The 288,358-nt window shown below is 37.7% G+C and overlaps 2 protein-coding genes across 5 annotated transcripts; one reads left to right on the top strand and one right to left on the bottom strand.

The window, feature by feature from the left end:
- The first annotated feature begins 59,286 nt into the window (after positions 1-59,286).
- Positions 59,287-61,317, top strand: insm1b (insulinoma-associated 1b). The gene has a single exon (XM_067368018.1). The coding sequence runs from the start codon at positions 59,309-59,311 to the stop codon at positions 60,659-60,661; it is 1,353 nt and encodes a 450-aa protein (XP_067224119.1). The 5' UTR covers positions 59,287-59,308; the 3' UTR covers positions 60,662-61,317.
- Positions 61,318-67,438: 6,121 nt separating this feature from the next.
- Positions 67,439-280,377, bottom strand: ralgapa2 (Ral GTPase activating protein catalytic subunit alpha 2). 4 transcript variants are annotated; one of them, XM_067368382.1, is made up of 41 exons: positions 280,180-280,377; positions 250,775-250,885; positions 243,754-243,803; positions 216,523-216,580; positions 213,885-213,928; positions 213,604-213,784; positions 208,554-208,669; positions 208,307-208,445; positions 206,350-206,552; positions 204,287-204,517; positions 200,952-201,125; positions 200,727-200,861; positions 195,396-195,544; positions 195,160-195,271; positions 193,026-193,263; positions 191,276-191,449; positions 183,079-183,189; positions 182,254-182,342; positions 182,082-182,172; positions 179,755-179,937; positions 176,247-176,366; positions 165,317-165,510; positions 165,112-165,210; positions 163,377-163,532; positions 152,461-152,589; positions 152,238-152,366; positions 146,413-146,471; positions 146,180-146,288; positions 140,731-140,841; positions 140,574-140,642; positions 140,207-140,344; positions 136,350-136,533; positions 132,883-133,687; positions 131,071-131,142; positions 129,272-129,395; positions 129,031-129,186; positions 119,886-120,044; positions 119,062-119,189; positions 79,455-79,579; positions 70,770-70,806; positions 68,033-68,134 (listed from the first exon to the last, which is right to left on the bottom strand). In XM_067368382.1, the coding sequence occupies exons 1-40, from the start codon at positions 280,283-280,285 to the stop codon at positions 70,802-70,804; spliced, it is 5,766 nt and encodes a 1,921-aa protein (XP_067224483.1). In that variant the 5' UTR covers positions 280,286-280,377; the 3' UTR covers positions 68,033-68,134; positions 70,770-70,801. The 4 variants fall into 4 exon arrangements, with proteins under 4 accessions (XP_067224481.1, XP_067224484.1, XP_067224483.1 ...); XM_067368380.1 differs by lacking the exon at positions 70,770-70,806 and having other exon boundaries at positions 67,439-68,134; XM_067368383.1 differs by lacking the exons at positions 70,770-70,806; positions 243,754-243,803; positions 250,775-250,885; positions 280,180-280,377 and adding an exon at positions 218,628-218,652 and having other exon boundaries at positions 67,439-68,134.
- Between the last annotated feature and the right edge of the window lie 7,981 nt (positions 280,378-288,358).

The following is a 288,358-nucleotide window of genomic DNA, read 5'->3' as shown; positions in this document are numbered from 1 at the left end:
CGTCATGACTTCATAATACATGCAATAGAAGTTGATTGTGCCTGTAAAAGGACTGAGGCCATATTCACAAAACATTTTATCTTACCACTCTTACCACCAGAGACTGCAGAATTCAAGCTACAAATTATGTTTTATAAACAAAGTTTGGGAGGAGCGAACGGTCAATCTAATCAACTCCAGAGGAGGCCTATACACGGACGAGAGCTGACACCATATATACATACAGTGCTCAGTGTAAATGAGTACACCTCCTTTGAAAAGTAACATTTTTAAACTATCTCAATGAACACAAAAACAATTTCCAAAATGTTGACAAGACCAAGTTTTATATAACATCTGTTTAACTTATAACATGAAAGTAAGGTTACTGATAAAACTTGGAGAACAAAATTTTCAGTTTTACTCAAATTAGGGTGATACAAAAATGAGTACACCCCACTCAAAGTCTCTGGAGCAAAGCTAAATTTTAGACTACAAATGTCTAATTTAACAAGAATTCAACCACAGGTGAGTCTAATTATTCATTACACAGGTGTCCAGCAGACAGTTGACTATAAAAGGGTGTTAAAACCCCATTTCATGCTGTCAGCAATGGCACCACATGGAAGAGAAATGACACAAGAAATTAATTTCTTTACACCAGAAAGGTGAAGGCTAAAAGAAAATCAGCAAAGCTTTACTTATCTGTCAGAATATTGTAGCAAAAGTGGTACAAAAATTTAATAAAGATGTAACTGCAACCATCTCACAGAGACGGCCAGGTCATCCACGGAAGTTAACACCTCGACAGGAGCGTTTTCTCCATACTGAAAGATGCTACCATCACTCCGTGCCCTTGGTCGTCGTGCACTTCTCCAACATGACAATGATCCTAAACACACATCTAAGGCCACTGTTGGATTTCTGAAGAAGAACAGGGTGAAAGTGATTCAGTGGCTCCTGATCTGAACCCAATCGAACACCTATGGGGAATTCTGAAGAGACAAGTTGAGCATCACTCTCCATCCAGCATCCAGTCTCTAAAAGAGCTCATTCTTGAAGAATGGAAAAAGATAGATGTTGCAAAATGTCCCAACTTGTTCATTCCATGCCTAGAAGACTTGGTGCTGTCATTAAAAATCATGGAGGCCATACAAAGTACTAGATGTAGTAGTTTTTGTTGTGAGGTGTACTCATTTTTGCATCACTCTAATTTGAGTAAAACTGAAAAATGTGTAATCTAAGTTATATTATTAACCTTACTTTCATGTTATAAGTTAAACAGATGTTATATTAAATTTAGAATTTTTTTTCTTTTACTCTATTCGATCATTTGTAACTTTGAACTCGTGAAAACAACTGCTACAGGTAATTGGACATTATTTATTTATTCATTAATTTATTTTTGCCGTTTTAGCGTACATTCAAGTCTATAAATCAAAATATTTTTTGCATTTATGAAGAAAAGGTTTAGCACCCAACGCTATTGCCTCAGTGGTGTACAGTGTCTTTGGGCGGATTGCTGAGGCGGCCATTAGGATTGTTTGTGATTTGCTCTTAGTGAATTAAGAGTCCTCTTGACTACTCCTAACGCTTCACAGATTTAGGAGCTAGTTTTAGTGCTAAAATGCTTTGTGAAATACTCTTAGAGCGAAAATTTAGGAGTCCTAAAATTAGGACTGACACATCCTATTTTTTGAAGAGTTTCTCCTAAATCTACAAGTTAGGAGCTACTTTTAGCCTTCAGGGGCCGTATTCACAAAACATTTTATCTTACCACTAAGAGTTCTCTTAAATAGCATTAAAAGTTCTTAGCTAAAAGTTTTCTCTTAAAACCTATTCACAAAGCTGCTGAGACAAACTTTTACTAAGGAATAGACTGAAGTCTTAAGCTAAGAGTAAGGGCGGGGTTGACCTCGTTGCTATGGACACAGTGATTGACTGATGGGGAGGAGTCAGCGATTTAATCATAGAAATATTGTAGAATGAGGTGTCATGTTTCCATATTAAAATAAAGGTTTAAAAATACAAATGTTGCCCTATTCAAATAAATGTTTTTTTTTTTTTTATATAAAAATGTTCCCACAGTCAAAATAAAATGTTGACATATTGTTGACATATTGTACACTGGTTACTCCACTACACACCTCAGACCACTTTCTCATTACTTTCACACTCAACCTGACCCCCAACTCATCACACACCCCACCACACGTCACTTTTCGGCGAAACCTACGCTCCCTCTCACCATCTCATCTATCCTCTTCGGTCTCATCCACACTTCCTCCCGCTAACCAATTCTCATCAATGGACACTAACACTGCTACTGACACTCTCTGCACCACTCTATCATCCTGCTTAGATGATTTCTGCCCCCTCTTAACCAGACCAGCCCGCGCCACCCCCTCTGCCCCCTGGCTCTCTGATGTTCTCCGTGAGCATCGGTCTAGACTCAGGGCTGCAGAGAGGAAGTGGCGCAAATCTAAAAATCCTACTGACCTTAGCTTATATCAGTCACTCCTTTCTTCTTTCTCTACTAATGTCACCAATGCTAAAACCTCCTACTATCACACTAAAATTAACAACTCAAATGACTCCCGAACACTTTTCAAAACCTTCTCTTCTCTTCTTTGCCCTCCTCCCCTCCCTCCCACATCAGTTCTTACAGCTGATGACTTTGCCACTTTCTTCACACATAAAATAACAACCATCAGCGGCCAATTCTCCACACCACACACTGACAAGAACATCTTAATTGAAAACACACAAATTCTCCCCTCCTTCTCCATGCTTTCTGAGGCAGATGTTTCCAAACTCATTCTTTCCAATCACCCTACTACCTGTCCGCTAGACCCTATCCCCACTCCTCTTCTTCAGGCCATCTCCTCCTCAATTCTACCTGCACTCACTCACATTATCAATTCCTCCCTTCACACTGGAACATTTCCCACAGCTTTTAAGCAGGCTAGGATTACCCCACTGCTTAAGAAACCCACTCTGAATCCAGCTCTTTTAGAAAACTACAGACCAGTATCCCTTCTTCCTTTCATTGCTAAGACACTTGAGAGAGTTGTATTCAACCAACTGTCTACTTATCTCTCACAGAACAACCTCCTTGACAACCACCAGTCTGGTTTCAAGAGTGGCCACTCTACTGAGACTGCCCTGCTCTCAGTCACTGAAGCCCTGAGACTGGCACGAGCATCTTCAAAATCATCAGTACTCATCTTGCTGGACCTGTCTGCTGCCTTTGACACAGTGAACCACCAGATCCTCCTGTCTACACTCATGTCGAAGGGCATCACGGGAACCGCGCTCCAGTGGTTCGAGTCTTACCTCTCAGGTAGGTCCTTCAGGGTATCTTGGAGAGGTGAGGTGTCCAAGTCACATCATCTTGCTACTGGGGTACCTCAGGGCTCTGTGCTTGGTCCACTTCTCTTCTCCATCTACACGTCATCACTAGGATCGGTCATTCAGGATCATGGTTTCTCCCATCACTGTTATGCTGATGACACACAACTCTACCTCTCATTCCAACCAGATGATCCGACGGTTGCTGGTCGCATCACAGCCTGCCTGACAGCCATTTCTGCCTGGATGAAGGACCACCACCTCCAACTCAACCTTGCAAAAACGGAACTGCTGGTGGTCGGTGCCAACCCAACACTTCGTCATAACCTTTCAATTCAACTTGGGTCTTCAACCATCACTCCTTCCAGGACAGCCAGAAACCTTGGAGTGGTGATGGATGCTGGTCTAACCTTCACAGATCATGTTGCAGCAACGACCCGGTCCTGCAGATTTGCCTTGTACAACATCAGGAAGATTAGACCCTTCCTATCGGAACATTCCACACAAATTCTTGTCCAAGCTCTTGTTCTATCCAGACTGGACTACTGTAATGCTCTCTTGGCTGGCCTTCCAGCATGCACTATCAAGCCTCTACAACTGATCCAAAATGCTGCAGCAAGACTGGTCTTCAACGAACCGAAGAGAGCGCACGTCACTCCTCTCTTCATCAGTCTGCACTGGCTGCCAGTAGCTGCTCGCATCCAATTCAAGGCTCTGATGTTTGCTTACAGAACGACAGCTGGCTCTGCACCGCTATACCTTAACTCACTACTTCAGACTTACACGCCCTCCAGAAACCTGCGTTCTGCAAGTGAACGGCGCCTTGTGGTGCCATCACATAGGGGCACAAAATCACTCTCACGGACCTTCTCCGGGACTGTTCCTGGCTGGTGGAATGACCTACCACGCTCTATCCGAGCAGCCGAGTCTCTAGCCATTTTCAAAAAAATGCTAAAGACGTATCTTTTTCGGCAGCACTTGACCCAGTAGTAGTAGCACTTACCTTGACTAATATTCTTCTCCTATCTGTGTATTTATTTATTTAATAAAAAAAAAAAAAAAAATTCGCTATGAGCACTTTACTGACATAACTGTGACTTCACTCAGCACTTACATACTGTTGTTCTCATGTTGATTTAATTGATTCTACTACTCTCATTTGTAAGTCGCTTTGGATAAAAGCGTCTGCTAAATGACTAAATGTAAATGTAAATGTAAATGTTGCCATAAAAGTTTTAAAATGTAGGCTAAATGTCACTAATTAAACTATACAGTTAATTGTCCACCTCTTGGATGCAGAAATCAAGCGACAAATTATGTTTTATAAACAAAGTTTGGGACGATATATATATATCGTCTGTGTATTTATTCCTCTTCTCGTGCTGATTAGAAAGACCGTTTGAATGTGTTTCTCCCAAACTTTGTTCATAAAACATAATTTGTCGCTTGATTTTATATATATATATATATATATATATATATATTTTTTTATTATTTATTTTTTTTTTTTTTACACTGTTAAATTATTTGTTAGTGTGAACCCATGAAAACCACTGCCACAGGTAATCAGACAATATTTATTTATTTGTTAAAGATTAATTTTTGGCATCTCATCATAGATTCAAATCTATAAATCAAATTTTCTTTATTGCATTGCATTTTATTGCATTTATGAAGAAAAGGTTCAGCAGCTAAGGCTCTGTCGCTATTGTCTCAGTGGTGTTCAGTCTTTGGGTGGATTAGGACTGTTTGTGATTTGGTCTTAGTGACTTAGGAGTCCTCTTGACTACTCCTAACGTTTCACAGATTTAGGAGCCAGTTTTAGCACTAAAATGCTTTGTGAAATACTCTAAGACCAAAAATTTAGGACTCCTAAAATTAGGACTGACACGCCCATTATTTTTAAGAGTTTCTCCTAAATCAGCAATTTAGGAGCTACGTTTAGCCTTAAGATGTTTTGTGAATACGGCCCCAGATGTTTTGTGAATACGGCCATAGATCTAGGAGAAATCCACTTCAACAAATTAAAGATTGGAATTCAGAATTCTCTAAACAGTTTATGTGGTATTATAAATATAACAACATTTACTTTGGCATCCTTTAGGTCAGGTTATTATAGTTACCTGAAACTACAGCCACTTAAAGAAAAAAAGAAAAGAAAAAGTTTTTGTTACTTGAAATAAAATAAGCATTAACAAAAATAAAATAAAATATATTATGAAAGTTTAACTTGTTTTATTTCAGCTAATTGCCAAGGCAGCATTTCTCATTTAGTTTAACTTATGTATTAAAATAAGACAAATTAAAACTGAAATAAAAATAATTAAAAAAATAAATTATATAGACATTAAAAAATAAAAAAACTTGAAATTAAAAACAACAAAAACTTTGAAATTAAAAACAACAAAAACTTTGAAATTCAAATGGAAACCAAAAATATGAAAAAATATATCTTATACTCAAATAACACTGCTCTACACTCTTTACACGGTTTAAAAATGACTGTATTGCTTGCTTAAAATGAACCCAAAATATGTTGGAAATTAATATTTATTAACACGTTTAATAAATGAACATTTAAAATTTGCCTAAAACGCCTAAAAAAGGCATACCCAAGGTAAATTGCATACTGTTCTTGAACAGCTTAATAAGTTTAATGAATAACACAAACAATAAACATTTCTTAAATTGCTTATAAGTAAATGTTGACCATAAGGGACACAGTACAGTCACACCACTTATTAAACGGCATTTCACCACATAAATAATTATGGGGATAAGAGATATTGATCTGAGATGAAACTGTTTTAAAATTGTACCCGTTTATCTTATAATCCAACTAGTGTACAAAACAATAGTCACAAAATGGCTGCAGCTGCATTTGTATGAAATGAGAGATGACATAATTAAATAACTGTACACAAAATATTGATTTGACTGAGTTTTAATGTTTCATTAGCTCACCAAACGCAAAACTTCGATGAAGAAAAACCATTCCTAGTATGCGTATAGCGCTGCTGACTTCAGTAACCCGGATGAGCCCGTGTTAGCTGTTTTCAGTGGTTGTTATCGGGGAATAACATACCGCTGGATGGTGCGATTGACCAATCAGAATCAAGTATTCCACAGAGCCTTGTAATAATAATTTTTAAACAATAGTCGGGTTAAATAAAACTGCCCAGCACGTTGGGCAAACATTTAACACAGCCGCTGGGTTAAAACAATCCAATCACTGGGTTTGTCCATTTTCAACCCAACTTGGGTTCTTTTTAACCCAGCATTTTTTAGTGTGTAGGTTTAGATTCTTTTCTGTTTTTTTCATAATAACCTATACTGTTTAAACAAAATTTAAACAACAGTCTTAAAGACTTTTGTTTTACTTTCTCAGAAATGTACGTTTATATATGTCTTATTTTAAACATTTTTTAGCACAAGAAAATGATCCAAAAGGTTTGCACAGGTCATTTTTATGAATGCATAGTGAGAATGATTATGTAAATGCTGCAGCATTCATCTGAGAGCCTCAGCCTCTTCTGTGTTGGCAGACTTCACGTCTCCTGCACTGTCTCTTTCCTCTCCAAACACAGTCTTATCACAGAGCACAAGCTGCTTTCTATTAGCCGTGGGACTGCTGTGATCTGATACCATTTCATAAAACACAAACATTTCCATTAGTCCTTGAGAACTGCAAGGATGCTGAATACAAAATCCTTGAGATAAATAAAAACTACAGGGGCAGTTTGGTCAAAACACATGGAAAAAATCTGAAAAGGTAGTCATCTCTGGGAAAAAAAGCACATAATGGATCTTCAACATGATTCTTATATGTTGTTATTTTAATCTGCTTCTGTATATTTTATACCTACAGTATATACTTTACAGTATAAAATATCTGCTGCTTAATCTGCTTCTGTACATACTGTGGCAGGGCTCGACATATAGCGTTGTCACGTGTTCACTTGTCATTCACTTGTTTGAGTAAAAAAGTTGCTTGTCCGGAAAAAAAAAAAAAAAAAAAAAAATTGTGTAGTAAATATCTGAAGCAATATTTTCATCAGTGTTCTTTGACATATTTAAATCTGCATATTTGTGAAATTTACCCCAAGGTTTTTTTTTTTTTTTTTTTTTTTTTTTTTATACACCTTTATAAAAGGCTTTTTTCCCCTAATCTTATTAATGTATGCTTCGTCTTTCATTTTAAATTCTTAAATTTAAAGCTGAAGTCCGCAACTTTTTTTGGTTAAAAATGATCCAAAATCAATTTTTGAGCAAGTACATAACCAGCCAGTGCTCAAAACTATCTAATTATCTTGTCTCGATTCACAACGGTACACTTGTAATAATGTTTTATAATAAGAGCGACATGGCGGATTTCCGCTGGAAATATGAAGCAGTTCGTCTGTGCGTCATTATGTCACGCCCGTAAACAGAAAGGAAGGAGTCCCGTCGAGAGGCTAGTCGTTTTATCACGTGAGGATGCTGCTGGTAGCGGATCATTTATAGCCTTTTCTCAAAGCAGCTGAAATAATTAAACTTATCATTTTGATGGCGGATTGTAACCCAGAAAGATCTAAATGACAATCATCAGTGACAACTGGAGATTCACCCGTAGTCAAAAAGCAAAAGACTTGGACTGTGGAGTGGATACAGAAATTGAAATCTACAGGTAATGCAAATACACACTAAATACACAGAGTCACGCAGTGCTGATGTTGTTAACATTAACAATTGGAGAACAATTTAACATAATAATAATTTGCACGGTTTGGCATGATCCGAGCGAAGCGATCGTTAGATTTAATCACTATTGGCAGTGTGATTTATTGTAGGCCTAATGCTTTTTTCCTCAGTTGGTCAGAACAAAAGTGGCAGACATGTTAGTTACTTGTTCAAATGATATTTTCCTGTGAAAATTTTTATATTGGTCATACTTTCAAGACGTAGAATCTGTGATTCTGAAGTTCAGTATCCACACCGGTGCGGTGACTGACAGCAAGCATTAGATTCATCCGCGATGACGAGCTGTGCCGAGGCACAACGCACTTACAAATAACTGTTCCGCATATGACTGCAATTGCAGGTTTCAAACAGAGATGGCGACAAAGAGGAAAAATCACGGACTGCAGCTTTAATAAATAAATTCAGTTAGAATAATAACACACTATATGCTGTGACCTATCCAATTAAATCATTTAGACTGAAAAATTAGACTACAACTGCAATAAGTAATGTTGTGAGATTTTTAAATATTTTTGGAAAATACAAATAAGTAATGTTGAAAAAAAAATTTAAAAAAGAAACTAAACCACCAGTTAGTCGCGGCAGGGTCATTGAGTCATTCATTTAAATGGCTGATTCATTCAAGTATGAGGCAGTTGTTTATGAATGGGTCATTGAATCTTTGACTCAACCAATTTGTTCAAAACGCTGAATCATTCCGTAATGAGAACAGCACACTTGCTCAGTGTGATGTTGCTTAACTGTAGCCTGTCATATGTTCTAAATATAAAAAATCCACATTTTGAATTTTTATGAGTTTCTTTGGCTGCGTCCGAAAACTGGAAAATGCTGCCTTCTGAGGACACATTTCAAGGTATACAAAGCACGTCCGAATCCAATGTTACCTTCACTTCCTGTCTCATGAGATACCTTGATCTGATCGATTTTTGAAGGAAGCATAGATGTATCCTTAGCTGCCTTTGAAATCCCACAATCCTGTGCTTTCCATTCTGTGACAGTTGAGCTAGAAAAATAAAGATGGCGTCTGAAAGTTGCGTTTGCTGCTCAGTTTGTGTATAAATGTACGATTTTGACCAACATATTTCAATTTTGATATCATTTCTATCGAGAAATTACTACTGTAATAATTAAATATTTGTTTAGTTCTCACCAAAGCTCACGCTATATTGCTGTAGATCATTAAACTGTTACGCTGCTTCTCTTATAAGGCGGCGAGGCAGCAAGACAGCTACCTAGGTTTTCGGACGCAGCCTTTGTTTGTTCTGCACTCATTTATTTTGGAACGATCAGAACGATTCTTGGGTTTTGTGATTCCCTAGTTATTATTATTATTATTTTATTTATTATTGACATTTAAATCAGGCTAATTGTCCAGTCAAGCCAAATTCTCCTTCACTTGCTGCTTAAAAAAAAAAAAAATCAGTTGTTACACATGACAGTTATGTGCTGGACTGTTTGCCATTAGGCAAGATTTTTAGTTCCATAATAAACTTAATCTTGGCCTTGTTATACAAAGAGAAAGTATAAATCCCATGAAAAAAGATAAAGAACAAGAACATTAAAGACTTTTTGTATTATTTTTATTGCTTATTATCATCATTTGCTGAAGATAAATAACATCTTACAAATATGTAGCAGTTCTTCATTGGCTCAAAAATATTTATGCAAGGCCTCTTAAATGCCATTTGTGCTCATCTGCACGCAGCATCCAGATGTGAGGTAAGTGCTCTGTATATCATGGTAAAATCAAGCTCTGTGTCAAGCTCAATACTACAATAATGCCTCCAAATTCCACTGACTATTAAAGTTCAATTTGTCTTGTGTGGCTTATGTTTAACGAGGAGAACAAACCATTTGAGCTTGTAATTTTATAGAATAAAATACATAGTGGCCAGTTACAGTTTGACTGGCTGTTTAAAGGTAGGGTAGCGTATATAGGGTATATAGACCACATCTATTATTGATTGCTATCAGGATGTGAAGAGAGTTTCAACCAGTATAACAAAAAGTGTTTATGAAAAAACACTGTCTACACACTGCAGCTGAGACTGAATGCTGATGGGAAATGCATCATTCCTGGTCTTTTTTTGATCTGTGATCTGAATTCTGATATACAGATCAATTCCTGAGTCATTTTAATTTCACTGTACATGATTTATAAGCATGAAATGAACTATTTTTATGCTGATAAGACACAATTATACACCTCTGAACCCAATAACACTTATTTTATTTCAGTCAAGGTATTCTGTGTATTGTATATTGTGTACATTATCTAAATGTTAGGACTAGAAGATGCTAGGGGATGATGATAATAATGATAATAATAATAATAATAATAATAATAATAATAATAAGATTTTTTCATTCTCTTATGTTGGCTCTTGTTGCTTGTTAATTTCTTTGTTTTTTTTACTTCATTTTGTGCTAAGCCTTTTTTTTTTTTTTGTATAAAATTTGTTTATACTGACCTGTAGAAAACTTTGCATTTTATGTATGAAAGGTGTTACACAAATAAATGTGTTGTTGCTGTTTGCTTAGATAATGTTTTATATACAGCTACTTATAAATACAGTAACCTAACTCTTAATGAGAACTTTCTGCATTTTTACAATAATAATAAAAATAAATAAATAAATAAAAACTTAATTTACTTATATATACCATTTTTACCAATGTAGACATCCCCAAAAGGACGTTTTATCAGGTTTAGCTCACTTCTGGGTACAAATTTGTCACCAAAACATGGTTAAGTATGTTCACAAACACACACATACTAACTGTAATAAATGAAGAAGAAAAAAAAAGAAGAAAAAAAACTGAATTGCTCTCAGACATTGGCATTAAAAAAGAGAAACAATGTGAACAAAGGAAGAGCTAAGACTTTAGCCAAGCTGAAGATAATATGTTCCATGAGGTGAGAAATCAAACACAGGGTTTTAGAGTCAGTAGCCTAAAATGCTCTTTAAAAAAGAAACAATATTCCAAGAGTATGAGGAAAATTTCATTATATAACTGATATTTCAATTCAAATGTGTGTGAAACATGATTAACATATGATAGTATGAACTCAATAAAAACACTGCCTTGGAAAAGTATTCAGCCTCTTGACCAATTCTCTCATATTGCTGCAAATGGTTTATTGAAATTTAATTCTGATTGATATTTTATTTTATAAGCCTGAAACTCAAAATCAATTTTTGGGCAAATATTTTAATGAAAAATGAAATATCTTGCTTGCATAAGTATTTGTGCTGTGGAAGCTGCAGGTTGCACCAGTGAAAGAACTGCCCTAACAAGGACACAATTACTATGCCACTGGCATCCACCTGTGAATCATTAAAGTAGCTATCACATTTTCTGGATAAAAAGCCCATTGTTAAAGGATCATTGGTCAAGCTGTGAATCTGAAGGAGTGGTGTAATAGTGCCCCAGTCAACCACATCAAGAGCACTGCATAAAGCTGGTTTGTATGGGAGGGTGGCAAGAAGGAAACCGTTACTCAAAGTACCGTACTTTTACTGAATACTTTTGCATGGCACTGTATATGACATTTGACATAGTTCCATGTAACATCTACAGTCGTGCTCAAAAGTTTACATACCCCTTGCAGAATCTGCAAAATGTTAATTATTTTAACAAAATAAGAGGGCTCATGCAAAATGTGTATGTGCATATTTGAACCCTTTCCAGCAGTGACTGTGTGATTTTGAGATTCATCTTTTCACACTGAGGACAATTGAGGGACTCAAACACAACTATTAAAAAAGGTTCGAACATTCACTGATGCTCCAGAAGGAATCATGGTGCATTTAGAGCCAGGGGGAACTAAATGAAAAAATTAGTTCCCTTTCAGTCGGTCACGTTCGACGTACGTCAGTAGTGACCGACGAATTGGGATATCGCTTAGAGAGCCCTATCATCTTCGTGTAAACTAAAACAAGCCAATGGAATTGGCGTGCGATATTTGCATAATGCGCACCGCCCCCGTCAGGTGTATATAAATAGGAAGCAGATGCAATCGCACTCTGTCTTTCGCTTCGGAGCCATTCACTGGTGTCCTGTTTTAGAAGACTCCTTTCTTCGTTTGTTTTATTCTAAAACATTGCCTAAGAAGAGGGTTTACAGCGAGCTTTCAGTGCTGGTGAAAGGGCACGTTCAGTGAGCTATAAGCTCGAAAACTGCTGTTTTCACAGCAACACAAAGAGTGTGTGCGTGTGTAGCGATTTGGGCCGGTTCCTCTGTGTGTCAGGGAGTGGTGTACCTGACACATCGCGTCGCTCCCTGGGTGCTTCAGCACGAGTGAGTTGACTTCCCCTTCTAAAAGAGCTTTACAGACGAACCCTGACAGTATGTCATTTCGTCTGTGCGTTAATGGGTGCGGTCGTTCCCTGGTCCCTGCTGATGGGCATAATCGTTGCATCTCGTGTTTGGGCATTCTGCACGCTGAAGCAGCTTTTGTGGATGGTTCATGTTCCCATTGCGGGAACATGACTATCGCGATGCTGAGGTCGAGACTCTCCTTCCTGAAGTCTCAGGAAGCGGGGGTCCCCTCTCCTATGCCGCGTACGACCGTTTTTTTCCGGCCCCGGGAACCGGAATGACGGTACGGCGCTGTATAGGAAGGGTGACCTGAGGATTACGGTCAGGGTTTCCCCGCCGAGTGGAAACGCTCCTCGGGCCCCTGCCGCCTCATCAGCACCGCAACCCATCGTGCCACCGTTGGTTTCCGCTGGGCCCTCTACGGACTGTCCAGCCGTTACCTTTGGTGTGCCGGCGGCGGATCGGATGTCGATCGCTGCATCGGAAGGTGAGCCTGAGTCCTCGGGGGAGGATTTGGACGCGCTGCCGCCCGGGACGGTAGCGTTGCCCGAGTCGGATCCCGAGCTCACGGCTGTGCTCTCCCGGGCCGCCTTGTGCGTCGGGCTTGAGTGGAACCCTCCACCCCGTCCCGGCCCATCTCGGTTGGACGATTGGTACTTGGGGGGGGGTCGCGCTGGTCAAATCCAGCGTCCCGCCCCAATGCCTTTCTTCCCGGAGGTACACGATGAGGTGACCAGGTCTTGGCAAGCCCCGCATGGGGCTCGTACAGGGCCTGGTCCCTTGTCCGCCTTCACCTCCCTGGACGGCGGGCTAGCCAGGGGGTACGCGAGGATCCCGCCAGTCGAGCGTTCTGTTGCGACGCAGTTGTGTCCCAGGCCTGTGAATTCTCAGCCGGTCTGACTGAGAAAGCTTACAGTGCCTGTGGGCAGGCTGCCTCTGCCCTGCACGCGATGGCCCTTTTGCTGGTCTATCAGGCAAAAGCGCTGTCGCAGATGCCCCAGGAAGGTCCTGACCAACAGCTGCTTGGGGAGCTGCGCGCTGCCACTGACCTTGCCCTCCGGGCAACGAAGGTGACAGCGCGTTCTGTTGGCCAGGCGATGTCTACTCTGGTAGCCCAGCAACGCCACCTCTGGCTGACCTTGGCAGACATGAGGGAGACCGGCAAACGTCGGTTCCTGGATTCCCCCGTGTCTCCGGTCGGCCTTTTCGGCGACGCGGTGGAGAGCTGTGCCCAACAGTTCTCCGCTGCACAGAAGCAGGTTGAGGCTATCAGACATGTCATGCCACGGCGGTCCGCTGCTGCCTCCACCCAGCCGCCCGTGGCTCAGCCTCAGCCCGCTCGTCGCCGAGGGCACCCGCCTGCGTCTTCCTCCGCCCCTGCTAAGTTGGCAAAGCAGCAGCCTACACCAGCCAAACAGCAGGGTGCCGGTCGCAGACGTGGTGCCCAGCCCGTCTCTGCCAACCAGGTGGCAAAACTAAAACAAAACTAAAACAAGGAGCGGAAGGTTCCTAAACAAGCCAATGGAACTAAAACAAGCCAATGGAATTGGCGTGCGATATTTGCATAATGCGCACCGCCCCCGTCAGGTGTATATAAATAGGAAGCAGATGCAATCGCACTCTGTTTTTCGCTGAGGAGACAACTGGTGTCCGCGCTACAGCGAGGGTACAGAAACTGTGGCGACGGGACGTACGTCTCCGTTCCCTCCTTCAGGGAACGAGGGTTACATACGTAACCGAGACGTTCCCTTTCAGTCGGTCACGTTCGACGTACGTCAGTAGTGACCGACGAATTGGGATCCCAACTAAAGCGCCACAGTTACGATACCCCTTCCAGTGCCCAGCGCAAGCTCAGCCGCCCATAGCACCGGCTGGCGGTGAAGGGGGCGAGCTTACACCGAGAGAGTCTACTGCTGTCTAACCACTACCCACTAAGTAAACTAGACACACTGGGGAAGCGAACCCGTAAGGGACGCTGCGGAGACCACTACCTACCCAATGGGGGAGGAGTTTACGTGGGAAATACACACATGGACTGGCCCGGGGGGGCAGTACGCATATGGAGTCCCTGGGATGGCTCCACCTGGTTAGGGGGAGACTCATCTGACAGGTGACAGCAGAGCTGGCTCTGCTAAGGGAAAGACACGGACTCGGCCCGTAGGGAGTTTTAAACCGTGGAAAATACACATATGGGACCGCTCACGTAGAGGGGTCACGACATATGGGCCCCAGCCAACAGACAGCGTCAGCGACGGATGTAGGCCTGGCATCAGACACTCCGCAATGTCCGAGCCGAAGGGGGAGGCGGAGGAACTCGACAGGGTTCGCCAAGCGGGGAACACGACTGGAGAGAAAGTATGCACGTATCCGGCCAGTGGCGGGAATGGCATTGCAAGCCGACACTTAGAGTGGGTACAACACGTCTACCGACTAGTGGATGCGAGTACACGTGAGGATACCGGCTCTACACGTAGGCTATAAAACCTAGCGAACGTGTTAGGTGTCGCCCAGCCCGCAGCGGAAGGTTCCTGCCCTTTGGGAGAGTATTTCATCTGCTCTCCCACCCACGGAGGAGGGCCGAGGGGATTTTGTGGCGGCTGTCCATCTACCGCCGCTGGCTCTCCGGAGTCCAGCGGTACCCACTTTGCCACAAAAAGAGCAGTTTCCTCAAACTCCAGGTCACAAGAGGGCGCGTTCGCCAGTGTGCCAGGCCCCGCCTCGCCACTCGCAACCCCCTCCCATTCCGCCAGTAGGCGGCAGTGTGATGGCGCAGACCGCGTCCCGTGCGCCGTCTCCCATTCGCACTGCTGCCTCGCAGAGTCCGACCTCACTCCGGGCCGCTTCCATGCCGTCCGAGTCGGGTCCCTCTCTGCCTTGCTGCCCCACCCCCGGTGCGTCTGTGGTGCCTTTGGTCCCGCTGGCTCGGAGTCTGGAGGCGTGGATCACGCTTCCCAGCCCGTCCCGCTGGCTCATTCGCACTGTCAGACTCGGCTATGCGATTCAGTTCGCCTGGCGTCCCCCGGTTTTCAGGGGTGTCCACTTCACTCAGGTGTCGTTGGACAGTGCACCTGTTCTCCGGGCGGAGATTGCTGTCCTGCTGGCGAAGGATGCAATCGAGCCGGTCCCTCCAGCCGATATGAAGTCGGGGTTCTACAGCCCCTACTTCATTGTGCCGAAAAAGGGCGGTGGGCTACGGCCAATCCTGGATCTGCGCGTCCTGAACCGGTACCTTCACAAGATGCCGTTCAAGATGCTCACGCAGAAGCGCATTTTCGAATGCGTCCGTCCCCGGGATTGGTTTGCAGCAATAGACCTGAAGGACGCGTACTTTCATGTCTCGATTCTGCCTCGACACAGACCCTTCCTCCGGTTTGTGTTCGAGGGTCGGGCATATCAGTACAAAGTCCTACCCTTCGGGCTGGCCCTGTCACCCCGCGTCTTTACGAAGGTTGCGGAGGCGGCCATTGTTCCCCTCAAGGAACAGGGCATTCGTATTCTCAACTATCTCGACGACTGGCTGATCCTGGCCAGCTCGCGAGAGCAGTTGTGCGAACACAGGGACATGGTTTTAGCTCACCTCAGCCGGTTGGGTCTTCGGGTCAACTGGGATAAGAGCAAACTCGCCCCCGGGCAGAGGATCTCTTATCTCGGTCTCGAGCTAGACTCGGTTGCACGGACTGCGCGTCTCACCGAGGCGCGCGTCCAGTCGGTGTTGAACTGCCTGAGTTCGCTCAAGCGCAGGACAGCGGCTCCACTGAAAGATTTTCAGAGGCTCCTGGGGCATATGGCATCTGCAGCCGCGGTCACGCCGCTCGGATTGCTTCATATGAGACCGCTTCAACACTGGCTCCGCGACCGGGTCCCGAGATGGGCGTGGCAGTGCGGCACGCTCCGTGTCCCCGTGACACCGAGCTGCCGTCGCACCCTTGTCCGGTGGTCGGACCCTTCGTTCCTGCGGGCCGGAGTACCCCTCGAACAAGTGTCCAGGCATGCTGTGGTCTCCACAGATGCCTCTGCCACGGGATGGGGGGCCACGTACAACGGGCATGCAGTGGCAGGTCTTTGGACGGGGCCTCAGCTGCATTGGCATATCAATTGCCTCGAGTTGCTAGCGGTACGTCTTGCGTTGGCCCGCTTCAAGAAGCTGTTGTCAGGCAAGCACGTTCTAGTCCGCTCAGACAGCACTGCGGCCTTTGCGTACATCAACCGTCAGGGTGGTCTACGCTCCCGTCGCATGTCGCAACTCGCCCGCCATCTCTTGTTGTGGAGTCAGAAGTATCTGAGGTCCCTTCGGGCCACTCATGTCCCAGGTGTGCTCAACCGTGCAGCCGACGAGCTGTCACGGCAGCCTCCACTTGCGGGCGAGTGGCGGCTCCACCCCCAGGCGGTTCAGCTGATTTGGCAGCATTTCGGCGAGGCTCAGGTAGACCTGTTTGCCTCCCCAGAAACTGCCCACTGCCAGTGGTTTTATTCCCTGACCGGCGGCACGCTCGGCACGGATGCCCTGGCACACAGCTGGCCCCCGGGTCTGCGCAAATATGCGTTTCCCCCAGTGAGCCTTCTCGCACAACTCCTGTGCAAGGTCAGGGAGGACGGGGAGCAGGTTCTGTTAGTGGCTCCGTACTGGCCCACTCGGACCTGGTTCTCAGACCTCATCCTCCTCGCGACAGCCCCTCCCTGGCCGATTCCTCTGAGGAAGGACCTCCTGACTCAGAGACGGGGCACCCTGTGGCACCCGCGTCCCGATCTATGGAACCTCCACGTGTGGTCCCTGGACGGGATGCGGAGGTTCTGAGTGATCTCCCGCAAGCGGTTGTAGACACCTTCACTTCCGCTAGAGCTCCTTCCACTAGGAATCTCTATCCGTTGAAGTGGAACCTGTTCGTCGAATGGTGCGCCTCTCGCCGAGAGGACCCCCGATCATGTTCGGTCGGATCCGTGCTTTCCTTTCTGCAAGATGGGTTGGAGCGAAGGCTGTCTCCCTCCACCCTCTAGGTGTATGTTGCCGCTATTGCCGCACATCACCATGCAGTTGTGGGTAAGTCCCTGGGGAAACACGATCTGATAATGCATGCATTTTCGGTCGACGGAACGTGCCTAGAATTCGGGCCCGGTGATTCTCACGTCATCCTGAGACCCCGGCCTGGATACGTGCCCAAGGTTCCTACCACTCCCTTCAGAGATCAGGTAGTGAACCTGCAAGCGCTGCTCTCGGAGGAGGCAGACCCAGCCCTAGCTTTGCTCTGTCCCGTCCGCGCTCTGCGCGTTTACGTGGACAGAACGCGAAGCTTCAGGACCTCAGATCAGCTCTTCATCTGTTACGGAGGCCAGCAGAAGGGAAAGGCTGTCTCCAAGCAGAGGATGGCCCACTGGATAGTGGATGCCATCGCCTTGGCGTACGAATCCCAGGGCGTGCCTTGCCCGCTCGGGTTGAGAGCCCACTCCACCAGAGGGGTGGCCTCTTCCTGGGCGCTGGCTCATGGCGCCTCGCTGACAGATATCTGTAGAGCTGCGGGCTGGGCGACACCTAACACGTTCGCTAGGTTTTATAGCCTACGTGTAGAGCCGGTATCCTCACGTGTACTCGCATCCACTAGTCGGTAGACGTGTTGTACCCACTCTAAGTGTCGGCTTGCAATGCCATTCCCGCCACTGGCCGGATACGTGCATACTTTCTCTCCAGTCGTGTTCCCCGCTTGGCGAACCCTGTCGAGTTCCTCCGCCTCCCCCTTCGGCTCGGACATTGCGGAGTGTCTGATGCCAGGCCTACATCCGTCGCTGACGCTGTCTGTTGGCTGGGGCCCATATGTCGTGACCCCTCTACGTGAGCGGTCCCATATGTGTATTTTCCACGGTTTAAAACTCCCTACGGGCCGAGTCCGTGTCTTTCCCTTAGCAGAGCCAGCTCTGCTGTCACCTGTCAGATGAGTCTCCCCCTAACCAGGTGGAGCCATCCCAGGGACTCCATATGCGTACTGCCCCCCCGGGCCAGTCCATGTGTGTATTTCCCACGTAAACTCCTCCCCCATTGGGTAGGTAGTGGTCTCCGCAGCGTCCCTTACGGGTTCGCTTCCCCAGTGTGTCTAGTTTACTTAGTGGGTAGTGGTTAGACAGCAGTAGACTCTCTCGGTGTAAGCTCGCCCCCTTCACCGCCAGCCGGTGCTATGGGCGGCTGAGCTTGCGCTGGGCACTGGAAGGGGTATCGTAACTGTGGCGCTTTAGTTGGGATCCCAATTCGTCGGTCACTACTGACGTACGTCGAACGTGACCGACTGAAAGGGAACGTCTCGGTTACGTATGTAACCCTCGTTCCCTGAAGGAGGGAACGGAGACGTACGTCCCGTCGCCACAGTTTCTGTACCCTCGCTGTAGCGCGGACACCAGTTGTCTCCTCAGCGAAAAACAGAGTGCGATTGCATCTGCTTCCTATTTATATACACCTGACGGGGGCGGTGCGCATTATGCAAATATCGCACGCCAATTCCATTGGCTTGTTTTAGTTTACACGAAGATGATAGGGCTCTCTAAGCGATATCCCAATTCGTCGGTCACTACTGACGTACGTCTCCGTTCCCTCCTTCAGGGAACGAGGGTTACATACGTAACCGAGACGATTTAAACAAAGTAAGACAGTCGTCCTCAGTGTGAAAAGATGAATCTCAAAAGATGGATCTCAGTGCTAAATAAAAAATAACACACATTTTGCATGAGCCCTCTTATTTTGTTAAAATAATTAACATTTTGCAGATTCTGCAAGGGGTATGTAAACTTTTGAGCACGACTGTACATATAAATAATAGTATAGAATTATGCATTTGCTCTGATTGATTTGGTGGCATAGATCTTGTAGCAGCCTGGGTTTCCTGGATTTTTTTTTCACCTGTCACCTTTACTAGACAGAAGGACAGTGGGAGGAGAAACAGGAAACAGTAAGAGAGGAGAGGGGAACAAGAACAAAGTGATAGCTGTGCCATATGTCGAAACTCTGCCATAGAATTTTTAGACAACCGCATACTGTTCACAACATCAATCACTCTCAGTGCTCCTCCGCTTTTTCTCATCAACTCACCGACTGCTACAATCTGCTTACCTGGAGATCAGTGGGTCTAAAAGGCATGTGGCATGCTTGAGTGACCTCACCAAAAACAACGTGAACCTTTAAAAAGAAACATGTAACAGTACAAAGAGCTGTTTCTATTCTTTTCAGACGAGATGTGGAAATTTATTGAGCTCAGCTGAGATTTCATCAATGTACCAAATACTTCCAGATGGATCCTTTGCACCCAAAGTACAAACCCCATTTCCAGAAAAGCTGGGACATTTTGTAAAATTCAATAAAATCAAAAAAATATGTGATTTGATAATTCTCTTTAACCTTTATTTAGCTGACAAAAGCACAAAGAAAATATTTCTGATGTTTTCACTGACCAACTTAAATGTGTTTTGTAAATATAAACAGATTTTGATTTTGATGGCTCCAAAATAGTTGGGACAGAAGCAAAATAAAAGTGAAAAGTTTATTGAATATCCAAGTTAAACTGTTTTGTAACAGTCCTCAATAAGCAGGTGGATTGGTAATTGGTCAGACTATCGTGATTGGGTTTAAAAGGAGCATCTCAGTCTTTGCCAGCAAAAGATGAGTTGTGGCTTATCACTTATACAAATTTCATGAGATAATTGTCAGACAAATCATAAATCACATTTGTCAATGCAAAATTAGGACTTTCACCATCTACCATGCATGAAAACACTTCAGGGAATCCAGAGAAATCTCAGTACACTTAGGTCAAGACAGGAGACTTGTAGAATGTGCTTGACCTTTGAGCCCTCAGACGGCACTGCATGAGAAACTGTCATGCTGCTGTGTTATAGGTGCCCTAGAATTAAACATTGAATTTATATTGGCATTGTTGAATAACAAAAGTTCAGTACATGGAAAAGACATACACTGAGTTTCAAACTCCATTGTTTCCTCCTTCTTATATAAATCTCATTTGTTTAAAAGACCTCAGAAGAACAGGCAAATCTCAACATAACACAGACTGTTACGTAACAGTTGGGGTGTACGCCTCCAATATTTGCATATGCCAGCCCATGATCAAGGCATTACACAAGGGCAGAACATCTGGATGTGCACAGCTGAATCAACAGACTAGGTAAGCAAGCAAGAACAACAGCGAAAAATGGCAGATGGAGCGATAATAACTGACATGATCCATGATATCATGATATTTTTAGTGATATTTGTAAATTGTCTTTCTAAATGTTTCGTTAGCATGTTGCTAATGTACTGTTAAATGTGGTTAAAGTTACCATCGTTTCTTACTGTATTCACGGAGACAAGACTGTCATTATTTTCATTTTTAAACACTTGCAGTCTGTATAATTCATAAACACAACTTCATTCTTTATAAATCTCTCCAACAGTGTGTAATGTTAGCTTTAGCCACGCAGCATAGCCTCAAATTCTTTCAGAATCAAATGTAATACATCCAAATAAATACTATACTTACATGATCCGATGTATGCAAGCAGCATGCATGACGAACACTTTGTAAAGATCCATTTTGAGGGTTATATTAGCTGTGTAAACTGTGTTTATGCTGTTCAAGGCAAGCACAATGAAAGTGATCATCCAGACGTTCATCATCTGTCATGTGGCCATCAGTACAAACGGCTAAGGTGACTCGCATGTGTGTGAAGATACCATTGACGTGGAGGCATTACAGAGTTGTACAGAGACATACTGCCATCAAGATGACATCTTTCATGGGAAGTCCATGGTTATTAGACCAATACAATGTTAGGTCTCATTCTGCATGTGATACAACAGCATGATTTCGTAGACATATGTGGATGTGACTGACTGACCATCAGATCTGACTCCTACTGAAAATGTATGGCCCGTCATGAAAAGGGGAATCAGACAAAGATGACCACAGAGTGTTGAGCAGCTTAAAGGAACACTCCACTTTTTTTGAAAATAGGCTAATTTTCCAACTCCCCTAGAGTTAAACAGTTGAGTTTTATCGTTTTCGAATCCATTCAGCTGATCTCCGGTTCTAGCGGTACAACTTTTAGCATAGTTCATTGAATCTGATTAGACCGTTAGCATCGTGCTTAAAAATGACCAAAGAGTTTTGATATTTTTCCTATTTAAAACGTGACTCTTCTGTAGTTAAATCGTGTACTAAGACTGACGGAAAATGAAAAGTTGTGATTTTCTAGGCTGATATGGCTAGGAACTATACTCTCATTCAGGCGTAATGCAGCAGTGCAATGATATGACGCAGCGCCTGTGAGCCCCTGCTTGCACAGGGAATGTGCCTTGCAACCATGGAGAAGTTTGTGAGAGGCACTGTGTAATATCATTGCGCCTACTGCACCCATGGTACAGCAGCAAAGTTCCTTGATTATTACGCCTGAATGAGAGTATAGTTCCTAGCCATATCAGCCTAGAAAATCACAACTTTTCATTTTCCGCCAGTCTTAGTACACGATTTAACTACAGAAGAGTCAAGTTTTAAATAGGAAAAATATCAAAACTCTTTGGTCATTTTTAAGCGCAATGCTAACGGTCTAATCAGATTCAATGATCTATGCTAAGCTATGCTAAAAGTGGTATCGCCAGAACCGGAGATTGGCTGAATGGATTCGAAAACGGTAAAACTCAACTGTTTAACTCTAGGGGAGTTGGAAAATGAGCCTATTTTTGTATCAAGCGAGACTGGACAAACATTTTGCTTGCAAAACTTCACCAATTAGTATCCTCAATTCCCAAATGATTAAAAAGTGTAAAGGGAAATGAAAAGTGACACAGTGATAAATGTGCCTCGGTCCCAACTTTTTTGGAGTGTGTTACAGACATCAAAAACAAAATTAGTTTATATTTACAAAATACAATTAATTTGGCCAGTAAAAACACTGGAAATATTTTCTTTGTACTATTGTCAATTAAATAAAGGTTAAAGAGAATTAACAAATCACACATTCTTGATTTTATTGCATTTCAGAAAATGTCTCCACTTTTCTAGAAATGGGGTTTGTATTTGAACCATTCTCTTTTCATGGTCTCAAGCATCATCTTAAGTGCTCTTAACAACAGAATCTTTATGACACCTTTCAAGGAGGAAGAGAAATTGTTGTTTTAAAGGCAAAGAGCAAACCATGTGCAAGCATACTAACATCCTGAGGGCTATCATTCAGAGATGTGTTAACATCAACACAACTGCATTAACACTTAATGCAATGCCATGCAAAATTTCCTGAACAGATGTGACATTTACCCATGCCACGAGGAAGCCAGTCCTCTGGTGGAGTGGGCTCGAACCCCTATAGGACATTCCACACCATTAGAGCCATAAGCCAAAGCAATTGCATCAACAATTCAGTGTGACAGTCTTTGCTTAGATACAGGCAGGCCTTTCGTGCTCCCTTCAAAGCATACAAATAGCTGCTCTGAGAGCCTGAACTGTCTACAGTGCTCAATATAAACGCGTACATGGCACAGCAACAGTGTATTAAGCGCCTCCGCCCCGGCCTGTGTTTTAGGATGAAAAGAAGATAGTGTTATTAAAAATCTGGATATTTCTAACTTTAATTCAACCCTCAAAAATATTATTCTTTTCTATAAAAAATACCAGAACAAGGATTCCCACTTTCTAGAAAAACCTGGATAAGTCTAGATGTGGAAAAGTCATGTAAATTAATCTTAATCTTAATAAATCATATAACTCGGTGGCAAGCAGTGTGGGGCCGAGAGCTGTGGGAATGGAGCAAGTGCTAATGAGCGAATCACCAGCCTCAAGTTTCTCACGGAGGAGCTCCGGGAGGATAGGAGGAGGAGTAACGACAGTAAAGGACAAGAGAAAACCAGGCCTGGACTTTACATTGTTGTTTTTTTAGGTTTATAGGCGGCAGTCATCCGTGAGGGGTTGCTGCTTTACTTTTGATTTGTTGTTTGTTTATTTTGATGATTAAAGTTATGTTGAATGTTTGCTGGTTCCTGCTTCCTTCTTCCCTGAACCTTTAACATCATTACAAACTCCACAGGGCATTTTTCATTGAACAAAAAAATTCAATTGTCAAGCTTTAAAATAATTTATCTGGTCGAATTGAATAAAAAGTATTTAAAAAAAAATCTTTGTCGTGAATCCATATCCAATAAATCATGAACGACTGGAAAGGTCATGGGGCCTTCGAGTTGTTGTGGACAAAAGGGGTCAGACAATGACAGGCCTCCATATACAACATGTAAATGCAGAAATATTCAGCTTTCAAATTAAATTAAATGTGTCTGGCTGTGTCGCCCCTTCCAGTTATTTTTTAACTGTACAAAAAAGTTTTGTTGTTATGCTTGTTTGGCTGCTTGAAACTCCAAACTGGTATATCTTACAATATCATTTTAATGTATTGACGTAATAAATTTTTTTGTTAGCACAATTAGATTTACTGCACTTTCCCTATAGTGGCGGAAGTCTCGCACATTAACAGGAAATTTCAAACTTCCGCGTTGCAAAAAGGTATTGAGGGTATGCACGTGACGTCACCGTCGACCGTTACGACTGCGGCCACGCCCACTGAGTGGCACAAAGACTAAGCGGCAGCATTAGTTTTCAGCGTGAATGCCGCGAAAAACACACAAAACACATCCAAAACCGGAAAGAGCTTTGTGATTGACTGTACAAATAGCTTTGACACAAAACCTGAGGTATTTATTTTAAAACTGCCGAAAGCTACAGAAAAAAAAGAAGCAAATGGATCGGTGCAATTCACAGAAACAGCTGGACTCCAGCAGAGAAACATGGATTTTTCAGTTATCATTTTGTGTCAAATTGTTGGATTTTGAGGTAAAATCATACCGTATATTGTATTGTTATATATTATGTTGACAACTCATCAATTAAATATTTTCCATCTTATATTCTGCATAATTGGGTGTTTTTAAATAAACACTGACTATACTATAAAACTATACAAGTTTTAGGGCTGGACATTATGACGATATAACATTGATATAAGTGATTATGTGGATTTAAATCTACCTATATTGGAGTTATATAAAATATTCACAGGCAGATTTGCTTTATGTACGTTATTTCCCCGCCATCGAAATCAGGCACATGTCAGGAAACACGACTCCTGGCTGCATGTCAATATCCATGGATTAGGTTTATTTGACAAGTTGTAAGAAACACTTTCGAGCCCAACCTTTAGTGTAACTCGTTAGTTTTACTCGCGTTTTCGCAGTTTCCACTATTAAATCCAGTCATGCAGCAGTTCTTTTGCCACTCAGTCTAGCTGAGGGAGCGTGTTCCGGCGGGAAAGTTACGTCGATGCATACCCTCAATACCGAAGGCAAGATGGTGCATTGTCATCTGTTGACTTAGGTAAGCACGATTGTATATCTTAGTTTTATGTAAACATAACTGGAGTTTACATCATAACAATCAATTCACTTACCTGTCCAATGAAAAAGAAGCTACTTGGGCATCACTGCTCAAATTTTTCTCCGTCATCAAATCTGTCCTCCTTGTGAATGCTGTACCCATGTGCTCGGCTTTCTTTCCTGAACTGGTTAAATGCAAATGTAAAAGTTATTTATCGTCACAAAATTATTGTTCACTCACTTTGTACAACAACCGAAAAATGCTTAAATTGATTATCTGAAGCTTTTTGACCTTTTTCTAGTGTAAAATGTGTAATACACCACAGCCACCATTGGAGGGCTCCCTCACCACAGATTTGATGAATGGTTAACACAGTAATTAGTGCCTTTTTACAGTGCGCTTTGGTTAAGAAAATTAGTGTACTGGCCAGGTTTGTGGCATCCAATCTTTGCATCAAAATTTTACTTGAGAAGTAAATGATATATCTATGAGCATAACTGTTTAGTCTGCTTTTCTGGAAATGTAACAGTATGGCCCATATATGATATAGTGAGAATATGGAGCGCATACTTGAGGAGGAAAAAACACCATTTTATTCAGAGGCCCAACTTATGATGATTGAGCGATGAACAAATAAACTTTCCTCAAAAGCCTCATGGATCATATTTGATACTCACATTTTAACATGATTTAAAAATGATGAATGCATAATCAAGTAAACAATTAGTAAAGTTATTATTAAAAGTAAAGTGCTTTAGTCAAGATGAACACTTGTGTTCATCTTGAAATATTACTAAAAATATGAAGATTTATTCTTTCGTTTACTTTATAAAAATCATAAAGATTTCACAGCAAATAGACATGAATCACAAGCATTTTTACTAAAAGGTCTTTTATTTGTTTAAAGTCTAAACTATTAATCAGACAACAGAAGGCATGTAGTACAGCAGGTTTTCAGCAAAGTTTTGATCATGTTGATAATTTACAAGCCCTAAAAATTGGAGTATCAAAAATGTGATAAAATAGGGTTAATCTGCACAAATTACCTGATGCATTTCGGTTGAGCTGGGTTTAGTGCAAATTATGGTATAACAGTGTAATTTTGGATTCAGTATAATTATTTAATCACCAAAAATTTGATTTCGCAACATTAAACTGGTCTTGCAGTTGCCATAAAATCCCAATGTTTCCAACAGAGCTCAATTAGTCAGAGAGAGTGGGATTCAGAGATGTGTGAAGTGTGTCAGATGTGTATAAAGACATCTCCAGGGATGATGTAATTCTCAAATGAGAGTCCTTCCAGAGTGCCTGCTAATTCTCCTCATCTTCAGCACACCGGCACCATATCAATATCTCACTCATATTTACTACGGTTCAGTCTGAGCTGCTCAGCACTGATGAAAGATTACCCTGACCTCACAAGGCTTTCTGCTTCCTTACCGATCAGCAGGACTGCAAGCGCTCTGAACGAAAGACTTCTCCTCTCCTCATGCCGCTGTGATGAAATACACCATAACCTCACAGCAGTGTAGAGAGACTTCCTCCCTTGTTTAATTATCTTGAGCATATTTGAAGCAGATAAAGTGATTATGTGGCTGGAATAGAATTACAGCGAGACACTGAGTGGGAGAGGTAGAGAGCGAGAGATATGTCAGCATGTGCTGTAACAGAACGAGACTCAAACTCGTCATCAGCTCTCTGAAGGGTGAATGTCTGGGAATAATCAAGTTGCTTCGGTCCTGTAAGTGGAAAAAAAAACGTTCTTAACAAAGTTATTCTTGCATTTAATTGATAAAAATCAGTAAAGATTTCACAGCAAAAAGACACGTGAATCAGGAGCTGAAGCGGGATGTTTTTACAATCATACTAAAAGACTTGCTAAAAATGCCTAAACTATCCATCGGATGACAGAAGGACTGTAGTAGATTGTGTACAAAAGGCTTTTCAGCAAAGTTTTGATCATTTAGAGGCCTGAAAGGGTGAATCTGTGAATATGCCTTCTGAGTAGTCTTGCCATTTTAATAACAAAATTTCCCAATATAATTTCATACCAATGCAAGTTAGGATAGTTCTTTGGTGCCACCTCATGAGAGGTTAGCAAAATGGTTTTGGAGGGCTTCGGTATTTATTTCATGTTTTGTTTTGTTTTTTCCAGGCAATCAAAACCAGCGACTGCTTTCACTTCCCATTCCCAGAGACGCTAATGTCATCATGTTTCTAATTAGCCTCGTTTGCGTTGGCATCTGTAGACGGCTCATAGCTGCAGAAAGCACAACCTTCACCCTCAAACTCCTGTTCAATTATCCTGTAGATTTCCCGTATGTTCCTTTACTAGCCAGCAGATGTGAACGCAGTTTGCCTCTGGCTCACACCCATATGAATCCAAGCTGTATGGATAGGTGGATTGATCTTTTTCTCCCAAGGATCAAATCTCACATAACATTAACCCATAAAGTCTACTGTAGCATGTTTGATAAGCAAATTTCTAAGGACTCTAAATGATCAACATGATCAAAACTTTGTTGAAATCCTGTTGCACACAATCTACTACAGTTAGACTTTTTTAAGAAAGTAAAAGCTCTTTTAGTATCATTGAAAATACATCCCCCTTCAATGTCTTTTTGCTGTGAAATCTTTACAGATTTTTATAAAAATAAATGTAAGAATAATTTTCATATTGCAGATGAACACTTATTGGACTGAAACAAATTATTTTTATTTGATTATCCATAATTTTTTTTTTTTTTTTTTAAGAGGAAAAATCAGCACCAAATGTAGAATTTTTATATCGTTTTTGCTCAGTTTGGGCCTCTTAGGTGTTTTTTCTCCTTCAGTATGAGCTCCATATTCTCACTATATCAGACTGTAATGGAACATAAAATTCAGATATATCTAAAATGATAATCAACAGAAAACCTAATGTATGGAAGCTTGTTTAAAAATATTACAGATAATTGCACCTTTATAGCTTACGATTATGACATTATATCACACAATTCTGAGAAAAAAGTCAGAACTGCGAGATAAAGTCGCAATTACCTTTTTTATTGTTTTATTCAGTGGCAGAAGTCAGTGATTGGTAAAACATCTAGAATATATTTTTAATCTAGTTATGGGTACTCTTTTCAATGCCTGACTAAAATGATAAACAAAAGTATTTATTCTTTATCATGAAATGTTAATGTATTTTAAATTATATATCAATTATTCTAAGAAAGCTAACAAATGTAACATTTACCTTTCTTTGTTTAAATAATATTTAGTTATTGCAAGCTAGTTTAATCTACTTGCTTAGCATAGCACTAACTGGTCAATAAAAGCATATAGCATACTATAAAGTAGTCTGAAAAAATAATTGCACGTTTACCGTGCAGAAATGCTGAAACACAAACAGGAAGTGCTCACAGTACAAATTCAAAACTCAGAGCAGTGTTTGTCAGTGGTTATTTCACTTTCACTGTTTTCACACTTTTTGTGTGTTGTTTGTTGTAACTGTTTAAATTATTAGTTGTTAAATCATTTATTCATCCTTGTAGACAGTAAATGATAAACAGATTTGCATTTTGTTTAATTAGGGGTCCAAGCACTGTAAAATATCTGATAAAATTTACAGTAAAAACAAACAAACAAAAAAAACCTGGCAGCTGGGGTTGCCAGAAATCCATTATAAAATACTGTGGCAGTGTTTACGGTAATGGCATATTGGTGGCTGTAGATTTTAAAACTTTTATATTTTACAATATATTATATATTTAACTTTCATATTTTGCATTCGGGTCCATTTTGACCCAGAAGTAGTACATAAAATAGTTTTTAGTATGAAAACTTTTCATATGTGTTAAGACTGTCAAAGTACACACTGTTACACCTTTTGTGTTCGGGGTTCATTTTGAACCGGAAGTGAACTGTGGATTTACACATTATGTTGAATTATTTATTTTTTATCTTTTTGTTAGATTGGTGACACTTTACAATAAGTTCTGGGTTGTGTGCAATATTAGCCGTTAGAAGCTGTGTCCCAGTTCAGAGGCCACGAAGGTCAGACCAAGCGTTGTTAAATAGGATGGCATATTGAGGATTGCTCTTGTCGCCTATAGCAACTACGACAGCTGCCATTGGCGAGTGGCAGTAATGTTTGTATTGGACTTTTTTGAAGGTTATTTTCAACTGTCTAAAAACAAAACAGGGTTCATAACCTGTCTAAATAGAGCAATCTACAGTCCGCCATTTTGGCATGCCACCAGGAGGGCGCTAGAGTGGCTGTAGCATTGGTATCGATAGTGGTCGAACAATAATTTAAAACCAGACATGTTTAGGCCTTACAAACCTTACTATTTCAACATGCTGGAAAGCTGCTGTGCACCAGGATGCCAGAACAGGCGGGGGAAAGCAAATGAGAAATCATTTGATCATATTCCTAAGGATCCCCATAGACCACTGAAATGGTTCACTGCAATAAAATGTGCTATTTGCATTTTTTTATTTTTGTCTTTTATCTCAGTATTCCAATAAGTGATGTATAAGGGTTTTTATGTTTAATAGTAAATAGTAACCCTAAAATATATGATATGAAAATGATATGATAGAGTTTAAAATGTGTTAAATAACTGGGCTGATAGGCTAGATAAGAATTTTCAGTATAATGTACACATTATTCCACTGGTCATAATTGTGGTCAAACATAAAACACTTTTTCACACACATTTCCAAAAAAAATTCAAAAAATAATTATTATTTCAAGGGGCAACTAATGACACCTCATTTGGATATTTTCATGTCAGGGAAAAAATTGGGATTAAACGGGTTAAGGTGTTATGATATTTATGATGTCTACTGTACTCATGGTGATATAGCTATGCTGGCAACCTACGAACAAGGACAGCTAGGGCCGATTACGTTACCTAAAAACACAGACTTGCCTTTCCAATGATGACGAAGCAGGTTTTAGCCGACAGACTCCAAAGTTGAATATTAATCACAAAATTAGATTGTATCCATTTGTACACCTTCAGGTTTTCGTGGGCTTTCAAAGAGTCTCCAGAGTAGGATGAGGGAAAGTCGGGTAGTTGTACATATCAAGATACTGCAGGTCAGAAAAGCTATTCGTTCCTTTAACGATACATGTTAAAAGCACCCTGGGGGCATTATAGGGATCTGTTATGTTTAATCTATTTTGCTATGTACATGTCTATATTTTTTAAATTAAAGTGCACACTGAACTCTGTTGCCCTGAAACTGAAGCTGGCACCATTTATTTCATATTCGCTCCCGGCTCTCAAAGCTGCCAGCATGGTGGTGTAAACAGAATTTGTCACGTGACTACCGGAGCTCTATATGTTCACCATGGTCCATTTCTGTACATAATCGAGAGTATAAACTGTATGAAATTGCATCTTAGTAAGAAGTCAACATTTGGACTGCTTTAAAGTTTCAAGTTCACTTGTATATCATTAGATATTTGAGTAAGTTGAAACGCAATACTTACATTTAAAAGTGTAATCCAGCAATTTCTCTCAAAACAAATCCTGATGTAACCTTTACTTTTACAACATTTCTTTACTTCTACAATAATCTGTGAAGTGTTCCCTTTAAAAAGATACCAAAATTAAGTCTGCGCTCTGAAGTATTCAAGATTTTTAACAATTGAAGTTGGAAAAGTTTTCAAATCTATGCTCAAAAAGTGGGACAGACAGGTAACAGGTAAAACAAATTTTTATTTTCACAAACTTTGAAAATAAAAAGCTGTTAAACTCAGTAAGACACTGGCACTTCAGGACTGGAGTTGAGGAATTCTGACATACAACACAGAAGTGTTTTGTATTTTGGGTCTGTACAGTTGCTTTTGATTGGCTGTCTATATGGGTCAAATTGACCCATGAATAGTATGAACGTATAAAATTTCTGTATGCACATTTCACAACACATCAGCATGTTGAAAATTTGTATACATGTTCATGACCCTAAATGAGAAAAAAGTCACAAAATTTCAAGAAAAAAAAATGTAGGTTAGATAGTATTTCAGATAGATTGAAAAAAGAAATGATAGCTCATTTTTACCATATGTGGCTGACAAAATTTTTTTCTGTATTGAAATAAGTGAGGAAAAACTTTTTTAGCTTCATAGGGTAGTAAAAAACTGAAGTAACAAAATAAAACTAAGACATGTTATTATTTTGGGTCTGTACAGTTGCCTTAGAACATTAAAATATGCGAACATCACCAAAGTAACCAAAATATTGTGTATATACCCAGGTGAAAAAAAGTACACTTCAATAATGAACTTAAAGTGCTCTAAAGTACTTAATATACTAAAAATTCTTCTTTAGTACCACTTAAAAAATGTACTTAAAAAAATGTACTTAGTTACCATTTGTAGTACACTATGGGTTCAAGTGTACTATAAGTGGTAACTAAATGCATTTTGTGGTCACTATCATCTGCATTTTTTAAATACAGAGATACGATATTAAAAGCACATTTTAATTCATATTTTATCTTAAGTACTACTAAAGAAGAATTTTTAGAATATTAAGTACAAAATTAGTGTGTGAAAATAGAACACTAAGTATTATAGAAATGTACTTTTTTCACCCATATGTCAAAACACATCAGCATGTTGAAACTTTGCATACATGTTCATGACCCTAAATGAGAAAAAGTCACAACATTTCAAAAAAAAAAGAAAAAAAAAAGAAAAGGTGATGGGCAATTTCAAAACACTGCTTCGAATCTTTTGTTTCAGCAGTTTGACACATGATCCACACCACTGATTCGAAAAAAAGATTCAAAGCAGTGTTTTGAAATCGCCCATCACAATATATTGTTGAAAAGTAATTTTTTTTTTTTTTGGTGCACGAAAAGTATTTTCGTCACTTTATAATATTAAGGTTGAATCACTGTAGTCACATGAACTATTTTAAATATGTCTTTAGTAGCTTTCTGGCCATTTGAAAGTGTAAATTAACTTGCTGGCATTAGAGGCCTCACTAAGCCATTGGATTTCATCAAAAATATCTTAATTTGTGTTCCAAAGATGAACGAAGGTCTCACGGGTGTAGAACGACATGAGGGTGAGTAATAAATTATTTAAATAAACATTATTTTTGGGTGAACTAACCCTTTAATGCATAGGTGGCGATTTTTTCCGGTGGGTGCCCATAACAACAAAACATTGCACATTAGAGCTTAAACACAGCAGTTCACATACAAATACATCTTCTCTGTCAGTCTAACAGTACGAGAGAGTGATTCCCTTTGGGAGTGTCATTGGATTGTATCATTCATCATTGGTGCTTGGACCCTGATAACTGCAGCTTGCGGCTACAGTATATTGTTTAATGTATATTGAAGTTCAATGGCTTTGATTACCCATGTTTGTTTTCATGTTATTTTCTCTTGTCTAATTGTTCAAGGTTTGACTGGTTAGCATGACCAGGGGGAAAAAAGTATCTTTCGTCATTGACAGTCATTCCAAAGTAGACGTGTATTCTGACTAAATATTAGTATTGCAAGCGACATAAATTTTAAATATCTAATTTAATGTTTGTAGATGTTTTTCCACTGTCTTATTTTAATCTTATGTATTTTGCAATGTATTATTATTATACGCCTCATTGGTATTGATGTTTTTTACCACTAGGTGGCACCATTCCCAAAAGACCGATGTGACTCTGCCTGCACTTTATTTTCCAACACCATCTCTTCAATGTAAATCTCATCCTCAAGGATTTTGGCAATAAACCATACTACATTTTTTCCATGAATCTGAAAGCAGGTTGGCATTTGTTGTACAGTTCATGCTGATTTTATTGTAAATCCATATGCAAATAACTATTTTGTGCAAGTGTTATATATTCTTCCACTGATAAATAATGTAATGTTAATAAGAAAGGGTGTATCTGAGGTGTATCTCCTGAGATTGCTTTTTTTTATAGGCAGTAAGCAGAGACAGTGGGCAACCGGTGAAAAGGCCGATCCAAGCCAGTGCGAGGAGGTAAATGTCATGCACTGCTTGTTTTTATTGGAGGTTCTGGCGCAATCTGCCCTTTTCCGTTCCAGAGACCTATTGTTTAAATAGGAGCTTTTAATGCAGGGCACCAGATGGGCCCTCAAACAAGTGTGGATAGAGGCATGTTTACCGGTCAGCGGTGTGTGCAGAGCAGGTGAAATTATTGAATACACCGCACCAATGGCTGTGAGGCAGACGTGATACTTTTGCTTGTAAAGCTTTATTAGGTATATGCAATTGTTGAGAGGATATTAGCATAAAGAAGGGAGGATATGAGAGAGGTGTGCAGCGATTTGAAAACACATTTAAAGGGAGGTGAAGTTGTTCCTGCACTAGGCGGGATGCATGATTACTGTATTATATGAATAAGAGCCTGTTTTATGACAGACTGACAAATTAGCATAAATGGCTGATGGGGAAGGTTTTATCCACCTTATTTTGTAACATGGAAGTGAGCTATTTTCTGTTCATTTGCAAGACTTCTGATTCAATAGCCGCTATAGGTAAATAACTAGAAGAATATCAAAGTACAGTAAACACTATTTGTTATTAACCATTTCATAATAAATACCAGTTTGCAGTATCAAGCAGCATAATGGACTGTTTTTGTACTGCTAAAATAACACATTCAAGTTACGAATGGCCACATCCGGTCTTAAAAGGGTCATGGGATCCTTTTTAATGTTTTCCTTTTCCTTTAGTGTGTAATGTATCTGTTGTGCAGGTATAGAAGATCTGCAAAGATACAAAGCTCATAGTCCAGATATTACTTCTGCAAACATCTATGTCACAATGTGAAATATTAGCATAATGCCACCCAAAAACATATGCAAAGAAAAAGGCGAGGCTTCAGTGAATTGTAGCGTTGTTGGCATGATGTGTGTTTGGATGCGAAAGCAAAACCTTTTTTTTAGGAATCAGTGGTTGAGATTTATTAATATCACCTTCCTGAGCAGTATAACCCAAATGTTTGCGTAGCACAAGGCATTTTACAGAGGACAGTTTCCTGAATCTGGGAGAGCACAACGTTGGCTACACACTTAAATAAATTACAATATACACTTCAGTATGTTATTTTAACTGTATTTTGTGTTGTCACTTCAGAACATAAAGTTGTTAGAGTGAAGAAGACAAGTTAAACCATTACAACATTGTAAGGTGAGTTACATATAATAACTTACCACTGCGAAATGTTTTGCTCAAGTCAGCTTGCAACATTTGTTCCACCGGTCAATCTGCTTGATCATCCGCATTTTCAAAATCCTACTTTGGCTCGAACTGATATGTTAATTCTGACAACATTATTAACTATAAATCTCAAACTATACTTCACTTTTAACACATACATGAGTGTCACCGTGTAGTGCATGTGACACGAATTTCGTCATCAGAAGAGTATGCGCGTACTGTATGCACACCGCCTGATTTTTGTAACCACGCCAGACGTGAGATGAGATGGTCTGTTCATTGGAGAAAGCTTAAAGGGTTAGTTCACCCAAAAATGAAAATTCTGTCATTTATTAATTACCCTCATGCCGTTCCACACCCATAAGACCTTGGTTCTACTTCGGAACACAAATTAAGATATTTTAGTTGAAATCCGATGGCTCCGTGAGGCCTGCATAGCCAGCAATGACATTTCCTCTCTCAAGATCCATAAAGGTAAACATATTTAAATCAGTTCATGTGAGTACAGTGGTTCAATATTAATATTATAATAATTTGAATTTAATAATAATTTTTGGTGCGCCAAAAAACCCCAAAATAACGACTTATTTAGTGATGGCCGATTTCAAAACACTGCTTCATGAAGCTTCGGAGCGTTATGAATCAGTGTATGCAGTGAATGCAGCTGTTCGGAGCACCAAAGTCACGTGATTTCAGAAGTTTGGCGGTTTGACACACGATACGAATCATGATTCAACAACACACTGATTCATAACGCTCCGAATCTTCCTGAAGCAGTGTTATCGGTCATCACTAAATAAGTCGTTATTTTGTGGCTCATCAAAAATATTCTCGTCACTTTTTTAATATTAATATTGAACCACTGTACTCACATGAACTGATTTAAATATGTTTTTAGTACATTAATGGATCTTGAGAGAAGAAATGTCATTGCTGGCTATGCAGGCCTCATGGAGCCACTGAAATTTAACAAAAATATCTTAATTTTGTGTTCCGACGAAAAACGAAGGTCTTATGGTGTGGAACGACATGAGGGTGAGTAATAAATGACATTATTTTCAGTTTTGTGTGAATTAACTCTTTAACGGCTAACTTAATCACGTGCGGCTCCTCTCAGCCTATCGTGTAATGGCCTCTAGTCTCCTTTCCTGCATACCGCCACAGCTGGCGCGTTAGCATTATCCGTTACACTTTTTTGGCTAAAGGTTGCAGCCTTGCCTTCCAGCAGTAGCTTTGACCACGCGTACTTTGTAAGCGCAGGTTGCACATGCGCATTTATTTTTTTGCAGTAATTAGTTTATCCACAAGGTGGCAACCATGTCCTGGGGGCGTCGATTCACAAGGTAGTCAAAGAAAACCTGCATAAACAGAACAGACTGGAGCTCATGCAAGCTACAGTGACAATGGAGGCCTACATAGAGAAGAGATTGTGTGAAGAGGTTAGAAAGTACCCTGAAAAACTCTAGCATGAAAAAACACAAATATATTTACATGGGTTGTAACTAGTGGCGAGAGATTGCTCAAAATTGCACATACATCGAATACCTGTGTACACGTACAAGTCAAGTGAAGTATACTTTGCAAGGCTCTGCGTTCAAATGTAAAAAAAACAAAAAAAACAAAGCATAGAGACAGCACAACGCGTTGTAATCTGAAAACCATGTAATCAATCCAACCGTCTCGATTGACTTTGTATTGCTTGAGGCTGCCTCCTTGTCATTTTTGACTTATAACAAAAAACAGAACATGGTTTAAAAGCTGCTGTGTGACAAGGTGTACAGCAAACAAGCTAAAAAGCCCAGAAGTTTTTATAAGCTGTCGACCCAAAAAACAAGCATTTAAGGACACAGGCTACAGGCGTTTGAGACAGAGCGTGACATGTCGTATTACTATGAGAACTACACCCACTGGAGGAGAACGTAGTCAGTGACAGAAAATATAGTATATAAAACTGACATTTGGATATTTGACTTGATTAGTGAGTAAATGTTTACTGCACACCTAGGCTTACTGAGGCATTCTGAATTACAGGATCCCAAAATGTACCCATTCTTCCTGATGATGCTTCACATCTTATTGCCTGTATCCACTTTTTTCTCCTTAAAGGCTGGCTTTTATGGTTTGGTAGCTTATAAAATCTTAGTTCTGTTTTTTTTTTTAAATCTTGTTTTCTGTACACCTTGTCACATACCACATTGTTCTGTTTAGACACCTGCTTCCATTTATTTATGATCACAAGAATGCACAAAACAACTCCATTAAGGCTTTAAGTCCAAAGGCTTTCACATTTAGAAATAGATTGATAAAATACCTTATGTTTATGTCACTTTTCTGAGCATTTCTATTAATTTTCCTCTGAATTATGCGATGATTGCAATCCGAGGATGTTTGCGCGATCTCTCCCATCTATCTATCCTGATCCTTTCAGCCAGAGCGACAGAGGGAGCTCATGAGAAGAAAACAGGAGTTATGAGTCATACGAGTTAATATATATAACGAGTAATATATAACGAGTATGCTACTTCCACCACCTCACCAGAAGTTGTACCCACGTTCTTTTTTACAGTAGTGCCCCGCGGAAACAGGTGGATACCCAGGGCTTAAGCTGAAGCTCGCGATTATGGTAAGGGCCGTTACATTTCCAACACATGCTTAAAGGGATAGTTCACCCAAAAATGAAAATTTGATGTTTATCTGCTTACCCCTAGTACATCCAAGATGTAGGTGAATTTGTTTCTTCAGTCGAACGCAAATTATGATTTATAACTGCAACCGCTGCCGTCTGTCAGTCAAATAATAGCAGTAGATGGGAACTTCAACTATAACAGTAAATAAAACTTGCTTAGACAAATCCAAATGAAACCCTGCGGCTCGTGACGACACATTGATGTCTTAAGACACGAATCGATCGGTTTGTGCGAGAAACCGAACATTATTTATATAATTTTTACCTCTAATACACCACTATGTCCAACTTCGTTCAGCTTCCTGTTAGTGAGGTCAAAAAACGCGTTGTGATGACGGAAGTGATGTCTCGCCCATATACTTCAATGAGCGCGAGACATCACTTCCGTTGTCAGAGCGCGATCAGACCTCACGAACCGGAAGCTGAATGAAGTTGGACATAGTGGTGTATTAGAGGTAAAAAATGATATAAATACTGTTCGGTTTCTCACACAAACTGATCGTTTCGTGTCTTAAGACATTAATGTGTCGTCACGAGCAGCAGGTTCTAATTTGGATTTGTCTATGGAAGTTTTTTCGACTCTTATAGTTGAAGTTCCCATCTACTGCTATTATTTGACTGACAGACTGCAGCGGTTGCAGTTAAAAATCATAATTTGCGTTCGACTGAAGAAAAAAAGTCCCCTACATCTTGGATGCGCTGGGGGTAAGCAGATAAACATCAAATTTTCATTTTTGGGTGAACTATCCCTTTAAGGTGTTTGGCTCATCACAACGCACTAGGTCATCTGGCCAGTCAGATCACTCTGGACTTTGTAGAAATCAGCATGTTTCAGACAGACTGAAAATAGAGGTACTGCATAACGTACAGTATGTGAAAAATGTTTCTTGAGCATTAATGCATGTTAACCTATTTTATTACACCCAAGAAAATAATGAACTTTTAAAAAAGCATTATATGACCCCTTTAATGTTAAAAATAAGGTGAATATAATGCACATGTTTTTGTTTGATGTTTGAGATTAGCAGTATTTATTTAACAGTGATGCATATCCCCGGAACAGACACATCACATTTTTGAAAATGCTCATAAATAACACTATTATCTTTCTCTGTGAAGAATGCATTTCATATTACTGTGACATTTCATATAATCAGCGTGGCTCTGAAAAATGGGTGGAATGCCCCAATTACTGTCCTGTGTTATATGGACGTGTGTCGTGGATTGCGTGTGTTTGAGCACCTGGCTCTCTGTCAACACAGGATCAGGTCACTGTGTACATTACGCTGCTCCGAACGACAAAGGCTGCTCGGTTTCCTGTGATTAAAACCGAAGGCCAGTACTGACCACACTGGGCCTTTGATTAACTGCCTCGATTTTCTTTCTTCTGTGGATCTTTTGAGAGTTTGTTTGGATCCCATGATGACAAAATTAACAGTAAATGATGACAGAATGAACTATCCCTTTAATGATGAAGCTATGCTATAAACATATAGGCAATGATGTACATGCTCTAACAAACCCTTTAAGATCCAGACCAAGACAAGAAGCAAAGTCTGTTTCATGCAAAGTCTGTTCTAAATCTTATCCGCAAATAGCATTAATAAAGCTTATATTTCAGGCTGGACCAGTCAGTGCACATGTGTAGTCCTGAGCTTGAGTCTCAAGACACTACTGACTGTTTCTCTGGCAACCGGAGGGCAGCTGCAGTGATGCAGAGACTTTACCAATTGGTGATTGGCTCCTTTATTTAGAAGGTGGGACTTATTCAGCCACTTCCACACGTTCTCCCATTTATAGTAATATGAGTCTTGGTATATCTTGTTAAGTCTTTGGCAATATGACAATTTAAAACAAAGATATAAGTGATTGTCCAAATTTAGATCTAGCTATATTGTATTTATAGTGTTATCTAGCATATATGTGTGATACAGTGCATTCAAAAAGTCAGAATTGCCAGAAAAAAGTCAGAATTGTGAGATATAAACACGCAATTGCAAGAAAAATGTCAGATTTGTGAGAAAAAAGTCAGAACTGCAAGATATAAACTCACAATTGCAAGAAAAATTCTGAATTGCCAGAAAAAAGTCAGAATTGCAAGAAAAAAACTAGGAATTGTAAGAAAAAAGTCAGAATTGCGAGAGATAAACTTGCAATTGCGAAAAAATGTCAGAATTGAGTAAAAAGTCAGAATTGAGAAAAAAGAACTGCAAGATATAAACTCACAATTGCGAGAAAAAAAGTCAGAATTGTGAGAAAAAAACTACGAATTGTAAGAAAAAAGTCAGAATTGCGAGAGATAAACTCGCAATTGCGAGAAAAATGTCAGAATTGAGTAAAAAGTCAGAATTGAGAAAAAAGTCAGAACTGCAAGATATAAACTCACAATTGCGAGAAAAAAAGTCAGAATTGTGAGATATAAACTCACAATTGCGAGAAAAAAGTCAGAATTGCAAGAAAAAAACTAGGAATTGTAAGAAAAAAGTCAGAATTGCGAGAGATAAACTCGCAATTGCGAGAAAAATGTCAAAATTGAGTAAAAAGTCAGAATTGAGAAAAAAGTCAGAACTGCAAGATATAAACTCACAATTGCGAGAAAAAAAGTCAGAATTGTGAGATATAAACTCACAATTGCGAGAAAAAAGTCAGAATTTCAAGAAAAAAGTCAGAATTGCGAGATATAAACTTGCTATTGCGAGAAAAATGTCAGAATTGAGTAAAAAGTCAGAATTGAGAAAAAAGTCAGAACTGCAAGATATAAACTCACAATTGCGAGAAAAAAAGTCAGAATTGTGAGATATAAACTCACAATTGCGAGAAAAAAGTCAGAATTGCAAGAAAAAAGTCAGAATTGCGAGATATAAACTTGCAATTGCGGAGAAAGATGTCAGAATTGTGAGTAAAAAGTCAGAATTGCGAGAGATAAACTCGCAATTGCGAGAAAAATGTCAGAATTGAGTAAAAAGTCAGGATTGAGAAAGTCAGAACTGCAAGATATAAACTCACAATTGCGAGAAAAAAAAGTCAGAAATGTGAGATATAAACTCACAATTGCGAGAAAAAAGTCAGAATTGCAAGAAAAAAGTCAGAATTGCGAGATATAAACTTACAATTGCGAGAAAAATGTCAGAATTGTGAGTAAAAAGTCAGAATTGCGAGAAAAGTCAGAATTGCCAGAGAAAAAAGTCAGAATTGCAAGATATAAACTCAGAATTGTGAGTAAAAAGTCAGAATTGCGAGAGATAAACTCGCAATTGCGAGAAAAATGTCAGAATTGAGTAAAAAGTCAGGATTGAAAAAGTCAGAACTGCAAGATATAAACTCACAATTGTGAGAAAAAAGTCAGAATTGTGAGTAAAAAGTCAGAATTGCGAGAAAAGTCAGAATTGCCAGAGAAAAAAGTCAGAATTGCAAGATATAAACTCAGAATTGTGAGAAAAAAGTCAGAATTGCAAGAAAAAAGTCAAAATTACGAGATATAAACTTGCAATTGCGGAGAAAAATGTCCGAATTGTGAGTAAAAAGTCAGAATTGCGAGAGATAAACTCGCAATTGCGAGAAAAATGTCAGAATTGAGTACCAAGTCAGGATTGAGAAAAAAGTCCGAACTGCAAGATATAAACTCACAATTGCGAGAAAAACTCAGAATTGCAAGAAAAAAGTCAGAATTGCGAGATATAAACTTACAATTGCGAGAAAAATGTCAGAATTGTGAGTAAAAAGTCAGAATTGCCAGAGAAAAAAGTCAGAATTGCAAGATGTAAACTCAGAATTGTGAGAAAAAAGTCAGAATTGCAAGAAAAAAGTCAGAATTGTAAGAAAAAAGTTAGAATTACGAGATATAAACTTGCAATTGCGGAGAAAAATGTCAGAATTGTGAGTAAAAAGTCAGAATTGCGAGAGATAAACTCGCAATTGCGAGAAAAATGTCAGAATTGTGACTAAAAAGTCAGAATTGCAAGATATAAACTCACAATTGCGAGAAAAAAGTCAGAATTGTGAGTAAAAAGTCAGAATTGAGAGAAAGTCAGAACTGTGAGAAATATACTCACAATTGCGAGAAAAAAGTCAGAATTGCAAGATATGAACTCACAATTATGAGAAAAATGGTAGAATTGTGAGAAAAAGAGTCATAATTGAGAAAAAAAGTAAAAATTGCAAAATATGAGCTTGCAATTGCGGAAAAAAGTCAGAATTGCCAGAGAAAAAAGTCAGAATTGCAAGATATAAACACAGAATTGCGAGAAAAATGTCAGAATTGCCAGGGATAAACTTGCAATTGCAAGAAAAAAGTCAGAATTGCAAGAAAAATGTCAGAATTGTGAGTAAAAAGTCAGAATTGAGAAAAAAAGCCAGAATTGTGAGATATAAACTTGCAATTGCGAGAAAAAAGTCAGAATTGCAAGAAAAAAGTCAGAATTGCGAGATATAAACTTGCAATTGTGGAGAAAAATGTCAGAATTGTGAGTAAAAAGTCAGGATTGAGAAAGTCAGAACTGCAAGATATAAACTCACAATTGCGAGAAAAATGTCAGAATTGAGTAAAAAGTCTGAATTGAGAAAAAAGTCAGAACTGCAAGATATAAACTCACAATTGCGAAAAAAAGTCAGAATTGCAAGATATGAACTCACAATTATGAGAAAAATGGTAGAATTGTGAGAAAAAGAGTCGTAATTGAGAAAAAAAGTAAAAATTGCAAAATATGAGCTTGCAATTGCGGAAAAAAGTCAGAATTGCCAGAGAAAAAAGTCAGAATTGCAAGATATAAACTCAGAATTGCGAGAAAAATGTCAGAAATGCCAGGGATAAACTTGCAATTGCGAGAAAAAAAGTCAGAATTGCAAGAAAAGTGTCAGAATTGCGAGATATAAACATGCAATTGCAAGAAAAATGTCATAATTGTGAGTAAAAAGTCAGAATTGAGAAAAAAGCCAGAATTGTGAGATATAAACTTGCAATTGCGAGAAAAAAGTCAGAATTGCAAGAAAAAAGTCAGAATTGTGAGTAAAAAGTCATAATTGAGAGAAAGTCAGAACTGTGAGAAATAAACTCACAATTGCGAGAAAAAAGTCAGAATTGCAAGATATGAACTCATAATTATGAGAAAAATGGTAGAATTGTGAGAAAAAGAGTCATAATTGAGAAAAAAAAGTAAAAATTGCAAAATATGAGCTTACAATTGCGGAAAAATTCAGAATTGCCAGAGAAAAAAGCCAGAATTGCAAGATAAAAACTCAGAATTGCGAAAAAAATTTCAGAATTGCCAGGGATAAACTTGCAATTGCGAGAAAAAAGTCAGAATTGCAAGAAAAATGTCAGAATTGCAAGAAAAATGTTAGAATTGTGAGTAAAAAGTCAGAATTGAGAAAAAAAGCCAGAATTGTGAGATATAAACTTGCAATTGCGAGAAAAAAGTCAGAATTGCAAGAAAAAAGTCAGAATTGCGAGATATAAACTTGCAATTGTGGAGAAAAATGTCAGAATTGTGAGTAAAAAGTCAGGATTGAGAAAGTCAAAACTGCAAGATATAAACTCACAATTGCGAGAAAAATGTCAGAATTGTGAGTAAAAAGTCAGAATTGAGAAAAAAGCCTGAATTGTGAGATATAAACTTGCAATTGCGAGAAAAAAGTCAGAATTGCAAGAAAAAAGTCAGAATTGTGAGTAAAAAGTCAGAATTGAGAGAAAGTCAGAACTGAAAGAAAGTAAAAATTGCAAAATATGAGCTTACAATTGCGGAAAAATTCAGAATTGCCAGAGAAAAAAGTCAGAATTGCAAGATAAAAACTCAGAATTGCGAAAAAAATGTCAGAATTGCCAGGGATAAACTTGCAATTGCGAGAAAAAAGTCGGAATTGCAAGAAAAATGTTAGAATTGTGAGTAAAAAGTCAGAATTGAGAAAAAAGCCAGAATTGTGAGATATAAACTTGCAATTGCGAGAAAAATGGCGGAATTGTGAGTAAAAGGTCAGAATTGTGAAATATGAACTCGCAAATGTGAAAAAAAAGTTAGAATTGTGAGATTGTAAATTGTTTTATTCTATGGCTTCAATTTTCCATAGTTGTGAGATATAAATATTGGTAAAAATCTTTGAATCTGTTTGAAAATTACTTCTATTGTGGACAAGATTTTAGGCATATCGCCAACCTGTATTTAATTTTAACAGAGAGCTGCTAGAAAGTCAACATATAATGCTATAGTTGCCTATTGAGCAAGCCAGAGGTGACAAGGAATGAAAAAATTTTGGTGGAAACAACAATCTCTGATATACTGATCGTACATTCACAGGTAAAAATTCTCTCAGGATGTGTGTTCCCTGGAACACAGGATCAAAACCACAAGATCGGCTTATTTCTCATGCAAGTTCAGTATAGATCATTTTGAGCATTAATCAGGATGCTCATCCTAACACAACACACACAAAGCCACCACCTTCTCCTCTGGCCTTACCAGCTGCCCTTTGACCGATGGCCTTTTCATACTGGCCATGTGCTGCAAGACAGAAGGGTCTCCTCACATTACTCACAGGGACAGCCAAAGAATCAGTGCAGGACACCCTCCCTTAAACCCTTCGGACAGAGACGGATGATGACCAGGAACCTTCTCCCTTCAGTGGCTGTCAGCATGGGCGTCCGTCACCAGCTAATAATGGCGGGAGTCAGTGGAGCGGTGTTCGGGTCAAGTTTGGAGCCATCAACCTGGGACTGTCATCAAGCAATCAAATCTATCATATTCAGCGTCAGGAGCCGAGATGGGGGAAGCTCTAATGGACTGCGGAGATGGGATGGACACTATAGTACATTTGATGGCCACTTTTATAGATAGTTTGTAAAAAGACAATGGGTGAGTACAGACAAAAAGATTTACAACACAACAACAGGGGTCAATAAGAAAAGACACAATGACCATCAAAACATGCAACGCCTTCTTGCCATCACACAATAGAAAAAATATTCACACAGGAAAACATTTTATTGATCAGAGGTTGCTCTTTGCACATTTATCATCCATGTAAATAAAAGTAGGTAATGGGACTTCTTACATAAAATGTGAAAAAATTTGCATTGTGTGAAATCATATTGAAACTTGCACTTGCTCTTCATTTATATTCATGGCTATCTAGAAGGACCAAGTGAGATATTTAAATGATTTTTCTCACATCTGGACTTTTTTCCCCCTGTTGATTTCATGTTATAAACTCAAAAAAATCAAGGTTTACACAGCGATGCCACACTATAAATGATGTTTTTTTTTTCAAAGTTGTAAAAAAAAAAAACAAAGATTACTGGAGTATTTACAGGAAATATTATGAAATACTATTTCATATTTGTCTTTATACTTCAAAAATGTCATGTTTAATTCAGTGTTTCTAATTATTTTTCGTAACAAAGACACCCGCCCCCTCTCTCTTTTTCTCATTCATTCTTTTTCTCATGTCACAGAACATCTTCCACCTCTGCTGGCGATGCTGAAGGAATGCGGCCTCAGATTAGAGCCACCTGTCACGTAAAATACCAGAGCCACACTTCCCCATTGACATTTCAACATGACATTTGAGATCCACTCTATCTCACTGAGGGAGACTATGAAATACACCTTCCTTTTGCATTGCCCTATTATGTGCAAAAGAACATTTACAGGATAAAAGAATTGGCCATTGTGTCGATCACATTAATGGTAGCCTGGCTTAAAGGTCCAGTGAAGTGTCTTGGAATACGCAGCATTATTCAACATGTTGACGTAATTTCCACTGAAACAGGAAGACAGGGCGGGACATATCGAACAGTTCCGCTCCTATTTTAAAATAGCCAATAGCATTTTGTATATCACATATCACAGCTCGGTCAGAGCCATTGAGCTTGGTAAAGCCTCAGTTTCCTCCTAATCTCCTCCATATCACTTTAAAATACAGCATTATGTGCAGAATTCAAATGGGCCTGATACATTTTGTCGTCTGCGCCGACTTGCGCATGTAAAATCCGCTCTGTGCTATTGTGTCTCTGGACCGGAGCAGGCTCTGCTCGAGGCGGTTCTAGTGACACTAACACGAAAACTTAATTCGCCTCAAAGGAAAGCACATTTACACTGTCTGAATCACTCCCTATCCTCTATATAGAGCACTAGGTGTGAACAAATGACCGATTTCAGTCTTCAGCAGCTTCAGTCTGTTATAGTGTTAGGAGGGGGCGGGACTTCAGATTCTAGAGAACATTTGATTGGACAGAAGTTTTAATGAGAAGCTGAAGTGTGCGTTGATGTCATGAAAATCCGTGATCCATTTTAGCGGAAGTAAGACAGTAAGTTTTGAATGCTTATATCTCCTAAATGTGAATTTTGTCATTGTTTTGGAACACACCAGCTTATTCATAACCTTAAAGGTGCCATCGAATGAAAAATTGAATTTATTTTGGCATAGTCAAATAACAAGAGTTCAATACATGGAAATGACATACAGTGAGTCTGAAACTCCATTGCTTTCTTCCTTCTAATATAAATCTCATTTGTTTAAAAGACCTCAGAAGAACAGGCGAATCTCAACATAACACCGGCTTTTACGCAACAGTCGGTGTGTACGCCCCCAATATTTGCATATGCCAGCCCATGTTTCCAACATTATGAAAGGCATTAGACAAGGGCAGCCAGTATAAACATCTGGATCTGCACAGCTGAATCATCAGACTAGGTAAGCAAGCAAAAACAATAGTGAAAAATGGCAGATGGAGCAATAATAACTGACATGATCCATGATTACATGATATTTTTAGTGATATTTGTAAATTGTTTTTCTAAATGTTTTGTTAGCATGTTGCTAATGTACTGTTAAATGTGGTTAAAGTTACCATCGTTTCTTACTGTATTCATGGAGACAAGAGAGCCGTCGCTATTTTCATTTTTTAAACACTTGCAGTCTGTATAATTCATAAACACAACTTCATTCTTTATAAATCTCTCCAACAGTGTAGCATTAGCCGTTAGCCACGGAGCACAGCCTCAAATTCATTCAGAATCAAATGTAAACAATATAACAGTACAATACTCACATAATCCGACGCATGTATGCCGCATACATAACGAACACTTTGTAAAGATCCATTTGAGGGTTATATTAGCTGTGTGAACTTTGTTTATGCACTGTTCAAGGCAAGCGTGAGCTCCGTGGGCGTGGAGCACAAGAATTAAAGGGCCGGAAGCCCTGAATCGGCTCATTTATAATGACGCCCCAAAATAGGCAGTTAAAAAGTTTGGTTAATAGTAAGATTACTACAGCGAAAAACTACATTTCATGTAATTTTACAGTAAAATACTGGTAAATGTAGTTTTTGGAAGAAAAATTCATCTTATAATTTACAGTAAAGAACCCAGAAATTCTCTGAATTTTCTGTGTGACACAATCAATGGTTTTTCATTGAAATGTTGAACTGTTTCTTCTTAGTTTTTTCTTCTTAGTTATTCAATTCGGGTTTTATGTTCCATCTAGTGCTGTCAGGCGATTAAAAAATTAACTAATTAATCACACAGTTTTTCAGTAATTAATCACCTAACATTAAAGTTTTTATTCTATTTTTGTACTGTAATACTTTCAATCTTCAAAATAATGCATAATCCACATAAAGACTATATATTTTAAATATTTGTTTAAAGGCATTTTAAGTAAGCATGAATGAAGGCCAGAATCACTGATAACAGTACTGATACAGATGTCTCTATTACATGGATTTTTCCCCTCAATTTTAGGCATTAATTATAGACATTTAACATTACAGTATAATTGAAAGTGATCAATTTTTAACATTTAATAAGCTTTAAAAATATAACAACTTTTAAAACAATCTTCACATAAACCTATTGTAATAAATATCACATTTAAGTCCTGGGTATACTTTTTTTAGCGTACGCGGTACGCGCACAGTTGAAGTACATGTTTCGAAAAGCTGGTGGTGCACGTATATAATTCACGTCACGTGCATTGAACGCTGACCCTCGTGTATGCGTAAAAAGTGAAGTATACTTTGGGCTTTAGCGGATATATCAGTGCTCAACACTAAGGGATTTTTCTGACCCAGTCAGGCCAGTTCAGTTTTTACTTGCCCTGATAAAATGCAAAAAAAAGTTATTGTTTTCATTGTTTTTGACCCATGTAACTTTGTAAACAATGCTTTAAGATTTTTAAGGAGGTCTAACAGGTATATATAAGAAATTGAATAATAATTTTTGTATCTGTGTAGTTGATAAACACAGCCCAGTCTTCACTGCATGAATATAGATTAATCCTTAATAAAGTTACAAAATTACAGTCAAGTCAAGAGCAGTGAGTGATTTTCTCTTTATCTTTTGTTCTTTGATTAACATTAATGACAGACGACTGCAGGTTTATTAGGCTGCTGTCACTTTAAGACTTGATGCACATGACGCAGATCTGACACGCATCCTAATTTCTCACAACTCTACATTCATTTAACACATTTTAACTAGTTTAAGACTGTGCTTACGAGGATACTTGATAAAACGGAAATTTTGAAATAATTTTGCATGTTTTTGTTCATTTAAGCGTGAAAGAGAACTGGTGTGTGGTCTGAAGTGGTATTCTGGGCACGCGTTTCAGGTGTTTGTTCACAGAGATCCGCTTCGCAGACAGCGCTCCAGTACAGATTTGAGTTCCTTTTTTGCATTTTATGGTGCTTGGATGATTTAATAGCATTGGAATGAGTGATAGCGTCATCATATAATGTGACGCTAGTCAAAGGATAATCATATACATTAATTTTGACAGCCCTAGTTCCATCTTATGTTGTTAAATGAATGTTTATTGCCTAATTTTAGTATCATGTGTTACTATGATGGTGTTTTGTGTTTGTGTCCGCTACTGGCAACTCTGGTTTGTGAGTATATTTGTACTGTGAACTTATTTCACTTGATAAAATAAAATAACACTTCCATTTTTTTTATTATAATATTTGAGTGAAATTAACTTGTATAGTTTAGTAAATTTTACTGTTAGGTTGCTTGTAATTTGCTGTTAATTTACAGGACAATTTTTTACAGTTACTTGTGTGGCTTTCTCTACCACCTGTTTTGTTGTTGTTGTTGTTTTGTTTGTTGGTTGCCAGTACAACAGATATTAGTACTTCAGTAGGTATATTAACATGTAATATACTGTAAGATTGAAACTGAAACATTAAGTTTGATAAAACCTAAAAAGTTGCTTTTTTTATAGTAAAGCTCTGGCAACCACAACTACTGTTTTTTTGTTTGTTTGTTTTTGTTATCTGTGAATTTCCTTTTTTTTTACAGTGTTGAAAGCATTTGTCTTTAGTAACTCTTTTGGAAAGAAGCAACAACACTAAAAGTGTTGCACTTTACACTTTGTTTTGCCATTTTGAAGTTTATAAGGCCTCTGATGATAAGAGATATGAATCTGTAGAAGCAATGGCTCATGTTTTTGGCAGTGTTAGTTGGCACACCATAGACCCACTGAGTCAGAGTTTGGGGGTGGGCTTCTCTGACCTTTTAACCTTTTGACCAGTAAGCCTTGCTAACCAACTAGAACACTCTAGCAATGCTCTAGCAACCACCCAGAACGTCATAGTGTTGACTTATAATCACAGAATATTAGAAATCTGCTTTATTCTGTCATTTAAGTTTTGCAAAAAGCAAAATGACTTCTCAGTTACTAGTTTCTTCTGTCCTTGTTGGTTGTTCTTCATCATAAAGCAGTGATTTTGAAACTTACAATAAGATAAAGTATGACATAATTCAAAAAAAAGATTATGAACCCCAACAAACAAAATCAGCCAAATGACAGTGGGTTTTCGATTTGATTATCTAATCACATTCCTTGTAATCTCCATCAGTCCTCTCAGACCCTTCCAAACCGGCTCATCACGGCTGATCATGTGATTGACGGAAGCACGGCAGCAGAAATCAGAGAATGAGAATCTAGAGCACCGCATAGAGAATGCTGGTGATTAATGTGCTCATCATGTGATGGAGAATTGATTTCTACATAATTAGCATATCACAGATTGTCTCAGATCACAGCCTGTTCAGCCCTCAAGGGTCATGGTACTGTGGTCATAGGCAAATCAGTTCTGTAAAAGAATAAAAATGTTCTGAACTGGACAGACAGACAGACAGACAAACAGATAGAGAGGTAGATTCAAAATGTCATACTTCCCTACTATATAGTAGGTGAAAAACAGTATGTGATAAAAGAAATATATCTGAATTCACAGAACTCATAAAAGAGTAGGAGGATTTGGAGAGGAGGAGAGGATTTGTGAATGGCAATGAAGTGATGTAACTGATGCTGGTAGGTCACGTGATAAGGGCGACATGGCAAATGTATGTCCAGATTACATTATTACTACACATATTCATACTATATAGAACTATTTAATATATACTTGACCCTATACCCTCATTCACTATTCCCTACATTAGTCCACTAATATATTTAATTTGTGGGAGGGAATGAAAATGAGTGTGTGAATTCGGACATTGAGTGTGCCGGAAGGGCTGCCGCTTTTGCATAGTTTGAACATTTGCTGTTTAATAATCATTTGAAACTTAGCAAACTGGCAGCTCCAGTAGTAATTAAAATATTTATTTTGAACTCTGTCATGGAAACTAGCATGTATAAACGAGACCGTTCTCCTCCAAAAAAAACCTCCTATAGGTCATTTTTTCAAGCACCTTATTACGACCTATATTTACGTTTTAAAGTCATGCGCCCTCTAGCTGGCGTTAAAATAATGACAGTGTTGTGTTACGTCTGTCGTCATGAAATGATGTATGACCGTCGTTACCAATCAAAATGTGTGTTCATTTAAATGCAATGTGTGGACTTTTTACACGGTCCCTTACCTACCAATTGTCATATTTCCATTTACGCAAAACTCTTTTTTTTATTATTAAGGACTACACTTTCACCTACCCCAACCCTAAACCTACCCTTAGTGATTTATAGTGCATATACACTTTATAAGCATATGCGTTCCCTGGGATCGAACCTGCAATCGCATGATCACATGAACGCATATTGTTATATATTGCAGTGCTCTACCAATTGAGCAATGCAAAACCCAAAATATAACCCAGATAATAGGGTAAAATGCATTAAAATGAAAGTGTCCTGTTGTCGACAGGGGTGCAACTTTAGTAAACGCTCCTATGGGTCGTATTTCAGGGAAGTGGCAAACGACCTATGTGGGCGTATTAGGCTACAAATGGCAGTCCCCTCAAACAGTGCCCTATTTAAAGGGTATAGGGTTCGATTTCAGACAGCCCAGGAGGAGTGCATAAAGCAAAAATATTTATTTTTTGTTTAAAAGCAGAGGCTCTGTTCTTTCTTTTGATATATTTATTTATATCTATTATTCATTTTGAATATATCTATATAAAAAAAAAGGTTTTCTCACATGATTGTGTTGAAATTACCGCCCTGACTTTATATTAGAACAGTCCTGATTCCAGCTTGACTCATTTTTTTTTTTTTATTGAGATGGAAATGAGCTTGAATACAACTACTCAACGGATGTCGTCATCATCCACAGCACGGCCTATGGTGTCAAGCGACCTGCGCTTAATCGTGGGTCAAACTCTATGTCACGTCTAGTTTAAGCAAGATGTAAAGGCATTGCCATAAGCTAAGCGTCTGGTCTCATTTGCAGGGTCTTATTATGCAAACCACTCCCTGACGCCCACAGTCTAATTAGGCCTAAATTAATTTGAGTCCAATCTTTTATGTCTCTGGCCCAGGCTGTACCACTTCCCTCCATTTGCAGAATCATATTAATGTTCGTGTGGGAGCACTACTCCTGCAGATGAAAAGACTGATACAATTAATTAAGTCCTGCCTCTGTTCTTGCCTCCTCTCGGCAGAGAAACGATAAGTGCAATGAGCTGCCTCTTATTAACCCCATTATATGGGCTAATAAGGAAGATCATATACAAATCAAGGATGATGCACAATTATACGGGAATGCAAATTATGGCAGCTAACGAGCTGTGTGTCAATGTTGGAAATGCTTTGTTTGGGAAACGTGACATTCAGCATTCTTAACACAGGCTCGTTTATTTTTGCGCCTGTGCGAACGTGATTTCACAAAATACAACATGTTTCTGGAACAACATCTTTGATGATCCTGGAACAAAAGCTCAACCAATCAGATTTGAGGGACGAGTTTACGGTTTATGTCAAGTTTTGGCATACAAACAGGGTTAGGTGCTTCTACATCTGTTCCCCAACCTTTTTCTTCCCACGACACAATTTTGATAAGTAAAAAAATCCCACAGCACACACTTTGCACTAAAACAACAAAATTGCACAAACATGCATTGCTTCAAAAGGCATATTATGACTGGATATTATATTAAAAGTAGTACTCACATTTAATGTGAAACTTGAGCTTGAAGGGTTAGTTCACCCAAAAATGAAATTTCTGTCATTAAGTATTCACCCTCATGTCGCTCCAAACCCATAAGACCTTTGATCATCTTCGGAAGACAAATTAAAATGTTTTTGATGAAATCCAAGAGTTTTTTATTTTTTATTTTTTTTATCTCCCATAGAAAGCAATGTAATTATCCCTATTCAAGATCCAGAAAAACAGTTAAAATAGTCAACATGACTGGTGGTTCAACCTTAATGTTATGAAGTGACGAGAATATGTTTTGTGCGCAAAAACAAAACAAAAATAACGACTTTACTCAATATCTTCTCTCCCATGTCTTTCTGCTACGCTGTTTACATCCAGCGCTTCCAGCTTCTATGTCAGAACGCTGACTCAGTGTTGGTGGAATCTGAACACGTGAGCAGCACGACACATGTGTGTTGCAGGAGCCAGAAAATACAAGCTGCATTTCATTGAGTACCTCAGGGATGACGTGTTTTTGTAGGCAAAACCCGGAAGCGAGTTAGCATTTTTGGACTTCCGGTTCCATCGCCCCGAAATCAATGGGTTTTTTGAATGGGTTTTCGCTAAATCATCTGAAATAAGGTCTGTGGTTAACAAAGCCTCTAAATATGTTTTATTATTTTGATCTCTGACATAAAAAACACCAGTTATAACCCGCTTGTGATTTTTTAAACCTTTATTGTGTCTTAAAAACGTCGCTAAAAGGGACTACTTCCTTTGGCGGGGACTTTAGACGTCATCATGATAAACATGACATTTGGACAGCATTTCTCATGAAAAAGTAGATAAGTATTAATAACAGCGCAGATCATAATCAGCGAACATGTTTTTAAATAAAGTTGTTTTCTAAATAAAGTTTGCTGGTGGTGACGTTGATCCGCGACCATGGTGTGCTGTAGTCCGTTTATAGCCTACTGTTAGCTTTTTATATCTGACGACTTTATTTAGGCTTCAAAATCTATAAAATGTTGTGTTAAAGGTGCCCTAGAATTGAAAATTGAATTTACCTCGGCATAGTTAAATAATTACAGTTCAGTACATGGAAATGACATACAGTGAGTCTCAAACACCATTGTTTCCTCCTCCTTTTGTTAATTTGATTTGTGCAAAAGACCTCTGAAACGAATCTCAAAATAACACTGACTGTGATGCAACAGTCGGGATCATTAATATGTACGCCCCCAACATCTGCATATGCCAGCCCATGTTCAAGGCATTAGACAAGCCAATATTAACGTCTGGAGCAGCACAGCCGATTCAACAGACTTTCTGCAGGTAAGCAAGCAAGGACAATAGCGAAAAAATTCATGATATTTTTAGTGATATTTGTAAATTGTCTTTCTTAATGTTTCGTTAGCATGTTGCTAATGTACTGTTAAATGTGGTTAAAGTTACCATCGTTTCTTACTGTATTCACGGAGACAAGAGCCGTCGCTATTTTAATTTTTAAACACTTGCAGTCTGTATAATTCATAAACACAACTTCATTCTTTATAAATCTCTCCAACAGTGTGTAATGTTAGCTTTAGCCGTTAGCCACGGAACATAGCCTCAAACTCATTCAGAATCAAATGTAAACATCCAAATAAATACTATACTAACATGATCCGATAGGCTGCATGATGAACACTTTGTAAAGATCCATTTTGAGGGTTATATTAGCTGTGTGAACTTTGTTTATGCAATGTATTATAGAGTTGCAAGCTTGGGGGTGGGGAGCGCGAGCATTTAAAGGGGACAAGCACAGAATCGGCGCATTTTTAATTATGCCCCAAAATAGTTAAAAAATTTAATAATAAAAAATCTATGGGGTATTTTGCGCTGAAACTTCACAGACACATTCAGGGGACACCTTAGACTTATATTACATCTTGTGAAAAAGGGTTCTAGGGCACCTTTAACTTGTAAATATTATCTTGATAGACAAAACGTGTAAGTGTAACTCTTTCTTAAACAGAGCTTATTTTTTGTGATTTTCCAAAAGTCTAAGGGAAAAATGCATAGGCTTTCCATCGAGGGAACCCGTGCGCCGCTAACTTATGGGTTGGCCTACAAAAACACGTCATCTCTGAGGTACTCTATTTTGGAGGAGGCTGCATCCTCCAGTGAGGTCGCATTTGAAGGCTGCATACGTCATTAATGATGTCTTATTTTTTTTATTTTTTTTAACTAACCATAATAAAATTAACTGTTAATTCCTCATGAGATGTAAAATAGTGAAGTTTCTTTCTTACGGGATATTTAAAACAGTAGCATATTGTCTACAACTAGACGAGATATGCAAGTCTCCTCTCCGCTCTTCAAATAAAACATTAGCCTTTATATACACTATTTCTTGAGCAAAGAAAACACTGTACTTATTTCCTCAAACATCAGTTCATTTACCTTTGCATTGCAAATAAGCAGAGATATCCAAACTGCGTGCGGCACTTCATTCAGGATAGAGGCAGCGGAGTTAAGAAGTTTGACTGACAGTTTAAGGATCCAATTGAGTTATGCGGTTGTCACAAGCTCTTTAAAATCTTTTTTTTTTTAGTATTATTATTATTATTGGTTAAATATTTGTAAAACCCACACACTGGCATAGAGAATGACCAATAGCATTGATTTTTAAAAATAAAATAAAACAAAAAATGACGAAATATACTAGGTTTCCTCCTGACAGCGATGATATTCTTAACTATATAGCATTTATTTTATTTTATTTATGTTTTAGCATTTGGTAACTGTCCACGGCACACCTGTCAACCTGTCACGGCACAGAGGTTGTGAAACGCTGTTCTACATCAATGTTATTCACCTCTGATTTTAGGGATAAGTTATGGCTGGGGTTAGGTTTAGGAGTATGGATAGGGTTAGGACTCAATTTTCAGACAGAAATGTTGTTCCAGTATCAACAAAATATTTTAAATCTTGCATATGCTTTATTTAGTGTCAGTGCACTAGAGAAATGGGAGAGAATAGAGTAAAAAGGAGGTGATGATACACGTGGCAACTTTTTGAGCAATGTTGCTGGCCAATGTTGCCATCAACGGGCAGCCTGATGAGACACAGGGAAACTATATCCGCTTGTTAAGTCGTGACTTAAGGAACGCCGTTTCTGGATCCAAGCCTTGACTCGTTTCACTTGAGAATGGCATCTCCATGGCCGTTTATGAGCGCTATTTATTCATATTAAACATTTAACATTTTAAAGTTAAACATTTTAAATACTTACAGTCTACACAACAGTCTCTGTGCTCACAGTGTTACAGACATTAATATTTTAACATTTATAAAAGATGAATCACTGTCTGGCCATCTGGGAGTTTGGTATGGAGATAAAAGTTATGATTATAATTTTTTGGAAGTATTAAACCTCATTTTCTTGTGGTATAGATAGAGCGTTTGGACCCGGAAGCGCTGCAGCGTGACGTCAAACTTAAAGTGTTAGTTCACCCAAAAATGAAAATAATGTAATTTATTACTCACCCTCATGCCGTTCCACACCCGTAAGACCTTCATTCATCTTCAGAACACAAATTAAGATATTTTAGTTGAAATCCGATGGCTCTGTGAGGCCTGCATAGCCAGCAATGACATTTCCTCTCTCAAGATCCATAAAGGTACTAAAAACATATTTAAATCAGTCCATGTGTGTACAGTGGTTCAATATTAATATTATAAAGCGACGAGAATATTTTTGGTGCGCCAAAAAAAACAAAATAACGACTTATTTAGTGATGGCCGATTTCAAAACACTGATTCAGGAAGCTTCGGAGCATAAATGAATCAGCGTGTCGAAAAATGATTCGGATTGCGCGTCAAACCGCCAAGCTGCTGAAATCATGTGACTTTGGCGCTCCGAACTGCGGATTCGACACACTGATTCATAAAGCTCTGATGCTTCCTGAAGCAGTGTTTTGAAATCGGCCATCACTATATAAGTCGTTATTTAGTTTTTTTGGCGCACCAAAAATATTCTAGTCGCTTTATAATATTAATATTGAACCACTGAACTCACATGAACTGATTTAAATATGTTTTTAGTACCTTTATGGATCTTGAGAGAGGAAATGTCATTGCTCCCTATGAAGGCTTCACGGAGCCATCAGATTTCAACTAAAATATCTTAATTTGTGTTCCAAAGATGAACAAAGGTCTTACGGGTGTGGAACGGCATGAGGGTGAGTCATTAATGACTGAATTTTAATTTTTGGGTGAACTAACACTTTAACAACCGAATAGGGAAACGGACAGTTGGCAGCAACTAATCAGAGAGGAGCAAATCTATTGCCAACCCAATAAATACCTTATTATAAACACTTGTTAGGCACTTTATTTCAAATATTTTCTTTATTTTTATTAACTATAATTGCCTTTCTGATCTGATTTGTGATAAAAAAAAGGGAGAAGAGCGAGTTTGGCAAAAGGCGGATTCGAACCAGCGTCGATCGCGTCAAAACCTACTTTCACGCTCCATCCGCCCTACACCAATACAGACATTAAACACAATGCATCTTTTTAGCATTTAACTGAAAACATTCAATGGCTAAATTACAGCCAACGCACATTAAATTGGACACCTGTTGGTATTTTAAGTATTAAATGAGGTAAATTCCCTGTTTTGGGTTGGGACACATGACAACTTACCAGCGTAAAAAGGTATAAGTTCACGCTCCTTTTCTTCGCTCCACTGCCGCTGAGAGGCCGCCATCTTGTTTGAATTTTTTTCTGAAATCTCCAAGCCGGTCACGTGATCGGCTGCTAGCATTCTGATTGGAGGATCTCCAAAAAATGCCGACGACCGATTTAAAGTATCCAGATATAAATGTGTTGCTCATTCTCAATGAGAAAGTGCCCAAGCAACATCGCTCAAAAAGTTGTCCCGTGTATCACCACCTTGAGAAGCAAAAGGCTGCTTTCAGAACCATGGACAGCAGCCATCGAGTCTCGGTGTTTTCAGGCTGTGTGCAGCACTCCAATGCTTTAGCTTTGCTTCAGAAAGAGTTTCAATATGGCTATCATATTCTTACACCAACACAAATGTTTGCACTGTATGCACAATTTATCATAACATATTGCTTTGCTTATCCTTGTGACTGAAGATCTGAAATGTCTTTACATAAGCCCTAAACGAACCGTTTTTCTTTTCTGATTTAAAGAGAGCTTCACAAACATGGGAAGTTTTAGTGTAAACAAAATGCTCACGTAGTGTTTTGATTGGTTGGTGCGATAGCGTGTGCCAGTCTGTAGGTGGAGCAGTGCAAATGATCCTTACCACACCTTACTAAACCATTAAACATTTAGGTTTGATTATTTATTCGGTGTGAATTAACAACTGTTTTATGTTCCTTTTAAAGTCAACAATAGTATGCTCACACGTACAGATGTAATAAAGCCTTTTTGTAGTCTGCTTTCGGCTTTGAGCTCGTAAACAACGAGGCATTCGTTAAAGGCCCACATTTGTCATGTTCTGGGTTTTAGAGTAATATGTTTATAAGTCTTTACTGTGTTCATCGTATTGAGAGGGGGGCGCGCGGCCAGTAGGGGAGGGGCGCGCGCCGGCCGAGCAGCTGTATGCAAATGAGACGCGACAAGCACGCGCCACACAGCAAACACGCGCACATGAGGCCAGTGCGCACGCACACAATCTCATTAAAATGCCATCGAAGTGCATTGTGCTGGATAAGACCTAGACAAACAAACTTCACAGAATGTTAACACAGAGGAAAACATGCTCTGATGAAGAGAAAACGAGTGAAGAATCAGAACTTAAGATGAAGCTTTAGATGAGCGCAAATCCAGTTGCAAAACTTTAGATGCTTTTGGGAACGTTGTCGTGTGTTATATAATTAAAGAACATCTCAGTCTTGCGTGTCGTGTTGTAATATTTCTCAAACTGCAGGGGAGAATGGTGGCAGGCGCTTGAGCAATTATTTGACTCGGTCATACAGCAGCTTTATGCTAATGAGGGGAACAATGGATGAATGCAAACCCGTGCAACACGTCTGTCCAATTATGCGCGCAAAACAGAATCTAAAGCAACTGTTTCACAGAGTAAAAATACGATCCTTTGCTGCTGGAAACCTTTAAAGCTTTCCTTTTGCTGACAGTAAACTGATGAAAACGAGCGCAGTTTAATCATTTGCAATTCAGTATATTTCATTCCCTTTCCTCCGCGCGTACGGCTCAAAATATACCACAGATGATTGCGTTTCAAATTAAACGAACACATCATGTAGAGCACAACCAACAAGAGTTTTGTCGGTTGTAGTTCATTATATTTACAGAAATAGCTCGTGCTGCGATGGAAAGCGTTACACAATACAACACTCTAGCAAAAGCTCAATGCCTCAAGTTGTCAGCGGTCATGGTGGTTTGGAGAAATGCAATGATGGCTGACCCCTGGCTTGACCTCGGGGTCAGCGCTCATCTTTGATTGCGTCCAGCACGCGTCTCTCTTTTGGCCAGATTGCTCGTGTATCCCTGTAGAGGTCAATTTGCTTTTCAAAGGCAAAAAAGCCTGTGACGGCTGGCCAGACGCGGCCATTGTGTTCAGAGATGAGGGCTTCTTCTGATGACTTATGCATGCGTTAGCCAGCTGATTTATACTGCCCTCAGACAGACGCGTGGCATTACAAATCTCCTCTAATGTCCAGATTTGCAAACACAGGAAGCGCTTTGGATGTACATGTTCGGGTTTCACAAGCAGCTACTAAATAATAGCATGTGATGTGTAATTACTTTGTGGAGCTTCTTGTAAATGCTCCAGTTCGTTTTTAGGATTCGATTCACACTTAAAGGATTAGTTCACTTTTAAATTAAAGTTTCCTGATAATTTACTCACCCCCATGTCATCCAAGATGTTCGTGTCTTTCTTTCTTCAGTCGAAAAGAAATGAAGGTTTTTGATGAAAACGTTCCAGGATTATTCTCCATATAGTGGACTTCAATGGACAAAAAAAAAAAAAAAATACAACTGTATGTCTTTGTACACAAATTAATGCCTTGTACGTGCTTCCGCTTTCCGCATTCTTTAAAATGCTTACGCTGTTTGTCCTATGCCTTCCCAATTCTACTTACGGAACAAACGCTGCGCCAGTTCCATTTTTTAGAATTGGGAAGGCGTAGAACATACAGCGTAAGCATTTTGAAGAATGCGGAAAGCGGAAGCACGTACAAGGCATTAATTTGTGTTTATAAAGCATATATAATTGTATTTTTTTTAAATAACCAATCGTTTCACTAGATAAGTCCCTTATTCCTCGTCTGGTATTGTTTAAAGTCCTTTGAAGCTGCACTGAAACTAATTTTGACCTTCAACCATTTGGAGGCCATTGAAGTCCACTATAAGGACAATAATCCTGGAATGTTTTCATCAAAAACCTTCATTTCTTTTCGACTTGGATGACATGGGGCGAGTAAATTATCAGGAAAAATTTTATTTAAAAGTGAACTAATCCCTTAATAGGCTACACATCAAAACAGTTCCCCATTCAAATTGTATATATTTGTATATTTGACATAATATTACATATTTTACAAAATAACGTCTACATTCACTTGTGTGAGAACTTCTACAATTACTGGCTCTTCTGACAAATTACTGCATAAATGCAACTGTAATGTAATCACTTATATATTTAAAGTATTTCAAAATATAACTAAATGTTGGTCATATAGCCAGTTAAATGCGCAGTCCGCAACAGTTAGCAGTCCCGCAGTTATTTGTGAATACGATTTTAAACATAAAACACATTAGACCGAGATTGAATGCATCCAGATTTGAGTTAAGACATTCTCCACCATCACAGGTCTAAAGACTGAGAAAGCTCTTCTTCTTTGTTGTCGGTCATTTGAAATTCTGATGATGAGGACGATGATGGCCGTGAGTGACATTTCCTTCTGTCCCCTACAGCCGCGGCACGCGCTCCTCTCCATACATCTCCATCAGACCGTGAATAGAGAGCAGCGCGCATTACTACAATAAAGGCCAGGTACATCTGCTCTGTAGCGCCCGGTCCGACTCTCTCAGCCCTCCCACGGGCAATTCCACAGAGATCCTCGCTCGCCCCTGATTGGATGAGGATGGAGAGACGAGGGGCGAGAACAATAACATCATTCCAGCTTAAAAAGAGTGCAGCTATGCGTTGAGAAGCAAAAGCATCTCTCAGAGGGAGGGAGGCGGACGGCTGGATCTCGTCTTGTTGTGCCTTGTCATCCTCGCCTCATCCATCCGCCGACATGCCCAAAGGATTCCTAGTGAAACGAAACAAGAAAGCGGCGCTCGTTTCGTACCGGATACGCTCGGACGAGGATGGAGGATCCGCTCCGGAATGTCAGATCGCGCATATCGCCTCGTCCTCACCCGCGCCCAGCGCCTCCAAGCCGGACAGCGTCATCTCGGCGCTCCCGTCGGACGGAGCAGAGGCACCGGTGCCGGTCCACAAGCCGGTGCAGTTCGGCAACCCGGAGGCGGTGTACCAAGCGCTGTACAGCCCCACCCGGCCCGTCAGCAAGGAGCACGACAGGAAATATTTCGAGAGAAGTCTGAATCTCGGTTCGCCCGTCTCTGCCGAATCGTTCCCGACCGCCGCCTCACTCACCAGCCTAGACCATCATCTTCTGTTTGCGCCGGTCGACTTGAAAATCGGCAGCAGCAACAGCAACCGGAGCGGAACGGCCAGCGGCGCGCACGCGCCCGCCATCCGGACCGGCGCCAAAAGACCCTCCTCTGACGCCGCCGAGCGTAAAAGCGGCAAAAGCGCCAAGAAACCCAAAGCCATACGCAAACTCAACTTCGAGGATGAGGTGACGACTTCCCCGGTGCTGGGCCTGAAAATCAAAGAGGGGCCCGTGGAGCCAAAGCCCCGAGCGGCCTCGGGCAGCACCAACAAGCCCCTGGGAGAGTTCATCTGCCAGCTTTGCAAAGAAGAATACTCGGACCCGTTCTCTTTGGCACAGCACAAGTGCTCCCGGATAGTGCGGGTGGAGTACAGGTGTCCCGAGTGCGAGAAGGTCTTCAGCTGTCCGGCGAACCTGGCCTCGCATCGGCGCTGGCACAAACCGCGCGTGCCGAGCGCGCCCAAACAACCGCTCCAACCCGCCAAAGCTTTCCCCGAAGACCTGAGAGCGGAGTTCCCCAGCGACAGAGACTCCCCGAGCCCGGGTCTGTCCGAATCCGGCTCGGACGACGGGCTCTACGACTGCCAGCACTGCGGGAAGAGATTCAAGCGCCAGGCTTACCTGAGGAAGCACATCCTGGCGCACCAAGCGCTCCAGAATCAAATCCTCGGGGAGGCGTTTCGCAACGCGGAGAGCCCCGACATCGTGCCGTCGGAGGACAGTCAAAGCCCGCTCAATCTAAGCCCCGCGGACTGTCTCGCGTGCCCAGCCTGCGGAGAGAAGCTGCCCAACCGGGCGAGTCTGGAGCGACACCTGCGCCTCATGCACGACGATTCCCAGGCGTTTCCCTGCAAGTTCTGCCCTGCCACTTTCTACAGCTCGCCGGGTCTCACCAGGCACATCAACAAATGCCACCCCACCGAAAACAGGCAAGTCATCCTACTCCAGATGCCCGTGCGCAATGCCTGCTGAAGAAGATCCGACTCCGATCTGTCCTTTTAGAACGCTCTATTTTCCTCATCCGACCCCTCACTAGAAAAGTCTGGAGAAAAGTATTAGTTTGGTCCTTACAAAGGTATTTTTCTAGAACCCTTGCACACATGGTAATGTAATAGCTCCTAGACCTAAGATATGTTCATGTACCTCTGCCTTGAATTCACATGCTGTGCGTTTCACGTCTGTAGCTTTAATCTAGTGTGTGAATTACAGGACTCTCTCTTTTTCTTCGACTACAACAAATCTTGAAAAGTTTCCCTTTAGTAGCCAGAAATGCCTTTAGAGAAATACATCAAACTACTGCCTTAAGAACTCTTCAGTGTAAAGATTGTTTTTGAATGTCGGCACACAACTACAACTTACTATCATGATGTAAAATTATTGTAATATGTTTATGCGTGATATTTTATTTATTTATGTATTTATTTATTTTCAATGGCTTTGTATAATTTATTGTGTGACTTTTCCCCTGTGTCACATGTTGCGGTCGAATCGTTGTGTCGAGATCATCTTGTCTTGGGTTTTGTGCGCTCCCTTGAAACGTGAAGCTCTTATAGATGCAATCCTTTTCTACGTATACAGCTTATTTTCCTAAATGTTTGCTACCTATCGCTTTATATGTGCGTCCGTGTTGTCTACTCAAATAAAATATTTTCAAAATGAAAAAAGCAGCTTTTTGTTCCTGCATATTTGCCATAGCAATAGTGCTTTAGATGAAGTTCCTATGGCTCAGTCTCAGTGTATATGAACTGCATTTGAACTTTAAACACAATGTAACTGAGAACTCTTCGAGGGCCACCTACACTATATCTATCTGCAGATTTATGCAAAGATAAATTGTGTTCAAATCAAAGTTTCCTCACAGCCCGAGCGACTACAAGGTGTTTTTCTACAGGTGTCAAATGATACAAGATGATATAAAGAGGTCAGGCAACCTCTGGCAATTCACGCTTTCTGTTCTGAACCCTTGTTCGTTCTTTAAAGCGCAGCAGTATTGATTTTAAATTTGTCAGGTCGCTCTGAAGTCACCATGTAAGCTGTGTTTGATCAATGAAATCATGCACTGTAAATCCAGCTGAAATCATTTAAAGGGTGACAACAGCCTCTGTAATAATGAACCCAGAAATGTACAAGGACGTTAACCCTGAAATGCATGTCAGCACAGCCATTATTGATCCTGAGCCGAATCTGATCCATTTTTTTTTTCTGTCGGTGACTCGTTTGTCAGATTAGTTGGTTTTTAACAAACATTTCTCTAGAAAAAGTGCTGTCTAGAAGCAATCAGTCCAACTTGTGCTCCATTTACACAATGTGTTAGTGAAAGAATCAGTGTATAAGCTGATACAGATCAAAATAAAAGCATTATCAGGCATTAAATAAACCATTAAAGTGCAAAATGAGCATCAGATTGTTCCAACAAACTAATTAGTCCTTTATATTCATGTTTAATGTTCACACTGCACGGCTCTGTCATCTGTTTCTCTGTTTTTAGAGTGCAATTGGTACGTAAAGGTAAAAAAAAAAAAAAAATCTCATAAAATGAGTTTTGGTCAGATTTAGTTCACACACACACACACACAAACACACACACACACACACACACACACACACACACACACACACACACACACACACACACACACACACACACACACACACACACACACACACACACACACACACACACACACAGTCAGTAATTAAATGTGAGTGTGACGGAGGCCACCTGCAGGAGCTGTAGGTGTCGGAGCGTGTGCACCTGTACTCCGGGAGGCTCGCGGAGCAGCAGGGGAGACAGATGGGAGGAGGGTCAGGTTACCCTCAATATTCCCTCAGCTCCAGCAACAGAACAACCTCTAACCCCGAGCATCACTTCCACACCCACTCGCTCGAACACACAATATGTCCATGCATTCTCTCACAAGAGCACAAAGTCATGGATGATTTCAGACAGTTCTTCAGTTCAGAAGCAGGAAAGTGAGAGGTCAAAATCAACGTCTTATTTTGTGCTTAAAACAGGGTTTCAATCATGAAAACATATGACTTTCTTTCTCCTGTGGAACACAGATGTGTTTGGACTCCAATGACTTACATTGTTTGAGTGTATATGAGCCATGAGTTGAACACGCCTTGAAAAAAATGTCTTTTTCCACACATTTTGTATGCAAATTGCATATTATCCAAGGTACACATTTCTAGTAATTGTGCAGTTAATTCTCATATTGTATTTTCAGAAAGTTTTGGAATATTTTTCTTTTCTCCAAATTTGTCACTACTGAAACACAATAATAAATATTTTAATAAGAAGGGTTACATTGACTTATTAACATTTTGTTTACATCTACCTCGAAAATATATACATTTTTTGTTATTTTTTAAAAATGGTCTTCACAGGTAAATCAATAACAGCTACAATTTTAACAATATTTCAAGTGTAATTTATGAGATTTGTCGTGTTTTGAATCCAGTCTTTCTCTGCAAAAGGCATAAAGTTAATCGCACTGATTTCAAAGTTAAGGATTCATTAGTCTGAATATACATTGAACCAAACACTGTCAGAACATCTTAGTTGATAATTCAATTTACTTTATTTTTGACAAAACATCCCATGTTTCGGCTGTGACTGCACATTTTTGGTAGTGACAGTAATGTGTTGGTATCGACCACATCAATATACAGAATTTTAACTCTCATACTAAAACATTAAAATACGAATTATTTGCATTACTGTACTAAAATTTAGTTTATCTTCCCCAAATAAATGATTATGTGTTCCCTTTTATCACTACCAACACAAGGCTGACAGGTTTCGGTCATGATTGCACATTTTCGGTAGTGACAATTTGGGATATTTCTGAGCCTAGCTCACAGATGTTAATCAGCACAGGGTTAGCTAGCACAGCTCTGAACAGATGTACACAGAAAACAAACTAAATGTTATCAAATAATACTCAAAAAAACAATGATGTCACTACCGAAACTTCACCACATGTTTCGGTACTGACTGTTTTGGTAGTGACAATTTTGAGTCGCTCAAAGATGATAATTAGCTAGCACAGCTCTGAACAGTTGTACACATAAAAATTTAATAATTTAATGGAATAAAGATTGCTTAATTGCAGAAAAAAAGTGTTTGGTAGTGACGTTCCTTAAATTTAAACACAGGTTTTCAGACTTTTGAACACATTAAACTCTAAATCATGGTCCAATCTACTACGAAAGAGAGGCTATGAGAGAGAGGGACAGGAATATTTCCTGATCAAGAATGTAGGAGTGTGGTTAAAATCAGTCTCAGCCAATGGACTAAAACATACCCTGTTTTGGTAGTGACATGAAAATTCGGGACACATTTTTTTTTTTTAACATTAAGTTTCATGATTTAAAAATTATAGATTTTCTTTTTTAACTAAAAAATCAAAAATATATTTTTAAAAACAACAATGGAAAAAAATTGCAAAAACTATTTCAATATCATTTTCACAAGTTGAAATTTAGGGGTTAGGGTTCGGGACAGCCACCTCGTAATTGAAAGTACCCAATAAATGATTTTATATATATATTCATTTTACTCATAATTTAAATATTATTGTGGGATTCAATAGAAAATAGAAAGATCTTAGTAAACATCAAAATTTTGGGGTTTGCACCAACTCTGTAGAATGGCCCATATCTGTGGTGAACTGGTGAATTATCCCTTAACAGGTTACAGCCAATTCAAAATGTGGGTAGTTGACAAATAGTATGTCCATGAACTTTTTTAGGTTAACATTTTATTTGGTGTAACCGGGCAGCTTTTACTCATCAACTTTTTTTTGCAGTTCACTTAAACACACTGTAAAAATGACTTTTTTCACAGCTGTAATTAAAACAAATACTAGAGTATGTTTTACAAGAAAAATATTATTTCAGTGAAAACTGTTTTAAAGAAAATCCTGCAGCATTCGGTTTTTCCAGTGTAGTGCTGCAGTGGGACATTATTTTTTTGGTCCAAATGTTCCAACAGTCTCTCATTTGTTAAATGAATGAAAATGCTTACTAGCAATTGTAAAATAATTAGAAAAATTGTCAAAATAAAACACAAAATTACTGGACAGCGCTGATGTCATGGCAACTACCCATGAATCACTTCCAGCATCACCACGACAAAGAGCAGGAAACACTGAATAAAACACCCAACAAGTGCATCTAAACATGAACTTCAAATCGATTTAATGAAATGTTTCGACTTCTTCACATTTCTAGTAAAGATAAAGCGATTACTTTTTCTATTAAAAACAGTCTGATATGTTAAACAAGTCATGATGAAATCTTCAAGCTTCCTTATCCTCAATGTGTTTTACAAAGATTATATTACAGGCATTATTATATTTATATCCTTCAGAATTTAGAACATTGAAAAAAAAAAAATTAAAAGAGACACAATATACAAGGCTAACAACAAAGTCTACAATGAACACGTCGTCATCAAACAGAAGTTAGGCTAGTTGCAGTATTTTCAACCCAAAGTCAAACAGCCCATTTCAAATCCACATCAATCTGGGATTAAGCTCGCGGCTGGGATTCGGGCTGCCGGTTTGCATACATTCGTCAGCTTTTTCGTTCAGTGCAGACTCACAGAGAATGCCTCCTATGTTACTTAGCGTTTGGAAGAGAGAAAAAAGTATCAGGCGAAGCAAGACAATAAAGTGTACAGGTAAGGCAAAGTAGTGCAACATGTGTCCTGTTGCAGCCTGGGCGGAGCTAGCAGTCTGTAACACCTGGCCTCCATGGCAACCAGGCCGGGTCTCTACGGGAACAGAGAGGGGCGGCAGGGCGTTGGCGAGAGAGAGAGAGAGAGAGAGAGAGAAGCGCTGGCATGCTGCTGGTACGGTAAAGGGCACTCGGGAATCGGGGAAGCAGGTGGAAAAGAACCCCCATCCAGCATCTAATCAGACAGAAGCAGCTCTCACAAAACGCAGACAATCTCATTCAATTTACTCCAGTGAAATGTAAGACTCGTGCGGCTCTTTCTCTCGTCGGGGAAACATGCTGCTCTCCATCTAGGAAGTGTGGGATCAATTAAAGATGCGGCGGAAAACACAAAGCAAAACACCACAGACTCCTTCCAGTGGGCCAAAGAGAAAATGCGGACAGGCACTGTGAAGAGCTCCTTCATACACACACCCAGTGCATGGCGTTCAGGTTTCCCTGAGGCGCGTCCTCCGTTTCGTCTGCTGTACGATGGCAGATATTCTTCCGTATATACAACACGAACAAATATATATATTATCGAATCGAATCAGAATGAAAGCAATGTACATTCAAACACAGAGGGAAGAAAAGAAGAAACATCGATCTACGCCATCTTCACCACTGAGTGAGTGCAAAAACATTGGAATGTTAGAGTAGATTTACATGACAGTTCACAACTCAAGAAGCACACGCTCATGCTACACCTCGACAGAATTACAAACAACATGAATCGATTCCATAAAACAATCACGTGAGTCGCTTAAAGTAAATCAGAACAAAAGAAAACAAAGTGATTTCATTGCAGTCTGCTGCGCTTTGAAAGATGTCACCGATTACACTTATTAAAGCAGCAAAAGCTGACTCTCTCTCTTTTGATGATTCGGGAGAGTCGGTGTTCTCTCCGACTGGCCTGAAGCGTCTCAGTGCTGGGACGACCCCAACAAGTCTCTCCCACAAACAGTGGTGTTTCAGAGTTCACATACCCCTTGCAGAATCTCCAAAATGTTCATTATTTTAACAAAATAAGAGGGATCATACAAAATGCATGTTCTTTTTTTACTCACCACTGTCCTGAAGAAGATATTTTACATAAAGGATGTTTACAAAAAGCCCACTAGAGAAAAAAAAGCTGAATTTATAAAAATGACCCAGTTCAAAAGTTTACATACCCTTGATTCTCAATACTGTGTGTGGTTACCTGATGATCCACGACTGTTTTTATGTTTTGTGATGGTTGTTCATGAGTCTCTTGTTTGCTCTGAGCAGTTAAACTGAGCTCTGTTCTTCAGAAAAATCCTCCAGCTCCTGCAATTTCTTTGATTTTCCAGCATCTTTTGGATATTTGAACCCTTTCCAGCAGTGACTGAATGATTTTGAGATCCATTTGAGGACAACTGAGGGACTCAAACTCAACTATTAAAAAAGGTTCAAACATTCACTGATGCTCCAGAAGGAAAGACGATGCATTAAGAGCCGGGGGGTGAAAACTTTTGAAGATCTAGGAATATTGTACTTAATTTGTCTTCCAAGAAACATTTAAGTGTCTTCTGTTGCTTCTGAAAGGCAGTGAAAAATGAAAAAAATCTTCATCCTGTTCAAAAGTTTTCACCCCTCGGCTCTCAATGCATCGTGTTTCCTTCTGGAGCATCAGTGAATGTTTGAACCTTTTTTAATAGTTGAGTTTGAGTCCCTCAGTCGTCCTCAGTGTGAAAAGATGAATCTCAAAATCCTACAGTCACTGCTGGAAAGGGTTTAAATATGCAAAAATGCTTGAAAACTGATGAATCTGCAGGAGCTGGAGGATTTTTCTGAAGAACAGAGCTCAGTTTAACTGCTCAGAACAAACAAGAGACTCATGAACAACCATCACAAAACTAACAACCAGGATCATCCAGGTAACCACACACAGTATTGAAGAATCAAGGGTATGTAAACTTTTGAACGGGTCATTTTTATAAATTCAGCTATTTTTTTGTCTTGTGGACTTCATGTAAACATCCTTTATGTAAAATATCTTATTCAGGACAGTACTAAATTAAAAATAACATGCATTTTGTATGATCCCTCATTGTTAAAATAATGAACATTTTGCAGATTCCGCAAAGGGAATGTAAACTTGAGCGCGACTGAACATCAATGGTTGGGTTTTCAGTGTTTGACATGAAGAAAAGCTTGTCTCAAAGAACTGGAGGACGCAAGTGTTCAAAACTAGCTAAAGCCTCAGGGGTTTTGAAACGTCTTATATCATTTATTTGTTACTTGATTGGGAAAATCACAGTTCTGAATGCGTAAACGCAGTCTAAACGCGGCATTACTTTGAAATTCTAAATCAATTTCACATTTGCTTCAGCATATAAATTATTCTCTTGGTCGAGCTTCAGTTTTTCTTTCCGCACGACAGGTACATAATATCGCGTCGACAGTTGCATCTTTCAATGTTGCGAGGCTTCAACACACACACACACAAAAAAAAATGTTACAGGTGAAAGACATTCCAGTCAAATAATACATTCAACCACACAGTTTAAGGACAATGCAGTCTGACGGCTGGAGGAAGTGTTCAGTTTGAGGACTTGCTGATGGCGCTGGCCGAACGGCGGAGCTTTCCGGAAACCCGGTGCTTAGAGGCGCGCGGTATTGTGGGCGAGACCTGGTCGCCGGAGTCGTTGGTCGTCACAGTAACACTGAGGTCAGCACTCGTGCTGCAGCTGAGGGAACCTGGGAAATGAGGAAATATAGCACGCAAAGTCAAGAATAAGCAAATATGACATTAATAAGCTTGATAGCATTAATAAACTGATAGCATGCCATTACTGAAGCAGGTCTCCACCTCTGATGGAGACGGATGTGAATGGTGATTAAGTAAATTAGTCTTTTTACTGTTAACAGCAATTACTGCCATTCTACAAATTCAGGCATTTGATGTGAAAAGCAGTTCCTCTCTGCGGCAGGAGAGAAACATCAGAGAAAAAAAAGAAATGCAAAATATGGATTCTGCTGGAGATCTGAGATACTGGTACTCAAGAAAGCATCTAAATTAAACAAGCTTCCTGCTTTGTCAAGATGGCATCTGCTTGGCTATTTTCTTTCTTTCTTTTTGACCGTTTTCCTTTTTTTTACGGGCATCTCAAGTTTCTGAGAGCAGATGGTGTGGGGAACATGCGCTCATTGGAGAGGACCTCCACTCCAGGGCTTCTTTGAAAGAGGGGGAGGAGAGAGGAGAACAACAGCCTCAGCATGTGAAAGGAGTCGGGGAGGAGTGAACGAGCGTGGGGTGGTGTCCATTCCACATGTCCACAGAGACCATCTCAGGATGGCTTGGGATGCCAGCGGAGAGGATACACACTTACCCACAGGTCCCCCCTCTCTAATGCTGACAGAACTATGTATCACACAAGGGTTTTCATCATTTATTGATCCAAGAGTTGACTGGCCATCTTGCGCTTCCACACTGGAGCTGATCTGGGCCGGAGAGCGTAAAGATCCAGAAGTGCTCATCATCACAGGCACTGACTATTCGTTTGATCATCAGATTTAACAAGCTTGAGCATAGTGAGGTGTGTGAATCAAGTCAGTCATGCAAACCCTGAGAATATCTTTCTTTACCAGCACCTCTCATGTGTGTTTTTCATGAAGTGCTCTAAAAAATTAATAATAAGAGTACACTGTGTTGCTTGTGAATAGAAAAGTGTGAGTGAGAACAGCAGCATATAAACATTACATGGGGCCAAAGACAAAATAACTATATATATATAATTAATTTGCATTACATTTTAATATTTTTCCCATTTTATTTTAATATAATTTTTGCAATACATTTTTATTATTTATCCAAAAATACACAAATTCTGAAAATAGAGTTGGAAGTACCAAAACTACTGTACTTTACTTCAATATACTGTAATACTGTACATTCCACAGTCAAAAGTTTGAACACATCATAATAATTATTATTCCCTCCTCACTACTTAGAACTATGATGTTTTGTATACAATAATCTCATATTGGTAAGAAAGAAAGAAAGAAAGAAAGAAAGAAAATAAAGATGGAACGAAGAGAAAAAAGGAAATAAAGAAGGAAGGAAAGGAACAAAGAAAGAAAGGAAGGAAGGAAAGAAGGAAGGAAGGAATAAATTAATGAAAAGAAAAACAAAGGAAGGAAAAGAAGGAAAGGAAAAAAGAAAGAAAGGAAGAAATAAATGAATGAATGAATGAATGAAAGGAAGAAAAAAGGAAGGAAGGAAATAAGGAAGAAAGGAAGGAAATAAATGGAGAAAGAAAACAAAGAAGGAAGGAAGGAAGGAATGAATGAAATAAAGAAGGAAGGAAGGAAATAAAGATGGAAGGAAGAAAGAAAGAAAGAAAAGAAAGAAAGAAAGAAAAAGGAAGGAAGGAAAGAAAGAAAGAAGAAAATAAAGATGGAAGAAAGACAAGAAACGAAATAAAGAAGGAAGGAAAGAAAGGAACAAAGAAAGAAAGGAAGAAAGAAAGAAAGAAAGAAAGAGAAAAAGGAAGGAAGGAAAGAAAGAAGAAATAAAGATGGAACGAAGAGAAGAAAGGAAATAAAGAAGGAAGGAAAGAAAGGAACAAAGAAAGGAAGGAAGGAAGGAAAGAAGGAAGGAAAGAAAGAAAGGATATATTTGTGAAGATACTGTTGTGAAGTTAATCTTAATGTGTACAAACCTTTAACTTTAACTGATGCAGAACTTCACAGTGACATTTACTGCTGCAGATTCAAATCTATACCTATTTATTATGAAACATATTTTTATGATTTCTGACAATATAACCAGATTTATAACAACATTTCATATCCAACTACATATTCAACACAAATATACAATTATTTCATGTTTGGCCTCTGTAATACATTATACATACATACATATATATATATATATATATATATATACACTTGTAAAGTAAGTGGCCCTCATTCCCATTTGCTCCCATAGCAATCCAAACAAAAGCGTAAGTGACAAAGACATTTTCCAGTAGGGCAGGTGTTAGTGTCAGATGTGGCCTCAGGCAAACAGACACACGCCAAAGGACAAAGCAACAGGAGAAAAGAGGGGAAAAAGAGAGAATAAAGCAGAGACATGCAGGAGAGGAGGATGGAGACCCATTCATGCTGCTACTGTGTTGCGATTACTCCGGCGGTGCACTTGTCTCCATAATCAGAGCGCGCTCAGAACAGCCAGCCCCAATGCAACGCTGCCTTGGTTCCTTTAAAGCTCCGAGCAGACGCAGCTCATTAGTGGAAATAAAGAGGGGAAAGATGAGTAGACGAGCCGGGGAAAAGGGAGGGGTCTCTGTGACAGAACGCAAGCTTCCGCTCGGACTGAGACTCTTACCTTCAATTACTGTACTGACACCTGTAACACACTTAATCTATAGGGGAGAGAAGACAATAGAGCAACACGTAAGCTGCGCACCATCACGGGATGTGTGTGTGTGTGTGTGTGTGTGACACAGAGAGAGAGAGAACGCTGTTGAAAAAGTGTGTTAGAGGTTACTCCTCCTGAGGGGTGAAGGAAGGACAACACAAAATGTTAAAATACACATAAAAGTGATGCACCGAAATGAATGTTGTTCTTGAAATATAAACATTTTCATTAAAGATTTATTCAAACCTACATTAAATAATGAGGTTAAGTAAATATATAAAGAATATGTAATATTATTTGCATATATTGAGCAAAAAGCTCCTTTCTATATATATATATATATATATATATATATATATATACACAGTATCTCACAAAAGTGAGTACACCCCTCACATTTCAGCAACCATTTTAGTTTATCTTCTCAAGGGACAATACTATATAAATGAAACTTTGATATATATTTAGAGCAGTCAATGTGCTGCTTGTATAGATTTACTGTCCTCTGAAAATAACTCAACAGAAATCCATTATTGTCAAAATAGCTGGCAACAAAAGTCAGTACACCCTAAGTGATAACAGCTGTATGTTGTTTAATCATGCAAAGCCACATGTCCTATTCATCATGTTCATGTTTTTGTCTGCTTGACAGGACCATACAAATGTGTGGATCTTGTATTAGAGCAGTTAAAATTTGGTACAATTCTCTCACACTGATCACTGGATGTTCAACATGGCACCTCATGACAAAGAACTCTCTGAGGATTTGAGAATTAGAATTGTTTCTCTCCACAACGATGGCCTAGGCTATAAGAAGATCTGTAACACCATGAGTTACAGTACAGTGGCCAGGGTCATACAGAGGTTTTCCAAGATGGGTTCCACTCAGAACAGGCCAAAGAAGTTGAATCAAAGAAGTTGAGTCCTTGTGTTGCGCAACAGGTGCAGAAGCTGGCTTCAAAAAACAGATGCATGAGTGCTGCCAGCATTGCTTTAGAGGTTGCAGAAGCGGAAGGTCAGCTTGTCAGTGCTCAGACCATACGCCGCACACTGCAACAAGTTGGTTTGCATTGCTGTCGTCCCAGAAAGAAGCCTCTTCTGAAGCAGGCTCATAAGAAAGCCCGCAAACAGTTTGCTGAAGACAACCTGTCCAAGAGCATGAATTACTGGAACCATGTCCTGTGGTCTGATGAGACTCAGATGGTGTCCAGCATGTGTGGCGACACCCTGGTGAGGAGAACCAAGAAAATTGTGTCTTGCCTACAGTCACGCATGGTGGTGGTAGCATCATGGTCTGGGGCTGCATGAGTGCTGCTGGTACTGGGGAGCTCTGCTTCATTGAGGGAAACATGGATTCCAACATGTACTGTGACATTCTGAAGCAGAACATGATGCCTCCCTTCAGAAACTGGGCTGGGCATGATAATGACCCCAAACACACCGCCAAGATTACAACTGCCTTGCTGAGGAAGCTGATGGTGAAGGTGATGGACTGGCCAAGCATGTCTCCAGACCTGAACCCTATTAAGCACCTGTGGGACATCCTCAAGCGGAAGGTGGAGAAGCGCCATATGTCTAACATCCAGCAGCAAGTGGAAGAGGATCCCAGCAACAACCTGTGCAGCTCTGGTGAATTGCATGCCCAGAAGGATTAAGGCAGTGCTAAATAACAATGGTGCTCACACAAAATATTGATACTTTGGACACAGTTTTGACATGTTCACTTACTCACTGAACTTACTTTTGTTGCCAGTTATTTAGACAATACTGGTTGTATGTTGAGTTATTTTATTTTTTCCTATATAGAGGACAGTAAATCTGTACTGCTATATAAGCTGCACATTGACTACTCTAAAGTATATCCAATTTTTCAATCCAATCCAAACCCTTTCTATAGTATTGTCCCTTGAGAATGTATAATAAAATGGTTGCTGAAATGTGAGGGGAGTACTCACTTTAGTGAGATACTGTATATACACACACACACACACACACACACACACATATATACAAATTTTGGTGCATCACTGACACATAACATATACAGTGCTCATGACAGATTGTGACTGTTAAAACAAGCAGGAGGTGAAACGTTTCTATTCACACTGGCCCACTTCACTTCTTTGTGTTTTCTAAAAATGAAAGAATGTTTAACATGGGGATCAGAAAAGAAAAGCTTCGGGATGCAAGACATGTAAATCTAAATCAGTGATTTACCTGCTCTTTCTAAACAGGTTTTCACAATGTGAATGAAACCTTTGTTACATAAGTGAAATGACTTTGGTTCAAACTCGAGCACAAGGCTCTATGTGAGGTTATTTCTGAACGAGGATGAGCGTTCGGTGTTTGTGCTGGAATAATGGTCACATCAGCGCAAGCAGAGCATTGTGATCATATAACTCACAGAACAACAAGTTTTTCTATTAAAGAGAGTGTAAATCATATCAGTTGCCAGGCAAAGTCTTTAATGAGACTGTTATATTTCAGAGAAGCTCATGATATTAAACAAATAAACATTAATTCAACTCAATACTCATCTCAATCGGATAACAAAATGGCCCCAACCCCTGCATGGACACAACCAGAAATTTCTATTCGATCAGATTTAGTTGATCCTCAAAGCCCTGTTCCAAAACCTAGTAAGTTGCCTGCCTAGACAACATTTTAAAGCATCATACAGACACACTCTCCAAAAAAGTCTCTTCTGCTCACAAAAACAGTAACGTTGTGAAATATTATTATAACTGTTTTCTATTTGATTGTTTTAAAATGTAATTTATTCCTGTGATCAAAGCAGCATCATTACTCCAGTCTTCAGTGTCACATGATCATTCTGATATGCTGATTTGCTGTTCAAGAATCATCATTGTTGAAACGATTCTTTGATAAATAGAAAGTTAAAAAGAACAGCATTTATTTGAACTAATACTCTTTTGTAACAGTGTAAAAGTGCTTACCCTTTACTTTTCAAATTAAAGCATCCTAGTTAAAAAACAACAACAACAACCCCCCCCCCCCCCAAAAAAAATAAAAAAATAAAAAAAATAATCTTACAATGGTAGTGTACTTTGTATCCCTCATAGATGAAGCAAACCCAGAATACACAGCAATGAAAAATATATATTGGCAGACAGAGTTGAGAGATATATCACTTATAACAATCAATCAAAAATAGCTCAATCTGAATAAAAAAGTCAGGTTCCATTCAGCTAGAATGCTGCCTTGAAAGGGAGCTGCTTATTTGGTAGTGAACTAGGTTTTGGAACGAGGTAGCATTTTTTAAAAATAATGAAATCTATCCAGATTTTCATTTTTAAGTTCCCGTATTATGCTCACTGTAAACCCTAATTCTCAAAACAGTTAATTGGCTTGAGTAAGACAAACATAAATTAAACTAATTAGTTCAGTCAGATTAACTTTTATGAGTATTTAGCTCTTTCTTTGTCTTTCAAGTTTACAGCACTGACATATTTTAAGTAAACTGAACGGTTTCATTGTTTTGAGTTTTATGAACTTATTTGTTTTAATTTAGATGAACTTAAATTTAACAAACTGGGCTGGGATTTCTATTTCCCAGTATGCTTTGCCCATGGCACTCGAAAGGGAGAGTAAATGCTAAAATTAAGTGTTTTATAAAGTGAAAGATTAATGTTAAGAGGGAGTAGTGATTAATGTTTTGTTATGCTAATTTAAAAGAGGTTCTGTTAATGTTGGTTTTTGAAGAGTTATGGTGAGTCATGGTGACAAGTGGTGCATGAGGCTTAGTTTGAGAGCAAGTATGTTAAATGCTTCATATTGCTGTACTCATTCAGCAAGTGCTATACCATGTTATTGTTAACATGTTAGCAAATTAGCAAGTTAGCATTTTCTGAATTAGCTTGTTATAGCTAGCTACGTTTCCATGAAATGTCCATTGGCTTATCTGAATTTCAGCTATGATACACAGTAACACGAACAGTAACGATGACGTCGCTTTTACCGTGTCAATTCGAGCCAAGTTTTCATCCTTTGGAAGCGCATGCAAAGTGGATTTGCTTTGGTGGCGGAGAAAACGGCGTCTTCTCGACAAGTCGACATCACGAATAAAACTCTTCCAGTCTCAGCTATAATAACCGTGTTTGAGGGCGTGGCAAAGTAGATGTTGTTCTCAGGCAGCCAATGAAAACCATAGGCGGGCATTATGCAAATGTGTTGCAAACCTACGTAAGTTTGTAACAGGAAGTGAGACTGATATTGCTGATTGTTTCGGCAGTTCAGAATTGATTCTTTCTTTTAGGAGACAATAAGTTTGATATTTAAAACTTTGTAGACCTTTTACATTCACAAACAGCTATATTACACACTCATGAAAGGGAATATTTGAAAAAGTATAATAGGGGCAACTGTTTCGGAAAAACAAGGAGGGAATTCTATGTGCTCAATTGACTGTCATAAAAAGGAAACATGCAGGGTGTGTTAAAAATGGAGAGAAAAAGAGTGAAAAAGAAAGTGAGAGACAGGTTTGTGTAACAGACGTGTGGGGCCACATGCCTAATGGAGGAAGCAGGCAGAAAAGTCTTACAGTCCAGCTTGGCCCAGAGGTAATCCACGTCCCAAACCATCCCTGGCCAACGCCTGCCTGCTGTCATGGGTGAGATGGTGGTGAAACATGGAGCAGCGTCATGAGACTGTAACTGGCACAGGGTCTAACAGGAGCCCAGTCCTGTCTGAACAGTTTTAGCGTCTATGTGTCTGGACCATGAAGTTGTGAGAGAATCTGTGGCTCTGTTCCAAAATCCAGCAAACTGTCTTGTTGCACCTGTCTACATAGGCAGTTATCTCCCAAAACCGCTTTATACTGGACATGTCAAGATAGATATTAGAATATAAAACTAAGAAAATGGGTAAATTATTACATCAGCATTCAAAATTTTGGAGTTGGTAAGATTTTTTTTTTTTTTTGCCTCTTCTGTTCAACAAAGATTAATTTATTGGATCAAAAATGATTTGAAGCTCAAGAAACATTTAATATTATTAATGTTAATTATATTTTAGATTCAGGATTTTCAAGAATTTTTTTTTCAGCAAGGATTTATTAAAATGATCAAATGTGAGAATAAAGATTTTGGTTTCAAATAAATGCTGTTCTTTTGAACTTTCTCTTCATCAAAGAATCCTGAAAAAAAAAATTATCTTTTTTTTTTTTTATAAAAATGTGAAGCAGCACAACTGTTTTCATCACTGATAATAATCAGAAATGTTTCTTGAGCATCAAATCATCATATTCGAATGATTTCTGAAGAATCATGTGACACTGAAGACTGGAGTAATGATGCTAAAAATTCAGTTTTGATCACATAAATTACATTTTACAATATATTCACATAAAAAAGTTATTTTAAACTGTAATAATATTTCACAATATTGATGTTTTTACGGCAATCCAATAAATGCATCCATGTTGAGCATAAGAGCCTTCTTTCAAAAACATAAAAAATCTTCCCAACCCCAACTTTTGAACGGTAGTGTAAAAAAAATAATGTATACAATTTGTTTTACTGCATACATATATATATATATATATATATATATATATATATATATATATATATATATATATATATATATATATATATATATATATATATATATATATATATATATATAAAAAAAATTAGCATGTTCCATTTAAAGTAAATGGATCAGGACAATAAAATGGTTCAGAAGTGCATCAACTAAATAGGAAATGCAGTAAAAGTGCATCACATGACACAATGAAATGAACGGTTTTAGTGTAGACATCATCACTGAATATCAAGCTATATTCCTCTGAAGGCACAATATGTGTATAGATAAAAATAGGCAATTTTCAGTTAGATTAACCTTTATGTACTGATTATTTTCAGTACTGAATAAAATGGTTATCATCAACTTGTTTTGACTTGTCTGCCATTCTGGATGATTCTTTTTCTCTCCTGAGCTTATCTATGGAAAGCAGACAAGAGACAAGGACACAAGCCCAGAAGAAGGTATCTTAGAAGGCAGCATAATTATGCATAATAAATAAGTGAGATAATTTGATGAAGTTTAATGTGGTCAAGCGCTATTTCATAGCTGTGCGTTTACTGAAAAATAAATGCACACCTTATAATGTCTGTCAACTAATCAGAATCAAGAATTCAACAGCCTCATGGTACAGTCCTAATTATTCTGTACCAGCTTTTGCTATGAGACTTCACTTTTGATCTCTAAAATGCTTTTTAACTAGACAGATCTCTAGGCTTTGGAACAGAGCTTGTATCTTGTATGCATACACAGAATGACTTCTTTCCAATGTAAGGCTACATTTTATGGGTATATTATTAATTAAATTGTTAATTAGTTAATAAATATTTAATTTTTGTAATTTGGTTTTGGCGACACAAACCAAGGAATCATGAAAAGAAAAGAAACCAGCAACTCAGATTAAACAAAAAAAGAATGAACATGAGAAAGAAATCAGAGCAAAAGAGAAAGGCGAAAGAAGAAAAAAAACAGAGAGCAACAATCTGGGAAAGCAGTTTTTGATGTGTTTGATGGAGGTACAACAAGAACCCCTGAGATGCAAAAGAAGAGAAATTCAGAGGAATGGAGTTTGAAGTGTCTAATGGGGTCTCTCTCTCTGGGTTCAGTGGGCGTGTCTGTGAGCTGCTCTGTATGCAGCTTTGTCACGAGTCAATAGAGGTCACCATAGCGATTTTCAACGCCTTTCTAGGAATAAATGGACGTCGCTATTGAACTATCAAAACTTTCAGAGCATTATTCTGTAAAACGATCCCAAAGAATGTGTGCTGTACAGTGCGCTCCACACCATCACTGCTGAATTCAGGGATTGGGGAAATTAACATCCACTTGAAGAACAGAGTGCATATATTAAAGAACAATTTAAATGAATAAATAAACTCTACAAAATGCACTACATGTCCAGCCAAAGAAATAGAACAGCTTTTGTCATTCTGGAAATGGCCCAAGAAAAAAAAAGTTTTTTTAAGAAAAAGGCAGTCATGACTGTAAAAAAACAACAAAGAAAACCCCCATAAGAAACCATAAAAAAATAAATAAAATAAACATAAACTGAAATAAAATATATAAAAAAACGTTTATTAACATTTTATTTTGGCTAGCTGCCGATGTAACATTTCATTTCCGTTTAGTTCAAAGGGGTCATGAATTGAGAAATCAACTTTTCCTTGAGCTTTTGATATAGAGGTCAGCGTACTATAAGAATATCCTGTACGTTTCAGAACTGAAAACTTCCTTGTTAGTCCAAAAAAAGCAGAAGAAATCAACGCCTACTTCATCACTGCAACATTAGCCCCGCCCACTGGTGTGTTAGTGAGATGACGAGGAGAGAAGAGCGATACAGGACTAAAATAACATTACCTTTCAAAGGATCCTAATGCTGAGAATATGTTTATTTATTTTCAACAGTGTGAATGCCTCAGTTGAGATTTATTTATTTGTATCTGGCATTTCACTGTGGATTCTTTGTTAAATGAATCGCATTTCGGCGCAGGCTTTGCAAACAGACTTTTACAATATGGACTCGACAGTAACTGTGTTCATTCTAATGCCTGATCAGATATGCAATGATTCATGTAGAGTCAGATGTTCTCTGTTTGTGTGTCAGTAAATTAAACCAGTGACTAACGGTCAACTTCACATTGTTTCTTTTAGTAGGATGAAAATAATCTGTTATTTAAATGGTGATTAAATTATATATAGAAAACGATATATATAGAAAGTGATCAAAGCTGGAGCTGTCAATCAAACAGTGACGGTTTATCAGTGACTGAGTTCTGGACTCGCACCAAAACTCCCATTTTGAGAACTGTAATAGTAAAAATGTGCTAAAAGTTTTCGAGACAGAAATACTAAGCTATTTCATATGCAAAGATGTCAGCCAATCACAGCAGTGGGAGTTTACACTTAAGTCTCACAGCAGACACGCCCCATAAAACAGAGCGTTCAAATCAGAGGGCTAAAATCAGGGTAGGAAAAATGCCTTTAATTCTAAATCATGACAATTTTTGATGCCAAAGAACCTTATAAGTGCACCCTAGGAAACATTATAAAACAATGCAGTTCAGGACCCCTTTAAGCTAAACTACTAAAAAAAAGCTCAAATTAAATAGATTAAACCTTACAAAACTATATAGATATTCACTACAGATATTACTGTGACTTTTTAATATTTGATTAATTTCCATGACACCCTGGTTCTTTAAATAGAATTATACCCACGTTCATGAATTCATTAAGCTGTACAGCAGTGCGATTTTGGTTTGACATACTGCTTTCATAATCGTAGGCTGTATTCATTTTATCTTTTGCTGTCATAAAATGTTGAGCCTGGACGGTCAGTGCAGGGACCTAATGGCTTAATCTAGACCTGTGCATTACACACAGTCTTACAATACATTTAAAATGCAATAAGAAACTGTACCAGACAATCTATCCATTTTAGTGACTTCCCAATTTTGTATACAGGGGAAAACAAATGAATAAATAAATAAATAAAAATGGTTGCACTTTATTTTACAGTATGTGCACTTACAGTGTACTTACTCAAGAAAGTACTTCGTAAAATAAGTTAAAAACATGGACTAAACATGGAAAGAGACGGTGTCTCACCTGCACCTCCAGTAGGCCAGTAGCTGGGGGAAGGCGAGAAGACCTGGGCAGCAAAGTCCTCAAAGGTCATGTTCTCCTTGTGGTTCTGAATGATGGCCTCCAGGTAGAGAGCCCTTTCCTCATAACTGACGGACCATCAAGGAAAATCAAAGACATTCACATGACAGCAAATCATCACAGGGGTCAAAAATACCCAGGAACCATGACTGGACAACAAAAAAGGAACAAACAAGAACAAGAGATAAAGACTGAAAAAAGAAGAAGAAGAAGAAGAAGAAGAGTTCAGTAATGATCCTTTTTTTTTTTTTTTTTTTTTGCTGTCAGCATCTAAAAAGTGTTTCATGAAATCTTCATGAAGTCATTTAGAAATGTTGTGTGAGGAACAAGCTAAAATTTATGCATGCATATTCAAAAATGGTGAATCAAGATGTTTGTGCCATGTTTGATGCCAAATGCAACTGCTGCTCATGAGTCTTGTTACCAACCAAGTCTGAATATGCAGAAGTGTAAGGAAGCTTTTTGAGATCTAACAGTAGATATAACACATATACATTTTTAAAAGACATCTCTTGTGCTCACCAAATCTGCATTTATTTATTACAAATACAGTAAAATCAAACAAAAAATAATATAATCATTTAAAATAGCTGTTTTCTGTTTCAATATATTTTAAAATGTAATCTATTCCTGTGATGGCAATTACTCCAGTTTTCAGTGATACATTTTCCATTACCAAAAATCATTCCAACAGGAATCCATGTGAGTTGTGCTGCTCAATATATTTGTGAAAACCATTATACATTTTTTCAGGATACTTTGATAAATAGAAAGTTCAAAAGAACAGCATTTATTTTTGAAAGGACAGAAAAAAGTTATTACAGTTTGCTTTAATTAAGATTTAGCTTCCGGATCCGGCACATTCCGCTTGGCATTTCAGAGCAAATGGAAACTTTGTGTAATAGGTTGGGCACTGCTACTATGGCAGATGAAACAAATCAAATCTTCCTGAAGCCATTTGCACTGGAGTCATTACACACATGGTGAGCGTGGCCTGTTCAGTTACAGCTACAGTCCGTTAACCGTCCAAACAAACGCATGAGCAGGTGTTTCTGCTTTGACGTCCACATACACACCAACACAAGCCTGGCAATCACTCAAGAACTAATACACGAACACAATCTGTGTGCATTGCTGTATTTATATGTATATAGCGCATGTGTGTGTGCTCTAATGTCTAATGAATAGGTTGTGGAGTGGAGACAGGGGCGTTCCAGGGCCACATGCCTGCCTGCTGAAATTCTGGAGGGCCCCACTGATGCCATTCCCATCTCATTAGGGAGGCTGCTTATTCCGCCAGGCGCTAGGCTGTTGCCAAGGCCTTTGCACTCCATCATGACCATGCTGGCTGCGCCACACCGCTCTGTGTTTGAGCGAGCCAGTGTGTGTGTGTGTGTGTGTGTGCCACGTGCCGGCGCAGCAGGAGCTGAGGCAACCGTGACAAATTGTTGAAAAGGTCCGTCTGAACCCAACGCTGACAAGCACCTGAGCCTGAGGGCTGCACACAAGCAGGGAGCGATCTGCTTCACTTCTGCATGCTTTTCTGCTAAAAACACGCAGCAGGAAGGGAGGAGGCACACGTATCTGGATGAAAAAGTTATAGCTTAGCCTCGAATAAAACTGAATCAAAATGATCAGCAGCAGACGGCAGGCAGTGTTCTGAATGCGTACATATAAATCTGCTCTCAGTATTACAGGAGTATTATCTAAAAATTGTAGGTTTTGCTACTATGGAAACATAGGTAACATCACAGTAAAGAGCCTTTATCAGCATCTAGAAGAAAAACTTTATGTGCGTTATAGCTTAGCCTTGAAACAACACCAACCATCGCTGGAATAGAAATGAACAGCGAAATACGGCATGCATACATATACATAAAATCAAAAAATTGCTACTATTGAACAGGGCTGCCCCGTAACAGTCGACTAACCATTAGTCGACAAGAAGAGGCTTTGTCGAACAAAATTGGCATTAGTCAGTTAGTCGCAGAAAAATAAAATCACGCAGTCTGTGACAAACAGATCGCTAATAGCAGAAAATCCAAACATTCATCATTCATCGACCTCAAATATGGCTTATCATTTGAAACATGTAAGTAGTAGCAACTTAACAAGTCTCTAATGTTAACCTAGATAAATGTGCACTAATGTTTGGCACATATCCATGTGTTTGTGTGGAGAGCGCTTACTGTGGTGCGATCACTTGCATTTAACTTAAAATATGTCATTTTTGGTCATAGAGATAAGAATAATCCAACATTCAAAACTGTAAAGCGTAAGAAAAATGAACCGAAACTCAGCATATACTTGCCTCACAGACATGAGAAATACATCTATGGAAAGCCTGAAATTTGAAAAATAATTCAAATCTAAAACAAATATTCTTAGATTATTTAATCAATATGAAACGTGCATATAGGCGAGCCCACTACTGTGGAGATGACGAGTTAGCTGCTGCAAGCTTTATGCATGCTTTTTAGTGCTGATTAGGCTATGTTTTATATATATATATATATATAGGGGTGTAACGGTACACGTATTTGTACCGAACCGTTTCGGTACAGGGCTTTCGGTACGGTGCACGTGTGTACCGAAGCATTACATTGCAACCAATATTCACCACCAATAACCGCAATAAGCTCTGCGTTTTGTTACTTTCGATAAGAAACAAAGTGTCATCCTTCAAATTCTGTCCACGAAATCATGAAGTTTAAACAGAAAATGCCATTTTGACGTGCTTTGATGTGGGGTGACAGATCACTGTACAGGCGCCTCAGTTCAACCGGCAGCGCGAGCGCGGAGCGCAAGTGAATGTGTTCATCTCTTCCTCCTTAATACTGGTTACAGAATAAACATGAAAGAACATCTGAAGGTATGTTGCAAGACTCAGTACAACTTACTGAAACGGTCATATCTCATGTAATCGCTCATTCAGTGTTTCAACGGTGGAAAGACATCAATGAAAGCGTCCGTATTCAACAATATGTCATGATGCATTTACCTCAGAAAAGCCATTCAGTGTTCACAGCTTGTTAGTTCGCTAGAGAAACGAACTCTTTCGCTTAATATATGCACTGTATTAGCCAATATATTCATTATTTTACTTAATCTTTCAGTGATATCCTGATTAGGCTATTTAATGTATGTTTAAATAAATCTGATGTTAAAATAACAGCCACTGTGTAGAAATGATTATATTTCAACAACGAATTGGAGTAAAAACATTTAGAAGTTAATGCAAAAACTGCCTTAGGTGCAGCTTACAGGTTTGCATACAATTTGTTATTTGAGTGTTGATTATTTTATCTAAAAATAAAAAGCAATTGAATTTAGGCTAATAGTTTGGGCTTCTTTCAAGTTAGGGCTCCCTACATAGTTTATAGCATTAGCAGAGATCATTTTCTTTATCCTTAAGAAACTTTTAGTTTTAATTTTAATTTAATATATTTAAAGACAAAAACACAATTTGTTCAGTAAACCTCTGTTTAATAATAATAAAAAGCAATTTTATGTTTAGTTTTCTCTCCACCTGCTGTACCGAAAACTGTACCGAACCGTGACTTCAAAACCGAGGTACGTACCGAACCGTGAGTTTTGTGTACCGTTACACCCCTAATATATATATGGTTTATTAATATAAACACATGATTAGTTGACTAATCGCTTTAATGAATGACTACTAGTCGACTAGAAAAATATTTAGTCATGGACACTATGGAAACACGGGCAACATTACGGTAAAGAGTCTTTATGGTTCATCATTACAAAAAACTAAAGATGAATGTGTCAGAAGAATAACAGTGAGTACTAAAAAAACAAAAACAAACTGCCAACACGACTGAGACGTAAAGCAAATTAAGTAATGGGTGCAAAAGAAAAGTGTATGTGCATGAAATAGAGGACAGAGGGAGGGAGGGAAAGAGAGGAATGAGAATAAGGGATAATAAGCCTGATCCCACTAGGTCAACAGAGCCATATGGCGTTCCATTATCAGAGATGCAGATGACTTAAGCGTGGCTCAGCTATTGAGATTCCTAAAACAAATATTGACCTCAGCCAGAGTCACCGCTGCCATCGGCCAACCTGCACTCCCACTTCCTGAGGATGAAAAAAAATCTTAACCTCCCATCTATTGAACAAATTTATGCAGCAGTCACAGCACATTACATATCATACATTCATCTGCGCCTAAGTGATGTTTACGGCTTTGCATCAGTTCTGGCACACCTCTGATTTATGTGATACTTTATTGGCAGCTGTTTACATACATGCATTCTGGTTTTAGATATGGGGTTTGTGCTTTACTGTTCCTTGTATACTTGATATTGTAGTATAAAAATGGAGTACAGAGTCTTTACAATGGAAAAAAACAAACAAACAAAACTTTTAATTCAGAAATTGCTAGTAAATTTCACAAATAATTACAAAGAAAAGGCAAGTAACACATTGAATCAAACCTGAAGTTTTTCCAGTATTGTCTTGTAAAACGTACTCCAATAAATCTTTCACTCATAATCATTTTGACATTGCAGCAGTTAAAACGATCAAATCAAGCTGCTTTTACTGGCAGACTTAATTTCTGATTTATCCGCCATCACTGCCCAACATCTCATCTCTGTCTCGGGTTTCTCTAATTGTTGTGGCACAGGTTGTTCCTTTGAATGCATGAGGTGGGTTCCTGAGGGCTGGATGATGTTGGCGTGGACTAATTCAATAAAGCAGAGAACAGTGACGCATGCTTCGCACGCCGTCCAAACGTTCGTCTCTGTCGGAAGCGGGGAGATCTCAACATACAGGAAATACGCTGAATGTTTGAACAGACAGAGGTCTCTTAGATGAAGCTGTTCCAGAATGCTAATGTCGAGAGAAAAACAAACACGGGACCATTCTGTATTTTCCGCAGGCAAGCAGGAACCTACATAAGTTGTCAATGAGAAGAAAGTTAAGTTTAGGGATTTCCCAACGAGATTGTAATTTAAGTCACCATTTCAGCACCTGTGATGGAAAAACTCTCCAGTCTCATGGAAATGAAACATAGTGGGAATTTCCAAGAGAACACGACTCCCAAAGGTTTGCGCACCCAGAACATCTACACAAAATGTTTTAGAAAGAGCCGGAGAGAGGGACGAGGTGTCAAAAGGGCAAATTTAACATCCCCCTGAAATGTAAAATAATGTGATGACCTCATTCAAGCACAGGTCAGATTGTGCTTAGATGGGAGAAAGGGATAAAGGGGGGAAAAAGTGTGTAAACAAAAAGTACAATAGCGCTGTTACAACAGAGAGGGAAAAACAGATGAAGCAAATCCACTTTGGAGGAAAAATGTCCTCTAAGCATACTGCAGAGAGGTTTTAACAGATAATGCTCTTTTTCCACTCTTTTGGAGGCCACTTTGCCACCCCACGGTGCACCAGGTGACAAAGGCGAGGCATTAAAGGCTGTTGAGAGCAGGAACCCAGGGGACCGGACAGACTCATTGAGTATTCAGGAACAGTCCAAAACAATCTATTCAACTGGGTCTTCAACCAGAACACTCTGAAGCAGAATACAGTTCTGTACATGTTACAACAATGAAATCAACAAAGGATTGTTTAAAATCACAGGGAAACATTTGGATTTTGATTCAGGAATGAATCTGAATAATCATTTGTATAGGGGTGTGTGATTTGCATAGTCTATTATAAAGTTGCAATTGTTGTTTTAATGATGTACAAGCTAACATTATCAAGTATGTTACTCTCACTTTGCAAAAAACAAGCAATAAGATGCCTTGAGATTGCACACTTTCATTGTCATATAGTCTAGTAGGATGCAGTTACAATGACCACAATATTCAATATATCAATTTTTTCCCAAATATCACCAACATTATAAATGTGATTGATTATATACAACAGTTCAATAAACAATATTGTTTTTTTTTTTTTTTTTTTGCTTACAAAAAAGTTCCAAAAAAGCCAAAGTGGAGGCATCTCCGAGCAACATGCGGTGTTTCCTTAATGAATGAGAACACGTTTTTGAACAAATCGGTCGAGTCAATGATTCAATGACTCATTTATAAAGACAGTCACTGTCTTTATGAAGCATGAAACAGGCATTTGAATGAATTACTCAAGGACTCACTCATTACACAAACCTACAGGCAGTTTCAGTGTCATCTTTAAAGTAAATATTTCATATTTCAATCTTCATTTTTAAAAACAATATTTATTGATGAAATGTAAGAATCTGACAATTTAAAAAATCACTGCGGTGAATTGCACAGAATATGAAAATCTTTGGGAGTCAGCTGTCCACGACAGGCATAAAACCAGTCAAGCTACCAGCACAAAAACACACTCAGCAAAATATCATATAATTACTGGTATCACAAAATCTCAGAAACACATCGATATATAATTTGTTGTCAACATTGCACACCCTTACCTTACACACATATTTAGTGATTATATTAAGTGTGCTAAAACAGATGTTTTACTGTACAAGTAAGTCCATTCGTTTTGATCACCCTACCCAACTAAATTAGCCATCGTGAAATGATAATTTTTTCTGACGTGTGTGAGAGGGTGATAGAGCGAGATGAAGACTATGTGTGCTGTTGTCCAGATGGTAAGGGGTGGCCAGTGGGGAATAAAGAGGTCAAGCACTTTGGCAGATCAAAGCCAAGGTCAGGTGGCAGTAGTGGCCATGTTCAAGGTGCATAGGGACTTGCAGGGCCTCAGATGGCTTCTCATTAGCAGTCAGCTCAGGGCCCAGACCCCAGAGACCGCCTTCTGAACCCATCCCACCCTGAAACCCCTCCCCTCTGTCCACACTCACAACAAAAGATCTCACCCCACAGGACACCTCAGTCTGGATACAACACTGCTGACTCAGGGTCACAATGCCAGTTTGACAATGCGCATAAATCCATCATTAACATGCTCGTGGAGATAAGGAAGTAGCAAATGATGCAGGGGAACAGGAAAGGACAGCCATGGTTAAGGTTACATCATGAAATATCAGAAAATGGTTCTGTTAATGGACCTTAGTCAAAGTAGAAAGCATATGTAGTGTGACGTGAATGAAAACAAGATGGTTGCGGATATCAGGGGCTGGATTCATGAAAATCTTCTTAAGAAAGATGTTTGGAAATTCTAAGAAATTTCTAAGAACGTTCCTTGGTGCAATTCTTCAAAAAGTTTTCAAATATTTTCTGAATGTGCTATCTGATTGTATGATGGTAATAACTGTAATAATATTCCGTTGCGATGATTGGCTTCAGAGTCACATTTTGTAAAGTTTTAAATGTGTGTATTTTTTTTTTTTTAAATAGCCATTTTCAAAGATGTCTGGAGAGGTCTACTGCATTAATATCATCAATAAACATCTTACCTTTGGGGATTTAAGACTTAAGATTGAAGTTGGACATTATCCATTATTAATTTATTTACATTATATTATTTACGACGAATTTTAAGAACATTGTTTTCAAGAAATCTGTTTAAAACCACCTTAAGGAATGTTTTTGGGAATACAAAATATTCTTAACTGTATTCTTAAGTAAGCAAATATCAAGAAAACAGCAGTTAAGAAGAATTTTATTCTTAAGATTGTTCCGTAAATCTGGCCACAGGTCTTATTTTCACAACCCTGTTTTTATGGAATTTTTAGTTCACAATATATTTTGTGGCAAGATATATTTTCAATCTTTTGTTGGCAATTAATAAAAAGAAAATAGTGTCTAACTTGACCAAGGTCTGGAAGAATTTATTCTCTAAGTTTAAACATTAAGCCAATTTTGTATTTAAACCTATACATAGTACTTTGATAAAATGGAACAGGTTTGTGACAAAGTGCAAAGAGCACAGATGGACAAAGTAACCCAGAGGGGCTTGAGGTGTAACGCCAGAGCCATTGCAGTTGGGTTTAGTGCTTTATTAGCATCGCAGGGGTCAATTAGCAAACAGAGGCTTGAGGCCTTGCACTGCTGTGTCTGGTTAAGCTGAAGAAAGGCGAGGTCTGATCAGAGATGGAGGATGTAATTGAAACATAAGGAGCCTCTGGATTTCTAGCCTGAGGACAGGCCACTGTGCTGCACTTCTGCATTTAACTGCAGAGCCTGTGACTGAGATGCTTGAAGCAGCTGCAACAATCACAATGATTCCAAAGTTTCAGCCAACTACACAGTTTCATTCAGACACCTTTGTCCCTTAATGTACTTAAAATGGAAGTCTATGGAGAAGTACACTAGGACAAAATAAAACACACACTGTTTTAAATGTGCAGCCACAAGACTTGGCAAGACACACCTGTTGACATGAAACTAGTGTGATAAAAATCACTATCCAACCTTGTTTGTGCAAAGTTACACTACCATTCAAAGGTTTAGGATAAGATTTTTTTATTTTTTATTTTTAAGTATATAAAATACTTTTATTCAGCAAGGACACATTAAATTGATCAAAAGTGACATTAAAGACATTTATAATGTAATAATACCTGGGCTACTTTACATACACTGCGTTCCAAATTATTATGCAAGTGACATATCAGTAAGATTTCAGTAGAATAACCATTTAGATTTTAGTTTTTCTAAGAAAATGTTTGTTTGTTTATTTATCCATGTCTTTTTAGATAACTGCTATCAATTTCAGACAAAATAATTTGCCAGATCTATGGAAACCGTACTTAGAGGTTGTTCCACATTATTAAGCAAGTCACAGTTCTCATGCAATATCTTTATGAAGATGAAAAGCATGAAATGGTGCAATGTTGTGAAAAAGGCATGAAAACAGCTAATATTGTGTGAAAACTGAATGGAGATTATCAAATTATCATAAGATTTGTGAGTACAAATAGAGCACAGCAGAACTCGATCAGATAAAGGCTTATTAATGAAAGTTCCTGTCAAAAAAATGTATTGTATTAAAAGGGCAGCTATAAAAAAGCCAGTGTTGAGCAGCAAACAGGTATTTGAAGCTGCTGGTGTCTCTGGAGTCTCAAGATGCTCTCCATGCAGGCTGGCAGTTGTGCGTAAAGATGCATTTTAGACACAACAAACCAAACCTCACAAAGAGAAAGTGGGTGTAGAAATACATGAAGACTCATTTTTAAATAGTTTTATTCACTGAATAATGCCGTACTACAATGGATGGTCTAAATGGATGGATTTCTGGATGGTTGGTGAATGGCCACCATGTTCCAACAAGACTGCGACGTCAGCAAGGAGCTGGTGGATGATGATTCGGGCTGGAATACTGGGAAGTGAGATGGAAGGTCCCTTTAGGGTCTCTGAGGGTATTTACTTTTGCAAGTTCACATATGGCCATTTTCAGCTATGATATAAAAAGGAGGATAGTGCCTTCGGAAATACAATGCACTATGCACTATCCCATGCTGCAAAAAAACACCACAGCAATAAAACTGTTTGAAAATGTATTTCTAAACTCACTGTAAATGTTTCTCTTTGTTAGATTTGGTTTGGAGTGGCTAAAATGCATCTTTACACACAACTGCCAGCCTGCATGGAGAGCTTCTTGAGACTCCAGAGACACCAGCAGCTTCAAATACCTGTTTGCTGCTCAACACTGGCTTTTTTATAACTGCCCTTTTAATACAATTAATTTTTTTTGACAGGAACTTTCATTAATAAGCCTTTATCTGATCGAGTTCTGCTGTGCTCTAAATCACTCACAAATCTTATGATAATTTGATAATCATTTGATAATCTCCATTCAGTTTTCACACAATATTAGTTGTTTTCATGCCTTTTGCACAACATTGCACCATTTCATGCTTTTCATCTTCAGAAAGATCTTTCTTCCTCCTCATATTGCATGAGAACTGTGACTTGTTTAATAATGTGGAATAACCTCTAAGTAGGGTTTCCATAGATCTGGCAAATTATTTTGTCTGAGATTGATACCAGTTATCTAAAAAGACATGGATAAATAAACGAACCTACATTTTCTTAGAAAAACTAAAATCTGAATGTTTATTGTACTGAAATCTGAAATGATATGTCACTTGCATAATAATTTGGAATGCAGTGTAATATGCACACGACTACCAGTGAAGTAACTATCTATAAAGTGCTGTTCAAAGGACATTTTTCTGCTTTTAAACCCTCAAGATTTCCCACAAACTTTCATTGTAACTGCACTAATGTAATCATGACATTTTTTCGCTTTCACTGCAGTGTAATATTTTATAAAAAAAGTGACTGCTCAACGTTCAAAGGTTCCCCGTTACACTGCTATTAGAATTATTATTTCAATTAACCTCTATTATAGACATAAATGATGGACAGGAACTTTTACAGACAGACATTTAAAGTTTAAAGAGCAAATGCAAATTTCCATCATTTCACCGCTGTTACTATCAAGGCACAGCAAAGGTTAACAATACGTTTCTGCTCACTCCTCTCTTATTTGGCCTCTGAATGGGCTCTTGTGAGAGGACGTAGAAGTTGAAGAACTGGAGAGTGACCATGCATGCTCAACCTCCACTCCAGCCAAGCACCAGCCATTAACCTCGACCAATCACATTGACCTTGCCGTCTAGCTGGGGAAGAGGATAATTGGATGGTTTAGAAAAAAAGGCCCCGCTGCTTTTGGGATATTGTCCGAGCGAGTGTACTGCTGACATTCTCTGTCTGTAAATAGGATGTTCTGCATACAGATGCCTTTCTGCATTTCTGCTGCACTTGTACTCTAATTAGGTGCTGACACCAGCAGTCAGATCAAACAGACGGCAGGGCCTGACTCACTTTCACAGTCTCAGCTACGCTCTTGATTATATAGTATCACCACGACAGAGTGATATTGTGTAGTACTGAGATGCGCTTGATCATGTGTTTTTTGCAGAATATAGTAGAGGCCAAAAGTGATGTCTGGGGGTGATTTTTTTTTTTTTTTTAATGACTCCAGTTTGATTAAACCATCAAAATATGTGGTAAAATATATTTTATATATATATTTTTTAAATATAAGGGAAGAACAAAACACTAAACTTGGTAAAGGTATTTATCTGGCATAAACTGTTTGTCATAAAAGAAGATTTACAGCTAGAGGTTTTATTTCACTCTGCAAAAAAACACAAGCTCAGGAAAAAACATAGTGACTACAGCATAATAGTCATAATAATTTTTTTTTTTTTTTTTTTTTTTTTTATGACAGCCTGGCCAAAAATAGTTCACACAATTTGGCAAGTTTCATTGCAATATCACAAATAAAACAAACAACTACGCAATATGCTTACTAGTGTTGTCAAAAGTATTGACTGCAATACCAAATCAGTACTAAAATATAAAAAAATATGATGCTTTGAGCACTGTTGTGAGGATTTGTAAACACCTCTGATCGGCCATTGTGTTCACGCGCTCAACATATACGTCTGGATTGGCTACAATGATCAACGCACGGGAGCGTTTGAAAGCATACGAAAGTGTTTGGATTTGAAAGCGGCTGACCGGTCCACTGATGCTTTAAAAACGCTCCCGTGTGTCTCTGTGTAAGCACTCAGTGAAGAGCGTCAAAGATGTCTATTTACAACATATTTTTGAAGAGTTAATTATTGAAGCCAATCAGACATATCTGATGAGTGCATGAACACAGTGTCCAATCAGAAATCAAAATTTCAGTACCGACTTGGTATTGCGGTCGGTACTTTTGACAACACTAATGCTTACAAAATCTTTAACAAACTTTTTATAATATTTGATGCTGCAGATTCAGGGCCTCATCACATTCCTAAGCCCAAATTATACTTCAGTTTTGGTGCAAATGCTTAGCATATGCATGCATTTGAACACAGAGTCTTTTGAAGTATACTCTATTTTGCAGCATGCGTGAACACAGGCGCTCAACACACGTGCTATTTCCCTTCAGAAGACCGATAAAATGTTACCTGTGCTGACAAAATGAGTCGCAATGAGCAAATTTTTAAAAATAAGTTATTTTTATTCTCACATTCTCTATTAAAATGTTGTATGATTTGTTGAAATCCAAAAAAAAAAAAAAAAAAGACTGAGCTACACCTGTTTGAAGTCAACAGAGTCAGCAAATTCAATTTTGAGAAAAATTTAGTTAAAGAAGGTTTCTGAAGGTTCCAAAACAAAATCACCTAGCAACCATACCTTAAAATCATGGGCAATACCACACATCAAGTCAAAACCCATATTCAAAGGAAATATATATATATATATATATATATATATATATATATATATATATATATATATATATATATTCAACTTTTTTTCCGATGATTTCACAATTGTTTGATTAACATTAATGAAACAGACAGCCTATATACCAACATTAGGGAACTACTGTATCACACGTATCTAATATAATGTTACACATCAGATGTTTTTACGTTAGCCAAACGTTCACTTAAGACAAAACAGATAATGTTTGTGTGAATAATCACCAAGATAGATTTTTTGAAATACTGTAATTCTGTTTATATGTGTAAACTGAGGCGTCTTTGCTTCAGTTCTCTCAGTCAGCGCGAGTAAGATCGTTTTGTTTACATCAGCATGAGTTTGAAAATCACATTTCATTGGTTCAGACTCATACCACTGAGAATTTGCAATTAATATTCACAAAGGTGGAATGCTGCGCTTTAAAATGATACCAAACTCGTGCTAAGGAAAATGCCAGTTGTTGAGAAGTGAGCAGAGAAAAACTGAATTTTTCATGGTCAAGGGAAAGGTACTCCTCTCAGAAAACGTACAAATAAAGATACTTTTAGATGTTTAATTGCTATTTGAAGCATTGAGATCGAACTCATAATGAACTCATCTTAATGAACTCATTTTCGACCAAAATTGACATTATTCACTTGTTTTGCCTGCAGCTCAACATCAGCTTGTGCGCATTCCAGCTCATTTTGCCAGCACAGGTTACAAATGTCTTTGGCTCACGTTTAAATAGAGTTGCGTGTACCTCTTAACCCCCTCACACAAGCACTCATCAAAGCGGGCGTCTATTGTTGTTGCCGTCTTGCATACAAATTTGGCTTGCGTTTATTCTAGCCACAAATGTTAAAATATTTCAAAGCAACTGAAGCTCAAATCATCCAAAAATGCCGCATTTGCATCAGGTCTGAACTCCACACAGCTCCTGTATTACTCTTCACCGGACATGGATGATTTCCAGTCTCTCGTTCATGTGGGAGAGTGGAAAGGTGGCTTCATTACACTGTTTCTGAATGTGCAGCATTTACAGAAGTACACTCACACCTTAAATGTTAACTCAAAACGGACTCTAAACGCTCCGCCAACGAAAGAATGAAGTATCGCTTATATAACTAATTAACCATTTATGAGGGCTTTTATGGGAAGGGGAAAAAGTGTGTTGAAAAAGAGAAGAGCAAGCAGCATGAGATGTACAGATAAAAAGAGAGTCTTTCCTCACAAATGCACTTGATGCCAGTTACCGTCAGCTCCAGTGCCCGTGGGATGGCAGGTGTTGATTGGTGGCTTTCACTGGCACCGCTATAAGTGTACCTGTTGTCACGGTACTGGACAGAAGCGCGAAGCAAGTCTCGGTGGAAAAGCCCGGAGGAGGTGTGAGGTGATTATGGGATGAATGGGGGAGGGAAAGAGAGGGAGAACTCCGGAGAGACGAGTGAAACAATGCTGCTGATGTGCTCGTCATTAGCTCAAGGCCCTGGCGTCTCATTAGTCAGCTTGTTCTCAGAAAGACACGATGATTACTGATCAAGAGCGCCAGAGTGAGCATGTGCGTGTGAGAGAGAGAGAGAAACTACAACAAACAAGGGTGGGGACGCATCAGAAACCGTCCCTCTCGTCTTTCAGTCAGTAAGTCAGCTTCTGAAGGATGCACGTGTATGTGTGTATCTTCCACTTTAACGAGAGGCTAATTAAGCCCAAAGCCCAGAGCTGAGGGGACAGGAAGGGGAGTTAAGACAGGTTAATTGAACCTCCAGGGGGACGTTCACACCCTCCACATCTCACCTCTCCAGCATCCATCTCAGAAGGAGAGGCAGCGACGTAGAATTACGAGCATGACATCACTGCCCATGCAGATTCCCACATAGAGCTGCCAGGCCGGCCGAGTCTGAGCGCAGATTTATGACCGGTTTAAATCAAACGTCTGCGGGTTTCTCTGCATTACCTGAGCGTGACGCACAAAGGCTCCTCTGCCAACGGCGCTCAAAGTATTGATCCGATCTATGGGTCAAAGAAAAGGGCTTGTCGGTATAGAGTGAGAATGTAGAGAGGTTAACAGGTAACGCCGCACTGAAAGATCTGCCGCGGTGATACAGGTGGCACTCATATTATGGATCTCAGGGGCATCGATGATTAAGGTGAGGTGTATGTGACTCAGCAGTTCTCCACAGAGAAAGTCCGTTTTACTTTCTTACAGAGAAAGCTCTGAGAGGAATGAGGAAGTAACTTTTGAGGCTGTGGAAAGCGGGAACCCAGGAACACAGCAAACTGGATTTTCAAAGACACAACTGGACGTGTCTCTCTGAAATTTTCACTGGTCAAGCAATGGCAATGCCAGACTGAACTGCAGCAAAATGTTCTCAGCTACTGGTCACATAATGAAGCGTTGCTTTTGCAAGCCATTGCACTTCAGTCCTCTGCCTCCTTGTGACAAAACCATAGACCATAGACATTGAAATCAATGGATTTGTTGCATTCGACTCTAAGCATAGGCATGTAACGTTTCCTTGTTGACGTAAAACACTCCCATTGTGCAGCTCTTCTATCAGGAGTCGAGTCAAAATTGAGCTCGCACGTATATAATGTGCGCGGCCGGTGTGCGATACCTGTGAGTTGTCAGAGACGCGACGCTGCGCGGCGCCGAGCTTCGCGTCCGGTGTGCGACCCCTTTAAGAGTCTGAGAAGATTGCATAGCCACACAATGCTTAACTCCAAATTCTACTCTAACAAATGCTGGGTTATTTTTTTAAACTCAAATGCTGGGTTCAGCCCATTACATTGGGTTGTTTTTAATATTTTACCTAGTGCTGGGTAGTTTTTTCTGTACTCAGCTGTTGGGTCATTTTTAACTGTCAATACAAATGATGAACCCCCTCACATACCTACCCAGCGCTGGGTCAGTGTAACCCAATGTTGGGTAGTCTGCCAAACCTGTTAAAACTGGATACATGCGTCAATGGTCATGGTGTTCTGTTCTGAAAGAAAACTTCCTGAGGCGAAACCTCCTGAATGAAATTAAGGTTTGTATTACATAGCATTCCTAACAAATTATTACTATACAAAGAGGAAAATTAGTCTCATATTTAGCATCTTTTTGTTTAATGTACATCACAGTTAATGTCTGCTTGGAACGCTAGCCTTCTAAAAATGCAGCATACACCGGATCTACACTCAAAGCGAACAAAGCATCAGCCATCGTGGAAGTTTCAAGGCTGCCAAACGAATGTGCATCCAGGGCAGGAACATGACGCGACATCGCTGTCATGAGTAACAAAGTTGCTGTGACTATAATAGGAGCGCTGTTGATCTAGTGCACTAGCGTCGCAGCTGTGGTCGCGCTATGCGTTTGATGGGATGAAACTTAAATATCTCACAGGTGAGATGGCATAAGGTAAAGCTGTTTTTGATGTAACTTTTCAAAAGTGAATATATAAGATTGCCATTTAATGAACTGGAACAGCCTACTGATACCAGTTTTCTTTCCACAGATTCCCATTGGCTTCTCTTGCTGCCCGTGTCACTTCCAAAAACGTTACTACATGTTTTACGATTGTAAAAGACTGACTTGCCATTGAATGAAAAAATATTGTATATGAATTGCTCCTGTCCTACATTATATAACAGAGGTTTTAGAGTGCATTTTTACTATTTGAAATGAAAAACTTTCAATATCAAATTGACTGACCCAGCACTGTCAAACAAAAGAAATAACAACAACAACAACAACAACAAAATGTTAATGTATAAAACCCAACAAGCTGGGTAAAAATAACCCAGCATGTCTTCTGTCCAATATTTATCCAGCGCTGGGTCGCCAAATAACCCAGAAATGATTGTTTTAACCCAGCATTTTTTGAGTGTAGTGAGCATTCCTGCTTTCTACTGTCACATAGCATGGCACGGACAAAACCTGTTGATCATCTTGTGTGTTTGACCTTTTTGTACAAAGGATCAATGTCACAAATTTGCTTATTTGATTAATGACCTAGAGCAGTGGTTCTCAAACCGGTCTCGGAGGACCCCCAGCCCTGCACATTTTGTATGTCTCCCTCATCTATCACATCTGATTCAACTCATGTGCTCATTAGTACGGCAAGACCTGAAATGGGTCAGAAATAGGGAAACATACAAAATGTGCAGGGCTGGGGGTGCTCCAGGACAGGTTTGGGAACCACTGACCAAGAATCAAATAAATGTATACAAAAATTTCAATTGTGGTCATTATATATTACTATAAGAGTTCATTTTTATTCAACTGATTTTTTTTTTCTTCTCAATCTTGGATGATTTTGTAATCTTTCCAGATAACAAATTCAGAATGTCAGAACCGCAGTCAGAGCTTTATTTAAGCCACACACTGGTAAGGGCTTCAATATGAGATGCAATGAGGGAGATAATCAAGCAAACAAATCACTACTATAAAAGACAATTGGCAACAGTGCCGCTTTTAAAAGAAGTTATAATAAGATGGAGCCATCAAGGCAGACACATCTCAAGTCAGAGGTGGGCAGCGCAGGTTCTTTGAAGAGCTCTTTTGTATCAGACAGGCCTCTTTGTGATAAAAAGCTCCAGCTTTTATAAAACCCTCCTCACTGAGACAATGAGATTAATTCACATGCGAATATGCATCGGGTGCTGAATAATCAGCTAAACAAGCGGTTCTGAATGGACGTGGATTATAAGAGATCCTGTGATCCTCTTGTAAGGTATCAGACAAATGCATGAAAAATTAATAAACGTGTTAAACAATGCTCCAAAATCTGACAAGTGAAAAAAATCCCAGTCTTTCTACAATATAAGAAGTACACTGTAAAAAAAAAAAAAAGACTGTGATTTTAACAATAAAAGACCAAAAATGCTACGGTGAAAAACAGTTAATTCATTTACATAAAGTTTCCGTACTTTATATGGTGGATAACTGTAATAAATCTAACGGTATATTTAATGTCATTTTACGGTAAAATACCATTAATACATTCCCTGCATGACACTTCACATTTGATATATTTTCATTGAAATAACTCTGTTTCTTCTTAGTTCTTTTTTTTTTTTAATCAGTTATGTTACATCTAATGTTAAATTAATGTTTATTGCATTTTTAAAATTTCATGTGTTACCATGAGTGTATTGAGCTTTTAGACAAAATCTAAAAATAAATAAATAAAACCAAACCAAAAAAAATAAAAAAATAAAACTTTATGGATCATATAGTCTGATATAATGAGACTATGGAGAATATATATATATATAGGGGGGGGGGGGGGAGGGAGGGGGCTGAGCAAAAATATGAAATTTGGTGTAGCTGCTGATATTTATACAGTGTGGCTAAAAATGTGTCGTTTGTAATGTAAATCAATGCTATCTTTACAACAGTATAGCAAAATAATAAAAAAAGAAAAGATGTATAATCAAGTAAACCTAATTCCTAAGTCCAGTAAGTGTTCAACTATTTTAGTAAATATTACTAAGAATATAAACGTCATTTTACAATCTAAAAAATGCTGGTTTAAAAACAACCCAAGTTGGGTTGAAAATAATAAATAAATGTAATTAAATCCAACATACTTTGGGTTCATTTTAACCAAGCAATACAGTAATTTTTAAACAACAGTTGAGTTAAATAAAACTACCAAGCAGGTTGGGCAAACATTTAACCCAACCACTGGGTTAAAGCAACCGTTTTGCTGGATTTGTCCATTTTCAACCCAACTTGGGTCGTTTTTAATCAAGCATTTTTTAGAGTGCATGTTTACTTCATAAAAATCAGTAAATATTTTACAGCAAAAAGACACATGAACCAAGAGCTTTTACAGTTACACTAAAAGAGCTTTTACTTGCTAAAAATACATAAACTATCAATCAGACGACAGAAAGACTGTAGTAAATTGTGTGCAACAGGTTTTTCAGCAGAGTTTTGATCATGTCGATCATTTAGAGCCTTTAGAATTTTGTGTATTAAATATGATACCATAGGCTTTAAAGGGTTTATATATGGTTTAATATTTAACTTTAAATAAAGAAGCATGTTCAGCAGCATATCAGTTTTTGCTGAGTTATGAAGTTTCACTGGTATTACGTGGTGAAATACTGATATCACGACAATCTGATCAATCATAAATGAAAGAAAATGAGAATACATCTAGATGGATGGTAAACGGACTTCTGGTGTAGCAACTCTTTCTCTCCATCTTCTCTTTTTTGGGGGGTGTAATTCCTGCCTGCGGGTGCTCTGTGCAGTCAAGCGCACTATTACGAGGCAACAATTAAGCGGGATGTGGAAGCCGGCACCTGGTCCAAGGCATTCAGTGGCTTTCAGCAGCAGCTGACTGTACAGTGTCCTCCACACCAGGTGGTCCTCCTTCAATGACATTAGCTAGTGACTCCAGGGTTAATAAAGGGCCCGCATTGGCCCAGTGTGCTTGCACAAATCCCATTCACTTAGCCACAGACACTGGCTCTTTAAATGGGCTGCCCAAACAATGTGCTCTCACAACACTCACATAAAGAGAGCTCAAAACACAAGTTGAGAATGTTACTTGTCATCAGAAAGCAAGCCTGTCTTTAAAATGTAAATACATCTTATGGATATGCTGCTGGAACAGCTGTAATGTTTCCTAAAATTGGGCTCCTTTTCTGCACAATCACAGTGCTGTGACAATAAAAACAAATCTATATTTCTTACAGTGATCCTTAGATTGTGTTTTTTTTTGTTTGTTTGTTTACATAATACGTTTAATCAATCATTTGTCCTTTATGAAAGGACAAAAGGATTAAACGGGGTTAAAAATCATGATCCAAATATGTCACTGTCAATTGTAACATATTTAGCACCATATGCCACCAGTCAAAAGTTCAGAGTAATTAAGAAAGAAGTCTCTTTTACCCACCAAGGCAGCAGAAAATACAGTATATATTGTGAAATATTATTACATTTTAAGTTTTATATTTGATGTAATTTACTCCTGTGATCAAAGCTGAATTTTAGCATAATTTCTCCAGTCTTCAGTGTCACATGATCCTTCAGAAATCATTCTGATATGCTGATCAGTTGTTATCAATTATTATTTGTGCTTAGTTATTAATAATAATGGAGCCCTGGTGAGCATCAGAGACTTTTTTCAAAAACATTAAAAAGCATATTCATTATTCCAAACTTTTGACCGGTAGTGTATGCATTTAGCTGACAATACCAAATGGATAATTAACTTCATAAAATAGAGATAAAAAAAGTGATATTAATTGCAGGAGAGGAAGATTTTGTCATCATACTCATGGTAGATCAAGACAAAACGTTTGGCTGGTGTGGGGGAGGAGCTATAGACACTTCCTCATAAAGCCCACAGCATACTCACTTCACAGCTTTGTGCACTAACCATCAATGAGACTCATATACATGACAACAGCTATAGATTTGTAGTGGCTCTGCCACAGTAATTAAAAGGCTGTATGAACTGTTTGAAACAAAGTCTTGCAAATCACAATGAAATGCTAAGTGCTTTCATTTCAGCAACACGCTGGATTGTCCGGCAATCAAAAGGAGCAGGAAAAATAAAACCAATCAAAGAAACATAATGAAGTTTCAAACAGGCGTTCAAAGATGAAATGACCTCTGGTTGAGGCACCATTTTATAATGAGAATTTTCGTAAACAAACAAATGAATAAGAATCACTGGGAAAATTACGGCATTATTATAGGCATCCAGTGTAACATTCTCATACCAGGAAAGCTGAGGAACATTAGCAGAGCTTAGCGCTTCACCGAGCAAACTGCACTCCTCTACTTCACAATGTAAAGAAGCTCCATTTCCACATCAAAGGCCGGCTGGGAAAAAAAAAGCATGATGCACACTTTTATGTCGCGTTTTTTGCTGTTGTTTTGTTTATTCCCCCTATCCTCTTCGCAGAGACTCCGTTTTGTGTGAACATGCAAATGGAGAAACACAAGGACATCCTTTAGCTCAGAACAATCACGGACAGCGCGTGGAGGAGCCGTCTCTGCCTTTGAACTGTTTAAAGTGGTATTAATGGCCAACTTATAAATAATCAACTAATTCCTCTTTAAAGATATCCGCCAGTGGGGCACTGGAAACTGGGAGCGCTGCAGTCTTTAAAGAAGCAGCCCTCTCTGGCCCCAAAGCGCAATGTTTTATTCATTTTTTTTAATGCTACGCAATGATTTGTAGCTTGAAAAACTTTATTAAACAGCACAATGCTTCAATCAAAGACCTTCACCAGGCATTTCACTGAAAACTGTTGCCCACTTTCAACCAGGTTTCTTCATTTACATAAGAATAATTTACAGGCATTAGGGCTGTGCGATTTTGACAAATAATAATATCTCAATATTTTAGGATTTTGTTGATAACTATGATTAGGCCTGAACGATTTCAGAAATTGCGATTATTTTTTACCAATGTTGCGATTATTTTTTTAAGCTCAACAAAGACAAGCAATAAATCATTGTGGGGGGATCTTTAGGCACCTCATGATTCGATTCCGATTCTGGGAGTCGCGGTCCGATTCCAAAACGACTCTTGATCTTTTTTTCTTATTGATTAGTCTTATTAATAAAACTTTTTTTATTATTTAATTACATATGCAATTATAAGTATTGTTTAAAATAATTACACATTAAAAATGTAATTAAAACAATTGCATGTTCATAATTTTTTAAATAAACTAATATAAGACAGGGCTTAGATTAAGTCAGGATTAGGCCTTATTTTAATTAGGACATCTAAGTAGCATTTATAAACGTGCCTTAGAGAGAAAAAAAATAATAATAATAAAATTCTGGTGTGAATCTTGAGACAAAACAATGGCAAGGATATATTTTAAGACATGTCAGTGCAAGTTGCTTTCGGTTAAGACTCAAACATTTATTTTAGTCTGGGACTAGCTTAAGCCTTGTCTGTGAAACTGTGGGAAAAGCTACAAATAGAATTGAATAAAAAAGAGGCAAAAAAAATAAAACACCACAAGCAATAAACAAACAGTGCTTTCAGTATTTAAGAGTATTTTCCTTTCAAGAGCTGTGAGTGATTTTTCTCTTTTTCAGCTTTACTGTTGTTGATTATTATAATGACATCATAGAGGGCGGAAATCTAATAAGCTGCATTCACACTAATGCACATATCTCTTTTGAAATATAAGATGTGGTTTGTCCTGTCTGTTTGACCCCCTTAAGACAAAACTGACTGTGTTTACATTCATTTTGCATCATAAAAGCATTTTAAGATGCAAGTATATTTAACCACTTAAAAGGAGCTGCCCACAGCCGCATCAGCATTTGAGACTGACATAACAACATAACTGAGGCAGCGGCGAGTATTTGTAAGGAAAATACTGGCCGACAAGATGACATACGGCAAGTGTAAGCAAAGCACAAGTTTCTCACAGCGCATCCTGTGCAAAGAAGTCCTTGTAATTCGCTTCAACCTTTCTGATCTTTATTAAAGATTATTTTGTGGATGGTTCGAGTGGTGTGTGTGTGTGTGAAGCACACGCAGCGCCATCACGCATCTGTGGTTAAAAACTAAGCTCAGAATCGACCCAGAATCGTTAGAGAGAATCTTTTCTCCCATCTCTATTGTATAGTATGAACAACACAATATTAGATAGATTAAACATAAACTGTGCTTTTCTGTAGGCCAGGCATATGCGTAGCGTGCCAAGTTGATGCTTCCACTGCAGACTGCTTACTCTCGCGTGTCACGTGACGAGCGTGTAATCGCAGCCTTTGCGGTTAAAAAAAATAAAAAGTGTCAAATAGCGATATTATCGCAAATGTGATTAATCATTCAGCCCTAACTATGATCAGACCAGTGTTAATTTTGGAAGCCATTTTTGATTTAGTCTTAGTCTTTATCAAGACTAAATTGCTCCTTAGTCTTTTAGTCTTTCATATTTTAGTCTAGTTTCAGTTGAATATTTTCATATTTTATATTTTTGTCTAGTTTTAGTTTGACTTTTAGTCAAACTACAGTTACCAACATTAATTTTGATAGCTATTTTATATGTAGTCTTTAGACAAAATTGTCATTATAACTTTTTCTCATTAGACCAATTCATATAAGCTTATGAAAAATTTGAATCAATGTAAGAGACTGTATTGACATTGCACTCTTAAGCCGAATTCAGACTGCACGATTTTCAAAGTCGGGTCACTGTTCTTTTCACACTGCATGACTATCTTGGCCAGCATTCAGTCGCTGCTGTGTTCAAACTGCACGATGGGTCGCAACAGAAGGTTTCACACTGCATGACTTTACAATAGGAAGAATCGCCGACAACTCTGTCTGGCACGCAAACTGTTTCACAACCAAACACACGCGAGACGTGACAAGGAAACAACGCGATATCACGCGTTCAAGACCGGAGTTATTATTATTATTAAAAACGGTAGCCCGCAAGAAGCTTGCAATATGAATTGCCGGTGCGCTGATTTGCAGCGAAAACAAGAAAAAGAAAAGAAAAATATGGAGGAGGAAATGTTTGGGGAGACTGTGGATTGTGTGTTCTGCAACGAGAGTTGGAGGAAAATAAATAACTTTTCAATGTGCTGTTGTTGCGGATGGTCAAGCAAATGTTCGTGCTTTGTTTCTGTTTGATGGAATTGTAATGTTTATCTGAAATGAAGACATGCTTGCTGATATTTTGGTCTATAACTCCTCCCCGAACTCCACGCTGCTCTGTATCTTGCTCTCTCATTGGCTGTCGGTCATCGCCGATGTAGTTTTCAGTCAGAACACTTTTCACACAGCAGGATTTTGAATCGCAGACAGGTCCAGATATTTAGCATGCCAAACATCTCACGGGTGTCGGCGACTCGTCGGCGATTCTCTCAGATCGTGTCTTTGCTCATTCACACTGCGTGATTGTCACTCGCGTGAATGAGCTCCGATTTGCCTGTGGATTTCGGGCATTTGTCGGTGATTTCTCAAAACCTGTCGGCGAGCCAAATCGGGTCTAAAATTGTGCAGTCTGAACTCGGCATTAGCAGTAGCACTGGTGCATTTGTACATATCCTCTTTCAGTGGTTCTCAAACTTTCTAGAGTGTCGTACATCCTTCTGTCATACCCTCTCTTTTCCACTTAGACTGCAGTTACACATTTCCATTAAGGGACAATATTTGCCTTCTTAAATAGTTTTTTTAGTGCATTTTTTACCTTTATAAATACCTTTGTAAAATAAATAATGCCTTAAATATTTTTTTTTAAAAATTCAATAAATACAATGATGATAAAAAGGAAGTGATACTTTTAAATATATTAAAACCGCCAGTAGGTGGCGGTAAGTCACTGTTTTTATGAGTGAATCATCGAGTCATTCATTCTCTCAGTATCAAAGCAAGCGGCTGTATTTATGAATGAATCATTGAATCATTGACAATTCGTTCAAAGCCACAGATTTGTTCAAGAAACACAGCTTGTGTGCTGCAGTTCTGCTTGGGCTTTCGTTGGAAAATAGAGCAAAAATATTGATAATACTGTTTAAAATGTACATCACTTAATATTTCCCTTTTGTTTGTTGAACTGTTGTATAAAAATCAATATTTGGGATATATAATATAATTTATATTATATTATATTATATTATATTATATTATATTATATTATATTATATTATATTATATTATATTATATTATATTATATTATATTATATTATATTATATTAGGGCAATATTCTTGCTGGTATAATATGATCAACATTAAAAACAGTAACTCACAGAAGGGTATGTTTTTGTATCGAAGAGAGTTTTAATCTTAAATCTACATGCAGTCTGTGTCTATATTTGTTCTTCATGCTAATAGTGCTAAATCCCCACTTTTACAATGGTTATATTGTCGAGAACAGCACTAATTTAGCGCAGTAATGGTTTGTGTGGGTGCAGTCAGTTTTGACAGCGAAAGATGAGGTATTTGATTGAATGCTAGAAAAAAAAAATGATTTTACCTGCTAGAAATACATGTTCAGTTTTCATGTTATTTTAAGGTGGAGTAGAATAAAATGAACGGCACTTTTCGCGTACGTCAGTTTGAGAAACACTGCTAGCCTACACTTTGGTCCCACATTTAGTCAGTAAACAAGCAGCGCAATATAGACACTGTAATTGAAGTAGAAAATCTCAAATGAAGAGCGCTGAACCTGAACGCCAGCTTACTTGTGTTTTCAGATCATCTGCGCTTCAGTGTAGAGAGGGCTCGTGTGCGGGGTTGCCAGATAGCAAAGATTAAGTAAACATGGTCTTTTAACAGAAAAGCTCTGATAGGGGGTTTAAATTCAGGAAATCTGGCAACCGTACGCGTGACTGCTCGTAAAGACATCTGTAATGTTTTGTCTCCTTTATTCGACAAAAACAAAGTAATTTCAAAAGAGTGATTTTGGGAAAGTTTTTAGTCTTGTAGCCACATTTCAGTCTCGTCTTTTTTCGTCAAAGATATTGCATGTGTAGTTTTAGTCACGTTATCGTTAAATGACATTGGTGTCGTCTCTCATCGTCTCGTCTTAGTCATGGAAAAAAAGGTCGTCAACAAATATTTTTTGTCATAGTTTTCGTTAATGAAATTAACACTGGATCAGACAATATTTTGTACAAATTAAATATTGCGCACATTCATGAGACCACAACAACGCGTACGTGTTGTTGACAAGAGAGCAGACGTTGCGTGAGTGCATGTTGTATTTTTTTTTTTTTTTTTACAAAAAAAGTATGTGAATTACAGTAATTATGTCTTTACTACCTTTCTGGGGCTTAAAAGTGGTAGTTGCATAGGCTGTCTCAGATTTCATCAAAAATATCTTAATTTGTGTTCCGAAGATGAACGAAGGTCTTACAGGTTTGAAATGACACGAGTAAATAATGACAGAATTTTCAATTTTCAACTAATCTTTTAACCTGCAGTTACAAATGCATAAATAATGGTTTTATGTTTTAAAAATAAAACAATGATATATGAAATGATTTTAAAATTGAAAAGATATGAAACTTTAATATGTGGTGCCAGTAGGTGGTGGCAAGTCAGTGTTAATGATCGAATCGTTGGGTCATTAATTCAAAAGGACTGATTCATTTCAGTAACGAAACACCACTGTGTGTTGCACAGAGACACAAAACAGTTCTGCTGTGGCTTTTTTGGAAATATTTTTTTTGTTGCCAAAATGGAGCAAAACTGGCAATATTGTGTCTAAAATGCAAGTCCCTTTATTGTTTATTAAATTGTTGCAATAATGCTGATATTTGAAGAAAAAAAGGCACTCTTTGTGTGATTGCTTAACTATATCATATTATATAAATATAGCCCAAAAGACAAATACTCATACAGAGGCATTTTAATAGAGTACTGTAAATCACGCATTGAGGGAATGCACTCTAAATGGGCACATGCAGTAGTCTAACCTAAACTGAAAAGGCTACATCACGCAGTGTATGCACTCTCTAGCCGTGTTTTTGTTTAGTTTTTGCAAAGTGAGGGACATACTCGATAATGTCAGATTGCACATCGTCGATATATATTGCACATATTCCAGGGCAGCATCTGAGCAGCATCTGTGCATTCAGAAATTTGGTGCCAATTCACATTAGGAAATAAATTGTGTTTTTGAGAGGAGTCATCTGAGTGGTCTACGCTTACATGAGATGAAGAGTGCACTCAGAAAAGCTTTCTATAAAAAGTTTTTAATTGTGTATAGTGAGAATCGGCAGCTGAAATGACGTGACCCACTAAATCTCAGAGAGAATCATTGGCTGCCAAGTTGCTAATGTTGCTGGATGATGCAAAGAGTGAAAAGTAGACAACAAAAGTTATTATCTTGAATCAGTATCTGTAGGGCCAAAAAAGAAGAAAAGGTCTGAAGCCAGATGTATAAAAGACTGACAAAGATAAAAAAAAAATAAAAAAAAAAAAAAATAAAAAAAGTGGAAGGTGGAAAGATTTTAAGTATTGATGTTCATGCCAAGCTTCTTTTTTGTCAGGCAGATAAGGGAAAAAAGGCCCAATAATGCTGATCCAAGTTAATAGATGGCAGTGCAGCATCTAACAACTTTGTTGTATCGGTACTTAAAGTACACAACAAAAAATTTGTTTGTTACTAGCGCTGTAATGTCAATTGAATGTGGAGGACGTCCTGGTCACGTGTTACCATAATTCCAGTGTCTCAGGTTCTTGAAAATGTATTTTTGGTGCTCCCTGCTTTTCTGCTAGGTTTGGACAGTGTATAAAAGCCTGACATATCAAGTAATAGTCAGAAAAATCATTTCAAATGGTAGGTTATTCAACCTTTAGATAAAATCTAAAAAAATATATTTCATATTTGTATTATATCTGGCTTTCATGACTCATATAGTCTGATATAGTGAGAATACAGAGCTCGATGAGGAAAAAACACCTCCGTTTTAATCAGAGACCCAAACAGACAAAAAATATGCAATTTGGTGCATATGCTGATATTTATATGGCCAAAAAGTAAGATGAAATTCTGAAGGCTTGTGATGTAAATCAATGAGATCTTTATAACTGTATAGCAGATACTAACATTAAATACACCCAAAATCTCTTTTTACACTCACATTTTAATATGATTTCTTGAAATATTACTAACAATAAAAGTTATTCTTACATTTACTTCATAAAAATCAGTAAATATTTAAGTAAAGCACGAGCTGAAGGGGGACATTTTTACAATTATACTAAAAGGCCTTTTACTTGCTAAAAAAGTGTAAACTACCAATCAGATGACAGAAGGCTTATAGTAGATTGTGTGCGACAGGTTTTTCTGCAAAGTTTTAATCAGGTTGATCATTTAGTGGCCAAAAATTTTGGCATATCAAATATTATACAGTAGGCTTTATGGTTAACTACCTTTCCTCTACTTGTGCTCAAAACACAGTCATTAGATTGACAATACCCAAGAATATTCCTTATAATATAGAGCTGGACTAAATAAAATGTATTTGGTGCATACATGTGTTTAATTAAATTGCTCTTTATACACCTAACTTTTTTGCTGTAGTGTTTTATTATTGCTAAATGAAGGCCACAGCCGCTTTACAGAAACAACACGACACAAAAGGAAAAATGAACGTATCACAGGACGTACAATACAGTTGGCGGGGTATATGGCGGCTGACATTTGAGTGACATTTAGGGAAGAACTGGATATGTGTGGCATAAGAGAGGATAAGCAGCGGCCGTAGTCTTCATTCAGCCCGAGAGAGCCAGAAATGAGTGACTGAGCTCTGGGAGATTGAATGGTAATCAGGGCACTGCTGATATTGGCCGATTGAAGACTCTTTCTCACCATTGGAGGATTTCAATATCACAAGAGCCCTAGAGGCAGTATTCTTATCAGCAACGGCCTCAGACAAAGAAACCCCCCGAATGAGATATGAGCTTTAACGAGGGCCGGTGCTGAACGGCCGTGACGATTAGTGAGAGGAGAATCAGGCATGCGTGAAGACGCAAACACAAAGGCACGAAAAGCCCCTCTCCTGCAGACGTGTCCACATCCTGGCACGCAATCGCGCAAGCGAACACGAGCCTTGAGACACCACAACTCTTTTGAGAAAGACTATCATGGGAAGAATACCTCCGCTGCCGGAGGCAATTTCATTCTAATGAGCGAGAAACAAAACACAAACAAAACAAAGCAACAGTGCTCTGGAAAAACGCAGTCCGATCTTGCGCACACACACTCTCATACATTCAAATACTCCCACACTTAAGTGCCAGAATTGCTCATTATCACTCCCTTTACAAGACTATAGACAAAGCGCGCCAGAGACAAAACCCACACACGGCTCATCAATGCGAACGCGTTCATTGTGTACAAGGGCGACAAACAAAAAGCGGAGCGACATCCATTTGGATAACCTGAGAGGGCTAACAGCTTTCTCCCAGAGTTGGCAGCCTGAGGAGGGAGGAGAAGAAAGTTCATTAATTAAACAGGGCTTGGGCAGACAGATGGAACCGCTAGCTGGATGCTAATTACTCTGAGAAGACGAGCAGGTTTAACACTCGTCCTCCCCTCCTCCGCCATCAATCACAATTAGCACGGCTCCGAAATGTCCATCCTGCTCATTGGACCAACAACAGGAAGAGTGAGAGACGGAGATAAAAAGGCAACAGAGGCAGGATCTACGACCAACTGGACCACTTCATGTCAGCTTATAATCCAAAGAACATTTTTGGCAGATGCACAGGCGTAGACTTGGGTATGGACCGGAAGATCATGTACCAAAGTTACGAGACCAAGAATCCCTACCAAAATTTCTAGTGACCGATGACATGATTCAGTGCCATCTTGGCATTTGTGAAAATTATCCCAAGATTTACTCACACTCAAGCCATCCTAGGTGTATATGACTTTCTTCTTTCTGATGAACACAATCTGAGATATATTAATACATTTCCTGATGCATCCGAGCTGGCAGTGAACAGGACCAAGAGTTTGAAGTTCAAGAAAGTGCATCCATCCATCGTAAACAGATAAAGGCCTTCTGAAGGGAAGTGATGCTTTAGTGTAAGAAAAATATCCACATTTAACAAGTTATAAAGTAAAATATCTAGCTTCCGCCAGACCGCCTTCCGTATTCAACTCACGAAAGTTGAATACGCAAGGCGTAGGACGTAGTGTAAGCGTTTTGAACTGTGAGAGGCGTTACACTTTCTTGAATACGGAAGGCGGTCTGGCAGAAGCTAGATATTTTACTTTACAACTTGTTAAATATGAATATTTTTCTTACACAAATGCATCAATTTGCTTCAGAAGGCCTTTATTAACCCCCCCGGAGCTGTGTGGAGTACGTTTATGATGGAGGGATGCACTTTCTTGAGCTTCAAACTCATTGGTCCTGTTCACTGCCATTATAAAGCTTGGTTGTGTCAGTATATTTAATAATATAACTTAGATTGTGTTCATCAGAAAGAAGTCATATACACCTAGGATGGCTTAAGGGTGAGGAAATCTTGGGATAATTTTCATTTTGAAGTCAACTAATCCTTTAAATGAACACTGCGAACCTGTGCACAGTCCTTGCTAAGGTGTACCTGAGGCCGCTGAGAGAAAATTTAAGCGGAACCAGCATGAAGCAGCAGTGAGAAGTAGTTGTTTGCCCAACTTAACATTTACTATACTCAGGTATACAGTCCCAATGATTTTGATTTAAATGCAATACTATTTTATTACTGTATTTGAACAATTTTTTGTTCAAATACAGTAATAGAAATAGTATTTCATTTAAATCAAAATCATTTGTAACAACAATATTATGGACCCCAAACTTCTGAATGGTAATGTACTTTTGCACTATAAAAAAAAAGCTGTACAAAAACCATGATTTATTTTTTATTAAAACCAGTCTGTACGTGAGTAGGGGACAAACTTGTAAACATAGAGACATTCTGTCTCAACAAGAACAACTGATCAGCCATAAGCACTAATTTAACTGTGCACATGAAACCATGATGCATTTGTATAGCATTTGATGTTAAAACCCCTTGCTTGGAGGCAACCGTTTATCCATTGTTTTGCATTTAATACAGTTGTCTCTCATCCACACAAAATAAACAACAACAAAACAGGAGAATACTCCATGCCAGAGTGCAAAAACACAAGCTGGCAGGTGCCAACAGGAGCCGCTCTCACGCTTACAGGCGGTTTAGTAACGTCACTCCTGAGGGAGCATTAATAAAGGAGCAAGATCTGAGTAACTCTACCTCTCTCTCTCTCTCTCTCTCTCTCTCTCTCTCTCTCTCTCTCTCTCACACACGCGCACACACACACACACACACACACTGGGGGATCCAACCCTGATCTGGCAATGGCTCCTCCATTCACAATAGTGGCAGAACATAGACAGATGTCAAGCATGAATGCCTAATGGAGTGCTAGTGATTTTTTTTTTTTTTTTTCATTTTGTGTGGGAGGAGACGGAGGTTCAAGTTTAAACGTAGATTGTCAAATTCAATCACATTGGCACAAACGTTCTGAGATGTAAAAAAAATATTAGAGCAATGAACACCCAGTAGTTGCTAAAACCAGGCAACATTTTTGTGGAAGTGCAGTCTTAAAGGTTCTTTACTGGCATCAGTGGTTTCATGAAGAACCTTCCATTTCCATTCCAAAATTTGTTACTAACAGTGGAAAAAGAAGGAAAAAGTTATTAACAGTTCTTTGAAGAAATTTTCACTGTAAGGTTTAATGGGGAACCAAACATTTTTCTTCTATGGCATCAATGCGAAAATCTCCTTTTGGAAACTAATTTTAAGAGAGCAAAAACTTCCTGGCAAACACTCAAAATGAGTTTTGCATAAGCAAGCACTATTGTATTCAGAAATGGTAAAAATCTAGTTTACAATATTACTTCCAAATACCTTCATCCTCTAAGCAGGAAAAATGGATATTTAATGCGTAAAACATTGTGGTTGGAGCGGCAAAACAAAAGAAAAAAGAGAATATCATCAAGTGCGTATTTCATTTCATGTTGATAAAGTCTGAAGAAGTTTGACCCAGTAGCATGCTGTACTCATATCGAATTAGACACGACTCGATGACCCGGGAGTCTTCCTGCTCCCTGCGGAAATTTGATTAAAAAAGCTATTGAGGATTCCGAGCATGATGATGATGTGCAGAAAAGAGAGCCCAGGCAGGATGGATAAACATGAAGTACATGAGATCCATACACACCTTTTACATTTGCCACCTGTTTTTCTTTCTTGTTTTTTATTCTCTCAGTAAGTTGTTTACTGATCTGTGTTTAAGTCCTGGGTTTACCATAAGAGAAAATCCCCCACGGGCATTTGTGTGTGCGCACATATGTGTGTCACTATTCTTTGTTCCAGGCATCACAGGCAGCAGGAGGGGTAGAGAGAGCTAGAGAAGAGTAATGCTATGAGTCATTCAGTGTTAGAGAGAGAGAGGGTGGGTGGGAGAATACTTGAGTATTTCATATAAAGAGGCAGCAGTGAGACGCCATATGCCATATGGGCAAAACTGACTTTCCACTCATGGCTGGGCCTGACAGGCCTGTGGATGGGAGCCCCCCCTTGATTGTGTATGTGTGTGTGTGTTACAGAGGCTATGTCCAGAATAAAATAAAATATGAACTTACTGTACTGTGCTTGAAAAATATCAAGTGAAACAGTAGGTATTATTTCACACAAGTAGTATACTACACTATTGTCACACACTGTAAAAATTGTTGTTTCAAATTCAATGCAATTTGATTCATTCAGATTTTTAGGTTCTCTCAACTACACTATGTATATAGTATGTTTATATAGTTTTAAATACTATATATATATATATATATATATATATATATATATATATATATATATATATATATATATATATATATATATATATATATATATATATATATATAGTTGTGAAGTGAACTATGCTGTTTGTTTTTGAAGGTGCATTCAACTTACAAAGCAAAAATATCTGGATATAGTTTTAGAAGGGGTCTACATCGACCTCAACACTTGACATAAACCTGAAGAATGGTGACAATCAACAAATGTAAAAAGATGAGCTCCACAAATATCTGTAATAGAATAAAGTGCTGTAACATTGAAAAAAGACATTTCAACATTTGGCAGTCTCAAATAATGAGTCAAGAAATCATTCTTCAAATTGGAAACGGAAAGCTGAGCGCATTGTATTGTGGCATAAAATGTTCCATATATTTCATTTTATATATACTACAGAAATAGCAGGGGTAGTATGGCAGTATGCTATTTCAAACATAGTCCATAGACTGTGTCTATGAATGTGCGCAGATATGAAGGAGAAGAAAAGGAGAGAAAGAGATGGGTGGGTGAGTGAGTTGGTGTAACTCAGTGATCTGAACACACTGGACTTTGTCAGGACCTCCAGTAACAGCTGGCAAGTTGAGAGACCCAGGAAGGCAGACTGGGGAGGGGGAAAACATGGGGGTGGAGAAAGGAAAGTGAAAACGGGATTAAAGACCCTGAACTGCTCTCCACTGAGACATAGTCACCCAAAGATGCTCACATGAAAAGAGAATCTTCCTAGAAAGGCTAGAATCATTCTCTTACGCAAGGATGCAAAATGTAATATGCATGCTAATAAGAAACTAGTTCATAGAATTGGACCCTAAACTAAAGTGTTACCGGACAAAGGAACAAATCCACAATGCTAGGTTTCATTTATTTGTACTTTGTTCCACCTAGCTGCATTTAGTCCCCTAGTTGGTACAGTACAGCTTCCTTTAGCATGTTAAGCAGTAAACAGAATGCCCTCTTGCATGAGTCTTTCTCTTTTTTTTTTTCCAGGGCTGATAAAAAACAAAAGGTATTTGGTCACAATCAGCTAATAAACTGAAAAGCATCTCGTGTTACAAAAGTACAAAATAAATAGAATAATGAAAAATGAAAGTTGTGCATTAGGAGTGTTACAGTTTGCTCCATTTAAACTATATTTAAACATTCAAAGCTTAAGCCCAACCCTCTATACTTAATTTTCCACGTTCCGCTCAGTTTTCATCAGCGCAGAAAGACGCATTTGACACGTGCACACTACCTAGTGGGCTTTTTTTCAAGTGGTCAAGTCATTCACGTATGCTCTGTTCTTCTTCTGCTTTTTTTCCTGTTGTGGGGGTTAGCAAACTGCGTTGTATTAACATACGCGCCCCCTTCTGGATTGGAGTGTGGATCGCCTGTGACTGACTGTATTCATCGTCTAACTGCATGAATCGAACCGTGACGTCCATACCATATGGTTGGGGATGAACATGTACAGTTACACACCTACTTCCAATGGGTTGGCCACCATTTGCGACTCACTGACTCTCTGTCTATCTATCTATTAAGAAGCAATAAAAATGACAAAAACAATAACATTATTGAAACTTTAATATAAAAATAAAAACTGAAAAATTCAAAATATTGATAAAAACTATAATAGTATATCAAATAAAATAACATTGACTCAGAGACACAACAAAGTTTTTTTTATATGTTAAGATTTTATATTTCTTTGATACTTTTTACTTTTGGTCTCTCATTTTCAACTGAACTTCTTCAGTGTTTTAATACAAACATTTGTAGAAACTGCTGCACCATTATTTGAATTCTGTTATCTACTATTATACTAGTGTTGGTCTTTTATTGTGGTATCATTAAATTCAAAGGTTCATGGCCCACAACGTCATGTAATAATGAAATAACAGAGATGTTAGCAGGATGGTCTGTTCCAGTTTATCTAGGTGGTTTTTAGTCAGAATAATCTGCAAAGTATTGGCAGTCAGAAGTCAGACTGCATCAAGAAAGGATGTAAACCATTTCATCACAGTTGACTCAACCCTGACAAGTGATTTCAATATAATGTGTGGATCTTGTGCTTCTACAAGAAGCTACTATGAACACAGTCAGATCTAATATAGTGGGATGGCCACAATGACATCCAAATGATCACATTCATAATCCTCATCCTAAATTGCTGGTACTTGTATTATGCCTTCTATGAGACCACATCCCCAACTTACCCTCAAATATCCTCCAACCATCACGGGTGCTAAAAGCTGAATCTCGCATGACTGACGGTGGGTAGGAACAGATTATGGCTATTGATTGGTGCCTAGAGATGGATCTGAGCCAGGAGGAGAGAGGGAGTAAGCAGGCTAACTCCATCGATTCTTGTTCAGCAGGGGAGGCAGCAAAGAGACTGAAGGTCAGTGAATCTCTGCCTCACCTCTTAAAGGCCACTGGACTGCCATCGCAAGCCCATATGGATTAAAGCACCTCGACTACATGCAGAGAATAAGAGAGAGAAAGTGAAGAGACAGTGTATGACACACTGACCTTAGGCCAAGAAAGGGCTCAGTTGTGAAAGTGTTAGACCAGCTGCCCACTTTGCAACTCTAAATAACTCAATAATGATACGGAATAACATGCCCATGGACAGTTGATAGACAGCGGAGAGTGGAGAGATTTTAGCAGTCTTTGTCCTGTACTGCAAAAGGACATTGTGGTTGCATATCAAAGAAGGGAAACGAGGATAATGCACAAACCATCACCATGCAGCATCCGATGACAAATGCGGTGCAGTAAATATTTAGCTGCTCTGTAAATAGAGCTGTTCTAATCACTTTTCCATCACACGGCAAATAAAACTGGACGACCAATAGGATTTGTGCAACAGAGTATTTTGCTAAGCGACAACAGAGGAAGAATCCAGAACAGCCTATTTTATCTTTGTACTTCGGTGTTATTTGATGAACACCATAGCTAATACAAAAATCGGAACAGCTGTTTAATAACATGTAAATAATGTTGGACTTACTTTCTTCTCCGTGACCAGTGAGTGTCACAAATGAAAAAAATGAAGTAATGCTTGGATTCCCAGAGTAACAAGGGCATTTCTGTTTTTCTAAAAGTGCCATCTACTGTCAAAGAGTGAATCTGCATTCAGTCTGTCTGCCATCTTTTATGCATTGGTCTGTGAAAATCAGACCGAATTTTCACGCCAACATTTGTGTTATTGTGAACAGGCCTTGACTCAATATGCGGCATTGCATTTACAGAGTTAGCACCAAAAAGTCACGCACAATACGGTTTGTTGGGTCATCCTGCCCACCAACTGCCAACAAGAAATGCCAAACTTTGTTATTCCCAAATGCAGAGAAAAGAGTTAAGAGGGCAATTAACTTATCAAGGAGTTGAACTGGTGGGGCTGTTATGGTCATAAGCTACAGCAACACCAAGCTTCATGACAATCTTTTGATAAATAAATAGAATTTCAGTTTGTTTTTCACCAAACCCTAGCATATGCAGAACACCTGCAAGTCACATTTTTGCATCTTTTTTTGTTAAAGCTAGAAGTTTGTCACTACTCACTGCTTATGTAGAACTGAAATGAGCTTAATAATGACACTCTTGTTTTCTGTTGAATCAAATCAATCAAATTCATTTCATAATCGACAAATGTTGCAACATCCGCTTTCTTATTGATGAGCTGAAATGATTCAAAATTGAACTGACTCAAGCTGTATAATGACATTATTGTCTTCGGTAGAGCTTTTCATAATTGATAAATTTTACAGTTATTGAACTAAATTAACACTGAAATGACTTGAGCTGAATAATGACACTATTGTCTTTTAGAGCTGTTTTACAGCATAATTTGAATTTGTCTCATATTTGATGATGTTTGCATCGATTCTGTTATTTTCCCGTTTATTACTGTGAATCTGCTTTGAAACAATCTGTATTGTGTAAAGCACTATATAAATAAAGGTGATTTGACTTTACCTAATATATGGATGAGCTTAAGCAGGACAATTTAAAAAATGTATCCTTTTGTGATGTCAAAAAGAAAGATGGTCATACGGCATTAGAACAACACCAGGGTGGGTAAATGATGATTACATTTTCATTTTTGGGTGAATAATACCTTTAAAAGAGCCCATTATGTTCCTCAGCAATACAAAGAATGTCAACAAGAATGAGAACATGAAGAAACAAAAGCCTCTTGTATCAGCTGAAGATGAATTTTCTTCATTTATTGATCTTGTAATATATCCTAAGTTTCCCTGCACAGGGCTTCAGCATGGCCCACTTCAAACTCGCAGCAGCTGATGAATCAATAATCACGACGCATTATGCGCTACGTGAAAGGTGTCAGCAGGAGTGAGGACTCTCCATTCAAGCTAAGCCCTTTGGAAAAGCATAATCCCAGAGTCGGGCGGGACAGAGATCCATAGATTAGCTCCAAACACTCACCTGCATACACAAACACGGACAATAGAGCGCAGGGGTGTGGGACAGCGCAGGGCACAAGGGTGGATTGCAGTGCCCCATGCCAAGCGCTGGTGGTCATTTCACCAAAACCCATCCAATTAGAGCTGAGTGATGGTGTAGCCCGCTGGAGGCCCCTCCATCTCTGCGGCATAGCCAGAGAGAGACACCTGCTTTTATCAGCCTGCGCAGGGAGTACGAGGACTCTCTTTGAAGAAATATTCAACTAATTACGTTGGAGCACCAAGCACAACAAGCAGGAAGATTGCAGGGACCCCGACCCATTGTGAAGCAGAAAACTCCAGAGAAGATTTCATCTCCGCACAAAAACAGACGTCTTTCAGACCGAGAGGCAAGGTCATTGTTCTGACCGGGAGCGACAGACTGTAAGAGAAAGAAGGATGAGGAGGAAACCGAGACCATGTTCACACTGCAGTTGAATGTGGATCAAATCAGATTGTTATTTTCCACTCTCACATTTGATGCAGATCTGTTTCTAACACTCTAACACTCAATCTGACCATTCTGATCTGGGCCACTTTCATACATGGAAATGAATCATATATGTAGACATTTTTTTATAATGTGACTTCAGTGTGAATCCTGAAGTTCTCAAAGACAATAGCGCCAGTGAAAGCATTAATGTTGAGGTACCTATTCTAGGCTCAAATCATGCATCCTTTTAATCGGATGAGGTTCATTAAATGGAAGTAGCGACATATCTTTTTTTTTATATTGTAATACACATTTGAGTAAAACGTATTGTTCAAGAAAAATGTAAGGCGAGACTTGGTTCTATCCATTGGTTATTGATATTAGACCTTGAGATGTGTGAGGCAGATCTGAATGCGAGCTTGCAGTCAATTGTAAGAAAGGGGTGGGGTTTAAGCAAACAAAATGATTGGAGAAGTCTGTCCCAGTGCTGTTATCATTAACTAAAATTAAAATTATTAAAATTTTTTTTTTTTGTCAGTTTAAAAAAATCTGAAATAAAATAAAATAGACATTTTAGTTGAAAACTAGAAACTAGAAAAATCTGAAATGTTACCTTGGCAACTTACTGAAAGAAAAGTATTAAAGTTTTGAACTGAAATAAAACTAAAACAAAAAATAAATTAAAGCTATTTAGAAATATATATATAAAAAACTGAATAAAAATGACAAAAGCACAACATTTCAATAATGTTAAGATCAATGCACATAGAAAATAGCTAACTTGAAGATTTTGCCCACGCCTTTTCACCTTCATAATTAATCACTGTTGTTTTATGTATGCGGGTCAGTGCAGGGGCACCGTCTGTTCAAGCCAATGTCTGACATGGGACAAATTTCACATGTCACAACCTCATACCAGCTACAACAACAACAACAACAGCAACAAAAGATTTGATCAGAAAACTGGAACTGGGCTTGTGTTGTGAACTTGGACAAAGAGATGAGATGAGAAATGGAAAGACAAACAGAGACAAGTGAGAGAGAGAGAATGCACTTATGTGTGAATGTAAGAGGTGACTGTTGAGCAGATGTTCTTGTGACGGACAGATAAGAGACAGTGGTGTAAAAGCAGCACCCAAAAGCAGATCAATTATTCATAGAGACAGATCAAGTCATTGCAGGAAGCTGTGAAAGCAGAATATCCTTAATGGCCTTTCACACCCTATTCACAAGAGACAATTAACAGTCACACACACACCCACACACAATAATGATCATACTGACGCAATATCATTCCAGAAAGGAAAGAGCAGAATTAAGAATCGCGATATCTACTTGCAGTATGATCTACAGGTGTTATACAAACTTATCACACAGTGCCATGGGAATAACTGATTGGTCAAAAATCGATGAAGCCAGGCAACTGATATCCTACATGCACTACCATCATGTTTCTATAATAAATAAATGCTACTCTTTTGAACTTTCTACTCAAAGAGTCCTGAAAAAACAAAAAAAAAAAAACAAAACAAAACACGTATCATGGTTTCCACAAAAATATCAAGCAGCACTACTGTTTTCAATACTGATAATAATCAAAAAATATTTCTTGAGCAGCAAATCAGCATATTAGAATGATTTCCGAAGGATCATGTGACACTGAAGACTTAAGTAATGATGCTGAAAACCTATCAATATAAAAAAAGTTATTTTAAATTGTAATAATATTTCAAAATATTACTGCTTTTACTGCGTTATTGATTAAGTAAATGCAGCCTTGGTGAGCAGAAGAGAACTGATTCAGATACAATTAAAAAAATCCCAAACTTTTGAAAGGTAGTGTAGCTGTCCTAGTTGCATATCTCTCTTTCTTCTCACATATCAAAATTATATCCCCTCAAATCAATATTTTGTGACCATATTTTATTTTTTTGGTAAGAAGTCTTGTAATAAATGGGATCATTTGCAGTCAGCTGATTATTATCACAAAGTAATGACCTCTGTTTATGTCAGTGTTCCTATAAGGTTCATTTTATGATAATTGCCAACTGACTTTATATTTTCACATGAGTTTCCATGAGTGTTGATTTATTATTTACAACTACACAACTTGACGGATTACATTACTTCACTTCTTGCCAAACACTTTCGAACTGGTAATGGCTGCTTATGCTGTTTTTATAAGCAAGATGCTCAATCAGTGGACTAGAGAAGAAGTTCTACATGCAGATAAAAAGTTATGAGACAAACAAATATACATTTAAAAATAGTATAAGCACAACAGTTGATTCCTGGCCAATGAATTATTGATAATTAATGCAAACTTGATGTGTAAGTCTTCCACATTTCAGCCTCAAGTTGGTCATTGATTTTTAATAATTACATAGAAGGTCTGTTTCAATCTGCTCCCTAGTTCTGTAGTAAATACGCACTACCCAGGCATTTCTAGGGCCATCTCATTGTCAGAATCATTCAAGTGCAATGAAACATTTGCTCCCTAAAAATTCCCAGAGTACACCATAAACACCAGCAAGCATTGGCTACACACAATATTTACTTACCCGAATATGGCGAAAAAGGTCTCCTTTGTGTATCGGCCATCTTGGGTTTCTTATTTTCAAGGATTTCAAATGGATCCCGGACGAGCCCCCGATTTTAATAAGAGTGATTGGAGGATGAGTCCAAAGTCCAAAAAAGTACATCCACTGATCATAAAACGTACTCTACGCGGCTCCGGGGGATTAATTAAGGCTGTCATGTCATGTACTATATTGCGGAAGTTAGTATTGCGGGAGTACGTTTTATGAATGATGAATGCACTTCTTTGGACTTCAAAAACTCATCCTTCAATCACTCCCATTATACAACTTAAACGAACCAGGATATGTTTAATATAACTCTGACTGTGTTTGTCTGAAAGAAGAAAGTCATATACTCCTAGGATGGCTTGAGGGTAAGTAAATCATGGGTTCATTTCCATTTAATGTTTAACCTCATAATGGCATTGCAGTGTCCCGATATTTAGTGGAAGTCATGTTCACAATATATTGATTAGGGAACTATAGGGAATGAGACGCACTCAGAGTGTGTTTTCCCTACAGGTACAAAGTTGTCATCAAAATCGCTGACAGTTCACTGCATCACAAACCAAAAAGGTGAAAGGATACAAACTCTGGTAGAGTGGCAGCCGAGATTTCACAGCCCTGCTTGCATTGATGCACGTGGCCCGCACCAGACTCGGCAACAGCGTTCCAGTCACTATCGCCCCGTCGAACAGAGGCCCAAAGAAAGGAACCTGGTCAAGAGAGAGCAAAAAATGAAGAAACGCTATGTTTTAAACATTAAATCAATTTACATGAAGTCTGAGCCCAATGTTGCATGCAATGGGTATGCCACAAACAGACAGGAAAAAAATCAATGCACTGGACAGCTGAATCTAGTCGATGGATAATGCAGTACTTCCATTTGCCAAGGCTTGCATTTATCGAGTGGAAGACATGAGTTATTTGAGTGGAACAGCAGATAACAGTGACACAGCTAAGGGAATTTCACTAATTGCAGCTGGTGACATGGTGCAGGAACCATACATCTGACAGCATCCAGGCCACTCAACACACAGCAGTCAAGTCTCACAGAGGTGACGTGTTTACGAGAAATTACAAAAGATGTACGCTTGGTTTCTCTGGGGATCTAGTGGCAGACGCGGGAGGAGGAAGATGAAAGGCAGCTTGACCGCGATGAGAGTGGCATGCCGACAGTGCAGTAATGGACTCTGAGCATTAGTGCTTTCAGAGAACAGACAGGAAGAGATACCATCCAGCCACAATCCACATATCCTGACAATCAACGAAACATCGCACATCCTGACGAAGATCTTAAGATGCCTCTGGAGAGGCATTTCACGTAATATATGAAAATCTGGTAAGTTATGGTGGACAGTTGTGGTTTATAATGTAACGTAATGTCATTATCTTCATGATGGGGGACGTACCTGGGTTTTTTTCATGATCTGAACAAAGAACATGTGGTTTTTCATCGGGTAGATGATGATGAGGACATCTCCGAAGTCGGTTGGAATGATTCCTCGTCTGTAATCCCGCGTGTGCTCCGACCACACAATGTGCACTTCATCGTTTCCCAAGTGACGAAGCTATGACCAACCAGAGGCAAAATGCATCAATAAATCTGACACAAAAATTGTAAACATTAGTCATATAACTCACAAGGGCTTCATGTCGGAGAAAAACAAACACAGATAATCATTTGTACAGCGCAAACATCTTGAATTAATACAGAATAACAAATTCTTAGAAAAACATAAAGTACGACTCAAGCTCACAAACATGTATGTTTTCTTAGTGATCAACAATAATTCCAGAAAGAAAAAGACTACATTTATTTTAGTACATAACATCTCCTGAAATTATATTGGGAATTTTCAATCTGAAGTCAAATGAGCTGGAGAAATTGGGTTCATTATGTTTCAATCATTTAAACAAATTGACTTTAGCCAGAAAATTGGACAGATTTTCATTTTACATAAAAATATACATACAGTTGAAGGAAATGCATTTTTCAGAAGCTCATTTTTGGCAAGGAACATGAAATACATGGGTGCTGAGAGTCTGATTAATATGTAGTTCTAATGTTGAAGCAGCAGTAACCTATTGCAATAAATGTTCAATGCTGTAAGTATGAGGAGATATGTACATCAGAGCAATGGGTTCAGAGATGTGGTACTATCAAACCTGTAAAGTCTTTTAAGTTCAGGAAGGAGTATAAATTGTTTCTAGAACTCAACAGATATAGGTCAATGCTGATACAAATGTCTAGAGAGCTGGTAACCTACTGCTAAATCTAAATTAATTCAATAGTTATTCAAACTTAATTAAATAGATTTTGGAACAGACAGGCGGAATGAAAACTTCTGTTAATCACCAAGTGGGCATGGGTATCAAGCAATGGAAATAATCTTCAAATACTCTCAACATTTCCTAATATTGAACGGTAATCATCTGGCCAAAATATTGTTTATTCCTAATTGGTTCAATAATTGGTTCCTACTTGCTGTTTCAGTAGCAAAATGGTTTTGAAATAACTCCAAATGTCTAAATTGAACTGTAGTTTTAAATTGACTGTAAAAACTACAGTTCAAGATTTGACAAAAAACAATAGTGCTGTCAATCTATATATATAAAAAAAACTAATTAATCGTGATTAAAGACAGTTTTTAATATTGTTATATTGTAATATTTTCACAGTTACTCTCCAAATTAATGCAGAATCAACTTAAAGACAGAATATTGTAAATATATGTTTAATGTCAGTTTTTTATGGATGAAGTTCAGTATCACTTTTTAATTATAGACATTTAACATTACAGTATAACTAAAAGCTATCAATTTCAAAATTTATTAGGCTTTAAAAAAATACTTTTAAGTGAACTTAAAGCAACCTTCACATAAACCTATTATTATAAAATGGGTATCAGGTATATATAGAAATTGAATAAAGTTATCAAACACTTTACAGTTTTCACTGCATAAATTATAAATTAAATATATTAAAAGGCACAATTTTCTCTGTTACATTTGTTCTTTAATTAACATTAATGACAGACATCACAGCAACTGGTTTATTAGGCTGCTGTGACTTTAAGAGCTGCCGCTATCGAACATGACATGGATCTGATACACATATCACTTTCTCACAACTCCAAGTTCATTTAAGAGGTTATTTAACTCATTTAAGACTGCTCTTATGAAGATACTTGACAAAATGACCATTTTAGTATAATTCTGTGTGTTATTGTTTGTTCAAGCGCGAAAGAGAACTTGATACTGGCGTGCATCTTTTTGTGTGCGAGTCATGTGTGTGTCACACAGACACGACATTCACAGACTGCACGTTCTTGTTTGTCTTGTGGCGCTTGAATGGTTTAAAAGCATTTGCATGAATAAGAGCATGATCATATAATGCAACGCTAGCCAAATTATGACAGAAAAAATGGATGCTGCGTTAATTGTGTTAAATATTTTTAATGTGTTAAATTGAAAATATTAAAAAAAGTTAAAACTGCGTTAACGTATATTATATATATATATATATATATATATATATGTATATATGACAAAAAGTATTGCACACATGATGTGATAAAAATGATTTTTCATTCACAGTCTCCGTCACTAAACAAAACAGAAGCAGCGCAGACAGACCATAAAGACTTCATTCCAAATAATTAACAACAATTAAGTGGACTATTATCAAAATGGTGAGAAATTAAAGTGACCTCTGTAATCAAAAAAGAGGAGTCTTGGAAGCATTTCGCTGCAACAGTGTGGCCTTAAGCGAGCTCCTGTCAATGGGTCGTTAAACATCTGCCGATGCACCCATGCCTAATGAGCCATTACCAAAACATGTCCTCTTCACCAAAAATGCAATTACCACATTTCCCCATAAGCCCTTAATTATGCTAATGGGCTAAAATTAAACAAATCCACAACAAGCTGATTGGGTCGGTGCATACCGATCCATTTGGAGAGTCAGCAGAAGAATTGGCGGCATGTAAACAGGTTGGGGGAAGAGAGGAAATGCACAACACATTGTACACATACACCAGATGCCATTCTCAATGAAAGGGATCAGATGTTAAAGACTGCAGACTTCTAAGAAAATCAAACTTTAGAATAGGGTGAAGTAGAGTGCTGGTGAATGAGCTGTGGGTGGTTGTCATGCTGTTGCTACACATTGTTAAGATGTTCTACGCAGTTGCTAGGGTATCTGGATGGTTGGTTGTTCCTGGCCCGAGCCAAAAGAGTCCCTAAGACCCTTTGATATGCTGGTCTCTAGATATAGCTCAGGTCATTCCACCAATGAAAGGCTTTGGGTTTTTTTCCCCCATTTTATCACTCGCCAGATGAAAATTACAGTGATAGTACAGCTTTTCTTAAACCACATGACTTGCAGTATCATTCCTGTCTGTGTTGGACATGATTATTTGCACTTTTTAAAGTTTAATCAGGGTATCTGAAGAGTTTTTTTTTAATTCAAAGATGTTTTACGACAAAAAAACAAAAACAAAACAAAGGCACAACCTAAAGGCACAGGGACGTTATGACGTATTGCCTATTTTGAGTCAAGAAGTCAAAGCAGCACACACAAAAGATCTGCTGTGAGGAGACGCTGTTCTGACGCCTGTACCAAACCGATATGCGTGAGGATTCTGTACTTTTTAGGTTCTCATCTACCTGTTTTTGGTTCGTTTACATGTCTTTGATCCGTGTTGCATTCATATATTATTCAAACCACACCAGAGTTCGTTTGAAAGCGGACCGAGACCCATTTTTTCAGCAGTCTCGGTCCCCTTGTTTGGTGCGCACCAGGGCTGGGATGGCAGCGTTCACACATGTTCAAATGAACCGCACTAACGGAGCAATTGCACCAGGGTTCGTTTTAATTGAACCAAACATGCCAAGTGTGAAAACACCCTAAGAATCTTTTACTTGATTGAACAGGCTGGGGCACACATTCAAAAGAGGGTAAATGTAAGTTAAAAATAAGACATGTTTTATTCAAAATATACTGAAATTGGTGTGAGTATCAGTATATAAATACATACAAATTTTAGGTCGACTGATATTGGATTTTGCTGATACAATAATAATGTTTAAAAAAAAAGGAATAAAAAAATATTGTGATGATACGAGTCTATAGAAATCTACAAACCCGATTCCAAAAAAGTTGGGACACTGTACAAATTGTGAATAAAAACAGAATGCAATGATGTGGAGGTTTCAAATTTCAATTTTTTTTTCAGAATACAACATAAATGACATATCAAATGTTTAAACTGAGAAAATGTATCATTTTAAGGGAAAAATAAGTTGATTTTAAATTTCATAGCATCAACACATCTTAAAAAAGTTGGAACAAGGCCATGTTTACCACTGTGTGGCATCCCCTCTTCTTTTTATAACAGTCTGCAAACATCTGGGGACTGAGGAGACAAGTTGCTCAAGTTTAGGAATAGGAATGTTGTCCCATTCTAGTTCCATTCTAGTTGATCAACTGTCTTAGGTCTTCTTTGTCACATCTTCCTCTTTATGATGTGCCAAATGTTTTCTATGGTTTTCTTGTTCTAGAACTTGGATATACCTTTCAGCATTGATGGTGCCTTTCCAGATGTGTAAGCTGCCAATGCCACACGCACTCATGCAACCCCATACCATCAGAGATGCAGGCTTCTGAACTGAACGCTGATAACAACTTGGGTTGTCCTTGTCCTCTTTAGTCCGGATGACATGGCGTCCCAGTTTTCCAAAAAAAAACCTTCAAATTTTGATTCGTCTGACCACAGAACAGTTTTCCACTTTGCCACAGTCCATTTTAAATGAGCCTTGGCCCAGAGAAAATGCAAGCACTTGTGGATCGTGTTTAGATATGGCTTCTTTTTTGACCTATAGAGTTTTAGCCGGCAAATGGCACGGTGGATTGTGTTCACTGACAATGATTTCTGGAAGTATTCCTGAGCCCATGTTGTGATTTCCATTACAGTAGCATTCCTGTATGTGATGCAGTGCCGTCTAAGGGCCTGAAGATCACGGGGCTTCCAGTATGGTTTTCCGGCCTTGACCCTTACGCACAGAGAGTGTTCCAGATTCTCTGAATCTTTGGATGATATTATGCACTGTAGATAATGATAACTTCAAACTCTTTCCAATTTTTCTATGAGAAACTCCTTTCTGATATTGCTCCACTATTTTTCGCCACAGCATTGGGGGAATTGGTGATCCTCTGCCCATCTTGACTTCTGAGAGACACTGCCACTCGAGAGGCTCTTTTTATACCCAATCATGTTGCCAATTGACCTAATAAGTTGCAAATTGGTCCTCCAGCTGTTCCTTATATGTACATTTAACTTTTAGGGCCTCTTATTGCTACCTGTCCCAACTTTTTTGGAATGTATATACTGAATGTGTTAAATAATGTTCTCAGTTTAGGCCAAGAGAGAAGCAACAAGAGTTTGTTAAAATGCCAGATGCAGTTTACTGTCTAACCAAAATACCAAAAAAAAAAAAAAAAAAGAGACTTTTAATTATAAACAAGATTGAAATACCATGGTACTCTTATTTTGAAATGTCAATGCTTTACTACTTTCAGCTGCTCATTCAAAATGATGAGTGAGATAAAATGCACAGTCCATATTACAACCATATTAGCATAATAGAAAAAAAGTAGACATTGTCATAACTTGTAAAAAAAATAATTAGATCATAAGCGATCGCTTGGCATTAATGCATGGTATTCATTGATTGTGAACTGCTCTGAAACCGTGAGCCTGTAGAAGTGCAATGGGTGCCATTGGGTGCAGCAGGCGCAATGATATTACGCAGCGCCTGTGACCCCCTGCCCTGCACAGGGAGTGTGCCTTGCAAACATGGAGACATTTGTGAGAGATGCTGTGTAATATCATTGCTCCTGCTGCAGCCATGGTACGGCAGCAAAGTTCCTTGATTATTACGCCAGAATGAGAGTATAGTTCCTAGCCATATCAGCCTAGAAAATCACAACTTTTAATTTTCCATTGGTCTTAGTACATGATGTAACTACAGAAGAGTCAAGTTTTAAATAGGAAAAATATTGAAACTCTTTGTTCTTTTTTGAGCGCGATGCTAACGGTCTAATCAGATTCAATGAACTATGCTAAGCTATGCTAAAAGTGGTGCTGCCAGACCCAGAGATCGGCTGAATGGATTCGAAAACGGTAGAAATCAACTGTTTAACTCTAGGGGAGTTAGAAAATTAGCCTATTTTCAAAAAAAGTGGAGTGTTCCTTTAATGGTATACATTAATACTAAAGAAATAGTGGCATTTGCATTAGCAAAAATGAAAATATGAGGATATTAGTAGCCATATGTTGGATAGAGGATAAGATTTACACTGGGAAAAACAAAAAACAAAAAAACAAAACAAACTGGTGTAGAAACAATTCACTCAGAAATTACTAGTAAATTTCACAAAAATTACGAAGCATCAGCAACACATTGAATTAAACGTGAAATTTTGAAGTTGAAAGACAGAAATAATATTTTCTTGTAAAACGTACTCCAATAATCTTTATTTAATTTTTTTTCAGTGTACATAGATTGTAAACACACAGACGCTGAGCAGAGCAAGAGATGCCCTGAAGCTTAAATGCTGCCTTGTAAAGAAGCAGCGTCCCTCCCTCGGAAACAAAAGAGTGTGTGTGTGTGTGTGTGTGTGCCTCCTGACACCGGGCCTCGCATGGAAACACCCTCCCAGTAACTGCATTACTAGCCTGGCCAGCTGCTCTGCTCCGTTCTGCCCCCCAGCACTCAATTGGATTCAGGAATTCTTCTCTTTTCCCCCCTCTGTTTTCCTCGCTGTCGTTTCTTCACCCCTCCTTTCTCTCACTACCTCTGAAAGTTGCATTTGCAAATTAGAGGAGTTACTTCCTGTCTGCCTGTGGCTGATAAAACAGCCCTTTCACCCCTCCCCAAACACGTGCCGCCCAACAGTCGCCCTCTCTCGCTGCCAGAGAGGGAGCGCGGCAATTACGGGGCCTGATGTCCAAAATGAATCGAGCATGGCTCGCGGCACACACGCTCCCTCCCTTCACCTAACGGAGGAAGCGGAGTGTGGCTGAGATGGGCTAATGTGAGCTCTGACGGTGAGAGGCTTCAATGTCCGGGAGCCTGATGAATTTTTCTCTCTGCAGGCCTGCGCATGATCGGATTGAGCGCTCAAACTAAGCAGGTTCCCACCGGCTCATTTTGCCAGAGTTAACCTGCTAACGCATGTCGATCGCTATCCCGCCGACACAGGCGGAATTCGATAGCAGGGCCCTGCTGGTATCCGGCAGGCCTTTGGCCCTTGCGGCGTGAGTTAATGTGCTGATCGGGGCCCCGGTCACAGCGCGCACAGGAGTCCAGAGACCGAGAGCTGTTACTAAACCTGCACATGCTCGGCTCCCTCGCTGACGACACGGTCTCGCAGCTCACAGCAGTCTGACAGATCCGTGCAACCAGCAGCACGGTTCAAAAGTCACGCTTTACATGAGTGTCACTCACCTGCTGTCAAGTCTGCACAACGAAGTGCAATCATTAAATCACCATTTTTAACGGAATTAAATGGTTTCAATAAGTGTTTTTTAGGGATAAGCAAACATATATATAGAGCTGTAAAAATTAATGCGTTAACACATGCAATTCATTTTTTTTAAAGTTTAATTAATGCAGCATCCATTTTCTCTGTCATTCTTTGGCTGCGATCACGCTATCATTCATTCAAGTGCTATAAAACCAAGCGTGATAAGACAAACACACACAAAAAACCTTCAAATCTGTACTGGCGTGCTGTCTGAGAAGCGGCTCTATGTGAACAAACACCCGAAATGCGTGCACAGAATACCACTTCCGACAGCTTGAACGGACAAAAAACAAAATTATGTCAAAATTCCCATCTTATCCTCGTAAGCACAGTCTTAAATTAGTTAAAATGTGTTAAATGAATGTAAAGAGCAGTGAAAAAATGGGATGTGTGTCAGATCCTCGTCATGTGCGGCAGGTCATAAAGTGACAACTGCCTAATAAATCTGCTGTCATTAATGTTAATCAAAGAACAAAAGACAAAGAGAAAATCACCTACTGCTCTTGACTGAATAACTTTTGTAGCTTTAATAAGGATTAATTTATGTAATAATTTATGTAGTGAAGACTGTGTTTGACTATTCAATTTCTGTATATTTCTGTATATGCACTTCATTCACGATTGAGGTGGGCGGAGCTACTGTATGAGGTTTTGCCGACAGTTTGAGGATCCACTGGAGTTACAGTGAGGTTAAGTCACAAGCTCTAGTTAGAAATAGTTATAAAGCTATTTAGTATAAAGTTCAATTCAAGCTCTGGTATAAAGTATAGGCAAAAAATAAATAAATTGTAATACAATTACATTACTGGTATTTTTTTCCCAATCAAACCGTTTTCAGAACTGTAATGTTACAGAACGAATGCATGAACAGAAAAAGTTAAAATAACGATTCTGTTCAGAGTTAAATTTTTTTTTTTTTTTTTTCTGTTTTTAAGTTAAAATTGATAGCTTTCAATTATACAGTAATGTATAACAGCTGTAATTAATGGCTAAAATTGAGAAAAAAAAATCCAATAGAGGTATCAGTGATTCTGGCCTTTAGTGCTTAGTAAAAAGATGCAATTAAACAAATACTTAAAATATACTGTCTTTATGTTGTTTCTACATTATTTTTGAGATTCAATGTAAAAAAAAAAAAAAAGTATTACAATATAAAAATTTATTTAAGGCTTTAATGTTAGGCGTGATTAATCATGATTAATAATAGAAAAATGTGTGATTTATTATTATTAGTTTTTGTCTTTATTCGAACAAGACAGCAGTGAGATTTGACATGGAAATGAAGAGGAAGAGTGAAAAAGGGCCGCAATTAGAAGTGACTAACCAACTGAGCTACGTGTCAGAGGTTATCGGCCCTGACCCTCACATTTCCAATAATAAATACATGTATACATTTTTGACATATATGCATTTGTTGATTGACTTTTTTACAAATGTGTGAGCAGACATAGTCCTTTGATTTGTGTTGCTTTTAATTTTAAAGCAATGTGCTCATAGAGATATTTCACTTATTTTACTCGTCAAGCGTTTTCAAATAAATATGCTTCGTCATACATTTCTTTGTCCAGTTTGCAGACTTCCATGGCTTACTTGAGACAATTCTGGCAACTAGATATGATTACTAGATTACAAATGCACTCAGTTTTCACTCGATTTGATTGCTTCTCTCTTGCTGCTTGACAATGGCGGAACAAACACCAATAGGAAAGCTTGATAATGATAGCAACAGTGACTAAGAGGGCATGGTTTAACGGAAGGTCATTTCAAAACCAAAGACCATGCACTTTTTTCTTTCTCATTTCCTCTGTGAATGTGACTGGAATGTTTGACCAAGCAGTGATGTAATTTATGATACTGATAAATGACAAATGTATACCCGTGTCTTGTGTAAATCACTCATCAAAAACCATAATGGTTTCTTTTAAATGTGTATGGGCCTTGTCAAGCAGGAAATGAGGAATTACCTTTTTGGTGATGGAGTCATCAGAGTCAGAAGGCATGCGAGTCGACACATGGAAGATGACCTCCACGTTAGAAGTGGCGTAGTATGGCGCTGTGCTACCTGTGCTGCCATTTCTCTGCAAACCACCCATAAAGCCACAGTGAGTGGCCAGATTCACCTGAAAGAGAGAGACTTCCTGATGCTCTGACATAGTCACAGGGCTCACTATACACTCAATAAGTGGATCGTATGTGTTATTTCACCTCCCATCCCAGCCCAGAGACAAAGTCCTCATAAGCCTGACTGCCCTCGGTGTTGGACAGAATGGAGAATTTGTCCTCTTGGCCTTCTCCAATATAGAACACGGCAATCTTGTGCGTCTCTCGACTGGAAACAAAAACACACAAGATGAACTGACATTGTGCAGAAAGTTGTAACACCATATTTAATGTGCTCAGTGTATGTAATCAAAGATGATCCAGAAGAATGGGATACACCTGAGCTACAATTGCAAAGTATCCTAACATTGGGTCTCAATGAGATTTTTTTTTCTTCTTTTTAATAAACTTAAATCAAAGTTATCACAAATCTGGTTTTGCTTTGTCATTATGATGCATGAAGTTTAGATTAGTGTTATTTTAGCATCATTGGGATACTATTATAGTTTTTAAGTTTAGGTTGGTTAAGTAGTTAAGTTTAGGTATTGGGTAGGATTAAGGGATGTAGAAAGTACAAGTACTAATAAACAGCCAATATCCTAGTAATATGCATGCTAATAAGCAACTAGTTAATAGTGAGAAATGGACCCTAAATTAAAGTGTTAATAAGTTTATGGCTTTAGTTTTAGTTAAAAATAAACAAAAAACGGCACACCGCCACTGTTGCTCCCAAATATCAATCTATTAAAATAGACAACATTTTGACCCAAAAAGGTCTTTGTTTAGTTTTAGTTAACTATAATTTTGTCTTAGATTGATGTAAAAAACAAACAAACAAAAAAAAAAAAAACACTTTTTAGCATAATGTTACAACATAAAATCCTGCAGCATTATATATATATATGATAATATTGTGTTATATGATATTGAGCGCAAAATGTGGAACACAGTTAAATATGATGCTTTTGTTGAATTAATATTTCATAATTGTTAATTTTAATAGTGCTCTCCGTAAAGAGCAGTTGTGGTGTAATTTCATTAAAAAATGTAGTCAAGTAATAGGACATATATATTATGTGTGTGTACATTATATACATATACATATATATATATATATATATATATATATATATATATATATATATATATATATATATATATATATATATATATATATATATATATATATATATATATATATACATACATACATACATACATACATACATACACACACACACACTCAATATATATAAATATATACTCAAACATATATATAAGCTTTTGCTAAATACTTGTATATTGTAACTTCACAGCTATTGGCTAATAAATACAATATTGGTATGCGCTGTGTATGTGTGAGCAGTGTGTCCCTCTTTGAGCAGTGTTGCTAAGGAAGCCTCATGCCCTTGCAGTGTGATGTTTGGCATGCTCAGTCAGCGGTTGCCATGAGTGGGCCGGCTATGACTGCAGAGGGAAACGGTGGCCCGATCCTGGGGGTATTCTTTAATAAGCCTCTGTAATTAGCCACTCTGAGTGCCTATTGATCGCTGTTGGCTGAGAAGTGTGGATCTGTGATCAGCCAGACGTGGGCAGGATTAGGCTGTGAGGAGCGGAGTATCTGAGAGTGTTCTTAAGACATGTCTCCTTAATAGTGCTTTTAAAGGATTTAGCCACTCTCTGCAGACTGGCATTAGGCTGCTTGATAGAGCTCTCCAAATGCATGCTGTTGTTTGCTGCTGATTTTTAACATTAAGTGCAGAAGAGTCAGAAAGAAGTTAAGATATAATTCAGTTTTCATGTCATTGATTTACTTGGTGTGTGATTATTTGTAGGAAACTTTAATGCATGAACATCAGATGTTTCCATCTTGTTTCCAGACATTCTGAAGCAGAAACCCTTACCACTGCCTTGAGTCCAAATTTTTGAGCTCTCTCAAGAGCTTGGAGTTCTTCTTTAGCAGATGAAAGCTCTTTCTATAAAGAGAAACGAAAATGGAACATCATAAGACTTTCCAAAAGATAAATGGTGAGACAAAAGTAAATATTTTTTTAATGTTAAAATCTTTTCTCCTATCCCACGGCAACCAATGTCCAGGCCAACTAGAAGTACAGCATGCAGGTTGATTCCTATGTTTTCCTATGTGCCTATGTTTTGTTGAATCGATCCCAACAGGCAGTGTGACATGGTTTGGACAATTAAAGGGTTAGTTCACCCAAGAATAAAAATGATCCCATAATTTATTCAACTTCAAACTATCCTATGTGTATAGGACTTTCTTCTTTTAGCCAAACACAATTGGAGTTGTATTAAAAATATTCTGGTTCTTCCAAACTTTATAATGGGAGTAAATAGCAACTGAGGTTTTTAAGCCCAAAATAGCACATCCATCCATCATATTAAGTAATCTATACTTCTCCAGGGGGTTAATAAAGGCCTTCTGAAGTGAAGCAAGGCATTTTTGTAAGAAAAATATCCATATTGATAACTTCATAAACTATAATCACTAGATTCCATTCACAAGTCTAGTTTTGGCAGAAGAGTGAACTTTGACCCGACGCATGACGTATTGACGAACGCAGAAGCGCAGAGGATAGAGCAAAACAAAACACCGGTTACGAATTAGAAGTCTAAAATTTGAATTTTAAAAGAGAAATGTCGGAGAAGCTTGAGTTTGTTGCCCAGCCCTATTTGTTTGAACCGCGAGAGATGTCTACTCTCACTTAAGCTTACACTACCTCCTACATCCTACCTCATACGCCGAAACAACTCTCGACTCTCTCGTGAACATGCAGACGGATGTTACTGGAAGCTAGTGATTACAATTTGTAAAGTTCTATTTATGGATAGTTTTCTTACAAAACCACATCGGTTCAATTCTAGTAATATTGTTGGATGAGACAGGCAATTAGCCTTAAGAGAACTCTTTTAGTTCCAGAACAAACAGGATGCTCTGGAGAGGAAAGATAGACTCTAGTGTTTCTAGTGACTAGCGTTCTGTCTGTGTTTGTTACTTAAATACACTATTGTTCAAAAGTTTGGGGTCAGTAAGATCTTTCTGAATGCACATTAGATTCTGGTCAATCCACCGGTTAACATTTACAACACAGCGTGTATGCTGCGTAAAAAATGGGTCAATTTTTGTAATGGTCTAAACAAAAAAAGCAAATTGAAATAAACACCAAGTGTGCCGTACACATCCTGAAAAGTGAAGCCAAAGCATTTCGATCACAACCCCCCCACAAAGACATATGTCCATTTTTCCAGCAAGTTTGATTTAAGTAAGTTATAAGATGCTATAAAAACGTGGTGTAATGTCATGATTGACAGCTGTGCTTGCTATTGAGTCTGCTGGAGAGGGAGTGTGGGCGGGACTTTCTGAAATACTCAAATTTAAGTCCTCTTGAAATTACAATTAAGACATTTCTTATACCATTTAAGATATTTAAGAATTTTATGGCCTTGAATTTGTTAAAACTTATTTTTTTAAGAACGAACAGGAACCATGTTTTACCACTAAGCGAAGAACAAAAAAACAAAAACACTTTGCTTGAGTATTTCAGGCCTTGAGAACCAATGTCCAATGATGTGGAAAAGAGCAGTTTTGCAAGTGGGTGAATAAATGACTGAATTTCCATCTTGTGATGTACTATTTATTTAAGAATGTTTACTGTGAAAGTTCATTATTTTCCAGCAACTTCCATGAAATATTGTACCTGCGATCCCATGAGTTCATGCCCAGGTCGTTGAGGAGAAGTCTGCAGAGGTAAAATGGTGATTTTGGCTCCTGGTGTGTGGGCTCTCTCTGTCTCTCTGCTCTGATGCTGGGGTCTTCACTCTGTCTCCGCATCAGCTCCTCATCCTCTTGCTTCGTCTGTCTGTGGATGGCATCCATGATGAGCCCTTCCATCTCAGGGTTCATGCCCATGGGTGGAGATGGTGGTTGGGTGAGCCTCAGCTGGGGTTCAGGCAGGCACTCAGGGCTGCTGTGGCCGAGGTCTTCCAGTAGCTGGTCCAACACATCCACACCATCCTCCATTTCCAACTCAGAGGAGCAATTACTGGAGCGAACGGAGCTCAGCTTTTCAGAGCGACCGGTGTCATGTGACAACTGATCTCTGCTGACAATGGAACTCAAGCCAGTTCCATCCAAAGTGCAGAAGAGAACGCCGCCGTCCCACGAGTACTTTCCAGAGATGTCCCTGACAATGACGCGGACTTCAGAGGAATGATCCCTTGGGTTGGCACTTACTGCGGCCGTGCTGGAATTATCAGAGGGGATCTGAAGGTATGAGACTAGTGTGCTGTCATTGAAGACAAAGAGCTGTAGATTGGGGCTTTTGAAGACTTCAGAGGAGAGTTCGGAAGACTCTACGTAGGGGTTATCGTGGTTCTCACTGACTAGGCTGTTTAAGAGGGCTGGGCCGCCGCTGAGAGGATGGTGTCCCAAATGATTGACCAGGTGTGTCATTACCATCCGAGCAGTCAGGGGAATCAACTCCATGCTTCTCCTTTTCTTTTCTGGAATATCAAACGACTTTTGTTTAGTAAATTAGAAAACAGGTATACTCAAAGGATTAGTTCACCCAAAAATTTAAATTGTGTCATCAGTTCGTTTTATTTATTTAAAAAGGGACACTGAACATTAATAAATATTCAAATAAATGTTAATGTACCCGAGTTAGTCAAAAGGCTAATTCTCATCAGCACCCATTTTGCCTGGTGTTATTAGGCAGAAAAGAATAAAAAGAGGGAGAGAACAAAAATAAGGGTACAATACAGAAAATGGCCACATATAATACACTAAGATAATAAAATTATAATATTAATAGAGTCTCTTTATGGATGCAAAAACAACATCACTGTTGGCATTGTTGATCATCATGAAGCCAATTCCTTAAATTATATTTAAATGAATACATCAGACTTTTGTTCATCTTCGAAACACCAATGAAGATGTTAAAATAAAAACTGACAGATGTCTATCCCTTGATTAAAGGCTTGTAACCAAAACTTTGATGCCATCTTTGGTACCATAAACATAACATCCAGGTAAACATCACAAGTCTTCTGATGAGACACGACCGCTTTATATATGAAGAACAGATTTAATTTAAGCTTTTATTTGCATATAAACATTGATCAATGCAGATACATAAAGTACATCGAATTTGGTAAAAGGAAGCTCAACACTACTTGCTTGACATGCAAGAACAAACTTCATCAAGCCAGCACTTTTGAGCTTCTGTATATATATATATATATATATATGTGTTTGTTCATCACATGAACATGTCTTTTCAGAAGACTTGGATTAAACGGCTTGATTCATATGGATTACTTTTATGATGTCTGTAGAACATCCTACCTTTAGATGTGTCATTGTGGTACATGAACTTTCAATGGAGGGATCTTTATTTCTGTTTCCAATATGAACAAAAGTCTTATGGGTTTGTAATGACATAAGGGTTGGTAAATAATGAAATAATTTTTAGGTGAACTATCCCTTTGAATGAAAAAAACAAAAAAGTTATTCCCCCATCACTGTTATGTAGAAATATGCCCATCACCCTCTTATATTACATGACTCTCTGGGATATGTGATTCTGATAGGACTATTGCGTTATTCTGTTGGTAAATCGACGTTCATGCCAATTAGTTGGCCAATATTTGGCCATTTTGAGGTTTGCTGTAATTTGGCCATTTTAACCATTTATTAATTTATTCATTGCACAAACCGATTTTTTGTCACACTGTACATTCCTGATAATGTAAAATCAGTACCACAAACTATTACAAATCTCTTTGTAATACCTGATTCTGATTTAAAAATACAACCAGAATTTTGACGTTGTATAACTGACTTTTTTAGGGTCATGATCACCCTGTCAGAATTTTGCAATAATGATCGGCTGACTGTATTTTCTCTTCCTCAAAAGCTAGCTGGTATACTGGCTTTTAGCTGTCATGACCAATGGAGGCAGTTTTCCCACGTTTGCACCATCTATATGGGTGTCCACACAGACACCTTTAAAATATCTATTCAGTCTCCTAAAACAGACTCAAAGGGCTGCACTAATGAGCATCACACCTTTCGTGATGAGTGAATAGGGCTCTGCAAGCACTATGAATTAAAGTCCTCTGAATGCTGAACACCTCTCCAAGTGAGAAATCTAGTGTTGTCATTAGTGGATATTAAGATTAAGATGAGAGAGACAGGAGGGGAAAAAAACGAAGTGCTCACATTGTGACAGTGCTATCAATACCATCATCCCCATCAAAGTGGAAAAAGCTCTTTGCAAAGACGAGCAAGTTGCATTAGGGATGCACAGAGCTTTGAAGTGAACTAATCAATATGAGCTAGGTACTGGGATATTGCTTATGAGTTGCTCTTTGGCTGAGGTTGTTTGTTTTTTTTCCGTACGCGGAGATATAAAAGGCATGTCAATGGATAGAGATGTTTGCGTTGCAAAAGCCAGCAGTCTTTTTCTTCCTCTACTCCAAAGATATAAATGTACTGGCATAAAAGGCATCCCTGTTGGAAGAGGAAAAAACAGAACCCCCCCCCCCCCCCTCCCCAACAGCCAAAAGCCCAAAAACAGATGACATTTGATGACATGCCAAGGTAGAGAACACACAAGAAATATTGCCTAATGGATAAAGCAAGGTCGGAGGAGGAAAAAAATGATTTCTTTAATAATTGGCTTAAATGGGCTTGCTTTGAGTGGATGAGGGAACTAATGCACACCTCTTTAAAATTCTATTTCATTTCACATTGTGCTACATTTACTCTAATATGATTCACGAGAGCTCAGTATAAACTCAAAGGACAAATTAAAAACATCCCTTTTTGTATTTTCTTTGCTTTTCAAGGCAGATGCAGCAGTTTCACAATTTCTGATTAAAAAGTTTACATAAATTTGGTAAATTTGCCCTTACATTATGGATATTAAAGACTTGTGTTGACGTGTAGCAAAAACTGATAAATATGATGTAACAAAATAAAAAATCGAAATATGGTTAATATAGAGAATTTTTTGGGGACCATTAGAAATAAATTAAGTATAACAAATACTTGTGTATAAATAAATTTAAATATTTTACAAAAGCATTTAATTTGGAAAAATTTTCTTTTGATTTTAGGGCATGTTCCTTGAGAAAGCATTAATGTTCAAGTCCTTACCTTCAGCCACAGTGAGGAGATTTCCAAAGTCTCCCATGACATTGTGTATGGGGGGTGGTTCAAAGCTCTTGACATTGCCTAGAGTAAGGAAGGGTTCGTAGTCTGTCGACAGATCAGCAAGGCTGAGGAGGTAGTGACTTTGTTGAGTGTGCAGGTTAGACCCTGATACACAAGTGTGCAGCACCTAAGACAGCAGAACAGTGAATTAAGTATACCAGTGATACGCCACAGAAAGAATGACTAAACAAAATAAAGAAGAAAGCTTTTGTGGGCCTAATACAGAACCCTGGGGAACACCTTCAGAAAAAAAGTGCGATTACAAGGATTATTTATTCAATATTGAGCAGCTTTCTCTCCTGTCATGTTGTCAGAAAAAAAGCACAATGCAATGCATGATTGCTCATTGTTTAGATCTAGTGTCTTTTTTTTTTTTTTTAAATCTAATGAGATTAATTTTCAAATAGCGAGCTCTGTTATGATCAATAACTTTATCTTCTTGGCACACCACTGAGATGCATTAAAAAGAAATCTTTAATAGATTGAAACATTGTTGTTACACCCAGACGGTGTGGTGGAGTGCTGCAGGGCCACCATATGGAGATGGTACGATATTTACAATGCTAAGCCAGGAAACCCAATGAGAGGGGCTTTATGGGCTAATAATCTATTTCTCCTGTGATATGGTAGTGTATCGATGTGCAGAAACAGATGGCCATGGCTCTATTGGCTGTAGAAGATAAGACACGGTCCAGCACAGTTTATCATAGTGCCTGAACAGGTTTGCTCTGTTTGATTTAATTAAGGCTTTATCCCTTGGCTCATTCTCAAACACCACACTGACGCAGCAAACAACGACAACATAAGGTACATAAACATGATCTGATATAAATTCATGTTGTAAAAATACCTAAAAATAAAACCACAGAACTTTGATTTGCCACATAATGACCACCATAGAGCTATTAGTGCCATCTGACTCAACTGGAAACTGCTGATATATCAGAGGATACAGGTCATTTAATGGTGTGATGGATGTAAATCAGTAACGGACCAAATCGTACGACGGACTTTAGTCAGGCCATGTTTACCTGTGGGGGCAGAAATACGTTAAGTGCTTTTTGACCACTAGATTTTTTTTAAAATTGGATTTTCAATGTTTCCAACACTAAGGTACTTTGCAACTGGCTTGGCTTGCTTAGGTGGGGTTTAAATTACACATATATTCAGTAATAATATCAGTTTGACTACACTGACTACTGGATGAGAAATAACTTAAATTGAATTGAGCTTGCTGAAGACAGCCCTGTTTTATTTGCTTATTTATTCCTGTTGATTCCTGTTTATTTCTATTAAGCTGCTTTGAAACTATCCAATTGTAAGCACTATAAATAAAGGTGACTTGACTTGACTAAGGTACAACCAACTTAACTTCTATCCCTCACATACTGACTGCGGAGTGCTGCGATACCTCAGCCATAAACTGATTGCTTTTCCTGTTAGATAAAGTAGAAAATCAAACCGACGTAGTATAAAGCCATCACTTAGTGACGAGAGGAGAGAAAAACAAAACAAATTCAGGAAAATTTAAAGGATTTACTGGTTCTGAGGATTCAGTGTGATTTTCATTAGTTTATACATTTTTTTAAGTGGCACTTGAGATGCTAATCATAATTTCTTGTTCTTAACTGAGACATGACACTCGAAAACAAGAGTATTGGTGTGCTGTCCTGGTGAGGGTTATGTACATGTGCTCGTGTTAGATGCTATTCAGCTCTGACAAATGGGAGATTGAAGTAATCCCACTGAGCATATAATAACTAGCAGAAAATGATTAACAGTCAAACGAGTGCAGAGGAAAACAAAGGACATTTATTCTTCCTTTTCCCCTTTGCAGCAGGTGCATTTTCTCTCATATGATGATGAACCGAATTCTTGAGTTTGGCATTCATTGGTGTGCTTATCAATCCAACAATGGGACATTTAAATAATTTGGCCATTTTTTTCTGGGAGCATGACATCTGCACAAAGGTCCGTGTCTGTCTGCATCTGCACAACAGCCCGGGACTAATATCTCATTTATTCTGTGCCCCTCAATGCCCTCTCATTAGTGTCTGATGACTAAATATGAGCTGTGAGGGGACGAGTGCATTTATAATAGAACATAACATGCACACACACACACAGAAAGATTTCTGCTTTAATTCAAGTAACAAACTCGAGTAACAGTCACTCTTGTAGGGCTGCACGATTAATCAAAATAAAACCAAAATTGCAATATGGCTTAGTGCGATTATCAAATTATAAAGGCTGTGATTTAAATAAATAAATTTACAACAGTTTTTTCTGGTTCTCGAATCTGAGAGCCGTGTGATATTCTAGTGATAACAGCACTTCTACCTTTACACCGTTTGAACCACTCCGCTTGAAGCGACTGTCATGGAGGAGGAGCAAATTCACCAAATTTTTTTTTACAAATACTACACTTGTTGTACCACGCAGAGTTTTTGGGCGAGAATGTAATTGTTTAGACCTGAAATATGACTCATATTTAATTATAGCGCCTATTTTACAATTTGTTTAGACATTTTTGGAGATGCGAGCTCAGGGCCGTCAGCGGCCATTCAGTGCTTGTGTACCCGCCGAGAACAGCTTAATTTCGGCTTGTAGTGGTTAAACATGAGATTAAACATAAGGCACATAAAATGGGCAATCTTTGGTCTTATTAATCTATTACTTGTTTCTGACTAAATCGAATTGGGCTATGTTAAAATTAATAATTTAATATTAAGGCTATATTTAACTTACATCCTGTCGAGCACTGCTTTTGTATATAAATATTATTTTATATAAATAATATGTTGCATTTGGTATTGAGAAAGAGTCCATTAGTGCGTAATGGATGTGATATTTCTCATATATGTGCTGTGTTTCAGCACAAACGCGGCACTGTGTACTTCCACATGAGCAGCTCATGATCTGTCTGTGTGATTTTTCACAGTAAATGCTGCTCCACACGATCTCTGCATCTGCTCTGTGTTCGGGTCACCATAACGTGCATTTGTGAACACAACACGCGCCAATCATCTTCCTATACTTGTAATAAGAAGCGCTTATCAACAAAAGACAAACTTTAAGGGCTCCTGTAAAAATGCACTTGTTGTATGCGTGTACAAACAATGGTATTTTTACCAGCTTAAAACTTGTAAAGAGCTTATAAAATGTGTAAAGGAGTCAAAACAGTGCCAGGAATTCCTCCGCTATGCACAAAACCAAGATCTTCTGCAAGGATACAGTGTTTCCGGTGCTTGTACCGAACAGTAATGGGCAACATTGCTCCTATGACGAGAATGCTTGAGCATTCTGTCCTTTTTAGGGTCGCATCTTATGACATCACGTCCTGGTTTCCGATCATTTAGATGTTTTTGGTCCATGCTGCGTTCATATTTCATCAGAGTTCCAATGGAAGTGGAGAGAAACCCACCTTTTCAGGGGGGTTGGTGCGTACCCGGGCTCGGATTGGCAACATTTCTACTTATTCAAATGAACCACATTAACAGAGCAATCAAACTAGTGTTTGTTTTAATTAAGACAGCCATACATATTTGCAGTAGTAATGTAAAATAAAATGATATTATTTTTCTTCAATGTTTTTATTTTAGAGTGAAATACTACAATAGTAATATTTCTTATTGCTTTTATTTAGTAATTTTTATATTTATTGTTATTATTATACAGCCAAATTGATATATAATCACAAAATTGTGCATCCCTACAAACAAGCACAGCAAAAATTGTTTTTGTTTTGTTTTTTAAATCGTAATCTCTTCCTAATGAAAGTTCCTGAGGCCTGTACCCACCCTGTAAATGTAGTCGAGAAGAGGGGCTTTCTGTGAGGAGGGGTCGTCCAGCACAGGCATAGTGATGGGCTCCAGTAGGATGGAGAGAGGTACGGCCATGCACCAGTCCAGCAGGCACAGCAGTAGAGACACCATTAACTAGAACACACGGAGAAAGCATTCATTTAGCACACTCATGACACCGCTACAAAACAATCAATAAACCTGCCAAAGACAAGCTGTTAGGAAGGATGGAACAACGAGCAGAGAGACAGAATAACCGAGAGCTGACTGAAGTGCCATGTGCTGCTCATTCTGAATTCCCATGTCCAACACCGCTTACACAAACAGAGGTCTAAATAAAGACTCTCCGTCTTGCTTTGCTTACCTTTTTATCTGCCTCAACTGTTGAGTGTTCAGCACTGGGCAGAAGAAATGCTATGGTTGCTACAAAAATCTACAACAGAAGAAAAGCAGAGATCAATCAGGCGTCACTTGCACAATACGAACAACAGATGCATCAAGCTGATGAAGATGCTTCATACCTCTATAATTCTTTTGGGAAGGGACAGTTCCAGCCTCTGTAAGTGCTGCCAGTGAGAAATCAGTAGCTGAAAGATGTCACAGGCCACATTGGCCACCACCTTATTTCCAAACTAAAAGACAAAATCACATTCACACTCACGTTACAGTCTAGGCAAAATGGAAGACAAAAGAGACAATAGAAATTACTGCTTTTCACTAAATGAACATGAACAGGGAGAAATATATTTATATGCAGAATTTGATATAAAGCTCAGTAGATGAGGCTTTACCTATTTTGCTTATAAACTTTAATCAAAGAATTTAATCAAAGAATCCTCAAAAAAAAAAAAAAAAAATCCACAAAAAATATGAAGCAGCAAAATTAATAATAATAAAAACTATTTAATAATGTTAATAATAGGAAAAAAAATATTTCTTGAGCAGCTAGACTGGAGTAAATTCAGCTTTGCCATTAAAAGAATAAATGCCATTTTAAAATATGTTAAAATAGAAAAAAAAATATTCCACAATATAACTGCAGTTAATGTGTTTGTGATTTAAAAAATGCAGCCTTGGAGAGTATAAGAGACTTCTTTCAAAAAAAAAAAAAAAAAAAATGAATGAATGAATGAAAGCAACACTGACAATGATTACAGAAAACAACTGGAATGTTTTTAACTCAAATAAAACATTTCGTTTGACTGATTCTGTCAAATTACGGCTCACTTCACACAAAACCACCTGTTCTCAAATCATAACTCGTAGTTTATATAGATCAAATATGCAACTTAAGAAACTCTTTTATAAGGTTTCACAGATGAGACCTTAATTTTTGTCAACGCCATTCGATATTAGCAATCTGACCTGTGATAAATCAGATGAGACTGAAAAAATGCAAATAATACATCATTGATTAAAACACATGCCATTATTTTTGACATTTCTACGTCGATGTTTGTTATTTCTATTTAGCATTAACTTATTCTAGAGAAACACATCTCTGAGTGGATTCCAGGTTAATGGATTCTGTCTATTGCTCTAACCACAATTCTCTCTTGCTCTGGGCTTCAGTCATGTGGAATCTGAGGTGAGAGAGTGAGTGTTTTCTCAGAGTAACAGAAGAGACGAAAACACACATAAACTCCCAACAGTTCAGCGCATGCTTTTAGAGATGGAAACCCTGTTCTTTTACCAAAGCTTTATTTTGGCCTGACATGCTGTGTGTCAACATGAACAGGACGCAATTACGGCTGCATGAGGATGGGAATGTGAAGACTCAATTTGGAAGGTATAATTTTAGAATGAGTGGTTTCAAATTACAAAAACTACAATTCAGAGAATCTTTCCAACTATATTGCAATTTATTAATACACCATTTGGATTTTATATAATCATAGATTTGTAATAACTTTACATGTTATGTTATACTGAAGTAATTTTCGACAAAAAAATACCTTTGCCTTTTTTATTTGACATTTATTTTGATTATCGTTTTGACAAGAGACATCTTATATATATATATATATATATATATATATATATATATATAGTAAATATGAGCTAAAGCGGACGTAAAAATAAATCTGCATTGTTTCATTCAAAAAATGCACAAAATTCTAAACTTTCATTTAAGTAAAACAATTGAAAGTGGGGGGAAAATCTTATTATGAAATAAATGTTTTTCTCCAATACATGTTGGCCACAATTATTGGCATCCCTAGAATTTTTTATGAGTGAAATATTTCTGAAGTATATTCCCATTCATTTACATTTTAAGCACACCAGGGTGATCATGGACATGAAATTGTCCAGCCATGACTTCCTGTTCCACAGGAGTATAAACATGAGGAAACACAAAGGCCAAATTCCCATAATCATTCGTCACAATGAGGAAAACCAAGGAATATAGTTCTGATGTGCAGCAAAAGATTGTTGAGCTTCACAAAATAGAAAGTGGCTGTAAGAAAAAAGCTAAAGCATTGAAAATCCCTATTTCCAGCATCAGGGCAATAATTAAGAAGTGCCAATCAACTAAAGATGTTACAAATTTGCCTGGAGGAGGACATGTGTCTAAATCATCCTTATGCGCGGTGAGGAGGAAAGTTTGAGTGGCCAAAGACTCTCCAAGGGTCACAGCTGGAGAATTGTACAGATTAGTTGAGTCTTTAGTCTCAGAAAGCTGCTCTCATCCAGAAACAATCTCCAGCATATTTAGTTGTCAGACATTAATGGAACTTCAAACGGGACCGGCTTCTATGGTCAGATGAAACTAAAAAAAGAGCTTTTTGGCAGCAAACCCACCAGATGGGTTTGGTGCACACATGGATAAAAAGCACCCCATGCCCACAGTTAAATCTACTGCTGGATCTTTAATGTTGTGGGTCTATTTTTCTGCTGGAGGTCCTGGACATCTTGTTCAGATACATGGTATCATGGATTCTATCAAATAGTAACAGATGAAAAAACAAAACCTGACCACTTCTGCTAGAAATCCAATAATGGGCCGTGGTTGGATCTTCCATCAGGACAATGATCCAAAACAAACATCAAAACCAGCAAAAAATGTGTCACTCAGCACAAAATGAAGCTTCTGCCATGACCATCCCAGTCCCCTGACCTGAACCCTAACGAAAATGAGTGAAGTGAACTGAAGAGAAGAAGATCTGGAGAGATTCTGTATGGAGGAATTGTCTCTGATCTCTTGTCAGGTGTTCTCCAAACTCATCAGACATTATAGAAGAAGACTCAGAGCTGTTATCTTGGCAAAAGGAGGTTGCAATAATTGGGTGCCAATAATTGTGGCCAATGTGAACTTTTTTCCCCATTTTCAATTGTTTTACTTAAATGAAAGGTTAGAATTTTGTGAATTTTTTGAATGAAAATCAAAAGGATAAACAATGCAGATTTATTTTAACAGCTGCCTTTGCTCATATTTACTAAGGGTGCCAATATTAGTGGAGGGCACTGTATATATATATATATATATATATATATATATATATATATATATATATATATATATATATATATAATATGTATATATATTTACAGCTATGGAAAAAATTAAGAGACCACTCCAAGTTCAGAAATCAATGTTAAGTGGTCTCTTAATTTTTTCCATAGCTGTATATATATACATATATACATACACACATATAACATAATTTATACATATATACTGGATTGGACCTCCTTTGCCTTCAGAACTGCCCTAATTATTCGTGTCATCGATTCAACAAGGTGCTGGAAACATTCCTCAGATATTTTGCTTCATATAGAGCATTACGTAGTTGCTGCAGATTTGTCGGCTGCACATGGATTAAGATTTGGTGACTGTGGAAGCCATATAATGAGCTCACTGTCATGTTCAAGAAACATGTTTGAGATAATTTGAGCTTTGTGATGTCACTTTATCCTGCTGGATGTAGACATCAGAAGATGGTACATAAAGGGATGGACATGGTCAGCAACAGTACTCAGGTAGGCTGTGGCGTTTAAATTATGCTAAATTGGCACTAAGAGGCCTAAAGTGTGCCAAGAAAATATCCTTCACACTATCACACAACCAGCAGCCTGAACTGTTGATCCATGGCAGGATGGATCCATGCTTTCATGTTGTTTATGCCAAATTCTGACCCTACCACCTGAATGTTGCAGCAGAAATCAGACCAAGCAACATTTTTCGAGTCTTCTATTGTCCAGTTTTGGTGAGCCTGTGTGAATTGTAGCCTCAGTTTGCTGACAGGAGTGTCACCGGTCTAATGCTACAGCTCATCTGCTTCAAGGTTCGATGTGTTGTGTGTTCAGAGATGCTCTTCTGCAGACCTTGGTTGCAACAAGTGGTTATTTAAGTTATTGTTGCCTTTCTATCAGCTGGAATCAGTCTGGCCATTCACCTCTGACATCAACAAGGCATTTTCGCCCACAGAACTGCCGCTCACTGGATATTTTCTCTTTTTCTGACCATTCTCTGTAAATCCTAGAGATCTGGGGTATTCAGTTTAAGTTCCAAGAGGTCTGGTCTCTATATTTCCTTCCCAGCAGAGTTCCAGACAATACTTTTTTGGATCAGTTATACATTTCCTATGGGGTAGCAGTAGTACTTTGTAAAAGAAAAAAATCTTAAACACTCAAAATAGTCATCAAAGATGAGAATCTTGGGCCAAAGCAGTGATGTGTAAGAATTTTTACCAATATTTACAATTTTTTTTTTTTTTACATTTAGACAACTACAGTATGTGTAACAGCACAGAGAAGGCCTTGGGACTTGGGAAAACATATAACAAAACTGGGGGTGCATAGTTTACCTCTTAAGAAAAGTATGGGCCATTTTTATATTTTGTACTAAAAACCAAGTACATAGTCTAATAAGCAAAACTCTCATCATGAGCACAAATTAAAGTTAACTAGCAATTTAATCCCCCCCCCCCCCCCCCCGTTCGTCTAAATAATTTCCCATATTATAACATTGTTTATTATGAAATGCTCTTAAAATGCTGATTAATAATGCTAAATATGGGAAAAAAACAAAACGTCTAAAGATGCCTGTTTAGTTAAACGGTCAGAGTAATTTTTATGACAGATAAAAATAGGAATTGTATTTTGCTGCATTCTCATTTTCTGCAGCATTTTAGCAAAAAACGTTGACTAAAAGTATTTTTCTGCTCACCGTGTTTCTGCTCTTGTTAAAAAAAACCACGTCATCTGCAGCTTAATGCACCGCTTACGTCTTTATCGGGAGAAAGCAACGTGCATGGAGCAGAAAGAGCTTGAATGAAGCGCGTTTGGCTCTAGATGAAAATATTAGAGGATGCAGCACTGAAAGATCATTACAGTAAATGACCCTGAGCGCTTGTGGTGTGATCCGCTCCTTTGTTTTGACGCGCTGCTCACTTTAATCTGTAGAAACGGTAAAATGGCACAATTATGTCCCGCGGTCCGGATGGAACTAAGCCGAGGTCCGGAACCAGACAGCGGTCCGCCAATTGAATCCCACTGCTATAGATGGTTGTGCATGAAAATCAGCAGTTTCTGAAATTCTCAAACCAGCCTGTTTGGCACCAACAGCCACATTAAAAGTCACTTAAATCACCCCATTCTGATGCTCTGTGTGAACTTCAGCAGATTGTCTTGACCATGTCTAGTTGCTGCCATGCAATTAGCTGATATTTGCTTTACAAAACGTTGAACAGGTGTACCTAATAAAGTGGCAGGTGAGTGTTTGCATATATAAAACACAGGAAAAAACTACTTTTTTTCTCCTGAAGGCTGAATGTCACAAACATGCAAAAATCGCACAATTAATTTTTGGAATCTGTGGTTGCTTTCAGAAAAATGAGATACAGTTCAAACTGGTACATTATCATCTTCACTTTTGTGGATTACAAACTTCATGCTAACACAACCAATACAGATTAGGAGGACAGATTAATACAACTTCAGAGTGAAGAACAAATCAAACATAATCACCTTCAGAGTGACACCCAGGACGTTAATTGCATCTTTCACCTGATGGTGGGTTTCTGTGTGTCTCAGCTCCTCACACACCCACAGCCCCAGACTGCAGATCGCTACACACCTAAAACATGGTCAAAACACGCTCAGCCATTCAAATCATTCGCAAGGTAAAACAGATCAGCATGGTTGTAATCATGCATCACATTTGAAAAGGATCAAAATAAAATGTCAAAAATTAGCTTTACCTGGCTCCTTCACATGTCTCATTGCGTGCAGTCTTCAGAAGAATGTTTACAAGGTAGTCCTACAGACAGAGAGCATGAAAAAGAGCTGAATGAGTCTAATAGAAGGTTCAAGGTTCAGTTTTGTGGTCATGGTTTTGGTAATGCCTAGATGATGTTGGTAGGAAAGGGGTAATACATGTGTACGCCAGACGTTTTGAGTAAAAGCTCACCCAAAAATGTAACCTCTGTCATGATTTACTCACCATGTTTTTTCAAACCCAGATGATCTACTTTATGTGGAACAAAATATGTACATTTACAGGACTATCCTGGCTGTTGTTTTCAGTTCTGTGAAAGTTAAGTCAGTTTAATTTGTAAAGTGCTTTTCACAAATACACAGTGTTTCAAAGCAACAAGAAATGTATGCTGTTCATGTTTATTACACCTTGATGCCTTACAGTCCACATCTAACAGTTGGATGATATGATTTTGGCAAAAATGTGAATCAAGCCAGTTAAGTGTATAGTATATATTGTTTTATGTATGCGGGTAGACGTTGGATAATCATACAATGGCTATAGAAGTCTTTTGTACCCTTCTCCTAATTGGCATCTCTTCACGAGATACTTTGAAAGCTCTTTGTAGGCCATGGCTTAACCAGTAACATGCGACCAGGAAGACGTTAAGAAAATCCTACGGAAATAGCTGATTTCTATTCAGGGTTAATCACTTAAATAATGACTGGAGGATTATTATTACTTTTTAGTAAGGATTTGAATGTGATTGGTTAATTCCAAATTAACATGCACCATTAAAAAGAGTGTGCACACTTATACAGCCGGGTAATGATAGGTTTTTATTTTTCCCTGTTTTCCTTAAAAGTTTGTATATGTTTGTTACATGACTTTTCTTTTTTTTAATATATTATTAACCCCTTTCAATGCAACACTCATTTTGGCAAATAGGACATCAATGACAAACCCAAAATTAAAAGGTTGCTGCTCATAAGTCATTCTGAATAGACATATAACCACCATATATCTAGAAAGCCAACACTTGAGAGATTACAGTTCAAGACTCAGAAGTACTCAAACTGTCCTCAATGGTGAAATCATGACTAGAAAAAATATTCTGCAGGTGTATTTGAAATGTTTTAACTAATCATCTTGTAATGAATGTCATTTCAGTTCTACTTTCTGAGTATGAATTATCATATGCAGTAAAAGACAACAATACTCAAGCACTGTAAAAGGTTTTGCCACAAACTCAACTGACTGACTTCTCTTCTGTATGATTTCAGTCCCTTCAGACCTTACTGTACATGATTTATGAGCTTCTACAACTTTTGACTTCCTAACTGAACTCCTTTCCACAAAATGATCATAGAAATAAAAAACAGTATAAATAAAAATGGTAACACTTTACAATAAGGTCTCATTTATTAACATTACTGTATTAACCAACATCAACTAACAATGAGCAATATATTTGCTACAGTATTTATTAATCGTTGTTTAGGTCAGTTAATAAAAATAGTCATTCATTGTTAGTTCATGATAGTTCACAGTGCATAAACTAATGTTAACAAATGAAACCTTATTGTTTGTGCTTAATAAGATTAAGAGAAAACTGTTATTCGTTTTCATGGTAACACTTTACAATAAGTGCAACCATAATCGCACTCTCTCAATATTCAAAGTGCAAATAAGACCAATTTTTTCTTTGATACAGAGCTAAGAGATGGTTACAACTATACTGCCCAGCCTAAAATAGCTTTCATATTGAGAGATATCTGTATTCATATCTGGAGCCGCTTTCAAAATGCGGGGTATTGAGATTGTGTTTGAATGCGCACTCCTGTTTACTTTCACTTTCAGCGATCGCGCGTAATTCTGTAAATATGGAGCGGCGGCGTCCGTTATCCAACTTTACTGAATTAAATGTTTTTTATTTAAATACAAGGCAAAACGACAGTGGGGGCATAATGTAAACGTAGCGGTGAAATATTCTTTCCTAATCATCCTAACACTCTGTCATGGCAACGAGACTACTTAAGATATATATATCTTAAGTTTTCAAGCATTTTTTTTTTCAAAATTTGCATATTTTTTGCATATTTAAACCCTTTCCAGCAGTGGCTGTAGGATTTAGAGATTCATCTTTTCACACTGAGGACAATTGAGGGACTCAAAAATAACTATTAAAAAAGGTTCAAACATTTACTGAAGGAAACATGATGCATTAAGAGCCGGGGGCGGGTGAAAACTTTTGAACAGGATGAAGAAATCCAAATTTTTCTTATTTTGTTTAAATATCAGATTTTTTCATTTTGTACTTCCCTTCGGAATCAAAAGAAGATATTTTCACATTTCCTGGAAGACAAATTAAGTACAATTTACTAGAGATGCACCGATTGCAATTTTTTTTGCCGATTCCGATTTTCTTTCTAAGAACTATAATTGACAACATATACAAACAAAAATCTACTTTTCTTCAATGCAAAGTTTTATTTTCTTAAAAAAAAACACAAGTAAAAGTAAGTAATAAAATATAAACAGACAAATAAATGCAATAGAATTAAGAGAGCTATGAAACTAAGTTTTGCGGGTTAACTGGGTTTCTATTCAAGTAAGAAATACTACAGAAATTAAAGTAATCAAATGTAAAACAACACATTCAGTGTTATTTTATGTTGATTACCTTAATTTCTGTAGTCTTTATTGTAAATATTAATACAGATCAATTCTTACCATTTAAGTTATAAAACGTATTCAGTCAAGAGCAGAAAGTGATTTTTTTTTTTTTTGTTGGTCTTGTTTCTCTTTGATTTACATGACAGAGACCAGCAGGAATATTGGACTGCTGTCATTTTAAGAGTTTATGAACAGTGTTCAACGTACCCAATACTGTTACACACAACATGGGTATGGTGGCCCAGTAGTGCACAACACAACGAAATTAAAAAAGCAAACATAAGTTCATAACACAATGAAATCAATTCACAACACAACGAAATCGAGCCACAACACAATGGAATACAGCCACAACACAAAGGAGCTGAGCTACAACACAACGGAATCGAACCACAACACAACGAAATCAAGCCATAACACAAAGGAATTGAGCTACAACACAACGGAATCGAACCACAACAAAACGGAATCAAGCGACAACACAACGGAATAAAACCACAACACAACGGAATCGAGCCATAACACAATGAAATCAAGCCACAACACAACGAAATCAAGCCACAACACAACGGAATCGAGCCACAACACAATGAAATCAAGCCACAACACAACGGAATAAAGCCACAACACAACGGAATCGAGCCACAACACAATGAAATCAAGCCACAACACAACGAAATCAAGCCACAACACAACGGAATCGAGCCACAACACAATGAAATCAAGCCACAACACAACGGAATAAAGCCACAACACAACGGAATAAAGCCACAACACAACGGAATCGAGCCACAACACAATGAAATCAAGCCACAACACAACGGAATAAAGCCACAACACAACAGAAATGCTCCCGACCACTAGGGGGCTCTAGGAGCTCAGTAAAATGTTAAATCATTCACAAGTATAAATATGAAGCTATTGTGGACATAGCTGACTTTTAATTAACATTTCATGTTGATATACAATGTCTACATACTTAAAATTAATCATGGTATTGATATCTTTGTAAGACTGTCGACCTTATAGAACAGTGGCAAAGAATACTAATATTACCAAGCTCTGAGAGTCCCCTAGTGGTCAGGAGCATTTCCGTTGTGTTGTGGCTTGATTTCGTTGTGTTGTTGCTTGTTTCCGTTGTGTTGTGGCTTGTTTCTGCTGTGTTGTGGCTTGATTTCGTTGTGTTGTGCACTACTGGGCCACCATACATGGGTTCACTAACGATTCAAAACTGACTGTTTATCTGAGTACTCGCCAAGATTGTCTGTGCTGCTGGTTTTGACATACTTTTGTGTGTATTTGATCTTTTAAGCGCAGTATGCCACTCATTTTGGTACTTTTGACTCAGTTTGAGACTGAGCGTGGCTTGTTCGCTCCAATATAGATCAGTGGTGCGTGTGCTTTCGGTGTGAACGCGAAACCTGTGGGAATGACTAAAATGTATGTGCAATACAAGCACTACTTAATCAGAGCAAATGAGGCGAGTGAGAGAGAGGTGGCGCCCGCGCGGGTGTGTGTCACTTCACCGTGACAGAGAAGAGGGCGAGAACACGCAGCTGACGTTATTGCCTGTGCCGCTGGTAACAAAACGGATCAGCTCGGAATCGGTAAGAAGTGAGACTGATCGGCCGATCACCGATCTGGGCCGATCAGGAGGGAAATCGGTCGATTCCAATCCCTGGCCGATCGATCGGTGAATCTCTACAATTTACCTCGATATTCAAATTCAAAAAGTTTTCACCCCCTGGCTCTTAATGCACCATGTTTCCTTCTGGAGCATCAGTGAATGCTTGAACCTTTTTTAATAGTTGTGTTTGAGTCTATAAATTCTCCTCTAAATCATACAGTCACTGCTGGAAAGGAATTTTCTGAAGAACAGAGCTCAATTTAACTGCTCAGGACAAACAAGAGACTCATGAACAACCATCACAAAAAAAAATGGATCATCCAGGTAACCACACGCAATATTGATATATATATATATATATATATATATATATATATATATATATATATATATATATATATAGATATATATATATATATATATATATATATATATATATATATATATATATATATATACACACACACACTTTTTTTTTTTTTTTTAAAGATGTGGTGTAGCAACTTAGAAACACAATGAAGCTGAAGCCACAAGACTGCTCATGCTTCGTTTAAAATAATAGTTTCTCAAAAACTATGAAACATTTTCTCAGACCATGTCATATGTGTTTTTAGAGAAGGCTAATAAAAATATATTGCCCCTGTAAGCTCCCTTGCAGTCTATGTCTGGAGTTGCAAACTGCCCCATTCACGTTTCTACTGTTCTCACTCAACAAACCTTTCACACATCTGGCAGGTATGAGACCTAATCTTCATTATTCTTTTGTTATAAATCAGCCACCATTAGCCTTTGTTCTGGCATTACATGGATTGCCCACTCACATTGTTTTAATCCTAAAATACATTTATCCACCTATTATAAATATTTTTTTTTAGAAAACAAAACTTTTTCTTATGCTTGTTCATTAGCTTCATGTTTCACATGTAGAAACATTTCTCTGGGTTTATTTATGGTAGAGAATTGCGTAAATCAGTGGAAAATTAATTGAAATGATGAAACTGTTTGAAAAAACTTGTAAATATATTAATATTTGCAGATATGAGCACTTTTGGACTAAAATAGTCTTCCAGCTGGAGGCTGGAATCTTTCTATACTCAGTTTGTCCAGATCAAGTAAGAGTGTGATGTTTTAGTGTGCAATGAATGCTGAACAACAATAATCTGGGGCCGTCAGCGATTTTTGCATTTAAAGCAGTCAAAGGTGGAAAAAGATCTGAAATTATTTTTCTAGGATTTGTTTTTTTGTTTTTTTTTACATACCAAAACCTGCAGTTTTATGGTGATGTGTATCAGTTTAAGTTTGTAATAGGTTTACTGCAGTGATATTGAAAATTATGTAATATGTATGGTGTCAATTTATGACAAATGGCGTCAATTTACAACATTTTGGTGCACCTTTTTCAAAACTACAAAAGTTACAAAACTTTAAAAGTTTAAACATGAATGAAATTAGTCGTGGTGCACAGCCCTAGTACCAAACCCTGGGTGGTTCAGATTTACAGGATTTGGTTCTGTATAACAGCATACCTTCATGTCCTCGTTGCCAACTAAAATATCCTCAGATCCAGGAACAGACTGCAAAGATGGGATCTGTTGATACAGGTTAGGGAAGCACACCAGCGAACCAAGAACTGTCTGAGCCTCGATCCGTGGAGCCTGAGAAGAACATGAATGAAGAAGATACCAGCATGAAGCTGTGTGCTTCTGTAGGTAGTGTAGATGTGTATATAGTTATTTCATCAGCGGGTACCTCAAAAGAGTCCGTGTTGAGGACACGAGCAGCTGCGGTGATGAAGTCTCCCACCAGCATGCTGAAGCCCGGCAGGCCCAGGAAGAAGAAACGGGGTGAGCACCACCTAATCATCGTGTTCAACACATCCTGAGAAAACCAGAACAAGAGAGAGAAGGGACAAAAAAGACAAGATAATGTTTTAGGATAATTTGTGTGCCAATTTAAAGGGGACATATATCATGAAAATCTGACTTTTTCCATGTTTATGTGCTATAATCAGGCCCCAGGTGCATCTACCAAACCAGAAAATGTGAAAAAGGACAACCCAGTAACTTTGTTTTGGTTCTCTGCAAACGTGAAAAAATTAGCTGCTCAGATTTCGCTCCCCTTGTGACGTAGGAAGGGGATCTTACTATAACCTTACCACCCCTTAATTTGCACATTTCCACCCATGGCGCCGTTGGCTGCACAGACAAGCACAGAACACTATTAAGCCTCAGAGGAGACAAGAGAGCAGTGGATTTATTTTATTTTCAATGGAAATCTCACAGGGCTGCTTTAGAGAAGAAGAGTTGTTATCATGCCGTCATTTTACGCTGGACTGATTCACAAACAAGGGTCAATTCAATTGGCACAAAAGATTAACATGATGGCAAATGCTAGTTGATGAGCTGAATCAACTCCAAGCAACTACATAAATTTATCTACTAACCATTCAGAAACGTCCAGTAACTTCTTCCTGAGTCTCTCCATCAGTGTCTGACTCCGGTTTGAACCATGTAAGGCTGAACACCGTTACTGACAATCCTCATTTTGACTGAGTGAGATTCTCCAGCTTTGTTGTTGTTGAGCAACTGAAGCATGAGCTGTTGAGGCTCCACCCTCTTTTCAAAAGCGGGCTAGGAGCAGCAACTCATTTGCATTTAAAGGGACACACACAAAAACGGCATGTTTTTGCTCACACCCAAATAGGAGAAAATATGACAAGCTGTCATAAATGATCTGTGGGGTATTTTGAGCTGAAACTTCACAGGTACATTTTGGGAACACCAGAGACTTATATTACATCTTGTGAAAAGGGGCATACTAGGTCCTCTTTAACAGTAGGACAGTAGAACAGTTGTGGATGTAGTACACAAATCAGGTTATTGAGTAGGAACAGATACCCTAATAAAATATGGTTACACTATTTTGATAGTCCACTTTAGACATTCTACTAAATATAAGTAACTTTGCAACTACATGGTTAGTAGAATAAGTTGGCATGTACTTGCAAAGTTACTTATTGTCAGGAAAATATGTCTGTTGTGGATAGGGTTGCCAACCGTTACGTATAATAATACGGACTCGTCCCGTTTTTGACACATAAAAGTCTTGTTCTGTATTGAACTGATACGGAACGCACTTTGTTCCGTATTTTTGAGAATCAGTTCAGTGCAAATCCATGACAGACATTTTCACAGTTTTTTACCGTTAAAATCACAGTCATTTTTTGCAGCGTGCAGTAGATAGGCTTACTAATTTCTCCCCCTGTTTGTCTATGATCAGCGTAGCGTTTTTAAGATCTTGGAACATCATCAGAGAATGCCCTTTTAATTGGTCGTTTCAGTCATTGTGAGTCACGTATCATAGCAACGTTGACGACAAGTGACAACAGTGGGAAATGTAAAAATGACTATCTCCGAGCTGCCGGCGAAAAAGAAAAGAGCACAAAAATATAAAATTGAATGGTGTTTTTTTTTTAAGCTGTTTTTAAGCTGTTGGTTAAAAAATGTATTATGTATTATTGTTTTGCACTGGAAAGAAAGTTAACTATAATGGAAGTATAATTATATAAAGATATTTGCACTACACTTCCTTAAAATGTTGTCTAATTAAATTAAAAATATATTTTTTTGCACTGGAAAGAACATTCTAGAAGTCTAATTCTATTGAATAAGTTTGCACAAGGCTACAGAAAACTGTTGTGTTTATTTTTCTTCAAATGCAGTCTAAGCCAATGAGTTTTGAATGTTATATGTTGTATTTGTTTAAGTTAAAAATAAAACGTATTAACAAATCCATGGTTCATTGTTGGCAAAATGATCATGATAGCCTTTAAATTTCACATCTATGTGGTTCAGTCTTGTATATTGATTAGGCCTACTTTGCTATTCTATAAATATATAGGCCTAAGAAGTTGAATTATAATATGCTATAATGTATATTATAGAATATTATAATACCCCCCCACCCCCCGTTCCTTATTTCCATTTCAGAAAGTTGGCAACCCTAGTTGTGGAGTATCAAAAAACAGTGTTAGCAGATGTAAACAGACAGACTACTAATACTCTAATGAATGCTAGTAGACGTAGTTGCAAAGTTACTTATAGTTAATAGAATGTCTAAAATGTACTCTTTTTTTGCAATTTTATATACTTCATACTACAATAAGGAAGATTAGTGGTTGTCGACATTGAATATGTACTGATCTGCGGATTATCAAATGTCTTATTGTATTATCAAAACTTTAAAGCATTAAAGGGGACCTATTATGCAAAATTCACTTTTGCATGGTGTTTGGACATAAATGTTTGTTGGCAGAGTGTGTACATAACCACCCTATAGTGATAAAAATCCACCTACTCCTTTTTTTAATCTCCATAAATCAAGCAGTGTCTCTGAACAAGCCGTTTCCAGATCCCTGGCAGTGTGACGTCACAAAAGCCACAGGCCCCGCCCACAGTGTTGACAGACACTGCAGTTTTAACATAGAACCGCCCTGAGCGCGTTCACAGCGAGTTTACACAGTCCGCCACTGCTGAACTGATGAGAACGTCTCCCAAGCATTTTAAGTGTTCTGTAGCTGGATGGATTAATCCACATAGCTCTATCCATTTACTCCCTAAACGAGGTGGATTAACTTGGTTTTCCAGAAAATGCTCCCTCAGTTCTGTCGAAATTTGTTTATGTCTGCGCGAATCATTTCACACGGACTGTTAGTGAACGAATATCAATACAAAAGGACAATACAAAACAGAGACTGTGCTAAAAATGTGTTTCTCAAGGAGGATATACAAGTAAAAACTGTTTGTGATCCAGCTTACAGTCTCCAGATTGGTACTGGATATGGCAGTAATGAAGGTGAGGACACTTTATTACAGTTCTGAGCTTATTTACAGGTATAAAGTTTATTAAGCACCACCCGAAAGGCATAAGGTCTTTATATATTCATTAACTGTTAGTTGTAACAAGTGTTTCTGTGTTATTCGCAATATATGTTGGTGATGATAATACAAGGGAAAGAGAGAGAGAGTTTATGGATAATATTTTAATGCACACTTGCAGTGTTTTATTAAGCTCTTACAGTGATTTTCTAGATTGAAAACAGACACTTCATCTTTTGTGTGAAGTACAATAAACGTCATAAAACTCTGTATAGTTTTGGCCATCATTCGGATGGTACAACAGGCTTGTACTAATATATAGTGGATAAAAAAAAGAAGACAATGTAAGTTATAACCGTAAATGAACTAAAAGAAAAGAAACCTGTTCTATCTCCATGCAGCATTCGCAGTTTCAAACATTAGAGTGCGTCCTGACCATAGGCTGTCCTGACTGAATCCTGTCACCAGAATCAGCTCTTGAAGCTCCGCCCTCTTAGGCCGAGCGCAGCTCATTTGCATTTAAAGGGCACATGCTGAAACGGCTCGTTTTTGCTCAACTACTAAAAGTGGCAATTTTAACATGCTATAAAAAATGATCTGTGAGGTATTTTGAGCTAAAACTTCACATACACACTCTGGGGACATCAGAGACTTATTTTACATCTTGTAAAAATGGGCAAAATAGGTCCCCTTTAAACTAAATATCAATTTAAGTTACTAATTATACAAGGGTGCAGACAAGTGAAAATAATGAAATATGCCATATATAAAATAAACAAAAAAAGTGTGCGATTGTGTGGTGACATATAGTAACAGGCTCCAATATAAAAACAGATGTCACATGGGGCAAAATGTGTTTACAGGCAATTGTCCACATTCAAACATTTCAATGCAATAGGCTTAAACAACTTGCTTAGTTCACAAATAACTAAAAACATAAATAAATGTGCACTGTAAAAAATGGCCGTGATTTTAACAGTAAAAGACTGTAAAAATGCTGTGGTGAAAAACTGTCAATTGGTTTACAGAAAGTTTCCGTACTATATACGGTGAATAACTGTAATAGATCTAACGGTACATTTAATGTAATTTTACGGTAAAATACCGTTAAATTCACAGTTTTTGGAAGTGAAAAATAACAATTTATTGTAAAATTTACAGTAAAAAAACATAAGTTGACATTCCCACAATTCCCTGCGTGACACTTCACATTTGATATATTTTCATTGAAATAACTCTAATGTACATTAGGGTTTTATGTTACATCTAATGTTGTTAAATTAATGTTTATTGTATTTTTAAAATTTCATGCATGTTACCATGATGGTGTTTAGTGTGTGTGTGTGTGTGAATGACACTGTGTGCTCCTTCTATATATTAGTATTGCCCTCCTCAGCTTGTGGAAAAGCTGCTAGTGATGAACTTTGATTCATCATGTGACTCTTATCACCACTGTGTTTGGTGACTGTCAGTGTATTATAAAGGTACAAAACAGATATTAGTACTTCATTAGGTTGGTAAATTAGCATTATATCAGTTAATGAAATACGTTATTTTACCGTAAATTTAACAGATTTTTTTTTACGTTGCTACTGTATTTTTTACGGTAAAGTTGTTCTGGCAACCACAGCTGCCGTTTTTTTACCGTAAATTTTACTGGGATTTTTTTTACAGTGTGTAATTATGTATGTATTATGCAATAATCAATACTAAAATTCAGCATTAATAACATTAATCACACTCTCAGTCACCATAGACTCAAGTTTCAAGGGTCTCCTGGCACATTTTGTGTCAGAAAGACATGGACAGTTTAGTGACTTTTTCACTGACTTGCTCTGACTCGATCACTGAATCAGTGAGTTTTTGGATCAGTCAAATAATCATTCAGTGTGATTTGTGAACCGATTCATCAGGTTCATTGAAAAGAATCAGCTCGTTAACAAATTGGACGTCTATCGTGTCTCAGAGCGGGTATCAACTTCAATTTAAAGTAACAAACTATATGTTTTTTTTTTATTATTATTATTTTCTTATGAAATGTAATGGAGTAACATTGTGGGAAAAAACATACTCTAATAGAATACAGATGTTTTAAAAAAATGTATTTAAGTAAAGTAACTAATTAACTACAGAAAGAAGGTTCTAGAAATGACAAGCTCAGATTCAAACTCAAGTTACTCGCATGCCACATTTCGAGGCTCTATCCGTTAGGTGTGAAACATTATGTAACTCATTTATGTTTATGCTTTAAATGTGTAATAAATCACTGTTTCTGTTTCTCTCACATCAATTCCTTTAAACCAACTGTGCCATGCGCACAAACAAACAAATGCATAAACAAGCGTGGCTGCTCTGTAACCGCTACATTCATCTTCCTTAATTGAATCCTTTGTAAACACTGTCAGATGAAGAAGAAAAAAAAAAAAAAACAGCAATATAGCCAACCTAGCTGCATAAAAAGAGTCCTGCTGAGAGGGAGATGTGAAATTGGTGGAAGCGGTGCATCTGCAGGGACATCTTACCCTCATTCTGCAATAACTGACCTTTGCAATGCTTAGCAACCAGTAGTAATTAACTGCCACCAAACTGCTGCGTGATTACCCAAAATGAGCATTTTGAAGGAAGCGGCAATTCTGCAAAGCGGGACTATTATGCAGCGGTAAATACAGAAAGCACAATCTGAATCTACAGTGTGTGTGTGTGTGACAAATCAACATGGCCCAATGCTTTAAAGTGTCAGAGCTGTGCAAGGAAATGTATATGTACAGTATACATGAGTGAAAGCGCTGCAATTTGTCCTTTCCATCTGAAGACTCTAGATGTGCCACAGCTAGGACAAATACTTCAATTTGTGACCTTTATATGACTCCAAACGGTGGAGGTAAAAATCAATGTGCTGATGGTCAGTGTGTATACTAAATCCAGCCAGCAGTCCAACACCTGTTAGCAGTGCTCTTATTTGTTGACTTTCCTGTCCCTATAGCGGCACACAAAGAAAGGTTTAATCATTAACTACAGCTTCTGTGTGATTAGGGTTCCTGTATAGATACATTTTGGAACACAATGTTACATGTCCCTTTTTCTACAGTAAAATAAATGCTAGTGATAACTCATTTTGAACAATAAAATATAAATATAACAAAATAAATAACTGTCTGAGTGAATCACACAGCAGGTTATTATATGCTTGAAATTCTATTTGTGAACCAGTGACATACTACTAGGGGTGTGACGAGATCTCACGAAATTAAAATTGACAAGATTTCTCGTCAAGGTGAAAATCTGTCTTGTGATATTACCATGATGGAGTGTGAGGGTGAAATTAAGATAGCATATTGCCACCGCTATGTTTACATTACACGTCCACTGTCGTTTTGCTTTATATAGAAATAAAAACCATTTAATTCAGTTGTATAACGGTCGCTTTAATCCCATCCAACACAAGCTGCAGAATCAGAGTTCACGGATCACGTGACAAGAGTAAGGGACGAGATGACTGTCAAGAGCATGGCGGAGGATTCGTCGCACAACAGAGCCGAAGCGCCTGACAAATGTCTGATCTTGTAGAATTTGAGCTCGGCACCGCCTCTCCCTGTTCACAGAGTACATGCAATTGCAAAATCAAAAGCGAAAGTAAAACAATCTCATTCATTTGCGGTTTCAATACCCTGCATTTTGAAAGCAGCTCCCTGATGCATGCAAATATCTCCCAATATGAAAGCTATCTTACACTGGACTGTGTAGTTGTAACCATCTCTCAGCTAGCTCTGTATCACGCTTGAAAAAAATTGGTCTCTATTTGATGACTTTGATTATGGTTGCACTTATTGTTTGCAATTAGAGAAAACTGTGTTATTCAATTTTATTTATGCTGTTTTTATTTCTATGATCAATTTGTTGAAAGGAGTTCAGTTAGGTTGAGTATTGTTGTCTCTAACTGCATATGATAATATTCATACTCAGAAAGTAGAACTGAAATGACATTTATTACAAGATGATTAGTTAAAACATTTCAAACTATTTTTCTAGTCATATATTTCATCATCAAGGATTTTTAAAAAAATACTTTGTAATAATCTTTACTCGTTCTCGTGAACTTAATCTCGTGTCTATCCGTTTCGTCACACCCCTACTTACTACAGATTTAATAAAAGTCACTGTGAAATCAAAATTGACAATTCTTATTTTTTATGAAATGTTGCTTATTATGTGCTGGTCTTTTTTTTTTTTTTACTTTTTAAATATGTGCCACTGTAATCTTCAATAAAAAAAAAAATATATTTTTTTTTTAATTTAGATGAGCCAGATGAGTTTCAGTCCTTCGCCTCCAATAACATAAAATAACTGTCTATTTAGTTTGTAATAGCCACTTTATACCACACAGTAAAATCAAGTCCCATCCTGAATTTTTTGTCTTGTTCGATGATCTGTTTCTCTCAGATATGTCACAACAGAGAAGAAAAGTTGGTCGCAATTTTGGTTTACTCCCGTCTTTAACATAAACAATCCCAAATCTGAAACGGAAGCTCAAGCCCGTTTGCTTGACACAGCACGTTTGAGCTTCCGGAAGAGGTTTGTTCTCGTGCAGAGAACCGTTCAGGTTCGGTTGAGCTTCTGTTTATGTTCACTGATCAATGTTTACATGTAAAAGCCTAAATGTGATCTGTTCATCATACAAAGCGTCTATGGAGGGACAAAAATCTCAAAGATTTCATCAAAAAATATCTTAATTTGTGTTCTGAAGATGAACAAGAGTCTTACGGGTTTGGAACGTCATGAGGGTGAGTAATATATGACAGAATTTTCATTTTTGGGTGAACTAACCCTTTAAACTCCCTTTGTAAATTTACAGTTTGCTATTGCTAGAAGACCAGTATGTGGAACAGTTGAAGAAGACATTGTGCATTGTACACAGTGTAACACTAGTGCAAGAGAGAACAAGAGAACAGGAGAGCAGAATCTACACATTGTACAGGACTGGACTGCACATGTAAAATCTGTGTTCAGATTTAAAGCAGTCACACTATGTTTTTTGGAGGAGGATTAAAATAAAAAGAAAAGAAAATAATTATATCACTGACTGTGTTTCCACAGTTTTGACTGGTGTTTAAACAACAAGAGGTACACAACACCATATTTCATGCTATTGGACATTATTATTGATTTTAACAGCTATTCATATTTCAATGCTCTAGAAAAGAACTGACTAGTATAGAACTGTGATTGAATTTCTGCCCAATTCAAGTAGTTTTTGCAGGTGGCTGTGAAACTGCATTGCTGTCAACATGAACAGTTGTTTCAGAGGAGTGTAAGAAGTGAACATTAAGCTCCATAAAGTGAGTGGTAAAACAACCACAGAAAGAGACACTTCTAAACTACCATTCCTATTGTCTCTGAGCTCTATCTGGGCTTTAAATCTGCCCCCATGTGGATTTGGAGTGAGACTCCAAGCCAAGAGCGACACAAATGGAATCTATTATCTACACTTAAAAAAGATCCATAATAGTGGCCCAAAGCACTTTCACACTTTCAAAATCTCCATTGCTCTTTCATTGTGTCTGCACATTCAGGGAGCTCTTATTTTTTTGTCTAGACCAAATAAAACAAACACACACAAAGAGTGTCACAGCCTACAGGCTGCAGTGGCAGCACACACAGCACTGGAAGTCTGAGCATATTTCACTACAATGCATTATGATCAAAACCATAAGAAAATAAAATAATATTAAACCTATAGTATGAAACAAATGTTGAACATATATTAGTCAAAATCAGATCAGATGTGCTCTCTTTTGATGATTCAAAAAAGCTTCTTTATGAATGTTTAGGATTCAAGCATTTTATTATCTACAGAATCATGGAGCTTTAGAGAGCCTTTACTGCATCACAAGAAAGACTGTTACACCATCTAGTGGTCAAATGCATGAAGGTTTTTCTTTTTAACAGAATATTTTAGGTTATATACAGGTAGAATTGATGGCATGCTGTCAAAAATAAATAAATAAATAAATAAATCATTAAAAATAATCAAATAAAACAAACTTGTCCTTCAGATTATAAAAAGCAGATTGGAAAACAATTAAAGCAATGTATTTTCAATAGAAGTATAACAAGCTTTACTTGTTAGTGATGCAAATTTGTCTAAAACCTCTTTTTATTAGTGAAAGCACTTGGAGTTGGATGAACTGTTGGTTATGATTCTGATTTATAGATTTATATGTGTAGTTTGCAGCTCCTATGTCACGTCCCTTCCTGATATTCTCATCTCTTTAATATTCAATTGAAGAGTTCCATTGCAAAAACCTCTAAGTCTGTCTGACATATTTTCTTTTAAAGGTCCGAAGAACAGGCGAATCTCAACATAACACTGACTGTTACGTAACAGCTGGGCTCATTAATATGTACGCCCCCAATTTTTGCATATGCCAGCCCATGTTCAAGCATTAGACAAGGGCAGCCAGAATTAACGTCTGGATCTGTGCACAGCTGTATCATTAGACTAGATAAGCAAGCAAGAACAACAGCAAAAAATGGCAGATGGAGCGATAATAACTGACATGATCCATGATATCATGATATTTTTAGCGATATTTGTAAACTGTCTTTCTAAATGTTTCGTTAGCATGTTGCTAATGTACTGTTATTCACGGAGACAAGACTGTCGTTATTTCATTTTTTAAACACTTGCAGTCTGTATAATTCATAAACACAACTTCATTCTTTATAAATCTCTCCAACAGTGTGTAATGTTAACTTTAGCCACGGAGCACTATCAAACTCATTCAGAATCAAATGTAAACATCCAAATAAATACCATACCTACGTGATTAGACATGCTGCATGACAAACACTTTGTAAAGATCCATTTTGAGGGTTATATTTGCTGTGTGAACTTTGTTTATGCACTGTTTAAGGCAAGCGCGAGCTCCGTGGGCGGGGAGCATGAGCATTTAAAGGGGCCGCAGCCTGAATCAGCTCATATTTCATGATGCCCCAAAATAAGCAATTAAAAAAATTAATTAAAAAACCTCTATGGGGTATTTTGAGCTGAAACTTCACAGACACATTCAAAAGACGTTCTACGGCACCTTTAAATTATCTTTTTTTTTTATCAGGCTCCTATGTTTAGGTCCATTAACTTCACTTTAACGGCAATGGAAAGGTTATTAGTCAGTTTATAATTTTGAAAATAAAATGCCTTATTTTCAAAAATGTCACTTGAGTCAATTCATTGATATTTAACACTTTTTTCCCCTAAGTCCACCTCTTTGGACAACAAGACATAGTAAACGTCTGTTTCTGTCAGTTTTACAGCAGCAAAAGGAACACAGTTGTGTTTTCTTGCTACTCACAAAATCCTGACAGTGCCACTGTAACGATGGACAAAACATGATAAAAACTTCCAGCTCGCAATTGAAAGCTGGCTCATATGCACACCGGCATTCAACTAGAAATCATATGATTTGATTCGCGTCTTCCAATTGGTTCTTCTGTGGAGTTAGAGGCTTTTGCTGACAAAAGGAAGTGGCGTTTAGCAGTTTCTGCCAACGAACCAGTATTTCTGAATGAGCTGACGCTGGGATTTAGTGGATTTGAAGTGAAAGTATTTGATGAATGTATACTATGTGTGGAGAGCATTCGCTCAACATCATTATCTCATTTTTGACGGAGGTGGCTTTTAGCGGCACAACTCTTTATTATGTGATGTTATACGCCATAATTCAACAAACAGAAATAGAACCTAACTAATTAGGTTTAATAAATGCATACATGCAGAATCAGTCGTACCTGATCGTCGCTGGTGAAGCCTTTGTGCATGACGTGGTAGAGGTGCACCAGGAAGTCACTGTTGGGCAGCACATCTTGATGTTTCGTCATCATCTCACAGATCAGCTTATATGCCTGTAGCTTCCCAGCCTTGAACTCTGACGGCAGCATGGTAGCCTAAACACACATCACAGGTCATTCGGTATTCAATATATCCTTCCTATTCAAAACAATTACATACAGGAAAACATGCCGCTAGTACAATATGCTAATAAAAAGCATGTTAAGGGTGTATTCACACCTGTCTTGTTTGGTTCGATTGAATGGAACTCAAGTTCATTTCTCCCTTGCTGCGGGTATTTTGGGCAGTAGTGAATACAGCAATCGCACTCGGTGCGGACCAAACAACCGTACCGAGACCCAGCTGAAGAGGTGGTCTCGGTCCTGTTCCAAACGAACTCTGGTACAGTTCTCTGCTTGAGAATTTCTGTCCAATGAATGGATGATCTTAGCACACCTGTGGTTTTGTTTACAAATTTTGGTTCACTTGCAAAAAGGGCAATGTGAAAGCGAACCACACCAAACAAACAAACAAAAAAAATCAACATTGTATTTGGTCCAGACCAAAGCAAGTGAACTAGCAGACTTTCCTGGTGTGAATACACCCTAAACATATAAGTGCACCGCAGGAAATATTATAAAACAATGCAGTTCATGACCCATTTAATTTAATAGCACAGTGAATATTTAGAGTTGCTCTAGAAGGGCTAAATTATAAGAATTTTTTTTTCTACTGGCCCATTAGGGCCAGTTGTTAAAATTTTTAGATACCAGTGAAATATCACAATTTTCAGGTGTAGAAACTGAACAAAGTAATCAAATGTAAAATAACACTGCATAATCTTCATTGTATAAAATAAATCTAGATTAATCAATTAAAGTTACAAAAGTCATTCAGTCAAGATTTATTGGTTTATTAGGCTGCTGTCACTTTAAGAGCTGCACGAATACAAAGTGTTTTCTTTCTCAACTGTTTACATTAACTTAAGACATAACCAACGTTTTTTCACAAGGATACTTGCCTATACGGGCATTTTAACATAATTTTGAAGAGAATCCGATTTAATAGGCTATTTGTGCACTGTCTGAGAGGCAGTTTTCTGGGTGCAGGCTTCGGATGTTTGCGCACAGAAAACTTCTTGAAAACACCATGTGGCTGCTGTACTGCCTTCCTAATTTAGGGAAACACTTGCTATACATAAATCAATTTTTAATCCAAACGACGCATGTGTGCTGAGTGAACGAGCAGCAATTAAGATCATGCAACAGAAGTTCTCTCTCGCTCTCTCTTTACCGTCAGTTAACATTAGTATTACGCTCCTTGTTTTATTTTCTTTGCTATTGCCATATCTGATCGAACTACAGACTTAGTTTCCAGCGGTGTCTGTGAAAAAGGGATGCGATCGTGTTTCGCTTATCAGCTCACACACACCAGCTTACAGTGTGAATATTCCGTTAATTAGATACATTTACTTCAAAGAACTAAACCACCTAACCCCAACCCTAACCTTTTAATGAGTACAAGTACGAGTACACTAGCGCAGTACCGGGCCCGAAACAGATACTGGTATCGGTGCATCCCTAATCAGGTGTGAACAGTAATGTTTCTTGGCTGATCACTTGTGAAACAAGGCAAAAAAGTTGTAGTCTAAAATTCAGAGAATGTTCCTGATGGACTATTTTGAATGCGTGTTACCTTGAAGAGCCAGGAGGCCAGCATGCGAAGAGGAGGGATGAACAAGGGTCTGGCCATGGCTGTGTCTGTATCCCCTCTGATCCCAAGATTATCTCTGATCTGAAACAGGAGTTCATGTAAACAAGAGTTCGACATCAAGATCTTTTGCATTTAGTTTCTTAAGGTAACTGTATAGAAGGCTCTGCAGGGAATGAAGGGAACCCACCTTGGCCAGCTTGTGCCAGAGCTCATAGAGGTAACTGAAGACCTTGGCGTGGATGCGGCCACAGCGGATGCTGTTCACATCACCAAGAATCCCCAGGATTCTCCTCCAGAGAACGAAGGCTGAGTCGGCGTGCCAACCGGTCAAACTGCCACCGGCGATGATGCTGACATCATCAGCCAGAAACTCACTGCTATCTGTTAGGAAGAGCAGGCACACAGAGTGAGTCCATTACAGGAAGTAACATTTATACTTTAAAACCCCCTTTTAGTATGATTGTAAAAACGTCCCCCTTCAGCTCGTGGTTCATGTGTCTTTTTGTGGTGAAATCGTTACTGATTTTTATAAAGTAAACATAAGAATAACTTCTATATTGTTAGTAATATATTACTGGACTGAAGCAACTTATGTTTACTCGATTATGTATACAACAATTTTTGAGAAAAATCTCTTTTTAAATGTGAGTATCAAATATGATCCATCTGGATTTGGAGGAACATTTATTCGATCATTTCTTAATCATCATTGTATAGAGGTTATGCACAAGAAACTTCCATAACACAGGTTGCTTCAATTTTTTTTTTTTACATTTCAGCATAAAGCCTATTGCATTGAATTAGATGTTTAAAAACTACAGAGCTTTGATCATAAAACTAAGCATTTAAATATCATCTTACTAAGACATTATTAGCAGATACAGAGTGAGGACTGATATGTATTTGTATATGTATTTTATGTTAGTATCTGCTATACAGTTAAAAAGATCTCATTGATTTATATTAGAAGCTTGGAACTACATGTGCATTAAACGCTTTTATTGCTCTCCTTCCAGCCAGAATCGAGTATTCAGACAGATCATGGTACAGTCCACTACATGAGAAATGAATGAACGAAAATGAATACGTGAATACGAACACTGATGTAAATATCGAGGAGGGCTGTGAAACTAACATATAAACTAGTTCATCACACACACACAAACAAACACAGTGCATTAAACACACACCATTATACACAAGAAATATAGTCAACACAGCTCAATGGTACTTGCTTGAAGCGAGAGAAGAAACCTTAAATGGTTTGTGCGTCAAACAAGTGTGTTTAAGCTTCCGTTTTTCCGTATATGAAATATGTGCGTTAAAAAAACAAACAAACAAACAAACAAAAAAACAAACATGATGGAGCGCCATCTAGTGGGCCGCGTAAGCTGTGTTAGACTACACCCAAATAATTATTATTATTTTTTTTAATTGACAAATCTTGATATTTTCTAATTGTCTAATTATTCTTATGAATTTATGTTACCAAAAACACATATTATGTGACAGTCAAGTCAAGATGCATTATCTAAAAGATATTTTATTTTCTATCGCAACACCAAGCACGTCGCAATGTCAAATTGAACATCTGTTCGATCAAATGCCGTAACATTATGTTACTATCAGTGGCGGAGGCAGAAAGTGGATGGTGGGTGGGCCTTTAAAAGCGTGGGTGGGCCAGGATAATTCGCATCATCCCATGTTTTTCAACTGGCTTAATTTGGTAGGGGGAAAAAATGATGGACCGTCCCTAAGTGGCGTTAATTCACAAAAAGTCAAGGTATGGCAAGTTCAAATTACGTTATTTAATATAATATTACGTGACAATATCAATTCAAGTAAATCTACGAGATAAGAACAAGACAAAACTGCAGTTCCCATTCAGTCGGTCACGTTCGACGTACGTCGGACAGACTGACGAATAGGAATCTCGCTAGAGAGGCCAATCTACTTCGAGTGTAACTAAAACGAGCCAATGCACATTGGCATGCAATCATATGCATCAGCTGCTCGCCTCGCAGCGCGGGTATATAATGAGCAGCAGGTGCGTTGCATCTTCAGCTTTTCGCTTCGGAGCCGAACGGTGTTTGTTCCTGTTCTCTGCAAGCGAGTGTCTGCTAGAAGACGAGTCAAGCTTTTTGGTTGAACTTCTCTTTTTTTCCGAGTGCGGACGAACAGCACAGCAGCGGGGTCGAAGTCCTCTCTTTTTCTGTTTTTGTTTCGTTTGCCGTTTTTGTGCAAATAGCTGTTTGACAGCATCAGAAGGCTGTTCTCACGGCCGGTACGGTGCGCTTTTGAGCGCTGAAAAGCCGTTTTTACGGCTGGTAAGTGTGAGCGCCTTCAAAGAGAGAGAAAGCACACGACAGGCTGCACACAATCCCTGTCTGTGTTGCGGTGGCCGTTCCCCTGCGTGCTTCAGCACTTCTAAAAGAGTAAAGTCCCTGAAAGAGCTTACACAAGTAGATTCACGTCTTTTTAAAGACGACATCCTACTTGTGTTTCTGGATGCGGTCGTTCCTGTCCTCACTGACGGCCACGATCACCGTTTCACATGTCTGGGCGCGTGCTGAAATGTTGTTCGTGGGTATTCATGTTTTCATATGAAAACATGATCACGTCGTCACACCGGTCGTGACTCTTCTTTCTCCGGGAAGCTTGAGTCCCCTCTGTTGTTGGCCAGCTGCCGCTTGTGTGTAAAAGCACAGCCGCGGGTCTGCCCGACACTCTGGGAGACCGTGGAGATCAACGAGAGCAAATCTCTCGCTCCTCTGCGTGTCGTGTGCCGTCGAGCTGCCGGGCTGCAGCGCGGGTTGTCACGCTCTAGATGCGCGGTTCCCTTGCATAATCTCCATTGTAGCGCCCTCTCTGGTGCACCAGAAGAGGTCTACTTTGCTGATATGGCTTGGGTGACATGAGGTTGAGGGGTTCCTTCGGGGAACCAACCCCCTAGGGCCCCTCCCTCTGTAGCGCATTGCAAGCTGTGCAGTTTCTGGATTGGATTGCTGGTCCTTTTCAATAGGGGAACCTAGCATTTCATTCAGAGCTCCAGCTGAGGGACAGACGTCGATTGCAGCATCGGAGAGAGTGCTGTTATGCTCTGGAAATGAGGGTGACGCTGCCCACTGTAATGGTGTGTGCTTATGCTGACTCAGATTCGGAGTTTACAGCCATGCTTTCCTGGGTCTTCCAGATGTGCATGGAAAACTTGGCAGTATGGGGGTAATATTGATGCCATAAATATGGAATGCCAAAGGTGCCAGAATCTGCATAAGTTTTTCCTCTCTCACTACCCTCTTGGATGGGGTGGCTGTACACAGACCACACCCACCCTGCATGTGAGGCCAAGGCACTCTTTTTGCATGAGGGTAGTTCTGTGCTGGGGTTGAGCTGCGCTTGTTGACTAACCGTGATCAAAGTCACGGCGCAGGCCCTCAGCCAGACGATGTCCACCTCAGTGGTCCAGAAGTGCCCCCTGGCTTACCTTGTGAGGTGTGAGAGGTTGTCAAGCTAAATGCTTTCTCAATGCTCCCATCTTACGAGGTGGCCTTTTCGGTGACACTGTCGAGGACTGAGCCCAGCGGTTCTCTTCAGTTAGTAGCGGATCGGGGAGCTTCCCATGACAAACCATTGAGTTCCTCTTGGGCCGCCCCTCAGTCTGCTCGTCGCCAAGGGTGTCGTCCCCTGCAAGAAACTCCGGCCCAGCAGGCTCTGCTGTATCCATTGCGGGGAGATGACGCCTCCCGTCTCTGCAGCTGTTTAACTGGTTGGTGAGAATCACCCCTGAGACGGGCGACCCAGAGATGGGTGGGGCTGCTCTTCCACCCCTGGAGGAGGGCCAGGTGGTAAATCCTTTATTGGGTTTGTTTCTGTTCCGCCACTGACCCAAGAGGCAGCGGTACCCAAATTTAAAAGAGCAGTTCCTCCATTTCCAGGTCTGAAGAGGGTTTGGAGAGCAGTGGGAGGAGAAAAACCTCACCACTCTCATCCCCCTCTTCTGTCGCCAGCGGACAGCAGCGAGCAGCGGGCAGCCAAAGCCTCGACTGCTCCCTCTGTCCATCCGTGGAGCCAGGTAAGTGTTGCCTAGCACACTGTGACGCCGCTTCGGGCCGCCTCACAAAGAGAGCCCCCCGAGCCGCGTCCCTGTGTTCCACCTCGCTGCCCTGCTGCAGGCACACCGATGGTCCCTTTGGTCCTGCTTGTACGGTCTCTGCGTCTCGCTGGCTCCTTCGGACCATCAGGGTCGGCTTTGCGATTCAGGTCGCCCGGCTCCCCACCCCGAGTTCAGGGACGTCCTCTTCACTACAGTGAAAGATGCCGATCCCCCTGTCCTGCGTGCGGAGATCGCAGTCCTACTGGCGAAGGACGCGATAGAGCCGGTCCCTCCAGCCGATTTGAGGTCGGGGTTCTACAGCCCCTACTTCATTGTACCCAAGAAAAGTGGCGGGTTACGACCGATCTTGGACCTGCGAGTTTTGAATCGGAGCCTCCACAAGCTACCATTCAAAATGCTCACGCAGAAACATATTTTCGAGTGCATCCGTCCCCGAGATTGGTTTGCAGCGATTGACCTGAAGGACGCATACTTCCATGTTTCAATTCTTCCGCGACACAGGCCATTCCTGAGATTCGCGTTCGAAGGTCGAGCATATCAGTACAGAGTCCTACCCTTCGGGCTGGCCCTGTCTCCCCGCGTCTTCACGAAAGTCGTGGAGGGAGCCCTTGTTCCCATGAGAGAACAGTTCGCATTCTCAACTATCTAGACGACTGGCTCATCCTAGCACAGTCTCGGGATCAGTTGTGCGAACACAGGGATTTGGTGCTCAGTCACCTCAGCCAGTTGGGGCTTCGGGTCAACTGGGAAAAGAGCAAACTCGCCCCAGTGCAGAGGATCTCTTTTCTCGGTATGGAGTTGGATTCGGTCGAACAGATGAACGTGCTCGGTCGGTGTTGAACTGCCTGAATACGTTCAATGGCAGGACAGCGGTCCCACTGAAGTTCTTTCAGAGGCTCCTGGGGCATATGGCGGCTGCAGCGGCTGTAACACCGCTCGGTCTGCTTCATATGAGACCGCTTCAGCACTGGCTTCACGGCCGAGTCCCGAGATGGGCGTGGCAACGCGGCACGTTCCGGGTGCCAATCACTCAGGAGTGCTGCCGTACCTTCAGTCCGTGGTTGGACCCTTTGTTTCTTCGGGCAGGAGTGCCCCTAGAACAAGTGTCCCGGCATGCTGTGGTTTTCACAGATGCTTCTGCCACCGGCTGGGGTGCCACGTACAACGGGCATGCAGTCTCAGGGGTTTAGACGGGACCCCATCTGCATTGGCACATCAATTGCCTCGAGTTGCTGGCAGTACGCCTTGCTCTGAGCCGCCTCAAAGGCCTGCTTCAGGGCAAGCATGTACTGGTCCGTACGGACAACACTGCGACCGTTGCGTACATCAACCGTCAAGGTGGTCTACGCTCCCGTCGCAACTCGCCCGCCATCTCCTCCTGTGGAGTCGGAAGCATCTGAGGTCGCTTCGCGCCATTCATGTCCCCGGTGTGCTCAACCGTGTGGCCGACGAGCTATCACGAGCTGCGCAGCCAGGAGAGTGGCGACTCCACCCCCAGGTGGTTCAGCTGATCTGGAGAGAGTTCGGAGAGGCTCAGGTAGACCTGTTTGCCTCACCAGAAACCTCCCACTGCCAGTTGTTTTACTCTCTGACCGAGGGGACACTCGGGACAGATGCACTGGCTCACAGCTGGCCCCGGGGCCTGCGCAAATATGCGTTTCCCCCAGTGAGCCTACTTGCACAGACCCTGTGCAAAGTCAGGGAGGACGAGGAGCAGGTCTTGTTAGTTGCGCCTTACTGGCCCAACCGGACCTGGTTCCCAGAACTCTCACTCCTCGCGACAGCCCCTCCCTGGCCCATCCCTCTGAGGAAGGACCTCCTCTCTCAGAGACGGGGCACTCTTTGGCACCCGTGTCCAGACCTCTGGAAACTCCATGTCTGGTCCCTGGACGGGACGTGGAGGTTCTAGGTGACTTACCCCCTGAGGTACTTAACACCATCACTTCGGCACGTGCACTGTCTACGAGACGTGCTTACGCCTCGAAGTGGAACCTGTTCGTCGAGTGGTGTTCTTCTCGCCGAGAAGACCCCCGAAGATGCTCGATCGGAGTCGTGCTTTCCTTCTTGCAGCAAGGGTTGGAGCGTAGGCTGTCCCCCTCCACCCTCAAAGTCCATACTGCTGCCATATACCACGACCACATAGATGGCAAATCTGTTGGTCAGCACGACTTGGTCATCAGGTTCCTTAGGGGGGCGAGTCGGTTAAATCCTCCTCGTCCCCCCTTCATACCCTCTTGGGACCTTACTCTGGTGCTCAGAGCACTCCAGATTGCTCCCTTTGAGCCTTTGCTGTCAGCAGACTTAAAGATTCTCTCTATGAAGACTTTGCTGCTGGTGGCATTGGTCTCCATCAAGAGGGTAGGGGACCTGCAGTCATTTTCGGTCGACGAATCGTGCCTAGAGTTCGGGCCGGGTGACAGCCACGTGGTACTGAGACCCCGGCCTGGCTATGTGCCCAAGGTTCCTACCACTCCCTTCAGGGACCAGGTAGTGAGCCTGCAAGCGCTGCCCTCAGAGGAGGCAGACCCAGCCCTGGCTTTGCTCTGTCCAGTTCGCGCCTTGCGACTGTACATAGACAGAACTCGAAGCTTCAGGACCTCAGACCAGCTCTTTGTCTGTTACGGAGGCCAGCAGAAGGGAAAGGCTGTCTCCAAGCAGAGGATGGCCCACTGGATAGTGGATGCCATCGCCCTGGCTTACCAAGCTCAGGGCGTGCCCTGCCCGCTCAGGTTGCATGCCCACTCCATGAGAGGTGTGGCTTCCTCCTGGGCGCTGGCTCGTGGCGCCTCGCTAACAGACATTTGTAGAGCTGCGGGCTGGGCGACACCTAACACGTTCGCTAGATACTATAGCCTTCGTGTCGAGCCGGTCTCCTCCCGTGTTCTCGCCTCAGGTCAGAGGCACGGAGAGGCCCCGGCTTAGTGTCGGCTTGCTGCACTACATGCGCATTCTATTCTCCAGAGAGTCCCTACGGGCAGACCCTGTTGAGTCCTCCGGTTACCCTTCGGCAGCCGACGTGGCGGAGCGTCTGGCGGCAGCCCTATACTCCGTTGTATCCTTGAGAACCGGATTTAGGCTGGGTTCCATATGTGTGACCCTACGGGGATCCCATATGGCTTTTTCCACGGCTGCTCCTAAACGAAGCCCGTGTCTTTCCCTCTGGGAGAACCCATCTCTCACCGAGTGGAGTCACCCCAGTTCTTCCATATGTTGTGCAACCTACAAGGTTAGTCCATATGTACTTATCCATATAACTCCTTCGGGGAAGGATATGGCTTCCGCAGCGTTCCTTATTGCATGTAAGGCTACGCTTTCCCAGCGTTATCCAATTGTCGCACTGAGTGGGTTTTGGGAACAACAGTGATCGACCCTCTCTGTGTGAGCCTGGTCCCACCGTCCTTTGGCAAGGGGGTTCAGGTGGCTCACGACAGAGCGCTGGAAGAGGGCAGCTCCTGTGGCGCTTTGGTAGGGATTCCTATTTGTCGGTCTGTCCGGCGTACGTCGAACGTGACCGACTGAATGGGAACGTCTCGGTTACATAGGTAACCCTCGTTCCCTGAAGGAGGGAACGGAGACGTACGTCCCGTCGCCACAGGCGTTGTCCTGCTGATGCTGCCGCCTGCTGGGTTCGGCTCCTCAGCGAAAACCTGAAGATGCAACGCAACTGCTGCTCATTATATACCCGCGCTGCGAGGCGAGCAGCTGATGCATATGATTGCATGCCAATGTGCATTGGCTTGTTTTAGTTACACTCGAAGTAGATTGGCCTCTCTAGCGAGATTCCTATTCGTCGGTCTGTCCGACGTACGTCTCCGTTCCCTCCTTCAGGGAACGAGGGTTACCTATGTAACCGAGACGTTACAACCTGAACCAACAGCACCAACTGATTAAAAAAAAACAAAAAAAACTAATAATAATAATAATAATAATCACATATTTGGAAATAACCTGGCATGGTAACAGGCAGCTATATGGATAAATAAAAATAACAAAAAAGTCAGCTTATGATAAAAAAATAATTTAAAAAAATCAATACTGATTTGAAACTTGTGACAAACGCTCACACATTAACCCGATCACTTTATTTAGTGTTCATGTAAACATACGTTCAGATTCATCGAATTAATTTATATTTATTTATTTAAGAAATTCATTAAAAACAGAATAATGCTTCAGCCTTATTCAAAGGCCACAGAAACATGTTCGTTTGTTACGCACTTTGATACATGCCACCCAACGTTTTTGGTTTTCTTCCTATTTATTAAATATAGGCAATTGGTTGATGAAACAGTGGTTGAAATTAAGATACAATTTCTACAAAACGAAATTCACTTTAAAGAAAGGCTTACTATAAAAAAAACTTAATGAAGTGGTCAAACTCCACAAACCACCAACAGAGCATATAAAATACCAAAAATAAAAATCTTTTTTTTTTTTTTAAACATTGCCGAGTAAAACCATAGACAGTAAACACTGCGTTTATAAAACTGTCTCCTTTTTTTCGACCACAACAAACGGGACACTTTTCAGACGCGCATTCCGAGTTCGCCTCAGCGCCAGGCGCAAATCAAACGAGCGCGGAAAAGGTGTTGGGTGACTACGAGGGAGCTTCAGTTGAACAACAGTGAACTGTGGTGAACAGATGAGATGTTGTCAGCCTATGTCGGTATGTCGGTAAAATTAACACGACTGCTCACGACGCACACTCAAGAATTGCATGCGCAAATGCGCCGGCGCGCGCTGCATAATTACTTTATTATATCTTATATAAAGCGCAAAAGAAACTACGAGCAATGACCGTCGTTTTTCTGTTGTAAGTTAAGTCATGAAATTACCACACATGCGATTAAAGCTGCCTCAAAACTGTGCATGTTGTTGACATGGTTTTAAAAGCTATTGTTATCCAATTTGTTGGTCTTAAAACGTCTTAAAAATGCACATATGTACACCAAAGAAACCTAAATTTTCTTGGGGGAGCATGCCCCTGTACCCCCTTAGCAAACTACATTATCTGACCTGGGTAATTACACCCTGTGTATGGTCTGGTCCAGCTTGTATTCTATCTAATGAAATCTGAGGTATACGTGTATGTTTTTTTTTTTTCAAACATCCTCCCCTCTGTTTTTTTTCACAAATCGCACCCTGGATATTATATATATATATATACAGTCATGTTCATATCACTAATAGTATTTGATAAATTACGTAAATTGGGGTGAATGAACTTCTGTAAATGAATACAGAGAATGTTACAGGTATTTTAGCATGGATGTTATTATTGATTAATTTGTTAAAAGAGTGTTCCCCTTGTGTGTCTGAACCAGTCATTGGTCCTACCTGCCCTGTTACAAGAATAAATGATTAAAGTTACTGAGTAAACCTGCCAAGTCTTTTTTTTTTATGCAAGGACAGTTTTCATCTATATAGGTGATTTGACCTAGTCTGCTACAGTGGCATACCAGATTAACAGTGGAGTATACCATTGTACTTTTTGAATTTTCTGTTATTCTTTGTTCATACTATCATATTTGGAAAGGTGGTCCTCGGAATGCTTTTAAACAGTCAATGGTGGGCCATGAGTTGCAAAAGGATGAGAACCCCTGCTTTATAAGTTGTGTACCATTAGGCTAGACTCCCATGTGTTCATACTGAATTTTGAGCTGGCGTTAACACTATTGGATTGGTTTGGCATCACATTGAAATTTTTGTAGATCATATAAGCTGCTTACATGAGATGATAAAGCTCAACATTATGGTATCAGAGTGCTACACTTTGGCAATGTAAAGCCTTTTTACTATGACAATAAAGCTACTTAAACCTGAATTTGTCTGAATCAATCAATCGCTGATTGATTTCTGTTGCAGAGTTTTTCAGACCATGCCTCTGTTCATGGTATTTAACACTCAATTATATATTTTGAAATATAGCCGTGGTCGATATTGAGTCAATACTGATTCAGATTTCTTTTGTGTGATTGATAAAGCTATTACATGTAGCAAGTATGAGTAACAAAACACTTTTTTTGTGTCCAGATTTAACTAATGCAAAAACGTACACTTCAGATCAACATAAAAATGTTAACTTTAACAAAAGTATTTAATAATATCTAAATATATATCCAAATGCAAGTAACTAATTATAAGGGAATCCAAAGTTCACAGCAACTAGGGAACACACAGCCATGTTTACATATACATATATATATATATACATATATATACATATATATACATATACATATATATATATATATATATATATATATATATATATATATATATATATATATATATATATATATATGTAGGACTATACAGTTATCTAGTGGTTAAATGATTGTATTACAAATAATAAATGGTGAATAATTTAGAGATACATATTTAGTCATTTTTTTTAAAATCCCCTTAAATTACAACACGTTAAAGGAAAGAAATACTGTATATAGTTGGTTTAGTTATTATTGAACCAAATTTTAGTAAAACAAGATTTTTTTTTTTTAAATTTGTAAAAAAAAAAAAAATATATATATATATATTGAAGTATGTTTTCATTTTAAAAAAAAACTATTTCAGTCTCTGCTTTAAAATTTCACATTTATTTCAGTGTTAATCTTTAATTTGAAAATGTGAAATTTACAAGCAATTTCTGAGTGAAAACGGTTTCAATGTTAATGCTAGACCAATGTTTTTCAGTGTACCTCATGCAATACTGAAAAGATTCTGAAAATATTTCATTCTAATTACAAATGGAGCATTTCACCCAATAACTGCATGTGATTTTTGCGTTTACCACAGTACCATGGTTGTGCTAATGCCATGTTCCTTTCCACCAATTGCATTTCAAATCTGCTATTTATAAGATTTAATTTTGGCGAAGATGCTGTCTTAGAAGAAAGTCACCTATGAAAGGGTTTAGAAAAATGTTGCCTTTGAGGGATGGAGATAGAGTGAAGTACAGAAGATGAGTTTGGTCTGAGGGAGGTTGAGAGGATGAGTGCAATACCCAGATGGTGAGGCATATTCATGGCATCCTCCAGGAGCTGAGGGCCCTCACAGCAGCCATGAGGCACGAGGAGAGCCGGAGACACTGGGGGACATTGAGGAGGGGCTGCACAATCAGACCCTACACATACACACAACACAACGATGGATGGCAGGGTGGTGGTGGAATCACATTTCACACAAACAGGGAAACCAAACACACTTAAAGACACTGAGGCACAACAACTGATCATGAAAGCATTATCTAATAATCAGTAGCAGACGTCAGGATGATTTAAAGCAGTGGTTCTCCACCCTTTTAACTCCAAGGCACCCCCGTTGTGCAGTACACTATTCAAAGGCACTTCAATGTAAATTCCACTTCAGGATTTAGTTTTAAAATCTTGATGTTTTTCAAGGCTGCCACTTGTCTTATTTTACATAATTTTAACCCTCTGGTGATCTTCGGTAATTTTTAGACCGAAATATTAACTTTCAAAATGTTTCACTTCATCGTAAATGGTACAAAAGTTTTGTAGCACTTCCTATATGAATGCTTATTGTTTATTTTGACCACAGAGGTTTTAACAGCAGAGAGCTAAGTCATCTTTACGTCCCTTGGGAGTTTGCTGAGTTTCCCTCTAGTGGAGCCCCGGGCCTCAGGTTAAGAACCACTGATTTAAAAGAATGTTTTGGGTTAAATACATCTCTCTATTCACAGAGTCTGTGGTATGCTGTCCACTACCACAGAAACCATTTCAAATGGTACCTCAGTTTTTAAAAATAAACTAAATTAATTTACAATAACACACTTACAATGGAAGTCTATGAAAAGTAAATTATATATATACACACACACACACATATATACATATATACATATATATATATATATATATATATATATATATATATATATATATATATATATATATATATATTACATATACAGTACTGTGCAAAAGTCTTAGGCACATCAGTATTTTCACCCCCCAAAAGAGGTTTTAAGCCAGTTATTTATATCTTTTGCTGTAGTGTGTCAGTAGGAAATATCAATTCACATTTCATTTTTATAATCCAGTGAGATTTTTGAATACACAAGGAGTCCGACAACAGCTGGTGCTCCACATGGAGATCTGATGTCACCATCATTGAGTCTGTCTGTGATTACATGAAGAAACAGATGAAACTGAGACAAACCAAGCCGTGTCTCCAAGATGCTTGAAGAATCCTTCCTGCAAAGCTACCTGAAAACCGATGCACAAGTGTACTTGGCATACCTGCAAACTCCAAAGTGGTGAAAAAGGTGACATGTTTGCAAAGTAAATAGTAGTAGGGGGGTGTGGGGGCATCCTCCCCCAGGAGAACATGTTTAAGATTTTAACATGTAAACTAAGTATTCTGGTGCACTCTGACAAGAAAATAAGTGGAAAAAACAACATTTGCTTCAAGTAATAAAAAAAAAAAAAAAAATTCATTGACACCAGGGCTGTGCATTGACACAAATTTCACAATTGGATTTGATTTTGATTCAGAAACTTGCAATTTGATTTCAATTTGATTACCTTCAATTCAATATTGATTCATTTGGGGTCTATCAGGTACAGTACATGGCAAATTTATTCAAAGAAAAAATATCTCTCAACTAATGCTGTAAACTATACAGGAAACTACAGATGGTACATTATATTATTAAAGGTTAAAATTAATTGATTTGTAAGCTACTTAAATATAAATTACACAAATACATTTTTATAATAATGTTATAATACATTTTTTATTAGATAATTATGTTTCTACTTGTTTTTATATAGGCCTAAACATTTAAATGGTGGCTGTCATAAAACAGATTAATACATTCAGTATTGAAGCACATGTTAAGTACAATAAATATGCAATAGCCTAGTCACAGTAAATATATATCAAAATGCTCCTCTTCAAAAAAAAGGTTCATTTTTTTCTAGCTGACTAATGGGTTTTTGGACATTGAACGGCTTTTCTGAGGTAAATGTGATGGTAAAAAATGTGACATTTTTTCAAGCTGTTTTATTATTTTATTTATCATCGATGCCTTTCCACGGTTGAACCAGTAGGTGTGTTTAGATGGAGCATTGTAATCGGTTTAAAAGTCCAATTCGAATGAAAATGCTCCATTACATATTTTTTATAAATTACATATTTTGATTCAAAACAGTAAATTTCGCCGAAAAGCAACTAGTTTGCAGGTATGACCTGGATAAAAAATGTTTTAATGAATTTTTGAAAGCATCCTCACTTTACAGCATTTTTACACAAATGCTTAAAACTCTTTACAGTACTGTATCTTTGCAGGTTGGATTCTTCAAGCATCTTGGAGACACGGCCTCAGTTCTTCTGGATTTAGTTTGTCTTAAGGGGCTCGCACACCGGACCTGAAGCGCAGCGCCGCGACACATCTTTAAAATTCAAACGCATTGTTTTCTATGAGTGTACGCACACCGGTGGCGACATTCGGTGCCTGTCCGTGGCGCCCAGCTACGACTCAGAAAGCAATAGAAAGCAATGCGTTTGAATTTTAAAGACGTCGCGGTGCTGAGCTTCGCGTCTGGTGTGCGAGCCCCTTCAGTTTCATCTGTTTCTTCATGTAATCACAGACAGACTCAATGATGGTGAGATCAGATCTCCGTGTGGAGCACCAGCTGTTGTCAGACTCCTTGTGCACACAAAAATCTCACAGGATTATTAAAATTAATGGCAAAATGAATGTTTGGAAATGTGAACTGATATTTTCTACTGACACACTACAGCAAAAGATATAAATAACTAGCTTAAAACCTTTTTTGGGGGGTGAAAATACTGATGTGCCTAAGGCACACACATATATATATATATATATATATATATATATATATATATATATATATATATATATATATATATATATATATATATTTGATTCAATTACTTGATCAAAGATGTGATTTTGTGCTCAAGAAACATTTCTTAATATTTTTGTGGAAAACGTAAAGCACTTTTTTTTCAGGATATGTTGATGAATAGAGAGTTAAAAAGAACAGCGTTTATTTTAAACAAATCTTTTGTATCAATGTAACAGTCTTTAATGTCAATTTTGACCAATTTAATGTTCTTGCTGAATAAAAGAAATCATTTCTCTTGAAAAAAATCGAACTGAGCTTTCGAAAGGCACTGTATATTTGTAATGTTTATTCTGGTGCTCATAGACTTCCAGTGTTGAAACTATTGTCAGTACAATCAATGACAGAATCCCACAGATGTTGCTGTATTTAGCCCAGACTATTCTTTATATGCCGTACTGCTATCACCTCCTCACATAATAGATACTGACACCACTAATGGGAAACAATAACAAACACATTAAGAACAACACAATTTTTAAACACAGAGGCTGACAGACAGTAAGTCATGTGACAGAACTTGCACTGACATTACAGTGGTACTGTAGGAACACAGATGGGACACCTGAACACATGAGTAGTGTGGCGGGATCAGGGATTGGAGGGTTTTGGTACCTGCCAGTGCTTCAGTGTGGCTGAGCAGGAGGCTCCTCTGGCTCACTGTATCCGCGGTAACACTCATGCTCATGTCATGAGTAGAGGGAGAGTCCGGCTCCTCCTCAACCGCATGCCACGTCAGCAGACCCACTTCAGCATCATTCAGATAGCCATTAGACGTCTCACTGCTCACACTCTCACCTGACAAGTGTGACATTTATATTAGTTATTAGTTAATGCATTCTTTTATTAATGTGTTAATACTGGTAATTATTTATAATAGAAAGTCGTTCCTATTGTTTTTTTCACTATACTGTATACTAAAGCTTTACACTAATATTTTTCAATAGTATTAGAGCTGCATGATTATGGATAAATTAAGAATCACAATTTTTTTTGTTTAAAATAGAGATTGCAGTTCTCCCACGATTCTGAACAGACAAAAACATAATAACATGCAATTTACCAGAGATTCTGACAAAATGTTAATTACTGCAGTCTAGTTAAAAATATTTAATTGATTTTTTTTTTTTTTTTTTTAATGATTTGAATGAATGATTCATTGACTCACTTATATAGACTTCAATTGTTTCATTACTGGATAAATCAGCACTTTTAAACAAATCTCTTGAATGAATGATTCAGTGATTAAATTTTTAACAGTCACTTGTCGCCACCTACTGGTGTAACAATGTAATTGATATGATCGTTATTTGAAACATCAAGATACTTTCAAAAAGCGATTTGCTCTATTTTGATCGCTACTGTATCAGTAGCTATGTTTCCATCCAATGTTGCGAATTTAACTTAACATAAAACATTTGCGAATAAAGCACCGTTCCATCCCATGTGTTCAAGAGAACAAAGGAGTCACTTCTTGGGAAATCGGTGCAAAATTTCTGTAATAAATTTTGTTACGCATGGATGGATTTATTCAGTAAAAGTTAGTTTATGCGCATCAGTGGTGGACAGTAAGAAAAATTTGTTACTGTACTTCAATATATTTTTCAAGTATCTGTATTTTGCTGGAGTATTTTTATTTTGAGGAACATTTCAAAGCATAATATCGTACTTTTTACACAAAAGCAGTGTCCAATTCGTGAACAAACTGATTCTTTTTGATGAACCTGTTAAACTGGTTCGAAAATCAGGCCGAGTGATTCATTTGCTAACAGGACTGATTCGATTGCAGCTGTTTCCACAATTTACTGATTCAATGATCCGTTCAGAGTAAGTCTCTAGTTAACCAAATTTACAAGTCTAACTTAGAATGAGCCAAGAACGCGTTCAAATTAGGGGGCAAAAAGTAAGGATTTTAGGATTATTGTAAATGAAACTCATCTTAAGAAATGTACTTAATACTTGAAACTTTTGTACTTAAATAACTTACTTTTGTACAAGTAAAATTGGAAAGGAGAACTTAAATCTTTTACTGGAGCAATATTAGGGTATCTGTACTGATCTTACGTTGTTTGGGAATGCAATCATGCGAGATGCTTCTTGGAGGCACAACCAATTCATTTTGATGACAGACTTTGGCTCAGGCATTTGATCAGTTGATCAGAACGATCAAACCAACATTTGAGATACTGTGCAATGAAATTGGTCTGCTGGTTAGTCCAGTTAACCAATCACATCCACTGTTGAGGCAAAGTCATGTGAGTTTTTTTGTTACGCATCGAGGGATTTAGTCAGTAAATGTGTTTCCATAGTAGTTTATGTGCATGCCTTCTTATCGGAGAAAAAAAAAATAAAAAAATGTATCCACCTGAAATGTATCCAATTAAGCGCACAAGTTTCTTAAAAAAAAATGTACATGAGCCCAACACTGGTTTCTGTTTCAGTTTCGCTTGACATTTATATAGCTTCTACTTTTATATGGCAACTTTTATTTTTCAATCTTGTTCTGTTCTGAATACAGTTAAACTGAAAGGATTTGTTGTGGAGTGAGGGAAACTAAAATGGCCTATAGCTATGTTCATAATGTTTATAATGTTTGTAAACATTTAGCTTTATTTACCAGTATTTTACATTAATGCAATTATAAAATGTGACTTATACACCATTTTTATACATTTTTTTTCTCTCTCAAAAGCTCTAAATTTAACCATGCAGCAAACTTTTTCCAAATATCTTGAAAAATGACAAGTTTAGTATTAATCGGTCAAAATTCTTACTGTCGGTTAACAGTTAATTAATGACTTAATTATGAGCATCCCTAGTTTTCAGGTATTGAGGTATACAGGTACAAGCAAGCACACAAAAAAGAAAGCAATAAAGATATATATCCTGTTTAAAGAAGAGCAATAGAAGGATGCCATGGGTGATTGTGGGACAGCGCTTACTTTTCTCACGCAGTTTAATTTTCAGGAATGTTTGCGCTCCATCTGCTGGATAATCCAGATCTGCTGGACTGCTGCTCCTCCGGATCAGAATCTGACAATATCCACAAAACCTCAATGAAACTTGCATGTGAAGAATCATTTAATTAATCAATGCCAACGAGATGTTACTGACCGTGGGAGCGTCGCTCTCTCTTTTCCCTGTAGAGCTGCTCTCTGACACAGACGTTCTGCCCGTATCCGCAGACTCATCTCTCTTCTGACCTGCATTTCATTCAGATATTCCACATATTAGAAATCACACTACCTTTGATTTCTAAAAGAGACTAATTCTTAGTTTGTGTTGCACTGGCCAATATGATGACTGTGCGAACAATCAAATGTCTTGTTTATATTTTCACATTATTTGTTTAATGGCATTTTTTGCTAAGAACTAAGAATGAAGGCAGTATCACTGATGTCAATAAAGATACCAATGCAGCCCACCACATATTCATAAAGAACCACTTTTTTTTTTTTTTTTTTTTCACTTCTCATAATAACATGAAAGGTGTTAATAACACAATAAAGCCTCATGATCATCTATAAATCATCAAATCACAAAAGGCTGTGATTTAATGAAATAAGTCTATTGCGCCGTATGTTCCAAAGCGATGCACAGCACTGTGTTCATGTGATTTGTTTTCACAGAAACTAGATAAAGTTACAAGAGGGTTTAACTTTTGCAAGTGAAGAAATTAAGACACAAGTAATGTATTTTACTATAAACAATAAATATTATACTTATTATGAAATATTTATTTTTACATTTACATTTATTTTATAGTGCTGTTGCATTACAATAGTAATATATGTATTATAATAGTAGTATCTTACTACCCTGGAGATATAATAAAGTTTAAAGTCCAGGTACAAGTTAATGCAAAGGTGTTTTACTTTCTGCAAATCCCTTCAGCTGTCAGTATATTAATATGTGTAGTGTGTGTGATTGTGTTGGTACCTGGGAAGGTGTCGTTGATCTGCTGTGTGATGTCAGAGGTGCTACTGCTGCGGGGCAGAGGACTGTCTCCATCCCCCATCTCACATTCTGACAGCTGACACTCCTCCACATCTAGCAGACAAACAGACACACTGTCAGCAATACTTCACCTGATACAATCGCCATGCTTATTAGAGCTGACAAGAGAAAAAAAAAATATATATATTTTGTCCATTCTATTTATATCCATACAAACAGGGACAAAGTGTAATAATTTAAGTTTGCTACAGGCAGTTCTGAGGGCACTAATGGAAATCCTTTCTTTTGTTCTTTTTTTAATGGAAATAAAGTAAAAGAGTTGTATCGAATTATTTGCAGTTTTTCATGTGCTTTGCGAGGAATTCAAACTCATTGGTTGTCTAACACAGTTTGCATGCTTCTGCAAAAACGCTAAAGTTTCTAGATGCTCCACATGCTTAAAGGGTTAGTGTGGCGACCAGAGCGGGTGAGATCCATGAGGGAACGGCGCGAGAGTTAATGAGCTCCACCTGGGAGGCGCACCGGCCTTTAGTCTCTCAACGAGAAGCTCCAGAAGCACGGCTCTCGCCCGCCCTGGTCACAAAAGTTAGTTTACCCAAAAATTCTAATTCTTCAAATTCTAAATTTTAAATCTTGAATCGTACAGTATTTTAATTGAAACAATAGAATGGCTGTAGATATTTTTAATTTTTCTTTCTTACAGTGTTTAATTATAGAATTGTGTTGTTGATGTGTGATGTGATTTCTAAGCAGTGAATGGATGTTACAGTGTCAAAGAAAAATTTCCTCTCTGTGAAAACAGACTGGACAATAAAGTTCAATCAATCAATCAATCAATTAATTACTCACCCTCATGCCATTCCAAAACCGTAAGACTTTAAGATATTAAGATATTTCTGATGAAATCCGTGAGCTATATGGCCTCCAATAGACTACAATTACCACTTTCAAGGCCAGAAAGGTACTAAAGACATTATTAAAATAGTCAACGTGACTGCAGTGGTTCAACCTTAATTTTATGAAGCGATGAGAATACTTTTCATGTGCAAAAAACAAACAAAATTACTGACTTTTATTCAACAATTTCTTCTCTTCCATGTCAATCTCCTACACAGTTGACGCTGTACACACACAGTGCAGCACTTCAAGGTACTAAGTCAGAATGCCAACCCATTATTGGCTGGCTCCGGTACAATGTCAACTGTGTAGGAGATTGACATGGAAGTAAAGAAATTGTTGAATAAAGTCAACGAAAGTGGTAATTGTGTTTCAGTCTATTGGAGGCCAGATAGCTCTTGGATTTCAGAAAACAAATATCATAATTTGTGTTCCGAAGATGAACGAAGGTCTTACAGGTGTGGAGCGACATGAGAGTGAGTAATTAATGACAGAATTGTCATTTTTGGGTGAACTAACACTCTTTAATTGAATCCATGACTAAAGCATGAATGAATTGAGCGAGTGTTTCCATCAGTGCTCTCAGTACTTAATTTGGTAGTCTGGAATTTAAAGAAACAGTGTCCTTATAAAAACATGTATACTGCATTTTTCCTGATGATGCTAAATCTTAAACGAAAGCAGATGACAGCAAGATAGAAAACAGGAAAAGAAAGCTCTGTGATAGAGGAAACAGGAAGTTACCTGAGAGTCTGTGAGAGCAGTGAGAGTTGTGAGAGATACCAGGTAAGAAAGAGCTGACAGTGTGGAGCAGCATGGGCACACTCTTAGTGGCCGGCAAAGCCTCACAAAGATGCACACAGTTGCTGATAGACTGACTTCGCTTAGCTGCCCACAGAAGCAGGGAAAGGGAGCGCAGGGAAGAGAAAGAGACGGACAGACAGAGAGAGAGAGAGACAGGGAAACAAATCAATAGCATTCTACAGCTGTGGTAATAGCCAGACAATTTATTAAAGTTGAAGTGTGTCATTTATGTGCCAATTTTGTCTTTGAACTTCCATTTTTGTGGTAGCTCTGTATATTTCTATTGCATCGCTGTTGAAGAATAATTAGCTGGTGAAGTGGATTTACTTATTGTAGAGTTGATGAAAGTTATCATGAGCATTGTAATGTTTGAAGCGGATGTCATAACAAATGTAAGTAGACCGGGAAGATTTAAAAAAAAAAAAAAGAGTGGATCATTCATAAATCCGTAAGATCATACCTTTATTCTGTGGAAATACAAACCGAAAGACAGAAAAACAATGAGTGCAGCGCTGAAAAGGTGTGCGGCTAAATAAGGTCTATAGGTTGATGAAGAGTTGGTGTATTTTTGTAGGATAAACCCGGTAATGAATTAGCATTTTAGCACTTCTAATTCCATCATCTTAAAGTCAATGTATGATTTTTAAAAATATTTAACTTGTCTTGAAAAAGGTGGTTGCTAACAAGTGTCTAAATGGGTCTACAGAGGTTGTCAGGGACATTAAACGTCATCAGTTGAACTGGGGTGCAAATGGCATCTGAGGACTAATTCTCTCTTTTTCCTCAGTTATTCTGCTTAATTTCCAGATTCAAACATAGGCTTGTTTTTACGTACTAGATCACGTACATGCGCACTCTTCAAAATGGTGCTTTTAATCTCTTGACAAACTAAAAGGCGTAAATGACATTTGTTTATATATTTACAATGAAAGATACAGATTGTACTGAACGTCAGCTTGCTTATTTTGCTCAAGATAAGGATTGTATTAAGCCCACAAGTCATGTACACAAGAAACTATGCTTCTAACCACAGGTCGAGAGCTGTTGTTCCAACCACACAAGTTTGCGATGCTGTTTGCGAATGTTTGTTGGAACTCTGGTTTTGGGAAACACCGACTCGTTGAACTATGCTGATAACAACAGAACTTGCGACCATAGTTGGTTAACAACGCTTTTGGGAAACGCACCCCAGGTAAACTCATTTACTCACTAGTCACTTTCACAGCCTCCTCTTAACTCTAAAGTTAACTCTAACTTTCAGGATAAAAATGTTTTGAAATGAAGGCTGAAAGAGTTGTTGATGCTATAATGGTGGTGATGTTTATGTCATGTTATCATGGTGTAGCTTGTTTAGATCTTATGTTCAGTTTTTTAGTTCTAGGGCCAGTTGTTCAAAAAGTTTAATCTGGATCAGAATGATCTGGATTTGGAAATCCCATGTTTTGCTATCCAGGATCAGGTAATCCATCTTACTTTTGTGCTGGTTTTTCAAAGAAAAATTGGATTGGATCACCGTGATCCAGATACACACTTTTCCAGATTACCAAATCTGGATTTCCAGTGCTCTACGGAGCCCCTAAAGGGACATGTTGATAGAAAGAATATGGGTTTTGAATTATAGATATTTTTGTTGGATATTTACAGCTGTTTGGGGATTGTTTTATGGCACCAAAATCTTTTTTTTTTTTTTTTTTTACTTTAGAGTAGTTTACCGAAAGTCTAAATATGTAGGCTAATGTCTACTTCTAATTTATTACTTTAACAGTTAAACTAATCAGGAGCAAAATATAAAAAAATGTGTATGTATATTACATGATATAAATGTTGTATTTTTTTTTTTTACCAATTTTAAAGTTTTACTACATTTTCCTCCTGGAATCCACCTTGAAATCCTACCCCCTGTTGGGATCAGGATAATCCTGTTTTTTGGATCATAGTTATCCAAATCCTACTCACAAGTTTTGAACAACACAAACTGAAGGTTTGATCCAGATTAAAACTAGGATTGGATTTTGTGATCTAATCTGATTTCAGAATCCTTTTTCCTTTTGAACAACCCATTTTCAAGATTTTATCCAATCCGATAGTCGAAATTCGATCAGATTACGTTTCTGGCCCCTAGTGAAAATTCAAAATTCATTAAAGTTGTGCTCATGTGTGAAAATGATCATGATGAACAAAACGTGTTAAAAGATTAAAATTTTAGGACAGTTGCATTCAGCCGGAAAAGTTCAAATATATCAACGCAACCAAAGCTCAAATCAGATCTGAAAATTCTACATTTGCATATTTGCATACTACTCTCCATTGGAAATTAATGCCTATGGTCTGTCATCCGTTGGAAAAGGATAAGAATTTGTTGGAAAAGGTGGATAAGAACAGCAAACAATTCAACAGTCATTAAAGAAAACAGTTGAACAACCTATACTGGAATAATTAGTGGATTAAGCACGCTCTTTCAGTTTGCAAGAGAGGTATTACATGGATGGAACTTTTTTGGCAAGTAAGGATTGTATGAATCACAATCAGGTAAAAGGGAGAAGGCTACTAATAAAAAGTTTTATTTTCTTGACTTGTTAATAGCAATTTGCTGTGGAATAGGCCTATGTGCCGATCGGGTCCAGCCGGGTCTGTGTTTTCCCGGCCGGGTTTGGGTCCAGCTTTCAAATAATAGATGGGTTTGCGTCGGTTTCAGGTAGTACATTTATGGCATTTCTCGATTCTGCACGGGTCTGGGTCCAACTTTCAAATAATAGACGGGTCGAGGTCGGTTCCGTGTAGCACAATTACACGTCTCTTCGGGTTCGGGTACAAATTTTTTGACCCGTGAAGACCTCTACTATGCAGGGCCAAGGGGTTTTTCTAATGAAGCCAATGTATGAGAAACAGTAACAGTGAACACCAATACAAACACAGATTCTGTTCCATGACTCCATGAAAGCATCACATCAAAGCGCAACCTGAATTAATGCTGTAAGAGTTCTGTTCTGTAAAGAGCGTTTTCACCAACCGATTGGTATTTTTAAGCTGAAGTCAAACAGAGGACATACTTTGAGGATTTCTAACCGTGCTCTCGTTCGGCTCATGCTGTCCTTTGATACTCAATCCCCGAGCAGGAAATATGAAGCACACTATTTCAAGTTTGCTCTGCCAGCTCAGATAAGACAAAATATTAACATTGTGTTTTCTGGCCACTCCATGTCACGTCTGGAGAAGAGCCGTGAAAGCGGAGGGCTCTATTATTCCCTCTATGGCGCGCTTTAATTACTGCCTTTTCTTTCTAGATTACATCGCTTTCGCTGAGTTACCTATTTATGCATATTAATGAGCATTAATTACGCTCTTAATGAAACTATCAAAAACAGGCAGGCAGTTTGATGAGGCGGCTCTCCTAACGAGCAGTGGAGGACGCTGGGCCGTTTGAAGAACAATGTAGTAGAAATCCAATTAGGCAAAAGAAAAGGAGGGAATTTAAAGCCACGCCGTTTCATCTGCACACACACACACAAAATTGAGTATGTTTCTGGGGGTGGCGTGTGTGAGAGGCATCCTTCAGTCTCAAACGCATCTGCTCCAAACTCAACAAGCTCTCCACCATAAAGAGATACAATCATCTCCAAACCAGGAGACAGTCAATGGAAAATGTTTCTGCGCATGTCCATGTTAGGAGACAAAGAAATAGAAAATTCATGTTTGAGAGAGAGTTGCACTCTAATCAGTGGTTGAAGTGACTAGTTGACGTGTGTGTGTGTGTGTGTGTGTGTGTGTGTGTGTCTCTACTAGTCTTGGATCACATGGCTTAAGTTGCACTTGTTCTATACATGGTAACAGCAAGAAGAAAATTCCTCTGTCCACAAGATCCTAGCCCAATGTCATCTTTAGGGCCCTATAATTTCAGCAATGCAGAATTTCAGAATCCACAAGTGTAACTTACAGTATAACGCAGAATGTCACACAATTTGGCAGATTTTGGATGAATGAATCAAAAGCAGGGCTGTGCACTTAATCAAAGTGTGATATTGGCTAGTCTATGAATATTAAACTGCATAAACACTACTGTTTATATAGGAAGTTTGCATATTCTGTGTGCTTTTGTGTAAATGAGTGGCACAGGTTTGTCATCTACACAATCAAACTTGAAGAAATTGTGACGGATTGAAATATATTACTAATTGAAATATATTGATGAGATCTCGCAAGACTAAAATGTCTCGTGATATTGCCATGACAGAGTGCGAGGGGACAGAATATGCCACCGCTGTGTTTACATTTCGCCTTCACTGTCGTTTTGATTTTTATAGGGGAAAAAAAAACATTTAATTCAGTTGGACAATGGTTGCTTCAATCCCATCCAGCTCATCAAACACGAGCTGCAGAGCCGTATGTAGTGCAGAAGAAATCAGAGTTCAGTTACAAGACCATGGCAGAGGATTCTAAGTGTCTTACAATTGTCTTGTAGAATGTGCACTCTGTACTGCTGCTCCCTATTCACAGAGTATACACGATCGCAAAAGTAAAATGTGAGCATGCATTCAAATGCAATTTCAATACCCCGCATTTGAAAGCGGCTCCCTGATGCATGCAAATATCTTCCAATATGAAAGCTACAGTATCTTAGTCTGGGCTGTGTAGTTGTAACCATCTTTTAGCTCTGTATCAGGCTTGAAGAAAAATTTGCTCAGAAAGTAGAACTGAAATGACATTCATTAAAACATTTCAAATGCACCTGCTAACTATTTTTCTAGTTATGTATTTCTTCATTGAAGATTTCTTAAAAATACTGTGTAAAAATCTTGTAAACTCAATCTCGTCTCTCATCTCGTCACACACCTATAAATTATAAATAATAATAAAATTTTTAGTATAACTTTTTTAACCTGTTAACTGTCACGGGCCCACCGGTGGGCCCACAGCCATTACATATTTAAAACAGTAATATTCTATACTAAACCTAAACTAATCTTGACAAACTATATATCATTTGAAAGCTTAGAATCTGTAGTTTACATATTTGGTGACTGGTTTTCAAAATAAATTACAGAGGAGCAGTAATTTATCAATTTGCAACAAGCATATTTTCATACTCATAAGGCATGTTCAGACCTTTATTTTGAAATAGCGATGAACATGAAAAATCATTAAAGATTGGTTGAAACATGTTTGTTTTTATGCCAAGATTTCAAAAGATAACATCCATTCAATTTTTTGAGAAAAAAAGGTCTGAAAATGTTTTTAATAAGGAAAAAAAATACATTTATGATTGTGGCGGTGATCTTTAACCCACATACATGTTATTTTTATGTTTATTAGAGGCTGAATTCATATCAATTTTCTGCCAAACTTCCCATACTACTTCTATATAGGATGTCTACTTCATAAATTGTATGAAAATAATGGAAATATATGGTTCAGATCACTCAAACCATATATGGAAATGGAGGTGCCTTTATATGGTCAGTAATGGAGCTTGGTTGTCATCTAGTGAAAAAGTGTGGTACTGCGCCCAAACAAAATCTTACTGAAAGCTCATTTTTTGAGATATCAATCTGAAATTTGGAACACAACTTGTTCAGATTTTTGGCTTTGATTTCCTTGCAGTTTTAGAGTAAAACTTGTTTTGTAAAATATATATTTTATATTTTATATAAAATATTATATTTTTACATTTTACATTTTCATAAACTTAAACTTCTATAACTTTTTTTCTGTTTCACTTACATAACTTATTTCACGTCTACAATAATCTGCCAAATTTCATCTTTAAAACAAGACCAGCCTTATGTCTATACTCCAAAGTATTCTTGAATTACAACCATTTAAGTTTGGATAGTGCATTTTCTTGTCTAAAAAAAAAAGTGGGGGTGACAGTTAACAGGTTAAGGAACTTATTTAAGAAATATCACAAACTTTCTTTCAAGTTTTAATTTTAACACTTTGTTTGCCAATACTACTAATAATAATAAATAATAATAAAAAATACATTTTAAAATGTTATTTAAATTGTTAATGTTTTGTGCCTTCATGTGATTACCACAGTTTTTCATAATAAATTTGTATTAAATCATAAATCCAGAAAAATTAAAGCCAACACAAAATTTCTTAAGGCCCTATTATTATTATACAAAACTTAATTAAACTATTAAAACAGAATCCAGACAGATTAAAACAGAAAACACAAAATTTTCAGCATAAAACATAACAAAAATGGATTTCATATAGCCCTAAAATGTAACTTTTGTTAAACGTTCAATAAATTGGTGATTAATTAGATATGCTTTTTGATTACTAAAATGTAACCATTAAAATGGAATACAGAAACATTTAAATGGGAAAAAAAACAACAACAAAGTTTGTAAAGAGAAGATTTCATAGGGACTAACATGGAGTTATAGAAATAAAACAAAGCACACTGTAAGCAAACTATCATGCAGACATCTGAGACTGTCCGTTTTCATGAGTCCTGCAAGCTAGATCTAACCTGATGCTTTCTGCCTGACGTTGTTGCGAGCTTTCTCCACTGCAGGAGCTCCAGTGGTGGTGGCACTGCGAAACCTCATGGGTTCCTGAGTGCCGCCCTGGTCTCCAGAGTTCCTCCAGCTCAAGGAGAATGACCGCGCTGTATCTGCAGACTTCTGGGAGTCCTGCGTCACTCCTGAAACACACACACACATGCATTGGGTGTTCATGCTTTATGGGACTTTCCATAGACATAATGATTTTTATACCATACAAACTGTAACATACCCATCACAGTAAACTTTCTGCATTTTTACATCTTCAAAAAACATCACTTTTTCATTTATAAGCTAAGGAGCCCCCCAAAGTTTCTCGTGCTCACTAGTCATGAGCCTCCATACTCTTGTTTTCTTCATAGTAAAATGTCAGTCACTATCAAAGGGAAATATGTAACAGACAGTATGCATAAAATGTGAGCATGCAAAAAAATCCTGTGCGCACGTGAAAAGTTTCACGCGAAACTTACTTTTTTTTTTTTTTTTTTTGCAGAGGTCCCATCAGCGGCTCCATAATAAGCTGCTTTCCTCATGTGGACCAAAAAATGTCCCCACAAGGACAAGGATTTTGGATATTGCCATCTTTGTGGGGATATTTTGTACCCATAATGTAAGGTATACCAGCAGGGGCGCCGCTAAGGGGGGGGAAGTTAGGACGATTCTAGGGGCCCATGCACTTTTGGGGCCCCCAGAGATCGTTTTATTAGTAGTAACAGTCAGTGCTCGAAGTAGGCGGTACACATTTTGCATGAGTGGCGCACAAATCACCGTAAGCGTGTTCACCAGCGCGCTCTAAAAGTGTTAAGATTTGCACAAGCCGTTCCTATGCGACGCTGATGATAAAATGTGCAACCCATTCTAAAAAAAGTCGAACATGATCTAAAACAGCCACTAAAATGACTGATGAAAATCATCCTACAAGCTTTTTAAACTTCTCATGATGGCCACATTTACTAGGATGTATTCTATTGTGGCAAATTTTGACTAGATGTAGAATTCATAATAGATATTAAGGGAACAATTTTTCACTAAAGATTTATATTACAACTGTGGCATGTTGTAGCTATAGTTTCTAACTGTGTTTTTCATAACAAATTCTATGAAAAGAAAGAAAGAAAAAATGGTCTTTCCTGTAATTATATCCTTATTTTAACCAATGCTATAGTTAACTATTACAAGAATTATGTTACTTTTAAGGCCAAGTAAACGTTAGAAAGAGCTTTAAAATATTTACCTTCTTGAATTTTTGACTTAACAATCAGTTTTGTTTAAGAATGTTTGCATAATAAATCATCTTAGTCAGAGGTCTCTGACTAAACACTGATACCTAGTGGTCAAAAGCAATTGCAAAAGTAATAGTTCAATATTATTAGATTGCAACCTAACCCTAACCCTAACCAAAAGATTTTGGATAGCTAGGTCGACTTGTTTGTTTGGTGTGGAATGGGTGCGGTAGGGGCCCCAACCTCATGTTCTTTCACAGGGCCCAAAATTGATAGTGGCACCCCTGTATACCAGGAATAATATTTGTGAGTAAAACAAAATACAACTTATTTTTAACTTAAATTTGAATTAATTTTTAATTTAATTTTTTAACTTTAATTTTAGAGTAATAAATTGGGTGTTGGAATACATGACTACCCCAAATCAAAACTCAAACTACATTTTAGCTCCATCAGCCAGCCCAAATGCACTCCATGTAGTTTACACACACACCTCTGCCACGCTGCTTCTTTTCCTTCTGCTCTGAGAGTTTGTCCAGTGGTAGGTTGTGGAGGTCCAGACCGTAGACGTAACGGGCCAGAACAGCAGTGAGAGAGTCCATGATGCTGGCCCACTCGAACACCAGCTCCTCCCAGTGGCTGAGAGACGACAGCACAGCCAGCAGCTCGTCCCACAGCTCACGAGATATAAACACGGTCAGGTTGGCCCGCACCCACGCCACAAAGATCGTCTGCAAATGACAGAAGCACACAAATCAAACATCAGATACACAGTCACAGCCAAACCACCATATCAACCATATCAACTATATCATCATTCGCCACAATAACAATCTTACAAGTATTATAAAGGGTAAAACAATCTCTTTTCCAAGATGTACAGTTTTACAGTTCAATGTACACATTTGTTAAACCCTATAGAAAGACATAATTAGCACTTTAAGGAATTTTAGAAGTAAAGACCCTCAAAGGAGGTAATAACCTCAATTAGAGAACTCGACATAGAGACACAGACAGTGGTGTATAAAGTACTCGAAAACCATACTTGAGTAAAAGTATAGTTATCTTACCAGAAAATGACTTTGGTAGAAGTTAAAGTCACTGTTTAGAATGTTACTTGAGTAAAAGTTTTAAAGTATGTGATATTTTTTTGTACTTAAGTACGAAAAGTATTTTTTTGATATTAAACGTACTTAATAAAAGTACAAGTAAATGTAAAAAATAAAAGGAGCAAAAAAATATAAAATACACAGTTTGAGCAGCAAGATTGTGTTCAGTTTTAAATCTTTCTTACATTTTGTTTCTTTGAATTAAAAAAAATGGCAAAATGTTTATTGTAATTTTTAAATATAAAAAATACTAATATATTAATTATACATTGATCATGTTAATTCATAGTGCATTATAACTAATGTAAGAGACAACTTTAAAATGTAAAAATGTAAATGCTGAAATTAACAATGAACAGTACTTTTATAAACCTTTAATTTACAAATGGACTCTTATTGTAAAGTGTTACCATTTCATAACAGCCATGCTTAAAACTTACCATCTTTACACACAAAATATAGCATGGGTCTATTATATGTACACATTATTTGCCTCTATTTTAGAAAACTTGATGATGATCTAATCAAAATATGTGTTACAGTGCCAATAAAAAGAACACATCGAATACATTTCTGATAAATGTTTCTGTCGCTGCATGATGAGGATACAGTTTAAATATGCAACTTCGCTGGATAACGAATGCATAACAGCGAACAAATGGATATAAACTATGCAAATGAATGGTAACAATCGTGACATTAAACAGTTGGTATTTTTGTCACATTAGTAGTACCTCAAGCGGTTAAAACAATGTTAGCCTCGACGGAGAACATACTACTGTTCTCCACTAATGCAGCATCTAACTAATTACTTTATAATAGTATGAAAACATGTACTGTAGTGTACACTGTATAACATACCGTTTTGTTGTTCGTTTTAAATCCGTTTTTTAAGTGTCCCGCTCTGTGCAGCGCGCAGCCTCACGTCACGTGTCAAAACAAACTATACGAGGCATCAGTAATAGTTTTTATTTCGCCTCTAGAGGCCGCTCTCATACTGTATAATGACAGCGCACTCTTCTCAGCCGCTCCAGCAACGGATGCAACCCGTATAATGAAATCAACCGCGGTTGTGCGAGCACTTGCTTGCAATCTGTGTTCTTCTGACTTTATTTTGTAGTAAGTAACGAAAATGCTTTGGGAAAATGTATCGGAGTAAAAGTATACATTTTATTTAGGAAATGTAGTGGAGAAAAAGTAAAAGTTGACAGAAATATAAAGACTCAAGTAAAGTACAGATTCTCTCAAAAAATACTTAAGTACTGTAACAAAGTATTATTACTTCGTTACATTACACCACTGGACACAGAGATAGTGTTCTTTGATCCCCAAGGGAAATTCAACATTTTCTAGGTTTATCATTATTGATTTCAGTAATACGTGTTATTATTTCCTTACATTTGTAATCCTCTTTGTATGGTCTGAAGTATCAATGCATAAACATTGTTCATTTACATATACTTCTGACATTGTAAGAATATAAAGCGGGTTGAGTTACAACTTTAATCTCAAACTCACTTTGAAGAGGATGCTGGCCAGGCTGTGAGCGAACGTGTCCTTTCTTTGGTTCTCCTGTGGTCTCTTCATCACTGCCTCTGTGATCCTGAGCAACACCTGCAGCAGCTGCTCCCTAAAACATCCCACAGCCTCAGTCAATTGGTGTTGCACACAATATGCTGAAAGTTTCTGAAGCGCTAGTAAACCAGAGCTGAGCTTTATACGGACTCAGTGTTGAAATGTCATGTGTGACTGACCAGGTCTGGCGGTTCATGTTTTGCTCCATAATAATGTGACGGTAGACGCTGAGCACAGCTCGGCACACCTCCAACTGGTTCTCCAGCAGTTTGGGCACATCCTGACACGGCTCCAACAGGAACACGTTGGCGGAGTTTGTCAGGAACACCTGAGAATACAATTCACTCTATCAAACAACACTACCGGTCAAAAGTTGTCTTTTTTATGTTTTTGAAAAAAAGTCTCCTCTGCTTAAGGCAGCATTTATTTGATAAAAAAAAAAAAAAAAATTAAGTAAAACAGTAATATTATGAAGTACTATTACAATTAACTTTTTTTTTTTTTTTTTTTTTTTTAAATGTTCCTGAGCTTCATCATCATTACTCCAGTCTTCAGTGTCACATGATCCTTCAAAAATCATTCTAATGTTGATTTGGTGATCAGTTATAATCAATTATTATTTGTGCTCAATTTTTAATCATGGTTCTTATTGTTATCAATGTTGTTTTTGCAGCTTAATATTTTTTTGGATTTTTTTTTTATTTTAATAATCTTACCCCAAACTTTTAAATGGTAGTGTGTCAATTTCCACAAAAATATAGAGCAGCACAACTGTTTAACATTGATAATAATAAGAGATGTTTCTGATGAGTATCAAATCAGCATATTAGTATGATTTCTAAGGGATCATGTGACACTAAAGACTGGAGTGATGATGCTTAAAACTCAGCTTTGATTACAGGAACAAATTACATTTGAAAATATTTTCAAGTAGAAAACAGTTGTTTTATATTGTAATAATATTTCACAATATTCCTGATTTTTTTTAAATACATGCAGCCTAAATACAAGAGACTTCTTTCAAAATCATAAAAAAAGTTGTAATTATTTCAAACTTTTGACAAAGTGTACATTCTGTATCTGAAGACAACATGAAACAGCATTTGCAACACCTTTAACTAGGGATGCACAATATTGGGTTTTTGCAGATATCTGATATGCCAATATTTTTCAACTCATTTGGGCCGATAGCCGATGCTGATACTGATATACGTTTGGAAAAACACCAAGTCTCTCCTGTGCGAGAATTATATATATATATATATATATATATATATATATATATATATATATATATATATATATATATATATATATATATATATATATATATATATATATATATATATTTTTTTTTTTTTTTTTTTTATTTATTTATTTATTTTTCAGTCTGTATTTATCAAAAACTTTTTTTTTTCCTGGTTTCAGAATTCTGAGGTTTCCTTACCAAAAGGTTATTTAGACACATACAAAACAAACATTAGAACTTCTATCAATCAACATCGACAAACAACAGCACCTAGAATTGCACCAACCTGTACATATACAAAATAACACAAAAAACATCTGATTTTCAAAGTCAGACTCCAATCTCCCAGTGGAATCATCAACACATGAAGTGTGGGTGGCATGACTTCAGTTGATGCTTTAGCTTCAAATAAAAATTCTACAATTATTTCAGAGCTCTTTGGATTCAAGTTATTTTCATCATTTATTTGATACATTTTTATTACAGATTAATAAAGTGTCATGCTCGTGATTTATGACATCAATTACTGCCTTATTTATTAAGAAACATAAGTAATTTCAAGTTATTTGTGCATTTAACTTTTTATTTTATTAGTATAACAGTGCCCCCACTAAATAAATATAACATTCTGGAAACATTGCCAGATTGGGCGGGTTCCTTCCCAATTGTGCTGTTTTGAATTTGATTGTCTTGGTAAAAATTGGTTTGGGCGGGTAGAAAAATTTGGGCTGGTTTGGGGTCAGTTTGGTGGTTTTCAAACATCTAAATTGTATAGGCTAATTGGTAAACAAACAAAACCCAAGTGTGCATGTACTACACGCACACACTGCAGAGTTGGCTGGTGACGATGTTGATGCCGGCCAACAAACTTTTAGCCAATCTTCTAGTCATATAATTGACCATAAAGCATTATGATTTAATTATACACTGAACAAAATTATAAACACAACACTTTTGTTTTTGCCCCCATTTTTCATGAGCTGAACTCAAAGATCTAAGATTTTGATTTTTGATTAGACAGCATGATTATTGCACAGGTGCTGTCTAATCAGCATCTTGATATGCCACACCTGGATTATCTCTGAAAAGGAGGCTGCTTCCGAAAACCTAGGTAGCTGTCTTGCTGCCTCGCATAAGAGAATGACTTGTATGGCAGCGTTTGTGCATGAAGGTACCTCACGAAACTGATTTCGGACAGACTTCTGAGGCAGCGTAGCAGTTTAATGATCTACAGCAAAATAGCGCGAGCTTTGGTGAGAACTAAACAAATAATTAATTACTACAGTAGTAATTTCTCGATAGAAATGATATCAAAATTGAAATATGTTGGTCAAAATCGTACATTTAAACACAAACTGAGCAGCAAACGCAACTTTCGGACGGCATCTTTATTTTTCTAGCTCAACTGTCACACAGAATGGAACCTAACAGGATTGTGGGATATCAAAGGCAGCTTTGCAGATGAAGGGATCTCATGAGACAGTAACTGAAGCTAACACTGGATTCGGACGTGCCTTGATGCCTTCCTACCTTGAAATGTGTCCTCAGAAGGCAGCAGTTTTCCAGTTTTCGGACACAGCCAGAGAAATGCTCACTAACACAGATTTAGATAGATTTGTGAACAATATTTGATAAAAATAGGCCTTAGATCTTTGAGTTCAGCTCATGAAAAATAGGGGCAAAAACGTTGCGTGTTGCGTTTATAATTTTGTTCAGTGTATATATTTCACCTAATTTGAGCTAATGACAGCCAAGACTTTTTTTTTTTTTTGCACGAAAGAAGATGAGATTTTGAACATATAGCTGTATATTCAAGTGATCACAATGCCAGAGTGGCATAAATATAAGTTACATGGTAAAGAGTGGGAGAGTGACTCTCAAAACGTACATTACACCTGTGGAGGGAGATGACGTGAAGGCTATAATTAATATCATTTTAACTCTGATATCAGAGCATCAAAAATTGTAATCAAAATCAAACAGAACATAGGACTATATGATCAACGGAAGATGCAATTTCAATCACACTCCACACAAGCCTGTCCCATCTGGAGCATCCCAACACACATTAGGATGTTATTTGTGGATTTTAGTTCTGCGTTCAATACAATAGTGCCTCATAAACTGGTGAACAAGCTCAGCAACCTTGGATTGATTAATTCACTTTTTTACTAACAGACCACAGAATGTCAGGGTGGGTAATTGTACTTCATCCACTCTCCGCAGGGTTGTGTCCTCAGCTCAGCCCTTTTCACTTCATTTACACACGACTGTACACCCATCCACTCCTCTAATACTATAGTGAAGTTTGCTGATGACACCACTAGTGGGATTGATTTCAGGAAATGAGGAGAAGCACTATAGAGAAGAGGTTCAACACCTAGTCGAGTGATGTTCGGATAGTGACCTGGTTTTGAACACCACCAAAACAAAGGAAATCATCATAGACTACAGGAAAATTAGGAAAACGACACCTTCCACTCTTTATATAAATGGAGAGGAAGTTGGAAAAGTTACCAACATCAAATTCCTGGCCCTGTTCATCACAAACGATCTAACATGGACTGTTAATACACGGTATGTAATGAAGAAAGCTCAGCAGAGGCTTTTCTTCCTGAGAAAACTCAAGAAAGCCAAAGTACCTTCTCAGCTTTTGGTAAATTTCTACAGGAGTACAATAGAAAGCATTATTTGCTTGCCACTGTGTGACAGTGTGGTATACCAGCTGCACTACACAGAATCCAAGAGATTTGGCCCGGATAGTCGAGACTGCACAAAGGATTGTGGGAATCCAGCTTCCAAATCTGGGCACAGTTTATGCTAGACGTCTGCATAAGAGGGCTAGCAACATCAATGAGGATTCAACTCACCCAAGTCATAGACTGTTTGAACCACTTCCATCAGGAGAAAGATACAGAGCAATTAGAACACGCACATACAGGCTGAGGAATAGTTTTGTTTTTTGTTTTCTCAGAGCTGTAGCGTGTATCACACCTGTTTCCCATACATACACACACATAGCTGTGGCAGACTGGAATTGAACAGTTACATACTTAAGCGTTGCTGCTAATGTACTGATACTTGTTTAAACTTGTTTGCACTGTTGTTTGCATTATTTAATTCCACTGTATGTATATATTACTTTGCATATTGCGATATTATTTTGTAGTTATTTATACTATGTGGATTCTACTTTTCTTTTTGTTTTGTTTTTTCTGAGGCTGCTGGTCTCTGAGAGCTACTAAACAAATTTCATTATATTTTTCATAATGACAATAAAGTTTCGATTCTATTCTATTCTGTCCTGCATCAGGGCATCTTTTACACTGTCCAAAAATATCTTTGAAAGCTGCTGATTAGTTTTGACTGTGCAAAGTTATGTATTATGTTCTACAGTGTACTTCACAAAAGATGTGCTGTAGTTCTGTCTGAAGTTAATGTGCAACATGAAGGTAATACGAAGGTATTATCGTATGCCTATGTATATGTCATGGTGTGTGCATGAATGAGTGTGAAATACCTCCTAATTATGTTGCTTGTTCAGATCACTTATATTGGGCACTTTTTGCATTTAAATTGCCTTATTCTGACTGTTGACACTGAAAATTATGAAAGTGTTTTTTTTTTTTTTTTCCTGAGGGTATCGGTTCATTTCTTCATTGCCCTTTTGACAGTGTTTTAGTCATATTTGATAATTACCTTTAAGAGTATTTGCTCTGATTTGATCCATTTTCCTGGGAAATGTATCTATTTTTATATTATTTTGTCATCATTATTTTGTTTTACAGAGTTAAAAATGGTTCATATCAACATATACAATTCTATCACATTATTTTGACAGTTAAAGTTTTAGGTGTTTTTTTTTTGTTGTTGTTGTTTTTTTTGGAGTGGGGTAATTTTGGGCTGGAAATCATTCACCCAATCTGGCAACACAGAGTAGAGAGTGACTGTTGATGGGTATCGCACAATGGACACGTCTTTCTGAACTCTCAGCAATCGAAAACTGACTCTAATCACCATGCATGCAAAAGTTCACTTCAAGAATGACCACACTGCTGACGTGATCTTATCGTTGGCATTCCTTGCACATGTGAGTTATTGTAGGCACATATCAACACGTTATCATATCGCCATAACATTTTCATATCGGCCGATTCCGATGTGATGTCGATAATCTTGTGCATCCCTACCTTTAACATCTGACTGAGCAGAATATTCAATCAGACATGGTAGTGTGAGAGTGGAAAGAGTAAATGAGCACCTGCAGAGTGGACTGGATACCAGCCTTCACGTCCGGGTTCTGTTCTTCAGTCAGACAGCCTCTGCTGATGGCACTGCTGAAGGAGTATGTGCGCCCCCAACTGGACGATCGTTTATGTCCATGGGTCTCCAAGACCTGAAGGTTTGATACAGGACAGGTAAGTGGGAACAACTGAATCAATCAGCATGAACCACATTTTGTGTGCGTGTGTGTGTGTGACCCTGCCTGCACATGCACACTGTCCGTCTCTGAGACCATGGGCTCTTCCTCTCCATCTTCCTCCTGGCTTGTTGTCTCAGGCTCAGCCATGAATGTGGGTTTCTCCTGCAGAATCCACTTCCTGTACACTTTGATCACCTTGCGAGTGGCTGAGGCTTCACAGGACGGCAGCAGGAAAGCCTATGCAGCGACACAAAAACAAATGATGCACACCGACACAATTGATAAGTTGTGGGGTCTTCAAACTTTTTGATACCAAGGACTCTGTGACATGTTGTAAAATATTAAACAACATTTATACATGTTTCCAAAATGAAATATTAGGCTTTTATGATTTTTTATTATTATTTAAATAGTAGATACTTTTACATTCTGTTCAAGTTGACAAAATATTTTCCTTTCTTTTTGTCTATCCATTATTAGCGCAAAACCTGAAGAGACACTTTGTTAATTCAAATCAAAAATTGTTTCCATAGCTTTTTCTAGAGCCTTTCACAATAGACAGATACCGTTCCAAAACCTCTTTACAGAGAACATTGCAATAAGTGTGCTAAAGACATGAGTAGAAAACAGAAAATCAAATATAATTCTTGAATTTATTACATTTTTCACAAAAGTACAAGCAGACCTCTTTATTATTATTATTATTATTATTATATATACACATTACTTATTGTTAAAAATGGCTTTCAATAATTAATCTCATGACCAAACAAGAAAGGAGAATAAAACAGTCAAAAATAGCTGTTTAATAATGTATATATTCATTCATTCATCGATTCATTTTCAGTTAACAATTTAAACAGAGTAAAAATTGTCTTTCTGTTCCAAATTTTCCGCACAGCCCCTTGCATTGGAACCCTCTGGTCTGTAACACATATGTGCTTTCTGGTTAAAATTCTTAAAAACATTTAGATTGTGACTCTATTATAATAGTGATTCTTTACTGTGATTCACATGAAAACTGTAATACACAAATAAATCTGTTGAAATATATTTTTTTTAATATGTTGAATGGATTCTGACCACAAGGTGGCAGCAAAAGACAGAACATCTGAACAAGCTACATAACATTTTGCGATACAAATAAACAATTGATGATGTATATTTTATACAGAGCAAAAAAATTATGAAAGTTATTAATCTAAAATAAAAATAAGTAACACTTTATTTTACAGTGTTATGCATGTTATATGTACACGTTACAAGTACTGAAGTAATAACAGTAAAATTATGCATAAATACATGCAACTAGCCCTAAACCAAACCCTAACCCTCCCCACTATGATGAACAGACCCCCCAGTTATTGTACAAATATTATATTTACTTAATTTGTAAGTATGGTTGTTTCATTGATGTTAATATAATTACAAACATTATCATAACATCTAAAATCCTAAAATAACAACTCCTCAAATAACAGTTTTTGTATAATGCTTAAAGAGTTTGATTGACATCTGTGTTAGGTGTTATCCAGGCTGTCTCAGGCATTTCACGCCTGTTAATTCATGTGTACCCATCACTTTTTAATTGGAATCTCTGGCTCAATTAGTAATAGTTAAGCCGTTTTGTCTTTTTTTGTGTTACTTTGTATGTGGACAGGTTGTAGCTATTCTAGGTGCTGTTGTTTGTCAATGTTGTATGACTTAAAGGCACAAAATGTAATTTTTTTCCACTTGAGGTTGCTTATTCAACACAAATGACGCCTTGATTTTGCGGAATCATGGGAGTTGTAGTCTTCCGACGGGATTTGGGCAGAAATCATTTTCATGGATGTGCTAATGTATTAAAGATTTATTAACATTAATTTAGTATGAAGCAGGGTGTGGCTGAAAACCACTGGAGCTGAACGAGGCCTGAACAAGGAGCGATTGCTAATGAGAGACGAGCATGACACGCGGCTTGAGAGCAGTGGAGCTTTTATTATGCTGCAGACAACCGCTTCTTCAGGTCATGAGTATGTGGGGTAATGCATCGCTGTTTATCATATTAGATACATTTGAGTGTGTTGAAAGTTGTTATAATGCTACTCTGCGTTCGCTCGGCGGCTGCTATGAGACACTTGTTGCACACTGCAGTAAACTAGATCTATATTAGTCATGGTAAAACATGGTACTCGCGTTAAATCAAGAAAACAAGATTTAAACAATAAGACTTACTGTGTTGAGCTATATGACAATGATTAGTTTTCTGTCAATGAATGTATCCAAACAGTTGCTCACCTGTCTAATAAAAACAATATATTAAAGCGTCTTTGGTTTCTAAAAAATAAAACTGGAAATCGAGGGTAACACGGGTATGATGCCATTGATAGGCGCATGGACTCTGTCTGTGTCCTGGTTAAAATTGTTTATTTCTCTGGATTTAAACATTCTTGGAAACATTTGGATAATCTAAGTACATAAGTCAAACAAATATATAACATTGTTCTAGTGCTTTTTGGATATTTTAATCCTAAAATCTTACATATTGTGGGTTTAATTCACAACTGATAAAAGTTCACATCTTTGTTTTGTAATTGTAATTTAACAGGCATGAGCGAGTCTTTCTACACAGTTTTCTTTAAACTTGACTGTTTGAGTATTGTAATCTACAACAGTATTAAGTGTTTGGTCCTATCGTGAATACATTTTGGTTATGTTGACATTAGACGTGCTTTTTCCCTAAGGAGTTACAAACGTGACAAAGACGTGGTAGTTTTACTGTACTGTGCGTGTGCTTATTTTATTTTCAATTAAAAAGGAAAAATGATTCAAATGACCTGAACCCGTTTGCTTTTGGCTATAAGAGTGCGTAGGAAAGTGAAGAACCTTACTTGAAAGTGCTCGCTCACTTTTGCCCAGGCCCAGCCAAAAATAAAAATCTGTCTACGCCACTGCCTAACCCCTATAGTAAGTATATTTACTTGCATGCATACTTACACTGTAACAAAGACACTAAAATAAGGTGTAAAGTGTGTTTCAAGACAAAAACAGACTTAAACTGATAAAACACCATTGATGTTCAAAGCTAATGTGATGAACTATACCTGTGGTAAGTGATATATATTTTAAAGTTACTAGCCTTAGCTTTTTACTTAAGAAATATCATTTTATTAAATGTGCACTATAATTACAATTAAACAGTAAAAAAATATATAGATAATATGATGAATATGATAATAAGACGCCTTGTGATATGTCGCAACATATAATCATGATACATATTTGCACTGAGACAGTGGACGATATCCAGCCCTTTTCGGGGTCATGGTTTCGAAGTGGAATTTGTCTAAAAATGTGCAAACACAAGGTGAAACGGTCTAAGCGGCAGCTGTAGATCTGAGCACTCTGTCTCTGACCTGATGGAAGACCTCGTTGACGAAGTTGACGTTGTCTCGTGTGGACAGCAGGATGGACTGCACCATGTCGTAGACGCCCCGATGCTCCTCCTCGATGCTACACAGGCTGGAGTTGCTGCCTCTGCGATCAGAAAGTGTGCTGCTGTTTGAGTGACTCTTCTCCTGTTCCACAGGACCGTTGGGCTCAGAGTCTGCGCTCTTCTCCTGACTGATGCCGCCCGCAGTCACAGTCTGAACACCAACACACAGATAGTTAATGTAATCAAAAACTCTCCTATTTCTATTAAGACTTACTAAGAATTACTAATTACATAATTAGTATAAAAATTGTGGATAAATGTGCAACATCAGTTGGGAAAACAAAAAGTTAAATGAAAGTAAAATATCTATTCTGTCATCATTTACTAGGGACTGAGTGACCATCCTCTTGGTTACTGTTACAACTTTGTACAAAGGTTATGAGTAGGGTTGGGAATCGAAAATAGATTAGAATTCTGAAATCCGATACTTGCTATAAAATGATTCCTCTTTCAATACCTCTTATCGATTCCTGTGTGCGCATGTGATTTAATACCATTACTGAGTTCTCACTAGTGTGTTAATGTTAATCAAACAAAAAAAAGAGAGAAAATCATTCACTGATATTGACTGAATAACTTTAATAAGGATTAATCTATATTTTATTTATAAACAGATCACTATGAAGTGTTATTTTACAATTAATTACATTTGATTTCAATTTCTGTAAACCTGACTTTAAGTTGTATTAATTTGTACTACTGCTAATTAGACTGTTTACTTGTCGTTAATAATGTTTTAAATTTATATTAATCTGGTTGTTTTAAAGGGACAGTTCACCCAAAAATGAAAATTTGATGTTTATCTGCTTACCCCCAGTGCATCCAAGATGTAGGTGACTTTTTTTCTTCAGTCGAACGCAAATGATGATTTTTAACTGCAACCGCTGCCGTCTGTCAGTCAAATAATAGCAGTGATTGGGAACTTGAACAATAAGAGTCGAAAAAACAGCTTCCTGTTAGTGAGGTCAAAAAACGCATTGTGATGACAGAAGTGATGTCTCGCCCATATATTTCAATGAGCGCGAGACATCACTTCCATCATCACAACGCGTTTTTTGACCTCACTAACAGGAAGCTGAACGAAGTTGGACATAGTGGTGTATTAGAGGTAAAAACTATATAAATAATGTTCGGTTTCTCGCACAAACCGATCGTTTCGTGTCTTAGGACATCAATGTGTCGTCACGAGCCGCAGGTTTTAATTTTGATTTGTCTAAGCAAGTTTTATTTACTGTTATAGTTGAAGTTCCCTTAGACTGCTATTATTTGACTGACAGACGGCAGCGGTTGCAGTTAAAAATCATAATTTGCGTTCGACTGAAGAAAAAAAAGTCACCTACATCTTGGATGCCCTGGGGGTAAGCAGATAAACATCAAATTTTCATTTTTGGGTGAACTATCCCTTTAAGTGGTATTTTTTGTTGAAACCATAGACAGAAGTGTTCTTTAGGTGGCTGCTATTTGTTCATAGTATTCAGCTGCAGCTTGCATGTTTGATATCTATTGATATATGTTGACTTGAATAGAAACTGAGTACTGATAAGCAGAATCAATAAAAGAAGAGAAACATATGTGAGAAGGCAGAGACCCTGCCACCTTTGCTTCAGAAAAATACATTTTGCTAATTGTTTTGTATTCTTAAGCATTCTCAAGTTATAATATATACAGCCTAGATGTTACTGTATTACAACAAATCTGTTACATATACTACATATTATTAATGACATTTGTTCAGCCAGTGGTATGGAAAAGAGCAGCTTAAAAATTCTGCTTTTGTGTTTGTGAAACAAGGGGGTGAGTAAATGATGACAGGATTTTGGCTGAATTAAGCCTATAATGAAATTTACATTGGAAGAAAAAAATTTACAAAATTAAAAAAAATAGCAAGATTGCTGCCTCAGAAGATATCTGTCCATGTTATCCAGTAGACAGTGAGGCAGTGTAAATGTGGGGAATCCATATGGTTCTTTGTTTTCATCCCACCTGGATGATCTTAGGAAGGACCTCTCCTCCATTCTTAGAGCTGCTCGTGGCAGAGTTCACATACTTCTTCTCCAGGAAGAAGTTAACAAGCCACGTGATGAAGGCCACACGGGGAGCCAGATACTGATCCCTAGTGCAGTATATACTCTCGCTGTTGCGCATCACTTGGATGTAGAGGGGCTTTGGTCTGTGAATGGGAAGATCTGAGAGACACAGATGAAAAATTCAACAACAGTGTTTCCCGTTTCACAATGAACCGAACATATTTTTACACTTCCCATACTAACTCTTGCACCATGGCTTTGGCACAGCATCTATCAAACGAACTAAAATAAAAATCAGGAAATGGCTTAATGCGCTTACTGAGGCACAAAAGGCTGAAGTTTAATCAAATAAGCATATAATCTCAGAGCGACTCGGTTCACAGTGAATGCCGAAAACTCCATCTCTGCATGTGCTGTAAGCTTATCATGCACTTCAGAATGCCAGTTATGCTTTATTTTCACATCCGTATTATTTCCAACAATGTTGTGGACAGATGATTACAGCATTTCACTACACTTTTAGTAATGAGAAGGCTGTTCTGTTGAAAAGAAACTTAAAGACCTCCCTGCAGTTTTCCATTAAAACAAAAGCTCAAGAGTACTATATTATATTATATTATATTATATTATATTATATTATATTATATTATATTATATTATATTATATTATATTATATTATATTATATTATATTATATTATATTAATATATCATATTATAGTGGACTGAAACACTATCACAACTAAAAAGAGTTTTGAGTCCACTTTAAAGTCTAGGTTCAAGCCAATGCAAAGACTTTTATTTTATCCGTTCAATTTGGACACTGAAAAGGTTTGAGCTCTTAATTTTGCTGTAAAAGTGCATCAGACTAATGCATTTAAAATTACACTGTAAAACATTTTATTACAGAAGACCATGTTCACCACAGTCTCACAAAATCCTGGTGGAAACACTGAACAATACATGACAAACACAGGAATAAACCATGAAATATACCAGTTTATTACACAGTGTCTCCTGACAGCCAACACAACCACACAATAATTCATCACTAATAGTGCATTATGTATTGTTTTTTTGTTTGTTTGTTTTTTATTTTGCTGTTCAAAAATGACAGCAGCCTTGGCCTTAGTTTTTACAACGTTTCCGGCTATAGACGCCACAAAAAGGCCCATTCATTTTTATTTTTATTTGAATTGTATTTGTATAATTCATCATTCTAAAACATCCTATCCTGATAAAACACCCCTCACTTTGGCTTTGCTACTTTTTGCATTTTGTTACAGTTCCTGGTAATTTTCTTGTCAGTGTTACGACTTTAAGAGGCTGAGCTTGACCAGAGCATATATCTAGAAGTCTAGTATACACTTTTATAGAAATGTTTCCTTAAAGTGATAGTTCACCCAAAAATTATACCATGATTTACTCACCCTCAAGCCATCCTAGGTGTATATGACTTTCTTCTTTCACATGTACTTAATTGGAGATATATTTAAAAATATCCTTGATATTGGGATCTTGAGAGGTTCGGTGATATTGCTGGCAATAGAGGCCTCACTGCGCCATCGGAATTCATCAAAAATATCTTAATTTGTGTTCTGAAGATGAACGAAGGTCTTACGGGTGTAGAACGACATGAGGATGAGTAATAAATGACATTATTTTCATTTTTGGGTGAACTAACCCTTTAATGGCCACCAGTGTCGCTAACAAGGGAAACTGAATTCTACATATAGCCACTTTGAGACTGTACTGAGAGATTGTGTCTGAAAATCATAATATGGGATAATATGTGACACTGTAATATTATTCATTAATACTTTAATCTCTTGGCTGCTTCTTGATGAACAATCAATAAGAATGTGAGCTGCTAAAATCAAGTTTACAGTGAAACGTTTCTTGTCTCAAACCCACCTAATTGTGGCTTGTAGAGGTTGGTGTGTTTTGTGAAAGAAGGGAAGAGATGAGGCAGGTAGTACTTCTTGAACAGGGAAAAGAGAAATCTGAAGCCTGTGTCCTGGTTCTCTTTGTTTTTCCAGTCCAAGCTGGATGCCTGTGAGGTGAAAGCAAATATCAAGGATTCAGATTACATCACAGCAATCCAGTTATGAGTAACATGCAGACTTCAGACATAACACTGATGTGAGCAGCTCAATCTCACCTGGAGAACCATGACCTTGAGTACAATTTGGAGGACAGAACAGGTGTGGTCATCTGCCACCTTCTCTCCGGGAACTGCAGGCACCAGTGGGGTGATCTCCTCTGGAACAATCTTGGCTACAACACCACAAACACAGAGTATGAATATTTAAAGACATCTGAATGGTGAGGTGTGTCATTTATTTGCCAGAATGATTTGTAAAATAGATAAAAAGATTAATTTGTTTACATTACATTTTATTTATTTATTTTCTTTAGCATTTACACTTTTTATGATCAATGAATTTACATGAATATTCTAGTCTTTTTTTTTTTTTTTATATATAACCGCATCAAGCATGTTTGGGTAACGGCATGTCCCTTACCGTAACTGCGAGTTTCAACACGCTCTGAGTGGGAATTATTTAAATGAGGAATATTGTGACGTGTTCGATCCCAGAAGAAAACTCAAGACTACAATAGAGGCATTTCAGGGAGTTCAGAAACGGTGACACTGACATAGAGAATAACTCATGCACAAAATATTCACATCACTGGTTGAGCCAGAAGTTCAGAGTGTACTTTGTCTGCACCACATAGACTGTTAAGTTGTGCATGCTTAACTGTTATGCTTGAGAGTCTAAATGAACAAATGGCTCACACTTTATGGTTGTCTATGCACAAATCTGGGATAGAGAAAGCATTTTAACACCCAAAAAATGGCACTCCTCATCTTTCAAGTAAAATCAAATTAGGGGTTTATATTAATAATTATTAGGGGTGTAACTATTCACTCGTTTTCTCGATGCATCGATTACAAATCCTGACGATGCATATGCATCGATCTTGAAACATGTTTTTTGAATCGTGAATCGTTTATTTCGGTCGATAATCGATGTAAATTGCAAAGAATCGGATTAATCGCGATTCTATAGTGATTCAGTGCTTTAAAATATATAAACATTAAATTACTACATGCGCGAATTGATGGAGACGTTGTGCGGCGTCATTTTGCACCTTCCCTCACAGCTCTCCTTCACAGACACGCGCGGCTGCACTTTACCGCCTTTCACTGGATTGCGCTCGTGCTCAGTCCGTAGCCAACGTTTGAGCTCTCCTCAGGACGCCCACTGCTGTTTACATGAACATATGACGGTTCTCTATTAAGACAGCAATAGTCCTGAGTCAAACTGCTCAAGCCATTGATAAAGCTGCCAAGTCATTGCGCGGTCACTACTGTTGAAATAAAACACTTTTATTGCGTGGAAAAGTCGGAAATGTTTCATTGACATAACCTGAGCAGTTTCAAGGCGCGCATTTATTGCATGGACGGAGCAAACATATTATGTAAGTGTCTAAATGAATACACACAGTTCAATGAATGATAAATGAAATTATGAACTTAATGTCATTAAACTGAATGTGCAAGGAAACTGCTGAAATATCTACACTATTAACAACACTGACATCAGAGCACGCGGTTTATCAATCAGATGCGCGTTCAAGTTGCATTCGTTACTATAGCAACAGTAGAAACCCAGCACGTTTTCTTTCAGAATCACCATAAGGAAAATGTTCCATATAGAGAACAAAGATGGCTTTTATAACTATTCCGTGAAGAAAAGTTAGTTTAGGATTAATTGAGAAAGTGCATGATAGTCTCTCCATGTAAGCATTAGTATTTTTAATGTACCTGGAACAGTTTAATAAGGTTGTGTAGCCATTAACACTATCCTCCACTATATTAAACATGAACTAGGCCTAACAATACTTTTAAAGCCCTCTTATGTAAATTTCCACAAATGCCAATTTTTATAGGCTGTTAAAATAAAGTTATGTAGCATCATTGAGAACTAACATGAACTAACATTAAGAATGGACAAAAGGTTTTTTTGTTTGTTTGTTTGTTTTTGCCCTCTCTGACCCCCTGAAGGTCGCTGTGTAATTCACACCCTGACTAAGACACGTTGAGGGAAGCATTTCAATATCCCTATAAATGCATATAACAATACAGAATCGAATCAAATTAATCGAATCACATCGAATTGTAATGTGAATCGTCTCGAATCGAATCATGCTGAATTTGCAAAAATCGTTCTTGAATCGAATCCCTATGAATCGTGAATCGAATTGAATCGCTGTCTACCCAAAGATTCACAGCCCTAATAATTTTTGTTTTATTAAATCATGACTCAATTTTGCAAGATCTGCATCCAGCTTATTTTTATCAGATGATCTGTTTTTTAGGTTTTGTCACTACTGCCTTTGTCATTGCAGAGGGCTGAACAACCTTCAGCGTGAATAGCTTGTGTTTCACTAATGAAATCTATTCAGACATAAAGCACGCCAGCACAGACAGAAAGGAATATTCACAGATTTCAAATACATATGAACACATTCACAGTGCTTTGAAATGAATGGGTCATTACCAGTTCAAGGGCATCAATAAAATCTTTTCCAAGAGGAAACATCAAGGGAAATCATTCCTTTCAGCATTTAACAGACGGTGACCTCCTTTTCTGAGGATGCTGTGCCGCCATTTGATTATTACACTCTAATACTAGATTTAAAGTGCCTTTGTGCTACAAAGAGCATTAATGGCCATCATTAAAAATTACAGTCCCAGACAGAAACATAGTAGATGTGTTGTAAATGGTGAGGAATGAAATGAATGAAGGGCAAATTTGTGAGCATGGAAAAAATATCAGGGTTATTGGGTACTTCAAGTAAGGCAGTGCATGTACAGTATTCGTTTTGAGTTCAGCTGATTCGTCCAGGAGCTTCTTTTTAAAAGGGTCCAAGCATCTGAAAATGCGCACTATGAGTTCCGCAAAATTCCAAACTCATGGTGTCATTCCCAGCAGTCATTACCTTACCAATGCTGAAGATTAACAGTCTCAGCCAAGTTCATGGACTGTTCATGGACCATATGTCACATAGAGTGCCGTACGAATTACATATTTTTGTAGGCCAAAACCCAGAAACAAGCATTTTATCACTTCCAGTTCCATTGTCCTGAAGTCCATGGGTTTTTTGAATGGGTTTTTGGTTAAATGCCTGAAATAAGGTCTGTGGTGAACACAAGCTCAAGATATTTTCATGTTTTATTGTCTGACATAAAATACATCAGTAACACCACTTTGTGATTTTTTTTTAAAGCGTCTGCTCCGGTTTATTTGTGTTCACATAGCTTCACTGAACAGCGTCCGTTAGGGCTCATAGTCCAAAAGTGTGCATATTTGGAGAAATATTGATTTATTCTCACATGTTTGCAAAATATTTCATCATACAAAATAACATTTCTATTAATTTTCCACTGAATTATGTGATCTGAAGAGCTGAAAGAGCATTCAGAGCAAACTCTGTCTTTCCTCTTCCTGGTTTATGTCATCTTACATGACCATATTCCCTGTCCTTCTGCATGACGCTGTCCTTCCTCGTTCTGTGTTCTCTGAAGAACAAACCCAAAGAAACATTTCTACACTTGAAACAAGAAGCTAATATACACACAATTACAATAGAATATAGTTTGTGTGTGAATTTAATGTGATTTGGGGAATTTTCATATCAATAATGGATGTTTACATCATAAATGCCAGGCAGGTGGAGCAATTAGCTTCATACAAAAGGCTAAAATAACACATTTTATCATCATGATATAACTAAAATCCACATTAGATAGCTATCAGAAGTTAATGCAAACACTCTATGGTAGTTTGAAGCGAGTTTTTTAGTATTTTGTTAAAATAATTCACATAAGGTCCCAAGAATATGCTTATTTTTGTTTTCTAGAAATACTTTAGTTAATAGGTGGTTTAAAGTATAGTAGGATCAAGGTGGTGTTGATGGGCAAGCCATGTAATGCCAGAATAAAGACTAATAATGGCTGAATACAAACAAAAGAATAATGATCAAAGAATAATGAAGATTAAGTCTCATGCTGGCAGAAGTGTGAAAGGTTCGTTGAGTAAGAACAAAAGAAACATACATTGCTCAGTCATCTCGCCAGACATTAGACAATAGACTGCAAGTAGGTGTTTACAGGGCAATAAAATATTTTTTTAGTGTCTTATTAGTCTAAAAACTCACATTACATGTCATAGAAAATGCTTAGTAAAATTTTTCATCCTCAATAAAAGATATCATCCTCAGATTTGAAATGAAGCATGAGCCGACTTGTGGCTTCACTTTAATTGTGGTTAAAAATTGTTATAGCACATACACATAATATTTTTATGCATTTAAAAACTATATTCTTGTTTTGTTTTTTACGTTTGAGCTTATCTCCATAATAATAAGGATCTGAGTAATTGAACTGTAAACTCTCAAGTGTTGACTTTGTAAATATATGTTGGTTATGTGTCTATTCAGAATGACCTACGAGCAGCAATCTTTTTATTTTGGATATGTCATTTATGTCCCACTTGCCAAATTGGGGGGTGTGCAGTAAGGGGTTAAAAGTAGTCCCTTTACATTTCTGAATGACACCTTAGTCTAATCTGTATGACCGAAAATTACAGAGTATGTTAAGTTCTTTCCGCTGTTATCAGGGGAAAAAATCCAGGTGAACGTGTTGGCGAGTTCGTCAATCCCAGAGGGTTAAACATCATCAGTCGAACAGGTAAACTCATCTACTCAACAGTCACATTCACAGCCTCACGGTTTAAATCCGTGCTCTTGTTAACGAAGGTGACGTTGAAGTCACGTGACCGTGGTGTAGTTCGTTAAACCCCATGTGTAGTAATAGTAATTTATCCAATATAAATTGCAGTAAATGATGCATAATTACAAGCAACTATCCCTAACAACTATAAGTACATGTAATTAATATTACACAGTACTTATTTGTGCAATTACAATAACAACATAACAATGACAAATAAAGTGTAACTCTGCTATCGAGGTGGATACGGGTAAGGTTAGGGACAGGTTTGGTGGTATGAGTTAAAGTGTAAATGAAGGGTCAACAGTGTACTTACCACTGCATTCTATCAAATGTTAGTATAAAGACTCTTAATATAAAGTGTTTTCAAGATTAGTTGTGTACGTCAGTGTGTGTATGTGTTTGTTACCGTCAGGCGGGTTGGAAAAGGGGTTGTATATGATGGTGTCCAGTGTGCAGGGTCCTCTGGATGAGTGTACAGCAGGGAATCCTGGGATCAGGCAGGCGAATATGAGGAGCTGTTCTTCTGCACAGTTACTCTGCAGAGCCTCTAGCCAGAGCAGGAACAGACGCATGCCCTCACAGCGGATCTGCACACAAACACATAAACACCATTTCCTCTTCTTACACATCTGTGACAGAGATTCATATAATCATTCTGGATGTCTTCTGATTTATAAATTGACATACCTTGAAAGAGTTTCCAGTGTGCAAAAGCTTTTTGAGTATAGAACCTATAAAAGAAAAGTGTTTAAACAGAGACACAATCAGTAACAGATTTGATCATTACACTGCAGAAATCTACAGCTTGATCATGTAAAAAACCCAAAGTCACTATTGACTATGATCAAGAAATTTGAGGGCCGACACCTGCTGCTGATAGAGGACATATATCATGGTATGAGTAATATTATATCACGGTAACGGTAACGGCGCTCGTGGCAGTTCAAAGAAATGTCCACTTGGACGATGAGCAAGGTGAGGGAGCATTTTGACAGCCTGCACAAAACCTTTCTGTTTTCTTCTGTCCTGTTAAACTAGTACATAACAATTAAGCTTGCTTATAGGCTTATTATTCTACCTGTTATAAGGGGCAGGGTATGAAATTGTACTGATTAAAGGAGAAACATTATGAATGAAACATACTTGACACTTAAACAGTTGCTATATCAACATCCTAATGAAGAGAATACACTTAAATAATGTATAGTAGTCAGTACACATCAAGCATTGCTAGCGATTTTGCTGCTAGTCATGTGTACAGATACTTTTCATACACAAGATGTGTTCAAACCGGGACACGCAAGTGGTTGCTGTGGCAACGAACAACAATACCTTAACAATATCTTAACCTAACTTTTCTGCTTATAATAGTGTGCTGCCTATTGATTCAGTTGATTTGAATAAACATATCTGGCTTACATTGTTTTAAAAGTGAATGCTTAAATTTAATATACAATGATCATAATGCAAGGCAAGTAGATCACATGTATCTGACCTATTTTTAGCAGCAGTCAGTTTGGGATTTGACTGGCCATAGATTCAAATTCAAATGGATCACATATACAAACTGTTTCCAGGGGTGGGGGGTTTAGACTAGTTGACTAGACGGTTGGCAAAGTCTCTGTTTAAATGTACATGAAATTAGTTGTAGCGCACATCCCTAGTCTCAAGTACCATAAGGTAAAAATCCCATTTAATTTGGGATAAATAAATCAATTCTTTCATAAAGGAATTTATTTTTAAAGATAAATTTAAAAATATTTAAAGGCAGGCCTACTGTGAGCTACAAGGTTGTTATTATTATATATGTTATTATTATATATGTATGCTTTTGATGAAGCCATCAGTGTGCATTATTTCAACTTATTTCTTTAAATGATCATGTTCAACACTGCTGAAAAACTATATTACCCATCATTCTACAAATAAATCCCGACCAGAGAACCACTCAATCAGAGAATCAAAACAAGCATATTGTGCCAAATAAACTCTTTAGTGCCCGTCCACTCCCATGAAGCACTGCCAATCACCTAAGAAAGTTAGCGTAAGTCTCCCTACGCTCTCAAACTACTTAAATATTTCAGTATATATATATATATATGTGTATATATATGTGTATATATATATATATATATATATATATATATATATATATATTCAGACATGTTCTATTGTGTTACACTGTTAATTTAAGTTTAAGTTAGAATATAAAAGATAGCGTTATAATATTTTCTTCTATTAAACAGATGTTTTTTCTTTAGTATTTTATGTATGCTTTGGCAATATTGTATGATTTACAGTCATGCCAACAAAGCAATTTTGAATTGAATTGAACTGAATTGAATATATGCATACTTTGCAATAAATTTCTCTATTCCCATATACACAATTCTTATCTTTAAATCATTCACTTATATTTCTCCATTTTAAATTTGATTGTCACATGAAAGGCTTCATGGGACTGTAGTTCTTTCCCTCATTAAAGCCGTAAGGTACACAGTCTTGTATCTTTGTCTTTTTGTCTGATTATCAAATATGTTTTTGCTATAAATTAAAGTATGTAATGTTGTGAATCACCTCATAGCTGGTCAGTTTGGTTTATGGCTTATAACTCTTTAACCAAGGCTTTTAAAAATCTCTATAGAAAAAATGAATGAAAAAAATTTGGGGTGGGTGGAGGGAGTGTGGGTTGGGGTGGGTTCGTTCGCGTTCATCCAGTGCGGTCGCACTAGTTGCACTGTCCTAAAGACGGCCCTGTGATGTGGTACACAACGACCCCCACCGACTTTATAATCAACTAGCTTATGTTTTGATCCTTCAGCTGACACACAGAGGATTATGAGTGTAAGAAAATAATAACACATATAACCAAAATCAATAATGATAAACCTAGAAACTGTTGTATCAATTTTTGCTGGAATTTCCCTTGGGGATCAATAAACACTGTCAGTCTGTCTCTATGTGGAAGGCTCTAATTGAGGTTATTGCCTCCTTTGAGGGTCTTCCTGTATGGAAGACTGAAACCACGAGACGCATAATTTCATTTAGTAATTTGCATTTCAAATGAAGCCTCTCATTTGCATTTCTCATTTATTAACCTCCTGCTCTCACTCTCTCTGTAGCTAATTATTTTCTCTAAGAAAGTATTAAACCAGGTTACACTGACTCCCTCCTGAACCTGCTTTAACAGCAGAACTCATACACACCAACTCATAAATAATAATTGCACAAAGAAATAGTGATACTGTAAGCAATATTTAAATTTCAACAGCTAAACCGTTTGGCATGAACCACGTCAGTGTAACATGGTCTGAACAGCACTTACCTATACTGTGAAACTGCCATCGACTGTTGATTTTCTCAGGTAGAAGTTGAAGAATTTTCTGAAGGGAAAAAAATAACACACAGTGAACACATTAAACTAATAGCAGACAGCACAAGAGCTCAATGCAAGTGATTTTCTTCACCCAATAAATCATCACTGGTATAACTCATTTATCATTCTTGTTATTCCACCCACTAGGGTTGAGCAATATGTACTGTTTACGATAATATCATAATTGTTGTTTTGACAATGTGGATGCTGACATTATCAAAAATGTCACTCTGAAAAAAAACAAAACAACAAAAACATGCCCAAAGATTGCACGCTTTCACTAATGTATTCTAGTAGAACGCAGTAAATGGCCACAATTCAAAATATGGTGGCAAAAATGCCCCTGTAGGAGTTTTTATCTGAAATCATATCCTATATCATAAAAATCTGCAAATGTGACGTATTTGTACACAATATTGCTTTTAAACACAATACTGTTTTGTCTTTACTCAATTTCGCCAATGATAATAGTTCCAAACAAAGTCATAACAGAACTGCTGTACTAAGCTATGTCTGAGCAACAAACAGATTTGTTCCTGAATGAATCAGCATTTTTGAAAGAATCACTTGAATAAATGTCTCAATGTCCCATCTACGGGTGGTTTTAGCTTCATAAAGCAGGACTCGACAAAAAGGACTGCCCAGTGGCCCGGGCCAGCGTGAAAGACTCTCGGGCCAGTTGGCGGAACTGGCGGAATACTCTTTCCTGAGCTTGCACGGACACAAACGTACATCAAATTGCCCATCTTGTCGAGTATCATCGTAAAGATAGTTGGTTATGTCTTAAGTGAATGTAAACGTGAAATGAGATGCATGTGTAACAGTATATTGAATCCGTGCAGCTCTTAAAGTGACAGCAACCTAATATTCCTGCTGCTGTCTGTTTGCTCACTGCTCTTGACTGAATAACATTAATAAGGGTTAATCTATATGAAGATTATTCAGTGATATTTCACATTTGATTACTATTTCTGTACCTGAAAATCTAGTTTAGACCTACAAAAACCTGAATAAAGCTGTTTATTTCATTTGTATATGTTTGTTCTGTTGTACATTATTTTTTCTCATTTTATTAATGACTGTCTGTAACAATATTTAAAATTTATATGAGATAAGCTAGTAGTTTTTGGTGTCATAACCATATTTGTTAAGGTTACATGGATCAAAAACAACTAAATGAATAACTAGGCATGTTTTTTATTTATTTATTTATTTATTACTTTTTTTGTGGTGGGGCCAGAGGAAATTTTGGTAGGGCAAGTAAAAATTTAACCACCATTAGAACAAATTCTTAGCATTGAGCTATCATTTCATTAAAAAATAAATAAATAAATAAATTAAATATTCAAAATACTTTTAAAAATCTCATAGGATTATTTATGCTATTGTGTAGTAGAGCAAATATGGATTGTTGTTAATGCTTATTTCATTTGAATGGAAACAGCCTAGTGTTTCATTATTTTTACTGAATTTATTGATCAAATTTGTGTCAATTATTTTGACATAAAAAGACAATACACACATCTAATAAGGTTAGAAAAATATAAAGATTATAAAGGGGAAAAATGCCCCTAGAATGTGGCAAACCTTGATGAAAATGTTTTTTGAAAATATTGGTTTGTTTTTAATTCATCACATTTGGAATTTGGGTTTTACCTAAAAATGTCTACAGATCTCTTGGTTCCACCTACATGTGGTTTATTTATGGTCAGCAGAGAAAGTTCAACCCACTCGAGCTGTTATGTCATCTATGACTTCACTAAGACCCTTTTGACACCATATAATCAGTGTCTATTTACAGACAGTTACATGTGTCCCTGTTGGGTGATACATACAGAGACAAGTGAGTTAAGATTCAGACAAATGGACAACGGTAATCATCAGTAGCAGAGCATTATGGGTAACGCCATTATAAGACACTCAACCAAAAAACAGCAATATGGGATCAAGTCTGTCACCACACACTCACGTCCACAGCTGATTAAACTCACTCAAATAGTGGCAGCCGTGACACTCTATAAGAAGAGGACACCATAATGTCACCATAATCTCACGTGTTACGTGACAGCCGTCACTCAAGGTGCCAACAGACACGTCTCATCGTGTCAATCTCATTTACTTCCTGTGTTGATGTGGAACGTGATGACACATGAGTATGAGAGCATTCAAGCACCTCCGTATTGATCTTCAGCGTGTATCGGCGTGTGGAAGGACAGCTCTGGATTACAGCCTGTCATTGTCATGAGGAAACTGACAAATAACAGGAGCTGAAATCCAGTGGTGGGATCTGTTTAAGCCTGCACACTTGGGGTCCGCAGAGGAAGGCTGAGGTTTCGCAATGCTGCTTGCAGCGGCAACGGAAAGCGCTTCCCTGCTGTGCCGCAATGGCGTCTGGGATGGTGGATTTGAGACGGGTTGTGTGGAGCTTGTGAGTTGCTGCCGGTTGCCAGAGTCTGTGCTAATCTGCAGTGTCTCTCCAAGCATAAGGATGAAGCATTACCGCAGGCTTTCCTTCATCGTGTTATTCACACTCGATGTGCTTATCCCATGGTGAGCATGACTGAGAATACACTGGAGCAGGGCTTTAAATCGACCCTGATATATAGATATAATTCAAAAACAATATAGGATAAGACAATGACTTTTATATCAATATACAATAGTTTGATATTGTGGGCGAATCTGAAAAATAGTGAGGACACAGTGAGCTGCTGAGGGAGCTCTAAAGAGCAAGGTCTAAATTATCAAAAATATGAGACATGCTTAATTTTAAGCACTTCAAACAAACTCATAAGCATTGGCGACATGGGGGGGGGGGATATTTATACCCCCCATATTTATTGTAATCATGGAGTTTCCCGATGTGTGATCTGCTACAATTTAGAGCGGTTAAGGCACAGGTATACTTCATTTTCTGGTTTCTGCTTCATCTCATTCACAGTTGAGCACGCAAGCCTTTATACTCCTTTGGCCGAGAGCGTGGAAAGATGTGCTCTAGTGGACTTTTCAAACGCTCAAGTCACTCGCATATGTGCTGTTGTACTCGCGACGCCCATGTGGTCACAAAAATTGGACCCTCCTGATGGCGAAAATTACGTCACAGGGACCATCGCAGAACGCGGACGGCCGAAGTATACTTTGGGCTTGAGTCAGGCTTCCACAGGCAGCGCGCATCCTGAGCGAGATCAAGTCCACATGAGTGGCCCGTTTAGGGCACAAGAAAGAAAAACTTGCTGTTCAGAGAGTCAAAGCTAGTCCACAGTTTAGTAAACATTGGCAACATTGCATTGTGTGAAAGAAAATTTTCTTGCTTGCGCCGACTGAAAACACACATGAGAAACACCGTGAGGCAGGAGAGACTCTTGGATATTGCAGCAGTAGGCTACTGAACACTGAGCTGGCCATTTATGTGGATTTGGATAAAACAGTTAATCGCTTTGATGCCGTGCCTGGTGGACGCCGATTAGCCCTTTACAGTGGTGTAGCGGACAGGCACACAGGGCATTTTAAATTATTATTATTAGGCTACTTTTTTTTATTAAATTAACATTACAATTAATTTGTCCCGCAATGCGCGTCACAGCATAACCGACGTGCTATGAGGATAATAAAAGATTAGTTATAGCTTACTACTCATTTCAGAATCAATTTGTTTAACACGAAATCCTTCTCGATTAACAAAAGTACACATTTTTTCACTATGGGCCACAAGATAAGTATTAAAAAAATAAATTAGATTCATCTCTCATTGCCTTTAAGGCCCTGTTTACACCTGGTATTAAGATGTGTTTTGGTCGACTGGATCACAAGTGGATGGCGCTAAATATAGGTGTAAAATGTTTTGAGCTTGTCCACTTTCGACCACTTCAAGAGTTACTTGAAAACGCATTCGACTGGATTGCTTTCATAGTGTAGATGCTCATGTGGTCAAATGCATTTGAACAGCGCAAGCTAATGCGTAAACATTATGGGAAGTGCGCTAACCAGACGGGAATACCCAAGTTTGGTTTGAAGATGAAAAATGTACCAAGCACAATGTTCTCTCACCTTTCCTTATTTCTAATGCCGGGTTCAGACTACACAATATTTTTGTCGGTCACGATAGTCACTGTGTCAGATTATACGATTTTGACGATAAAATCTTGTTGTGTCGTGGACAAGAAATGTCAGACTACACGTGTCAGGCTACCAGACCAATCATCAAGTGCCGTCTTTAACCGTGTGCATGCTGTCATCAAGAAGGCGAGACTATCAACGAACAGAATTTGCCTTGAGTATAAACAAACAATGGCTAGCACAGTGTTTTTTTTTGCTCTGTCTTGTCGTCAGAAAAACCCAAAAGTGGACACATATCCTCCAAGAAGAACTGAGGTAAAATGTGTTTTATTTACCTTTTTTCACTCTGTTGCGGTAACTTAGTCCCTCAAGGAAACATCATAAACTCAGGAGTATTGTTGTCATAGCTCCATAAACATTTCCTCCATTGTAAATTACACCAAGCAGGAATGATACCATTGTCTCTCTTTCATTTCAGCATGTTTGAAAGGATGTAGGAAGGCATGCGACAGAACTTGTCGTGGACGACCCAGAAAAAAAAAAATCTATACATGCTAGTCTTTCTGTCGTGACGTCGTGAAGCATCACAGACGCGGCATCAGTTGTCGTCCACTATGACACACTACACAAACTGAAACGATCAAATCTTGCGTCCCGGCACCCATTGTCGTTTCCGAATCCCCAGGACACCCTATGTCAAGCAGATTGCGGCAAAATCTGGCTAAAATCGTGTAGTCTGAACCGGCATAACACGCATTCACTGCGTTCGGCTGGTCTTGTGGCTGTCAGAACAGAAACAAAATCTGATGCTCTGTGTTTTTTCGTCATCAAGTTACGAAAATGTTAGAATAATGACACTGACATATAGCCTGAGTGTCAACATCTCATCTGACCACAGATACTGAATCAGGAGTCCTTGACTATTCTGTCAATTTAAGTAAAGTGTGACTGAGAAAATCCATTGTCCTGTGGTTTACTGCATCTGAAAGAAGAGTCAAGAGTGCTCATGCACATCTTTCAAGATAAAAGTCTCGGATCAGAAAAACATTTAGAATTTATGTTTTTTGTTAAGTTTTTTCACTTCACGACCTACTTAAAATGATCTTGTAACCAACCAGTTGAGAAAGACTACTTTAGACTTTATATGTAGGTTTAAAATTCCACATATGGCACAATTAATTGTATTTGTTGAGCTTCATTTACTCATGATATGCCTTATGAAAGGAAAACTAAAAATTTAGCCCACTTCGTGGAAAATATAGTGATATATATGTGATGTGATCTGAGAAAACCCATCACATGGTGAAATTTTACCTATCACAGGTTTTTAATATCATATGAAAGCTGGATTCGAGCCCTTTCCAAATTTGACCAACCAAATAAATGGTTGTAATTCAAGAATGGTTTGGAATATAGACCCAAGTTTGGTCTTGTTGTAAAGAAGACACTTGGCAGTTTATTGTAGAAGTGAAATAAATTAGGAAAGTGAAAGTATTATTTGATTATGAAAATGTAAAAATATACTTGTTTATATTTTATAATATATTACAAAACATGTTTCACTCTTAAACTGCAAGAAAATCAAAGACAAAAATGTCAACATTACAAATTTTAGGTTGATATATTTCAAAAAAGAGCTTTCAATAAGATGTTGTTTAGGCGCAGTACCACATTTTTTCACTAGATGACATCCAAGCTCCATATCTATATTTTCATACATTTTATGAAGTATACATCCTATTCAGAAGTAGATTAGAACATGTTTTCATTATAGTCCGCTGTTCTCTTTTGCTCCACCTTCTCACGATAACACTATTAGAAAAAAAAATATTTGCGTGTTGTAGTCTATACAGGACTGGGGGGAAATTTGCATTAATACACCTTCATTCTAGATGTTATGTGGTTTATTTTGAGAGGTGAACTGTCTTCGTAGTGTTGAGAGGGAAAGCTATATGGCTGTTTTTTTTATTTTGTTTTTTTAACCTCCGCTGGGTGTGTTGTCATACAGTAACGTTAGAGAAAGACAGCCTTGGCACGATAAATCGCTATTTTTCAGCACTTATCGGGCAAATTATGCCAAGATATTTTCAGAGATGATAGACAAGATGTTATAGAATAATAATTTAATGAAAACCCAATTTTTAAAAATATAAAAGACATTCAACCTATTTTTTTTTTACTTTACTGAAAACATTCCATCGCAACATCCGACGGGTTTTCCCAGATCGCATCACATATATTGCATCACCATTCCACCTAAAAATACAGAGATATGATTTTTGTTTGCTCAGCCCTAGAACCATGAGTGATGGTGTACCTGCCTGGGATTCACAGCTCTCACGTGCCACCACAACTTCTGAATCAGCACATTTGAGAGGCAACTCCCAGACACTGCATTACCTGATAAGTCACTGAAACTAAAAAAAAAAAAAAAAAAAAAACTGACGAAATAAACATTAGGACTGCAATTGTTATCTGCTATTACAGTCGGTTTACTTGACCACAATGCTCTTGTAAACAGATGACTCTGTCATACAACTACCAAACAGGTAAACTCATCTATTCAATAGTCGCTTTCACAGCATCATTGTGCTCATAATCGCGCTCTTGCAAACTATTCTAACTCTAACTTTGGTGTAGTCCATTTATTGCTTATTACTTTTGCTGAATGTATTTAGGCTTTTGTAATGTATAAAATTTTGTTCACAAACCAGCTGATAATACAGATTCTTTAGCAGTAGTTGACACAAAAATGTCATTACAAAGCTGTACAGGTTTCTTTCTTCTGTGGAACATATTTATTTATTAACTTTTTAAGACCAACTAGTTGACTAGCTGTTCAGACATCCCACAGACTAGCAGATTTTGATAATGCTTAGTTTATATATCCCAAAGGCACATAAAAAAATCAATGATTTCAAGCAAGTCAAAGTCCATCCATATAAGGACAAGAAAGTTAATGACGTGGAAATGGCAATCATATGATATAAAGACCAGAGAGCAGTCTAAAAAAATAACCACAGGAAGGTCAGAGATCACGGTCTGTAAGCACATAGTTCGTACATGATGTTCAATCTCATAATTTTATGATAACAATTTATCCCTCAAGGCACAGCATATGAAACACTGAAAACTTGCCGAATGCAAACTGTATACTGCTGTAACAATGGAACGCCTCCATCATTTTTGAGATGTTAAAGGTGCCATAGAATGCTTTTTCACAAGATGTAATATAAGTCTAAGGTGTCCCCTGAATGTGTCTAAAGTTTCAGCTTAAAATACCCCATAGATTTTTTTTGTTATTCATTTTTTTAACTGCCTATTTTGGGACATCATTAAATATGCGCAGATTCAGCATGCTTCCCCTTTAAATGCTCACGCTCCCTGACCCAAGCTTTAGGGGTGTAACAATTAGGGATAGACCGATATGCATTTTTCAGGGCCGATGCCGATACAGATTATTACAGATCAAGGAGACCGATAACCGATATTTTGAACCGATATGTGTCTAGTGTAAAAATGAAAATTAATGTCAAAATTAAGAATAAAAAGGCCTCTGACAAAGACTCTCTTTAAATTATTTTAACACGTCTTTAATTCTGAGAACTGTTCATAATAACAACATTAATATTAATAATAACAACAAACATAAAAAGTGCTGGGAGCATTAATCAGCAGCATTCTATAAACAAAGTAAAATTTAAAGCAAATTTAAACAGCAACAAATGAACAAATAATGGAAAATAAATGTAATCTCTCTGAAGTTTTATAAAGTAAATTAAAATGGGTAACAATTAGTAGTATACAGGGCAGCGTCATCCAGAAACGTGCAATGTGAGATTATTGACAATTTACGTTATTAGCATATGGTTATTAGTCAAATGAGAGAGCGCGGCCGCGGAGATAACTAAATCAGGAATAGGGAGCTCGCGTCGCGTCAGGGCGTCAGAGCTCGCGCTTGATGCCCTTTCAGCTCTTCAAAATTGCATAATGGTAATTCTGAATCTGTATGATAAATTATTTTGCAATCATGTTAGAATAAAGCAGTATTTCTCCAAATATGCGCAATTTTTTGACTAAGAGCCCTACGGACGCTGTTCAGTGAAGCTATGTGAATAGGGATGCTCGCATTGACCGTTTAACCGTTAACCGAAAGTAAGAATTTTAACCGATTAATACTATCAGTTAAACGATTTTTTTGTTTTTTTTGCTGCATGGTTAAAGAAAAATATGCTATATATATACATATATGCTTATTTGTTAACTCACCGGGCGTTTCACACGTGCCAGACATATTTCGCTAAGCAACAAGCAAAATGAAGCGAGCGAAAAGAAGTACTGACCATTTCCAAGCAATCGATCACAGCGTGCTAACGTTTTAGGACAGGTCGATGGTATATAAATCGTGGCCGAACGTTAGCGTTTGTCAATCAAGCAAAACCGTCCATTCAGAAACCGAGAAATTTGACACTTTAAGGTAAGAGGCTGATCTCTCAGATTGACGCGCGAGCTGGCTTGACTGAAGGATTTGTAGTTTATGGACTGTTTTGAGTTAAAAGCATTGATGGCATCAATAAAAGAGATATCTAAAAGCGAAACGAAAATTATTGCCTCGACCGGCGACAGTGGGGAGGACGCACGAGAGGAGACCTGCGCGTTTAATTGGTATGTGTATGCTACTGTAATACTGCATAATACAAAGCTTATCAGTGGCATGCACTTTGATCACGAAAGTGAAAGTGCCTTTTGCGGTCGCATAGCGGTGCCCCCGCGTTCCCATTTCTCTCGATGTGTCATATTATATAGGCTATACAATATTATAATCTTATCAGTTAACGGTTAATAATCGGATAACGAGCGTCGGTTGTCGGTCGAGAAATTTAACCGAAATGAGCATCCCTATATGTGAACAACACAAAAAAAACAAAAAACGCAGCAGACGTGAGTGAATTCATTCGTGTTGATAATCTATTCACAATATAACGTTAAGTTGGCCGAATGGTGAGAGAAGTAGGTTTTAGTTTCACTATCTCAGCACTGATGTGATGATCCGTTAAAGCATATCACTGCAATGACGGACATTGACCGGGAATTCCCAGTATAATAACTGAACGGGGCTTGTCATCATAAATCGATTATATTTAGGTGTTTTGCAGTGATTTATTGCAACTTCATTCTTTATGCAACTGCATTCTTACCTTCGAGAGTTAACTTATTGAAGTGTGATGATGACCACTGAAGCAGCTCCTGTGCTTTCGGTGTGAGAGCGGAACATTTTCCAGCCGCGCCAGCCGTATTGATTGGCTAGGCTCGTGACTCCCAACAAATCAGACGGACGATGGGCGGGGCTTAGTCTAGGCCACAGAGCGGTGCGCTCTGACTGAGGTGGCTGGATCAGTGCCAGATCGCTCATTTCAAAATAAAATGGTTTTATCGGCAAATCGGTTTTGAAAATGGCCGATGCCGATAACAATAAAAATGCTTAATATCGGCGCCGATAATCGGTCGACCCCTAGTACAATACATCGATATAGAACGATACATCGATCTAATGTCTAACGATCCGATGTATCGATGCAATGCGCAAAAAAAACGACACCTGTGGGCTAATTATAGAGGCACCTTTGTTTTAACACTCTCCACATTTTCACACAATATCAGTCTATGCATTATCGCCAACGCGTGCATTCTCATTTAAACTACCTTTCAGAACTTGTGAAAGACACTCGGGACAGTTGATGGAACTGTCACAGAAAGAATATGGTCAATAAACTGCCGCATAGGAGCGCAGCGCGCTGTGACTCTGTGTCACGGGATGCGCGCAAGTGCTTTGTGCCGCTCTGTATTAGAGCCTTTACAATAAATTGCACAATGAAAGAATATTAATAGCCTGCCTTGTTTTGTCCTACCTATAATATGTTGTTGCTTCATTAAAAACCTGCGCTATACATTTAAAACAAATATCTTTTAATTATGTGTGTGTATATGTATTGCTTGTTTATCAGTTTTTTGACATTTTGACACATTTTAGCACAGAACTAAAATACTTTCTTGACTGTTGTCATGTCATAAGCTGTCATTAGATTACTGTGTGAATTTTTTATTTGTGGATGTCCCAATCAGGGTTCAGGATGTGAAATTTTGAAATAAATGTTTGTTATATATTTTGGTTGCAGTTGTGAGTTAATAAAAATTTAACTGGTTGTGTAAAATAGGCTCAAAATATCGAAATATTGATCGAATAGAATCGTATCACAGAACTTTTTGAGGTATCGGAAAATATCGAATCGCTGGCTATGAGAATCGATATTGTATCGAATCGTGATGAACTGTCCGATTTACACCCGTACCAAGCTTGCGACTCTATAATACATTGCATAAACAAAGTTCACACAGCTAATATAACCGTCAAAATGGATCTTTACAATGTGTCCGTCATGCAGCATAACTAATTATGCAAGTATGGTATTTATTTGGATGTTTACATTTGATTCTGAATGAGTTTGAGGCTATGCTCCGTGGCTAAAGCTAACATTACACACTGCTGGAGAGATTAATAAAGAATGAAGTTGTGTTTATGCATTATACAGACCACAAGAGTTTAATAATGAAAATAGCGACGGCTCTTGTCTCCGTGAATACAGTAATAAACGATGGTAACTTTAACCACATTTAACAGTACATTAGCAACATGCTAACGAAACATTTAGAAAGACAGTTTACAAATATCACTAAAAATATCATGCTATCATGGATCATGTCAGTTATTATTGCTCCATCTGCCATTTTTCACTATTGTTTTTGCTTGCTTACCTAGTCTGATGATTCAGCTGTGCTGCTCCAGACATTAATATTGGCTTGTGTAACGCCTTGAACATGAGCTGGCATATGCAAATATTGGGGGCGTACATATTAATTATCCCAAATGTTACGTAACAGTCGGTGTTATGTTGAGATTCGCCTATTTTCCGGAGGTCTTTTAAACAAATGAGATTTACACAAGAAGGAGGAAACAATGGAGTTTGAGACTCACTGTATGTCATTTCCATGTACTGAACTCTTGTTATTCAACTATGCCAAGGTAAATTCAATTTTCAATTCTAGGGCACCTTTAAACAAATATGTGTTGGAGATAAAGATTACAATAAAAACAAAAAGTAAATCTTTTTTTTATTTTTTATTATTGATATTATAATTAAAGAGTAAAATGGTTAATTTAGGGGTTTTTTTGTCTTCCAGGTTTGAAATCAGCAGTGAGTCAATGTCACATGGCACAGTGCTGTTCGTTTGAATGGCCTTGATGCTGACAAAGCAACAGGCTTTCAATCAATAACAGACACCTCTGACATGTTTGTGTGCAACAAGCATTAGGTGAGAGATTCATGGAGAGGTGGAAGATTTTAGACATTGTAAGACTGATCTAAATTTCTTACAAAACATTATAACATTTTTCCAACGCGTCACATGCATTTGTAAGTTTTATTTGTGAGTTACAAAACAAAAGAAAATATAATTTGCATTATTGTAATACATTTGGATGTCTGACGTTTAAGGTGTTTGTATTGTCTTTATTTGAACACTATATGTTTCATGTTAGTATGTCACATTTCTATAATTCATGCTATTTTTAATAAAATATTTGGGGAAAATGTACAAAAAAAAAAAATGTACAGACAAGATGACTAACATCACTGTAATAAATGTACTACATTTTACCAAATTAAAGTCCATTCAGAAAACAGTCTAACAACTTTGTTTACTGAATTAATATTTGACTCACTTGCTGACTTGAGCTTTAGGTGAAAATGAGTAGTTAACGATGCACATTAAAACAAGGTTTTTTTTAATAGTAAAATACACTGACGTAAAATGTATATTGTAAAATGCATGATCCAGTATTAGTTATTTCACAGTGATATAAAATATAATGCACAAAATTGAAGAAATAGCATTTTGCTGAAAATACTGTGGAGTCTCACTTTAAGAAAGAAAGTGCATGTCTTACAATGCAAAATCAAATAAAACACTTGTCAACTTTTTATGTGGCAAAAACGCTTTTTATGTGGCAAAAATCTGCAAAAGTGTGTTCAACCTACACACACACAACAGGGACTAAATGTTCAAGTAATTGTGTCCTGCTACAAAAGTACAGGTAACTGAATGATTTGAATCACTTTACTAATTAAGTTATTTTGGATAATGTGCCAAGGACAACCTATGAATAGACAGCATTTTGAAGGACATTTACATCAACCAGTGATCAAGTAACATCTTGTTTAAAATGAACCACATGCTTTTCTGAAGATTTTAGGAAACATGATTGCATTACCCAAACAATCCAGAAGAGGGAAGCAACTCAATACAAATCACTCTAACACAACAAACGTTTCAGTATTTGCACTACTCCAAAACACGGACTGTCAGAAAGAGAAACAGAGGAATAGAGGAACTGGACGTGGCAGTATTTCTCCATCATTAACTGAAAACAGTATACTGACTTTATATGAAGGCCACACATATTTATGTATTTTGACAACTTTGTCAACATGAAATCAAAAACGACCCTATTTATTTTCTTGCTCTTTCCTGCTCTTATTGTGGACAGTTCCCCAGCGCAGGTTATTCCAAAGCAAATGTCTTCATAATCTGAATCTGCATTTTGCCATGGTCAACTTTGTCTCCACCATTTAAAACCAAGCCTCAAAATTGTGACCAATTTGGTTGCATATGCTCCCTAAATTTAAGGTGTGCGACATCAAAATGTGCATTTGCAAATAATTATTGAGGTGTGACCTGTTTTCATTTCTCAACAAAACATTGGCTAATTACTGCACAGTGTGTGCCTGCTGTGAGTTGATACAGTGACCAGCCCACTGTTCTATCACACAACCAATTAAACATCTTTACATTCTTAAGTTTAAAGCAGATATAAGGTTGGATAATATTAATGTCAAACACTCCCTTTCACTGCGCTCCGTTATCACTAACTAGCGAGCAAAATGTAAAGAGCTGAAGAGAGATGAGAAGAGTTAAACAGGACTTGACATTAATGCTTGTCCAGGTATAAATTGATTTTTTGAAGGGGCAACTGAAAGAAAATTTTACTTACCCATTAAAATGTTGATAAAAAAAAAGGGAATCACCAAAACGTGAGAATGACTCAATTGGTGTGCAATAAACCTAGGTGTGCAAAGACCTTTAAGAGTGCTGTCTTCCTGAATACAATCACGAGTGAAAATGTGACACTGATTTCATCAGTTCAATAATCAAGTATGTAATATTAAGTCACATTTTAGACAAAATATTGATATAATATTATTAGTTATTAATTAATATTGTTTTTGTTCAGTTTCAGCACTAAAAAATAATTCAAAACAGATCACAGCAGAACCATAGGCATAGTGCATGTCACAGCAACATAGCTGTGTTCTCATTACTGGATAATTCAGCATTTTGAACAAATGGGTTGAGTCAAAGATTCAATGACCCATTCATAAACAACTGCCTCATACTTGAATGAATCAGACGTTTGAACAAATCGTTTGAATGAATGACTCAATGACGCACTCATTAAGACAATCACTGGCTGTTTAGTTTCATGTTTAAAAGTATCATTCTTTCCAACATGCCTTTTTTGTATATTCACAAAAAAAAAAGAAAGTAAAACAATCTCATAACATTATTTAATGCAGCTGTAATTTTTGAGAGTAAATTATTTAATTTGATTGGTAACAGCTCTATAGTGTCTTATTATTCTAATTGAATTTATTGATCAAATACATTTTTGCTGGGGCTCCTCACTTTTTGAAGTCAATTTCGAGTCCTAGCTAACAGCCTATAGTATTTGGATTGAATCAAAATATCCATGAAGTCATACTTGGCCTTTGATTGCTGCTCCATAAATTTATTCACTTACAATAATGTCTTACACAATCCCGCTAACAGCAGTGGCAAATACAGACAAATACAGTCTCCAGGATCAGCAGATCATACAGACAATTTATCCGAGCGGTAAAAAGATCACATTAAATGAATTGTTTAAAACCTAATAAATGTTGGGTGACGTCACAACCACCACAACCGTGTTAATGTTATTATTATGTTATTATGTTACAAGTGTGTCCTTGATTATGATTTCATTTTGTTAACTTCAGTTAATGTTGCTGTTTCAGCATAAACAACATCTGCAAAGTTACGACACTCAAGTTCAATGCAAAGGGAGATATTTTCTTTTACAGAAATCACTTTTTAAGGACTACAACAAATGGCCAGTAGGGACTACAACAAGCTTCTTCCGAGGTTGGTGACATCACAAACTCCAAAATTTACATAAACCCCGCCGCCGAGAACACAACAAAGGGGGTGAGGCCATGTTGAGCTGCTTTAGAGAAGAGGAAGAGTTGTTGTAGTAGAGTGGTGTTGCCATGTCGTCATATTACGCCAGACTGCTTCACAAACGAGGGTCAATTCAACACTAGATTTGTACAAAAGATTAACATGACGTCACATGCTTGAATCAACTCTACAGCAACTACACAAATTTATCCACTAACCATTCAGAAACGTCCAGTTTCATTCTAAAAGTTGTAACTTCTTCCTGAGTCTCTCCATCAGTGTCGAATCCAGTTTGAACAATGTAAGGCTGAACACCGTTACTGACAATCCTCATTTTGGCTGCGTGAGATTCTCCAGCTTTGTTGTTGTTGAGCAACCGAAGTGAGAGCTGTTAAAGCTCCGCCCTCTTCTGGAAAGGGGGCCGGGAGCACCAGCTTATTTGCATTTAAAGGGACACAAACAAAAACAGCATGTTTTTGACAAATTTGACAAGCTATAATAAATGATCTGTGAGGTATTGTGAGCTGAAACTTCACAGACACATTCTGGGGACACCAGGGACTTATATTACATCTTGTGAAGAGGGGCAATAATAATAGGTCCCTTTTAATATTTGCAATAAGGCATTCAAGACCAAAAATATCAAAATCCAACAAAATAGGAGAGAGCAACAAAAAAACTGATCCTTCAAAAAAACTCCCAGTCAGAGAGGTGAATCTACCAGAATCACAGGGTTACTTAAGGTCATTTAGACTGATGAGCAGATAGGAAGTGAGCGATAAGGGAAGAGAACGAAAGAGAGACTGAGTTACAGATCATTATTCTCTTATTCATGACCTTTCTGGTCCATATGCATACTGATGCATCCTGATGGGCCTAAATGGACGTCACTGATGTCCAATCGGCTGTGTTTGTGAGAAAATGGGCATGATTACAAACAGATTTTTCATACTCTTAGATTTTTGTTTCTATGTATTTTAATTTATGTGTGCATTTGTGACGAAACTTAGCTGGTTCTGCTCATACGTTGTATATCAAAATACTTTTAAAACTGGTTATGAGTCCGGAAAACCACATGATGTGGAGAAAATGATAAAACATTGGTGAGCTTTTTCTTAGTCAAAAATAGAACAGAAGACCAAAAATATATATCTTTCATAACCATATTTAACACTCAAACACACAATCTATTCTGCGGTGCAGTCAGAGGTGCTTCTATGAGGCTATATACCAGCTAAAAGCAGAGGAACATGTCCATCAGCAAAGTACCCCTTGTTCACTAGAGACCAAGCAGTCAGGAAAAAAAGGCAAAAAAAAAAGTGAAGCTAGGGACAGCACTGACCCAGGGTCAGACTGGTCAGATGGGCTTCAGGAAGGGGGCACAGGACATGAGACTAGAGATTCAGGGATCAGAGGTCTGACAATGTTATGGAGTGACTGACAGAAGGGCCTGAGACCACAGCGTTCAGAACTGGGCCGCTGAAAGCGGATCAGGGATTCCAGCAAGTTTCCCACAGATGCTGATGCAGTCACATTAACCATATGTTGATGAAATTTCATGCACTGTAAAAATGTTACAGAAAAATACTGTAAAAATGCTATATTAAAAGTTAATTGGTGAACTGTAAATTTTTATTACATAATAATGGCAATATATACATGTCAAAGTCAGACATGCCTTTTGCCAGCTGTGATGCCTGGTTTATGGTTTAAACTTGGTCCAGGTTTGTAAAGGATTTTTGGGTCAGCACACCTTAATAAAAATTCAACAATTCAACCTTCAACAATTGATTTGCTAATTAAGTTTAGAATACAATGAACCAATCAGAACCCAGTTTAGGTCAGATAGCTGCTAATGGTGGATATTTTGATTAATCGAAAATTTAAGTTTTTTCTATGTATAAACTGGTTATGTAGTAAAATATGTTTTCGTAGTTTGTGTTCTCCCTTATTAGTGCAAAATTATCACAAATTAAAAAGGATTCGTGCCAATATTGTCCAAAACCCCACTTTTCTAGGATGTTTCCAAACTTTTGGAGGGCATTGTAATTTGATTGTAAAATACTGTCAAATATATGGGTTTTGCAGGTAAAACTATGAATAACCATATAAAACCATATAAAAACAGTAAAACGATATTCACAGAAGTCCCTGCTTTACACAACACATATGATTACATTTTTTTAATAAATAATTTTATAAAATTATAATTTCATAAGAAGTTTCTTCTTATTTTTGTTATCAGTAATGTTAATTAATGTGTTTTCAGATATCAAAAGCAAACAAAAAACAGCACTAAAATACACTCACGATGTGTGTTAAAACAGCTGAAAAATCACAATCTCCATACTGAGATTCCAGATGACCAGACAGTGATTCATCTTTTATGAATCATTAAATTATTTGTGTCCAGGGCACCGTGAGCCCGGAGACTGTTTTATATGCACAGCGTTTATAAAAGCTTACCTTAAATGTGTAATATGAGTAAGTAGTGCTCATAAACGGCTGTTGAGATCGTATTCTTACGTGAAACAAGTAGAGGCCTGGACCAAGAAACATGAATGAACATCAGAAGTTATGTTGAAAGATACAGTACAACTTACTTAAATCTATATCATGTCTTGTGTAATCGCTCAATTGGTGTTTCAACCATAGAAAGGATAAAGAAAAAGATAATCAGAAAGGATAACATTTTTGGGATATAGTCACAGTTTCAGCATTCTCGTGTGCTGGGGCCACCACTGGGGATGAACGTAAACAGTGCAAATGCATCAACGATGCATTCCACACAAATCAATGTATTTACATTATTGACACATTTTGACCCTATTTCTAGCATAATGTGCTGTCTTAATGCAACATGTATAAATGTACGCAAACACAACTGATATTTGAGAGCTAAAAACCTTTTATATTTCAGTCTCACAAAAATACACTGTATGACTTTAGAACTATTATATAGTCAGGGCTCGAAAATAAGGACTGTCCCATGGCCCGGGGCCAGCGTGAAAGACGCTGAGGACAGTTGACGGAAATGCACAAGAAAATGCAAGAGAGAACTTAATTCAGTACTCGTGAGAAGTTTTCTGTGTGCACACATCCGAAGTATGCACCCAGAAATCTGCGTATCAGACGACTAGTGAATACTGAATTGAGTTCTCCTTTGCTTATATTTTTGCACTTGAAGGGACAAAATTAACACAAAAGTATGTCAAAATGCATCTCTTGATGAGTAATAAAAAGTCAGTTTTGTCTTAAGTGAACATAAACAGTTGTGAAAGAAAATACATGTGTATCAGTAAACTGGATCAGCATATTAGTCTTAAAGTGACAGCAGCCTAATATTCCTGCTGTGTTATTATTATTATTATTATTATTATTATTCAAACAAAAGACAAAGAGAAAATCACTCACTCCTATTGAGTGAATAACTTTTGTTACTTTAATTGTAAGGATTAATCTGTATTTATGTTAAACAGTGAAGACACTTTGATTACTTTGATCAATTTATGTACCTGAAAACTATTACTGAAAATTTATTTGCACTCATAGCTTAATGTTTTTTTTATTAATATTATTTTATTACCGACTGTTTACTTGTCTTTGAAATTTATATTAGTTAGGCTATAGTTTTAGCTGATGTGTCAAAATTGGAATTGAGAATTGTGAAATTTCACCGGTATCTATATTTTTTGTGCCATAACATTATTGCAATACAAGATTACATTGGTCAAAAACAATGAAAACAATAACTGTTTTATTTTACTTATTTATTTGCGGTGGGGCCAGTGAAAATTTTGGCAGGGCACGTAAAAATATGAGCCAGCAGAAGAAATCCTTAACATTGAGCCCTAATATTGCACACGTCGTGTTGTCATGTGTAATGATACTTTAATAGTGAATGGGGACCGACGCTGTTGAAGCACCATCATTGTATAGAAGTGAGTATCATGAACATTACGCTAAATACCTCCTCATATGTTCCATGTAAATCTTTCTGCTCATGCTCAACGTCCTGTTTCAGTCAGAAATACATCAAATTATGGAAATAATTACTTAGTATTGATTTAAAGCTACCGTAGTTATAAAGGGAAGATCTCCGATTTAATGCAGCCCTTAAGAGAGACATTTAGGCAGGACCGTTTTAAGAGGAGATGGAAACGCCATGCAAATGTGTCTTGTTTGCGCCAACCATCTCCCTTCTGCCATAAGAGGCTCTTTGTGTGTGTGTGTGTGGCACCTGTGAGTGTGAGATGGGTCTGTGGGCAGCCCACAGCAGAGAGGAAGCTGCCATTATGTGCCCATCTGGATGCCAAAGGAACTGCCTTAAGCTAATGACTATCAAGGGTGATAACAGTGCTCTCATTCATCATCCAAGGAGTTTCATGAGCAGCCAGGATGAGTGTGTGTTTGAGACAACAGAATGCTTGAGTTAACTACAGACCGTAGTGGCTGTATTGAATTTGGAAGAAAGGCGAGAAAGTTGATCTGTTTATTGTGCAGCGCTGCAATGCATGACAAAGCCTGATTTCACTGCACATGGAATAACTGTAAGAGAGAGTGCTAAACAGGTGCAATGCGATACGTTTCAAGGATCACATTATTTGACTCTCCACACTGAAAGCTGAAATGACGTGTGAATCAAATTCAAAAGATACTTTATTTTCAATATGATTTTGAACAATGAGATTTCCCTGAAGGTATGTGACCCAAAGTAAAAAGCAACAGAAATAAAAATGAAGTTACCATCAAAATGTCTTTGATTGCATGGAAATTATTGGTTAAAGGATTAGTTCCCCCATGATTTACTCACCCTCAAGCCATCCTAGGTGTATATGACTTTCTTCTTTCAGACGAACACAATCTGAGTTATATTAATATTCACTCTGACGCTCCCAAGCTTTATAATGGCAGTGAACGGAAACCACCTTTTTGAAGCTCAAAAAAAGTGCATGCATCCATCATAAATGTACTCCGCACAGCTCCAGGGGGTTAATAAAGGCGTTCTGAAGCAATGCGATGCGTTTGTGTAAGAAAAATATCCATATTTAACGCATTATAAAGTAAAATAACTAGCTTCCGCCAGACCAATTCCATATTCAACTTGTGCAACTTGTCAAGTGTAACACCTCTCGCATTCAAAACACTTACGCTACATCCTACGCCTTCTGTATTCAAGTTATGAAACAAGTTTTTCATAAGTTGAATACGGAAGGAGGTCTGGCAGAAGCTAGATATTTTACATTGTATAGTTAAATATGGATATTTTTCTTACACAAACACATCAATTCGCTTCAGAAGGCCTTTATTAACCAGCCGGAGCCATATGGAGTATGTGTATGATGGATGGATGCACTTTTTTCTAGCTTCAAACAAGTGGTTTCCATTCACTGCCATTATAAAGCTTTGGAGCATCAGGGTGATTATTAATATATCTCTGATTGTGTTCATCTGAAAGAAGAAAGTCATATACACCTAGCATGGCTTGAGGGTGAGTAAATCATGGGGTAATTGACATTTTAAAGTGAACTTATCCTTTAAAACGTGGTTGGCGTAGAGCGTAATCAAATTTCTGGAGGTCGCCAAGTCACTATAGTGCTCTCAACTGCGGTACACAATGATATCATGCGGCAGATCACGTGACCTTCAATGCCTGCATTGATAGTTGTCGTACCGCTGCGCATTTGCATAAAGCTGGTCAACTCTGTCAATTGCTTTTGTGGGCATGTTGCTTGGAATCGCCACCACTGAAAACAGATGACTTCAGGTCACTTTGTATCTGAAAAATGTTGTCTTTGTGAAAGTAACATTTGCCTTGGCAAGGCTGCTATGGGTTGGCTGCATTATTTTGTGCATTCATATATTTGTGCAAAAAACAGGATGTTGTGCTGTGCAGTGTTATTTTAATATCACTGATATACTATTATATTTCTTGTTAATTTTATTTTTATATTTTGTTTCCACTTTAATTTTAGTTCAAGTCTTAGTAATTTGGCTGTGTTATTGTTATTTTATTTTTAATATATACATATACATATTATAATATATACTACATTGTTTTTATACATTTTTATTAGTTTTTAATTTTAGTATTTTTATTTAGTTTGAGTTATGTTAGTATTTCAAGTTAAACTAAACAAAAAGGAGAAATGCTGCCTTGTCAACTAGCATAAATAAAATAAGTTTATTTCAGTCACTTTTGTTTCAAGTTGCAAAGATGTTTTTATGGTTTTAGTTAACGATACTAACCCTGGTGCTGTGTCATCAAGCATGATCTACAGCTTACACATTAACAAGACATAAACATGCGTTCATGCTTTTGAAAGTGTGTTCACCACACATCCACACTCAGGAGAATGCAGTCGTAATCCAAGAGTGAGCTAGATGTCTCGATGGTGCCAGACACAAAGAGAGAGGCGCAGAGGAGGAGGAGGAGGCGTAGAACAATACCAGCCCCCCACACCCCCTGCCTGACAGCAGCCCGAGCGATCGTCTCTCCTCTTCCGACCCATAAAAAAGGGGGTCAGACACCCACCACATGGAGGTGTTTGCCGTAATCCCTTCCAGTGCGGTCACAACACAAAACAGCAGCCATGACAGGATGGGCTGTGATACGGGATGAGGGAGAAATGAGGATGTGCTGGTGGAGATGGGCCTGTGTAAGATGGAGGTTGTGAAGCTTTCATGCTGCATTAACAGTGTGGTGCTGCCACAGCGTGAATCTACTAATGGTTCCTCTCCTGCTGTCGCTGTACGCAGGCGCTCCACTACACAGCCGCAGCATGCTGATGCAAACATGAAAAGCTTGTAAGAAATTTTGAAGCTAATGAGATGTTCAGTTTGAGCACAGAGTCCACTCTTCTCATTTGCTGTCAAAAAATAAACTGTGTGTCATGTTCATGTTCAGATATTTCAGCCATGTTTAGATATTTCAAAGCTTGTTTTTCTGATCCTGTAAGAGCATTATACTCCACAATAATATAGTTATTATGGTACTTTCATACAATTAATTTTTATCTAAATACGTAACATTTTATAAATAATTTTGTATTTTATTTTATGTTGTAACTTGTGTTTCATGTAAAGCAATTATTGTTATTATAGGAATTATAGGAAAAATCTGAATATTTCCAGCTAAAATAAGTTTGACCTTTAAATTTAAGGGCAGAAAAACCTGCTAGAACTGGTATTTTAAAAACACCTTAAAAGGAGGATATATACACAATTTTCTCAGACTCTAAAAGAGCATTTAAGACCACTGATTCACCTATAGACACCCTGCATTCAAGTTATCTTTCTATCCTAATTAGTATACACATTGAAAATAGGACACCAGTAAGGCAAATGCAGTTTTCCTTTTTTTTTTTTTTTTTTTTAGCTCACCTTTATGCATGCGTGATATATATATATATATATATATATATATATATATATATATATATATATATATATATATATATATATATCATACATTAATATTCATAATATTTATAACCACAAGTGATGGGATCTCTCATTAAAAATGATCTAGAGACTTCCGTGTCCCATGTGAAACTTGTGTCAAAAAGGTACTGCTGCCAGCCAAATTTATCAGCGGCCCACCGGGAATTCTCCTGAATCTTCTGATGGCTACTCCGGGCCTGTACATATACTTATATAATATATTGCAGAATTTGCATTTGCAGCTGTACTAGTGGTTGGATGCTGAATTTTATTTTATTTTTTACGTCGCAGAATGAAAAAAGAAAAGAAAAAAAGTGAAGAAAGTGTATGTTTCGTTTCAGTGCAATTGTATCAATTATCAAAATATCCAGTCTTTCACATGCATCTCAAAGATAGTGTTATTGTGAGTTTGAAATGGGGGCGGCACAATAGTGTTTTGCCTAGAGTGGCAGTTGAGCCTGTGCCGGCCTTGCGCCCAACCCCACCAGAGACAACATTGCCGGTATCTCTGTCTGTGACACGCCACGCCAGGCATCTTATCCATAATACCTTTAATATATTGCTTTAACCAACTGCATAGTATGAAAAACACTAAATAAGATACATGAATGGTAACAACTGGGCTATTTAAAACATAATCCTAGGTTTATCATGTCATTTTACTCTGTTACACTGTTGCAATCGACATTAAGGCACTTGTGAGATATCTTCGATATCGGCCAGCATTAGTATGCAAGCAGACCGGTTTTTCTAACTTCAGCTTGTGCATGCATTTGGTATTTTCTGCACCAGTTAGTGGGTCTACAATGTGGCAACAGGCCCTGACTGTTGTTTCACTGTCGAAGAAGAATCGAAGATGGAACAACAACTACTGGAGACCACAGCAAAGACGCCAATGTTGGTGAGCATTTGTATAAGGAGGTTAGGAGAAAACCACAACTGTAGTTTAACAGTGTACAAAGACATTTTATAACTCCAAGAGAGAAATACCACAGACACTGGACAAAGACTGGAAAAAGTCTATGATACCATTGCTGTCATATGCTATTACTGACCTGAAACACGTTAGACAGGTTCTCATAGTTTCCCTATTTAAGTACTGTAGATAGGAGCTATTAATTTTGCCTACATACACAATAGCAGGTCTGGGATGTTACCAAGATGGCAGCCAAGTGAAGCAACTTGTCTTAAAGAGTAGAAAGACTGAAATATTAAGGGAATGACTATGAGGTGTTGCTTATTGGACCAAAAACCTGCACACAGAGTCTTTTATGCCTCGTTTCCACTGAGCGGTACGGTTCGGTACGGTACGCATTTTTTTGCGTTTCTATTGTCAAAAGTTGTGAATGGTACCCTAATTCGGAACCGTACCGTACCACTTTTTTGGGACCCTTTCGTTGGGGTACCAAGCACAACAGTACCGTACCAAAAGAGTGGAGCTACACTCTGCAGAACGTTGATTGGTTGACAGAGAATCGTCACTTGCGCGTGCTACAAGGTGAATGACAATAGAAGAGGAGCCACACAAATGTGGTTCAGACAACGCGTGCATTAATTATCTTCACTTCATGTAGGCTATATAACAAAACAAAATATAAAACAACCCTGCCTCTTTTCGTTTTTATTTAAAAAAATATGAAACCTATTAATGTGTGGTTCAGGCAATATGTGCATATGTACTCTGATTATCTTCACTGTATATAGCCTATAATAAAATGAAATAAGAAAAAACAACTTTCTCTTTTTGTTAAACGTCAGGTTTAATTATCAATAATAACCATTATAAATATAAATATGAGAAGCTATAGGCTACAATAAGAAATAAAGACAAGCAAACAATTCAGTCAAACGTACAGCGCACTACAACGGCAAAGTTAAATAAATATATAAAGTTATAAAACTTAATTTTCCCCTCGGCCAAAACGATTTGCCCGGGAACAAATTATAAATTCATGAGATCAAAGATTGCCCATTATACACAAGATGAATGATATCTTGTTTTTAACCACTACAGAGACATCAGAGCCAGCAGCGAATGTCAGAAGGACTAGCCGAGGTACAGCTGCTCTCAGCTGGGTACATGAGCACCGAGCGCCCGGTGATCGCCTGGATCTCACAACTCCGACAATGTCAGATCAAATTTTCAAATAGGCACTATCTTTATAAATTAACCACAGATTTGAGATTTAAACAACTACATTCTCACCTGAAAAACTTTTAAAACTACATTTCGCTCAGTGGAAACGAGGCATTAGAATACAATTTTCATCTAGAATGTACTGTTACTTCATCCAGACCTGGGTGTTATATTAGACAGCAACTCGATAATCATATTTCAAATGTTACAAAAACAGCCTTCTTCGACTTCAAAAACATTGCTAAGTTACAGAACGTTATTTGTTTCTGATGCGGAAAAGCATTCATGACCTCTACACTGGATTGCTGAAATGCACTACAAGGTGGTTGTCCTGCATCCTCAAACAAACTACAAACTAAATGTAGCTGATAGAGTTCTTAACAGGTCAGGAAAATATGATCATATAACTCCAATTTTATCATCTCTACACTGGTTACCTATTAAAGTGCATATTGCAGGTTAAACATTTTTTTTTAGATGAATATATAACCTTGTACAAAAATACCATATAAAAGGGTACTGCAGGGTTTAAAAATGTTTTGCAGGACATAAGGTTATGAATTTAGTAGATAAAGTGATGGTCTCTGTAAAAAATGCTTTTTTTTCAGCGTTGCATCATTTTACGTCACTACAGGGAGATGTTCGCAGAGCTCTGTGTTGATTCAGTGCAGAGTAGGCTGGTATTCAGTGACAGCGGTCGTGAATTAGTGTGTTTTCGGTAGTTTATGTATTCTATTTTTCATCGTCATGGTAAATTATTGTGTTTGTGGAGGTTGCACAAACTTCAGCCTGTCAGGACATCGAGTCCCCGAGGTTTAATAACAAGAAAAAGGACGCTGCTATCTTCCGTGCCGGGGTTTGTTTTGTGCAAGTGAAGAGAAGGGACTTCACTTCACTTTTGCTTCGAAAAACGCGTTCATTATAGACCGGAGGATTATCATCCTGGCGATATGATGGAGTTCAACATTGTAATACTACTGTAAATAATGATATTAAATGAATAAACGTACACACGCAATACTTCTTCGCCATTTTTACTTTAATCAATTTCAACACTAATGAATACAAATTATGTACACATGCATACAGTCTCACACTCACACAAAACAGTTTTGAATTATGTGCTGGTAATCTAAATAATCCAATTTCATTCATGCCATGTATATACTGTAAATGTATACATTTAAGTTCACTCAACTACATAATCATGGCGTCATATACATCCTCACACTATCAGTGATCAGCACGGAATAAACTCATAACACAGAATTAATGAATAAAGGATAACATTACATGAAACACATACAGTAACACTCTATGTTTGGCCGCCGGCGGGAGACATGATCACGGATCCGTCAGAGATGCAGCTTGATGAACACGTGAATTGTGCACCGTGAATCTTTATTATTATTATTTTATTATTTCATTTGCTAACTACCAAATCAGTCGTAATGAGAAACCGCTATATCACGTAACTTTAGTGTGGACTAATATTAACGCGTGTGACATACGCCTGATCAAGGTTTATTAGATTCTGTTATTAGTAATCAATAACGTTACTCCTAGATGACCAATAGCTTTGCTATTGCCTGATTCATGATAATAATCTGTACAATATTGTGATCTGAGCACATATCGTTAGCTAAGCTAACATCGGTCACTGCCCTGTTCTCCACTGCTTCTCCTCACACAACAGCTCAATTTGTCTCGTTTGACCGTTATTCTGTCTAATCCTGGCCTGTCCCTGCTCTCTTAAACACATAGCAGGCTAATTGTATGGCTGTGACTTGTGGTAGGAGTATGAATAAACATTTACAATTTCCTCAGCGTCCGAATTGTCATTGCGATCCATTGTTTTCCTATTGTTTATATTGATCGCGCTCCCTTGAGTTACGTCACTTCCGATTTGGCATTTTTCAGATGCGGAATTAAAATTCTCTCACAAAAAACGACTCCAGAATCCTATGTAGCGTATTTATACGTGTTTTTTTCAAGAAAATCTATTTAATACATTATTTTTCTATACATTGAATCACTGAAGCTCTAACCTGCAATATGCCCTTTAAGTTCCGTATCATTACAAAGAACTGTTACTGACCTATAAGGCCCTAAATGGTTCAGCTCCTGATCTTCTATTACCCTACAATCCATAATGCTGTTTAAGACAACACAATTCTGGATTTTTCACATTTGGAATAGGCTAAACTCTGGAATAGCCTTCCTGATAATGTTCGGGGCTCAGACTTGCTCTCCCTGTTTAAATCTAGATTAAAGACACATTTCTTTATTCAAGCATAATGCACCTCATAAACTTGTACTCCAGTTATATCAGATAAAATATCTTTTGTTTGAAATGTTATCAATAGCAGCTACACTAATCATTTTCCATTTGCTTTTCTGTCCAATCCCGAGGTAACTAGAGTTTACACCAGCTCCATTTTGGATCCAGCCTCTTACAAAGATACGAAGAACAACTGTGAAGAGATGACACCAACCCCCTGGGAGGATTTCTGATGCCGCCATCTCTGACTCAACATGCATCGCTGCCAAATTTTCGAAATGATCACAACTTGTAATAATTGCTTTAATGAGATCATTGTTTCTGCTTTAATTAATACATTATATTAGCTAACAGCATGATTTTGATATATGGACATTACATTGACACAGTCACCTCTGATTACCAGATTGCCCTAAATTGTAATTTAAAAACAGATTTTTCTTTAAAGCTGCTTGGAAACGTATGTATTGTGAAAAGTGCTATACAGATGAATGTGAAAATGTGAATTGTTCATATTAAAGGAATTTCCCCAGGGTGACCTTTCAAGTCAACTTCTGTTTATGCAACGCAAACTCTCTTCTCACACCGAGACTCCTAAAAAAGAAAGACTGTTCACCTCCCTGAGCAAATGAAACCAGAGAATGCCCTGCCCGCCTATTTGTATTGCAAACTACTGTCTACTTTTCAGCCACGCGGGGAAAAATACAGGGAGGACGGCACCTCCAGGAAAAGCAGGAGAGAGTGGAAAAACCTGCTCTCGGCAGAGCAGCACACAAGCCGTCCAGAAAAAACCTCAAAGCTGCAGGTGAAGCAAACAAAAACAGATCCGAAGATACCAAAAGTCTAGCTGTTTAACAACTCGACAGCAACAAAACAACACTAAACACTAATGAAGTGCATGCAGAAGGTACTTGTACAAAAGACTTACTTCAAAAATAAAGAGGATGGAGTCCAGCTCCTCCCGTTGAGATTTGTTCCCTGAAAGAAAAGCAATAGAATTAGTTGTGTAATTTCAGGTTTCATGATCTATGGTGCTAGAATACTGGAAACATGTTGACCTTCAATGAAGTGGGGATTGGCATGAGTACTCAATTGCTCTAAAGTGACATGATCAGTCATGAAAACTATGATCATGTGATCACATACAGTATACTGTATACAACTGTTAATGGTCATTTCAACACTTACTAATACATTTAAAATCAAAAAGAGGTTTGGGAAGGAGTTTGTCACAAAACATTCTGACTAACCTGTGACGTAGCTTACTACTTCTTAAGTTCACTTGTGCATTCACATCATTTTGTGTAGATAGATAAAAGTTGCAATACATGCAAATATATTTATTTACTTTAAAAATAACTTTTATTAATTAATCTTTTCCCTCAATCATCTCTTCCTCTTTACTACTAGATATAGTGAAATAAACATGAATTAACGTATAAGAAGGTATGTTGAAAGATACAGTACAACTTACTGAAATGTATCATGTCTTATGTAATCGTGCAAAGATTAATTTAAACATTTAATGTGACAATACCTGCCGTTCTGCAGTACTGGTACCCACTGATAGCCTGCTGCTTTAAAATGCTTTGTGAGTGTTTGTGTAAGTGCTCTGTGAAGGTTTATATGTACAAAGTGTTTTTGGCTGCATTGAGCTTTGTAGACAATCACAGACATATCTGTTGAGCGCATGAACACAATGGCCAATCAGATTTGTTTGTAACAAAAGTGCTGCTTTGTGTACCTCACGTTGAACTAAGTAGTAATTACAATGGCAGCGATCTTTGCTTGCTTTCGGTATACAATATATATTTTTCAAGCTGCTAACTACACATTGTAAAGCTTCTAGATTGACAACCGTATTTAAATGTGCAGTTGAATCCAGTTGACAGTGATATACCCAATGGACTAGTGTTGTCAAAAGTACCAGTACTTCGGTACCAAGTCGGTGCTGAAATTTTGAAAATGTGACAATACCAGCGTTTCTGTAGTACCGGGAGTACCGAGTATACGGGTATATTTGGTACCCACTGATGGGTCTGTGGCAGTATTTACGTGAATATGACACGAGTGAAGCAAGAAGCTTTATTTAGCCTACAAAAGAAATGGTTAGCAATTAAATGTGACATCGTAGCCATGGAAACATTTTGATTCATGCCAAATGAGAGAGGTATGTGAGTCCATACATTTAAGCTTTGTCAGGTTTTTATTCTGTTTTAAGAATCGTGATCTGGTCAACCGATTATCAGAGAATTTAACAATATTCCATTAGTTATTCCAGTGAACATTGAATGTCTGTTTATTTTTCTCAAATCTTCACTCACCCAAGGATTATAAATGTTTCTTCCTTTCGTTCGCTTTAGGCCAATTATATTTGCATTCTAAACTGTGGTAAAGTAGAAAAAACACCGTAGGACAGAAACCTTTTTGCTTGCATGTCAATTTCTATTTAACACAGTTTGTGCTTGTTATTAGACTTTTTAAGGCGCCTCAAGTTTATTCGTATAGCGTGTTTCACACACGCTGGTGATTTTTAGTTTTGCTTTCTCTGGCAGCACAAAAATAAAACATACCTTGAATGTCTGAAGATAAAACTAGCTCTTCAGACCTTTTAAAACAAGTGTCAGTTCCGTGTAACATCAGGAGATAAATTGAAGATATTATTTAAGAGAAATGGTCTCTTTCCTGCTCGTTTCCCACATCCCTCTCAAAGCACAGTGTGGAAATAAAAAACAATTTAAAAAAAAATAATAATATTTAACTTTCTTTTTATTTAGGTTACCATTATTTACTTTATTTATATTTATTTCATAGTTTTACAGGCTGTAGTGTGTCATTTCACTGACCGAATAGCTCAAATAAACGCACGTCTATACAAAATGGATGTTTGAGCATTTGTTTATTTTTTTTTATATTTCATAATTTATTTAATCGAGGTATATATATACACACACACACACACACACTCCAAATATTTATATGTATGATTATCATCATATTTAATATGTTTTTAAAATTGGCTAGTTAAATAAAATAGTAAAATAATTCCAACAGATTCTACTGTGGTACCGAAATTGGTAGCGTAAACCGTGAAATTTTAATGGTATTGGTACCGACTACTGGAATTTTGGTACCGTGACAACACTACAATGGACGGAACAAAACAATCTGATACTGTTTGTAAAATGATCTGTGCATTAAGTCTTAGAGTGAAAATGCAAACAAATTAGTAGACTTGCAAACCTCTAAGGACATACTGAAGCTTGAGTAGCCATTGGCTAGAACATTTTTTATTTTACTCGGCAGACTTTTTACATGGAATGCAAGAACAATGCAAATAAAAAAATGTATACATAAATATAAAATATAATTTTTAAACACTATTAAAGTCAAGTAAACAGTCTGTAATAAAATAAGAACGAATAATCAAACTACAAGCAATAGCACAAATAAACAATAGTTAAAGACTAGGTAGATTAGGTACAGAAATTAAATAAAGTAATCAAATGTAAAATAACACTGCATAGTCTTTATTGTATAAATTAAATTTAGATTTATCCTTATTAAAGTTACAGAAGTTACTCTGTCAAAAGCATCAAGTGATTTTTTGCAGCGAGTGTCTGTTGGTTGATTAACATTAAAAGGCAGACTGCAACAGGAATATTAGGCTGCTGTCACTTTAGGGTATAATGCACGGACCCAATATACTGATACTGTACACACGCGTTTTATTTCTCGACTGTTCACTTAGATATAACCTTCAGACATAACAGTCAGTGTTTACTAGGCTCCTCGAGACAGGCATTTTGACAATTTTGTGTGAAATGAGATGTGAAAGAGAGCTAAATTCAGTATTCATGTGCTGTCAGACGTGGCTTTCTGGAGTTATATTTCACATCTTTTTGCGCTTGAATGTTTAAATTGGCAAGGCTTAAAACATCTTTAAATGATAAACTTTCATGACTTTCATGATTTCAATGAACCCTGCATGTGCCCTCTCTTTCTTTCACGGTGAGTGTGTGTGTGTGTGTGTGTGTGTGTGTGTGTGTGTGTGTGTGTGTGTGTGTGTGTGTGTGTGTGTGTGTGTGTGTGTGTGTGTGAGAAAGCGATAGATGGCACTCTCAGCAAAGCGACGGTGCGTAAAGCAAGCCATTGGCAAATTAAAATTATTCATTAGTCGACTTGAGTGAAATTTGGTCACATATGAGAGCTTTTCAAAATCAGTCACTCAGTGAGTTTTTATATGTAAGTTTACAGATTTTTAAATATAAAATAGTTCTAAGAACTTTGTTTTGTGATCTGTCCTGACAGTGGTCATTTTTTTTATTTCATGAATAATTTTCATGATTTTTTTTTTTTATGAAATAAAACAATAATATTACAAACTGTTTTTTTTTTTTTTTTACAATTATTTTGGATTTTCTGTCATTACTGGGCTTGCACATGTGTAAGGTGATTTGTATTGAGTGTGGATGGCCGTGTTCGTCCGCCATCACCAAAAGACCAATTTTGACACATGAAAAAGCCTGTTAGGGTTAGGAGTTTGTTCATCTTCAGGGTGATACTCTATCTTAAGGTCTTATGAAGGTTAATGTGGTTATTTCTACAGCGAACTGCTGCATATCGGCACTGCAAATCTGAGTTCCAAGTTTTTAATTCCTGTCCAAAAAGTTACTAAGTTAAAAACTGCTCAGCCGAATCATTCTCTTGATATTCAGGGAAATGAAGAGGTGTAAGTTTCTAACAAATACTTCTAATGCAGAATTGTGTTTCAGCATGAAGGACAGGTGACCTTCATTGAATACAGTGCAGAAAAACCACTTTGGTCAGTGATGGGATTCAACAGAAACAAAAGCCTCATTAACTTCACATGAGGGGGCATGCAGGCAACAGCGAACCGGGCTGTTACTTCAAGCTGAGGAAGTGTTGGACTGAATCTTTATGCAAGAATCATGAATTATTCAAAAGCCCTTTTTCAAAACATTTGTGAGCTGCCTTTTTATCCAAGCAAGCTACCTTCTAATGTAGCATGAAACTGAAATAGAACATTTACAGTATACAGTATGAGACTGATTTGGAGCGCCCTACAATCAAGAGGCACAATATACATCTGCAAATCAAGAAAAGTTGGGACATTTTGTAAAACGCAATAAAATAAAAAATCTGTGAATAGTTATTTCTCTCAAACCTTTATTTAACTGACAAAAGTACAAAGAAAAGATTTCCAAAGTTTTCACTGACCAACTTAAGTGTATTTTGTAAACATTAGGCCTGGGACAATACATCGAATCTTGTTTCGCGATACGAAGAATCTGGAGCGATTCTCATATATTTCGATGTATCGCGATCTCTCTCGAATCGATTCTGAGCTTAGTTTTAAAACAGCAGATGCCACTACTATACGTGCTTTAGAAACACTCGTACACTGCCTGCTTTTAGTTCGTTTACACACACCACTTAAACCTAAAATAATTATTCATAAATTTCGAAAAGTTTGAAGCATTCGTGAGCATTTGAGAGTGTGTGGTTAAAAACTAGCCTAGAGCACCATCTGCTGTTAAAACTAAGCTCAGAATCGTTTCTAGAGAGAAAATATCAGGATTGATCCAGATTCATTGTATCGATTGGGAATCAATGTATCGTCCCACGCCTAGTAAATATAAACAATTTTTGATTTTTATGGCTGCAACATACTCCAAAAAAGTTGGGACAGAGGCATGTTTACCACTGTGTCACATCACCTTTTCTTTTTAATTACATTTTTCAAATGTTTGGGAATTGAGGATACTAATTGTTAAAGTTTTGGAAGTGAAATTTTTGCCCAATCTCGCCTGATACAGGTCAGCTGCTCAACAGTCCGTAGTCATCGTTGTCTGATTCTTCTTTTCATGATGGGCCAATCATTTTTAATAAGAAACAGATCTGGACTGCAGGCAGGCAGACAAGCACATCCTTTCTACAGTGCAGTGTGTCTAGAAACCACTTTTTTTAGCATGTGCAGAATGAGGCCTGGCATTGTCCAGGGAAAGATGTCACCTTGATAGCAGTATATGTATCTGAATAATCCCAATAAGCCACCACGTCAATGATTCCTTCACACATATGTGAGTCATCCATGTCGTTTGCACTGATGCACCCATATACCATGAAAGATGTTTGCTTTCGCACCTGTTGGTGAAGTCTGCAGGGTCCTTTTCTTCTTTGAGACTGAGAACTCGATGTCAGTAGACTCCAGAAATTGCATATTTATCAGCAGTGTCCCAACTTTTCTTGATTTGGGGTTGTATATCAAGACCACATCAGTTATTGACTGATTGATGATTTCTTTTTTTAAATATCAGTAACAGAAGAAATTGCATATTAATCAGCAGATATGACATACAATGCACAGCGCAAATGAGTAGACCCCCTCTGAAGAAATACAAAAGATGTATTTTCTTTATGATCACTAATACAATTCATGGAAAGATGGCAAAACTAAAATGTATTAAACATATACATAATAAAAACTGAGAAATATGTCATTAATATCCATAAAATAAGTAAATTAGCCAATTTTGTTTAAATTAAGGATTGCAGAAATGAGTACACCCTAGATTTAAATCAAAAAATGTATAATATTCTAGTACTTAGTATGCCTTCCATAATTTTGAATATACTGCTCTGACCCTTCTTGGAGTGTACAAGATCATGACAAATTGTCACATCTGTCCTGTTTAATGAGCTGGATGATGAGCTCCTTAAATGCCCTGATCTTTAATGGGGAGTGTTGCTCAACTCGTCTCTATACAGAATGCCCCACAGGCGCTCAAGAGTATTAAGATTGAGTGCAACACATGTCCACAGAAGGTTTTTCACCTAGGGAGAATGCATATCCTCATTGTCATGTTGAAAAAATGCCCAACAATGCAGGGAATGAGGAAAGGGTAACATCTTCTGTTTCAAGTTTGTGTATTAAATTACAGTGGTGTGTGAATTCATGACAGCATTAATAAAGCACAACTCCCTCACACCTTCAGCAATCATACATCCCTATATAAGAGCTTTACTACCACTGAACTTTACAGTGGGAACCAAGCATTTCTCACTGTACTCCTCCTCTAATTTCTGTGTTACTTTTGCTGTATATTCACTCTTAAAACAATGATTTGGTAATCCTCTTGTACCACTGTCCTCTTTTGTGCTAAGAAATAAGTCTCCTGACAGTTCTCTTCTCCCAAGTGGTTCCATTGTTGTCAGTATTAAGTCTGAGAATGATTCAGTGAGCTATATGACACTTTTAACTGTCAAGAAATTACTTCTCTTTAAATGTTTTGGTTCAACATACTTATCTGTTGATCAAACATTGCCTTAAACTTACACCATTTTATTTAGTAACTTTTAGGAGGGTGTACTCATTTTTGCAACATGTTATCACCTTGATAAGAAAATCTTATTTACCTGAATAATTGGTAATTGATTAAGCAGAATTGCTGGAACATTATATCTCTAAAAAACACTACCATGTCTTCTAAGTAATTGAGTAATTGCTGACTTTCAGAAGTTTCTCATTTATGCTGTGCACTGTATTTAACTGTAGACTCCAACTACATTTAGATCACTTTTGCAGTCATCTAAAACTAAGGGATAGCAGCAGTTTTATGGCAAAGATATAACCGTTTAAGAGAAAATTCTTTTTGTAACTTGTTTATGAATTAATTTATTTACATGGACACTGAAACGCATGCACTTGATTCATTTGTACACAAGTTCTCGATTCATTCAGATATTCTGATTTATTTGGATATATTTCAAGATTATATAATTGTTCTTAAGAAAACAATTCTGTAAACTATAGAGGCAGACTTGAGAGTTATAAGCAGATCTCCCCTGATCTGATCCATCTGATTCAAACACATGAACACATGACACAGCCAGTGCACTCCAGAAAGCAGACAAACATGTCTTACCTTTTTGCTTTAAGTTGCTTTCCAGTGTAATGAAATTTTCATAGAAGATAAAATAAATCTGTGAGCAGTTGGTTTCAAAAAATGTCCTCAGTTCATTCCTGTCAATAATATCTGTGGAGAAAATAATCAAAAATAAAGAATTAGACAAAATAATAGACAATAAGTCCAATAATGGGCATGACTACAATACATCAGATGACTGCAGTTATTATATATATATATATATATATATATATATATATATATATATATATATATATATATATATATATATATATATATATATATATATATATATATATATGAATAATATAATATATAAATCATAAATTATGACCAACACTTAAAAAGATGCATGTAGATGTAGACAGTTAGTAGATTTTATCCAGACACAAAAGCTTTCATGAGATCAACTGCTTCAGACTATGGCTGTGCTTCAAAAACAAGTTAGCAGGTTACCTAGACTGTATTTTTTGTAATAGAATAGTACCTAGTCATCTGAAAATGACCCCAAAACTATGTGACTAGTTTATCTAGCTTATCACATTTTCAAGCTTGTTTAATAACTTCAATGCAATATAAAAGTAATCATAGCATGAAACAGATATAATCGTGATCATGATTTATGCCTCTCTTAATTGAGTAAGAACAATCATCTGCAAAATTGGCCCACTTGTTAAACTTTTATATATACACATTGTCGTCCCAGTGTTTTCTTACTCTTCACAATCTGGGAACCACGTGCACACATTCTCTCTGCACTGCAAAAAAATAGTAAATAAATAAAAAGAGTGCAGATGATCTGAAAACATTGACATGTATGTCAAACATGTATGCTGGAGTTTAGCAACCTCCATTGTGATATTCTGCTCAAATTAATGTGTAATACAGCCAGGCTGGACCTCAGCTTTGGGTATTGAGAGTGGAAGAGAGCGCTGTTCATTCACTCCCCCCACCTACATTTCCTGTCGGTACTGAGACTTGAACCTGCGACCTTCGGGTTACAAGTCTGACTCTCTAACCAACTGCCCCAGCTGATGTTGATGTTTAGATCGATGGAGTGATGACCTGGGGCCAGGGTGAACAACGCTCAGGACGTTTGTCATTTGCACATGGATTTAAGCTTTGACAATTTAAATATTCAAACTCAAGAAGAAGCAAAAGACAACTCATGTCGCTACTGGCAAAAAGATGTTAAGCGCAAAAGGCTGAATCAGTGTGCGAATACTGAATTGAGTTCTTTTTTGTCTCCTTGTTTAAAAATGCTCAAGTATTCTAGTAAACACAATCGGTTATGTCATAAGTGAACCTAAACAGTTGAGAAAGAAAATGCATGTGTATCAGTATCAGTATATTGGATTCATGCATTAGTCTTAAAAGGATAGTTCACCCAAAAATGAAAATTATCCCATGATTTACTCACCCTCAAGCTATCCTAGGTGTATATGACTTTCTTCTTACATACGAACACAATTGGATATAGATTTAAGAAATGTCCTTAGTCCTCCAAGGTTTATAATGGTTGTGAATGGGGGGCCGCGTTTTGAAGACAAAAATTATGCATCCATCCATTAAAAAATACGACTACAGGGGGTTAATAAAGGCCTTCTGAAGTGAAGCAATGCTTTTTTGTAAGAAAAATATCCATATTTACAGCTTTAAAAATTCTAATAACTAACTTCCGGTGGATGACAGTACGATTGTGTTTGTCTGAAAAAAGATAGTCATATACACCTAGGATGGCTTGAGGGTGAGTAAATCATGGGATCATTTTCATTTTTGGGTGAACTATCCCTTTAAAGTGACAGCAGCCTAATATTCCTGCTGTGCCAATCAAATAACAAAAGACAAAGAGAAAACCACTCACTGATCTTGAATGAATGACTTTTGTAACTTTAATAATGATTAATCTACATTTAATTTATACAATGAAGACCACGCAGTGTTATTTTACATTTAATTACTTTATTCATTTTTTTTTTTTTGTACCTGATAACTACTGTTGGATCTACCTGAAAAACCTGAAATCTGTTTATTTCATTTATATATTTGTTATATTATATTTAGTTATGCTATTGCTTGCAATTTGACTGTTTACTTGTCTTTAATAATGTTTGAAATTCATATTAGGTAGCCTAGTATTTTTTTGCTATGGTATCGATATTGGAATTGAGAATTGTGAAATTATACTGATTTTTGAAATTTGTTGTTATAAATCTATTTATTACAATACAAGGTTACATGGGTAAAAACAAAAAAAAACAATAATGATTTAATGTAATTTATTCATTTATTTATTTACTTTTTTTTTTTTTTTTTGTGGTGGGGCCAGTAAGAAAATTGGCAGGACAAGTAATAACAAAAATTGAACCAAGAAAAATAATAATAATAATAATAATAAATAAGATTTAGAAAATATATATATATATTTAGCGTTGAGCCCTGCACCTCTGCTTTCCTAAACACAAACCATCAAAACAGCCCAAAGCTGCTCCAGGGAAACACTGGCATTTGCAACCAATTTGTAGCAGTGGCACTGGCCTGATTTTTAATAGCAGCAGGGACAGATGATAGATGATGACAAGGAATGGATTTGATGGCTGAAATAATATTTTGCCTGGAGCCAGACTGACAGAGCTGTGAGAACACCCATTTGACAAATGTGGATGAAGTCATTACGCAGGGCCAGTGGTGCTTATGCTACGATACACTGTATTTTAGGTAACTGCCCACCGAATGCTAACAATTTCTGAGAAAAAGACACTGAAAATCTAAATGTAAATGACATCTCTGGCACTGATATTACCATAAAAAGCTATAAAAGCTGAAACACATTGTGATGGATGGGCTACTCCAGGGAAGGTTCACATCTGATTAAGGCAAGTAGACACCCTAAATAATGACAAGATGTAAAATCAGGATGGGCTACTTTATTATGACTAAACCTGTCATTACACTAGATCTACAGGCCAAAGATTAATTACTTACACATTATGATTTGGAACTGGAAGATGGATTTAAACTTTTCTGCCTTTGTCCTTACACAGACTTTGTGATGTAAATATCAACAGTGTTTCTCAGAAATCGCTTACTGCACCTTTAAAATGTAAAATGATTATACAACTTTGGACATAACTCTAATTAGACATACTCTACTGAGTTGAGTTAATATGATGCACATATCTGGAGTGTTTACAGATGTGTGCATGTTTACTTTATTGTGTGCAAACTGAGCATGTAAACAAATAAAATGTGTATTACAGTAGTGCGCTTGTGAAAGTTGACACGTTAAGATCAGGGCAGAAGAGGAGCAATAACAGCACAGGCGTGTCTCTTATCACAGCCTCTCACATGCTCTGCTTTTCAACCCTCATTGTGCCGGGCCTCTTCCTGCTGCCCAAGAAAACACACTGAATCACTGACAAAACCTGGGGTTTGCCTGAGCATGCGATGGAGAGAGATCACTAATATCTAAAAAAATAATCTTTTATTTATTTATTTATTTAAAAAAAAAAAAAAAAAGCACTGTTCATAAGAAATGCCAATGTAAACAGAATTTCCTAATTGTCTTAAATGATTTAAAATGAAAAATTCCTGATAATTTACTCACACTCTCGTCATCCAAGATGTTCAAGTCTTTATTTCTTCAGTCGAAAAGAAATGAAGGTTTTTGAGGAAAACATTCCAGGATTTTTCTCCATATAGTGGACTTCACACAGGTCCAAATGTCAGTTTCAGTGCAGCTTCAAAAGGCTCTACAAGATCCCAAACGAGGAATAAAGGTCTTACGAAACGATTAGTCATTTTCTAAAACAAATTAAAATTGATATACTTTTTAACCACAAATGCTCATCTTGCACTGCTCTGCGATGCGCCACGCATTACGTAATCATGTTAGAAAGGTCAGAGGTAGGCGGAAGTACTGCAGTAGGGCGAAAAACTCCATCTCATTTTCTCCTCAAACTTCAAAATCGTTCAACATCGTTGTTTTACCTTTTGTAAAGGGTGTTTGGCTTAGTCTTTGCACAAAACACTGTTCCGATGTTGTAATTCAAGACATTTGTCAGGTTTTTGTCCTTAAAACACTCAGGACTAATTTCTTATGCATCTCATCCCAAGCCTCCGTGGCTAATTCCAAAACGTTATTTCAGTAGTAACGAAGGCTTGAGCCTTGATAGCAGAATAATACCATTGATACAGTTAATAATGCACTTGAGGGACAGAGAGAGACAGATAGAGAGAGAGAGAGAGAGAGAGAGAGAGAAAGCAGAATATGTGAATTAGCCTACCTGAGTCTGTGTCTCTCACGGCAGCACTGTCTCTACTAACAGCGAAAATATAAGTTTATCTCAAGAACCGCACAGTTATTACCTCGCTGGTGAGTCATGTTTCTTAAGTTGCTGAACTATTTTACTCTCGTTAATCTGTCAGAGCAGTGCTGACCAAACATTTCTGTGCGAGTGTGTATCTGTACGATACAGTACGTGTGTACGTTTGAAAGAGAGAGAGAGTGTGCGAGAGAGTATGCGCTTTCAGGACACAATAAAACGTACTTTGTGGCAAAAACCATCACAATAATTAGTTTTCATCCTATTATTTACTTTATTTATTTGCTTGGTCGGTGTCATTGTGGGTTTTGTTTCTTTTGCTGTTGTAGGCCGTAAGGATCTATTGAAATAACTGAAAACATTTGGCGAAGTGATGATGCAGTCAAGACCTGCCCAGAACTATCCATGAAAATAATTGCACACCTTAGAACGTTGGTCAACCAATCAGATTCGAGCATTCAACAGCCCCGTAGTATAAGATAAGGTAATGTGTGGCGCATCGCAGAGCAGTGCAAGATGAGCATTTGTGGTTAAAAAGTTTTTTTTTTTTTTTTAGAAAATGACCAATTGTTTTGCTAGATAACATCCTTGTCTGGGATCATGTAGAGCTCTTTGAAGCTGCACTGAAGCTGCATTTTGGACCTTCAACCCAGTGAAGACCACTATATGGAGAAAAATCCTGGAATGTTTTCCTCAAAAACCTTAATTTCTTTTTTGACTGAAGAGAGAAAGACACAAACATCTTAGCATTGGGGTGATCCCAATTTAAATTATCAGGAAATTTTAATTCAGAACTGAACTAATCTTTTAACGAAATATTCCAGATTTAAACTCAATCCACAGCAGTAGCCATATTTCACATACATACATTTTGCACACAAAAAAAACAAAAAACAGACATAATGAAATGAAAATTATGTAACACTATGTAACAATTTTTAAAAAAGATAATACTGAAGGTGTGGTATACCAAAAAGAAAAAAAAAATATATATATATTACGTATGTGACCATTCTTAAAGCGATACATGACAATAGGAAACAATCAGCCTTTGACCCCATGATAGGCGTTTAGGCTTCACAATTGATCTTATTAAAACCTGAATAGCTTCATGACCTGGCTTGCACATGTAATAAACCACAAAAGCTACTATTTAAAATGACTCTGCATTCACTGCTTCATTCAGAGTGAAGGAGTGGTTAACGGGTGCTGATTAGCAGCAACATGACTTGACAAATATATCGTAAAAACATTTTTTGCTGCAGAAAGGCAAAAAGGTGTGGGAATAAGCATGGAGTTTTCTTTTAAATAAACTCTGTAATGATTGGGAGGTGGGGGATGGGGCTGCACACAACTCTGCTGCACAAAATGTATCTGTTGCAATATTGGCATGTAGTAGAAACAGAACCAAAAAAAAAGATGAATTTCCTTCCCAAATGTTGTCTATAAATGCAGTAAGCTTAAATAAGACCACAGCATTAGTCAGTGATCTATCTGAATCATCATTGTGCTGGAGCATTGGAGATTATCCCACTTATGTGCATATGATTTCATTTGAAGCATCCATAGTGTTTAAACACAATGATGGAAAATCATTTTGATCTCTCTTCTGAAATCGTGAAATAAGGCTTGGCATATGCTAAACTTTAAGAGCTGCACAATTAATTGTATATTATTTTTCTGCTTATCTCAATAAATTAAAAATAATCATTGAGATATTAGCCCTGCGGACTATTTGTCCTGAACACTTTTTTTATTTTTTTTTTATTTTTTTATTTAGAGAATTCCGTTATCATGCATTGGTAACAGGCCTCCACTATATTTCCTGCTTTGGGTTGCCAGATGTCAAGAGAATAAATCCCCCAACAGGTCTTTTCTCTTAAAAGGATAAATTTTCTGCCCAGTATTTTAGGGTTTACTCACACTAGGCGCTCTGATCCGTGCCTAAGCATGTTTGATCCGTAAAGCCCGGTTTGTTGACTAGTGTGATCGCTCCGTACCGTGCCCGGTTGAGGTTTGTTTGGAAGAGATGGGCTAGAGCAAGTTTCAGTTGAGTAAGCATGCAGTGTCATTGCAAACCGCACCGGAGCAACAACTACTATTTTGTATGGTACATCTTTATTACTACTTGGATAGTACACATTTCAATTACTTTAATTAATTAGAGTGTATTTGGGTTTATAACGGACAGCTGCCTTCGTAATAATCCTCTCATACGTCCAAGTGAAAATCGCTGATAGCATAAATGATAAATCTATTAGGCAGTATCTTAGCGAAAGTGCTTTTCTTCCTGTTTACTTCCATAAAAAAGTTGTACCGTATATGACATAAGCATGCTCTAGCCCGGAACGTGAGTGCAGGCCAGCATGGGAGTGAGGAAGGACCCACAATTTGGAGTGTTTTATGACGGATTAATTAATGATGGATTTTTCATTTTTGGGTGAACTAACCCTTAAACAAATCTTTTTAACCTGCTTATTATCTGCTATGTGGATATTTTTACATACCACGATTTAGCAAAATCTCAATATACATTTCATATTTACAAATATTCACAGTGAAAGAGTAAGAAAAGCTGTTACAGCTCAAGTTGTGAGGTTTCTCTCTATAAGTTTACAACGCAGATATGCATATGGGTGTGTATAAAAGGTGTTTATTTTGTTTGAACTGGTTATAAAAAAGTTTGAATTTGGGTCCTATGAAATCCATTTTTTTTTTTTTCCTTTAAATTTTTCTGGACTCCATTTTAATGAATATATGAAATGTTAGTAATCAAAAGGCGTGTCTGGGTAATTAAAATCATGAAACTTATACGATTTAACTTCCATGCTGCTGCTTCCTCAAATCCATTCCACTTGGCTCATTCAGAGTCCATATAAATTAAACTCCATTCCATGTTTTCACTACTCACACCTGCTGCACTCCCATGACACAGCAAGGTAAACAAAGCATCTGAGCATTTATGCTGCTCAGGTGGGTCTGGCTGTGTGCTCATATACTGTCACTAAACAAGATGGTATTAAGGTTCATTTGTTCGTCTGTTGCTTTTAAAGGCATCATGTACTCTTTGTTGCAGCAAAGAATTTCAGATACACTTACGCTATGTTGTTTTAACACTAACAGTTATCTTACGTTTTTGCTTGGCTAACTAGCTACAGTACAACAATCAATCAGTGTTAGCAGCTCTTTGAATTCTGGTCAATGAGAAGTTAGTTGTTGTACCAGTGCTACATGTTGATATTAAAGCCAAGGTGCTACTGTATGGTTATCCTCACTCATACAGTGTCCTCCTCATGGTTATCAACACTGAAACCCATTATAAAATGATAGAAGATTAAGATGATAGAACAAAGTCCATCTCCTACTGTAAATAACCTGCAAATAACCTGTGCCAGCCAGCCAACCATCATGGCAGAAAAAAAGAAAGACAGACAGAATATTTTTTGTGCACCAAAACACTAAGAAAGAAACCTATAGCCTATTATCTCAAAGAATGAAATTAAAAAATACAAAATGTCCACAAGAAATAAGTGAAATATACCAATATGGAAATATTGCATTTGCCATTAGACAGCAGAGCAGGAAATAACATGTAGCACAGGGAGTCTTCAGGTAAGGTTGATTTTTTTGTTTGACAAAATTATGAAATGTTCTCTCTCTCAACTTAAACTGATTTGATTATGACCAGTGTTCGACAAGTTACTCAGGAAGTGTAAGTCACTTTTTACTTATTACTCCTTTAAAAAGTAATAATTTTTACTTGATATCAAAAGCATATTACTATATTACTTACAGTCTGTTTAGCAGCTCCTTTAAGAACTGAATCTATTTTTTTGGAACAATAACCTTACAGAAAAAAAAATCAGGAATCAGACAAACTGCATAACTGAAAACAAACACTGCAGCCTCTCAATCCCCATACATATATACACCAATCAGGCATAACATTATGACCACCTTCCTAATATGACCCGTCGAGGCATGGACTCCTCTAAACCCCTGAAGGTGTGCTGTGGTATCTGGCACCAAGATGTTAGCAGCAGATCCTTTAAGTCCTTTAAGTTGTGAGGTGGAGCCTCCATGGATTGGACTTGTTTGTTCAGCTCATCCCACAGATGCTCAATTGGATTGAGATCTGGGGAAGTCAGCACCTCAAACTCATTGTTGTGCTCTGCGAACCATTCCTGAACCATTTTTGCTTTGTGGCAGGATGCATTATCCTGCTAAACGAGGCCACAGCCACCAGGGAATACCGTTTCCATGAAAGGGCGTACATTGTTTGCAACAATGCTTAGGTAGGTGGTACGCGTCAAAGTAACATCAACATGGATGGCAGGACCCAAGGTTTCCCAGCAGAACACTGCTCAAAGCATCACACTGCCTCTGCCGGCTTGCCTTCTTCCCATAGTGCATCCTGGTGCCATATGTTTCCCCAGGTAAGAGACGCACACGCACCCGGCCATCCATGCGATGTAAAAGAAAATGTGATTCATCAGATCAGGCCACCTTCTTCCATTGCTCCGTGGGCCAGTTCTGATGCTCAAGTGCATCAGTCAAGTGGCTATGCAGCCCCATACACAACAAACTGCCATGCACATGTATTCTGACACCTTTCTATCAGAACCAGCATTTTTTTTACGATGCCGATGTACATACATAATCAATTTATGTACATTACGCATTATAACAAATGCCTGTAGAGGGTGCCAATGGCCTGGTGATTGTTGTTGTTACACAGCATGGTCAAATCCTTAATATTGGCCAAACAACAACATTTAATTTAAATGTCCACTCAATCTTTAATATTTGGCCACTTTTAACAATAGAAATGCTATAGCAACTGTAATTTCTTGACATCAAAACATGCAAACGCAGAACAAGGGTATAACATTTTATTTTGAAATTGAGATGAACACTTTGCATGTTTAGAAACAGATCAATGTATTCTCCTGTGATGGCTTCAGTTTATAAATGATTTACATTTTCAAATCTGGTGAAATGGCGCACATTGTGTTCCAAGATGAACATTATAAGCAACCCAAACTCCCAGCATATGCAGAGAGAGTTCATTATCAATCAAGATATGTGTTAACCCTTAAATGCCTACCTCGGGTCTTTAGTGACCCGGGACGTCATTCACTACCCTCCTCCTTGTTCATTTTTTAAAATTAGACATCAACCTTCTTGGTATTCCTAAATCAATTCTTATAAAGAATATAACAAGAAAAAATAAATAAATAAAATGATAAAACAATGCCTGTTTTTGTATTCATTTTGTGTAAAAATTGTATAGGGTCGCAAATGACCCGAGGTGTGTATCAGTGTACCTGTATTTTTTCTGCACAACAATAATTGAATCTTAGATAACGGAATAAGTGCAATTCACCTTTATTACACAAGTTGGCAATGTCTGATACACAATGCTGAAGTGACGACTGAAGTGAAAACGAAATAATAAGAAAAATATGAAATGGCTCAGAGATTTACTGCAGAGCAAGTACTGAATGCAATGGAATATGACTGTAACTGTTACAGGATGAATCTGGTGAAGCTGTTAGCAATCAAAATATTGATTTTGAAGATGTTGAAAATTAAATAGTTTTGAGAATACGTTTGAGATCGCATATGGGCTCATATTTGTGACCTCAAAGATAAAACTAGCCTATTATTTGCTGAATTTACTGGGAAATGAGCTCTGATGAGAACAGTGATGAAGGCATAAAACATCTGCTCAAACTTTCAAGCTCCAAAAGGTAACAAAATATGCTTTATTTTATTCTTCTGTAATTGTTACTCTAATATCAGAAGAGTTTTACAATATCGCGACAGGTAGAGATCCTTCCGTGTTAGATGTAGATCAGGGTCGATAAAGACCCGAATATGTAAAAGTGATTGACGAAACAGTCATGCATTTAAGGGTTAAGGTGTGGATGTAAAAATCTAAGAATTCACAAGCAAGGTACAAAAGGAAAACAAGTCAACCACTGTTAAAAAACAACCAGCCTGTTAAGTGTGCAGTTTGGTTATGAGATAGGCTTAACTGGAGAGCTCATGATTTGATTTCAAGCCCATAACAGGAATATTGCTTTCTACACCCCCAAGGCCAAAAATTCCTTCTACTTCTCATTTAACCATTCCATTGTTTGACACCTCAAAAAAAAGACAAAAAAAAAGAAAAAAAGATTTATCTCATTTTACAAAACACAGACCTGATGGCATGTTTTACACAGAGTGCTTAACTCTGCAGAATGAATTATGAGTTGTTTCCTAATGGGCTGGTTGTTTCAGGATGGCTGTTTCCTGCAGGCACGACCACAGGGCCCAGCAGCATCTGTTAAGTTATCATGTGGGAACAGAAAGTGAGAAAAATAAAACCTACAGCAAGACCTGATGGGCATATAAAAAATTCAGACTGGGGCATTCAGGGAGAAAATAACAGCTTTTCAAAGGAAGTGGATTCTCTGTGTGATCAAACACATGGAAAGCAAAATAGAAATATTAGGCTAGAAATCATAGACAATGGCTGTGAAATGCAGATATATTGGTGCTTTCAGCAAAGCAGTTTCAAAGCATTTACTCTCATGTAAAAAATAAATAAGACCTGAGCCACTGATTAAACTTGGGAGCACACACACTTTGGACTAAAGTGACTGAATGCAGGCAAGCAAACATGGAGGTAAATGGGATGTAGAATAGTATGATGTATATACCAATTGTGGGCCAATGTAACTGTGCTTTCCATTTATTACTTAAAGCACACTTTAAATACTTCAATACCACAGCAAAAACTACTAGCCTAACTAATGAAGTTCAAGCTTTATTAGAGATACACCAATCAACTGGCCAGGGATCGGCCGATTTCCCACACGATCGGCCTGGATCGGTGACTGGTTGGTCAGTCTCACGTCTTTCCAAATTCCGAGCCGATCTGTTTTGTTACCAGCAGCACAGAAAATTACGTCAGCTGTGCGGTCTCACTCTGTTCTCTCCGACGGCGAATTGACACACACCCTCCTCTCGCTCACTCATCTCATTCATGTTTATATGCACAACAAAAGCACTCGCACCACTGATCTATATTAGTGGAGTGCACAAGCCACTTCTCAGCCGCAAACAGCTTGTGAGTCGCAAGAACCAAAATGAGTGACTTAAGGCCTTTGCACACTGAGTCCGAAATTTTCGCATGCGTTTTTTCGTATTCGCAATCCTAAAAATTCGTCACGCACAGAGACCTTGCACACTGAGTCCGATGCGTATTAATGAATGCGTTGCGAAAAAATCGCAAAACAATACAAAATGAAGTCTTCAAGCAGTGAGCACGATTAGTTGTCTCCTAGAGAAAAAGAAAGAGAAAATATTGGGTCTATTCAATCCCGAGATTGCATAGAGAGAAAGGAGAATTCACCTCATCAAGGAGCTGCGGGATTATCCGAGCGTTTCAAAGTTTACTTCAGGATGTCAGTGGCTCTGTTTGATGCTTTACTACTGGCACAATCTGTCTTTATATTCGGTCTGTTTGTATTCCTCACGTTGTTAGTCATTCAGTGCTGCTGTTTTGTGCTGTAGACGACGTGGATCAACTTGTCAGATGGCATTCTGGATTTTTGCATTCGCGTACGGTGGCTCTGAATTGTCAAAACGTCTCTCAAAATGCGTGCCACGGATGCGAAAAACGCAGAAAACCTGATCCGAATATTTTTTTGACGGACGAAAGTTTCGGAGGCAGTGTGCAAATGCGATTGACATAACGTGAGGTCGAATTTATTTTTTAACGTGCGAAAGTTTCGCATGCGAATTTCGGACTCAGTGTGCAATGACCTTTACTGCGCTTTAAGGTGGGGGTTTAATGCTATTTCATGCATTCTGACTTATTTACACTGTTAACGAGTTGGACTCTCGTGCTAAACATGGCCAAAGTTTAAAAAACGAGTTGGATGTATGACAGAGTATTTCTGTGCCAAAAATACTCTTCCGATTTCTCACAGACTTCAGACAGTTTTTTTTTTTTTTTTTGAGTATGGCCCTTTATTACGTAATAAAGGGCGGAATTCCTTGTACGGCACTTCTCCCAGAAGAGCGCGCGCACACATCGACCAGAGCGAGAGAGCAAGAGCACGCCTATCAACGCGCTTTGTTCGGCTTTACCGTCGTCGGTAGCCCTGCGCAGGACTTGCTCGAGGGGGAAAGATAACCAAACTTCCCAAAGAAACTAACGTTAAGTGGAGCTGAGAGATTGGTGCTCATGCATTGCATTGATGCACTCTCAATACTTGTTATTAAAACAACCATAGAAACTGCCTTAAATTAACTATCAAAATAAGGATAAAGTCGTGTCTCGTAGTTGCAATCAATTTAAATGAATGGAGAATATCTCGTGTTTTTCCGAGGCTGCTCGAGCCCTCAGGATCGGCGCTTATTGTTTTATAAACAAGGCCCAGTTCTACACTGGATTTACAGATTGTTTGAAACTGAAAGATGGAGCAGTCACAGCGATAATGATCCCGGTCATGAGTCGTAACTGTAGGTGGTGAGTAAAACTGCATCAAATGTCTGTGTTTTGTTGTCAATAGGCACCTAAGTGCATATAATGTAAACAACACGAACACAGTGAATTCATAAATTCATTATTCATCATTCACTATATGCTACATTCATTATAGTGATTCAAAAGTTATCCAGGGATAATGCGATGGTGTATTGTGTGTGTTCACTGTATAAATTATATATAGATTAATCTTTGTTAAAGCTATGTTTTGTTGTTTGATTAATGTTGTTTTGATTGATTTCTCGATTTTAATCGATTCTCATTTTTACGAACCGATATTGATTCTTAAATCCCAAGAATCGATTACTCTGATCTGTTTTTTCAGTTGATGAATGAACAGAACATGTAGCGCCGCTCATCCAGTGAATTAACCATTCGCAAAGACCCGCCCCCCTTAGTTACTGTTGCTTTGTCCGACAAGCCGCAATGTGTCACGCCACACGGAGTGAAAAATACATTGCAGAGCAAAGAGGACACTGACAACACATCGACAAAAAAGACAAACCAGGTTACTTATGATATTAAGTGCAGTTAAAAAACGTTTTGTAGCTCTTTAATGTGTCGTGAGAGATCGCTGTAACGCCTCAGATTAGGAGGCTCGTAAACAGATCATCTCTTAACTACTAGTCCATTTATAGCATCAAATAAACATGAATGAACATGAATGTTGTTTCAAACGCGGAAAGACGTCAATATACACAATTTTTCAAGTTTAATCCCACTGAGGTTAATATTCCAACTCCTGACTGCTTTGTCGGACCAAATGGCGGATTCAGCGTTCTGTCTGGTTAGATCGCTTGTCAATCAGAGTGCGATCAGACCTCACTAACCGAGTGCTGAATGCAGTTTGACATAATGGTGTATTAGAGGTAAAAAATGATATAAATACTGTTCGGTTTCTCGCACAAACCGATCGTTTCGTATCTTAGGACATCAATGTATCGTCACGAGCTGCAGGGTTTAATTTGGACTTGTTTATGAAAGTTTTATTTACTCTTATAGTAGAAGTTACCATTCACTCGCATTATTTGACTGACAGACGGCAGCGGTTGGAGTTAAAAATCATCATTTGTGTCCTACTGAAGAAACAAAGACATCTTGTAAAATTATTACTACATCTTGGATGCGCTGGGGGTAAGCAGATAAACATCAAATTTTCATTTTTGGGTGAACTATCCCTTTAAACATCCGATTTCTTTCTCAACTGTTTACATTCACTTTAGACATAACCAACTGTTTTACGACAATACTTGTTGAGACTGGTATCATTATGTGTGTACGTGTCCATTCAAGAGCATGGAAATGTGAAAGAGAAGTCAATTCGGTGTTTGCGTCCTACCTGAAATGCGCCTCTCTGTGTGTGAGCTCTTCAGGTGTGTGCAGCTGAGTGCACAGATAACGAAGCGTAAGCACCGAATTGAAGGTAAAACATACTGATTAATCTGTGAGACACATGCATGCCCAACCATGGGGCCTGGTCTGTACACATCACGGATCAACTACGTTCCGTTTAACTCCTACACAGAACCATAGAGAATTGTGTGGGAAAAAAAAAAAAAAAAAAAAAAAAAAACTGAATAGGTCCCAAACAAGAAGATGTGGTACTTTCTAATTACTGCAATTACAATTATTATAATTAGGGATCAAACAAACCCTTAAAGTTGTGATGTAACACATGTAGCGACAGATCTTTTCTTCCATATTATGAGATACAACTAAGTGAAACAAATGGTTACCAAAAAAAGAAAAATAATGTAGGGCAGGGACTTGGTGCTATTAATTAGTTGTTGATTAGAGGGAGGCAGGTCTGAATGCGAACATTCAGTCAATTGTAAGAAAGGGACGGAGAAAATTCCTGTGATTCCTGTTTTTCCATCCTTAAATTTAAGTCCTCGTCAAATAAAAATTAAGATTTCCCACATTTTATGGTTTGCACACATCTATGTACTACACATATAGTACATAAAATAGAGCAGCAGGAAATGACAACTTTAAAGCAAAAATGTGCACTGGCTCTATGGCAGTCAGGAGCGGGTGTCTTTCTGCAGCAGACTATTAAGTAAATTGAGAATCCAACAGAGGCAGCAGCTTTTGACCACACTGTGACAGGGGTTAATAACAAATCCATGCCTGTCAGCTGGAACTAAACAAATATGAACGCAGAGGGCAATAAAGATATGGTGAACTCTGGGGCTTTTAAAGCGCTCTAATACAGTGAGCAGCAGCCGCGCTGAGTGCTGAGAGATTCTTGGAACTACATCAACTTTCAGAAGGCAAATAATCAATTCTTCATCCTCAGTGGGACAGACAGCTTTCATCACAATGCCGGCTAGAGGCCATTCTTCAAACTCCTGCATTCACAACAGAGCTGCTGAAAGTATCTGAAAACATGTAAAGCTGTGACCGACAAGTGTGGCCTTCAGAAAGCATCACCTGTCTGACGGAGGAGGTGAAGAAAAGAGCCCTGTAACATGAATAAGCTCAATAGAAAAAGCCTGTTAACATACACTTCGCAGCAATAACTGTTTAATATAACAGGCCTGTTTGTTTGCTGTTCATGAGTAACTACAGCCTGACAAAAGAAGGGAATCTCCCTGCTGAGGAAAACATCTCGTTTCAAGGTCCCGCTGACCTTGTAGAAAAAGTCAAACACAACAGTAGAGTTGGTCACATGCTGCCTTGCATGTGTTTTTAACCGGCAGGGTTTGTAATCACCAGACATTTAACACTCACAGGCTCTTTTCTGAGACACATTCATATATTTCAATGAAATGACGAGCCCGGTTTACAGCTACTAACATCCGTCACAGGTGACCCGATCACAAGTATTCAGCCATTGATCGCCACAGAACATGTTTTGTGAAAGCGATAGTTCACTCAAAACCTGTCATAATTTACTCACTCTCATGTCATTCCAAATGCATAACAGTTTTGATCTTCAAAACTCAAATGAAGATAGTTTTAACATTCTCTCCATCGCCTGATTACATTGTAAAAGTAATCCATATGAATCAAATGATTTCATCAAAGACGTCTGGAGAGACATAATGTTTTATATGATGAACAGGCTTTTGTTCAAATTTTGTAGAACATTTTAGTGTTGGTTAATAATACGACCAAGAGCAGGTGAAAGTAATTTGAGGGATAAATTGAAGCAATTGACTGAAGCCATCAGTAAAGCATAAATAAAAATACAAATATACCAATGTCTGTTTTGTTTCTACTTTCAAAGTCATTACAGATAATAACTCACAACAGGCAATATCTGTAATAGCAATGAAATAAATTATTTTATATTTTCTTGCCATATTCAAGACGTTCCTAACTAACCCTTTCAGTTAGGCTTCTCACTACATTAAAAAAAAAATATATATATACTTAAATATTTCACAGTTGGGCAATTTCAACGGAAACTTTGTCAACCATACTTTGGAAAAATAAAGTTTTAAGCAAAGAAACAAAAACTTTTATACTATGTAGGCCTATATTTTGCTGTTGTGTAGTGCTATAATATCATTTTTAATACATTTTTAATAATTGTCATCCATATCAAATGAGGTGTGCATAATTTCTAAAACATAATTTTCAACTAGTCATATTTGCAAAAGCAAATCAAAGGGCACTGTACTTTCACTTTGTTAATAAAAATAATTTTCCAGAAAGTAAATGTCTGAGAAACATACACTGCATTGGTCATCATCACAAGTTGCTGTGTTTCAGAGCTGTGGTGTGCTGGTAATGGTTTAAAGGTTAAGCGTAAATCACTCAAACAATACTAGTACAAATACGCTGAAACTTGCAAATTTATGTATGCTGGTTAATTTGTTTTAAACCCAAATACAGTTTTTTTTCTTTTTTTTCTTTTTTTTCAAATACTGTTTTATTTTTACTATTTTTAACAAGGTATTTTTCTGTAACTCAGCTGCTGGGTCATTTTTACTGTCAATATAATTTATGAACTCCCTCACACACCCAGCACTGGGTCAGTGTAACCCAAAGTTGGGTAGTCTGTGCCAAACCGGTTAAAACTGGATACATTTGTTAATGGTCATTTTATGTTCTGTTCTGAGAGAAAACCTCCTGAGGGAAATCTTCCTGAATGAAAATAAGGTTTGTATTACAGTCTGCAAGCACTACCACTCCTTTAGTATCAAGTCAGTAACGATACTTTTGATATTCCTACTTTGAGTGCTAGGTCTACCCAGAGCAAAGAGAAGAAGGTTAAACAAAACACCAAGGAAAAGTTGCATTTCAAAAAGTCTGCATCTCTGTTCCACCAAAGGACTCAGTTTGCAAGTTATTGCTTTCAAGTCACATTTTTGAAACCACTGAAATCCACTGTTCCTGACTGAGGGAATTTTAATGCTAGTTGACATAGAGGGCCCTGTTTTAACGATCTGAGCACATGGTCTAAAGCACACGGTGCAAGTGCACTTAGGGCATGTCCGAATCTACTTTTGCTAGTTTAAGGACGGGAAAAATGATGCGCTGGCGCATGGTCTAAAAGAGTTGTCTCTATTCTCTTACTGAGTAATGGGTGTGTTTTGGGCATAACGTACAATAAACCAACCAGAGTTTCATCTCCCATTCCCTTTAAAAGCCAGTTGCACTCGCGTCATGGCGGATTCCCTATTTACAAGGCGGAATTTGCAAGCAGAATAACTGAACGCATCTATAGTGAGGAAACGGATCTGCTTGTGTGCAAGGTTAAAGCGCAAGAGCAGACCATCCGTGGGAAAAGCCTTATCTTTATGCACACAATAATAATCTTTTACCTTGTAACCCTTTTATTTTTAATATTTGGCATTTTGTGTGCTGCTGCGCTTCCCTGTGTGTGTAATAAGCAGAATGTATGCGCAATGTGCACCCACATATAGGCACGTATTACTAACGCGCTCTTTAAATAACAAAACAAGTATTGCGGCACTGACTTTAGACCAGGTTTCAGTTAGTCAATGGCGCAGTCTTTCAGTTGCCTCAAAATAGTAACGCGGCAACAATGCGTCTGAACACACCTCGTTTTCAGACCAGCATGCCCATGGGCGTACAAATGGGCACACCGTGGCACGGGACGTGAAAATGATAACTGTGTCGGGCTGAAACTAGCAAAAAACACTTGTGTCACGCCTGGCACCGCATTGCGCCGGCTGTAAGATAGGGTCCATAGTCTTGCTTGCATTGAAGCCTCATAGATGACAACAGTCATTATAGAGCGGTGTTTCTCAACCAGGGGTCCATGGACCCCTAGTGGTCCTTGACAAAATGCCAGGGGGGTCCTTATAAAATATCTGAATAAGAATTTTTGTATATTTTGACATTTGAGATGTTCCCATAAAAGAAGATAATATATACCTGAGTATATAACTAAATATAGGACAAGTCAACTAACGTAGTAGTAAATTATACTTGATTGCATTTGGTCGTCACAAAGACATTAATGATACCAATGAGCCAATTTTATTTTGCAATATTGTTTCAATAGATGTAATCAACACAACTTAAATGAGCAGTTTTATATTTCACCACTATTTTTAATTTGATTGTCATTCCCTCAATGCTCAATGCCGAAGCTGGATTTTCCTCACTAAAGCCATTCAAGGGCCAGATTTACTAAACAGTACAAGCACAAGACTGCAATTCCATAAAAACACTGATGGGAATGGAAATTTCTGCAGGTGATCAACTGACAATGCTCAAATTGTTTATGCTCAAACAGCAACATTACACACTAACTAAAGTTAAAAAAGTGAAAATCACAATGAACCACCCCTTTAAATAATGCCACAAATACCAGTAAATTGACTACCGCAAACCTTAATAAATCACGTTATTTAAATACCCTCCCATAAATTTTGCGTCTGAAATGGAAACTCAAAAATAACTGTGTCCACACCATTTCATTGTTAATTTTTCACTCTATGTCATTAGTAAATCATGACAGTCATTTATTTAATGCCAAAAGAGGGTTTAAGCTGGCACAAGCAATTAGTAAATCTGGCCTTAAGTCTCGTAGACTCATACCATTTTTTTTTCATCCAATTTTCAAATACTTTTTTGCTTCAAAAGTTTTTAATGCTGTGATTCACCTCATAACTGGTTGGTCTGGCTCGGAAAAAGTGGGTGGGCACTAATGTGCACTATTATACTGGTAAATTCAGCTAAACACTATTTATGTGTGTAAAATTGGACAGGAGTGGCACCACAGCCTGCTGAGCAGGAACAGGAGAGGCGCTCTATACCACTCCCTCTATTCCTCCTGCATTCCAATTCCCTAAAATCAACTCATTATGATCACAGTTACCATCACAGTGGTAACAGCAGGTGCACTCCTAATGACTTCTGAAGTCACCAAACCTGTACAGCATCCCCTTTCACAACAGAATGCTAATGTACTGCGATATGAGGTTTGTCAACTTCAGTATCTCTACAAATACTTCCAAATATAACAGCAGAACATTTGATATGAGGAGGATTAATGGACATGGTCTTAGACTCTGTTTACAGAGTTTACTGTCTGTTAACCAGCCACTTGGTGCATACACAAAAATGGCAAGCAACATTCTGAATGGCTGGCTAAGATGCAATTTCCGGGGAGTTTGGGTGCAGAAATGTTACTGGTCAGCCAGAAAACAAAGGAGTATTTACAAGGCCACTAAACGTGCCAAAGTTGCGAGGCTAGTGGCATCAAATTTGTGAAGATAGCAGGATATAACAGCCACTAAAGGGTGAATTACTGTCAACTAGATAAGCATTTGAAACTTCACAGATGCATTTGAGACTGTAATTCGGATGTTCGCTGGTTTGTTTTAAAAAATACAAACATCTATGAATAGTAGGATGCCTGTTTTTCAAGGTCATTAGGACAAACAAAAAGAAAATGAGTTTAAGTGCTTATGCACAATCTCTGTCTCACTGTATTTCTCTTGTTTTTGAGCAAACCATTGAAGCAGCATGAGCATGATGTTTACTGGTTTCCAGTGTGACACAATGAAGGCGTTTTCCATTTCCAGCCTTCATGAACAATTATATATCACTTATAAAGGATTAAAAACAAAATAGTTATTAAGATTGATGTGGTTTGGAATTGGTAAAATGTGCCTGGAAAAAAAATATGATCAGAAAATCAACTTGCATTATTATGCATTCACTGTACTACAATAACACACAACAACTAAGCTAACAGTAGTTAGTCACTTTACATGTCAGTCAGATGTACTCTTCCCACCTGAACTTCATGTCAATAGTCTAAAAGTCTGGCTTTTCAAGAATTTAACAGTAAAAAAAAAGAAAAAAAAGAAAAAGGTCACCACCAGGTGATAGCATAATTAAAGGTTCCCTAGAATTAAAAACTGATTTTATCTTGGCATAGTTAAATAATAAGAGTTCAGTACATGGAAAAGACATACGCTGAGTTTCAAACTCCATTGTTTCCTCCTTCTTATATAAATCTCATTTGTTTAAAAGACCTCCGGAAAACAGGCGAATCTCAACATAACACCGACTGTTACGTAACAGTCGGGGTATACTCCCCCAATATTTGCATATGCCAGCCCATGATCGAGGCATTACACAAGGGCAGTTAGTATTACACAAGGGAAGAACGTCTGGATGTGCACAGTTGAATAATCAGACTAGGTAAGCAAGCAAGGAAAACAGCGAAAAATGGCAGATGGAGCAATAATAACTGACATGATCCATGATAACATGATATTTTTAGTGATATTTGTAAACTGTCTTTCTAAATATTTTGTTAGCATGTTGCTAATGTACTGTTAAATGTGGTTAAAGTTACCATCGTTTCTTACTGTATTCACGGAGACAAGAACCGTCGCTATTTTCATTTTTAAACACTTGCAGTCTGTATAATTCATAAACACAACTTCATTCTTTATAAATCTCTCCAACAGTGTAGTGTTAGCTAGTTAGCCACAGAGCATAGCCTCAAACTCATTCAATATCAAATGTAAACACCCAAATAAATACAATACTGACATAATCCGACGCATGCATTCAGTATGCATGACGAACACTTTGTAAAGATCCATTTTGAGGGTTATATTAGCTGTGTGAACTTTGCTTATGTATTGTTTAAGGCAAGCACGAGCTCTGGGGGCGGAGAGCGCGCGATTTAAAGGGGCCACAACCTGAAATCGGCTTGTTTCTAATTATGCCCCAAAACAGGCAGTTAAAAAAATTAATTAAAAAAAATCTATGGGGTATTTTGAGCTGAAACTTCACAGACACATTTAGGGGACACCTTAGACTTATATTACATCTTTTAAAAAAAGGTTCTAGGGCACCTTTAATTAGATTTCATTTAAAGCACAGCTGTCAGAATATCAGTGAGGCGCTACAATAAAAGACAAATATACACTTTAAAAATATTAATCAGACCACGCTTTTTAGTGACATTCGAGGCCTTGAGACTGATGGATGGATTTGTGTACAGCTCTGTCCTTAACCAAATCGTCCAAGGTTTGCAGGGACTCCTATTGGGACGGAGGCCAGACGATGATTTGCATCATTCAAACCCACATGTAAATGCAGGACTCATGTAAATAGATTACAATCAGCTTCCTGGTAACAAGTGAAAGAAGTGCTTAACTATCCTTATATAACTGGATCCACCATATTTTCCATCACATTTAATCACATGTATTAACCCAAGACAAAAGATGAAGGTAATGTTGGACATTTCATTATTGTGTAGTAGGGTTGTCACATTACCAACAATATGAATAAATAAAGTGCAAGTATAATAGTTTAGCATACAAATACGTTGCATATATGGAAACATTTGGATTCGTGCCGAATGAGAGAGGTAGGATACGTGAGCCGAACGCCATATTCTGTTTCAGTTTTGCTTTTAATGAATTTGTTTTGCCTTGATGTTTATATAGCTACTTTTTTTTTTTTTACTTTTACTTATACTTACTTATATATAACTTCTGTTCTGATTTATTGTTGAGTGAGGGGAACTAAAATAGCCTACAGCCAAATGTGTAGTGTTTATAATGTTTGTAAACATTTTGCTTTATTTAACAGTAGGGCTGGGTATTGACACAATTTTCACAATTCGATTCAATTTCTATTCAAATGCTTGCGATTCGATTCGATTCCAATTTCGTTTTGATTCGATTTCAATTATTTTGGATGTAGGATATCAGATACAGTACATGGCAAATTTTCTAGAGGAAAAAAAAAAATCAACTAATGCTGTAAACTACACATGGGAGTCAGTTGGTACTAAATAATACTGAAGGTTAAAATTAACTTATTTATATACAAACACTTAAATTACACTGATGTTTTTTATAATAAATAAAGTTTAGAATTACATAATCATATTTCTACTCCCAATTCAGTTTTTTGAAATATAAACAAAATCTGTCTTAACTGATTTATTCAAACATGCATTAAATATTGAAGAACATTAAAAATTCTAATGAATATGTAACGGTGCATATATTTATCAGAATGCTGCTCTCTAGAGTTCATTTTTCTAGCTGACTAATGAGTTTATGGTCACTGAATATAGTTTTTCTGAGGTAAATGTGACGTTACGTGACATTGTTTACAAGCTGTTTTATTGACGTCTTTATGAGCGATTACACGAGACATGATACAGATTTCGGTAAGTTGTACTGTATCTTTTAACATACTTTCAGATGTTTATTCATGTTCATTTCATGCCGTAATTGGTATTAAAGCGGAGTAGAGGATGTTCACGGGCCCTATAATACACCCGGTGCAATGCGACGCAAGGCGCAGCGCAAGTGTGTTTGCTAGTTTGCGTCCGGCTCCGTTTGCGTTTTCCCGTTCAGCGCCACGTCCTTAAATTAGTAAATGCATTTGCGCCAGTTAGTGCACCCATGGACGTGCTGGTCTAAAAAAGAGGTGTGTTCAAGCGCATTGCCGGCGCATTGCTATTTTAAGGAGCTGAAAATAGACTGCGCCATAGACCAACTCAAACCTGGTCTAAAGTCTAAAGTCAATGGCCCAATATTTTTTTGTTAGAGCGCGTTGGTAGAAACTGCGCCTCTGAGCGCGTCCACAGTGCGCATTGACTTTGCTTATTACACACAGGGATGCGCATCACACAAACATGCCAAATATTAAAAAAACAAAAGGATTACAGTGTAAAAGAATATTATTGTGTAGGCTACATAAATATAAAAATGTAATGATGAATAGTCATTGTGTGTATTAGAATTAGGCTACCTATTTTCAATTCAGCCTATTACTGCTTATAATGATGAACGAAATTGGCTAATTAATTGAACAATTGTGCCAGTACACACACACACATATATATTAACTGACTCATCGCCAACAAATTCCGCCATGTAAATAGCAATCCGCCATGGCGCGAGCGCATCTCACTCTTAAAGGGAATGGGAAATGTCACTCTGATTGGTTTATTGAACGTTACGCCCATTACTCATTAAGAGAATAGGGACAACCCATTTCAGAAATGCGCCCCAGCGCACAGACCGTTTTTCCATCGTTAAAATAGAAAAAAAAAGTGGATTTGGACACGCTCTGAGTGCACCTGCGCCGTGCACTTTACACTTTGCGTTTAGATCGTTAAAATAGGGCCCCACATGCGCTCCGTGCTGACGCTTCTCTTTAACCGAGGTGCTACAGTGATCTGTCACATTAAAGAGTGCCAAAATTTTATGAATAATAATGTGTAGTAAGGAGCAGTTTACACTCTTATATTCTATCTGCACTATTTTCATTTGATGGTCTGTGTACTCATGCATCACACTGGACAATATTTCAGTGTTTCACACAATGCACCTGCATTGTAAGGTGTTTTAAAGTTGAAAAGGAGTTCATCTTTGAGAAAGATTCCTGCATTGTTTCATTTTGCTGCGTTCCACATCATGTCCTGTGTGAAGAGCCCCTCTTCTTAAATGCAGCATTAAGCTCAAACAAATGAAACATATAAGCCACAAACATAACTCCACAGCTGTGTTTAGCTTCAGTACCACATTTAAGATTAATCAGTAACATGCATCACAATTTTGAGGGCCTTTCATTACCTGTTATAATGTGCATTGAGAAAGAAAATGGAAAAGGTTTAATTTGCAGACCTAACAGAGGAATAGTATTACTAGGGTGGTTATATATGAATTTAATTGACTCTATCTGAAGAAACAGCATAATGCATGCATAATATTCACACATACACTAGAAGCAAAATGATTTTTCCCCTTCCACAGCTGATTAGAGATGAGCCAGTGGAATGGGTCATCCCTGTGACCCGGACTGTAGTGTTGACCGTTGTCCTTTCACAGTCGTGGTGGCCATGGGGGTTGGTGGAGGGAGTAAAGGCAGGCTGTGTGTGATCAGGTGCTGCTGTAATTACTAAACTCAACCATGCTCAACCACACATGACCAGTAAACGCACACACAGCAGCTCTCCGGCTCCAGCCCACAGCCACAACATTACCACTGCTCAAAATATATCTTTTCAGTACAACAGTAGAACTACCTTTAACTACTTAACTTTTCATTAAACAAATGTATTTAACTGTGTTGGAAAGAATAAATTAAGTTTGTCATTAATGCTATTATTAATGATTAATTAAATAACACATTAAGTAGATTAAATAAATAACAGGTTAAAACATTAACATATTAGCCTATTAACACTTACGCTCACCTATCATTGACGAGCTTTTGATTGAACGCAGGCAACATAATTAAAGGACTAGTTCACCCAGAAATTTAAATTCATTCATCTTCGGAACACAAATGAAGATCTTTTTGATGAAATCTGAGAGCTTTCTGTCCCTCCACTGACAGCTACGCAACTTTTTAACGCTTCAAAAAGTTCATAAAAAAAAAACAAAAAAAAAACATAAAACTAATCCATATGAATTGAGTGATTTAGTCCAAATATTCTGAAGAGACTCGAATGCTTTTAATGATTTGATTTAGGCTTTTACTCACATATAAACATTTTACCTTTTACAGTTTTGATTAATTTTATAGCTCTAGTCTACATAGTATATCAGTAAGAGTAAAGAATGCATATGGATTGACTGACCGCTAATATTTGATATAATGGGTGGAATAATATTACATCATCATTATCATTGTAGCCAATCACAGACATATCTGATGAGTGCGTGAACACAATGGCCAATCAGGTGTTTACGAATCCGCTCAACAGCGCTCAAAGTGTCATATTGTTAAAATTCAGTATCGACTTGGTATCAAAGAGTGAATCTGCTAAAATATCCCTGATATTAAATGACAATATAGGCTCATATTTGGCTATATGTTCTTTTCATTTATGGAGACCTCTAAGCGTCTGTATAGTCTGTGGTGTGATTTATGCACATTTGTTTTAAAATAGTCTGTATGGGCAGATTGTTCACATGATGGAGGCAAACAATTTGTATTGTTGACTCGACGGATACACGTTTTCATCTTTTTTTTCTGTTAATTATTACCATGTTGGGCTGTGTGTCTATTTTTATAAAAGCATCAACTCAGAATGCCTAATGTTGGTTTTAATGCTTGTTACATAACAAAGTAAATAATTTTTGTCTACCTGATGTAGATTTAATGCGGTGAGGTTCAGGTCGCGGTCTTTTTGTCAAACGGGTCGGGTACAGAATTAAATTAGCGCTGCTGTTGGATAACAGGTCGGGTGTTCTGTTAAGTGCTGTGGGTGCAGGTTTACCAAACAGGAAATGTGCAGGACTCTCATGTCTGGTAAACACTAGTCAACTAATCATCAAAAAAAATGGTTAGCTGAATATGAAAAATATAGCTGTCAAAAAGTTTAAATATTAATTCTTTCCAAACAATGGATGCACTTATTTTTTAATCACATTTTTAAAATTGTGTTGCTATGGGTGCAGAAATTACACCTTTTACCTTTAACTTTAGTTATTATTTGAGTCATTTAATGTTGTGCAAAGCTACATTATTTTTGCAAACATTGTTTTTTCTAGACGCCAGTGACCAACGGCATCAAAACGCCAGCTCCTTTAGTAGGCAAAAGGACACTGGTGAAGGTTTTGCTTGGGCAGTTTTATCTGTATATGATTCATTAACTAGGCCTAAAATTTGCCATTATTCAACACATGATCAAACCATATTCAATAATTCAAGTAGCAACTAAACAAATAAATAACTGCACATAGAATTAAAAAGGAGAAGAAAAAGGGAAAAAAAAGGCCACTAATGGCCCTTCTCTGTAACGCTATCACTCAACCTCACTTCCTGTCCACACAGGAAGCAGCATGTGAGAGGAAGTTCTTCCTTTAATGAAAACACTGGACAATGTCACACTGCAGCTGGGTGAGAGTATATGATCCTAATAACAGCTGATGGCAAAACAGACAGGATTTATCTAGCTCCGAATACACCGACCACAAAAACACACTGGGAAGTCACAGACAGCATCCTGTAACCTCTGACCTCTGCTTACTTGCCTTGACACTGAACCAGAAATGAGTCAGCAGGAAAAGCACTGATAAACTATTCATATAAAGACAGCTTGCAGTTTAAAAAAAAAAAAAGAAGACTACATTTTTGGACATCGTAGGCAGGTTCTGAATCAGTCATCACAGATGACAAACTGTGAAAAATGCTGCCTGCTCATCAGATTAAATTATTTTGTTACACTACAACTGTTTCTCTTATGATCAGATGAGCTCAGAACACATGATCACAGAAACTGGCACACAATAAAATTAACACACATGCAAATGCCCTGACTGAGCACTGATTAGTTCACTTATTTTAAACACAAAAATATTTGTGTTTGTTACACTGCTGCACGATAAATCATTTAAAGTTTGTGATCTCGATTCAAACATCCATGTGATCTTATTCCTAAATGAAAATGATTCGACTAGATCTATTAAATCTTTCAGCGAACATTCAAATCTTCAGAGAGAGCAGCTGTCATGTATAGGTATGAAACTTTTTAACCACACAGTATCATTACTTCACAATAATTCAAATTATCACAGTACTGGGATAAAAGTTTAAACTTTGGATATAAACACTAATGTCTACAGTAGTTATCAAAATAGAGTAAATCACCTTTTGAAAGTATCTTGATGCTTCAAATAAAGATTGTATCAGTTATCGCGTTACACCAGTAGGTGGTGACAAGTGACTGTTAAAAAAAAATGTATTTGTCATTGAATCATTCATTCAAGAGATTCATTCAAAAATGCTCATTCATCTAGTAATGAAACAAGTAAAAGGCTTGTTCAAGATGCATTGGCGACACGCAGACCGATCGGCATATGACATCAAAGTACCGCGAAATAGGGCTGGACGATATATTGAATATTAGCGACAATATCGCAAAAATTTTGATGACAATGTAAAATTCAAACATACTAATTCCCAAAAGAAAGTGCCGAATGTTGAATATTACGTCCTCTTAAGGCCCTTTCATGCAGGACGTGGAAAACGCTACGCTATGAAACCCATTTATTTCAATGCTTTGCGCCGCGTGTTGACTGTTTGTTGCTGCGTTGACCAAAGTGCACGGGCAGCGGAGCGCAGCTTGTGCGCACGCTGTGGTCAAAGTTCAAAATAGCTCTGTGACGATTACCCAATAGAAATGGAGCTCCTGAGGGTTTCATGCACCCACAACCTCTTCTTCCTTGCTACTTGATTGTTGTTCCACCTTTCGGTCAGAAGAAAAATATGTATATGTCCCTTGCTAAGAAGTGAGGAATAGCACTAGCCCTGCTAGTAAGAAGAAGAGAGAGAGCAGCAAGGAAGAAGAGGCTGTGGGTGCATGAAACCCTCAGGTCCAGAGAACAGTTTGAGAATTCAGGTTTGCGAAGGAGCTTTTAACTGCTTAAATTTGCGCTAAACATTTTGTATTTACTTTGTAACAATAGCTGTTCTATCTGAATAGTTTTTTTTTTTAATTGTGGCAAAGAAAATGTTTTTTTTTTTTATTATTATTATTATTTAAAATCAAATGCAAACATAATGATGTATCGAATATAGTAAAAGTTTTGACAATATCGAGATATAAATTTTTTTTTATAATATATATCGCCCAGCCCTACCGCGACAGCAATTCAAAGGCATAAGGAGTCATCTGCTCTCCAGTCGCTCTCGTGGTACTTTAATGTCACATGCCGATCGGTCTGCGCAGCGCCGATGCATCTCGAACAAGCCTGAAGTCTGTATGAGTGAGTCATTGAATCATTCATTTAAACTGATTTTTTAAATAATTAAAATGAATTAAATATTTTCTTTTAAAAAATAAAAAAAATAGCCTGCAGCATTTAACATTTTGTCAGAACCTCTAGTAAAATACATGGTATTTTGTTTAGTTCTCTGTTCGGAGAATCGTGATCTCTCTTTTAAACAAGCAAACAAAAAAAATCACGATTCTCAACATCTCCAAAATACACAACTTCACTTGCATTGTTTTATATTCACATATACACTGGTTGTCATGTCTGTTTGTTTTGTCTGAATGGGAAATTTGTTATTAATGACCCTACAAGTACAATTAAACCATTAAAATATGAGGAAGATATATATATATTTTTTAATATTAGGGAAGAACAAAACACTAAAACTTGGTTAAGGTATTTATCTGACAAAATTATTTGGTAAAAAAGGCACTACAACTACAGCTACAGGTTTTATTTTACTATGCAAAACATGAAATGCATAGAAAAACAAAAAGTTCACAGGAAAAAGCATTCATTGACAACATAATCAGTAATTTATATTTCGTTGGTTCTCTCCTGTTTTTGCATATGTTCATCATTTCTTATGATAGCCTGGCCAAAAATTATGTCCACACAATTATATCACAAAGAATTATATATATATATATATATATATATATATATATATATATATATATATATATATGTATATGTATGTATATAAAAATAATAATAAATTGACTGCAAGCACAACTATAATATATGCTTACAAAATCTATTTGAATAAAGGTGTTGTGTCTGTTGTTTACATTTTTTAAATATTCTCACATAACAGGCTGTCAGGTCTGTTGTTTACATATTCACACACATCCATAATGTTTGATATATATATATATATATATATATATATATATATATATATATATATATATATATATATATACACACACCAGAGTAGTTTCGGTGGGTGTTATGTCTGTTGTTTATATTTTCTGTATATATATATATATATATATATATATATATATATATATATATATATATATATATTCACACATGTATGTATGTATGTATGTCTGTTGTTTATATATTTGGTAGCTTATATAGTCACACGAAACTGGCTGTCAGGTCTGTTGTTGATGTAGCACAACAAGCTAGCTAACGCTAATCATTCAATCCATACATTATCGATCACAAATGGAGTAACACGCACATTACAGCCCGTTTCACATTCAAACACCCATCTGAACATCTCCGTGGCATTTAAACCCCAGAACCCGCAGGTTTTCTGAGGATAAATTGGTGGTGTGGGGAATATGCCTCTGAATGTTTCAGTGCTGTCAGACTCACCTAACAGAGCGCGAAGATGCTTCAGACGCGTGAAAACATCCTTCTTTGGGTCCAGAACTTTCTGTGTAGATTTCTTGACGTCTCCATAACCCCTTCGAGTGAACATTCCGCTGTAAAAGGCGATTTTGTAGCCGGTTTTACCTTCCTTTCACCATTCAGACCTGTGTGTCTCTCTGTGTGTATGTGTGAAGAACAGCAGCTGCCTGACTGACTGACCGACCGAACGACGGCAGGGCGCCAGATCCGCTGAAAAAACTCCCCCTGTCAGGACAACCTGCTACACGACAAGTGCGCGAAATAAACTTAAACACATTTCTAGCTAAATGTTTTCAGGCTTTCTGCTAGCACGGATGGCCATGTCTTGACAAAACAATGGTTTCATGTACGTAAAATATAGCATATCTTATCTATCTATCTTATCTATTTCATTGTTTAATGCATTACTATACACCCGCAGGCGTGCACTGAGGTTCATTGACCTTATATTTTATACACAAACATATAGGGTGGTTTTGAAAATATGGCAACACGTATCGCCGTTGTGGGTGTGTAAATACGGAAGCGCACAGACAGATAAACCACCTCATGTTATTATTATTATTATCATTATTTTTATTTCTATTACTACGACTACTAAAGCAAAAAGCATAATTCTACACTTTAAATAATAATTAAAAAATAAAATCAATCATTTAAAAATTTGCCATATGCCTATAGTTTCATAAAATTAACCAGATAATTTATATAGGTTCTAATATGGTGTGCCATTATTTTTAAACGGTTCAATTTCTTCCATGATAAAAAATATGATTACATCCCGTACGTCATGACGTAATCCATGGGTTCAGATGTAGCAGGTGTACCTGTAACGGTACATTATACTAGCGCGCCATCTTGTGTTCGTTTTTGATATTGCCTTCACCTGCCGCTTTTACTGCGCATGTGCACCACCAATCACAAAAAGACTTTATTAGACTTAGATGTAGATGTATATGTGACATAGATGTATTTGTAACAATATTTAATAGCATTTTATTTTTATTAGACCATAAATGTATAAAATGACACATTTGATAACGAATGTAATTTTTGAAAATCTTTATTAAATCTGCCAAAATTGTGCTGTTAATTATTGGACTGATTTGGCAGCCTACAAATAAAGACCTTAACAGAAGCTTGTACAACACAAGCAAATTATTTATAGTGGTTGATAGCTGACTGTATGTATGTATGTATAGGCCCATGTACACATTTGCTTGTTTGTATAGTTCAGCTCAAGGGGAAAAAAGAATATGATATTAAATGATAAATATGATATTTACTACTTCCATTGATCACATTTTAAATGTCTTAATTGTTCATCATAACCTATTGGCTCACTGAGTGGAATAAAAAAATTGATGGAATTTAGATGTGTCTTTTTGATTAGAATTCTGGGTTACATTTTGTCACTCTTAATTAATAAATATGGGGTTCTGTATAGAACACTAGGGTTATTGACTCAATTTTAAAGAACTCTTCATGCCAAAAAGGTTCTACATAAGGAGAAATGTCTTAAATGATTGCATATACTTTCATGTTTAACAGGTTTTTTAACGTTTTCTAGTGATAAAAATGTTTACGAGCTGTTTAACTCATAACACAATTCAAATTAAAAATGAATTATAATGTAATTAATTATTTAAAACTAAATCCATAAAATGATCACATGATGGAACCCCTAAAAGGCTATATATATATATATATATATATATATATATATATATATATACATATATACATATAACCATTTCTTCTAATAGTTTACTATTTATGAGAAGTGCCATTTTTAATAACCAGTCAGGACCTCAGTTTAACGTCTCACCTGACGGTTCTTGTTACATTAGTGTCCCTGTCACTATTCTGGGTCATTAGGACCCACACAGGCCACAGGGTGAGCAGCGCCCCCTGCTGGCCTCACTAACACCTCTTCCAGCAGCAGCACCCTGGTTTTCTTAGGAGGTCTCCATCCAGGTACTGTCCAGGCTCAACCCTGCTTAGCTTCAGTGGGAAACCAGGGTAATGTGACTGTGGCCATGTGTTTGTTTCTGGCCGGCGTCTGCATGTGTGCCTCTGTGTTCACGGCTGGAAGCAGCGCAGTTGAAGGGCGTGGGGTCAGAGCAGAGCTTTCTCTATTGCTGGCACATGCTATCAGCTGCCAATCACTTCAGCTGGGCACTGAAATCTCATTGTGCGACACAAATACCTCCTGTGGAGTAACTGAGCTAAAGCTTGTGCTGAGTCTTGTTAAGATCAGATTCCCTGTGATATTAACTGATATTTTCAAACAGTTCGTTGCACATTAACATTATGAGGTTTACCAGAGAGCATATGCATTTGCAATACAAGAAGTTGGTAATTGAATTACACTCTAAAAGTGCTGGGTTAAAAACAACCTAAGTTGGGTTGAATATGGACAAACCCATCGATTGGGTTGTTTTAATGCAGCGGTTGGGTTAAATGTTTGCCCAATGTGCTGGGCAGTTTTATTTAACTCAACTATTGTTTAGATTACTATATGGCTGGAACCAAATGAACCAAAAATATTATGAACCAAAAATATGTTGGAAATTAACATGCATGAATATGTTTAATAAATGAACATTTACACTCTAAAAAATGCTGGGTTAAAAACAACCCAAGATGGGTTGAAAATGGACAAACCCAGCGATTGGGTTGTTTTAACTCAGCGGTTGGGTTAAATGTTTTATTTAAACCAACTATTGTTTAAAAATTGCTATATGGCTAGCTTAAAATGAACCCAAAATAGTTGGGAAATTAAAAACCAGATGCAATTAGAGACAACAATAATAGACAAAAGGTGAATGTTTATTAATAAGCTTTAATATTTTATTAATATAAATGTAATAGTTTAATAGTTTATTAATATAAATTTATTAATAAGCAATTTAATAAATGTTTATTGTTTAATAATTATTCATTGAACTTTAATAAATGTTAATTTCCAACATAGTTTGGGTTAATTTTAATTAAGCAATACAGTAATTTTTAAACAATAGTTGAGTTAAATAAAACTACCCAGGTTGGGCAAACAATTAACCCTTCCGCTGGCTTAAAACAACCCAATTGCTGGGTTTGTCCATTTTCAACCCGACTTGGGTTGTTTTTAACCCAGCATTTTTAGAGTGTAATAAGTTTAATGAATGATAGTTAAACAATAAACATTTATTAAATTGCTTATTAATAAATGTTCACCTTTTGATTGTTGCCTCTAATTCTGTCTCATTTTTAATTTCCAACCTATTTTAGGTTCATTTTAAGTCAGCCATATTCACTCTAAAAAAAAATAAATAAATAAATAAAAATAAAAAGGATATAAAGCACTAAAAGTGGTTCTTGGCTTGTAATCATAGGGGAACCACCATATCTTTAAAGGTGCTCTACAGCACCTTTGTCAAATGGTGCTATGTAGAACCCGTACGAGGTGTCTTATCGCATTTTATTTCTACGACAAAAAATTGTGCTAAAAAGCACCAACAGTGGTTTTTTGGTTCATAAAGAACCTTCAAAGGGGCTTAACTGGTTCTGGATATGGTAGTGGTGCTAAATAGCACCTCAGTCATCCCAAAGAACCGCTGAAGAACCTCTGAAGAACCAAGATTTGGTGCTATTCAGTACTTAAAGTGGTTCCCCTGAATATATGAGCCAAAGAATCACTTTTAGTATAGCACCATTATTTTTAGAGTGTTAGTAATCTAAACAAAAGTTAAATAAAACTACCCAATCAATGGGTTTGTCCATTTTCAACCCAACTTGGGTTGTTTTTAACCCAGCATTTATGCATTTCCAGTACAAGAAGTTGGTAATTGAATTAAAGCTAAAATGTTATCTACAATATAATTTATATTTTGTAGAACTAAAGCTTTCAGAAAAATGAATTGGATAAATGGTCCTCTTATTTGCAATCTTACAATAATCACTTGGCTGAATACTGATATAAATAAGTGTAAATGAAGGTAAATGTTGTCAGATTAACAGTGTCTGTCATTTGTTTGTTTTTGTCTGCATTAAGAAGAATTATATTAACCATTGTTCACAGTAACAATACTGTAGAAGCAAAATAAGATATTTTGAAGAATATTGGTAACCAAACAGTTGTTGGTCCCCATTGACTTCCATAGTATGAAGAAAGAAAGAAAGAAAGAAAGAAAGAAAGAAAGAAAGAAAGAAAGAAAGAAAGAAAGAAAGAAAGAAAGAAAGAAAGAAAGAAAGAAAGAAAGAAAGAAAGAAAGAAAAATGAACAACTGTTTGGTTACCAACATTCTTCAAAATATCTTCTTTTGTGTTCAACTGAAGTAAACTCATACAGGTTTAAAATAACTATAAAATAACTTCAGGGTGAGTAAATGATGACAGAATTGTTATTTTTGGGTGAACTGTCCCTTTAAACTTCACCTTCACTGATGTGACCTAAATGCTAATTCAGAGCTAATATTGTAGACAATGGGTGATGAGAATATGAATGCAGTTTTAATTGTCTGAAGTAAACCAGATAACACCATTTTCTCAGAGTTAACTACATACATAACAATCAAAGTGACCACATTTACTTCTGTCACTCACGACACAAACGTGCATTGACAAACACAGACAGCAGATGGCGGTTTTGAGCAGCGCTTCTTCTCGACCTGTTTTCAAACTGTTAAAACAAAATAGCACTTTGCTATTTTAACAATAACAACAAAACCGTGTTTAACCTGTAGGCTATTTTACCTGTCGACCAAATGAAATTAAGCTGTTTATGCATTTTACATTTAGGCTACTATATGAATTTAGCAAACGCGTTTACAAAGTGACCACAAAAGAGGAGCAAAAGCAGTTCACCAAGAATTAGGAAGCTAGCTACAGAAGAGGAGAAATAGGCTAGCTATATTTGCATGAGCAACAAATCTTTGTTCAATTAGTAGCTAACTGTAAATGAGTCAGTACGAACAGGATGTCTGAAAAAGGAGGCCACAGGGTGGCGAGATGACTCCATGAAAAAAACACTGCTTCAGCTTTACAAAACACATTAATGGAAGGCTTGAAAGCACTTGTCTCTACTAAATTCACATGAAGAGCTTGCTAATACTTGACTTTTGTCTTTGTGTGGTTATGTTTTCTCCTTGATGTGAATCAAAGTGTCATTAAAAGTAAACGTATCCGATTAAGATTAAAGGAGAGCTCGGGGATATATTATTCCTAAATGTAGCCTACCTGCCTGACTGTAAATGCGTCTTCAGAGTAGCTATCACACGACAGAGGAAAGATTCATGGTTTCTTATGCAAAGAAATGCTCTAAATTAAATGCGTGCGTTGTTTGACTATAGTCTTACACATGTTTAGGTAGTTGTGGATTGAATAAAGCGCAATTAGGTCCTCCACTCCAGCAGCGAACGCTTTTATTTCAACTCAAAGAGAATTAGGCCTACATTCATTACTATAAAATACATTTATTAGTATTTTTATCTGTATAGCTATCTGGAATGCTCTCAGTTACCAACGCAGTGTGACCCAGTCAAAGCAAAATAAATAAATACATTAAAATTAATGCAATCGAAAAAATGCCTCACCAAATATGTATACACCTTTCATTATAAGAACATTTCTTTCATTCTCACACTCATTTAACTATTATTAGACCTTCATATTTTATCAGACGTTGGTTTGTCCTCCAGAGGGCGTTTTCAAGTACGTTTCTTTTATAAAAGCAGCTGCAATACAAAGACATTTAAGTTCTGTTTTAGTTTGCTGATCATGTCGACCTAACATCTTTAATCAAAGCTATATCCCATGTATATACTGTATATATAGCCTACCATCCTTTAGAGGATGCACTTCAGATTATTATTAGGGCAAGGTTAAACATATAGGAAGGCTAAAAGAAATAATCATGATTTATTGTAAACTAAATTCCATTAATTAAGACTTCGGTTCAACCTTATTCTATGTGCCTACTTATAAAGCCATGCACACAATTAATTAAAAAGCCCTGTCCCAAAACACAAGCTGTATCTGAGCAGATAATCTACTGTGAAATTAATAAGCATTAGAAAGGGGAATTCTTATAATGGAGAGAAGGTGTTTTCGGCCGTGTGCGTGGCAGGGGTCTCTGTGTTGAATGTGTAATAAAAACTACACAGCAAATTGATCTTCAGTTTTTCTTACTCTATAATCTGATTCCAATTAAATTTGTCACCAGACACTTAGGAAACGAGATAGTAGATGTGTAATCCAAACATCTCTGTCATAATTGAGTTCGGTTAAACGTAACATTACCTGCCCTGTGACCACAGCTTAGCTTTTAAAGTTGTAGATGGACACGGTTTGAGCCGTACATCAGTTAAACTGAGAAGTAATTCTTCTCTTCATTTATTCATCACAGAAAATAACAGACTAGCAGCCTCGCATTCCAAATAGTATAGTATTCATCTGACAAACAGATTGCAGTTTTCAACGAGACTGCTTGAAATTCAGCGTCCTTCAACATGTGGCAGTTATCAGTCACAAGAGACTGTTTTCAAGTTTTCATCTCCTTTATTGTGTGCTTTTTAACATCTCAACATGTGGTTTGAACTCGCTGAATTGATTCATCAAGACACAAAACAAATTCAGTGAACTGAAATATGTCACAAACACATGCATTTTGTTAATAAACTTAGACACGAGGCCAGAAATCAGCAGCTCTGATTTGCTAAGAAATCTAGCCTTGCAGGCCTACGAGTGATTCCCCCCCGTTTCATCATCATTGCTCTGGTGCCATCTTGAATTTGTACCACAATCACTTCCCTCTACCTCTTAACCCCCTGTATCCTCCACACCGTTCCTCCAGCACTGATTGGTGCACTGGCAGTTTGAATACTAATGCCTGCTGTGTCCATCTGACCCTTGCATGTATGTGATCCCGATGGCTTCAACAGCTGAGAAGAACGGAGTAGTGTTTACAGCATCAGTATTTATAATCCATTAAAGGGTTGGTTCAGCCAAAAATGAAATGTCTGTCATTGATTAGGCTACTTAACCTCGTGTTTTTCCACACCTGTAAGACCTATGTTCATCTTCAGAACACAAATTAAGATTTTTTTGATGAAAATTTGGCCTCCGATAGACTGCAACATAATTACTACTTTCAAGGCCCAAAAAGGTACTAAAGACATCAATAAAACAGACCATGTGACTACAGTGGTTCAACCTTAATTTTATGAAGTGATGAGAATAATTTTTGTGAGAAAAAACAATAATGACTTTAAAAAATAAAATAAAAAAAGACTTTATTCAACAATCTCTTCTCTTCCCTGTCATTATTCTTACGTAGTTGACGTACAGTGAAGGCTTTCGTGTTTCGTGTATTGGCCAAAGCTGATCATGTATTTGATGCTGATGCAAGAGTTGGCGTTCTGACGTAGAACCTGGAAGTGCTGGACTTAAACAATGTATGAGAATAACACAGAAGAGAAGATATTGTTCAATAAATTTGTTATTTTTGTTTTGTTTTTATGCACAAAAAATATTCTCGTCACTTCATAAAATTTAGTTTGAACCACTGTAGTCACATCGATGGTTTTAATGACGTCTTTAGTACCTTTCTGGACTTCAAAAGTGATGGTTATGTTGCTGTCTGTGAAGGAGTCATATACCTCTCGGATTTCATCAAAAATATCTTAATTTGTGTTCTGAAGATGAACGAAGGTCTTACAGGTGTGAAACGACATGAGGGTGAGTAATAAATGACAGAATTTTCATTTTTGGGTGAACTAACCCTTTAACCTTTAAAGGTGCCTTAGAATCAAAAATTGAATTTACCTCGGCACAGTTGAATAACAAGAGTTCAGTACATAGAAAAGACATACGTTGAGTTTCAAACTCCATTGTTTCCTCCTTCTTATATAAATCTAATTTGTTTAAAAGACCTCCGGAAAACAGGCGAATCTCAAAATAACACCGACTGTTACGTAACAGTCAAGGCATTACAAAAGGGCAGCCAGTATTAACATCTGGATCTGTGCACAGCTGAATCATCAGACTAGGTAAGCAAGCAAGGACAACAGCGAAAAATGGCAGATGGAGCAATAATAACTGACATGATCTATGATATCATGATATTTTTAGTGATATTTGTAAATTGTCTTTCTAAATGTTT

The sequence above is a fragment of the Chanodichthys erythropterus genome, chromosome 18 (assembly GCF_024489055.1).
Source record: "Chanodichthys erythropterus isolate Z2021 chromosome 18, ASM2448905v1, whole genome shotgun sequence".
Taxonomy (NCBI): Eukaryota; Metazoa; Chordata; class Actinopteri; order Cypriniformes; family Xenocyprididae; genus Chanodichthys; species Chanodichthys erythropterus.
The sequence above is the reverse complement of the archived record's forward strand: the minus strand, read 5'-3'. Positions and strand labels throughout refer to the sequence as shown.

Excerpts from the sequence above, each read along its gene's own strand:
- insm1b (XM_067368018.1), top strand. The coding sequence starts at position 59,309 with ATGCCCAAAGGATTCCTAGTGAAACGAAACAAGAAAGCGGCGCTCGTT.
- ralgapa2 (XM_067368380.1), bottom strand. The coding sequence starts at position 280,285 with ATGTTCACTCGAAGGGGTTATGGAGACGTCAAGAAATCTACACAGAAA. Across the intron at positions 208,670-213,603 it reads CTTTTCCAACCCGCCTGACG|CCAAGATTGTTCCAGAGGAG; the intron begins GTAACAAACACA and ends GTGGTGTTGTAG. Across the intron at positions 200,862-200,951 it reads CGGACAGTGTGCATGTGCAG|GTCTTGGAGACCCATGGACA; the intron begins GCAGGGTCACAC and ends TCAAACCTTCAG.